This window comes from Lacerta agilis, chromosome 9, assembly GCF_009819535.1.
Source record: "Lacerta agilis isolate rLacAgi1 chromosome 9, rLacAgi1.pri, whole genome shotgun sequence".
Classification (NCBI taxonomy): domain Eukaryota; kingdom Metazoa; phylum Chordata; class Lepidosauria; order Squamata; family Lacertidae; genus Lacerta; species Lacerta agilis.
In genome coordinates this window covers 18,427,014-18,634,470 of record NC_046320.1, presented here as the reverse complement: position 1 = coordinate 18,634,470, position 207,457 = coordinate 18,427,014, and the positions used below count along the sequence as shown (strand labels likewise).

At 42.0% G+C, this 207,457-nt stretch overlaps 3 protein-coding genes across 15 annotated transcripts; 1 reads left to right on the top strand and 2 right to left on the bottom strand.

Moving 5' to 3' along the window:
• Positions 1 to 5,584: 5,584 nt before the first annotated feature.
• ASAH1 (N-acylsphingosine amidohydrolase 1) lies at positions 5,585 to 30,286 on the bottom strand. Its single transcript, XM_033160219.1, has 14 exons — positions 30,165 to 30,286; positions 23,667 to 23,713; positions 22,603 to 22,693; positions 21,762 to 21,848; positions 19,176 to 19,254; positions 18,572 to 18,646; positions 18,415 to 18,460; positions 14,984 to 15,128; positions 12,170 to 12,224; positions 11,745 to 11,826; positions 9,888 to 10,019; positions 9,318 to 9,441; positions 7,874 to 7,930; positions 5,585 to 6,955 (listed from the first exon to the last, which is right to left on the bottom strand). Exons 1-14 carry the CDS (start codon positions 30,231 to 30,233, stop codon positions 6,866 to 6,868), a joined length of 1,179 nt encoding a protein of 392 aa, XP_033016110.1. The 5' UTR covers positions 30,234 to 30,286; the 3' UTR covers positions 5,585 to 6,865.
• A 9,125-nt stretch (positions 30,287 to 39,411) lies between these two features.
• NSUN7 (NOP2/Sun RNA methyltransferase family member 7) lies at positions 39,412 to 63,462 on the top strand. Its single transcript, XM_033159680.1, has 12 exons — positions 39,412 to 39,493; positions 42,392 to 42,762; positions 47,069 to 47,127; positions 48,696 to 48,826; positions 51,453 to 51,605; positions 52,922 to 53,105; positions 55,184 to 55,394; positions 55,549 to 55,689; positions 56,391 to 56,492; positions 57,719 to 57,836; positions 60,309 to 60,432; positions 62,011 to 63,462. Exons 2-12 carry the CDS (start codon positions 42,450 to 42,452, stop codon positions 62,650 to 62,652), a joined length of 2,178 nt encoding a protein of 725 aa, XP_033015571.1. The 5' UTR covers positions 39,412 to 39,493; positions 42,392 to 42,449; the 3' UTR covers positions 62,653 to 63,462.
• Positions 63,463 to 68,276: 4,814 nt separating this feature from the next.
• Positions 68,277 to 169,810, bottom strand: APBB2 (amyloid beta precursor protein binding family B member 2). Of its 13 annotated transcripts, none has more exons than XM_033159617.1 (16): positions 169,683 to 169,805; positions 163,850 to 163,918; positions 157,837 to 158,661; positions 138,677 to 138,882; positions 134,324 to 134,386; positions 133,826 to 133,911; positions 132,768 to 132,828; positions 117,638 to 117,784; positions 116,722 to 116,849; positions 91,652 to 91,657; positions 76,055 to 76,169; positions 74,754 to 74,841; positions 74,168 to 74,251; positions 71,935 to 72,050; positions 70,039 to 70,218; positions 68,277 to 68,946 (listed from the first exon to the last, which is right to left on the bottom strand). In XM_033159617.1, exons 2-16 carry the CDS (start codon positions 163,866 to 163,868, stop codon positions 68,779 to 68,781), a joined length of 2,292 nt encoding a protein of 763 aa, XP_033015508.1. In that variant the 5' UTR covers positions 163,869 to 163,918; positions 169,683 to 169,805; the 3' UTR covers positions 68,277 to 68,778. The 13 variants fall into 13 exon arrangements, with proteins under 13 accessions (XP_033015508.1, XP_033015509.1, XP_033015506.1 ...); XM_033159618.1 differs by having other exon boundaries at positions 169,679 to 169,789; XM_033159615.1 differs by lacking the exon at positions 163,850 to 163,918 and having other exon boundaries at positions 74,168 to 74,248; positions 169,683 to 169,810.
• Between the last annotated feature and the right edge of the window lie 37,647 nt (positions 169,811 to 207,457).

The following is a 207,457-nucleotide window of genomic DNA, read 5'->3' as shown; positions in this document are numbered from 1 at the left end:
ATATCGCAAGGGCTTGCTCAACCAGTGCAGAATATGACTTAACAATTGACTCGATCATGTGCAATGATCGTCGCCTTGCCTTTCGCCACTTTCGATTCCTTTCTAAAGGGGGGAGGGAGGGAATGTGGACTTTTAAAGGAGGTGTTGAATAATGCACTACTCTGTTCTCCATCTGGGAACCAGAAGTCTGTCTGGCTGACAAATAAAGGTGGTACCGTTGATTTCGCCACTTCTGAAGCATATTCCCTCAGGCACTTTATGCAAGGCTGTCTTTCATAATTCCTTCAAATTCCGGAGACATACAACTTATTCCACATGATAAAAGGAAAAGAAAACCTGCTAATTATTACATCTTCCATGTTTGTTTTTTTTAAAGTAAGAAAAAGCAAGACAAAATCAAAACCAGTACAGTACCTGTTCATTATAAGATATACACAGAAAAGTATGGTAAATTGTAGTATAAGAATAGGTGGGTGTCCCCCCCCCAAAAATGTTGAAAATTCTGGGTCGTCTTATACATGGGTAGTGCATTGTGGGGACGTGGGGAGCCAGAGATTATGATTGGTGGCTGTTTGTTTATCCTGGACTCTAGATTTTGTTGTGGCACTGAGGCATGATGTACAGTGAAACAGGAATATCCTCTGTGGTGTGAATTATGATCACTTCTAACTGGCAAACCCCAGACATTTTACACGGCGGTACAGACTATAAACTTTTATTTACCATTTCTTAATTTCCCTTTAAAATCGGTAAAGTTTTTATCTCAATATTAAACTCTTTTTGTATAATTTTTTGGGGGGATAATAGCGTTATATGCTTCCATGTTCTCCATTTTTTTGGGGGGGGAGGGACTGGATTTGCTTTTCTTTGCAATCTTGTAAAGTATATATGCTAAGGCTGTCAAAACTGTGTACTGTTTTATAATGAATTGTTGGGTCTCTGGACCGTAATAAAGATTTTATTATATGCTAAGGATAATCTTGTTGACTTGCTTGTTATCACCTCCAGCAAAATGTAGCTTCTTTCTTGCGAGTGAAGAGCTGAACTTTCTTTCTCACAGTTGTGGATCGGAGCAATTCAAAGTCTTTCACAATGCTGCTACCGAGAAGGCCCTCTGCCTGGTTCCCTGTAACTTCACTTCTCAAAGTGAGGGAACCGCCAGAAGGCCTTCGGTGCTGGACCTCAGTGTCCAAGCTGAATGATGGGTGTGGAGATGCTCCTTCAGGTATACAGGACAGAGGCCATTTAGGGCTTTAAAGGTCGGCACCAACATTTTGAATTGTGCTCAGAAATGTACTGGGAGCAAATGTAGGTCTTTAACAACTGCTGTGGTCTAAACCACTGAGCCTCTTGGGCTTGCTGATCAGAAGGTTGGCGGTTCGAATCCCCACGACAGGGTGAGCTCCCGTTCCTCTGTCCCAGCTCCTGTCAGCCTAGCAGTTTGAAAGCACGCCAGTGCAAGTAGATACACAGGCGAAGAAAGGTGGGTGTGGTGGGGGCGGCCGCCCCAGGTGTCATTCGAGGGGGGTGACACTATTGCGGGTGGCGGCCCCCTGGGACGCTCCCTGCTGCTGGCGCACTGGGCGGCTAGCCCTGCCCCCGCGGGCCGCTCCGGGTCCTGGAGCAGCTAGCTCTGCCTCTGAATAAATAGGTACTGCTGCAGTGGGAAGGTAAATGGTGCTTCCGTGCGCTCTGGTTCCCATCACGGTGACCCATTAGGCCAGAAGCGGTTTAGCCATGCTGGCCATGACCTGGAAAGCTGTGGATAAATGCCAGCTTCCTTGGCTTGAAAGAGAGATGAGTGCCGCAACCCCATAGAGAGCCAGTGTGGTGTAGTGGTTAAGAGCGGTAGACTCGTAATCTGGGGAACCGGGTTCGCGTCTCCGCTCCTCCACATGCAGCTGCTGGGTGACCTTGGGCTAGTCACACTTCTCTGAAGTCTCTCAGCCCCACTCACCTCACAGAGTGTTTGTTGTGGGGGAGGAAGGGAAAGGAGAATGTTAGCCACTTTGAGACTCCTTCGGGTAGTGATAAAGCGGGATATCAAATCCAAACTCCTCTTCTTCTTCTTCTTCTTCTTCTTCTTCTTCATAGTCACCTTTGACTGGACTTAACCATCTAGGGGTCTTTTACCTTTTTTTATACGATGTTAAACCTTTGAGGAAGATGCTGCAGATAATTTAGTCACTGCCGTGCAGCTGTGCAATAAACGATGGAAATTTCAAGTGCGGAATAACCACACCATTGGCTCATCAGGGCAAAGTACCGTAAACCGCCCACGCTTCTTGCAGCTTTACATCACCGGTATTTATTAGCCATTTCTCCATCACGCCCTCTCTATACCGGGAAAAACTTCCCTGGTATTTTCTGTGCATTACACACCCCACCCCAGAAGGCAAGCACCAACCAATTGTTCCCTTCTTGTCAGTTTTCCCTCGGGAATCTTGATTTGTGTGCAGCCTGCTTCCTCCTCCACACTAGGGCAAAGACGGAGAATTAGTTCTATCAGTCTGGAGAGCTTCGTTGGCGAGAGCCAATAGGTGCTGGTAACGGCCAGGTTGCAGGTTCGAATTCCGTATGCGACAGCTGCATATTCCTGCATTGCAGGGCGTTGGAGAAATTCTACTTTGAAATTCTATGGTTCTACAAACTCCAACTCCCATCAGTCCTAGCAAACCCGGCAACAGCCAGTATGGGTGTTGGAGTTGGGCATGCATATGCTTAAGAAAAACCCATCTGCCTATCCACTCAGAATGTAACTTACCGTATTTGCTTCCCATAACCTACCTATAGGTCTTCAAAGAACTACTGCCAATTTATAAGAGCACAATGCTTTGGATGAGCAGGAATACACAGCTTTTTGTGGGTGGGGGATAGACACCGCAATCTTGCATTCACGCCCATTTAACTGTCATGACTGCCCCGAGAATTATGGCTGCTATAGATGAGCGCACCAAGGTTTCCTTGGTTAAAGGGGAAAGTGTTTGGCTATGGCTCAATAGCTGCGTGGAAGAGATTTGCCCTGCAGGAGTGGATATCGGCCACATCTGTTGAAATCAACGGGCTCAAGCATGATTAATGCCCTGCTGTAAAGTGGCCAAGACGTAAGAAGTTCTAGAAAAAATTCAGTCTCGCCAAAGCATAACCTAATGAGCTGTACAATTTATTGCACAGATCAAATTGCTAATTAATTGACACACAATACACCAGATTGTTTCTAAACCCTATTGTTATCTAGTGGTGACCAGAGCAGCAAGCCTGTGTATGCATGTTTACTTTAGCATAAACCCCTATTAAGCAATGTGGGACTCCACCCCAAACACACCCCCATAGCAGCATTTACGTCGGATTACAATCCAATCTGTTATTGATCCACTGTAACATTTCGTTCTTGAAATTGGTGTTATGAATTGCCTTGTTTAGACTTGCAGGATTTAACAAGCCACTTTAGTAAAAGGATGGTATTTTGCAAAAAACTAGGTCACAGAATGAGTCTTAGTTTTGCACCCCATTGTTAATAGAGGTGCAGCTGGCAGACATTCTAGTTTCAGCAAGTGGAACTAGTTGAGCTGGCTCTGGCAACGTGAAACCTGAAAACCGGAGAAACCTGGTTGAAGGCAGGCCGCCAGTCTTCATGGAGTGTCGGTGGTGGTGGGAAATACAAGATTGCTAAATAAATTGAATAAATAGCACCCGCAAAGTTTATATAATGCTTGATAGTAGTAAAACCTCTAAGCCGTTTACACAAAACATTAACAATATTAAAAAGTTAACCATTAAAAACTTAAGTTATTAAAAATATTAAAATTTGTCAACATTGACATATCTGAACAGGCTTGCCTAAACAAAAATGTTTTAAGCAGGCACCCAAGGCAGTATGGTAATGGCAGCTGCCTGATGTCAATCAGCAGGGAATTCCAAAGTTGCTGCCACACTAAACAATAAATTTCTTACACCTGCGGAGCAGTTACTGGGGGGCATCCTGTAATGGTGCCTGTTCTGCAGATCCAAGTGGCCTAGTGGGCACATATGGGCTTTATATACCAATATATAACCTTGAACGTAGCCTGGTAACAAACAAACGAGGACAGATGGGAGCAGCGGTTTGATATGCTAACAGGGTCTTGCTCCTGTCAGAAACCCTGCTACAGCATTCTGAACTAACTGCAGTTTCCAGGTGAGGTGCAAGAGAAGCCCCACTTACGAGTGCACTGCAGTATAAATAATAAAATTATCATCATCATCATCATCATCATCATCCAAGTGTTAACTCAGGTTTCCTTGGTGTGAAAACAGCTGACACATTTTGCACCAATTCTTTGCTTTTGCTCAGAAGTGAAAGGAAAGTGGCAGGAAGTCTGCGATCCTGCGGAGGTCGTGGCCTTGCAGTGCAATGGGGAGAGGATCATTATTGACACAATTGTTCCTGAGTAAAGCTGACGGGGGATCTCACTCCAGTACTTATTGAAGGCTTAAGTCACACAGTGAAGCAACAGCGAAGGTAGCGAAGAATTACTCCGCTGTCTCCTCAAACAGGGAGTGAGCAATGTAAAACCAAAGGAAGAACATCCGTCTTTACTTCTGCTAGTCAAGCATCTCCCATTTTCTTCCAGGAGGGAAGTCTCTGGAATCCCAGCCTAGCTTTTTACGTGATGAGCGTAACACACAATCCATCTTGCTACAGCAGTTAAGTCATAGCCATGGCCTTTTGTTTTAAGAAACAGGCATCAGTGTGGAACATTGGGGCAGAAAAAGAGGAAAGACGGAAGTCCTATACCTTGGCCACCTTTGTAGCTGAAATCTTGATTTTGTGACGATTAAAGGATTTGGTTGATTCAGTTGGGAAACATTCAGTTTCTATATTCCCATATTTACTGTGAAGTCATCTTTCCAGCTTCCCTGCATATCAAAATCTTGCACCGGCACCAATGTTTTAATGCTTAAAAGCGCTATCTATCTATGTATCTATGCAGTCTGGAAGATCTCAGCTGGACTTATTTGTGCTTGCCAACTATATTTATAGAAGTATCTTTATTTTTATATAGTTGGCAAGCATAAATAAGTCCAGCTGAGATCTGCTACTATTGTGGTTTGAGATCTTCCAGGCTGCATAGATACTTTTAACAATATTTTCATTTAGAAGTCACATACTGTGTAAAAACCAGCAAGGCATTCCTTATAAACCTGGGTCTTTTTTTGGTTGGGAACTCCAACTATGTGGGGGATGGACAGCTGATCGGAGGGGGGGGGGAGATCTACATTAATGCATTAATATACCAACGTAATATTCACTCAGAGCATGTTAACCAGGCATTCAGAACCACCCTTTCTAAACTACCACTCCTCCCTAAGGGGAATTTGCGCTTAGGTGTAACACAGCCCTTGAGATGCTTATCAAATCACCAGAAGGTCCTTTGAATCAACAGACAAAATGCATGGCCATATCATGGGGTGTAGGATTAGCTGCCTCTGCAGAACGCCGCCAAGCCCCAAGAAAAAAAAGGGAGCGGCTTTGCAGAAGCTGCAATGCAGTCAAGCTCAATCCTTGCTTCGCTTTCCCAAAGAAGTCAGACAAAGCAACGTGGACCATTTCTCCCACAATTTCTTTAATTGTAAAGTGATCCAGAATATATTAAAAGTACATTCTTTGTACTGTCTAGCAGTTCGGAAACATTCGTAGCAGCATTAGGTTAGTAGGAAAATGGAAGAATTTTTATTCCAGTGCCTAAACCTTTTAGAAAGTGTATACAAAGGAAACCACCTCTAATCTACTGAACTGGGGGAAGCAGGAAGCAGCACAGGGCAAAAAAAGAGGTAGGCAGGGAGGGATGGACCCATTTTGCCACAGCCAGGAATACTCAAAACCAGTGCCATTTTTCCAGAAAAAGGGGTGCCAGAACTCACCACGAACACCTCCCTCATTCTCCCAGAATGGCAATGGCGCCCACCTGAGAGGTACTAGAACAGAGTTCTGGCAAAAAAAAAAAAGTGCCCTACCCCAAACCACTGCTCATGCCCCAGGTTAACCAATTATGCTCATTAAAAAGCAGCAATTTAAAACCTGCCTGCTTGCACTGAAAGCAGCGCAATTTGTATTAGCCCAGCTAAGAAGTCTCCTGTTGCTAATGCTACCACCTGTCTCTTTAAAAACACAGAAGAGGCCATCTGCTTGTTAACTTAAGGAAAGAGTGTTGTAAGGTTAGCACTGCTCTCCCTCCCAGCTCTTTAAAAAAAAAAAAGGGGGGGGGGAGAAATCCCCACAGGAAGGAGCCAAGATAGCCCTTGAAGGCTGGAGGAGATTGCCATGCTGTCGGAAATGACCCCTGCTCCCAGTTTGGAAGAGATGGAACTGGGGAGCCAAGAGCCCCACAGCATTTCTTCAGAACTGGGAAAATGCACTGTGGCAGCTGGGAGTCAGATCGCAAGGCCAAACACTGGGCTTTCTTTTAAAAGACTTGACAGCAACCCTCCACCTGAAGGGAGTTTGTACAACGCCATTTCTAAGCCTACAACTCAATGCACCACAGATCTCCGGGACCAAGCCTGAGAGACTAAACTTCGGAGGAAATCATGCCCAGGGACTGCACTGCAAGACATTTCCTAAACATTGACTGGCTGAAGCAGCGTGTAAGGAATTAGGAATCCAAAAAGCCCACTGTTTTAAGTTTCAATTCATAGGAAGTGCACCTTAACAGTATGTTAAATTGCAAGGGGTATGGTTCACACTGGCAAACCATTGCATAACTGCCAGGCTTAGAAAGTCATCATCTCATAAGACACGCTGCAAGTGAAGGAGAGTCTTGAATGAAGTACAGCCTGTCTTTTCCTGCCTGGAGAGCATCCATTTCATAAGCCACCTGAGTCCTCACCAGGGGCTACAGGGGTCCGGACACTCCCTCAGGTAAGTCTCCATATGGCCTTCAGAAACTTGGAGCAGCGTTGTAGACACAGTCAGCTAAAGGGGGGAGAAAGCAAAGTTTTCACGACTTTAATGAGTCTGAACCAAAGACAGGAGAATAAGTCAATACAGTCACACCTTGGTTTTCGAACAGCTTAGTTCTTGAACGTTTTGGCTCCTGAACGCCGCAAACCCGGAAGTGACTGTTCCGGTTTGTGAACTATTTTTGGAAGCTGAATGTGCAACACGGCTTCTGATTGGCTGCAGGAGCAGCCAATCAGAAGCTGTGGTTTGGTTTCCGAACGTTTTGAAAATCGAATGGATTACATTCAAGGTATGACTGTACCATGAAGCAGATTGTTTTTCTAAAGAAAGTGTTTTATATCGACAAGGGTGAAAAACTTTGTCTTAGTTGGACCAAATATAAAAGTCTCGCATGCAATGCAACAATGCTTTGATTTACAGATGCCGGGGGGAGGGGGGATGGGACTCCACAACAAGCGGAATCAGTGCTGCCAATATCTGGAAATCTAAGAGAATTAACAGACCAACTACCCCCAAAATTGCCAGCATGCCCTTTTAAAATGTGGGTTTTTGGGGTGGGGTGGGGTTATTGTTTTTATTTTATGTCTTTTGTGGTTTTATATTTTGATTTTATCCTGTGAACTGCCCTGAGACCTCTAGGTATAAGGCAATATATAAATTCAATAAATAATCATAAATAAATAATATTAAATGCACTATCTTGTGTGTGTTTCCACGCATGTGTACGGCTTAGATTGTCTTGTGGCTTGGTTTTCATCCTCAACTCTGGGATCTAAGGAGTACAAAGAATATTCTTTAAACCCCTCGAAATAATCTGGTGTGGGAACCACCTGTCTTAAGAGCAGCAATAGAGAGTCTTCTCCCCTTTCGCCTACCAAGACCTGAATAAGGCAACAACATGTTAGACAAGGAAGAGTGAGGACGAGTTACCTTATTGAGAATGGGCTTCGTGGAGAGAATGTTGTACAGAGCTGGCAATGAGATGTTCTGGGAGGGGAAAAAATAGAGAGAGCAAAGATTAAATCACCTGCAGACTCGAGCCAAAACAAAGCGTCAACCTAAGCAGTTTCTTTACCAAATGTCAACATCCGACCTCTGCTAAGCAGCAGTGAAGCCAAAGGTCGACTCCCTCTATAGAGCAGCGGTGGGCAACCATTTTTCTGAAGCGTTACATTCCCCTGGAGGCCATCTGCTGCTGGAGGTGGGGTCAGGTACCAGCAGAGGGTGCAGACAAGACAAAAAAAAATCTGGATTACAGTGGAACCTCGGTTGTCGAACGCTTCAGAAGCAGAACAATTTGGAACCCGAACGCCAACAACCTGGAAGTGAATGCTTCCGTTTTCGAACGATTTTCAGAAGTCAAACAGCTTCTGCGGCACGTTTTTCCATTTTCACCATTCACTTTGCCGACAGCCCTTTAATTCTCGGTTTCCGAATGATTTTCGGAAGTCGAACGGACTTCCAGAATGAATTATGTTCAAAAACTGAGGTTCTACTCCAGTTAGTATTTCCAGCTCAGATTCAAAGCTCCACTGAGTTATCCTTGAAAAGGGAAGGGATTTATTATTATTGTTGTGGTTATTGTTATTATTTAGTACAACATACATGGAGTTGTCAAGTTGATGCTTGGGTGGCACCAGGGTTCCCACCACTGCTTCCTAGGTGTCTGTGAAAGGTCTCAGTAAACATCTCATTGAGAATCTACAGTGCATGAGAGAGTGTTTGCTCCTGCTCAGCCTCTCCTATGTGGAACAAGTTCCCTTAAAGGTGCCCACAAAAGGAAGTCAGGAGTGGACACACTGTTCTGAATGGTGGAGAGATGCAAAGCTTCTCTTTGCGAGCGCTGTGGGGGCCTGATGTGGGGCATGCCTGCACCAAGTTGTGGTCCTATCCATTTAATTTTGAAACAATGGTGCTAGACTGACGTATGGAGCCCAGCTGCACGCATGGAGTGTCAATTTAATTAAAATATATTAATAACCATATTATTATTTATACCCATCCCATCTGGCTGCGTTTCCCCAGCAACTCTGGGTGGCTTCCAGCAAAATATAAAAAATAGTAAGATGTCAAACATTAAGCATGGTCGGGTTTCATCACCTGTAATAGGCCTTTGGGTTACAACATTGTTTTAATTTATTTTGCATGTCCAAAGTCCGTTTTGGGGGCCGGTTTAACCTAACCCCTGTGGCAGTTCATTTCCTTGGGTAACCCCCCCCCCCAAAAAAAAAGCTCAACAACTTTGGGATAAAATCATAATAAAAAAGAGGTCAACAACTTCAATCCTAAAAAAGGGTCAACTTTGGTTGGCCCTTCACTTCCTCAAATCTGGCCCTCTTTGAAAAAAAGTTTGGACACCACTGTTTAGACCTACCTCTTGCCTTGTTTGGTTCAAACAGTTCCTTGCAGGGCTTCTCCGGTCATCCAGAACAAGTGGAGGCTTCCAGCGGTCATAATTGGTTTCCACTACATACCAGACGCCATTTTTTGTGTCCAAGCTTGAAAGAAGCAGCAAATATCAATGCCTATTTTCTGTCAACGATGCAACTTAAATGATTTTTACTTCTAAATAATTTCTGTTGGAAGACTAAGAATACCTAAACGGAAGTCCCAGATGAGCCACTGACCTGATCCACCAGGCTCTCATGTTCTTGAACGTTACCCCCAGAGTTCAAGTTGCTTAAAGCAGAGTACCCCAAAACTGGTCTCATGTCACCAATGCGAATGGTAAAGTCAGAAGCCATGGTGGATTTTTATTGAAAACGAGGAGGATACCGATTCAAAACTATAAAAAGCATGGGGGAATGTACACAAGGAAGAGACACTGCAGAGAGACCTAATCCTCAGTAATGCATTAACAAGAGCCGGTTGGTTTAGCAGCTGTAGCAAAATCTCTTACAGGCAACAGTTCTGCTTAAATCGTTTTACTATCAGGCATACTTACTCCCAGATATCCAAGGCTGCAACACGGGAACGTGTAATGACACATCCCTCTCCGGATTTGTTTCCCCCTAGTATGAAGTAAGCTGGAGCCAGCAGCTTTGAATGAGCCAATCTGTCCTTTGCATCTTCGTAACTATATGCAATAACAGAAACAGCAATGAGACAGGCGCGTTAACCAGGTATTGCATGGAAATTGTGAAGCTGGTAGGCCAGAGCCTTTCAAAATACTCTCATGTAAAGCAGCCACTGCCTTGTGTGGAAGTGTATTGTGGGGGATTTGTGTAAGAGAGCAAAGGGAAGAAGGCCTTGTTTAAGGGTGGGAGAATCAAGAGGCAGAAAAAAAGGAGAGGAGACTCATATGTGATGGACCTATCAACAAGCAACAGGCTTCTGGGTAATGATGCATAATGAAAAAAGATGTTTAAAAACTCTCTTCCCAAAAAAAGCCTGAAGCATTCTTATTAGGAATAACAGGATTAGAAGTCCCCCTCCAAAAGATGGTTCAAATTATTTATGTATGTGACCACAGCAGCCAAAGTTCTGCATGCGCAGAAATGGAAAGAAGGCAAGGTTCCAACAAAAGAGGAATGGATTTTGATGTTAATGCAGTATGACGTGGAGATGGCGAGATTGACGGTGAAAATATGAGAGTGAAAGGAAGAAAAGCATACGGAAGAAGAATGGAAATTCCCTTTGGGCTATTTTTACAAAAGCATTCTAGCCAAATGAAATCACGAGCAGGCCTTGAAGTATACGCAATGGGAGGACAGTAAGAATGCTGTAAATAAAATAAAAAATGAACAGCAGAATAAGTATTGTCTATAAAGCAGCAGGTAATTGTGGGGGGACGGGACATCATGAACGTAAGGACGGGTAGTCGAAATGTTAAGTGTTTTTATGTTAAGTTTATAAAACCAATAAAAATTTAAATACAGGAAAAAAGAAATGAGACTCATCCCATTGCTCCTGTAAGCCTTGAGGGCAGGCAAGAAGCAGCCAAGCACTTCCTCTATCGAGGAACACAATGCATTTGAAGGATGAAGCATTGCCTCTGGTTCTCTGCTGACAAGTTACTCGGGGGGGGGGGGAGAACATGAGTTCAAAAACAGTAGTGTCTTCCTAAATCAGGGGTAGGCAACCTAAGGCCCGTGGGCCAAATCTGGCCCCATTGCCTTCTCAATCCGGCCTGCGGATGGTTCGGAAATCAGCGTGTTTTTGCATGAGTAAAATGTGTCCTTTTATTTAAAATGCATCTCTGGGTTATTTGTGGGGCATAGGAATTCGTTCATTCTCCCCCCCCCCCCAAAAATATAGTCTGGCCCACCACATGGTCTGAGAGATGGTGGACTGGCCCACAGCTGAAAAAGATTGCTGACTCCTGTCCTAAATCAGTTCCTCTGGTACTGCTCTGCTGCAACAGCTTGTACCGAAGGGCAAAAGCTATCCGTGCAGGCAATCAGAACATTGTTCCAGGTGCTTCTGAATTTCCCATTGTTCTTGCCTCTCTCCAGGAGGAGTGATACCTCCCACTCCATACCCAACCTCAAGGCTCCTCCCATGTCAGAGTCGGGAGCCACTTGAGTAGAGAAGAGGAGGAGGAATGGTAGAACGTGAATCACGCAACTCTGCTGCACGGCACCCTGTTGATCCACCAATGGTACCAGGCGAGTCTGGACGTTAAACAAATTTCCCTTAGTATCGCACAATGTAATAGTTCCATGGAACCAAGATGGCGGTAGTCAAGACGAGAAAGAACAGACTTAAACCAAGAGACATTATAAAATGAGATTGGGATTATTCCTAATTTCCCTGTCTTGGCCATATATGCAGATAAACCGCTTCACAATTTGACTGTTACCTTGTACTGTTTTCCAACACAGATCTGGTGAGAAAGCTCATCCACCAACCGTTTCTCTGGCCAAGGAGCCACTCAAAGACTCCTGCAAGAAACACAAATTCAAAGAGCTTTATGACCTTAGCATTGCTTAAGCATCTCATCTTTCAGTCTAATTCAACCGAGCTGAAAGTCATCCCCATCCATTTCCATGCGGCTTGCTTCTTGGTCAATGGTTAGGCGTGCCTTGCTATTGCTTCATGCCACACAGCTTCTCATATAGTTTCTTACAACATGCATCACACTGCTTTCTCTACTTTCCCCCCTGCATCTTGTGTATCTGGGACCTCCAATGATTTGGGTGGGGTATAACCCTACTAAATTTCCCCCATTTTATTAAAGCTAAAAAAAACCCAAAGACACAGGAACAGAGCATTAAGCATACTCACCAATGTAACCTCCATCAAGACTGAACCGCTCATTCATGGTTAGAGTAAAAATGCCCTAAAACACAAAAAGTCAGTTAACAGTGTTTATTAATACCCAGCAGTTAGAAAACAGAGACAAAGTTAAGCTAATTCTGCAGTGCTTTAAGAAGGCCAATCTGAGCGACAGAACACTGCTATCCATTGTATTATATCAGGCATGTCCAACAGGTAGATCGTGATCTACTGGTAGATCACTGGACATCTGTGGTAGATCACTGGTAGATCATTGGCTCCCCCCAAAGAAGCTGAACAACTGTGGCTCCCCTAAAAAAAACCTCAACATTTTACCTCCTCCCTGAAAAAACTCCACAACTTTGACCCAACCCCCCCCCATGGGCCTTCCTCCTTCCTAAAAAAAGCTCAGCAACTTTGACCTGTACCCCCCAAAAGGGGGTAGATCACTGCCAGTTTTTAACTCTGTGAGTAGATCGCAGTCTCTTGGGAGTTGGCCACCCCTGTATTATATAGTCTCTGGGCCCCAATGATTTACACATGCTCTTCCTCTTTGTACATGCATACCTAGTAATGTGAGGTGAGAATATTCTCCACAAACTGTAAATTCTAATGTAAGAACCAGTTTTGCAACCCACATTAAAAAAATCTAGTAAATAATAAGTCAAGCTGTGATGTTGCCAGTGTAAGAAATGAATAATGATTTTTTTTTGATCCAGTTACATTACTGGGCATTGTGTCATTCACCACTGACAGTTCTGAAATGTGAGCTACAGAAAACATTTTTTTAAGATTTAAAAATACTATTCATTTAATTTGATGAACACTTGAATTTGTATGTATTTCAACTATATTTAATAGCCTTTTTTCTATTTTGGTGTGACCTTATTCTTAGCAATTCTATACCCTTAGCTATACAGTGTGATTTTTTTTTACAGAAAGTACAGTAGTTTTAATGGTTTATACACTTAAAGTACCTAGGTCTATGCAATTATGTGTAACAGCATGTGAGGTGGCCTTGATTTAAACAGTTGACGTGTCTATATTTTTACTGAATGCCAGTAACTGGTTTTTTGCAGTGCCATTCAATGGTACAAGGTGCCATTTACCAGAGATGGACATACTGAAATATATTATCACATAATGATAATATATTTAATGTTAATGGCTTCTTTTTATATGTATGCACATAGTTTTGTTTATCAAGCTGTGTTTTAGTCACCAAAACAGTTATTAAGTGTTAGAGCTTTAGAAGCACAAGATAGCCTATTGCTGAATTTACTCGTATCAAACCTTAACATGCCAATTGTATTTTTTGACTTGTCCTATAATATGTACATGTTCTAATGGAAGAATAAAATGTGATTTAACTACTGAGTTTCCTCATACCAAACCTAAACATGACAATTACTGGTGCCATCACCTTAGAATGGTTTAACTTTAACAATAAAACATGTTTTACTTTTTAATTTGATACTTGCAAGTGACAAGTAGGCTTGTTCTTATATATTTTCACCGTGTAAATTTCACTGTATATTTTCATTTTACATTAAAATTCTCTAACATTCTCATTAATCGAGAATATTCCCCAAAAGATTATTCTCGAGAATTTAACATCACTATGCATACCCATGCCTGTGGCTCAGAGAGAATTTTGACAAGACGGAGAGGAGCAGAGACGCTTGGACTTTATGGCCCATTCATGGGGTAGCAAAGCTGTTGCGGCCCTAGCTCCTTTGGAGCTAGCCTGAGAGTTGGTACACAAGTAGACTAGCATACCCCGATTAATAGAAAATAGGAGATGTGTACATTTCACCCTCAAAATGGGCAGACCCACAAGTGGTTCAGGGGTTCTCAGTTCAGTGAGGAAGCACCTGCATCCACAAACCACACCTGTTGCCAGAACCATCAGAATGCGGGACATTTTTACAGCTAACTCTCAAAGCTCAGGGTATGAAGTTTAGATTGAGGCCAGCATTTGAGCTCAGGGCAAGCCAAGGTGGGCATGTGGACTGTGGGAGCTTTTAAGTGACGTGGCAGCAAGGAACATATCTGTGCTTGCAGCACACAAGCATCATATGCTCACACATTGTGCACACAGTGAACGCCACTCTCCCAAGGCTTCATCAATTGTAAAATAAACCATTACGCATCTAAGGTGTTTCGAGACTGCTGTTTTCTCAACAAGGCACTAATATGCCTGGCTTTGTTTTCAGCAAAGTTTGCAACATCAGATGCAATGGATGTGGAGAGTATCAGAGCCTGAAAAGTTAAGTGCTCTGCTGTGACGCACTGGTCACTGTGTGGGCAGTTCACATACGGGCTTTTGGTCTTTGTCTGTGTGTGCTGTTCTGTTGTTTTGGTTTCGTTTTCACCGACCGGAGCAGTCATGGAACTGAGCATTCCGGGAGATTTATTGTTTTTGTAAATAAACTCAGCTCGTTAAGAAGACAACGCTTCTGTGAATTATTACTGGGCTGCCTTGGCAGTTACACACAAGTTTCCGCTGTGGCTTTGAACTCTGCTAATAGCCAGGAGTTGCCAGGCACAGAAAGCAAAGCAACGCAACGCAAGCCTGCCGGACCCTGGTAAAAGCTACTGATTGTGGAACACTCCATTTCACAATCTAGCAATGGAAAATTAGGGGGGGGGGGTTTGCCACCAGCAGTAGAAGCCTCTGAAGTCACCTGCTTGCTCCTAAGGGAAGGGGATGATGAAGCAGGCAAGGTTGTGTCTCAGGCCTGTTCATACTCCTAATGGCAAGCTATGGTTTACAGTTACACCAGAATGCACCTAGTGTTGTCCAAATAAAGGAATACTCACTGGCCTGATTCCAGAAACCATTCCCACGTAGCCTGCAAAATTTGCAGACCTGAACACTGTTTTATTGTTTCTTTGAAAATCCAGCGACACCATGAGCGGCTTCAGCTTCTGCGTCGTCCTCCAAGAACTAGCATTCACGTCCCACCTGCAGGAAAAGCAACACTACTTAAACATAAGCAAGAACTCTTATTTAATGCAAACTGCAACTAATCTAGAGCAATGTAAAATGGGCTCTCTCAGATTTTTGAGTCTTTCAAGATGGATGCATGAACGGCTAACCTTTGGGCGGCTTTCCTTGGAAAAAGCGAGCACGTAAAAAAACGGTTTCATCTCTCCCCCCTCCACAACAGGAACAAGCACTAGATTCGGACAAATCCTGAGGCAAAGCAGAATGCCTCTGGGAGGCACAAGTTGAAGCAGAGACCCACCCCCCATCCCATGAAGTGCTTCATAGCACCTCAGCGATCCAGATGTCAAAACACTGCTGCAAACACCCAAAAGTGAGAGTAGCGCCTCCCAAGTTTACCGTAATGCTAGGGTGTGGTGACGGGGGAAGACAGTGCTTATAACTGGGAAGGAATGACTTGCACCAGCATTCTCCAATCCAAGGGCTTCAGGGGAAGGAGCAGCTTTGCCAAAATGAAACTTCTGTCTCCCAACTTAAGGAAGGTATCAGCATAGGGAGCGAAGAGGACATGGAGGAAGATTTGTGCTGGGTCCTACCCCAAAGATGCCTAGCACAAAAGCCCCTCGGCCAGGGTTCCCCAAACTTGGGTCTCCAGCTGTTTTTGGACTACAATTCCCATCATCCCTGACCACTGGTCCTGTTAGCTAGGGATGATGGGAGTTGTACTCCCAAAACAGCTGGACACCCAAGTTTGGGAAACCCTGGTCTAGAGGCTTTTGGTTTGTGATGTGATAGGCTTTACCTACTTGCGCCAGAAAGAAGGGGAGGACCATTCTAGCTTTTTTTGTTTTGTTTCCCAGTAATAGATTGGGTTTGGAAGGCAATCAAGTGGACTAGGAGCATTATCTTGTCTTTTTCAAGATAACGACCTGAACACTGAAAGCTCGCATGGACGAAGCAAAGGCATGGTTGTTTTGGGTTGCTCAATATTTTACATTGTCTTAACACTCTTCTGTTAAGGAAGCTGTATAGTAGTAGTAGTTCTTTATTACGGTCGACGACCAGCACACACACACACACACACACACACACACACATTAAAAAAGACAATACAGAATCAATAATAAATGCAATTTAAAATTGATCTGAGATTGATCTAAAAGGGGTTGGCTGTCTTAAAATTAAAGTACATTAAATTAATAATTATTGCTTTAAAAGAATAAATTTAAAATTACTTAAAAGAATCAGCAATTCAGATTATTATAATACTTAAATTGAAAGAAAGATCAGGAGCCACCTATTTGTGCGGACCGAAGCTTAATAGCGACAACACAGAACTTTGCCACCGCAGCTGTAACCTTAGGGTTGGCATCTGAGAGGAGCCAATGAGTATAGTGTAGTTCGGGACATCCAGGAGACTCACAGAGTAGCGGAGAGATAAGTTCATTCCGTAAAGCCCAATAAAAGCGGCAACGGAGAAGCACGTGGTCTGTAGTCTCTACTTCTCCGGAGTCGCATGGACAGAGTCTGTCGCCCAAAGGAACCCCCCTATACGGCAGAAGGCAGAACATGATTTCGGGCCAGTGTGAACGCCCTTCTGTGGGATGCGACCTCAAGCTGAGTAAAATACCTAGCTGGGAGTTGTAAGTATCTCCACTCCTCTGGGGTTAAAAAAAGGGACTTAAGTCATTTTGCCTCTTGATAGCCATTAACCTCTGCTTGATTAATGCCCTTGCTGTGTTGTAACTATGTGAACAAAGGTAAGCTGGATGTAGACCTCTACTCGTCATTTTGTTTTCTATGGCTTTGCTCCAAGAGGAGTGATGTTTTTCTTTTAATATCAATGGGGCAAGGCCCTGAGGATTAAGATGAACTTTCAGCCAAAGGTTACAGGCCTGCATCCAGAGTCTCGCCTCGACGCAGACCATGCCTGTTTCAAGATGAAGAGCAACATTTGGCACACATGGAGGCACCTGGAGGGCTGCTCTGATAAATTTTGACTGGACCCTTTCAAGAACGGTCAGATTTGGTGGGGGGGGGGCACAAAGTTGAGCCCCATAAAGCAATTGAGCTAGCGCTTTAGCCTCAAAGAGTTTTAGAGCCGCAGGTACATAGTGTGCACTGTTGGATTCTAAAAAACCTAGGATTGCAGAGCTGGAAGCTGTATATAATTTTGTTGTCTGAGCTCCTCCAGTGATGGAAATGAGATTTATTGTTGGCAGAATAAATGTTTTCACTAAGGGGGGGGGGAGTGGACTAGGAGCCATGAACCAAATCAAGCAGCCTCTGAACAGACAAATTAAACTGCTGCACGAAGTGCTGGGTCTAGATCTGAACCAAATCTTGTGGTCAATGCACGCTGCTACCCTGTATGTTCAGAAAATGGAATCCTGTTGGGGCATCAGGCAGAACAGGGTTGAAGGTGGTATAAGGAGCTGTAGGGGGCAAAAATCACCCCACTCTTCTATTAACTGGAGGAGTCTGCTGAATCAAAAGCCCTTCTGTGAGAGCAAGACCCCAATTAGATTCTACCCACAGTCTTCATGGAACACTGCTAAGTCATGGGCCTTTTTTTTAACAATTTATTCAAAAGTTACAATACAGTTATCATCTGTGATGATGGTGGCATTAAAATATCCTGTTCTTCAATAAAAGAGAAAAAGGGAGCCCAGATTGTATCAAAGGTATCTTTTTGGGAGATGCCTTTGGTATAGTGAGGCGTTCTGATAGGGCAATACTTCAGATACTATTAACCCAAGCCTCTGTTGGAATACTAGAGGTTTCCTTCCATCATTGGGCAATAACTATTCTAGCTGCTGTGAACAGGAAGGAAATTAATTCTTTGGATTGAAGGGTGGAGTTTGATCATAAGGCAAGTGCCGAATTAGGAGGGATAGATGGTTTAGTGATTTTTAGTGAGACTTTTTCTCAAAAAAAGGTGTGGTCATGTGTGTGTGTGTATCACTATGCTTCTTTCTTAATAAAAATCTATTTTGATAAATAAAAAAACAAAAGTCACTGTGCTGAAAATGACAACCGCAGGGCTTCTCCCTTTTATAGAAAGTGGTGAATTGGTATGACAGCACACATATTTTCCCCTCTAAAGACGCTCCAAAGAAATTGAGAAAGGCAGGCCTTCCAATCACCATAGTTAAAGATGCTGCAGATTAACTAAATACTCTGCTCATTGCTTAGTCTCAAAGCAATAAAAAGGTAAGGTAAAAAACATTTCACCACCTCCCACCCAATTTAGAAAGTTTGTGGATCCACCAGAGCAGGTTTGACCTCACTAGTACATACATACCCAAGAAACAATCCAAAATCAAGATTTCTGGCATGGTACAGCTTTCCTGGTTGGAAAGAAAAAGGGGGTGGGGCGGTGGAAATGGAATTAAGATCAAAGAAAAAATACCTTAAGCATTATCTTTAAAATGTAAGTCGTTGGCTAAGCAGTCATTTACCTGTGGTGTCTTCTGCTACTATTGAAGTGCACACTGTGAAGACTTCATAGAAGATATTGAACAGAACAATGTCACCTAAGTTGGAAGGTGGGAAGGGAAGAGGGAGAAAGAGAGACCTTTCATCAAAGTGACCATTAAAAACCACGGATAAAACCAAGTGTATACACATAAAAGGAAAAAAATGGAGACAGGAAATATCTTCAGAATATCACTTTGAAATTGACTTGCCCTCCTGAATTATGCAATACACAATGTGCATAATCTATCGTTTGATCATTTTTAATCCAGGAATAAGATTACAAAATCCTATTCTTTGTTCAGATATGCAAATATTGTGCTCCCGGCATGCTAAAGGTGAGAAGATTACTGTACAGACTTTCACTCAGTAGAAAACCCAGTCAGTCTTCCTGGTCAGGTCTTACATTTAATATACACCTGCTCTTCATCTCTGCTACAAGCATTTTAAGTGCTCCTGTTCCACAAGCGTGTTAGAACCTCAGCATGTAATGCTACAGTGGCTGAAATGTTCAATTGCAGCAAATTATGCCTACATAAAATAGTGTGCTTTCAGAGTCAGACACAGTAATAACAAAATGGAAATTACCTAAAGGAGCATCAATTGCAGAAGCAATGCCTTTGATCTCTTCATTGAAAGGATAGGGAAGGGTGGAACCTAACCAAGCCTAAGAGGAAAAGCCACAAGTCATTAAAACCTGAAAACATAGTAAATAACTTTCTATTTTTAATTTCTCTTTTTCCATATATTTCCTTCTCAGTCTCAATTATTTCACTTGGTGTAAAGAGAGCACCTTTACAGAGGATTAGTGTCATTCCACAAACTACAAAGGGACAAACTCAGTTTTGCAGTCTGATCAACAGGCAGCACAGCCAATTGTGACTCCCCGGTGGGTACATATGAACAACACACGTTGGCTACAGTTGCACTCTACAATTTTTAGGTGTACACTTAACTAAAAAAGCAATGTGCTAAGTTGTCTGTAGTTGCCTCAGTAGACATTTCAGACTTTGTGGACTGTTGAGACCTTTAGAAAAAAGAACTTGCTTATCAAGAATTTAGCTGCAGGATTACCTCCATTAACAAAGTCCAAGGCACTATGGTTTGGCTGGCATTTTGGAGCTCCAATATCCTTCTCCTCTTGCATTTTTACATTAATCTGAACACAATGGTTCATACAGATAATTGTCAAAAGCAAAGAGAAAGATCTTGTAGAAGATGGAGGTTCAGAACAGGACTTCTGTAAATTTACTTCTTCATTCCTGCACAGACTGTAGCCACAATCCGCAGACCAGTTAGGAAGCTTATTTCAAGGTCCCTGAGCTCATTCTCTACCATTTTTGCAACCCTTATTGTGTTACATCCGATTTTTTTCAGCTTTCGCTTCCTTCCTGCAGTAGCTATTTCCAGAGCAATGTGCAACAAACTCCAATTCAAACTCTGGTTTAAATGTAAACTGAATAAATAGGTTCCCTTTTATTTCTGAGTAACGTCTGTTGAAATAAGTGGACACTGGAGAAGTTCAAGAAGAAGACACACTCTGAAACACTAGTAGACAATTAGTAGACAATTCTACTGTGTTTCACTTGGCGTATACCCCCTGAAATTAATGAACATGACTAAGTTAGGCCCATGAATTTAAATGGTCTAATCTTCCATCTACACCAGGCATCCCCAAACTCGGCCCTCCAGATGTTTTGGGACTACAACTCCCATCATCCCTGACCACTGGTCCTGTTAGCTACGGATGATGTGAGTTGTAGTCCCAAAACCTCTGGAGGGCTGAGTTTGGGGGTGCCTGATCTACACAATACATTTAAACCAGTATCATATCGCTTTAAACAGTCATGGATTCCCCCACAGAATCCTGGGGAGAGTAGTTTGTTAAGGGACCCCTCTTCCCCCCGACAGAGCTACAGTTCCCAGAATTCCACGGGAAAGGTGACTGACTGTTAAACCACTCTGGGTTTTCTAACAAATCTCAGCACTCTTAACATACCAGAGTTGCCTAGATTACCATATTTTTCGCTCCATAAGACGCACCTGAACATAAGATGCGCCTAGTTTTTAGAGGAGGAAAGGGGGAAAGCCCTGTTTTTCTTTTGAGGATCAGCTGAAAGTGGTGCAGCTTCTTTTTCAAAGAGGAAAACCCCCGTTTTATGGGGTTCAACTCACAGTTCTGCAGCTTCTAGTCCTACAGCCATTTCTACAGTTTCCAGACAGATAATCTAATCAGCCAGTCACATGTTGCGGGGGAAACAAACAGCCTCCCTCTGCATTCAACAATGGAGGCCTGGGCAAGGGGGTGGGGCTGGAAAGGGAGCCTTATCTCTCTCCCGATCACTTGCTGAACAGCTGTTCAGCGGCTTCCTTTCATCACCCCCTTCTCTCTTTGTAAAAAAAGAAGAGCACGATCTGCTTTTGGCCCCTAGGCAATTCGGCTCCAGGGACCAGCATTCGCTCCGTAAGACACACAGACATTTCCCCTTACTTTTTAGGAGGAAAAAAGTGTGTCTTATGGAGCGAAAAATACTGTATTTGGGGGAAGCCACAAATGTTCAACGTGGCATGATATTGCTTCAAATGAATAACCCATGCGTGTAACACCCTGACAAGATGGCACGGATCTGAAAAAACATTCCAGTGCCCCTGAAAGCCTCTTTGCATCTGGGCCAATGATAGTGATAGCTCCCTTAAGTTACTTGGGAGCATATCATTTTCTAGCTCATCACAGGATTTGCCTGTGTGCATCCCTCTGAATCCCTTCTAGTTGATTTTCCCCACGCAGCTTAGTGGTAAAGCACATGTTTTGCATGGGGAAGATGCAAGATTCAATCTGAGGTGTTCCCTAGCAGGGCTGGGGTAGACCCCTGCCCGACAAAAGTTGACAGTCTGAATCTGCCTGGAGCGATGATAAATCTCTGCACAGTAATGTACAAACTCAAAATCATGACTGGCTTTGTGAGTGCAGCGGCACACCAAAGAGATCATCATTAAGGGGCCTGCAATGATGCCAAGGACTCTTCGCAGAATTCACATTAAGCAGCAGATCCTGTTGATAACTAGTGCATTTATTTTCCCATCTTTGGCTCATTAGCAGTTGCGGTTCACACAGGTTCAGCAAGCTGGATTCAACTTCCCCCTAAATTTTAAAGAAAACGGAAAGGTACTCACCAATTTAGATTCCAGTGATGCTATGAATTTTCCACTATGAAGGAATGTGGTTAAAATATCTTTCATAAGCTTAAGGACATCCTTCACCTGGAAAAGTTTAAGAAAAAGCTCAGGTGAACACACTTTTGCGGTAATGCAAGAGCCACTTAAAACATATAACCCTTTCACATGTGCCGAAGCACATCTGAAACAAGCGGTCTTTAATGGTGATGAGTTGGCACTTTCAACTATGTTCACTGATGCAAGGTGAAACGTCTTTTGTAAAAGCAGAGAGTTCTTTCTTCAGGCAGATTTCATGCAATGACCGTTCCAAGTCTCAGCTGCTATCAATGGGTGCTCCAAGGGAGGAGGGAACACCCTAATTCTACAAATTGCTCTATCTGCTATTGCTTTCCCATCCCAATGAGGTCTCTGCTGTTTTGCATCCTGACGACGTCTCCTTCAGAGCTTTGCAACGGCAAAACCCCACCCTTACAAACTGGAATGTGGCCAGGCAGGAGAGCAGAAGTGGAGAGTTGTGTCTATTACGACTCCACAAGACTGAAACCTATGACCATACCCCCAGAAGAACAAAAACAGGAAGTGAATTCACAGCCCAAGAGCTCATACAACCTATGCACATTTACTTGAATGCCAGCTTGTATCTGTTCCTCGGTTAAAGCCATTTTACTAGGCATTCTGACTGAGGATTTTTGGCCTTGAAATAAAAAGCAATGCAGAATTCAAGGCTGTTTCATTAAGCAGTACATATACGTTAGTGGAAATTAATGCCTGCATCTCATTAAAAATGCACCCAGAAGAAAGGCTCTGATCCTGACCTCCTCCCCACCATGTTCCCTACCTCTGCAGCTTTGTCACGTGTCAGCTGGACCCATCTCTCACTTGGTGGCAAGTCAAGATTTATGATGTAGGTGGGAACCTTTCCTTTGTACCTGAAAAAGGAGCAATTTTCATGAAATGCAGAAAGGTGTCGCTACACTTAAACCACTATTTTGTGGCTATTTTCAGGCGTCTTTGAAAGTCTTTCTGGTTAATATTTTCTAAGTAATTTATATTTACATCGCCTAGCTTTCATCCATCAATATTTAACACAAACACATTTAACACAAGCACCTGTATACCTGAAGGAGCGTCTCCACCCCCATCATTCAGCCCGGACACTGAGATCCAGCGCCGAGGGCCTTCTGGCGGTTCCCTCACTGCGAGAAGCAAAGCTACAGGGAACCAGGCAGAGGGCCTTCTCGGTAGTGGCGCCCGCCCTGTGCAACGCCCTCCCATCACAGGTCAAGGAAATAAACAACTACCTGACATTCAGAAAATACCTGAAGGCAGCCCTTTTTAGGGAAGTTTTTAATGTGTGATATTTTTGTATTTGATTTCTGTTGGAAGCCGCCCAGAGTGGCTCGGGAAATCCAGCCAGATGGGCGGGGTACAAATAACAACAACAACAACAACAACAACAACAACAACAACAACTTATATTTACGCCTAGTAGCGATCTTCTTTTACGATCGCTGAAGACAATTAAGGAATCTTCTTTAAGCTAACCTACCCAATTCTTTTTCATGTGCCCTCATTCTGCAAAAATCACCACTCTCAAACTAGGTACAATATTCTCTAGCTCAGTGGTTCTCAACCTTGGGTCCCCAGATGTTTTTGGCCTACAACTCCCATCAACCCTAGCTAGCAAGACTAGTGGTCAGGGATGATGGGGACCCAAGGTTAAGAAAGGCTGCTCTAGCTGAATGTTTGGTCAGTGATGTAGTAAAGTAATAGCAGCAGCACAATCCTGACTCAATGCGCTAAGTTCAAAGTTTATGTTATGTTAATTAAATTTCTAAGTAAACGGGATCACAAGTAAGCAGCAACTATCAGCTACTGAGCTGTCCTTAATAGGTTACTTACGTTGGTCCTGAGGGAGGATATGCTAGTGTTTTGCATTCTTCACCAAACTGCAAAAGAACAAGACAAGAACTTTTTGAGAACAAATGTTTTTATAATTGTTTCCCGCAAAAATATTCAGAATTCTTGTTGCCTTCCCAGCTTTTGCAGACAAAAAAACCCACGTAGGACTAAAGTTGCAGTCATATGCAGACTTACCAAAGACTAAAGTCCCATGAAACCTCATTGAGCCCTGCCTAGGATTGAACTGTGATACTTTTTTTACAGTATACCTGAACTCTCAGTTTGCAGGTGTCAAGGTTAGGGTTCAAAAATGCAAACAACTATCTGGGAACTTTTTTTTCTATGCATGTTTAAAATGGGCTGGTTTGGGCATAACTCTGAATCATGCAGGGAGCCTCTGGCCTGAGCATTCCAGTCTCCTTTTTGACACATGTCAGAAGGAGGACACAAGTGGGAAACAGCTAGTCCTTACCTTCCTAGAAGCCCCCTTCTCTGGCACCAAAAAACCTGCCCTATGTGGTGGTTAAGTGAAGATGAAAAAGCGTTCCATTCATAGTAGTGGGATCTTTTCCCAAGCCAAATCGCTACGCAGTGGGAGGCTTTTATTGTGGTGATAGAAGCAGCAGCACGCAGGTAGACAGTGTTAGAAACTCAAATATATAAGCTAGGTGCTTATATATTCCAGCTGTCATCAGCTTGGCCAGGGACGATGGAAGTTGTACTCCAGCAACATCAGTGAGAGCCACCACGCCCCCCACCCTGACCTAGACTCAAATCTGGTTAGCTCCATTGTATTTGAAATAAAGAGTTTTCAAGCTTCTTATTGAAACACAGTGAGAAGGTACTTAAGGCTTTAGAGGTCAAAACCAGCACTTTGAATTGGGCACGGAAACTAAGTGGCAGCCAGGCTAGGATCAGTGTAATATACTCAAACCATCTTGCCCCAGTGAGTAACTTGGTTGCCGAATTCTGCACTAGCCGAACTTTCTGAACTGTCTTCAGAGGCAGCCGCACTTTCCGGTATAAAGCGTTTCAGTAATCCAACCAAGAGGTTACCAGAGCATAGACAACAGATGTTAGGCTATCTCTGTCCAGATAGGGATGTAACTGGGGCACCAGCCAAAGTAGATAGAAGGCACTCCGGGCCACTGAGGCCAACTGAGCTTTGAGCAACAGCAAAGGATCCAGGAGGCCCCCAAGCTACGAACCTGTTCCTTCAGAGGAAGTGTAACCCCATCAAGAGTAGGCGATCTCCCAGACCCCCACCCATCTGGTCTAGGGAACCATCCCACTAACAATGCCTTATCTGGATTGAGTTTCAGGTTGTTGGCTCTCATCCAGTCCATTACCAAGGCAAGACACTGGTCCAGCACATCCACTGCCTCACTTGCAGATGTAAAGGAGAAGTAGAGCTATGTGTCTTTGGCATAATGCTGACAACGTACTCCAAGATTCTGGATAACCCCACCCAGTGGTTTCAGGTCTATGTTAAACAGCATGGGGGGGGGGGAAGAGAGATTAAATCCTGGGGAACACTACACTGAAGGCTCCATGGGGCTGAAGAACATACTCCAAGCAACAAGCTCTGGGAATGACCATCCATTTCCCAGCATGTCCCCCGGTCTCCTGCTGGCCCCAGAGCTTCAATTCCAGTTGTGGATATTTTGGGGTTCAGTATTTTCACTCTGGATTGAAGAGAGACAGCGCACAGAGGGCGTTCAGAGGGTGCTCCCTGCTTTACGCAGTTTCACTTGTACACGTGGGGAGGGCAGAATGTAACCCTCCCCTAAGTGTGGGGACGCCTGTGCTTAAAACAGAGGCAACCCTCCTGATCAGATCAGTCAATACTGCAGTAATCATAACGATTATCATGCACAGACCGGGGCTGCAACTCTGTGCCCCCTCTCAATATCCATGCCAAACACACGGCCCAATGGCTTCATGCTACCGCAGGGGAGGGGCCAGATGCTCACCCAATTTTATGCACAATTCTCCTTCACAAGATACCTGTGTAAAGGCGGATTGCGTAACTTCAAGAACTGGTACACTTCTACTTGCTTGTTTTCCTCTTTTATCAGACAGAGCATCTGCAATCAGGGAATATCTTACCTTTTTGGCTTTATACAACACTTTGGGTGATAATCCAACTAACTCAGACTGTCAGCTCAAGTATTTACATACCGGTAGGTGCATACAATGGTTGTAAGAGAAAGGCAACTCTCTCTCTCTCTTTTTTTTTTTTGCTATTTTTAGTGAATTACTTAAGTGTAATTCAAAATTCTCCTCCTCTGCCTTTTCCCCTGATTCCCCCTCCCCCCAAATCTATTTAACTGTTTTGGAATCTTTGTGTCTTCTGTGTGGTTTGGACTCATTTTTGGTTTTTCAGAAGACGGAACTTGCAATTGGCAATGGATATAAAATGAAGAGAATTGTTTCGCCAGCGATATAGTAATATTTGCACTATGTCAAGAACTCTGCTGAAAAAATAAGGGATATTACACCTTAAATGTGGTTACACAAGGATGTAATTAAATGTATCCCACCAGAGGCACTATTTCACAACACAGTAGGGTTTATGACAGATAAACATATGCAGAAAAGTTCAAAGACCTGTTCTGGGGATCACAGATCCACAATTTTTTATTTTTACTTTGACATGCACTCAATCTCTAGCCTATTTAACATAAGAAATAGTCACTTGGCAGGTAGAACCAGCAGGGCTGTTGTGAATCACATGAAACTGATGCAAGCAGAAGTTTGCTCTCCAAACATGGAAAAACTAGTCGGTTTCACAATACATATTAGAAATAACTTGACTACACACTAAATGTGGGATTCAGCCCCTTTGCAAATGCCCCTCTATTGGGTACAAACAAACATTTATTTATCTCAAGATCAGTCGCAACCGATCTTGTAATTAAAGAGAGGAAGAATTCAGATGTGTTAAATAAAAAAACAGACTTACAATGCAAGAAAAGTGCAAGAAATTTTTGAAGCAGAAGGGCGGCTCCTCTGACTCAACTCTTGTGATAATAAACTGCCATGTGATACTTGTTTGGTTCCGTTTGTAAGGAATATACGGTACATTCCAAGAAAAGATTACACATCCACGAACTGCCGCACTCAGCAATTCGTTTCTCTAAACGAAACAAGAAGGTAATTGCTCTGCCAATTCACAAGATGCAGCATAAGCAGGTCTGAGCTCCTCACAAGTTGGACCTGAGAGATCAGCCTATTCAAAGAACATGTGGTTTAAACAAAGGGGGAAAGTGCTCCTGTATTTGGATATACGGTAAGCAGAATGGGGAAATACAGAAATATACAACAGTATACAAGGAATTCAAGGAAATACAGTAGCTTTGCTGCTACAGATCACCATAGGTAACACTAGTCAAACAGCTCTTGAATATTTTGTGAGAGGGAATGGCTAAAATTAGGTGCTTAGAGACCCATTTAGTCATCTAGTCACCTGGCTATCTTGACCTCCAGAAGCAATGGCAATGTTAAGAAGGCACTATGTAGAAAACAAGATGGGAGAGATTAACAGTTGTAGGTTTACCAGAGGCATCTGGTTGGCTATTGTGCAAAGAGAACTCTGAACTAGATGGGTCACTGGCTTGATCCAGAAGGCTCTGATGTAAACATCAAGGCTTTAAACTCATCAAGTGAAAAAAGATTATCATTAAATCATTAGTGGATCAGTTCATTTAACTTTGGCAACTGGGATACATGAAAGACAAAGCAAAGGTATTTTCACACATGACGGCAATATGTCACTTTGGAACTTAGCTGGTGCAAAGGATTAAGTGGAAGGGGGGCATTTAAAACCACACATACATTTCTGGCTAATATAGTACAGATGTTTTGTTCAAGAGTCTGCACCGTCAAAGCAGGCACCTTATTTTATAACAGCCTATGAAAAGATCTCACCAAAATGGTCTCCAGCTACCTGAACATGTAGACATTTAAGCCTTCTGCCTCTACTATGTATGGCCTGAGCAATGTACACGACTAAGCTCCAATTCACGACTAAGGACTTTGGATAGAATCACAGAGTTGGAAGGGATTGCAGAGGTCATCAAGTTCAATCCCCTGCAATGCAGGAATTTTTTTGCCCAACATGGTGCTCAAACCCATGACCTTGTGGAGGGGTCTCATGCTCTACGAACGAGAATTATCTCATCTATGGTCACCTGCAAAGCGGACAGCTGACTGCTTCATCATATGGATGGCTCCCTGTTTCCTATACTGCTGCAACATTTTGGGAAATAGGCAGATGATTTGTATTTTTAAAAATGCAAGTATGCAGTGAATAATAGCAGTAACGATAATAATCGTCAATCTCTGTGCTACTGCTTAATTTCTAAGACAAGTGCTCCAAAGTCATGAACAGAAATCCACCTCCCTCCCCAATCTTACCTAGTTGTGGTAATGACCCAGAGAGAATAAAGGACTTTCGACGTGTTCCAAACCACTCCCTTTATCACTGCTTCATGCGTTCTGTACATGAGCCCAGATACTAATAAGAACCTAAAATATTGCCTCAAATTGTAAAGCACTCCTACAACTGCTATGCCAGTGGTTCTCAAAGGGTGCGGCGCAGCACACTGGTGTGCAGGAGAGGATGCCAAGTGTGGCAGGACCCGCTCAAAAAAACATTCAAACATTTCAGTACAGCATAGCATCATTTTTTTTTAAAAAAAATAGCAGAATATGGGAGAGATATCTTGTTAAAATGAGAGCACCGGTATCAAGTGATACCGAGCACAATCCTAGCTGTGTTTTCCAATATGTTATCAAATTAGAAAAATGGGTGCGGTGCAAGGAAATTTTTATTCTGAAACTATGGCCCAGGGAAAACAGTGAGAGCCACGGCGTTAAGCTCAAGTGGGGGGGGAAACACACACACAAATGTTGTTTGTTCAGCACGACCTTCCAACTGTTGATCCAACCACACCCCCACCCACAGTTCAGCTGATTCTGACTCAGGATAGGAGCCTCCAAAGATGTAGGCAACCGACACAAACCCTCCCCACTGGGAAAATCATTACTAGCCCTGCATCTGCCTGAAAGATGCACAAAGCAAGAAGACTTCAGCATCCCCAGCAAAAAGTGAAGAGAAACAACAATAGGGCTGCCTATTTCCCTTCCTCTGAAATATACAGACCAATAGGATTAATCATGCCTAAGAAGTCCTTTGGCCATTATTATTCCTGCTCTGCTCATGGTCAGCATGGTAAAGAGCAGATTGCTTTGGGTCCTCCCTCCCTCCTCCTAGGACCGAGCCTGTAAGTCGGTCAATAAAAATGAACATCTCTGAGCATATGGATGCGGCATTTGCCTTGCTTTATTATCGTCTTTTAGCTAACTTTCTATACTGCCATTCGACCTGAAGATCACAGGGTGGCAGCGACTACAGCTGCTTGGGTGTTATTAGCCCAGAGACTGAAAGAAGGCAGAGTCCCTACCAGAGAATAGTGGTAGATTAAGTTGATGGGAACACGCCGAACTGTCAAAAATTACCGGGAGAATCAGAAACAGGAAGAGCAAGATTTTAATAAGGAGTGGGGGAAATATGTAATTTGCCTTAAATACCATTGCAAACAATTAAAATCATTACAGTAGCAGGATTGCATTTACACTTGTAGTTTAATGGTGAAATTTGGGGACGCCCTCCTACCAGATGTCAAAGAAAAAAACAACTATCGGACTTTTAGAAGACATCTGAAGGCAGCCCTGTTTAGGGAAATTTTTAATGACTGATGTTTTAATGTATTGTTAATCTGTTGTTGGAAGCCGCGCCCAGTTGCTGGGGAAACTCAGCCAGATGGGTGGGATATAAAATAATAATTAAATAATAATAATAATAATAATATTGTTATTATTGAGATTTAAAAGATTTGGATTAATAAACAAGATGCAGGAGGAAAAAGGTTAATACTGTACAAGCACCCACAAAGGGGAAGAGGGAAGGAGATTCTGTGGAATTCTCTTTTTATGTTGACTGTTAATTGTTTGCAAATTTTTTAAATCTGAAAAGCTAAACCCCCCCCCCAAAACACCAGAAGATCGCAGGGTGGTTCGCAATAGAAACTGAGAAACTGCTTCCTGAACTTCCTCTTCAGCCTGGAGGGTTCAGTGGGCGAGAGTGCAGTGCTGACAACGCCCAGGTCGCAGGTTCGATCCCCGTGCGGGGCAGCAGCTGCATATTCATCCCTGCATGGCAGGGGGCTGGACTAGATGACCCTGAGGTCCCTTCCGACTCCAACCACCCTGGGATCCTTTGAAAAGGAGAGGGAGCGTCTGCCTGCTCCCCAGCAGACCCTTCCGCGGATGCGCCGAGAGGAATACCGAAGGCGCACTCTGCATCCGCTCAGGAACGCTTTTGGCCGGCGGGGGTAGTGTGGGTGTTGTTGTTCTTTGTGCTCTCTCTCTTAAACTCCGCCGCTTTCCCCGGGGGGGAGAAAGGAGAGGAGGCGAGCGCGAAGAGAAACTCACCGGGTCCTTGGCCACCGCGGCCCCCAAAACGACGGCGGCGACGACAACGAAGACCCCCGGCGCCCGCATCTCCCTGCTCTCGACTTGGCACGCAGAGCTTATCCTCGCCGTGTGGGTGCTTCGCTCTGAGGCGCAGAGGAGTATGAAGAAGGGGCGGGGGCTCGGAAATCACATGACCTCTTCCGAACAGGCAGGCCCTCCTCCCTTACGTAACGCGGGCGCGCAAGACGTCCGCCCGCGCGCAAAAAAAAGCGGGAAGCGCCGTTATTTGCCTGAGGGCCGAGCGGTCTCGTCCGATTCCCTGACTGACGAACTGAGGCGGGGAGGGAAGAAGGCGACGTTTCGCGCGGCTTCTTCCCTCACAGCTGAGCGGCCTCAAGTTACATATACAATAAGCGGACTCGGCCACACGGCTGTGAAGGAAACGCTTCACAGGGTAACCTGCCCATGCTAGGTGGCGCCGGTGAGCTAGGGCAAATTTCACGTATCTTTCAAAAGTTTTTTTTCAAAGCATTTCCACGGCATGTTTTTTTTTAAGGTTCGCCGCCGGGTTTTCCAAACTTGGGTCTCCGCTTTGTTGTTTTCCGGTGACTATTGATTCCCAGCATCCCCGAGCGCTGACCCGACTGGCTGGGCGCGGTGGGAGTTGTAGCGCACCCTCCGATGAAAGGAGACGTCACGTTTGATATTTATAGCCACTCTGCGCAGCTGCCAACACATATATAAATGTAATAAAACATTTGAGCATTAAAAAAAAATCTTCCCTATACAGCGTTGCCTTCAGACGGCTCGGGGGTTGGATAACTCCACACCCTCCAATGAAAATGGGGGCATCCTACCACACCCTCTGACATTTCTCCGATGAAAATAGGGACATCCCATTTCATATTGATAATTTTGCTCTTTATACTCAGCCCATCTGATTGCGTTGCCCCATCCACTCTGGGCAGCTTCCAACATATCTGAACACATCATAAAAAAGCGCACTTTCCCATAGAAAGTAATGCCAAACGGATTAATCCGTTGCAGACTTTTAAAAACAACCCCCAAAACAGCAATTTAACATGCATTTTACTATCTAACGAGACCATTGATCCATAAAATGAAAGCAATAATGTACTGTACTATTAAATAAATAAGACAGTATTGTAGATGATTAAAATTAATTGTTTTTCCTTACATGCACTGATGATAGTCATTGTTTGGATGGGGGGCTTTTATCCATTTCTGCAGTCACAGAATCAGTCAATCAGTAGCTGAACTGGGTTCCACACAGTCACAAAAACAAATTAACTGAAAAAGCCTCAAAAACAAAACCACAAAATAAATAGCAAAAACAAAAGGGCCAAACTTAATCTGTTCTGGAAGTCCATTCGGCTTCTAAAATGTTCAAAAACCAAGATGCAGCTTCTGATTGGTGCAGGCACCCCGGAAACAATAGCCGACAGCCGCATTGGATGTTCGGCTTCCGAAAAACGTTCGAAAACCAGAACACTTCCGGGTTTTCAGCGTTTGGGAACCAAGGCGTTTGAGTACCAAGGTAACTACTGTATCTAAAAAAGAAATAAAAGCACGCATGAACACCTTATACAGAAAAGTTGCAGGACACAGACAGAGCAGATCCCTACACTGCAGCAGGTTGGACTAGATGACTCTCAGGGTTTCTTCTGACTCTAATAATATCCTATAACAGCATTTCGCAAACTTGGGTCTTCAGCTGTTTTTGGACTACAGCAGACCCTCCAAGTCCAGGGACGTCCCCGATTTAGAGAAGCCGTCCTGGTTTCTCATTTGATCCCGGAATGTCCCACTCTTCCTTTGGACGTCCCTATTTTCAATGGAGAAATGTTGGAGGGTATGGAGTTATTCGACCCCTGAGCTGTCCAAAGACAGTTCTGTATAGGAAAGGTTTTTTTTAATTTTTTTTTTTAATGTTTTATTATGTTTTTATATATGTTGGAAGCTGCCCAGAGTTGCTGGGGCAACGCAGTCAAATATGTGGGGTAGAAATAGTAAAATTATCATTGTGGAATGGGACGTCCCTATTTCCTTCGGAGAAAAGTTGGAGGCTATGCAGTTCCCATCATCCCGGACCACTGGTTCTGCTAGTGAGGGATGATGGGAATTGTGGTCCAAAAACAGCTGGAGACTCAAGTTTGGGAAACTTACCGGTAATTTTTGAGTTTGTTGAATTGACTTCATTGTTTTTAGAACTTAACGTTTTTCTGTTTCCTTATCTTTTAAATATGTACCAGGCAGAGGGCCTTTTTAGCAGTGGCACCCTAACTGTAGATGTCAAGAAGATGAAGAATTACACAAGTTTTGGAAGACATCTGAAGGCAGCTCTGTATGAGGTAGTTTTTAATGCTTGATGTTTTTATTATGTTTATAGATATGCTGTAAGTCACCCAGAGTGGTGGGGAAAACCCAGGCAAATGGGTGGGGTATAAATAAAATTACTACTACTACTACTACTACTTTGATGGCTTTATGCCTTTAAGAGATTTATACATTTGTTTAATAAATAAATGTGTTTCCCCCCTTTTTGGGTAGTTTAACATCATGGCACAATGAAAATATCGGACTCTACCTGTCTGATATTAACCCGGAGGTAACTGCAAGGGTGGCCGAGTTTCTGTTAATAGTATCTTTTAGAGTGGTGAATGGCACAGATTAGCAGGAAGACACTCCAATTAAAATTTCTGTTGCTATATATCTTATATGGTTGTTTCTTTGCATATATATTTTTAAAAAATTGTATATGGATGTTTTAAGATTATCTGTATCTGCAATGCCTAATAACGGTTTGTAGAAATAAACAAAAAAACCAATGTTTTGCACTGTTATTGTTTTAATTGTTTTCTTAAATTGTGCCAGTGTTGAAAAGGCCCTGGCCTTGGTTGAGGCTAATCTGACTTCCTTAGGTCCCAGGACCTCTAGAGTGTTGCTATTTATGGACCTTAAGGTCCTCCGCGGGGCATACCAAGAGAGGTGGTCCCGTAGATACGAGGGTCCTAGGCCGCAAAGGGCTTTAAAGGTCAAAACTAGCACCTTAAACCTGACCCTGTACTCCACTGGGAGCCAATGCAGCTGGAAAAGCACTGGGTGAATGTGGTCCCGCAGCGAACACCCCGTAAGGAGCCTTGTCGCAGCATTCTGCACCGGCTGGAATTTCTGGAACAACTTCAAGGGCAGCCCCGTGTAGAGCGAGTTACAGTAATCTAGCCTGGAGGTGACCGTCGCATGGATCACTGTGCCAGATCAGGGCTGGAAAGGTAAGGGACCAGACCAACTGTTTGATACAGCAGAGATGGAGATGTAAAAGATTTGGACTATCATAAAAGATACAGAAGGAAATGATAAATAACAGGACCCACAAAGGGGAGGATGGAAGTCCAGGAGATTCCTTGAAATCTTGTTTTTATGATTTATGTTTGATACAACTCTGTAACATTTTAATTTGAAAAACAAAATAAATAAATTTATAAAATAGAAGGACCCAAGGATCTGACTTGCTATAATACAGTTGATGTTTCTTCGTGTTCTCGGTTGCAACTGGAAGCAGTAAGAACAGGAGCTTTAATATCAAATTTTGCATATATGAGCAGCGTTCATCCGGACGTTAAACGACATTAACCTCTTGACATTGGTGGGAACTCTTGGAGCACATCAAGAAACCAGAATATGATGCCAAAGCTGAAATCCAATATGCTACTTGGAGATTAGAATTGCTCCTTGCCCAGCCCCTCTACTCGTGAGTTATGAAATCTAAGACATGTCAAATAATATTGTTAGCCTGAAAGACACCTTTCAGAGAATGAAGATGGGATACCAACAGGAGACATCTGAAGTCTTTGGATTGCAACTTATTGATGCTTTTCCCAGCATAGCATTTGCACTTTGGAGCTTATTTCTCAGCAAATATGCACAGGGTGGACTAGAGGGTGCTGACTGTAAAAGCAGTATTTAAGTGATAGGCGCTATATAATTTACAAGTATTTTATTGTGAATTTTCTTCTACTGTATATGATCACACCCATACCAGAGGTATAAATCACATTTGACGCATGTCTCCCGCAAAGAGCTAACAGGCTAATAATTTGTTAACGGTGCTGGGAATAATTGTAGCTCCGTGAGCGGTAAACTATAGTTCCCAGAATTATTTGGGACTGTCATGTGGTTTAAATGGATGGTGTGGATATGACTATTAAAGGGATGGGAAATCTGCATAAAGATAGTGGTGTTTATTTCAGGGAGTTTGGGATTGCCTGTTGCGAACTTTTGCCACGTAAAACACCAGTAAAATTTCAAGTTCTTCCATTAGCATTTTCTCTTTCACCCAGTCTTGGAAATCTAGGACAGTGGACTTTCCACCCGACCACCTGATCTACTTGAAATTCGGGGGGGGGGGGTTCTCAAGAGACCAATTAATAAATTTATTAATAAAATCATTTTCATATGCTACTTCCTGAACAGATTAGAGGATCAAAATATATCCTTTCATGGCCATTTTTACTTTGCATCATATATGTTTTTTTGCATTCTATTAAGATTTCTTTCATGTAGGATAAAAACAACACGAGAATCAAACATCAAACTTGTATTCATGTTTATTTTGGGACACAATACAATCATTTGAACTTATGTCTGAACATTATTTCTTAAAAAAATACAGAAGTCTCCAAAATGGGAGATAAAAATTCTAAACTGAGAAGCAATTCAAGGATCAGGCAAGTTTAATTCCAGATCTTCACTTACAGTTAACAGCTTGAATAGCAGACTTGTATAAATGAGTTTCTACTGGACAGAGAAAGACTCCTAGATTTAATTGGCAAGAGTTTGTGTTACTAATTAACTGCTGGACAAATATTGTGTAGCTTGTATTACAGTCAAGCAAAGAAAATGTATCAAATTACACTGCTTACAAGAGCCATCAGTTCAGCTGCTAAAAATACAATGGCAGGGAGGTCAAAAACAAAAGCATTGTGATCTTTAAACAAGCATTATTGGCTTTTCATCATAAGAAATTTGATTTTAGCTTATAATAAATTACTTACTGGGTCTGTTTTCAGTGTGGCACAAGGCACTCAGCATTACTAAGTCAAGTAAAGGCTTTTGTTAAGACACAATGGGCCACTGAGATTTGACAAAAAGTAGGTTGCACAAATTGGACACCGAAGGGATTGTGTTTTGTCACTGTGTCAGTCCCTGCCAATTTACATCAAGCAAAACTGCCACCGTGTGTCCGGCTAATGATCCATCTGGCTCAGTTGGATGGCTTTGATAGTGGCCAATGTTGTGAAATGAAATCTATTTGCAAGGAGATTTCAGACCCGATAGTTGCCAAGATGGATGGCCAGGTTGTGTTGATCTGTGCGGCCATAAGAGGCAGGCTAAACTCAACAGGATGACTATAGGCACTGCAGGAGATGGTGCATGATAAAATGCATGGTATCTGAAAAATATTTAGATTTGCACTGGAGGACTGGCACATCTGCCTTTAAAGAGAGAGATTCTAGCAGATCTATGGAGGTTGGGTGGAAGGGACTTCAAAACCATGACACACCTCTGATTGAATGCAATAAGGAGCTAGCATATTGCCATCAACGGGTCCCCCTGGAAAAGGTAAATCTGGATTAAATGGAGAAAAAACACAGGATCGCATTTTGATGGCAACAATTTTGCGTGGGCACTGGAAATGGTATATGCGTCAAAGGCTTGTCACCCCAACCCTGTCACACCTTTTCCCTGATCAAGTCCTCCTATCAATCTTCTGTGTATAAGGACTTAATCACAAGAAATAGAGGACATTCCTTAAGGCTACCCCTGCATCCCAACTCTTTATCCTCCATCCAGGTGATCAAGAAACATGATCCAAGGTCAAGGACACATTCCAGACAAAGAAAAGGATGGGTGAGGGATGTGGTCTGGGAATGGGGTATGACTTGGGAAAAGTCATGAGGGCCAAAGAAAGTGCCATGGAGGGCCACACTTGGTCCCTGGGACTAAGGTTCCCAATCCCTGGTATAGACTTTTCAATGTTCTTTCATTGTGAAATCCTATACTGAGTTCAATGGGTACAGGTGGTACAGGTGACTTTTAGGACACAGGTGATGCTGTGGTCTAAACCACCGAGCCTCTTGGGCTTGCTGATCGGAAGGTTGGGGGTTTGAAACCCCGCAATGGGGTGAGCTCCCGTTGGTCTGTCCCAGCTCCTGCCAACCTAGCAGTTTGAAACCACACCAGTGCAAGTAGATAAATAACTACCGTTGTGGCGGGAAGGTAAACAGCGTTTCCGTGCGTTCTGGTTTCTGTCATGGTGTCCCATTGGACCAGAAGCGGTTTAGTCATGCTGGTCACATGACCCAGAAAAGCTTTATGCGGACAAATGCCAGCTCCCTAGGCCTGAAGTGAGATGAGCGCCACAACCCCAGTCACCTTTGACTGGACTTAAGCATCCAGGGGTCCTTTACCTTCCCGCCCCCTTTACATGTGACAAAAGAAATTAAATGTTCATATCTGTTGGTTGTGATAACTGCTCCAGAAGCTCTTCTGGCTTTCAAAATGGAATTCTATACGTTCACAAATGTCATCAAAAACTCAAAATCATCAGATGGGCAAACAATTTACCTTTCCTTTTTCCTTTTAAAGTACCACCTTGCTGGTGATATTTCCATTCACATAAATTCTGCCCAGCATTCAGACATCTTTGTGTGGTTAGCACTTGCAAAGGGAGTTTTTACTGCGCAGTTGCTTAAATGCGGTGATGAAAAAATGTAATTTGGCATTGTTATAATGAGGCTATTATTGGACTGTAATTGAAAACTAATAAAAATTATCAAAAAAGAAAACGACTGTGAAACCTACGTCGCTGACACACTTCTTGCGTTGCACGTGTAAAAATTAAATTATGAAGCTTATCGTTCTCTGCTCCAAAGTGTTAAAAGAGATCTCTTCAGAGTCGTCACCTTTCTCGCCTCCAACCCAAACATGACCAGTGGCTGTGGTCATAAAGAGCACCAAAAATCGTGCAGAAAAGGGCTGGACTGGAAATGTAAGGAAAAAGGCACCTTCTATATTGTGGTGGACATGTAAGGTAGTAAAAAGAATTTTGGGAAATGAGTTAAAAAATGTTTAAAATACCTTTTTCTAAAAAAAAGAAAAAGAAACCCAAAGCTTTTTTTGTAGGAATTTTAGGTGCTGAAATCTCAAGGGGGCAGAATAGACTATTTATGTATGTGACCACGGCTGCACAGATATTGCCGCCCAGACATGGAAAGAAGATAAAAGTCCCGACTAGAGAATGGCAGATCAAGTTGATAGATTATGCAGAAATGCCAAAAATGACTGGAAGAATCAGAAATCAGGAAGGCCAAAATTTTAGTAAGAAATGGGGCAGATTTGTAATTTATATTAAAAACCATTGTAAGCAGTTAAAATTGTTAGTAGGTTAAATAAACAAATAAAGTACGGTGATAATAGTAATAAATTGTTAGTAGGATTGGAAGCACACTTGTAGTTTAATAGTGAATTTTGGATATAATATAGATGTAAAAGATTTGGATTGGTATAATAAAAGATGCAGGAGGAAATGACTAACAATAGGACCCACAAAGGGGAGGAGGAAAGTCCAGGAGATTCATTGGAATCTTGTTTTTTATTCAATTCATTCATTTATTGAATTTATATACCGCCCTATACCCGGAGGTATCCGGGCGGTTCACAAAAAAGATCACAAGATATAAAAATAAAAAACAATAATCCAATAACGTCCCCCCTCCATTTTTTATGTTGTATGTTGGATATGTGATTGAAAAAGTGTGATTTGCAAAGCCAAATGAATAATTTAAAAATAAATTAAAATAAAATAAAATAAGACGGGTTAAAGGAAGCAGCACCATACAGCTACGCCGAAAGCCTCCGCCTCCGCCCGCCCTCCGAGAGAGAACCCAGAGAGAAAGAGAGAGAGGTAACATCGCCGGGCGGTACCAAAGCGTTGGTCCAAGCAGGGAGGGGCGAGGACAATGCGACGCCAAACGCGCGTGAGCACACGGAGGGACGCAAAGAGAGAGGTGGGGGGGAAGGGCGAAGGGAGTTTCAACGCACGGGGAAATGATGAGAGCTCCCCGTAAAGGAACCCACGCCCGACTGCGACCCCCCCGCGCGCGCCTACTCGTGCACACCCGCCCTCGGCCGAGCGAATGGCCGAGTCCGGATTTGAACGCAACGGCTTTGGCTCGGGGCGGCGGCGGGTGCGGCACGTGGGCGGGGCGAGGCGACGCCCTTGCCCCTCCCCTCGATTGGGAGGCGGCGTCGGGCGCGAGAGGAGCAGCGTCGGGGCGTCGCTGGTCAGGCAGGATCAACACCCCCCCCACCCCAGTCGGCTAGGGGTGGGGATGCGCGAGGCCGCCCGGGAGAGTCGCGCGGCGGCGGGCGGCGGGTGAGGAGGACCGAGGGAAGATGCGGGAGTGAGGGAGCGAGCGAGCCGGCTTTCCCGCCCAGGAGCATCTCTGAAGGGCAGTGCGTCGAGGGCTGCGCTTGTCCGTCGCGGGGTGGGGAGGGGGGACGGGAGGGACTCCGGGTCAAAATCGCCTCACCGCTGAGGCGAACTATCACGCTTTTCTCTTCAGACCCCCTTCACAGCTTTTAAACGCGGGAGTTGGTAGGGCGGTAGGAATTCAACAGGTGAAGCACCGGGGTGTGTTGTGTGTGTTTGTGTTTGTCACGTGTCCGGATTTTCCTGGACTTCAGGGTGGTATCGACGCGTCCCTCAATCGAAAGTCCTTTTTTTGTAAAAAGAAAAAAGAAGAAGGTTGACAGCTTGGGGGCTGGTTTTGTCCTGGACCCTCCACAAGTCCAACAAAACCGGATTTTTCGATGGACTTGTCAAGGGTCCAGGACAAAACCAACCCCAAAGCTGTCAACTTTTTTTTTTTTTTTAAGACGAACCCCAAAGTTGTCAATCTTTTTTTCTTTTTACAAAAAAAAGACTTGATTGAGGGGTGCATCAGTACCACCCTGAAGTCCGGGAAAATCCGGACACGTAGCATTCCTGATGCTGCACTTTATATATATATATATATATATATATATATATATGAAAGCTTGGCAGCTTTGGTGTTGATTTTAATCTTTTGAAAGATGGCAACCCTAAAACGCAGTAGCTGTAGGATGGCAGAAATTTGACAGGTGCAGTATTCTCCCTCATCGCTCAGGGAAAGCTTCCTTAATCCTGCCTTTCTCTTTCAGATGATCAGAAGAGTACAGAGGTCTCACCAGGGAAAACACCACCACGAAAATAAAGCACTCCATTCATTTCTTAACAGCGGGTATGTGCATTTCCTTGTTGTTCTTCTGTCTCGCGGTTTCCAAGCAATGGAAGGGTTTTGGGATCGGTGTAATGCTTTCTGTGTGCAGAGAAACAAGCGATGGGATGAAATTCACATGGAAGAAACATGAAAGCTATTCTGCTAGGATGCGTAATCCATGTGGATTTTGGGGGTGAAATAATCTGAAAGAGTGGTGGGCAGGATCTAAGTTTCTAATTGCCAGTTTTTGTGCGTGTTTATGTTATACCTTGGGTGTTCTTTCTCGGGTGTCTTGTAAAGGCAGCTCCCCTGACATTACCACCTTTTTCATTGCGGTTGACTGCATGTAATTTCTGTGGACCTGCAAAGTATTTTTAAAAATAGGAAACATATTGTTTAGTACTGTACTGGGTAATAGTCCCACTAAGCAACTAAATAGGTTTTGGAATATTAGAAATTCTTTGAAGGGCCACTTCACAAATTTTATATCTCTGTATGGATATCACTTCAGTTTATGCTTGCTGTGTTTGACCAGGTTTATTCATGTCCATATTGTGCATCCTGTTACCAATCGGAAGCTTCCTGTATCACAAAATTGGAATCTGTGTGGTAGTCAAAAGATGTGTGCAATTTTGTTGATCAAATGTGATCTTCATGTAGGATCTGTGAGAAGCAGTTCTTCTTAGCGATGCTTCCTGGAAGGTTTTGATTCTGCTGAAAGCTGATAAGATGTTCTACAATTACCTTATTCTTGAACAGATTTGTTTACTGCTTCTTTACTTGATGCCGTGGCTGCTGTTTATATTAAATGGTCATTACGCTTTCCTTGTTGATGTGGAAATGGTTCTTGTAATGTTGTGCTTGTCACCAACAACATAAACTTATACGAATTGGGGGATAGCATATGCAAAGTGCGAAAGCTGAATTTACTTAAAATAGAAAATGGCCTTGGGTCGCATCTCAATCACCTCCCCCAAATAATAAATCTTAGTCCTTTATGTGAGCAGAGCTACGGTTGCTCAAATACCGTCTTGTGTGGACATATCTCCTGTCTTAGTAGCCTCTTGGTTACAATCCTGTGATAGCAACCTACTAGCACAGTACTTAAACAGAGGGATTTTTAAAGCATATCCATTTCTCCTCCCCCTGCCAAAGACATGTCCGCTGCTACTCTAGAGAGTGTTCACCAGTATTTCTAGTATAAAGCAATAATACTCTTCTGTGTTAGTGCTGTCAGAGTACTAGTCCTGACAGGTATATGTAGGTTTCTAAATGTCCTGGAATGTGACTAATCAATAAACCATACATGCCCACAGGAAGAAAGCACACAGATGTGTTGTTGTGGTGCACACTTTATGTGTGAATTATAATCTCATACCACTGGGTGGTTCTAACATCTGCTTTAAAAAAAGCCCTGCTTAGACATACTCTTTGCTGGCCACAAGGCTTTTAGGGATGGCTATTGTTATGTTATAACTCTGTCCTGCCTTTCTAACTCAATCTGTGCACAATATAATGGCAACAGATCATAAAATACAAACCTGTGTTGCATTGTCTCCAGTCATGCCACCATTACTGCCTTCAGCTCTGCAAAATGACTTTATTGTACATGATTAGGTAACTAGGTAACTAGGATTAGGTCATGTTACAAGCTGCAGCATTTCAGTGGCTTGGTATTTTTTGTTCTGGATCCAGCATAGGTACCGGTAGTTGCTGGTCCTGCGGTTCCTAGGATCAGGTTGTTGAAGAGGTTCTTCTTGGTCTCCATTATACTAATGGTTTCCAGTCAAAGCGTTTTGATTGTGGATACATATATCTGCCACCACGCTCAGTTAGTTGATCAGAGCTGAATGGTAGCAAGATGCTTTCGTTTTACACTTGCTGACTTGACATATGTGGCTGCCAGGGGTGGCTAGTGTGGTGCCCTCCCATCACCATAAATCCGGCTGGGACTGATGGGAGTTGGAGTCCAACAGCATCTGGTGATGGGGGCCCAATTGGCAGTACCACAGTGTTTATCAAGTGGTTTGTACTTGCCTTTCTAAACTTTATGAAAACTTTCCTTGTACTTGAAGACCTGTGGAGCAGAGCAAGCTGTGTTCTCCCATTCTCCTCATTTCGTTCTTGTGTGCAGCTTAAATTCAACCAAATCCAGCCCTAGTCTGGGGGGTGGGGGGATTCTGTGATTAACTTCTGGTTTGTGTCCCATCTCCCTGCAGGTGCATTATATCCTTGGTTGTTTCAGTTTGAGGATCTAGGTCTAGGACTAGGTATTGGAGGATGGTACAGGATCAGAATAGGGATTTTCCTAGAAAATATATGTAGAACTAGGCGATATCTGGATTTCAACATCGAAATATATCACCAGCTAAATATCATGATATCTTTATATATCACAATATGTATCTGGGGTGGGGGTGGGGCCTTGCTGGGCCTCCCCGCAGGGCCAGAGGGTCCTGCCATACCTTCCTGCAGTGGCGGAGGCTGCACCGCACTTCTCAGTAATGGCACCCACCCTGTGGAACTCCCTCCCATCAGATGTCAAGGAAATAAACAAATGACACCTGAAGGCAGCCCTGTTTAGGGCAGTTTTTAATGTTTGATGTCATATCGCTTGATGATGATGATGATGATGATGTTGGGAGTCGCCCACAGTAGCTGAGGAAACCCAGCCAAATGGGCAGGGTATGTATGTATGTATAAACAAACAAACAAACAAACAAACATAATAATAATAATAATAATAATAATAATAATAATAATAATAATAATACTTGTTCCTGCTAGTGATGTCTACTGTGTTAGCTGCCTAGACAAAATGATTTGATGATTATATTTTCGAAGAATACAAAACAAATTTCAACGAAAATGCTTGCCAACTGATTTGTTGCAATTAATATACAACCCATATTTCCACAGGGATCTTCGGAGTCTGACTTGCCACCCTTCTATATACTGATACATCAATACTGAAACAATGCCGGTTCTGCGAAGTAGCTTGGGGCCTTCAAATGTTAATATTGCAAGTGACACTTCGAGTCTCCACGAGATGAATTTTTCAAATGGAGTAGTACTTTCTGAAAAAAGCTCAACAAGCCTGTTTGAGAAAAATGGCTATCAGGACTCCATTTACCTAAACGCCGCCAACATCTTTCAGGGCATTCATAATGAAAAGCCTCAAGATAAAATATTGGTAAAATATGGACATGGGCCACTACCTTCTCTTCCCGATTTCAAAGATGAACAGTTCCAGCGTTTGTCCTATGAACTGGCTTTTAGTGCTCTAAAATGTAAGTAGAAAGCCTGTCCTCATTTTTCTATTTCCCACCCCAGCCATTAAACTAAAATGTGTACCGTGTTTCTCATAATATAAGACGTGCCTATAATATAAGCCATGGCAGGATTTTGAAGCAATCCAAAAATATAAGACATACCCCGAAAATAAGCCGCCTGGAGCCACGTGCCAGCGGGACGCAGCACGAGCCGCCTCCTCCTCCTGCTGGCTTCCGGAGGCTCGGGGCGCTCAGTGCAGCGCTGCTGGGCGCCGACCCGGCAAGCCGCCTCCTCCCCCTCCTGCCGCCGCGTCTCGGGGCGCTCCGTGCGGCGCTGCTGGGCGCCGACCCGGCAAGCCGCCTCCTCCCCCTCCTGCCGCCGCGGCTCGGGGCGCTCCGTGCGGCGCTGCTGGGCGCCGACCCGGCAAGCCGCCTCCTCCCCCTCCTGCCGCCGCGGCTCGGGGCGCTCCGTGCGGCGCTGCTGGGCGCCGACCCGGCAAGCCGCCTCCTCCCCCTCGTGCCGCCGCGTCTCGGGGCGCTCCGTGCGGCGCTGCTGGGCGCCGACCCGGCAAGCCGCCTCCTCCCCCTCCTGCCGCCGCGTCTCGGGGCGCTCCGTGCGGCGCTGCTGGGCGCCGACCCGGCAAGCCGCCTCCTCGCCCTCCTGCCGCCGCGTCTCGGGGCGCTCCGTGCGGCGCTGCTGGGCGCCGACCCGGCAAGCCGCCTCCTCGCCCTCCTGACGCCGCGTCTCGGGGCGCTCCGTGCGGCGCTGCTGGGCGCCGACCCGGCAAGCCGCCTCCTCGCCCTCCTGCCGCCGCGTCTCGGGGCGCTCCGTGCGGCGCTGCTGGGCGCCGACCCGGCAAGCCGCCTCCTCGCCCTCCTGCCGCCGCGGCTCGGGGCGCTCCGTGCGGCGCTGCTGGGCGCCGACCCGGCAAGCCGCCTCCTCGCCCTCCTGCCGCCGCGTCTCGGGGCGCTCCGTGCGGCGCTGCTGGGCGCCGACCCGGCAAGCCGCTTCCTCCTCCTCCTGCTGGCGCGTCTCGGGGCGCTCCGTGCGGCGCTGCTGGGCGCCAACCCGGCAAGCCGCCTCCTCGCCCTCCTGCCGCCGCGTCTCGGGGCGCTCCGTGCGGCGCTGCTGGGCGCCGACCCGGCAAGCCGCTTCCTCCTCCTCCTGTCGCGGCTCAGGGTGCTCCGCATGGCGCTGCTGGGCACTTTGCCAGTACTTCAGCAGCAGCACCAACAGCCAGTTCCGGGCGCCAAGCCGCAGCAGGAAGAGGAGGAGGCTTGCCAGGTCGGCGCCCACCGCCCCGAGCCTCCGGGAGTCAGCAGGAGGAGGAGGTGGCCTGCCGGGTCGGCGCCAAGCAGGGCCGTGTGCCCGCCCCAAGACAGCTGGACCAAGCAGCAGCAACACCGGCCGCGGCAAGAGGAGGCAGGTGCCCAGAACTATACAGTACTTAATTAAAAAAAAATAAGACACCCCCGAAAATAAGCCATAAGCTTATTTTCTTAAGTAAAATAAATATAAGACGGTGTCTTATTTTATGAGAAACACGGTACATAATTCACCTTTGTGTTTAGAACTATGCAATTTGTAGCTAATCTAGTTAACATAGAGAGTAGAGTCTCATTTCTGTGTCTCTTTCAAACACACAATGGTGTTTCATTTTTTTTTTTTTTGAAAATCTTGAATCTTTAGGGCTTGAATGAGTTTATTTTAATCAAGAATATGTGCCAGTGATCAGTTTGCAACAACTATGACTGCATGTTTGGCAGATTTCTCTCTGCCTTTCTGCCCAAGGCTTAAAAAGAAAAAAAGCAGGTCATAGATGTTTCCAAGGTATGAAGGACAGCCTGCTCCGGAGAGACCACTGCTTTCTAGGGGAGAATCAACTACTTCACGTTGCATGTGTCTTGTGTCTCTATTCCTTTCTTTCCTTAGAGGGCTAATGGCTTTAAGTAGAAAAAAGGGGGGGATAGGGTGTGTGCATGTTTGGCTCTGGCTTTCTGGAGCAGTACATTTAGCCTGAGCAATGCTCAGCTGACAAAACATACAGCTTAGGTGATACGCCACTTAGGTTTTTACTTGGATGTAACCACTGGGTGATCTAGGGTGAGGGGGTGGTTATTTGTAAGCCTGGCATAATGTATGTCCCTTTCCTCCATACATCTGTATCTTTCTCCATCTCATCTATATGTTACATTCCACATTCCTTTGGATCACCTTCAGCACATGTATGTATCCTTTTTTATTTTGTCTGCTGAGAAGTGGCTGGCCTTCACTTTTGACAGAATGTTCGAGTGACTGCTCTAGTGCTGTTTCCCACAAATTAATTATAGTCCAGCCCTATAGTCTAGGGTTGGTTTTACGTCAAACCCAACCCGTCCTATTCTGAAACATTCCTTGATCTTTGAAAAAGAGCTCCCTACTCTGCCCATCTGCCAAATTTTAATTTTGTAGCAGGGACATCATACAACGTATGGGGAAACAATGTATACATGATTTTAAAAAGACTTTTTAAAACAGTGTTTTTCAACCTTTTTTGGGCAAAGGCACACTTGTTTCATGAAAAAAATCACGAGGCACACCACCATTAGAAAATGTTAAAAAAATTAACTCTGTGCCTATATTGACTATATATAAAGTAATTTTTCAATTTTTCCCACGGCACACCAGGCAACATCCCGCGGCACACTAGTGTGCCACGGAACAGTGGTTGAAAAACACTGTTTTAAAAAATACCATGGTTATGCTTCTTAAGAAAACTGGTGTATGCTTTGCATAACTTAATTTATTATGAACCAGCCCTAGAAGATCCATTGATCGGAGAACTTTCTGTTTTTTTGCATGCATTTATGAAACGAGCACACACAGACACACACCAAGTCTTTGACAAAAGTGACATTTAGCTAATAAACAGGCATATGTAGGCAGTCACCAAAATATATTTCTTTTCCTCAAAAGTCAGTTCTTTTTATCTTTAAGAGGGGCAAGCTGTGGTGGAAAGTGCACAGTATTCAGACACTGATATGCCAATAGGTAATTAAGGAGGGTGAGGGAAGTTACCATGCCAACTTGCTGAACTGAGATAAGCATGTCTGAATTGGTATGCAGAAGTGGAGGGAAAGCTATTGGGGTCCATGGCAACAACCTAAAATATGGTGACATCAGCTTTTATCGCTCATGCAGGGAGGAGAAACTATTTCTGCCCCGCATTGATAATCCAAATTCCTAGTTGAAATTGAAACACAGGAAAATCCTAGGCAAAGTGTAATCACAAATGCTTCCATGAATCTAAAAATTAAACTTAGTCAGTGCTGTGCTTCTGTGTTCTTGAAACTGTAACAATCAACAAGACAGCAATAGTCCATTAAAAGTACCATGGATGGGAACAAGGCCAGGTATCCAGTTGTTAAACACCAGGGGGTGAAAGCTGCCTTGTGTGTTTCCCTCTACCTTTCCATGGACACAAGTCTCCTTTTGAACAAGATGTTATGTACCATGCTATTAATAAGAAATGCATTCCAACTACATTTGTGTGCACTCCTGCTCTTGTGTTTTGCAGTTCTTGACATTTAAGAACCTGTGTACACAATTAGAGAGGTTTCTCTCTCTCTCCCTTACACGTCCACTTCAGTCAGTATATTGTATTTCATTATGGGGATAAAAGTTTGTGTGTATCTTGTGTGTGTGTGTTTTTTAAAGGCAGGTACTATAAATTACACTGAAGCATGGGCTATGAAGTTGGCTCATTTTGAAACTGACCATAGCTGATGTAAATGAAGATTCCTATGGGAATCATGGCTAACTAAAGCCAAAAGCCTTCCTTTGCAGGAGGAGGAAAGGGGTAGGGGAGAAATCTAGTTCTAGATTTATGGCTTATGCACTTTGCACTAAACCATGGTGTTACTCAGTACAGCAGCATGGCCAGAGACAGCAACTGAGAGGGGGCTGCTCCCTGAGCCCAAGGGGAAAAACTGCAGCTAGAGAAGTGACCACCTCTTGCTAGTGTAACTAAATCAACCTATGAGTAAAGTTGGAAAATGGCTTGCCATTCTTTCTGTGGAACCATAGGCAGTTTCCATAGTTTAGGTGGGACGAGCTTTGAGTGGCACATTGTTTAGCGAGATGTGCAAATATTGCCACTTATGGTCTTGTACATCTTGTGACATTAAATGCATGATTTATACTCATGGAATACTAAATTTTATTCACACTTATTTCCAGAATTCACCTTAGAAATGTTTAAATGTTACTGATTGCTACAAATTTTTTAAAAAGCAAATGCTGTAATAATTTGAAGCTCGCTTCTACCATGTTCTTCATCTGTAGATCAAGATGTTCTTGAAACTATATTGCTAGACAGTGGCATTTATCCAATGCAGTCAATAGTGAGTAAATATTTTGTTTTGTGTTTGTTGTGCCTTGTTTGCTTAAATTACCATGGTTCAAATTACTTACTAAAGCACTCACTTAGCACATTACTAGATGAGTAACTAATTTAAAAATGAAATAATCAATGTTATTTGTGTGCAGAGGAGTATAAAGCTTTAAGGACTGGATTGTGTTCAAAGAAAAATGGGCTTGCATGTCTTATTCTTGAGTTTCAGAATCCTCTCTCTCTCTCTCTCTGTATACACACACACACACACACACACACACAAACAAACAAACACACAACATACCTGTGACACATATGTATTCATAAACATATGGCAGAAGCCTGCCAATTTGATCTGTTGGGCTATTTTTGGGAACAAACCCAAATTCTTGAGCTTATGGGGGGAAACCAAACGTTTGGAGCTGTTTCCGCTGCTTTTCCCCTTGTGTTGCCCTACATCCAGGTTTTCCCTGACATTTTGACAATTCAGAAAATTCCCCCTTGACGCCATTTTTTATACTTGAAAACCAGGACATGTTAGGAACTTTCCTGACATATGGCAAGCCTAGAGCTATACAACATGAAAAAAGAAACAACACACTTTCAATGTAGCTCTTGGAAGTGTGTTGGTAGTGGTGGGCAGGAAAAAGCCAATAAAAATGAGGAAAGCGCACAGCAGTTTATTTTGAGTAAACACACTCAGGTTTGTTTTTCTATTAGAAAGCTAGCATTGCAGTTGATTGTATTCAAGAGATCTGAAGATCATAGTTGCTCCACATGTCCCCTGGGGCTGTAAACTGCATTTTAAAAAGCTTTCTTAAATGCTGTGATTACTGGACTGTTGGCTTCACTGTGTGTGTGTGTGTGTGTGTGTGTGTGTACTGTACTATAAATATACAGTATTTAAAAAATCATTGCCTACTGGGAACTAGTGGTTCTAAAACTGAAGAGAGCCTTCTGGTTTATTTTAACAATTAGAAGTATTTCAAAAGGTTCAAAAAGCTAGTTTTCATTTTTTTATCAGTCCCCCATTTTTATTAGTCCCCATTTTTTAAAGTCAGCACCTGAACAGTTGTGTTTTTGGCACTATAATATGTAAAAAGGTAAAGGACCCCTGGACGGTTGAGTCCAGTCAAAGGCGACTATGGGGTGCGGCGCTCATTTCGCTTCAGGCCAAGGGAGCTGGCGTTTGTCCACAGACAGCTTTTCTGGGTCATGTGATAAGCATGACTAAACTGCTTCTGGTGCAACAGGACACCATGACGGAAGCCAGAGTGCACGGAAACGCTGTTTACCTTCCCGCTGCAGTGGTACCTATATCAACTTGTACTGCTGTGCTTTCAAACTGCTAGGTTGGCAGGAGCTGGTACAAAGCAACAGGAGCTCACCCCGCAAACTGAACTTCCGATTGTCAAGCCCAAGAAGCTCAGTGTTTTAGACCACAGCGCCACCCATGTCACTATAATAAGTAGGAACCTCTTCTCTCTGTTTGGAGTGTTGTGCTGCAGATTTAGCATTTGGGTATTCTCTCCCCCCCCCTTTCCTATCTTGCCACATGGTGATTCTCTCTTTTTGCAGTCAGATCAATTGACCAGTCTAGTTGTCGTGATGCTGTATGATCTCCAAGATCGGAAATTTGAAGCTCGCGATAACATTGATGATGAAGAACAAATAGCAGAAGTCCAGGAAGTAGAGCGTTATCTTTGCAGGTATATGTACAAGAAAGTAGGCGGATTCTCATTTGATAGCAAGTATTGAACAATTTTTGGATGTAAAATCTTATGTCGGGCTTCACAATCAGTTAGACTGATTGATTTCAGATTAATTAGAATAATATAATGCTGCCCCCAGTAGTGGCTGGTGCAGAGGTGGGGTGCTGCTGATTCCCTGACTTCCAAATGCATTGTGTCGCTGGCGCTTACCAGAGGGATAGGGGGCAAGGTGTGGGAAATTCAGCACTGTTTGGTGGAGCCAATCCACTAATCTGGACCTTATGTTCCTGTGCAACACCAAATTCCCTGTGCCACCTCTCCCTTCAGCGTTTGGAAGAGAGGAGAGGAGAGGGACCCCGTCTCCAACTGGTGCTGCTCCCTCTGATATTAACTCTGTTCTGAACTGTGTTTCTTTCAATTTCATATTATCTTGTGAAAGTAAGTCAACACCCCGCTCACTTCTATATAGAAGAGAAAAATGCTTCCACAAGAATATGGAGGATAGACTTCCTTGGTGTTGCTACCAATTGTTTCCTGCCTTTCCCCGCTGTCCTTTTCAGGAGATTCAGAAGACTGCTGGGAGCAGGGACGTGAAAAGCTGCAAAGAGAGAGAGGCTCAGTTATAGCTCTGGGGCTTTTTAATTCAGAAAAAAATGAGTAAGGGGGAGGATATGGTAGAGCTGCATAAAATTATGTCTTTTGTGAACAAAGTGGACAGGTTTATCTCTCATAATACTAGAGCTAGGGGGTCATCCATAAAAGCTGAATGGTGGGAAGTTTGGGAAAGAAAAAACGAACTTCATTCAGGACATATCTAAACCATGGAATCCAACTATGACAGCTATTGGGGACAGCTTTTAAAGGGAATTGGACAAATTCATGGAGGATAATGGCTTCTAGTCACGATGGGTGAAAACCACTTTGGGGACATTACAAGTGGGCAGGTGCCATTGCATTTATGTCCTCCTTGTGGTCTTCTAGGAGGTAGCTAACTGGGCACTTTGGAGACAATATGCTTGACAGTATAGTTCTTTTGATGTGATCCAGCAGGGCTGCTCTAATGTTTAACTTGTCTCTGGTTTGTTTGCATCTATGATTCTTACCAGGCTTACTAAAACCTAGTTTCATTTGGAACCAGCAATCTCGGGTCAAAAATCACAGCTTGACATTGGGTTGTGAATCTTGGCCTGAATTAACTGGCTTGTCGCAGCATGCAGGTTTAGTATCCTGGTTTCTTTTGTTGCAGCTAGCCTAGATACAGAGCTGCAGGGGAAGAATGACTCAACATGGCTTGTATGCCCAGATTCTCACTGGCACTTTCCCTTTCTTTTCATTCTGCCTGGCGACAGGCTCCTTTCCCTTCCCACCTGCTTCTGACAAGCTGTTCTTCCCCAGCCTAGATGAGGCTTTGGGGTGGGACGTGGATGGGCTATTAAAGGGACCATGGGCAGTTTTTACCATACTGAACTATGGTTTAAAAGAACTCATACTAAGTGGTTTAAATTATTGAGTGTGTTATTATCAAGTAGCATGTATCACCCTCTTTCAACCCACTGGACATTTAGAAAAACAGCATTTTTAGCTTGGCAAACTATATCAACAGATGCAATTGTACAGCTGGATCTAAAAGCTACCAACGCTCATTTCTTCAGCAAACCCATCCACCCCCTTTCTTGTTCAATGGACCAAAGTAATTACTGACACTTCTTCTTCTGCTTGCTTACCATATGAACTTTTGTTCAAGAGGATTGGGAGCAAAGGGTTAACAAAGAGGGCTAGCAAATCTTCCTGGCGAGTGTCTAGGAATGGGGGAAGGCTTTAAGGCTTTGCACAGAGATGTGTCTAATGATCTCTAGAGGGAAGAGCATCTGCTGCTGGCCAGTTGTAAGAGAGCTGGGGACTTGATTGACAACTTACCCATTGTTGAGCAAAGCAAAAGGCTTTGGAGTATTTGCAGAGGAGATGTCATGGGGTGTGGGTGGGGACAACTGATACAGGATGAAACTAATCATGCTCTGAACATCTGATCCAGATCCTGGCTTGCTGAACTATGGAATAGAGGGAAGAGTGGTGAGAAAATTGGCTCTCCAGATGTTGGTCTTTGAGCCAAGTGGCATAGTCCGTGTTGTTGGAAATACAGTGGTACCTCCAGTTACAAATGCCTCAGGTTACAAACTCCACTAACCTGGAAGAGTCACCTCGAGTTGAGAACTTTGCCTCAGGATAAGAACAGAAATCGTGTGCCGGCGGCAGCAAGAGGCCCCATTAGCAAAAGCACGCCTCTAGTTAAGAACAGTTTCAGGTTACGAATGGACCTCCGGAACGAATTAAGTTCGTAACTAGAGGTACCACTGTAATAGACAAACAAGATCTGGAGGGCTACGTTCCCCACCTCTGGCTTAGTAAACGTGCAGCAGATTAGTCCATTATAACACAACTTGAATCTGTTCTGATGATTTCTCTAGCTGTAAATGCCTTGGCGACAGGGGAGTTGGCCATAATTTTCTCTTATGTATTTCAATACCAGTATTGATTGTTGCAAGGAAACAGGATTTTCCAAGAATAAATAATTACGAATTAAGCTTGTCACAAGATTTATCCATATCCTCCTTTTAATCTATAGCTTTAAAACAAAACTGGCTGCTGCGTTAGCAAGATGTCGAATCAAACACGATGCTCTTTCTCTAGAACACATTCTGCCAGAAACGATAAGGAAACAAGAACAAAGGGCTTCCATGCTACCCTTGTATGTGTGGGTCAATTCACTTAAAATAAGGTGAGGTTGAAAGCTTGCTAGTGTAGCATGTATGTTTTTAATATTTGCTTCTTCCATAATTATATCACATGCTCATAGATAATATAAGCATATTCTCCATGAGAAAATGTGTTGGTGGCAAGTAAATTAAATGGTTTTCTTGAAAGCTCCATAACATTGTCCTAGTACTCTAAACTTAGTGGTGAATGTGGGTGGAATGTTCTTTTGTTGGTAGTCTGTACTTGCCTATTTTAACTACCAAAACACACTGTTCTGTATGCCATTGCACCCTTTATGTTGAATCTACTGGTTCCCTTGCTTACAGCAGCAGCAACATGAACAACCGCAACTTACAAATGTTGTTTCTGCCAATTCTTGCCAGCTTCAGCCTTCACCTACAGACTTTAGAACCATATTTCTACATCTGGATGCCCAACAGTGCAACTGCTTCCTTGCATTCCTCTGTGACACATTAAAATCAGTCTTATTGAGACACGAGCAGCAAACAGAAAGGGGATATCCAAGCTTTGCCAAACGAGAGTACGCATTTTTGTTAGATACCAAAAACAATGAATGCTCTCCCAAGGCCCTTTCAGACTGTCTCTTCTTAGGTGGCATTAAATCACATACTGGCAAATTCAGGATGCACAACTAAAGTTGATTTGGCACCCTTGCACAACAAACCCACTTCCCCCCAGAATTTGAGTTTTTACTACAAGGAACACAGAATATTTAATAGAAAGCCAGTGTTGTTCTACTTCTCTGCAAACTTGTGTGTAAAGTGATGAGGATGCCTACTTGATAAAAAGGTCATTTGGAAGTGACCCCCCAAGTCTCGCTGTCTAATTCAGCTTCTCGATATTTACCTGCTACTATACATTCAGCATCACTATTTCGGGAGCGATCCCAAGTTGAATATGTAACCTTGGAGGGATTAGAGCTGAACTAGGCCATGTGGATCTTTATACTCAGCTTAGCAGTGGCATGTTGCCTTGGGGAAGAGCAGATCTTCCCAGTAAGGGATCTGAGAAAGTTGTTCGGGAAAGGGAACAGAAGTGTAGCTTCAGACTTTGTTTAAACTGGTACAGGTAGAACCACGGAGAATTATTTCTGTGGGATGCATATTCAGCATTTTAAGAACTTTGCATTTGCAAGTCCCAGGGGAGGAAGCTTATATGTACAAGAAATGTGTAACGATTTGTAGCAGGGTAGTGAGCAACAACAAAATAAATTAATGCAGACTTTTCTGTAGTGATTCAGATGCAAGTACAAAAGACAAAGTGATTTCTTACTTTTATATTAAGCACTTATATTAAACAGTTGTGTTTCTGCAACAGCCTTGAAGATGTTCATAGCACTTTACACCAGGAGGGATTCACTAGAGTGGAATCGGTCTCCAGTTTTGGTGGCTATTCATATTGCCTAGATAAGCACTGTGAAGACGTACTCATTTTCCCTTCCACTGTTAAAGAAAATCTGCTTACTCTGCAACTGTTTGCTGATTACAAGCTCATATTGCAGGTATGTTAACATGAAACTGAAATAAATGTCCTAACTTCATGCTTCATAGTCTTTCTGTGTTGCATGTTTCTATTTCTTTTCAATGTCTTGTTAAGCCCCTTTCTCTTGATACGGATTCTAGGGATATCATGCAACTGACACTGGATGTCCTTAAGGCAAGTTAAGCACATTTACTTAATTGTAAGTAAGTCCCTTAATTCTGAAAGGCCCTCGGGTTATGAACTAAACGTGATAACCTTGAATGCTCGAGTAGAAGGACTAGCTATGACATCCTTGAAATTTGAGCTTCATTGGGGGCAGCTTTACTCTGGACTTGCTAGTTTTCTTTGTTCAATGTCAAGTGTAGGGACTGAGGTGACTAAGAGACATGAGTTACAATTTGGGAAGCTGTGGTTCAAGTCTGTCTTTGGCCATTAACACAGTAGGTGGTCTCCTCCTCAGTCATATTAAATAACCAGCCTGCCTTTGTTTTTTTGTTAAATATTTTTTTAAATTTCTCAGTTACTAAAGTCCAATAACAGCCACGTTTTATCAATGTCAAATTACAATTCATATCCAAATATATTGTAAAACCAATTATACAGTTTTTGTGACTTCCCATTTGCTGGGTTTCGGGGTGCAAAGTTCTTATTTCTTCCTGCTTCTGAAAACTTGATTAATCCAAGTACATTCAGTCCTGATCTTAGTCTCTTATCAACAGCTACAGAGTTCTTGACTTCCATTCGTATTAACACATTTAATAAATTTTATTTCTGCAGAAGGAGTTCTATATTCTGTAAATTCCCTGTGTGAGAAGTTCCCCCCCATTTGTTTCTTCATTTTTCCTGTTCTGATCATGTTGTAAGCCACATCTCTACTTACGCTTTTTCGCTCTTCTTCTTCCTCTGTTCCCATGTAATTTTGACTGCATCACTCACCATCTTTGTTTGCTTGTGTATAGATAAGGAGTAATCTGACGCCCCCGCCATAGCTCCTGGGATTTCCAGTTTCTCCTTCTCCTCCAACCCTTAAATCACTAACGATCTGGTGTCCCACCAGAACTACAGCCGATCTTCAAAGCCCATAGTCCATATTGCAGTGGAAGTTCAGTGCTTTAAATCATTTTGATGTTCTCACACAGCTCTATTTTCATATTAATTCATTATTATAATCCCACTCTCTTTTTCTCCTCTTGCTTTTTATCAGTTTGTTGGCATTCAGGGGGAGGTTTGCCGAATCATTTATGTAGCAAACATGGTGTATATAAAGAAAGGGTAAAGGCTCCCCCCCCCATATACTGTATTTTAATACGAAGGAAATCTTTCCAATTTGAAACGTTGCGACTCAGTAAGTAGCTGGTTCACTTGGCAATTTATAATCTTGTCCCATCCATCCTGCACACACCTGTAAATTAGAGCCAATTTCATCCTAATAAACAGAAGAGCCTCTGCATCTTAATGGCTGTGTCTGGGGGTTACCGATAGGCGAAGTGCTTTGGCACCCAGCGTCTTCCTTCCTCCTGGATTCCATACCGGAGCAAGAGCCCAGGTATCAAGACAATCTGTGGGTGAAGTTCACTCCCCCTGGGCCCTGGGGGGAGCTTGCAAGGACAATTACCCTCAAAATAATCCTTGTTTTTTTCTGCAAATGACCTCCACCAATGTGAGAGCTTTACCCATTAAGGCAGGGAGCACCGGAAGTCACCAGCCTGCCTCTGTATTGGCACCATATGCCTTGCAATCATTAGTGTGGTTATCATATGCAAGCAACTACATGGATGATCACGTGGAACACATGTGTGGAATTTAGCAAATGCTATGTTTGAAGCCCCTTCTGTCGGGAAATTTTCCCAAACTGCATGCCACACTTTCCATACTACGGGGCTGTATATAATCACATGGCTGGGCCCATATGTGAAGCAGTTGGTTTAGATTGCAAGCAGAAACTTAGTAACAACTGCACATTCAAAATGGCAAAATCAATTTTCCTGAAATACTTATTTACTTGGGTGCTGGTCCTACAGAAATAAACAAGCTTTGCCGCTTAAATAATTTGTCAATCACCCTTTTGTTAATTGGGCATCTCTGCTTAATTCTTAGGATCAATCCAGGAGTCTTGCCGTCCATTCGGTGAAGGCCTTGCTGAATATGGATGATGACATCTTAATAGCACACATGGGTTCATGGCTCACTGTGGCTCATATGTCAGTACTGACAAATCAGACGACTTCCAAAGTGTTTGTATGTGGAGTGAAGTCTTTGGCAAAGGAAGCTGAACTGAAGGACTTGTTTGCACAGATGGAGTGTAAAAGTAAGCATGTGTTAGCATTATTCATACCACTTAGAAGCCATTTGACACGGAAGGCTTTGTACACTAATAAATGATTAAGTAATAAATTCAAAATTGACCCATTTGTTTTAGAACACTCTAACTTGCAGACTTGTTCTTCTCCCCTCCCCTTCAGATATTGTGCTACTACATGAAGATTTTGCAAACATTGAACCAACTGATAAGCTGCAGAAAGTTAAAGTTATTTTACTACTCCCTCGGTGTTCAGGCCTGGGGGTTAGCAATCCAATAGAATTTATTCTAAAAGAACATGAAGGTAACTTTTTGAAATACTTCTTTTAGATTGCCATTAAAATGAAATGTTTGATTTGCATTCCTGCTTGGCTTGGCATTATTGGCGTTGATGGTTTTATGCTCATTATAGAGAACCATCATTGGTGGAATCCTAAACAATTGGTGGAATACTAAACAACCATTATCTCTACCTGCAACTCAAGCACAATGTTTTGTGATGCACTGCTGCACTACTTGACACACTCTGTTTTTTGTTGGTTCATCTGGTTTTAAATCAGCCAGCAAGAGTGATATAGAATTAGGGGTTGGCAGTTTGGTCAGCTGGTCTCAGTCCTTCTCTTACTTCCCATTGTTGCCAATTTCTCCCCCTTTTGCTTGCATAATCCTAGACCAGAAGAAAAACCTTGTAATACATCTGGGTGGAAGTTGCTGAGATGTAATAATTGGTGCAGAAAAATGTGATCAGTTTCAAAGTGGCTTGAAACTGGCTTGTTGAAACCAATCATAGTTATGTTAACCATCATTCTGGTTCCAGATGATGCAGCAAACTGATTTAATAGAGCTGAAGTAAACACTTCCAAAGTCTTTGTTTTGGTCATGTGGAAAGGAGGAGAGGGGAGAGTTCTATTTTGAGGGCAGTGCACATTGCTGTGGTTTAGTGTTTCATGAGGACCTGGCCAGTTACTGGTTTTTGTTTGAACTTACTCATTGTATTCTCTTCAGATGCAGAATTACTTAGAGATCTCTCTCAGGGCTCTGTAGCAGAAGATAAACTCAATTCCCTTGCTCAACAGCAGCTGAAAGAATTGTCACATGCAATGCAGTGTAAGTTTGGCATTAACTGGTAAGAATTAGAGTAAAATATTGTGTATAGACAACCCCTGAGTATTCGGAGAAATAAAAGTACTGAGAGGACAACTATTGGAAGAGAAAATTGTTCCTGTAGCAAAAAATGTCACAAATAGTGATGGGCATCTGAAAACATAGTCTTGCAACGGGAACAGTCACCTTGTTGTTTTAGGGAATCTCAATGGCCTTCTTTAGGGGCATTTGTTATCCTTTGGGATATTTTCCCCCATGCATTTGCGATGGAGGGACAAGCTGATGATGGACTCTTCCAGGAAAGGAGGAGTGTGCAGTGTGCTAAACAGGCCTAGCCTAGCAGTCTTTATTGGTTCTTTTAGCTGTTGTTGTTCTTTATGTTCCTTTTGGAACTAGAATCCCTGATTTTTCCAGTCCACTCTAGGAAAGCCTTATGAGCTAATCATCACTTGCCCCTGCCTTCTGGAAGGGATAATAAATGCCCTCCCTTGAAAATCATTTAATAGAAGAAAATTCCTTTCTCTGCTGAATAATATTTCTAAAATTGTGAGAAAGTCAGTGTTCATTTTTATTTTAAAGTAAGGTTTTAAGATTTGGTTCCCAAGGCAGCTAACTTGCAGATTATTTGGACTAAATTGTCTTTATGGGAAACAGGATCAAAGCAGATAAAAAGATAGAACTCATCAATAAAACAATTGCAAATTAAAACTTATTAAAAATGGAGTGGCAAAAGCATTGAATCAAAGTGTGGCCCATAAGTCTGTCTGAATGAAAAGGTACTTGCATGTCAGTGAAAATCCATCAGAGGGTGCTAGACAGACATCATTAGGAAGTGAGATAAATATTACTTGCTGATGCCTGTAAATCAAGTTGCTATTAAAGGCACAGCTATAAACTTATAATCCTAGCGGGAAATGGATGGTAGGGCATGTCCGAGGCACAATATGATTGTAGGGAATGTGAAAAGGTTTTAGATTATATAGAAGAAAGGGGATCAGCATGTGGGGCCCTAGTTGGGGTGGGCTTTTAATGGAACATATGATTTACTTGTGACAAAATGTGAATTCCTGGTTGCTTTAGTTATAAGATGGTAATGTTCAACACATCTATACAAATTGGATCAACTTTAAATGTTTTTAACATCAATTAGTGACGTGTTTAATATTCAAAGTGTGTTTAAACTAGAAATTATTAACAGTTGGATTTTCTCATTACTTGAATTCTTACAGTTAGCAAAGTGCAAGCTATTGTCTACTGCACCTGTTCAGTTTACCCAGAAGAAAATGAAGTGGTGGTGAACAAAGCCCTGGCATCTGGAGCAGAAGGACCCAAGGCCCAGCCTTACAAGTAAAGAGCAGGCTTTTATTGGTTGTGAATTACATTCTTCTGCTGATGCAGGGCTTACAGTGCCATATAGTCCCTATCCCAATCATTCTGTTTCAGAACTGTAGAGAGTACTCAGAGCTTGAGCATAGAATCCTGTCCAGCTGCTATACCTATTGTAGCTAATTCAATGAAATGAGTAGCTGGTGAATTTTAAAAAAACCCAAACCTTCTACTCATGACATTGATGTGTCTTTGTCAGGATGACCACCTGCATATGTCAGTTTTTGCATGTCTGTTTTAGTATGTAGATGTTACTAGAAAAAACAGGATGAGAGCCCATCCAGCCATGCAGAGTGCATGGCCCCCGTTGATACCATTGTGTAGCCCAGTCCATGCATTGTTACTTGGGTTTGAGAAGGGGAGGAGTATGGCGGAAACTTTTGTGTAGTTTGAGATGCTCAGAAATTTGAGTTTATTTCAAGCTATAGTTTATTGTGATGTGCAAACCAAGCCCTTGATTGTACAGTTGTGGCATACAGAGAAAAGGATTTTATCACTTTTATATTGGTCCCCAAAATTGCTATTGCACCATCTGGTCATTAACGCTTCTCTTGCACCAGAAACAACAGATTTGCCGTTCTTCAGGAAAATCACAAGTACTTTTTTTGAGGGCAGTTTACACATTGTGACAACTTAAAAAAATGGGCAAAATGACTGATGCCCAGAGTGTTAATGGATTTCTGCCTAGGCTGCTGATTTACCTAATGTGATTTGGTGACTCTTCTGGGGCTGCAAAGGGGTTAAGTTTAACCTCTGGTTTGCTAGTAAAACTGAATTACTGTGTCATGAAATGATGCATTTCTAAGTGTGTCACCGATCTGAAAAATTTGGAAAGCTCTGCCCTAAACCTAAGTACGTGAAGTGAAAAACTCTTCTGGACATCAATCATAATAGAAATATGCAAAATAAGCAAGTATTAGAAGTCACCCCAGAACTGGCCCTACTAAATCTTCCAAGATAATAATGCCTATTCACAACATAAAGAGCTCATAACCCACCTACTCTCAGCAGCCAGAAGCACTGGAGAGACCTGTCAGGAGTAAGCATGAACCAATAGTATCAAATAGTATAGGAAACAGCCTTATTAGAAAAACTAACCAACAAACTGAAACTGACATGGGGACAAATAGAAGACACCTTCACCCCAATATGTTTCCCCTTTATTACATACACAGCCCGACAAGACAACAAGAACCCACTGACAGCATACAAATCAATCTGGCTAACCTGATCCAAACACAACACACACACACACCCTGCTCAGATACAAAAAAATCTCACTACCGCCAAGCAAAGTCAACCAACCACACCCTAGGCCACCCCCAACCCCTCTCACCATGAAGGAAATACAAGCAAATAGGAAGAGAACCCACACAAGTGACACTGACACAAAACCCCAATCATACACTAAGTACAACGGTACCTCGATTTTTGAACATCTCCGTTGACGAACATTTGTTTTCAAACACTGTAAACCTGGAAGTAAATGCTTCGGTTTTCGAACATGCCTTAGAAGTCGAATATGCCACGCGACTTCCGCTGAGTGCAAGATCCTGAGGCCTAACTGTCAGCTATTGAGTTTTCAGGTTTTGAACATTTCAGAACTCAAACGGTCTTCTGGAATGGATTACGTTCGAAAACCGAGGTACCACTGTAGAAGAATAGAAGCATTGTAACCCACCCCACTCCCCTTCTCCCCCCTTTTCTTGCTGACCTAACACTGTATGCAACACTAATGTCTCACAACAAATGAAACCGATCTGTAGAAAATGCAACTTGAAAAAATGAGACAATGCACGTATTTTTGTAAGGAACCGGGGATGGGATGAAGCAGGGATTTTGTTTTTTGTTTTAAATAGCTAGCTAAGGAAAGGTATAATAAGAAAAAGGGGGGGAGAGTAATGAAGTAAAGCCAAAGCCAAAATAGCCGGGCAATACAACCGTCTTTTTCTGGAGCTCCTTCTGCAGCGTCACAGCAGACCGAGATCCGTTGCACACCGCAAAAGTGAAACCAAAGTTTCACAAACTTAGGTTATAAAGGCAAGAACTGTCAATCAAACAACTAGCAACATGCTAAACTCCCCAGCAACTTGCCTTAACCAATCCTAGCTGTGGCCAGCCCAAAACCCCCTCCCATCAACTTGGAGCTGCTCCTTTAACCCTTCTGCAACCCGTGCTCTCTTCAATGGGAGAACACGCTTTGTAAACTAAGAAATCTTTAATAAAAATATTTTTTTTAAAAAAAACCCAGCACAATTGGGAACGGTTGCTGGCCATTTAAATGAAAACAATGTGTTTAATATACTTAGGAAAAACCTTTCATGACAGCTCTTAGCTTTTGTTTTTTTAAGAAAACTACAGGGAGGCTAAAATTGCATTTTACTTAAGGGCACATGGTGGTGATTAAATACTTTGTGTTAATATCCACTGTAGGCTTTGTCCACCTGTTCTTCCATTGTGTTGCAAATCAGAAATAAGCTTGTCTGCAGCAAACTTTTTCCGACTGGAGCCATCAGATATTTCTAATAGCTGCTTTATAGCTGTTCTATCCCGAGAGGTAAGTAATAGTAAAAAATAATAATAATAGTAATATAGACACCAATAAAATTAAGTGTTTTGATATTTTGATTTTTCTTTGCTAGTGAATTCTTGGATATAGATGAAAGGTAATGTAGATTTAACAGTTAACATGCGTAACAGCCAACCATTGTGCAAGTAATCTGTCCATGAAGAAAGCATTGTGCACATTTCCCAGTCGATAGACATAATCTCCCTCGGTTGCATTTTGTAAATTTCTTGGCCATTATGTTGAGTCTCCAAGAAATATGTTCTCATTTCCTTTACCCAGTTCAGTAGTATGAACCCCCCACCTGCCCCAACATACCGTCCCACTGATCTGCTGAAAATGGCAGGGTCCCAGATAAAGATCAACCTTTTTCCTGTAGTGCAGCCTTCTTTTCACTCTTTCTTTCCCCTTTCTACCACCCCACAGAGTGTAGGGGCAGCTGCAGAATGTCAGTGGCTGCCCCGAGGCTGCCTTCCGTAAGTAGGCCTCATGCTCTGCCAGCAGAACTTCCTCTGCAGCCTCCAGGACCATTGGGAGTGCCTGCTTATTCACGTTATTTAGTGTAAAAACTATCTCGTAGCGTCCTGACAACTAAAAGTATTCTTAAACTGAACGCAGGTAGTGGTGAGTCGTCCAAGATCACCAAACAATTCCATGGTGGAGGTGAGATCGAAAGATCTCCATCTGTTTCAAAGCTATCTTACTTTAATTGTATTGTTTACCATCTGATAATATGATGCTTAAGGGGAGCGGGTGGCGTTGTGGTGTAAGCCACCAAGCCTCTCAGGCTTGCCGATCAGAAGGTTGGCGGTTCGAATCTGCGCAACGGGGTGAGCTCCTGTTGCTCTGTCCCAGCTCCTGCCAACCTAGCAGTTCAAAATCACACCGGTACGAGTAAATAGGTACCGCTGCAGCGGGAAGGTAAACAGTGTTTCCGTGCGCTCTGGTTTCCATCACGGTGTTCTGTTGTGCCAGAAGCAGTTTAGCCATGCTGGCCACACGACCTGGAAAGCTGTGGACAAACGCCGGCTCCCTTGGCCTCAAAGATAAATGAGCGCCGCAACCCCAGTCGCCTTTGACTGGACTTAACCGTCCAGGGGTCCTTCACCTTTTACCTAATATGATACTAGGGAGGTTATTTTTCTTTACTGTTACTACAGTACTGTATAGTTGAGCTGGAAAACAAGCAGGGTAGAATCGCCCAGGTAGGGAGCCCCTGCTCTGGTTCTCCAGGGGATGTTGTCCTCCAACTCCTGTTAACTCCAACCAGCATAGTCAGTAGTTGGGGATGTTGAGAACTATAGTACCAGCAACAACTGGAGAGTCAAAGGTTAGCTACTCCTGTTCTATATGATAATAAGGACGAGGTCTGCGGAATAGTGGTAACAGTAGGCACTTAGAACAGCAGCTACTTCCTCTGAAATGCACAGCAAATGCTAATGTGAATTGCTTTCACAGAACTAAGGGTGTCATTTTCCTATATTTCTGTGTACAATGGGTAACATCGGCTGCTCTTCTTCGGAGCTGTGATTTGGTTTTGCTGATAATGTGTCCCTTTTAACTTTACAGAGGGATCCATCAGAGACGGTGTCTGTAAAAGATGTTTTAGCTCGTGCTGCGGCAAAAGGGTTATTGGAAGGGATTGACTTAGCAAAGCCAGCTAAGAGAGAAGAAAAAAAGAAAAAGAAACCGAAAGTAACCCAGCCAAAGACACCTACTAAAGAGGCAGTGATAAAGTCCAAAATTCAGGAGTTCCTGGATCGAGAAATGAAACCGGGCATGATTGAGTCAGATACTTCTGTATCTAATTTAGCTTCCAGTGCCTCTCAAAAATCTGTGAACCAGACAAATAGTTCCGTTCCCCTGAAGAAAACAGTCCAACCCCTCTCAAACTTGTCTCTCCCGATGATGTCCAAGAATTCTCTTACTGCAACTTCCATGCAAAAGATGTTTGAAAAGCATCGAAACATCAGGAAACCAAAGCTTGACGATAGTGTGATGGTCTTGAAACCTGTCGAAATCGTCCTGCCTCCGGTAATGGTGCCATACTTCAACCCACAAGGAAACCGATCCCATATTTCGACTAACCATTATTATTATAATTGGGGTGGAACTCATGGCACGCTTAGCCCTTCTACATCCAAAAAGCTGATCAAGACAAAAGAGCCCTCGCTTTCTTCTACAGTCAAGCATTCTCGTCCGTGGCTTTGAAGATTGCCTTTTGTAACTCATTTTTTACCATAATTCTTTCAAAATCTGAAACTTGCATTCCTCTAATGGTAAAAAACAAAAACCCTTGGGCATTCAGTATTCATCTGCATAGGGACCAAACTGCTCTGGGCAGCAGTTAAGATGCTCACATGCCTTTTCCACAGCTATTAATATGGTAGCAGAGGGGCTGTTCTGCAGAAAGGCTTTTATTTCAATGAACTCTGAATGTCAAAATGCTTAAATTAATATACAGTATCAGATTATGCAGACAGGGGTAAACCAGAGGTTTCATGGGCAATAGATGATCAGCTTAGAATATAGCAGACAGATTCTGTCTGAGTAAAAACTTACAGGTACCGAATTTTAGGGCTAGCCGTCACAATTGTAAACAAGAACAGGGCTTCTAAAAAGTAGAAGTGGATTTCAGTTCTTATTTTCTAGATATTTCAGTGTAAAGCCTTAGGAATTTTGAATACCTTACCTTGTTTCTTTTTCTAAACTTGGTTCCAGCCTGCAGAGTGATCTTTCAAGACTTCAGCCTCTTTAATAACCTGCTCAAATCTTCTCTTCCAAAAGGACAGATTTTTTAAAAAAGCAAATTGTGACCATTTTGGCTTTAAGAATAGGACATCACAACCTCAAAGAAAAAGGACAAGAACATTTTCGGGCTTTTTGTGAGGGAGCATAATTATTGGATGGTTTCATGTTGCTGCGGCTAGACACTGAACTCTACTAGGACGTCAGGATAAATATTTGGCTCATTAGGCAGCAAAGTTAAATGGAAACAAACATATTAAACAATTGCTGATTGCCTTTCATAACTCTAGTCTGTTATTTTCTGTCCCCCCCCTCACCCAGGCCACTTATTACCTTTTGTAACTAAGGATTTTATAGGCTCAGTTGTAACACTAGTCCTAGATCATTACAGGAAAGACAAACGTTCTGTGCTTCCTTTATAGGTTGACTATATTCTTTCTGTAAAGTTTGAAGGGCATTCATATATCATGTATTAAATATACCCATGAGGCATAGTTAACTGAGATGCCTAGGTATCTTTTCAGATGTTGGAAGAAACCTTCTGTTCCATATGAAACAGTCTTCATTATATATAACGTATCAGGAGCAATTAAGCATTTGGTGGTGGGTAAATTGAAGAGGATGCATAACATGTGGCAAACCAGAAGTGTTTTGCTTGGGAGTTGAGAGTACTATTGCATTAGGTGGTAATAATAATAATAATAATAATAATAATAATAATAATAATAATAATAATAATATTTAATTTATTATTTATACTCCGTCCATCTGGCTGGGTTTCCCCATCCTTTAGCTTTTTGCTTAAATATTCAAAAATTAATCTTTTTCCTTTAGTAAACCTACTCTCATTAAAATCTGCCCTATTTTATATTTTAATCTGGAGATTAAAATAAAACTCCGAGAAGGAATAATAAACATTTCTTTTTACCAAGCTAAGACGAGTGTTTTTAGAATGGTGGCTTTTCTAGTGAAAGCACTAAGCTCCCAGCGACATAAACACAAGAGGCCAGCAGTTAATGCAGCTAAATTTATTCTTGCAACAGATTACATTTAAATGTGTAAAAAGTGGACAATGGTGGAAAAAAAACTTTTCTGTTTTAAAATCAACTACTTCACATAATGCCAAGAGCTCTTACTGATAAACTGTGTGTATTTTCTCCTTTCTCTTTTGCAGATAGTGAAATAAATCAAACCTACTTCTGCTATTCACACTTCTCTCCCTCAAAATAACTATGCCTGCCAAAGAGAGGAGCTAATGATGGTAATGATAGAGCTCTAGAGAGGCTCAGCTTTTGTGAGCTAATGTGATAAAAATAGCAGTTTCTCTCCATATGTGATCTGTTTAATTGACTGCAGAGTTCTTTAACAAATAAACAAGTTCTTAAAGCTTTGTAGATGGTGCCATCTTTGTATTCAGCTTTCTGTAGGTTTCCTTTACTTGGCTATTAAAGGCTTTGCACACAAAGTTTATCATTAAGACCTCTTTGTTACAGAAGTAGGATTGATGGCGTTTCATGCAGATTTCTTTCCATTTTTAGGCATTTCTTCATCTCTATGAAAACACGTTTTTAAAGAAATAGTACTTGTTTTGTATAAACGAAGCAACAAGCAGCATCAAAGAACTGCTGTGGGTTGGGGCAGAAAAAAAGGCATTAATTAAGCTATCACAAATGACTGGTTAACAATCTCCCTTCCTTCAACGGAGTACGCAAATGAGGTGGTCCGTGAGAGCAGCATCTAACTTGCTTTTTGTGTTTTTTAAAAATAATAGAAGTTAGCTTTACATGTTATTTTTGCCATTTTACTTCTACATATTCAGTTAATTAAAAAGGTGACTACAAATAATTACAAAAATCCTCTGTCTTTAGGCAACCTATAGTACACTGAGATTACTTAGCACTGGATTATCATGTGAGATCATATCCAGTAATAAAGATATGTCAACATAATCGAATGATATTTCAGTAAAAATAGAATAAATAAAATAAAAATATTTAAGCTGTATTTAACAAGTTAATCAAAAAAAGACATGAAACGTCCAAGGCATAGTGAACATGGCTGCCTTGTGCAATTATAAAGAATGCATAGATAACAGAAGTGTCACTACAACATTGAGTAAGTCATTGGCATTTGTTCGCGTTCAACCCATACATGTATTTTGGCCATCATTGAGAAATGTTTTTTTGTTGTTTTTTTGTCTGGTAAGAACTGCCTTGCTGCTTTCTGTTTCCAGCAGTGGCCAGCCTGATGCCCTTGGGAGCTCAGAAGTGTGGCCTTCCCTATTGTTTAGTCCTCAACATCTGGTATTCAGAGACACTACCTCTACAATGGAGATTATTCCATAAAGAAGGTTCAGATAAAATAATCTTATAACAAGTTTGATTTTAAAGGAGTGGGATGCAACTCTCAGCTGGTGGGACTTAAAATGCTGAAAAGAATAATAATAATAAAAAGATTTTAAAGCTTTTGAAGCTTTGTAACTAATCCAAAAGCTACTTGAAAAAGAAAGAAATGCTTGGTCTACTCACTGTTTTCAGCAAGTGTCTGAAAAGGTCACACTCCAGAAAAACTTTATGCCACTTAAGACACAAATAAGTTTCCTGCTTGGGTTTAAGTACTTAATGATAATGGAGCATAGCCATATAACAGAAACTATCGGTGTGCAACTTTATGATTGTTTTAAAAAAAATTATTTGAGGAGGAGAGCTGCTAGTAGTCAGCATGTACTTTCTAAAAATGGAGCAAGTGAGCCAGATTATTTTTTCCAGGAGGGAACTGAGGATGGTAATATCTTAGCAAAGGCGGACCCAAGCATTTGCCTACTTTAGAAGTACAATGGATGTGACTTTTAGAGTAATAAAGCCATGAGGCTACACTCCTTAGGGTTACTTGTCTTGGAAGGTAACGGACCTTACTACCTCTGTAAAGTTAACTAGAAAATAATAAGGGTTGTCAGACTTTTTTTAAAAAAATCTCTTTATGCATAGGCTCACTTCTGGTCTTGTTAACCTGCAAACCATACATCATAAAAATGGGGGGGGGGGAGTTGCCAAGTTTTTCATTTTGTAGCTCTTGAAACATTGTGGGCTAATTCACACATGCCTGAATTGATGATTCAGCAATTGATGACCTGCAGTTGGATGTGTGACCTAGCTCCACTGAGAAGCCGTGTATTTGAGGTGATATGGAAGGGGTTGTGGTCCGGTGTCTCAGTCACACACGCAAGCCGCTGCTTGAGGTGGTACTGATCAAGTGATAAACATGCGCATGAAAGAAAGCCCAAAGCAAGTGAGCACAATGCTTGGTTTGGCAGCAGCTGTTCCTCAGCGGAGGAGGGAAAAGGAAGAGAAACCTTTTAGGATATGCAAGCCAAATGGAAGCAGCTGTGGATGCTGAGATGTGGTTTTTTGTTTGTTTTTTGAGCAGTGGACATCATCCCCCCAACTCTCTGCTGTTCCTAGTTGCTCCTCTTCCTATCATTCTCCAGCCTATTTCTGTCTGCCGCAGAAGCACAAGAAACTTGCACACACACATTTTTGTGTGTGTATTGAAACGACACGTGCAGCACCAACAGAATCATGTCTTTTTTGCAGCGTGCACTCATAGTGTCAAGCTACAATTAGGTACAAATTCTGTCAAAACACACTTGCATGATTGTGCACATTGCTTTTCTTGCAATATTTGTGCAAGAAATAAACTGGAAGGAGCATTTTTTTATCTTGACACCTTTCAGGGCTGACATTACTGATTGACAGTAGTGTAGTATTCTGCCTAATTCCTTATACTACAGATTGTTGGACTACAACAGACTGATTCACACATGGCTCCACATTGCACTTTTGAACAAATAGGAGGTTTTGTGGCTTACTCCTATATGCATTGATATAATCTCTTTAGTAGTTTTTTGTGGTCTGGAGGAGAGTGCACAAACCCAAGCTTGCCTTCCTTTACCCTCTTCAATTGTACATTCGACATTCTGGGGCCTGACCTCTGACATGGCCCCAAGGCATGGATGGGTTCTAAGGCTTTTCCTTTGGCAGCTGTGCAAGTGAAAATGTGCTACACATTACACATGAAAAATATTTAAAACTATCCAAAACACATAGCATAAGGTGCAGTTAGAAGGAACTAGTGTGTGGAGTTGGTTGTGGGATTTGCAACAAGTTTCACTTGGCATTGCAAAGGTCAAACATGGTGGTCGGTGGGTGTTACAAAATCTATTGGGAGGTCACATGATTTCTTAATTTAAAATCAACGTAAAATATAGGTGTGCTCAGCACCCAACCTCTATGGGAAGAAATGAAATAGAGGACATAGTTCTAGTGATAGAACTAGGAAAAACCCATGCACATTCACAGTTACCTAATGCAAACCCTGTCATAGGAAAAGTAACAAAGGATACCTTAATCTTCCTTCCCCTTCTGAGTTAAAGAGGTTTTACTCATGCTGTATTGCTGAAATTCCATTTCTGATGCACTGATCCTTGTAGACGACTGGTCAAGGATTAAGGTACATTTTGGCTTTACTATTTTTAACCTCATGCACCTATCAGGTCCTTACCTTTGCTTCCTGCCTGTATCAGGGTAGAAAAATATAAAAGCATAGACCAGCATCTATAGAAAATGCTAAGAAGCGCTTGAGCCTTAGTGTCACCAGTGCTGCGATTTATGTTTCGAAACAAAAAACCCAGCATATCCTCAGACTGCTCTCTGAACTCCTAAATGACAAGCTCGATTTCAAAACTGAAGGGCATTTCAAAGGTGATGATCTGCTACAGGGGCAATGCTTCTTTACAAGAAAAAAGCATGCAAACCAAATGTAGTTAATACCATGCGACAACAGAGCCCATCTATTTTCTTGTGCATACATATGCCTGGGAAAGGGTCATTCCCAGCACCAGCATGTCACTGAAACCGATACACATGTGATTGTCACAATTATAATATCGTTTGCATGCTCCTTCCAATCAAACTGCAATCTGCATAGGAAACTGTCGTGTTGAAGCAAAACCAACTGGCCGCCAGAAGATGAAAAATGGTTACTAGGGTGCACAAGATGGAAGATTGGTTAATGAATGCAGTTACTTAAAAAAAAGTAGCTCAATATTCATATTACAATAATACAATGGTAACTAATACTTGGTATGTACTTCAGTGTTAAAAATGAGGACAAAGTGCTGCAGGGTACAAGGACTGCTTGTGACAAATCCCAACCAGGATGGGGATGAATATCAATTTGGGCATGATTCTCTCCGAGGAGCAATGTGCCACATTCCTTTCTGGTGTATGTGTGAATTTACCGGTAAGTAACGTTCATAATATTTACACAGTTGGAAAACAGACCTTCCACTTCATGGTGTGAAACCTCACAGCAAAAAAATTACTCATGCTTCTTTTCATATCACATGATGGTGGCAAGAACGAGAGAACATGCTTTTGTCTAATATTATTTGATAAGGGTAAATTCTCTGAAGACAAAGCATCACCAATTTAAACTGGAAGGCCAAAAATCAGTTCATCTTCTTTAATGTGGCTACTGTATCTTCTGCTAGATGTTTTCTAAGAAACCATTTCTTTTCCTGCAGGGTTGCTATGGCGTGTCTGTAATGGGACGTTTCTGTTTCAAAGTGTCAATGAGGGACAACATCCCCCGTTTTACATTAGTCGTGACTCTTCTGGTCATCGAGTCTGCAGGAGGAGGAGGAGGCCGGACTTTTTGTGAAGGAGGTCTGGCTACCAAGCACTTCTGGTATCGTAGCTGAAAGAAAGCAAAGATGTTCTGCAATCATTAGTAAGGCTAGGTACCTTGAGCTTTCCTCACTATGTTCTGCAACATCATTTAGGATTTGCTTCCGAGTAGGCAACACACACACATATCATGACCCATCAAGCTTAAATGCGACCCATCAAGCTATGCATGGTGAATTTAAAAGCAACAACCGAGTATGGTGGTTCATCAACCTAATTTTGCTACCTGCATGGGATTGCTAGTGGCTTGGTTCGTCACAGGTTTTGCAAATCTGCCCTTAAGACATGGCACTCATAGATCCTTAGAGCAGGTCTTTCCTCATTTTGGCAGTTTCTTACATTCTCTGCACAATTATTACATGTTAGTGGGGACAACACATCATTAAGATATTGGATACATGACCATCCTTTCTAATACAAGGAGTAACAACTCAACATGTTGGCAGATTGGTCTTAAGTCTTCTACCTCTAAATCTAAAATAATATACCGTAATTTGATGGTAGTGGCTGGGATTGAACGTTGTCGTGTTCTGATTGCCAGAGCTTGCTCAGGTTAGTGCTAGTATTTTCTCCATTAGCCCAAGAGAACAGATGACAATTTTGAAGGATGGTACCCACTAAACCCTCTGGAAGCAGATGCTGAATAATACCACGGAAGCAGGGAACTCTGGTTATTCTCATCAATCTTATAATTTGTTCTTCCCATTGTCTCCTTTCTATAAAGACACATTGTTCTCTTGCAAAAGGCTGGCGCTTGTTGCCTTGACTCTGATGCTTTATGCTACTTATCTGGTTTTCAGTCTGTGCACGTAACAGTTCACAATATTGACTGCTAATAGCATTAAAGCAGAGGAGGGGGAGAGAGAGCTGACACTAATATGTAGAATCATGGTGTTAAATGTTAAGATGTGAGTGCAGAACTGGGGAGAGAATTATAATTTATCAGGGCACTCTGAAAAATGAACAGAATTATTGTTTTTGTGTCATTTTGCATTCGTGCTAAATACTACAAAGTAATATTTGAGGGGGATTTCATGTACTGGTTTCTTTTCATTTTCTACTGTTTCTACAAATTGTACTACAGTTTTCTGTGGTCACTTACCATACAAGCCGCCTGGACAGCTTCTGATACGTTGCCTGCATTGGGCTCACACCAGAAAACATGGCACTCAAAATGCTGGTTCCCCGTATCCATAATGAAGGCAAACGTATGGATATCTTTGCCCACTCCCATAAAAGACAAGAACCGTACACGACATTCTACCACAATTTCCTCTTCATTCTAGTTAGGAAGGAAGAATTCATGTTACTACAAATAAAAGTTTCAGAGGTAGCACTGAAGAAACAATAATTAGTCTGAGCGCTGGAAGCTCTGATTCTTGGAAGGTCACCAGTTATGGACCAAGGAACATACCTGGTGTAACCTTCCAAAATGCTCCAAGAGGTGGACTAACTGTCACAGCATCCCGAGCTTGGAGACTGATTTGCAAATAGGCATACAGGGTAATGCAGTTTCACACACAATGAAAACACTCTTTCATATTTTTTTAAAGGTTGCCAAGCATCTTAGTAAACAACAACTCTCTTTTATTTAAAAAATCACCTTAAATCAGCATGCAGATATGCAAGAAATTAATATGAGGGGCATTAACCAAAAACTAGAGGTTACTCATTGTCCTAAGCTACCTGGGGTTCATTCTATGCCCATCAACTTCTCAAAGTGGGGTAGAAAAATACCCGAGCATCTTGCCCATACTATGAATTCCATTTTTTTATAGCTATACCATTTCAAGAGGAGATTTCTGCTGTCCATGTACATTTCTGTGCATATATCACCTTGAGATGGCTGTTTAGAAGGTGATTAAAAATGACAACAACGAAAACGACAACAGTTACCCTATTGCAAAGCACTGCAGGGAACCATTGGATTCAATGAGTACAGTGGTGCCCCGCTAGACGAATGCCTCGCTAGACGAAAAACTCGCTAGACGAAAGGCATTCGCTAGCGGAAGGCTGTCTTGCAAGACGAATTTTTGAATGGGCTTGCCTCGCAAGACGAAAAAAAATCCGATTCCCCCCCCCCGTCAAACTGCTCTTCCCCCGTTGGTGCTTCGCAAGACGAAATTTTCGCTATACGACAGCACTCACAGAATGAATTAATTTCGTCTTGCGAGGCACCACTGTAAATTTTAACTCCATAAAGTTAATTTTGTGAGGCTGGCATTATTTTGACACAAATTAACCATCTCATAGTGCAAACCTGACACACCAATTTCTTGTTAGTAATGTTCCTTTGAAAAACAAAACCCTATTAGGCTATTGGGGTATGTTGGACCCACTGTATTATTATTATTTTTACCACGAGTCCAGTATTTCAGCTAGCCATGTTTTGTTTGTTTCCGATTTGCTTGTTCTTCGGTTATGAGGCCAGTATTGCACATATAACACCTCATCTGTTTTCTTCTCCATGGATTTCTGATAGTCCAATAAGGAATTTAGGTTAATATTGTGGGGTATAATGCACTTTGGAATTGAATATTAATAAAATCCATTTTTCTATGTTAGATGGCAGTTATTCTTGAAAACAGACAGGGCCTGCATTTGAGGAATTCACTGACTGATATTATCCAAAAAGCTGGTGCGTGAGAGTTAAGCTCACTGAACTGTTAAATCATGACTGAGATCTGTACATTTCCCATAACATCTTAGGCAAGTGGGTTTTCTTCTCTGTTTATTAAGCTGGTAGTTTTGTTATTTTTACAGGAGAAAATAGGAACATATGGCAGAAATGAATATCTTAAAAATGCCATGCATACCACGAACGGTTGCCAAATCTGCTCTTGCAGTGCATATGGCAGCTTCTATTTATCTCAAATAAAATTGAATAAAAGGAAAGTTTGAGGAAAACAAAGCACTGGCTAAATAACAAGGCCCACATTCTAGTATCAACTACATATGAAGCATTTCTTGTTTTTAGAGAGGCCAGGTTGTGCCTTACTCCTTCGCTGATGACTGTCACTGTAGCATCAGCAACATTCATGGTGACAGGCACCCAGTCGTCTCGGCTGGAGGAGTCAATGAGACTTTCTATAGCGGCATTCAGGGTGTCCATACCTGCAGTTGCAGAGCAATAGAGACAAGATCACTAAAAGAGAGTCAGCGTTTTATGGCGGGAAGAATATCAGGCAAGAATATCAAGCTCACGGGGTGTGTGTGTGTGTGTTTTAAAGTAAGATTTTATTAAAGCTTTTTCATGATACAATAAGATAAAAGAAACAAATCCAGTGCTGTTTTCCTGGGGAAACGCGTGGGTACGCATACCCCTAAACATTTTGTGAATCTAAGTTTGGCCTCATTGAAGGGCAGTATTTCAATATGAGTAGGAAAATGAGAGTACCCCCCCCCCGCAAACATTTTTAAAGGAAAAAAAAAGCATTGAACGAATCTAAATAAAAACAAAAACAGGGAAAGAAAAAGAAAACACCAAAGGAAAACCCAGAAAATAAAGGAAAATGTTACGTTTGATAGAGAAAAACTATTGCTGACATTTAATAATAATAATAATAATAATAATAATAATAATAATAATAATAGTAATAATAATTGGAGAACCCCTTTTGGACTTTTTGCATTAAAAGGAAAATGAATTAATCTATGTGGGTCAGAAGATTGGGAAAATATTGCCTTGTAAAAAGTGGAACAGTTGGGTGTCACTCTAGAGTGAATATTTTGAATAATTTCTTCTATGTAACTGACAGATGTAAAATTGGACATCCTTTTTATTTTTCTTCTCTTCTCACTGTGGTTTTGGGGCACACACTCCCAGCCTGACTCACATTGGGGGTGTATCCGTGAGAATAAAACAAGATGAAACCCATATATGCTACCCTGAGGAAGGGTAGACTAAGCATGCTAATAAGAGTAATGAAAAATAGGGGTGTCCAAGAGAAGCTGCCAAGAAAGATGTAGAAATCAGCGCTGAAGCAGCTGTTTCATTCCCTCATTTATACGCTGATATACACTAGTGGCCAAAATTGTGGAAACCTTTTGGAAAAAGTGTGTTTCCGAGGTTTGATGGCTCATAGCACCTGATTGGCTCTCTAAACACTCATGCTCATTGGCTACATTCAAATGAAGGAAAGCTACTGCATATCAACTTAAGCAAGTTGTGCTTCCTTTTTCTGGTTATTTGGCTGTAACTTTTGATAGAATACAAATAATTGAACAAACTTTGCATCTGTGGGGACGGGAAGGGCGAAGCGGTGGCCCCACAGGTATATGTGCACACATGCAGGGCTGCCACCAACCCAGAGCTCCCTTGAACCCCACTTTTCCTTCCCTAGCCATATCCCTGTTCCAACAAGGATGCCATGCCTGTTGGGAGTACTCTAGTACCTTTGTCAGTGCTAGATTTGAGGTGGTTCCCCTGCACAAGGCGCTGGGTTGGAAAAGATCTCTCACTGAGAAGATAAATTGGGGGGAGGGGCAAATTTTGGCCTCGCTTGGGGCAGCAACACAACCAAAGTCTGCCCCTGCCTCCACCCCTCTCTCATGAGCCACCACTGGGAATCACCATGGCCCATTCTTCTTCACTTTGTCAGTATTTAGGATGGAACAGACTTGCAAAACACGGAAGTGGCTAGGCTCCGAAGAGCCATTTCAGGTGTGTCCAAGGCGTTTCGGCATGACTAACAGGTTTGGACTTTTCTTTCTCTCTTGGGAAAGCGGGCATCTGCATGCCATACCCCAAGCCACGTTTCACAGTCAAAAGGGCTTTGCCATTCAGTACTGGGTGAGGTCAACTCTTTTGAGAAATATCAATTCGAAGCTCTGTACAAACATCTAAGTGGCATATGAATTAATAAGCAGTAAGTTCAGACCCACATCTCAACATTCTGACCATGTTATTTCACATTTGACAGGCAAATCCAAATAATTTAATTTTATCTTTCATGCCATGCACATCCCTGCAGTAACTCCTAGTCTAGTAGAAGCTGGATCAAATCCCAACCGACACATCATAAATTTGGAATAGAACTGTCACTGTCTGGCCCCACAGTTAATATCACTAACAGATCTGAATAACCATAACACCCAAAGTATGCACACTGAAAGTTTGGAGAAATTGAAACGCGTACCCGTCACCTATTTTTATCCTCTGTCAATGAAGAAGCGCGCTGAGATGCTAAAGAGCAAACGTTAAGGGAGTTATGGACAAAGATTCAACCTACCCACTGGCTTAGCTACAGGTAACATGCCCAAGTACTGTACATGGAACTTCTGGACCAGCTCAGTCTTTGGTGTTGGGAAATCTACTGCATGGGAACAAAAATATCGATTTCAACTTATCAAAATTCACATCAGGCAAAATATCCTTATTTCAAGGGCAGAATAAAATAATTCACCAGGTAGTTTATCTCTTAGGGATATCATTATTGATTCTAATAAATCTGTACTCCTTCTACCCACTATCGCACATTAAAAATGAGCCCGAGTAATTTCTGGGGAATTTTTTAAAAAAGTACATCATCATCTTTTACTCTTGTAAAGTAAAAACAGACAAATCTGTTTAGCAGATCTTGCCTACTGCAAATATAGCCAGAGAAACAACCCAAGAGTCTTGTGGCATCTTAAAGACCAAGGAAGTTATTTTGAGCTACGTTCATGCTTTAACAGACTTAACATTACCCCTCTGGAAACACGCTGTGAAAATTCTTTTTATTTATTTTTTTAAAAAGCGGCTATTTATTAGTATTTAATTAGTAAGTCACCTGTTTGAGACTACATAGTGAAGACAAAATCCCAGTCACACAGTACCTTGCAAGGGAACATCTAGGGTGATGTTTGTCCGCTCTTGTAACGAACTGCAAGCCACAGCTTTGGCATTTTTCCGTTCAGCCATAATCTGGAGAAGACCGTGATCATATTATTATTTATTAAATTTGTAGGCCACCCTTCATCCATAGATCTCGTTGTACAATCCTAATCCTGAAAGCCCTTAAAAATGAGTGTTTCTCTTTTTCACCATAACTCAGATGGGTTAAGGAACTGCGGCTACAATCTTATGCACACCTACTTGGGAGTAAGCCTCATAGAACTCATTGGGGTTTCTTTCCCAAAAGGACTGGTCTGCCTGCATTTAAATTTAAAGAGGCATGTTTGACAACCTACAGCTGCAGTGCAAATATTGATGGAGGTGGTGGAAAACTTTACAGGGATGGGAGGTTTTTGCTACCTTTACGAAATGCACCACATCAAAAACCTTAATATATAAAACTTACTGTATATTGCGGCGTATAAGATGACTGGGCGTATAAGACAACCCTCAACTTTTCCAGTTAAAATATAGAGTTTGAGATATACTCAACCACAGATTTTCCACCCGGTGTATAAGACGACCCCCGACTTTTGAGAAGAGCTTCCTGGATTAAAAAGTAGCCTTATACGCCAGAATATACTATATTTGCAATTTGGTACTCTGTAACAACCCCCGTGACTTTTGGGGGCAGAACAATTGAGTACGGAGATCTTGTCCGCAGCATAAGCAGTGATAAGGACAAAGGCTATAGGCACTGAGCTAGCGGTGTCCATAAAATGCTACACACGTTATGGGGGCATGGCAGGGCCATTTCTTATAGTAGCCTCCCACAGTGGCGGAGCTTCATGCTCCGACACTGGGGGGGGGGGAGAAGAACAGGCGGGGGCAGGGATGCCGCGCGTCCTGGGGGCATGGCGCCCAGTGCAAGCGGGGGGACAGCTGTGATGGCACCCTACTGGGATCACGCTGCCGGGGGCGGTACGCTCCCCCTGCACTCCTCTTCCTCCGCCAGTGGCCTCCCATAGGATATTGTCAACAGGTCAGCCCTAGAATGTGTTGAGCCCTCTTTCCTCTGCTGCTAAACATTATCTTTAGAAGCAGTTTCTCCTGAACAGAAATGTATGCCAGGCAACTGTTTGTGTGGAAGCTTTGGTTTGGACCTATATTCTTAAATGGCATGGAAATAGATTTCACTGAAATCAGGGAGACTTCATGTAACACGCTTGGGAGTGTCATATGAGGGTATGTTCGCACAGGAAAAGGGTGAGGATAGAATGAAAACAACAACAAGAAAGCTTGCCTTAGAACAGATTTCGTGCAGGCTTGTGGCAATGGCTTTTGCTGGCGTGTCACATCGAAACACGTGGCACTTCAAAATCCTCGTCTCTCGGTCTCTTGCTACATAGGCAAAGTCTCTGTACAAACAAAATGAATTACCTTATTCAAAGCAGTATCGCCCACGGAAATACCTGCTTCAAAAAGAACACAAAGGAACAAAGATCGTGATGGCTATGCTCTTGCCTTCACTTCTAAATGAAAACCACAGGAGAGGATAATGGTCTCGTGCTTGCATTCTGCTTGCAGGTTCCCCACAGGCGCCTGGTGGCCACTGTCAAAACAGGACCACTGTCCTGATCCAGCAAGCTATTCTTATGTTCTTAAAGATGACAACTGAATGGTCAGAACTTACTCGTTCCACGTACTTAGTAGCTATCGCCATAAAAACAATTAAATGGGCCTGCGTCCTAGTGAGGGATTCCAAAGCACAATTCCCTTTGTTGCAGTAGCAGAGCACATGCTCTCCGGGCAAAGGGTTTCAGGTTCAACCTTTGGTATCCCCAGGGAGCTCTGGCAAGGACACGTGCCTGAAAAGTCTTGGGAGCTCTTGCCAATCAGTCAACAATACTTAACTCGAGGGCCTCACTTGCTGTAAGGCAGATTCCTATGATGATACAACAACAACAACAACAACAACAACAACAACAACAACAACAACAACAAAGGTTTGGAATGTACTGATAACCTTGTTATAATAACAACCTCAGATGCTCTTAATACAGATGAAAATTAACCACAACAAATGCTCTTAAAATGGAGACTGCGTTTTTTGTCACTTGATCTTGAACATATCGAAGACCAGGCCTTTAACCTTTGCTGAGAATCTGCTTAGGGAGACACTGTTTGCTCCCCCCTGCTCTGAAATGATCGCCCTGCCTCAATTCTCTTCCTTAGAAGTCCCCATGGAGGCCTGAGATGCTAAAGGCTATAAGAAGTGCAGCTTTCTGTAAATGCCATGATTCCACAAAGGGGGCAAAGCTGTCACCACAGGCAAAGAAATGGCACCGGCAGGTATCACTGGGGATGGGAGGGAGGAGGGCGGAAGGTAACAGCAACCACCTGCTGCAAAATTATCCGTCACCATTAGCAATCAAATGTGGATCCTTCCTTCCGGCAAGGTCCAAATGATAGGGGGACTTCAATATTTAATCCTATCAGATAGGGAGCTCAGGAAAATCCATAGGCGCAGTTTGCAAGGGTGCTCCGCTGGGGCAGAGGTTCTGTTTAAAGGCTGCCAGAGAGAATGAGACAGGTTCGAAACCTGCTGTGCCTGAAACACTTTCCTCCCTTGTGAACGGTTCTGTAGCAACAATTCACCCCTTCTCTGTACTGCCACCAAGGTACGGTGACCTTGAACATTCATGACAATGCTAATCTCTTGCACAAAGGCCGGGGAGGAGGAGAGGTTACGGTCTTCGCAGATCCAGAAGTGTTCAATATTGAATACATCACCGGAGCCCTTCATCTTGGCTTTCTTATCTATCTCTCTTACTGTGGAATCCTTTCTGGGTCATTTGCTCTGTTAACCTCAATTCTGCATTAGCTCATTTCAAACAGATTAATACGAGGAGAGATTTATGGGCAAACTGTTTACCTGATTTACTAAGGAACTTACAGGCTTCCCAGCTCCATGCTGGGAAACTTAAAAGATGAGGCAGACATCTGCATTGTGACAATTCTTTGTAAGGCAAGGAAATCAGAAACCTTTTTGCATTTGGCTCTCGCTGGGGTGGCATACGTGCATATATTCCATTTTATCCTCGCAACTACCCCGAGGTGAGATTAGGCTGAGAGGAAGTGATTGGCTCCTAGTCACAAAAAGAACTTTCAGGCTTTTGAATACCAGTCTCCCCAGTCCAGTGCTATGAGAGCTAGTGTGGTGTACTGGTGAAACCTGGGTTCAAAGCCCCACTCGACTGGAAAATTCACTGAGCAATCTTGGGCCAGTGGCTGTCTCTTAGCCTAACCTTCCTCACAGGGTTGTTGTGAAGGTAGAATTGGGAGGGGGTGAAGTATGGCTCCTTGAGCTGCTCAGAGGAAACTGACAAATAAATAAAGGTTCAACACACTAGTACTTCAGAAGGGAGTGAGGGGAAGGGGCAATGAAAATGTCAGATTATGGATTATGGAAGTCCTAGAGGCAAAAAGGTCCAGCAAGGTCACAGTTGAATCTAGGAATACTTTAACATGGACCCAGTATTCACTCCCTCTTTGCTGGATTCCTATACTTGATAGTCCCCATTCTCAGCAAAAAGCTGTGACAAAAAGAAGTACAACTGGCTTTCTTCGATGCAGAGGATAAACAACATGGGACGACCTTCATACCCAGTTTGTAAGCTTATCAGAGGTAGTATGTTGAGACCAGGTAAACCCTGGCTTAATGCACCAAAGTTATGACAGTGGTACCTTGGTTTTAAGAACAACTTAGTTTATGAACAACTTGTATTAAGAATGCTGCAAACCCAGAAGTAGGTATTTTGGTTTGTGAACTTTGCCTTGGAATAAGAACATGTTTCGCTTCCTGTTGAGTGTGTTCCATTTGTAAATTGAGTCCCCCTCTGCTATGGGAAAGCACACCTGGGTTTAAGAACGCTGTTAAGTACTGAGCTAGGATAAGAGTCAGAGTCAGCGTTGGTTCCAAATGTCCTTTATTATTAACAACAGAACTAGAACTCAAGAACAACCCATGCTGTGTGTGAGCCTGCCCGAGCCAGACTGACTCGCTCCCGCCTAAAACTGTGTTCAGAGAAAAGAGTCCTAAGATAGCTTGTTTCTAATAGGAGTGTCCGCCCTGCTAGCTCTTCTGTAATTGGCTAGGTCGCACAAGGAGGCGGACCCTGTAAGGTGGTTGAACAGCTCCTATTGGTTCCCATACATAACAAACGCCTTGGTTTAAGAATGGACTTCCGGAACACATTAAGTTTGTAAACCAAGGTACCACTGTATTTGGGTTGGGGTTGTTTTTTTTTGGGGGGGGGTTCACTGTGTAGAGGCTGAGGAGAGAAATGAAATGGCTGAATTGAGCTCGGCAAGACCTGCTTAAGGGCACAGAGCAGAAGGATGCGGTTCTGCGCTGAGAGAAGGCCACAGAGGAAATATTAGGTGCTGAGACTTCCGGTTAGGTGCCGGTCAATGGCGGACGGGAGCCTGGCAGCTCCGTCCTCCTTAAGGCTATAGGGATTACCGTGCCTGCGCCGCGGGTCCCTTAAAGCCACGGGAAGAGCGTCCCGTGGACCGCCTGCCTCGTGGGTCCCAGACGCGCCGTCTTTGCTCCTGATCGACCCTCGTAAGGGGGTAAATCAGGCGAGCGAAGCGCCGGTGCGGGGCTGAAGAGGTGACTGCCTTTGGAGGAACAAAGCAGCGATCCCGCCAGACTTGAGCACCCGACACTTCCTACGAAGAAGTTTTAAAAGGAACTCTGTAAGTAGTACTTTGGAACTGATTTAAAACTTTTAAAGAATAATAACTTACAGAGGAAAGATTAAAGGAAGCCTGCTCCCTTTGAACTGTTTACCGGAGCTGGGTAGCGCTAAAAGATCAAAGCCGCGACTAACGGAAAAGTTTTGCGAACTCTGCTAAACTTTTTAAAAGTGGTTTAAAAGTTGTTCTAAGGATGTTTAAAGACCTAAAAATGAGAAATATGGCAAAAGAAGACACCGCTCTCCCTCAGGATTAGGATTCCGGGTCGGTAGCGGGCTGCAGTAATTTGTTGCCATTTTTTCTTGTTACTGTGTCAGTGACTGTTTACCAGTGGAGACTTTTTAGCTATTTTGTGGCCAGTTACAACGTAAAATAAAGTCTTGGTGGTAACACTGCAAGGGAAACATAATTTCTGACTTGGATTACAAAAGGACTAACTTCTTTTTGACTGAAGACTAAGGAGTTTTAAAAATTGTGAACTCTGTGCCTAAAAGTTAAACTGCTGGATTTGTGTGGAACTCCTGGCTCAGCAGTCTCTTTGTTCTCAGGAGAGAATTGCTGGCCACCTGGTGTTTATTTTTAAGACTGTTGGCTTTCTGCTGTGAATGTCTGAGACGGTTACCACAGCAACCACAGCAACTGGAGTGACCTTGAGATTACAATTGCAGAGCTCACAGGATATGCATGAGAGCACTAGATCAAAAACATCTAGCTCTGCACAAAGAAAAGGCTCTATTTCCCTAACTTTACAAGAGCAAATGGAGAAATTAACTGCTACTGTAGCAGAAATAGCAGAAGGACTTAAATGTGTGACTGAGGGGTTGAAGCAAACACAGGCCTCAGTTAATACAATTACTACATCGGTTAATGCCTCAGTTAACTCTGCAATAGAGAAACTCCAAGTAGACCTAAAAGCAGATATAAAAAATTCTACAGATACCTTGGAGAGATCAATTGGCCAAATTGAAGAAAATGTAAGAAAGAACAGAGATGAAATAAATAAATTGGCACAGGAGGTAACAACGTTAAAAAAGGACTCTGAGGAATTTAAAGTGGTCAAGGAAAAAATTAAGAAAGTGGAACAGAAATTGGACAATATTGACTTGGAGAATTTAGAGGGAATTGGCACACGACAAAGAACTGTAGAAGAATCTCTTGCTTTTCTTCAACTCCACCAGAGAGAGGGGAACCTTCGTCTCAGGGGTCTTCCAGAATTGGAAGGAGAAGACCTAAAAGCCTTTATTGTACAGCAATTTTCGTCATATTGGGAATTGGAAGAAGTAAACGTCGCAGCACGCATAGTGAAAGCCTTCAGATTTGGGCCTAGAGGGTCCAGAGGGAAGAAAAGCAGCAAAACAGTCAGTGACTGTCTGCTGGTACTGCACGATAGAAACGACAGAGATTTCTTTCTGGACCTACACTATAGAAACAACCTGGTGGTACAGTGGAGCAAAGTCATTTTTTATAAGGACATCCCCAGATTTTTTTTGGACAAAAGAATTCCATACAACGATTTGGTTGCAGAACTAAGGAGGAACAACATCTCCTTCAGTTGGGAGTTTCCAGAAGGTCTTGCATTTACATTCGAAGGAAAAAAGACAAGAATTAAATCCCTGGCTGATAAGCAAAAATTTCTGGATAAACACTTGGAAGAACTCAAGGCAGGGCTGCCTGATCCATCCTTACATAGACGTCCAGGAGTATTCCCACCTCCGGGGATACCAGGACCAAGCGACAAAGATCCAGAAGAAGATAAGATAGAACAAGCGACTGGAGGAGAGGATTAAAACAAAGGAATATGGCGCTGAAGTTATTGACATGGAACGTACGGGGATTGAACCAGAGACCAAAGAGACGCAGAGTATTTCATGGATTGGAAAAGAAGGATTTGGACATTATATGTTTGCAGGAGACCCACATAGTTCGGCGACACAGAAGACTATTACAAAACAAAAAGTTAGGCCAAGAGTTCATTTCATCTGATAAGGTCAAAAAGAGAGGTGTGGTAATATATGTAAAGGAGAAATATAATCCAAGACAGTTATTCAAAGACGAAGAAGGGAGATATATCGCAATAGAGATTAAAACACAAGGCGAAAAATTTTTGATTCTGGGACTTTATGCACCAAATGATGGAAAGTCAATTTTCTACAAAAAAATACACGACTTGCTGTTGGACTATTTGGATTACAAACTGATTTGCCTGGGAGATTTTAATGGGGCTGTTTCCACTTTAATGGACAGATCCCAAAGAACAAAATTAACAAATGATGGGAAACTCCCCAAGACCTTTTTTGAAATGGTGGACAATTTAAATTTGGAGGATGCCTGGAGATTGAAAAACCCCACCGAGACAGAGGCAACATACTACAGTGAATCCCAGCAGTCATGGTCGAGGATAGATTATATCTGGATTTCGAATGAATTGACATCTAAAATATATAAAGCAGAAATCGGCCCAAAGACATATTCGGACCATAATCCTGTACAGGTAACACTTAAAATGGTTTCCAAGGGATCTTTTAGATGGAGAATGGATGACGCGTTGATGAGAGATACCAAGCTGGTAGAAAGAGCCATGAAAAAGATGAAGGAGTATTTTCAAATCAATTGGAACTCGGAAGTAGAAAAAAGAATCGCATGGGATGCAAGTAAAGCGGTAATGAGAGGATTCCTCATAAGTGAAAAAGCGAAAAAGAAAAAACTACAAAATGCAGAAATGGAAAGGCTGTTGAAACTAATTAAAGTTAAAGAAAAGGAGTTAAGAGGTCATCCCAAATCTTCAAGAATTCAAAAGGAAATTAAATATTTGCAATCCCAGTATGCTAAAATCATGAATCAAGATTTAGAATGGAAATTGAAAATGATGAAACAAAGATCATTTGAATCAGCGAATACCGTATATACTCGAGTATAAGTCGACCCAAATATAAGCCGAGGCACCTAATTCCCCTACAAAAATGTGGGAAAGCTTATTGACTCAAGTATAAGCCGGTTCACCTTTGCCACTGTGGTAGAGGAGGAACGAGCAGCCCAAAGCAGCCCTTTGGGCTGCTCCTTCCTCTTCCTCCTTTGCTGCTGTGGAGTTCACCCCGTCGCAGGGTTTCGAACCGCCATTCTTCTGATCAGCAAGCCCTAGGGCTCTGTGGTTTAACTCACAGCGCAATGTTCCCTTGTGTTATACAGAGAAGGCTGGGATCCTGTCCTGTTTAAGCAGGAGCCAGGGAAAGTGAGCACCTGTGGGGTTTTAATACTTCCTTAACTGATAGGCTTTCTGCCTTCTGGGGTCTAAAGTTTGCATTTATGTGAGCAGTTCAGGAATGGAACAAGCTGCCTGGGGAGAGTAAAGAACCACCGTTCTTGTACACTTCTTAAGGAATGGTTGACTTGAGTATAAGCCGAGGGAAGCTTTTAAAGCACAAAAGGTGTGCTGAAAAACTAGGCTTATACTCAAGTATATATGGTAAATGTGGAAAACTACTAGCCTGGCAACTGAAGAAAAGACAAAAGGCTAACGTCATCGGCAATTTGGCAGTAAATGGGAAAATAGTGGAAAATCCGGAGGAAATCAGGAACTGCTTTCAAAAATTTTACAAGCAACTGTACAAGGAGGAGAAGATAAAAGAAGAAGAGATAGACCGGTTCCTGCAACAACATGGTCTGCAGAAAGTCCCAGAGGACAGACTAACAACTCTCAACCACCCGATATCGACCCAAGAAATTGAGGAGGCAATTAAAAACATGCAATTAGGAAAGGCCCCAGGACCAGACGGACTAACTGCAAAGTTTTATAAGACTCTTAAAGACTGGCTTTCACAGCCATTGAAGGAAGTATGCAATAAAATACTAGAAGGAGATAGGGCACCAGAAACGTGGAAAGAAGCCTTTATCACGCTGATCCCAAAACCAGACACAGATAGAATGCAAATGAAAAACTATCGTCCAATTTCCTTATTGAATGTGGATTATAAAATTTTTGCAAATGTTATGGCTACAAGATTGAAAAGAGTGCTGAAGGATTATATACATAAAGAACAGGCGGGTTTCCTTCCAGGAAGACAAATAAGCAATAATACGAGAATTATTGTGGACATTTTAGAAAAACTGGAAAGAAACATAAATACTGAGGCAGCACTATTGTTTATTGATGCGGAGAAAGCTTTTGACAAAATATCTTGGAAGTTTATGAAAAAGAATTTGGAAAAGATGGGAGTTGGAGAAAGATTTTTAAATGGCATTAAAGCCATTTATACTGAACAAAGAGCTAAAATAATAATAAATGGCGTGATATCGGAAGAAATTGAAGTCCAAAAAGGAACAAGACAAGGGTGCCCTATCTCCCCTTTATTATTTATAACGGTCCTGGAGGTCCTTCTAAACATGCTACGAAAAGAGAAACAGGTAAAAGGAATCAGAGTGGGAGAGAAGGAATACAAATTACGCGCCTTTGCAGATGACCTGATGCTATCCCTACAAGAACCAGAAAGCAGTGTCCCCAAAGCCTTAGAACTAATTGAACAATTTGGACGTGTAGCTGGCTTCAAACTAAACAAACAGAAAACCAAAGTTTTAAGTAAAAATATGAGTGCAGAACAGATACAAAGAATACAGGAGGGCACTGGCCTCACTTTTGTTAAATCGGTAAAATATCTAGGTATCAATCTCACAGCAAAAAATGTGAACCTGTACAAAGACAATTATGAAAAACTGTGGATAGAGATAAAAAAAGACTTGGAGATATGGACAAGATTGAAACTGTCGTTAATGGGAAGAATAGCTGCCATTAAAATGAATGTTCTACCAAGGATGCTGTTTTTATTCCAAGCCATACCAATTTTGGATAAGATGGACTGCTTTAAGATCTGGCAAAGGGATCTATCGAAGTTTATATGGCAGGGCAAAAAGCCGAGAATCAAGTTTAAGGTGTTAACAGACTCCAAAGAGAGAGGTGGTTTTGCCCTGCCGGATTTAAAACTTTATTTTGAAGCAGCTGCCTTTTGCTGGCTAAAAGATTGGTTTAAATTAGAGAATGTAGATGTGTTGGACTTGGAGGGACATGATAACATGTTTGGTTGGCATGCATACCTTTGGTATGACAAAGTTAAAATTCACAGAACTTTTAAGAGTCATATAATTAGGAAATCTTTGTATCAGGTTTGGACTAGGTATAAAGACTTATTGGAGAGAAAGACACCTAGATGGATATCGCCAGTGGAGGCTAAGGCCTACAAGAGACCAAATATGTCTGCTAGATGGTTGCGATATATGGACATATTGCAACAAGAAGGGGACTCATTTAAGCTGAAAAGCTATGATCAAGTCAAAAGTCAAGTCCCTGACTGGCTGCAATATCATCAAGTACACGAAACTTTTAAACTAGATAAAAAAGTTGGTTTTCAGGTGGAGAAATCAAAACTGGAAACAGAACTGATTGAATCGAACTCAAAAAACCTTTCCAAGATGTACAATTTGTTGCTAGAGTGGCATACTAAAGATGAGTTGGTTAAATCAACAATGATAGATTGGGCAAAAGATGTTGGTCATAATATTATGATGGATGACTGGGAGAGATTGTGGAGGAAAGATATTAATTTCACTGCTTGTAATAGTTTAAGAGAAAATGTAATGAAAATGATATATAGATGGTATCTGACACCAGTTAAGCTAGCTAGAATGAATTCTAAAATGTCGGACGTGTGTTGGAAATGTAAATCGTCAAAAGGTACTTTTTATCACATGTGGTGGTCGTGTTCAGGGGTAAAGGCCTTCTGGGACAAGATTTATAATGAGCTTAAGAAGGTAATGAAAATTACCTTTTGCAAGAAACCAGAGGCTTTTCTCTTGAGCATGACCAATGAGGAGATACCCAGTCAGGACAGAGTGTTTTTTATGTATGCCACAACAGCCGCTAGAATTTTATTGGCAAGAACTTGGAAGGGCGAAGAGATACCGACTATTGAAGAATGGCAGATGAAATTGATGGAGTACATGGAGCTTGCAGACCTCACCGCCAGAGTCCGAGACCAGAGGGAGGAGAAGGTGTCACAAGATTGGAAGAAATTCAAAGACTATTTAGTTAATCATGTTAAAATGAATGTCTGAATGTTTGTGCAGAAATATATAAAAGAATCGGCTTTTGAAGTCTAAGTAGAGTTATAAATGTTAAAGAAGATAATATTTGATTGGATAGACCTATTTGTATAAGAAGATGATAAGATGTAGAATATAAGTTAAGGAATATTTTTGTCTAGATAATTTTAAGAAATATTAGAATGTTGAGTTTAAGTTAATGATAAAAGAAATGAAGCTACCTTAAAAGTATATAGGTTTTTGAAGACAGAGGAGGGACCAGGGGAAGTCCCCCTAAGAAGTTAAAACAAGTTTAGAAACAGAGATAAGGATTTAGTAAGGTTTGTATAAGTTTGTTTTGTTATATGGTTTTACTGTATTTTTTTGGTTATTGCTTGTCTATTATGTTTTTATGGTGTTTATATATGTAGGTTTAATGTTGTTTTGTTTGTTTCATGGAAAAATAATAAAATCTTATTAAAAAAAAAAAAAAAGAAATATTAGGTGCTGCAAGTGTGACAAAAGCAGATTTTTACCAGCCATGCTGCTTATAACTTACATTCCTGTACAACTACTTTTGTTTGCTTCAAATTGTAAACTCAGACCAGCCCCAAGGCTACATGGTAGAGCCCTCGCTTCGCTTTTCTTACGATCCCTTTTTGCTGGTTATGCTCTTCCTAAGTCAGGCCCATTGATTCTCCCTCTTGCTGGGAGGTAGTTGCCCTTTGGGTTTGTGTGTCGAATTTGGTGAGCCTTCCGCCTTTTTCATTTCTTTAAATCGCAACTAGGAGCGCCCGGAACGAGAGAGGATGCAGTTATTGCACCCTCAGCAGCTAGATAGGCAACTGAGCACCACATGAAGGAGCTTTGGAGTCTGGACAAAAGGGGCACGGCCGTGACTGAGGGAACCAATTTTGCTCTTTAGAAGAAACCATTGTCGATGGGTTTCGGCTGGTTCAGGAACAAGTTAATGGGTGGAGTCAATGTGGCTGCTCTCTCAACATGGTTCAATTCAAAATATGCCCCCTATTTAAAACGGTTGCCAAACAAGGCCCCCCAAGCATAGTTTTCCAACACCTGCCACGTACTGTTTTATGCAGAAACAGCCGCTCACCCAAATATTAATTCTTTATGCATACAATCTGCTGGTAGTAACGGCAATTATCAGTTAAAACTAGATTGAACTGTTATTCTGAAGCAAATCCGGAAAACAAGGAGATTTCTTGGCAGGGCTGGAGGGGAGAGAATCAATTACATGTTATGGCATGCAAGGCTGTGGCTTTGTTGATTAGTCCAAACACAAAATAATCCTTTTAATTTAAGGTACTCTGGTCATCTTATTATAGAACAAGGTGGCCCGGGGAGAAAAATAACCTTTTCAACTGAAAGAAAAATGATGAAATAGAACAAATAGGGGGGGGGGGGAGATACTCCGTTCTTTTACTTTAATTCTTTTAAACGGTTATTCTTTGGGATTAATTGGATGGCTGTGCTTATTTAACACCCAGTTAAGCATCATTTAACCGTGCAATGATGGTTATGTAGCGACATAAAACAGAATTTATGTGACCACTGCCTGGTATGAACGAGGCTAGTCATTACACTAATGCCTGAAATAATTTCTATTATTAGAAAAATGAAGGAGCTGCAGCCACAAATTCATGCTTAGGGTTGTAGCAAGAAGTCCCACTTTTATAAGACTTTAAAACATTGCACATAGGAAGCTTCCCAAGGGTGCAGCCATTCCCTCCTCCTGCATTCTCAATTGATCCACTGTCTTGCAAACAATGACTGTTTTCACATGTGGCGTTTAAATTGCCTTTGGAGATTCAGTCTCACTCTTCTTTCTCATTATTGTTTGTTGTCGATTGTTGTTTAGCATTAACATGTCACAAATCCATTTGCTTGCAGAATTCATTTATAAACAACGACAATAAGCTAACCGTGCTAAGAATTCTTCCCGTCAAATATTTTTCTGTCTACCGGTACACTCCTAAGAAAAATGACGTGTAGATTTAAAGGTTATTCTTGGAGTGGCCGATGAGCTTCAGAGTGGATTCAGACAAGGTAAAAGCTTGGAACCAAAAGCGTGGAACCCAAAGACTACAAATCCAGAAATACCGTATATACGCGAGTATAAGCCGACGCAAATATAAGCCGAGGCACCTAATTTGACCACAAAAAACTGGGAAAACTTATTGACTTGCGCATAAGCCGAGGGTGGGAAATGCAGCAACTACTGGTAAATTTCAAAAATAAAAATAAATAAAATTACATTAATTGAGACATCAGTAGATTAAATGTTTTTGAATATTTATTTCAAAGAAAAACAGGGGCAAGGAGTTCCATAGGCTTGACTCTGCACCACAGGAATAAGCGTTTTCTTTTATTTGCCCCCTCCCCTCTTCCAACAGTTAGGCTTTCCTTTTTATTTCTTTGTTGTATTTTATGTCCAATATTTCCATCCCCCTACAACCTCTATCAATAAATGGGACTGATTCCTGAGTGTGAGGGGGTTTATTTTCAGGCCCTTTTCTTCCCTCCCCAAAGAACCCTCCCTTCCCAAACAGCCAAGCTGTGAATGGATCCAAAGGAAGATAAGAGTTGCAGAGCTCCTGTCACCTTGCCTCCTCCTGGGCTTTGCAGAGAGGAGGGGGGCAAGAGCCTCTGTTCCTTGACTTGGGGGTCCTCCCTGCACCCTCCCCTTCATCCCAGGGAACCCCTCTTCTCCCCAATGGACCCTTTGCAAGATGAGCAGAGACTCACTGGATTCAGGAGGCGCCAGGGATGCAGCACATGCAGAAGAGAGATACAAAGGCCCCCTCCTCCTTTTGTAGGTGGGCTTGGTATTTCCTGACCTCTCTAGGAATCCCACTCAATCCTTTTTAACCCTTGGCAAGCCAGTGCCCCCAGCTTCTCTGATCCTGTCCTGTGCCTTTTGCAGGAAAGAGCTTCTCTCCACTTCTCTCCCCCCCCCAACTGACAGAGGGGGAAGCATTGTGCAGTGCTTCTCCGATCCTCCATTCTGTGCCTTTCTGCTGGTGAGTGGAGGCAGAGGCGTCTTTACCCTTCCAGCTTGTGTCTGGAGGCGCTAGGACCTCGCAGACAGCTGCAAACGCACGGGATGGGATCCTGCGGGATCGGAGAAGACGCGTCTCAGATCTCCATCCTGCGCATTTCCTGGTGGGGGGGGGAAGCGGAGAGAAACTCTTTCTCTCTGCTTTTCCTACCCAACCACCTCGCAGACAGCTGCAAACGCACAGGACGGGATCGGAGAAGATGCCCCCGTCCTGCACATTTCCCGGTGGGGTGGGGGGAGGGAGAGGGAAGCGGAGAGAAGCTCTTTCTCTCTGCTTTTCCTTCCCCACCGCCCGCCTCACTTGCGCATAAGCCGAGGGCGACTTTTTCAGCCCAAAAAATGGGCTGAAAAAGTCGGCTTATGCGCAAGTATATACGGTAAGTGTTCTGGTTTGCGAAGTTTTTGCGAAAGCCAAACATGCTCCAATTTGAGTGCCACACTTCCGATCTGAGTGCTACGCTGAGGTCTGTCTGTTTTTGCTATTTATTTTGCATTTTTGTGGCTCTTTTTTTGTTTGTTTTTGTGACTGTGCGGAACCCGATTCAGCTACTGATTGATTTGATTGTGTGACTGCAGTACATTGTTTTATTGCTTTCATTTTATGGATCAATGGTCTCGTTAAATAGTAAAATTCATGTTCAATTGCTGTTTTAGGGGTTGCTTTTAAAAGTCTGGAATGGATTAATCCATTTTGCATTACTTTCTATGGGAAAGCGTGCCTTGGTTTTGGAACGCTTTGGTTTTGGAATGGACTTCCAGAATGGATTAAGTTTGAGAACCAAAGTACCACTGTATTAGACACTTAAAAAACAAACAAACCCACAGTTGGCCCTAGTACCTGACCTGTGAGACTGGCAACCAACCCTGTTGTTATTCAGCATGGGGCTCATTTTCTCCAGCATGCTCTTACTTTTCATCAACAACAGGGTTGGTGGTTTTGGTTCAGAGATGCTGGCCACACTAAGAACTTATATTGTGCAAGTAAATGCTGCATAGAGAAACCCTGAATTGTCATGCAACTGTGTTTTGAGAGGTGCAAAGGTGCAACGCCCCTTGTACGTTGGGTCATTAATTCGTGGACATACACGAGTTTCCATGTCGGCCACACGGACGCTTCCTTCCTGCTCATGAGAAACTTGCTTGATCTGAGGAAAATTAGATGCCCTCAAGAGCGCAACACACAAAGCCGACATATTCCAACAAGCGGCAATTTCTGCAAAGTGTTTCACTCATTTCGCCGCTTATCCTTTTACATCATTTCTGTATGCTATTTTTCTAGCCTCATCAGCACACCCATCGAGTTGTAATTCGTGGCTAAATGAAAGCTTATTAACTATTTTGTGCAGTAGGTTAGACTGATTCTGCAAAAGTTGACACTCATGCCCTGGACAGTCAATGTTCTGGTGCAGAGCAAAACAAATCACACAGAGAACAATGTCTTCCTATCAAACTTTAGCCTTCAGCTTAAATTATCTATTGTCTTGTGGAATTCTGTCAGATCTCGGCTTGCTGATCTGTCTTTCAGAATTTCAGCGCTGCAATTCTTTTCCACCTTAAGCAAAACAGTGGGTTTTCAATTCTTCCATAAAGTCCATGAAATATAAATACTCAGGAAAACCACTATCTTATCCCCTGGCAGTGCTCCCTCCAGGGCATTGTAAGAAGATTGTACTGTTGTGGCTCACAGAGCTTTAGCCTTGAAGAGAAGAACTCCCTGATGGTATCAAAGCCAGTGACTTTTAAAAGTACTGAGCTCTATTAAGAATACAGCCTCAGAATTCTCTTGTATAATCCTTCTGACTTCAGTCCTGTAACACATACAATGGGTCCTGGAAATTTAGAATAAGTGAAAGGTGGACTGCAGAGACGAAAGGGATCAGAGAGGCCATTTAGGCCTAGCCAGGCCACCCACCCCTTCACAGACTGAATAAACTAGCAAAAATGTATTCACCTAAATTCAATAAGCATGGTATAAAAGCACCACTATTTCTAAGCAGTGCTAACAGCAGGTTTGCCAAAGACCATCCAGGCACAAGAGGGAGGTATCAGCAGGAAATGGAAAACCAGGTAGGAGGAGGAAGGGAACGGAGTATCTTGAACACACAGGCTCCATGCTGCAACATTTTGTTGCAGTTCTCACCTATCCAAACTCTATATCCTTACCTAATGCCAAATCTGTGGCCTTTAAGAATAATGGAAATAGACAATCAACAGGGTTTATGATACATACACTGTGGCAAATTTAACATTTCTTTTGCTCTCATTGAGCATGACAAGGCTACTTCTCTGCCTCTTGATTACAAATTTAATCTTTGTGTCGGGGGGGGGGAGAGGAAGTATGTGGAAATGACTTAAATGTTCACAAATTGCAAAGTCTTGCTCGTTTCCAGCAGTCTGCAAGGTTATAAAGGAAATGATAAAAGTCTGATTCCCAAAGAAATGCTGAATCACGCTTCTGAGGCATAGCAGGCAAGTTTTAGGAGGGCAATCCTTGTTTTAAGACCCAACCCAGAACCCTATTTCTTTTTTTTAAAGGAGCATGAGATATCTGAAGGAGCCTAAACATTCCTTCTAAAGACAGATCAGGAACTCAGGCTCACTGGAAGAATACCTGTTTATCAGGAGCGAGGCAGGCACCTATTTTCTTCCCAGGTCTACAGCCTAGGAGTATAATTTAATGGTTTTTTAAAAATATATTTCTGTTGTTGAGCTAGATTCAGGATTGGGACTGAATATCTAGGATCATGCAAACAAAACCAGATTGAATGGAAAATCTTTCCCCCCGTCTTGGAGATGGGTGTTTTAATATTTTTCTTTTGGATAACATTTGAGTTGGCTCCTAAAATGTGTCTATATAAAGGGGTTGGAGAACTGCCATTTGATAAGGCAAAAGGGGAACTTACTTGATCACGGTTCTAATGGCAAGAAACACATTTGCTAATGCTGGTGGTGAAAGACAGGAAGAAAACAGAATAGAGAAAAACAATTTACCTCTCTCTGAATCCCGGAAAAGCATGGAAAAAACAGAGCAGAAAGAGAGAGTTAGAGAACATGCTCACAGACAGCCCCAGCCACTCAATGCTCCTTGCCTGGTTTTCCTTACGAAGATGCACTGAATCTATTCTGCTTCAATCCAGCCATTATTCTAGGATAAATTCTTTTTTTATGGCTGAGTCTGTAAGTATTTTTGGAAACATACAATTGAGGCCAACAGGTATCAGTTGAATTTAGAAGGCCAGCAGCACAGAAATATCAGCTGCGGAGGATAGGCTTAAAATATCACACACAAATAAGGGAAGCAGTTGGCAGAAGTGTCTACGGAAAGTAAGTCACAACTATCCTTGCGCTTGCAGAAGAAGGTTGCATTTAAAGAGACAACATCAAGGAAATAATGGTGTTAACGCTACTGCACAAAGGCTGCTTCAGCATTTTGAACGTCCTACGCTTTTTCAAAATTCTCACCCATTTTTTTGTTATTTGCATTGGTTTATTTTTTGCTTTGGCTTTGGATGATGAAATAGAATGGCTGGGCTTTAAAAAAGATGTAAAATAAAAGATGTAACATTTATTGACATTTGGGATTATTTAAAAAGAAAAAAAAACCCTGCTATTAGCTGTTATAGCCAGTGAAGATGAAACATAAATTTAAGTTAAATGTAGTGAAGTGCAGTAGCTACCGTATTTTCTGGCATATAAGACTACTTTTTACTCCAGGAAAATCTTCTCAAAAGTCGGGCGTCGTCTTATACGCCGGGTGGAGAATCTGCAGTCAAGTACTGTATATCTCAAACTCTATATTTTAACTGGAAAAGTTGGGGGTCGTCTTATACGCCCAGTCGTCTTATATGCCGGAAAATACGGTAATAGTTTCAGCTGGTTCAAATCCCGCTTCTGCCACAAGCTCAGTAATAGGCTAAACAAACCAGGAAGCAGATAGCCTAATGTTGTTGTTCAGTTGTGTCCGACCCTAATGGTACGGGCTCAACCCAGGATTGCAGTTTGTTTTGTTCTAACATGCCAGGGAAGGATTAATGCAGGAAAGTCCACTAGCACACATCTCATACAAGTTTATTGGCTTAATGTTACATGTGGATATGGAAATTCAGGCTCACACAGCATTAAAAAAAACAAAACCTAGTTTTTAACATGGCAAGCATAATGGAATTTAAATTAAAACTGGTTGAGATATTACTGAATGCATGGAGTTCACTATTTGCAGAACTATTGCTTCAGGCTCTTGGTAGCATTTCACACGCGGGTAACTTAATTTCACTGTTTGATAGTTAGGAAGGCAGAGAGGCAGATGTCTGAAAGATAATGCCACACCAACTGTTTCCAGGTACTCTCTGTGTGTGTGTGTGTGTGTGTGTGTGTGTGTGTGTTATATTTATGTTATTTTTCTTTCTTATTATCCTGTGTATGAGCACCACAACCCCACAGTCACCTTGGACTGGACTTAATCGTCCAGGAGTCCTTTTTTTTACCTTATGTGTTGATAATATGATAAACCAGTAAAGCAATTGAATTTTTTTAAAAAAAAGAATTTACATGTTCTTGATTATTAAAGAAAAGTCAGCCTGCAAGAATTTTTTTAGCAGTCTATTAATACATTTATTTGATGAGACCTCTAGGGCAGTTATTCAGTGAAAATTAAGTTACCAGTGTGTGAAATAAATTTGGGGGGGGGAGTTGACTTAACATATCCTACTTAATGAGCATGGCTTGATATTGAAAGGTGGCATACAAATAATAAAATGTTGCCGCTGCTGCGAAAGTCACTTCGGCTATTTTATACATCCTTCACTTGCAATGCTTAAACAATCCGGGAGGATGCTGCAATATCCTTTTCATGCTAAATCCCTACGGATGCTCGAAACCACAGATGGATCTTCCCTGTAGTGGCTAATTAACCTTTAGAACAGTCCTTCTGCTGGCACTTCCAACATTACATGTGCATCACCATGGGCTCTTCTGAGGAAGGGCAAATCATAAACAAACAAACAAACAAATAAATAATTCTTGATTTGCATTAGCTATAAGCCGCAGCTTATTTCCAGAACATGTCAAATGTACAAAACACAGAGTAGAAAGGACACAAGCAAGTTAATGTTATGTAGCACAAAAGCATATGGACAAGAAAAGAAAATCAAAGAGCACAACGACAAACTTGTGTCTCTATAATACTGTATGAAACTCCTCCTATAATCACAATGGTTATTTCTTCCTCTGAACCTTTGGTCACTTCACTCCAATTCTATCAGTACCCAAGCCAAGAACAGTAAGACACGTAAAGAATTTGAAGTATCTGTCATAAATAGCATGCAACGACACGCTTCCTTTTGTCAACTGGCAATATTCCATGACATAATTTAGATCCAGACATAAATTAGATCCATAATTTAGATCTAGTTCAGCCTTCTCCATCAGCCCCAGTCTGTAGTCCAAAACATACGGAGGGAAGGAAGTTGAGAAAGACTGGCCTACACCATTTCTCCAAATGAGAATATTCTATTACTGCTGATACGTAACAGAAAGGGAACAAACTCTGCTCCACTGCTTATAGTGACTGGCTGCCCAACTGCATATGTTTTAACAGTAGTTTGCACTGGAGCCCTCGTGCAAACATGAACCTATTGCTTTCTGCTGTCTTTCCAATAGTAAAGATCTCAAATTCATAACTTCCCTATTTCCTCCGCCATCAGGAGTTGCTGCTTAAAAAAAAAAGGTGCCACATAAGATCACTGAATAACTGCCCTAGAGGTCTAATCAAATAAATTTATTAATAGACTGCTGAAAAAATTCCTGCAGGCTGACTTTTCTTTAATAATCAAGAACATGTAAATTCTTTTTTTAAAAATTCAATTGCTTTACTGTTTTATCATATTATCAACGCATAAGGTAAAAAAGGACTCCCGGACAATTAAGTCCAGTCAAAGGCGACTATGGGGTTGTGAAGCTCATACCCAGGATAATAAGAAAAATAACATAAATATAAGACACACACGCACAAATATTAATGGTAACATAACTTATTCCTCCAATTGATTTGACTCTTATAAATCTTAACTTTTACTCCCCTTCCACTCTTTCTCTGGTTTCCTATCTGCTATCTTTTCAACAGTGTTTTCTTTCTCTACTAAGTTGTTTTCATTACCTTACATCTTCCCACATTGTAACCTCTACTGCTGAGTATTGTCAGTCTGTTACGATTATTTTCTTGCCACAATATTTCCCCACGTAATCTATATATAATGTAAATACTTGTGACACAGGTAGGGCAATGCATTCTGAACAAGGACACCCATCCTGAAAAAATAGGGCAACAGGCTATTTTATAAATGGAAGGCAAGGGCTTGTCCATACAAAAGATTAATGTGGATTTGATGCTACACGTGACCCTAGCATCTTCATCTACATGCCAGCCTATACCTTTTTGGAACCGAATCCAGATTCTTCAAATCCTCCGATAAGGGAGGAAAACCGCCGTAAAAATGCACACTGCCCAACAGTCAATGTAGTGAAGCACATTATGGTGTCGCATTTCTGTGGGCAGCTCTTTACATGTTTGACAGCATTTCCTTGTGTGCTCCCTATGGCCACACCTCCTGTTTCCATTTGCTCCTTGCCTGAAATCAAACCTATACCGTTCTAATGTCACCAGCTCCAATGACGCAGCTTGCCTGTTTCTACCAGTTGCTGCTGAAGGCACGTTCATGGTTCATATAAGTATTTAGAGAAAGGCAATGGGGAAAGAAAATGAAAAAAATGCTTGCTCTCCAAATCCCTCCCAATATTTCTCCTGATCCAAGAGGATTTCGGTATTCTCATCTATCTATCTATCTATCTATCTATCTATCTATCTATCTCGCATTCAAGCAATAAAAAATAGAGATGCTCAGAAAATAACAATAGTAATAGTAGTAGTAGTAATAATAATAATCTTTTATTTGTATCCCGCCCTCCTCAGCCGAGACCGGGCTCAAATATAAACATTGATATAAAATCAAACAATAATTAAATCACCTCTTAAAAACAAATCAGGACAGAATTAAAATCTGGATTAGATGGCTTTCCGCAGGATTTGGGTTGGGAACAGTAAAACAGTAAAGGCCCAACTGAGTACACTGATCTTATATGGGCCTGTGAGAATGCTGGGAGGCCTCTTTCGTACTAGTTCTTATACAAAAAGGGAAGGGGAGTCAGGCTGAGCCCTGACCAAAGACCTGGCAGAACAACTCTTGTTTTACATGCCCTGCAGAAAGATGTCAAATCCCGCAGAACTTCCCCAATGATGCCTCATTCTCTAACAGTGCAACCTTAAATATGTTTACTCAGAGGCAAATCCCACTGCGTGTGCAGGGTTGCAGCCACTGATTGAAATCAAAAGCAAATCCTACTGAACTCATTAAGACTTACTTATGAGTAAATATGCTCTGGATCAGGGTTGAAAAGCTGTTTTGTAACTGCTGGGGATGTTACAGTTTGGAAATTAATCTTATTTCTCTATGTGGTGTCGTGGAATTCTTGCAACTTAATAATTAATTCTGCACAAGATAGAAACCCATTCAGCTGGCATACTTTCACAGCTGGATGATCCAGGCTTGGCTGAATGTCTGTTTTTCAAGAAATTCCCCTCAGGGCTAAAGTTGAATCGTATATTTTATAGAAGGCAAAAAGTGGGGCTTTCAACTCTGCCTTAATCGTAAATGAACCATGGCTTTTTCAAGACTGTGGAAAAAATCCTGAGTGCACTGTGGGAAATGCATTGAAGCTGTTTTTAGCCCCAAAATGAATAAGCCCCTGTAGGGCCAGCAACTGTTCCTTGCATCAAAATATCAAGCTACTAGATCTGAAATGGAAACAGCTGGTGTTGCTGTGGGTGTCTACAGAATCCATGGCTATTTAAAGGACCCTGGTAGGGATAATACTATGGCTTTCATATTTTTATCAGTAATGATTATCTAAAGGAATGTTGGGGAATCTCTGGCCAGATTTTGCTAGGTTACAACCACCATGAGCCCTCACTACTCCCCATGTTGACTGGAGCCGACAGAAATTTCCACAAGTGGAGTTCCCCCTTTCCGCTTAATGGGACCAGAGTTGTGTGGCTGGTCTGAAGAATCCTTAAATCAATGTTTCATAAATAAGTGGCACCTGGAGCTATCGTGCGTGAGACAATCTACACAATTCATCAACAAAAGTGGCAAGTGGTGCCCTCTGTCTCGTTCCGCTTTTCCTGGAATGAGTCAAGGCCGCAGGCCACATAAATCACCGGAGAGAGACTGTTCCAAATCAAAATACACTGGTACCTCGGTTTAAGAATAGCCCTGTTTACGAACTATTCGGTTTACGAACTCTGCAAAACCGGAAGTAGTGTCCCAGTTTGCAAACTTTACCTTGGTCTAAGAATGGAATCCAAATGGTGGAAGGGCACTGGCGGTAGGAGGCCTCATTAGGGAAAACGCGCCTCGGTTTAAGAACGGTTTCGGTTTAAGAACGGACTTCCAGAGGAGATTAAGTTTGTAAACCGAGGTACTACTGTAATGTACAATAAGGAACTGAGTGAATCATTTCCTAATGCTGCCATGGTTTCCTGCTTTCTGCAAGTATGCCAACCCCAACAACAATCCCTTATTAAATTACGGTCAACAACGCTTCCATCAAGGCAGTCCTCACTATCTGTTCTCTCTACAGAATGGGATCTTTTGAGAACAATGTCTTCTGTAATTTCATATCTGAATTTGCAGCCAAGAAGATCAGAAAAGAGGCATTGGCTACAAGAGCCTGGATATACTTTGTTATGTGTGAACACGTTTCGTAACTTTGTATGTGATATTTCATGATGAATTATGAAGAGCTACAGGATACAGGAATGCTAAACACGGCAACCAAAACCATTTGAGGCAAACCTTAACTACTGGCATTTTGTTTGTTTAAAAGAAAAAGCTCTGGCAATTGGAGAAGTTAAACAGAAAAAGGATTTATTTTAAGAACAAAATTGATAAAAGAAAAGATGTGTCAAGAGATGTCTCTCAAAAATTTGTGGATGTTACAAGCTACTAAACAAGGTGGTAAACAAACAGTTTCTTTTCACTTCAGTTTCTTAAGCTTATTGTATAGGTGCTACAGCTTAGGTCTTAATCTTCTTTGGCAATCACTCGCAGCCGAGTAAGATTGTCTTCCATGAACACAATCTTAACAGTGAGTCAGTAAGTGACTGTGGAGGCCAATTCTGGATCCACACGTCCTTCCACAGTGCGGACATAGATTTCCAGGTGGGAGTTGATCACGGTGAGGGTTTGCCGAGCGTGCCTTCCTCTTAGCAAGTTTCTCCCTTTTGTCCTGAGTTCAAGGGTCTTCAAAGCCCATGACACCTTTGGTAAAGGCTGTTCTCCATTTGGAGCGGTCACAGGCCAATGTTTCCCAATTGTCGGTGTTTAAACTACTTTTTAAAAAAGATTTGACTTGAGACAGTTTTTAAACCTCTTTTGTTGCCCGTCAGCATTACGCTTTCCATTTTTTAAGTTGGGAATAGAGTAGTTGCTTTGGAAGACGGGTGGCGCTGTGGGTTAAACCACAGAGCCTAGGGCTTGCTGATCAGAAGGTCGGCGGTTCGAATCCCCGCAACAGGGTGAGCTCCCATTGCTCGGTCCCAGCTCCTGCCCACCTAGCAGTTCGAAAGCATGTCAAAGTGCAAGTAGATACCGGTAAATAGGTACTGCGGGAAGGTAAATGGCGTTTCCGTGCGCTGCTCTGGTTCACCAGAAGCGGCTTAGTCATGCTGGCCACATGACCCGGAAGCTGTACGCCGGCTCCCTCAGCCAGTAACGCAAGATGAGTGCCGCAACCCCAGAGTCAGACACGACTGGATCTAATGGTCAGGGGTCCCTTTACCTTTACTTTTGGAAGATGATAACCGGGCATCCGTAAAACATGTAACAGTCCAACAAAGTTGATGTTGAAGAATCATTGCTTTGACACTGGTGATCTTTGCTTCTGCCAGTACACTGGCATTAGTTCACCTGTCTTCCTAAGTGATGTGTAAAAATTTTCAGAGACACCGTTGATGAAATCTTTTGAGGAGTTGGAGATGGCATTTAGAAGTGGTCCATATTTCACAAGCGTACAGTAAGGTGGGTAGTACAATAGCTTTGTAAACAAGCATTTTGGTTTCCCTGCAAATGTCCCGGTCCTCAAACACTCTGCACCTCAGTCGGGAGAAAGCTGCACTCGCAGAGCTCAGGCAATGCTGGATTTCGGCATCAATGTCGGCCCTTGTAGAAAGATAACTGCCCAGGTAGGAGAAGTAACCAACGTTTTCCAACGTTACACCATTGAGTTGAATTTGTGGCGCTGCAGAGGGGTTGTTTTGTGCTTGTTGGTGCAGCACTTTGGTTTTTGGATTTTGAGCGATAGGCCAAGCTTTTCATAAGCTTCTGCGAAGATATTTAGGTCTTAATACTTGGGTTCTTAAACAAGGTGGTACTTTCTGTCAGTTTCCCTGCCTTCTATAAATCATACTCCTGAACCTTCTCTAGTATTATAACAGACCAGGGGTTCACCACACCCCTTCCTAACTGGCTTGGGATCCTTTTCTTTCCAGAAGTTCTATCCCTTTCTTATTGAGACCCAAGCAGAGTTTTCCCTACTAACTCTACTTCTCCTGTCCCTAATTCAGCTTCCCAGTTTTTCTCTTGCCTGTATATTCCAAAAAAGACACTAATTACTGCATTTCAGACTAAGGTCAGAGACTTCCTTATCTGGCTATATTTTCCTCAGACTGGATTTTACACACACACACACACAGAGAGAGAGAGAGAGAGAGAGAGAGAGAGAGAGAGAGAGAGAGAGAGAACAGGAGCTATATCTTATCCAGCTGAACACCCAACTCTGCTTTTCTTTTTTCCTTCCCAAAGTGCTGCCTCCACTCCACTCTGGCTAGCTGCACCCGCAGCCAAGGAGAGAGAGGCTCCAGTCCAGCACTGCATCGCCAAACTCTGGTCTAGCTATATTCTACTTTTGTGTAGAGTGTGTGTGTGTGTGTGTGTGTGTGTGTGTGTGTGTGTTCTATTTTGGAGACTAAGTCTTAACACCCTGCTTTTGATGTCAAGTATAAATGGTTGTTGAAAGGATATTACACATTGCCCCCCCCCCCAGCTGAGGTGCAGTCAGAAGCAAGAGGGGGCTCCAATGAACAGTCTGGCCCTCTCCATCTTTAAAAAGGGCCTTGGACAATAAACTACATTTGATGGAAATTAGGGGCCTTTTGAAGAATGACAACTCTTTTGAAGATTTATCAGATCAGGTCTGCAGGCAGTGGGTTATGTCTTGGCCACAGTGAAGATGGTCAAGGAGGCCACAGACCCTTTGGCTCTGATATATTGAAATTATTTATACAATTTTTTATATGCTACTTATTCAGTGCTGAATAGGGCTCCTAGAAAGCAGCTTACAATCAAATGTTAAAAATGCTAAGCAGTTTATCTATCTATCTGATTTATATCACAAGCTTCCCCAAAAGGATCTCAATAGTATATGGGAGAGGCAGTAATATTACACACACGCACACACACACACACACACACACAACTTTTTTCAATTATTTGGCTCATTTACATATAAAACAAGCCACAAGGGGTCTGGAACAAGCCTTTAAAACTAAAATGGGACAATTTATTCAGCCCATGATATAGGTATAGTAAATCTGGTTCACTGCCTCTATCAATAACTTAAAATTAGCACCATGGCCCAGGATATTCAGCATTTTATCCAACATAAATTGTAGCTTTCATTTTATTACCACACCCGGACTGGAATAAAATTCAATTCAATGGAATTAAAAACAATCTGTACCAGTCCCATAATGGGTTTTAAGATCTAACTGAAATATCCACTGTGCCCAAACATTAATTTATGTTACAAGTTTTAAACGTCCGTTTGGCAATTTTCATTAAATCTTGCCTGGTTGCAATATTAAAATGGTTCTAGAGTTGGGGTTATTGTTGACCATAAATTGCATGTACAGTTTTTCACACCAATGTGCACGTTCCACAAATACAGCACGGGGATTAAGTTAGGGAAAGGAAAGTACATTCCCTTTCCAGAGTAAATAATTTATTATTATTTCGCCTCCCAAGAAATGCTTCAGGAATGAATAATAAAAAAGCCCATCTTCTTCCAGTTGTTAAAATTATGTTAATGTTGAAGTAACAACTATAAATACGTAATTAAAGCCATTGCTCTAAGATATGCCGTTTGCTGTGGGTTTTATTGCAGTAGAACAAAAACTCAGCAGCACTTAATATTCTTTTATGCCCAGAAAACAAATATCTAAGCAGAGACAATAGGCAATCCAAATAGCTTTCCCCCAACAAATGTCACACTCCAAGTTGAAGAATGAACATGCTGAGTGATTAGAAAGAAAAGCAAAAGATTGATGGGTTTTTCCTATCTTCCATTCCCTTTCCAACAGCTTAATAAAGATTCCTAGTAGCTATACATCAGCTAATAAGTCAATAAACTCCCTTGTTACACATTCTTCAGCAGATACAGAAAGGATTAAGAAAGCAGAAATTTCTCACTGATCAAAATGAATAAAAAAAAATTCAATCATGAACTTTCTCGTGTCGAAGGAAAGCTGCTCTGTTTACATATGCATAAACATAAGTATCTAAATACTAAAGCTGATAATCCTCATTATTAAATGTACATTAGAAATATAAATTGAAGGAACAATAAAGTTATTCCACCTCTTGAAAGAGCAAGTTGTCTTACATGCTTATCAAGTAAGAGATGATTATGAATGAAAAATAATCAGTAAATCTCTAATGGTAAAGATAGGTTTCATCCCAACAATTATATCTGCCGTGATCACAAGTAGCTGCCCATTTGCACTATCACCAGAAAGTCATTGTGAACTTGGCAATTTATTGCATTTTCTCCCCCCATGACATCCACAGTTGCGATCGAGAACAAATTATGTCCGAGCTTACAAAACTGCCAATTTAGGCAAGTCGATATAAGAGAGCTTAGTAATTGCAGCCAACGAACGGCAGGTATTTGGGCGACTTGAACAGTGAACAATAAGAGCAGCTGAACATCAGGCGAGTCTCATCGCCAGCTACAGTCAGTTTACAGCCAGCTCCTGAAAGCAGAAACGGCGAATGGACTGTACTTACAGGGCAAGTCCCATCTGGCCATTACAGCTGCGATTCTGATATTAAGTGTCGTTCTTGGAAAACAAGAGGCTCAACCTGCCCTTATTGCTGCTTGCCTGCCCTCAATCTTTAACCTAAAGAATCTCTGCCCTGAATTTACACAGAGAAGACAAGCGCTACTGAAGACAAAAGGCTACTTGCTCCTGCTTATACTGTATGCATCTCCTAGTAATCAGATGGGGTGGGGAGCGGTCCTCTTTTTAAGTTCCTTACCTTATTCCTTCTTGCAGCAGAGAGGGCTTTTTAATGCCTTGCACGTCAGGCAGTCCCCAACACTCCCCGCTTCCCCATTTGCACAGGCATTGGCAGGGCAAAGTGCTCTCTCAGCTCAGCCGTATGCATGCTCCTGCTTCGGCGACATGCGTTGAATACCCGTGGGGGGGCAGCAGCTCATTCATTTTGCATCAAGTTGGACCAGACCCTCTCAGCTGCAACCCTCCTCCACGAGATGCCCTCCCTCGTTCCTTCTTTCCTGTCCTCGCTCAGCCAGCCCAGCTGTGTGATTGGATGCAGCTGTGAAGGGGGGGGTGCTGCTCTCCTCTCAGCCTTGCTTCCCCACCCACCCCGTTTTTGAGTACTTTTTTTTAATATTCTGTGCAATGAGAATCCCTGAGCCCCTCCCGTCACCTCCCTAACAGATCTATGCTACTACAGATGATCCTCCTTTCGGCAGCCAAATGGACTGCCAAGCCTCCGATACCGATGTCAAAAGTGCGCAGAAGAAATTGTACTGGAAGTCGTACACCTGCTGCACAATAAACGGGAAATAGTGCAGAAAAACAACAACAGGCCCTCTGTTCTTACTGCTGGAGCCAATGCCGGACGTTTTGCTAATGTTTCTGTTGTTAAGGGCTTGCCTCAAAAGGTAGGGGAGAAAGGTTCAGTCGGCAGAGCGTGAGGCTCTCAATCTCAGGGCCATGAGTTCGAGCCCCACATTGGTCAAGATTCCTGCACTGCAGATGGTTGGACTAGATGAGCCTTTTGGTCCCTTCCTACTCTATGATTCTATGAAATAAAGATGACTCAAACTGTTCGCACCTCACTTTTCAGAAGAGAATATACTTAAAGTGGGTTACAAAAAGGTATACCTAAGATTGCATAAAGTACACACCTGCAGTTTGTTTGATTTCTAAAGTATTAGTTCTCTCCTTTCAGCGCTATACTACAACATGATTTCGAAGACACAAATGGTTCACTACTGTTCAGGGCCAAAGCCTAGTAACCCCCCTATGATGAATTGCCTGGCTTAAGATAATATGTGTGCTCTGAGAAACAATCTTTCTGGAGGAGAGATTCTTATTGAATTGTTTCTCTTCATTTCTGTCACCGTTAAAACAGATCTACTGTTTAACAAACAAGAGCCTGCCTTTCTGCTGCTGAAAAAAACAAACCTTTATTAATGTACAGTTATGTGGATTTCTGACCTGAATGCGCTATAAATAAACATTATTTGCAATCCCAGACACTGCAATCCAACAAACAAAAGAGCCCCACTGCAAGAATGGCTGTTATTATAAGAATTTAGTATTCAGTATGAGATGCCCATCTCATGCCAAATAGGGCTTTTGTTTCCAACTGTAAACTTTCACTTCCATTGCCTATCCTACTGCCACAGTCCTTTACTAGAGTTGGCTTTAGAGATGCTCCTAAAGTCCTTCACAAATCTTGAATCCCCTCCAAGTCTTACAAGGCTGCTAAGCAGGCTTGTTAATATTCCTCGTGTTTCTTCCCTTAAGCCAGAAAGCAACAGTGACATGTGTTAAACATACTAATTTTAACTCTCAAACTAGCTGGGCAGGGACACCACTGACTCAAGAGGAATCCCATTTCTTTCTCAGGATACAGTGGTACCCTGGAAGTTGAACGGAATCCATTCCGGAACTTCCAAAACGTTTGGAAACCAAGGCTTCCTGCAGCCAATTGGAAGCCACGTCGGACTTTCGGCTTCCAAAAAACATTCACAAACCGGAACACTCACTTCCAGGTTTGTGGCGTTCGAGGAGCCAAAATGTTTGACTCGCAAGGCGTTTGGGATCCAAGGTACGACTGTATTAGACTGGGTAGTATTACATGCAAACATCAGCGGCCAGCTATGGCCTATTGATCTGATTGGGACATGTGCCTGGGCCTAAGCACCTATTCTTGGGATGGAAAAGCAAATGTGGGCCACAGACATAATGTAATTGTGACATACTGTAAGTGCACCAAGCGGTTACCTGCATCTATGGAAGACCACCTTCTTCAACTAAAAGGTGATATGGCCTTCTTTGTACACAGCCTTTTGTGTGGAACAGCCATGTTGCATTAGGAACATATAAGAGGAGCATGCTCCCACTCCATGGAAACATGAACCCCAACTTAAGTAAGAATCAATCCCTGTCCATGGCTATTAGCTAGCAATAAAATTCAAATGCCAGCGTGATCCATGGCCCCGGAGCCACAGGTGTTGCAGGGCGATGAATGGATGCACAGTTATCTTGGTAACTTGTAATAAAAAGAATGGCTTGAAAACCAAGCAAAAAGACCCCATGAGGGTATGTATGTATGTATGTATGTATGTATTTCAAAAAAAGAAAAACACCAACTGAAGTTTCTTTTTTATTGCATTCCCCAACAAAAGCAATCTTCAGCAAAAATTGGGAAATATGTCTTGTACCTATAAAACATCAAAACCTATTATGTACAGTGGTACCTGGGGTTAAGAACTTAATTCGTTCTGGAGGTCCATTCTTAACCTGAAACTGTTCTTCCCACTGCCACCGCCGCGTGATTTCTGTTCTCATCCTGAAGCAAAGTTCTTAACCCGAGGTATTACTTCAGGGTTAGCGGAGTCTGTAACTCAAGGTACCACTGTATTATAATCCTACTCATGTAAACCACACGCCGGGCCTTTCCCCAAGGGTCCTCTGACTCCTCTGGAGGGGCTTTTCAGGAGGCATGGAGGCTGTAGTGAGAGAAGGAAGCAAGGAACTCACTGCGTAACTGGCTTCTTCTTGCACAGTCCCTGGATCCAAGCTGCTTGGGGCAGAGAAATAGGCAAGTATTGTTCTTTTATTAATTAGCCAAGGGCCTATGAGTATGGTGGGCTGTGAATACTGAACCTCCAACATTTCTAACCTCCCACTCCTCTGCCTCTATTCAGTCTCCTCGTCCTGCCTATCATCCAATAGATCTCATCAAGTCTGAAATCTACAAAACGGAGACAAAGGAAAAAGGGAATCGTGTCTTTGCATCTGACTGTGTGATCACACGAAACTTTCAACAGTGATACCTGACTTTTTCTGTTCAGTAGTTCAAAACACTGCGCTCCTTACATGGTGTGTTTAGGTTTAGAGATGAATTAAGGTAGAAAAGGCCACTGTTTCCCTTTTGATAAGCTTCCACATGTTTCTCCAGTATCACAGTGGGTCTTTGTTACTCTTGCAAGTGAGCTGACTACCCAAGTGTCAGTTCTGGCTGCCACTGGCTCACCGGTAGTTGTCACAGCCTGCACTGTCAAGAAAGGAAGACATAGGCCATGCAGTTGGCTCACTGGGGGAAACTGTAAAATCTCCATGGTCAGAAGCAGAGGCCAAGAACCAAAAAAAGCGGCTGATCACTGATGGGAAAGGAGACATGGCCGGATGGAAGCTTTTAATTTTTAATCTTTGTTGGAAGCCGCCCAGTGTGGCTGTGGAAACCTAGCCAGGTGGGCAGGGTACAAATAAATTATTATTATTATTATTTTCTGATCCCAGTGCTTTTCTTGAATGGAAATACTATGTTTTGACTCAAAGCTTGAGTGAAGGGATTTGTTTTGCATCAATAAAATAACTTGAGGATTGAACACAGCAGGTGAACCCCCTACTGAAATTATCCTTCAGACCATGTTTACTGTACCATTTAAATAGTCAGATGAGTGTATGTGTTTTAAGCGACTCTGATGCATAAAGATGGATGGTATTTCATTAGGCAATCTTGTATGAGATATATAATGCAGGCCATTTTTTCAGGTTCACTAAAACGCAACATTATTCATGCAGAAATCATTTGTGACTCATAGAATTATTATTTTTTAAACCATCTTACTAATGCATCAACTTAAGACATTTGAATTTTTATGTTTAGAAATTAAAAACTGAAACGAGTCTTTAAGCACACGCACGCAGACAACTCCTGTCATCAAATGCAATTCAAGAAAGAGATTTGTTGCCAGAGGGCACATCGCGTTCAATAGCATGAAGCATCAAAAGTCCCTCCCCTTGTGGAAGCTCAGTTATGGAAATGGGCCAGCACATAATCCTCACGATTATGAGCCTGGAGTTAGAAAATGTACCTATCTTCCAAAAACGTAGCACTAGAAAACAATTTTCTAACAATAATCCAGATCTACTGTACGCATTCATCATATAAATGCTGTAAACATCTAAAGCATAACAGACATTCAAAGGAATTCAAGGGCATCCATTATTTAAATATATCAATACATAAAAAGAAGACTGAAGTATCATGCTCTTGTTATATGTATGTGTTTCATATGTGTGGCCAAACTGGGTGGCTTCCAGCACATATAGATGCATTATAAAACATCAAACATTAAAAACTTCCCTTAACAGGACTGCGATCAGGTGTCTTCTAAAAGTCAGATAGTTGTTTATTTCCTTGACATCTGATGGGAGGGCCCTCTGCCTGGTTCCCTATAACCTCACTTCACGCAGTGAGGGAACCACCAGAAGGCCCTCGGAGCTGGACCTCAGTGTCTGGGCTGAATGATGGGGGTGGAGAAGCTCCTTCAGGTATACTGAGCTGATGCCGTTTAGGGCTTTAAAGGTCAGCACCAACCCTCTGAATTGTGCTCGGAAATGTAGTGGGAGCCAGTGTAAATCCCTTTATACTGGTGTTATATGGTCCCGGCAGCCACTCCCAGTCACCAGTCTAGCTGCCGCATTCTGGATTAGCTGCAGTTTCCAAGTCACCTTCAAAGGTAGCCCCACGTAGAGCATCTTGCAGTAGTCCAAGCAGGGAATTAGCAGCGCACTCTGGTGAGACAGTGCACGGGCAGGTAGAGTCACAGCCGGTGAACCAAATTGAGCTGCTAGACAGCCGCCCTACCCTGGATACAGAATTGACCTGCACCTCCATAGACAGCTGCGCGTCCAAAATGACACTTAGGCTGTGCACCTGGTCCTTCAGGGGCACAGTTACCCCATTCAGGACCAGGGGACCCCCCCACACCTGGATGTATTTTGATACTGTGTTTCTAGCAACACCATTATGTATTAACTCATACTTTTCATTAGTGTTTGAAATCCAGGGTGTACATTATTTTCTCACCCCACTGTCTTTTATTGTTTACCGTTGTTTTCAAATTATTGTATAGTGTGTTTTTAATATTTTGTTGCAATCTACCCAGGGAATGTTTACTTTTGAGCGGTTGCATGAATCTAACAAGTGACTATGAAGATGTATGGCAAGACACAGAAAAACTAACCAAGCCTAGGGAATCATTAAAAATTGGGATAATCATAATTTTGGAGAGAGAAAGGAACCCCCCCCCCCGAGATTAACACACTCACCTAGTCATCTGTGGTGTGTAAGAATTATCCATAGGTGAATAAGCAAGAAAGCACTCATAAAAGTGGAGATGTATATTTTTTACTTTATCTCAGCTTTCTTAAGTGCCATAAATCCTATATATCCTATACCCTTTTAAAACGTGGCTCTTTTCCGGTGTTGTTTTTGTTGTTTTTATTCTGATTATATATGTTGTGATTTTTTTCTGGGAACCACCCTGAGACCTCTGGGTATAGGGCAGTATATAAACTCAATAAAATTAATAATAATAATAATAATAATAATAATAAATGGCTACATAGGTACAGACATGGACATGACACTTCGTGAAAGCTTTTCCTAGGCTTCTTATTGCTGCAGCTCAAATACCAGATTATAAGAACAACAGAAAGCATGTTTCAGGTATAGTAGGTTCAAATAATGGAGATTCTGCAGCTGGGAAAAGAGAGTGAAGTCCAGAGCTAGCCATGCTATGTGGTCTTTTTAAGCAATATATCCCACCGTTATGCAAGGGACAGATAAAGGCAGGAATTGGCACTGCACAGTAAAATTTCTTGACGTAACGGCCCTAGCAGTGGGGAAACAACTCTTGGACCTGCTTCAGGCTGCAAATGTCTTAGGCCTGTCCTGGTGACGATGTGAATCATGGCAGCAGAAGACCAGCTTCCCTTCAAATTACATGATTATTGGAAATGCAGGCCGGTGTTGGACAGACTCCAAACGGAATGCCATATGCGGCTTATTTGATATCCGTAGGCATATTAATGTGAACGACAACCAAGTGAGCCATAAACAAATTACAAAGTGCTAAGTTTTTATTATTCTCTATAAAAACCCAGGTTATAGTTCATGAATGTTTTGACTTGCTTGATTACTATTCGATAATAAGTTTAATATTCAGAATGCATTAGGATTCAAACCAAATTAGGTTACAGGTGGTATTTGCACTAAACCGCAGGGCATTCTGGCAAACAGTTTAAATAATTATCTAGGGGCCTCTAAGCTAGCCAATTAGTGTAGCCCATTGAATTGAAATAAATTTCTAACTTAATTTATGTAGTTTGGTTGAATGGCAGTGTTAAAGTAGCAGTATATTCTAAGCTTTGGACAGAAATTATTGATTATTATTTTGTTATTAAACTTACGCTAATCTGCTTTTAGTGCACTGGGTGCAGGAAGTCACTTAGGTACAGCAAATTATGCTGGTCGATACTAGTTTAACAGCAGGGCCAAAATCTTGCCTATGTCAGTCGGGCAACCAGACAATCGCTGCTCCTTGCCACCTCTGAAATGGATGCATGCAACTCACGTGGTCACATCATCCAAAACTCATTTTGCCACTGTATGGCAGCCAGATGGTACCGTACACTATAGCAGGAGGAATGTGGCCCAGCCGTCGTTGGCTGTTGCTTACTAACATATGGGAACCCTGCAGATTAAGTTTTCCATATAAAGAAATGGGGAAGGCTGCCAACAAAACCAACACCCCCTAAATCCAACCCATCATTATGCTATGTTCTGAATTATTTATATCAATGTTGCAGAATGCTTTACTATCAGTGGGCATTCAATATGGAGACCCAGTTCAAAAGTTAATGGGAAACTATGGCTTAATAATCTATGCAAAAATGGGCAGGCACAAGGCTTGCCTTCAGTCTAACCAATCACGGTGTAATAAACCAAATCGGTACGTGCAAATTTGTCTCTTCTTCTGCAGGTGAGGTGGAGGGCTCAATCCACATACTAGCCACAGAAAATCCTATGAGCACTGTTGTTGGCTAAACATGGATGCTATAAAATGGGACAGCTGTCCCCCAAAGAGCCCAGAACATCCACTTTCTACTGACATCATGGGCTCTAAGGGCATTTTGCACTTCTGGGGGAGATTATAGTGGCATTTTAACATTTGGGACTTAAATTACTAGCCACCTTATATTGAGGAAAGAAAAATGTTGCATGATTCTGAATTTTCTCATTGTTTTTGCTTGTTTGATTTCCCCCGTTTTTCCCTTGCTGTATTTTCTTGCCTGGCTTTCTCCTTCAACAGAAGCCTAGTGCTAGGCTTTGGTTTCTTACAGTTATTCACTGTCATTCCCTATTATTTTAATTCCGCTGAGTTATTTTTCTTAGCTGCTTTTCTGTCGCTTCTTTCCTCTGCTGGGTTTTCTAGCGTTCTAGAAAACCCACTTTCATGGTATGTCTTTTATGCTGTACCCTCCTTTTCCTTCCTGGGACCATCTTTTTATTCTCTAGGTCTCCCCAGCTGTGTACAATGAAGGGCACACAGCAAGAACAAACAAAATCACTTCAAATTAGGAGTGCAAAAAATAAAACTATAAAATTGGAACCAGGGAGAACTGTATTTCAGCTCTATGCACCATGTGGCAAGAACTATGGAATGAATGAATGCAAGATAGATAGATAGATAGATAGATAGACAGACAGACAGACAGACAGATAAAATGCAATATAGCTACATGGCACTTAAATATATTTAATGGCTTGAGTACTGTTTTGCTAAGCCATAATTGTTCCAATAATACTTAACATTGCTATAAAGCTTTTTAAGTGATTAGAAACGCTTCATATGCCTGAGCTTCTTGAAATACATGCAACCACATTGTAAGGCAAGTATTTTTATTCCCATACTGCGATTAATTGCAATCAGGGAGGTGTAAAAAAAAAAGTCCTCTCTATTTAGCACTCCAGTCCATCCCTAGTTTCCTCTTATGCGATCAAGTTCTGTGTTAATTTCCAGGTAAGATTTATTCCCAGTATTCAAACGCCTCTGTCTCAGACAGACCTATGGAGTTGGCGCCTACAGGTACACAAAAGAGAATACATAGGACGTGCACAATGAACCTCTGGGAATACAACTTTTTAGAAACTGTCCAGGAGTCAGCTTGACAGGAAGGATTATGGGGAAAGGGAAGCAGCAGCCAGAGAACTTATACATTAAAGGAAAAGCCAAGCCCCATGAGGCAAGCAGGAAGGCAAAGTGAGGGCTGCACTGTCACTTTTTTAACAGAAAGCCCCAGTGGGATAAAGCAAACCATCAAGGCCTATAGTGGACTATGACCTAGTTTTCAAGTGCATGAGAAGCAAAAGATAGAGTGGGGGGGGGGAGAGAAGGTGGTTGGATTAATGTGCACATGACATCTATTTTGGGGGATGCAAATTTTCCACTTGTGCTCTCAGCACAGAGGAGAAAGATGAAGAAACAGTGTGTGAGTATGGTAGATCTTAGCTCTGCCACATCCCCTTGCTAATACCCACCCGCCAATTTTATATTCCAAAATATTTTGCTGCACGTGTGGAAGCTGGGTGAGAAAAAGCGGCCACGATAGATAAGTGAACGAGTGCTACGCAATCAACAAAAATAGAAACCAAAGTTGGAAAGAGAATAAACGTTTTGTCGCTTTCAAGTAGAGTCTGCTCACTCCTTCATGACTGGGATGGATGACGGGTCATTTCAGCTGAAGGAAAATGCACAACCAAGTATAGTAGCCTTTTCTTAACCAGTGGCAGTTGCAGATAGAACAGATCTGACAAAATGTAACTCATAACCCTGATTGTCTCTTAGGGCACAATTCTGTCAAAGGTCTTCTTTAAGGTCTGCTGCAAATGTAGTAGTGCTCCCTTCCCACAAAATGCGGTGTGCAAATTAGGATGATTCACTCTCTCAAAGCCTCTCCTCACCTTTCTTTTAATCTTCTGCTTCAAAATCCCTCCTCCCTCCCCTGCTTGATTTCAGGGGCGCCAGTTATAGGGAGTGGAAGGTGTTTCAGCCCCATCACTGCAAGATGCTGGGGTGGAAGCGCCTCAGCTGAAGCAGTCTCACCTGGGGCCTGCGTCGCAGGCTGGGGCCAATGCAGCTCTTTTCAACATTGCGGTGTATGGCCAAACTGTGAGGTCTGGCTAGTGATATCCTGCAATATTGAAAACCTAATATCGCCCAGCCCTAATCAGGATTAAAACCAAGCCATGGAAGGTAAGATTCAGAGAGACCATGTGAAACATCGGCAATGCTAAAACGTGGTAAAAGTCAACACTAAGGAAGAGGGCATTTTAAACATGATGCATGATTACACGTAAGCACATATTAACTTATGTATATTAACTCAAATTTAAATTTACAGTAGAGCTGGTATTGCACGTGCAAGATATATAAATTGTTTTTACCCACTATGGCTTTGAGATAGACTATGAGTTTTCTTAACGTTAGGCAGTTCCAGCAATATATTGTCTTCATGGAGTGATTAACAATAGCAAAGGCACACCTCTTACAACTGTCTAAAATAATCACAGTTTAAGTCAGCAAAACAGTTGAGTAAATCAGTGTTTCCCGACCTTTTTCCGACCTTGTTTCCTTCCTGTTGACTTCCCTGTTCTACCAGTAGAAAGGTAGCTATTTAAATGTTTTGTTTGTAAACAGATGTTTTATTTATAATTTTTAAAATTTATACAAAATACAATTACATAAAATGATAGGAAAATAATGAAATATTGTTGAAGCAGAAAAACAGAGAACCACAGAACTGGAAAGGACCTCAAGGGTCATCTTTCTAGTGGAACCCCCTGCAGTCCTATTCCATAATAATAATTTTACTCTTTATACCCCGCACATCTGACTGGGTTGCCCCAGCCACTCAGGGTGGCTTCCAACATATATGAAAACATAATAAAACATTAAACATTAAAAAACCCTTCCTTATACAGTACTGCCTTCAGATGGCTCAGGGGTCAGATAACTCCATACCCTCCAACATTTCTCGGGTGAAAACAGGGACGTCCTAAGGAAAAGTGGGACATTCCAGGATCAAATCAGAAACTGGGACGACTTCTGTAAGTCTGGGACTGTCCCTGGAAAATAGGGACACTAGGAGGGTCTGAAAAAGGCGCACAGGCAGTTCTGTATATATAGGAGAATTTTAAATAGCAAGTGGTCCTCACTGACCTGTTGCAAAAAGATCTTGTCATCCGGAGGAGCCTTTGCTGCCTAGATAAAACACTCTAGCCTGCCCCCCACCTTTACCTGGGAGTAAGGCCCACTGAACTCAGTGCAGGTTTCTTCTGAGTAGACACTTAGTTATTTACTAGATGCAAATCAGCAGCAACGGACAATCCTGGTCTGCTAGGTGCTGGGGTGGATTATGCCCTGCGCCTTGCAGAGCCTCAGCGATTGCCCTCTCCGGCTGGAAACAAACCAGGACAGCTCCAAGAAAATGCACATGGCCAAAAGAAGTGCCTACCCACCTCCTGGTGGTCTGCTCCCTTACCTGCTTGTGATTGGCCAAACAGATAGCCAGCCAATCAGGATTTTTAAAAAATAAAAATGATTTCCCCCCTTTTCTTCTCACTTCCCTCAGGGGTCCCCATGCCTTGTGCTGCCCCCCCCCCGGCCTTATGTAATTTTTACCTGTGTCCTCCTTGGAATATCCTGGGGGGGGGCAGTTGGGAAACACTGGAGTAAATCACGAAGCCTTTTCTTAACAAGCTACTGTGGTAAAAAGAAGTTAATGCTGGAGTCCAAGATAACAGCTTAGTGTGTGCCGAGAGAATTATTAATCTCCCAGAAGGCTTTTCTGCCTCGTGCTCTAGCAGACATGCCCTTAGATTAAACTCCCATCAGTAGATCTCTGTTTTTCATCAATCTTTCATTAGCACAAGGCTTAGAAAATCATCTGGTCAGGTACCATTAAAAGGCTTTTCATCTTCCAAAGAGAAATCCAACCAAATAAATTACTACAAGGAAGGAGTCTGATAAAAAAAAAAATCAAAAAAATAATAATCCAAGGACCTCAAGATAGCAATGACTTTCAAATAACTTGATATTCAAGAGCTAGGAGCTGCTGCATTAGTCATCATAATTATTGTCCACCTGACAATGAACAGGAGAGAACCCTTTCGCTAGCAAGGACCATGTGAGATGTTCAAAAATGACTCTTTGCTGTTCAAGGCAGTAGGCAGGAGAAAGACTAAGTGCATTCCCCCCCCCCCAGCACTTCGCTGATGCAATTTGTCTCTCTTGTTCTGCCACGTTGCAGCTGCTCATGGCAGAAGCTCCTGTTCCCATACCCGGGGGGCCTTGCTATCTATCTGTCATGCTTCTGTCCCTGATCACCAAATATCTAACTTGCCAGAAAGAGTCATGTGCGCAGCTATATTCGCATAAGTGGGAGTCCACAAAATATAATGGAAAGGCTTATTCTAATTGGTTAATTCTAAATTTAGCCTTCCTAGTCTCCCTCTGCCTCTTCCTATATACAGCATATCCACGCATGTTAAACCACTCTCTCAAACACAACTCTTCTCCTTGTACTAATACCCCGAGGCAACAAGCAGGCACCAGAAGTTCCCACCCCTTACCTTCCTCTATTTGCTGGACACCTGTCTTTAAGTTTCAGGCCAGAGACTTTAAGGAATCAGTCATGGCTCCAGGCTATGCTTGCGGGCCTATTCAAGCAACTCTCCTTAGTAAACTCTGGTGAATCTGGAGGCTCATCTTCAGGCAAAAAGCAGGAGACATTTCAAATGAAAGCCAAAATAATTCAACAAGACTTAACAGCAACAAAAAGTAGGGGTCATTTGCACTACTCTAAATATTTTACAGGGAGAGCATCTGTAAAAGGTAAAGAACCAATGGACAGTTAAGTCCAGTCAAAGGCGACCATGGGGTTGCAGTGCTCATCTTGCTTTCAGGCTGAGGGGACCACCGTTTGTCCACAGACAGCTTCTGGCACACGGGAACACTGTGATGGAAACCAGAGTGCACGGAAACACCATTTACTTTCCATACCTATTTATCTACTTGCACAGGTGTGCTTTAGAACTGCTAGGTTGGCAGGAGCTGGGACAGAGCAATGGGAGCTCACCCCATGGTGGGGATTCGAACCTCCGACCTTCTGATCGGCAAGCCCAAGAGGCTCAGTGGTTTAGACCACAGTGCCACCCACGTCCCTCAGTCTAATATAAGACCTGTAGCTCAGTGGTAGTGCATAGGCTTAGCATGCAGAGGGTCCCAAGTTCAATCCCTGGCACCAGCAAGTAGCAATGGGAATGTCCTCCATTTGAAACCCTGGAGACCCATTGCTAGTCTGTGTAGACAACATTGAGCTAGATAGACCCCTGACAGTAGAAGACAGCTTCCTATATAATGTCAGCCCCAAACACTTTGAGAAGAAATGGTCATCTGTCATGGGTGCTCTAGCTGAGATTCTTGCATTGCAGGGGGTTGCTCTAGATGACCCTTGGGTCCCTTCCCACTCCAAGATTGTATGATTCTATGAAATACAGTTGTGCCTGTAAACACCACCACATAAAATGCAGTATGGAATAGTGTTATGAAATGATCATCAATTATGCCATGTATTGTAATAACAACCAATTTGTATTGTTTGCAAAGGTTTTAGCAAGTCTGCTTATTCTGCATGACTATGCCGCTAGGAAACATTCCCTTTTAAATTCATGCTTACTTTCCCATGTTAAAAAAATCCAGGAAGTAATTTGGCATGTTCGGTAGTCATTGGCCAAACAGACACAGTGGTACCTTGGTTCTTGAACTTAATCCGTTCCAGAAGACCGTTCAACTCCCAAAACCGTTCGAAAACCCAAGGCGTGGCTTCCGAATGGCTGCAGGAGCTTCCTGCACTCAAGCGGAAGCCGCATCAGACATTCGGCTTTGGAAAAACGTTCGCAAACTGGAACACTTAGTTCCGGGTTTGCGGTGTCCGGGAGCCAAGGCGTTCGAGAACCAAGGTACCACTGTATACTTATTTCTTCTGAAACTCACCTCTCTACCCCAAGCTGCTTTCCCACCAACTAATGTTCTAAGCCCATGTCTACCTCAAACGCAAACTGGAACAAACACAAATCCATACGGGGTACGAACAGCTGCTGGAAAGGGGCAGGGAGAGAAGAGTTTCAAAACGAAAGTGAATGACAGGAAAGGGTTAAGCACCCTCTAATACAAATTATGACCACTCTGGGTATTTTGCAGGCGAATGGAAGTAAAAAGGCAGCTGTGACAAATGGAGTTTCCAAAGTCCGAATGGTCAGATGACTGACGGAGTTTCAGAAGCACTGTACACCTGGTTTCTATAAGCGCTGACACTCAGCTGATGAGTGGTCCCAAGCACTGAGCTTCCTAAGTGGAAGACTGCTGATGGTCAGGGCTTCAAAGCACTGCATCACCAGACACCATTGTCATGTTTGGGGATTGACAGGTGGGCCATATCAAAATTTGGCCCATGGGGAGTTGGGGAAGTAAGGATCCAGTTCCCATCCTTGACATAGGAGATGGAGAAACGGGGACTCCATTGCACACAACTGTTGTATTAACACATGGCTTTTAAATAATTTTAAAATATATTTCTAGTGCTGTTGATGGAAGACACAAATTTTGAGAACTTCCCTTTATCGAGCTCCACAGTGACCATCTCTCTTTCTGGGATGTAAATCTCTGATTGTGGTGTTGTTTTTAAAAAAGACCTACATGCTACAAAAATGATTTTACAAGATGAATTGTCACTGTCAGGGAAAAAAAACAACCTTTTGTGGTATCTAACTGTTGGGAGATGCAATAGGGATAATGCTTCTCCAAAACATCATTTTTTCATTGTCCTTTATTGAAAGATTTTTGGCAGAAGGTAACTGAAAGTATCAACAGAACTCTACGGAACAACCTCACATTTGCAGAGCAAAATATCCTCTTGAATTATATACCCAACACATGGAACCTTACAAAAGGACAATACGAGTGGACTCTCCATGCTCTTACCACAGCAAAAAGACTGATACTGATGAATTGGAAAAATAAAAATGCGGCTCCTTTCTACGATCGGACTGAAGCCTTATGCGAATTCACAACATATGAACAACTTGCATATAAACGCAGACTTGCAATGGACAAATTCAATAATATTTGGAATCCATTCTTACAAATACTGTAATAGGTTAAGATCTGGTGAAGTACAATAACAACCTTGTAAAGTATACAGTTTTGGGTTTTCCACCCTTCCCTCTTTACTTTCCCTTCTACACGGGTCCTGTTTCTCTTTTTCTTTCTCTCTCTTTTATTTACATCTCACCATGTTTAGTGCATGTATAATTATGTACTTTTTGAACTTTCAATAAAGATGTTAAAAAAGAAAAAAAAACCTTTTTGTGAGCTATATGATAGAAGCGATAAAAGACAACATTTATTACTAGGATGCTGTGTTTCATCTAGAATGCAAGCAATTCTACAGAAGCAGATTTTAACATCATATAATAAATGTATTCCAAACTCACCGGCCATTGTCACGGCCTACACCCCAGACTCGGATGCTTACGATGGGCTGTGAATGAAGAATACTGCGATCCATGGGGTCAACCAAATTTAGCATGTCATTCTCCAGGATAAGATACATGTCCTTTCCCTAATCAAGAGAAGAGCAAAAACAGCTATAATCTCTTACTCACTCAAACAAGCGTTTGCCCCTATGCAATGCTAATTCAGATGGCTGTGCCCCACCACGCAAGATGCTACTAGGAAAGACATTTGCGGGATGCTTAAACCTTCCTCCACCCACTTAAGTCTCTTCCACCCTTCCATATAATATGAAAACGGAGGGCTAAAGAAAGCACCATCTCATGCAATGCATACTTAATTTATACATTATTATCATGGCTGCTAATGCGGCTGGCTTTAAAAGAGTTAAGCAAAATCGGGGGTGGGGGGGTGGGGAGGATCGGCTGTTGCTGTGATAGCTATAGGGCCTCCAAGTTCATAAGCAGTTTATCTCTGGATAACATGCTTGAAATGAGCAACAAGGGTGAACTTACACCCTCAGACTACAAGGGATGCTTGTAATTCTTGCGTTTTTATAAAGGGGAAGCACCCATATTACCTTTTTAACTCAAAAGGCCAGATACTGAGCCCCCCTGTAACCATACTGGCCTCTGATTACCGGGGGACACGACCAAAGAGGCCCTTCCAAGCACTTAACTTGTCCTGCACTTTGGGCAAGGAAAGAGCTGCCATTGCTGACTCAGATACACATTCTTTTTCTTTGCCAGAGCAAACAAAGCCATTGCTCCAAACTAGCTGTTTTACTTCCTTGTTCTTACTTGACAGTGGCTGCTTTTGCCAAAATATGAAAGAAGAGGAAAAAGCGGGTGCCACTAGAGAACTGGGAAGTACGATAAGACAAGAGAGATTTCTTACCTCTCCCCATATGCCAACTGTGTCCCGTATATCGTTTTTACAATAAGAGAGCTGTCGGATGCAATTGTTCACAGCAACGCTGCTTTTCCCAGGAGCCAAATCTTCCTCTGCCATTTCTACCCATCCCAAAGAACGAACTGCAAAGCACTGTAAAGGAATAATGAAAAGGAGTGTTAACGTTTTAGGTCTTAATGGCCTCCACATAATTTTTTATTTTATGTAAACCCACATTTATGTTGAGGACAGCAGGTCAAGCCTTTATACTGTTGCCATCTTTTGCTCAACAAGGCAATTCTAGAGTAAAGGTAAAGGTAAAGGGACCCCTGACTGTTAGGTCCAGTCACGGACAACTCTGGGGTTGCGCCGCTCATCTCGCTTTATTGGCCAAGGGAGCTGGCGTACAGCTTCCGGGTCATGTGGCCAGCATGACTAAGCCGCTTCTGGCGAACCAGAGCAGCGCACATAAATGCCGTTTACCTTTCTGCCAGAGCGGTACCTATTTATCTGCACAGAATTGTAGAATTGGAAGGTACCCTGAGGGTCATCTTTTCCAGTTCCTCTTGCAATTTAGGAATTTCAACACACGGCCCCCATCAATTTGAAGCCATTCTGGACTCTGCTTAGCTTTGCAAACGTGCTAGCAGTTTTATTGCTGAACCACTAGAACAAAAAAAATGTAACTTTTGAGCAGTTTGGCCTCAAAATGACAACTAAGCATTCCGTTTTGGTGGCTGCAACCATTGTTTCAGGAGCCATTTGGTGCCAAGCTTATATATCAGAGTTTGGGAAACCAGCGTCAGGACAGCAAAAAGCCCTACCCACCTTAGATGGCAATGACAATCTGGGATTGGGAGCAGTGTTCGGAACTCTCATTGTTCTAGGCATATTTTGCGACAGGGAATTTCATTAGAGCGAGCAGTTTCTGAGTTCTGGGCGCAGTACTGCATTGAAGATTTCAGATTAAAACTGCAGAGTAGAAGGAAAGGAGGACCTTTTTCTGCCTCCCCATTTCCAGCTACTCTCTGGAGAATGGAGAAGAGACCTCTTAAGAATATTAAGAGGATGGGCAGGGGAAGGACTAGATCATGTGAAAAATGAACATAATATTTTAGCTGTAGTTCATTCATTTTCAGCTTTGTATTCTAGTTATAAAAAAGCACGCCCAGACATTCTGGTTGCACCCATCACCTAGGTTTAAGGTGCCATTTAGCTCCTAGCTTTCATATCTCGGTTCCTAACACTGATTGGGAGAGATCTCACATCTGTGTTTTAAAGAAACATATGAGCAGTACAATCAGGGAGAGAGACCCAAAGGTGGGGAAACCATCTTTTCCACTGCGTTGCCAAGCTCACCCTGGCAGAGTAGAAGAGGTGTTTTTCTATCCTTTTGCCCTTTCTGGGATGTTTCCCTTTTGTGGTTTCCAATGCATACACCAGCTCCAGCCTGGTAAATGCCTCTCCCTGTTTCAGGTGCATGTTTGAAAGGTTAAGAATCCTTTGAATCCATGCTTCTTCTCCCCTGCCTTTACCAAAGAACTCTGACAGGGTGATCTAAAATAATCCTATGGCCCTGAGACACCCACCCAGGGACTCCAGGATTGCAAACCTTGCTTTCCATATGAAAACTTAACATTTTATAATGCACTTTACAAGGACGGCAGGACAAAGAAATACAAATTGCAAATGAAATTGCGTTTGAGAGAACCAGACTTATATGAGACACCTGTCACAATCTTTTGCAACTCATGACAGTTGATTATAAATGATAAAAAAGGAAGGAAGCCGAACTAATGCAGTTGCTGCAGCTTGGGAAAACTGAAGACATATGGCTCCTTTGGTAAGTGAGAGAAAAATGCTGGAGTATATTATTAGTAACTATGGTTTACCGTATATACGTGAGTATAAGCCGACTTTTCCAGCCCATTTTTTGGGCTGAAAAAGCCGCCCTCGGCTTATACTCAGGTGAAGCGGGCGGCTGCAAAGGGACAAGCGGCAAGAAAGGGATCCTTTCTTGCTGCTTCTCTCCCCTGCCCTGCCGATCCCCCATCTGTGCCTGCTCTCTGATCCCTCCTCCTGTGCCTGCTCTGCGCGAGGATCGCCTCCTCCTCCTCCTCCTCCCGTCCCTTCTCCCCGAAGGGGAACAGAGGTAGCGACGGGGGCAGCGGGAGCAGGACAAGTATCGAGCAGGCGCGCGAGCCGGCTCAGCCCCAGAGAGCCTGTTGCTTTTGCCCCCATCCCATCCCAGCTCAGTCCGCCATAGAAACTGCCCACCCTGAAACTACCCACCCCTGAAACCTTCCCAGAATCTGCTCCCTTAATTCCTCCCTGAATATGCCCCCTCCCCCTGAGCCCTCCCTGTAAAGAGACCCTTTCTTTCCAAGCCTTCCCTCTTAACCCCTGCCCATCCCAGCTCTGCCCACTGTAGAAACTGCGCTGAGACTCTGTGATCCTGTGCCTGCTCTACCCCTGCCCATCCCAGCTCTGCCCACTGTAGAAACTGCGCTGAGACTCTATGATCCTGTGCCTGCTCTACCCCTGCCCATCCCAGCTCTGCCCACTGTAGAAACTGCGCTGAGACTCTATGATCCTGTGCCTGCTCTGCGCAACGCATCGGGGAGGGAAAAGTGGGGAGAAAGTGCTCCTCGATGCTTTTCCTCTCCTATGCCTTGCACAGAGCAGTCACTGCTCTGTGCGAGGATCGCCTCCTCCTCCTCCTCCCGTCCCTTCTCCCCGAAGGGGAACAGAGGTAGCGATGGGGGCAGCGGGAGCAGGAGGAGGACAAGTATCGAGCAGGCGCGCGAGCCGGCTCAGCCCCAGAGAGCCTGTTGCTTTTGCCCCCATCCCATCCCAGCTCAGTCCGCCATAGAAACTGCCCACCCTGAAACTATCAACCCCATAAACCTTCCCAGAATCTGCTCCCTTAATTCCTCCCTGAATATGCCCCCTCCCCCTGAGCCCTCCCTGTAAAGAGACCCTTTCTTTCCAAGCCTTCCCTCTTAACCCCTTCCCCCATCCCAGCTCTGCCCACCCTAGAAACTACCCACCCTGAAACTTTCCCAGAATATGCCCCCTTGCCCTTGATGCCCTCCCTAAATATGCCCCAACCACCCCTGAAACCTTCCCAGAATCAACCCCCTTCCCCCTTAATCCATTCCAGAATCTCCCCCCTTAATTCCTCCCTGAATATGCCCCCTCCCCCTGAGCCCTCCCTGTAAAGAGACCCTTTCTTTCCAAGCCTTCCCTCTTAACCCCTGCCCATCCCAGCTCTGCCCACCCTAGAAACTGCCCCCATCCCAGCTCTGCCCACCCTAGAAACTGCCCCCATCCCAGCTCTGCCCACCCTAGAAACTGCCCACCCTGAAACTTTCCCAGAATATGCCCCCTTGCCTCTCATGCCCTCCCTAAATATGCCCCACCCACCCTGAAACCTTCCCAGAATCTGCCCCCTTCCCCCTTAATCCATTCCAGAATCCCCCCTTAATTCCTCCCTGAATATGCCCCCTCCCCCTGAGCCCTCCCTGTAAAGAGACCCTTTCTTTCCAAGCCTTCCCTCTTAACCCCTGCCCATCCCAGCTCTGCCCACCCTAGAAACTGCCCACCCTGAAGCTTTCCCAGAATATGCCCCCTTGCCTCTCATGCCCTCCCTAAATATGCCCCACCCACCCTGAAACCTTCCCAGAATCTGCCCCCTTCCCCCTTAATCCATTCCAGAATATTCCCCTTGCCCCCTGAAATGTACCCACAATATGCCCCCTTACCCCCTGAGCCCTCCCTGTAAGAGACCCTTTCTTTCCAAGCCTTTTATTGGTATTTATTTTTATTTTTGAAATTTACCAGTAGCTGCTGCATTTCCCACCCTCGGCTTATACTTAAGTCAATAAGTTTTCCCAGTTTTTTGTGGTCAAATTAGGTGCCTCGGCTTATATTTGCGTCGGCTTATACTCGCGTATATACGGTAATATAAAGAGTCTTATGGCAGGTAGGCAACTAAACAAAATTATTACATCATAAGCTTTTGTGGACTAATAAATAAATCACTTGGTCTTTAAGGACTCTTAATAGTTTGTTGCAGCAAAAACAGAAAACTCATATATGGTTTATGACAAAACTGGTTATTTCTTCAAACTATAAAATTCAATGAAATTATACATGTATAGGTGGAGCATAGACTGAGAGAATAAAGGGAAATATGGATAATATAAAGAAGCATTTTGAAGAAATTAAAACCCTTTCAATCCACTCCTATTTTCTTGCCCCTACTTGCCTAGGGGCAAAGTAGCCCATGTAGGAGAAGGAAAATTCTGATCCTAAACCTCTGCTGCCTTGTGGGACATCTTTGGGAGAGGAAGAGGTTAAGGAGTAAACCCTACAAAACCCGAAGTGGCATCCCTAAGGTCTTGTACACCTCCTTCCAGCAATTCCTGCAGCTAAACTGGTGTCAGAACATATTGCTCTGCTTTCCTTTGGACCACATCAGCTAGGTCAAGGGTCTTGTCATCTGGGCAGCCCAGAACTTCCATGCCCACTGCCTAGGCTTGCACCCCGGGGAGTTCACTTTGGTGGTGCTAACGCAGCAAAAACAACAACGACAACGACAACAACAACAACAGACTGGTTACAAGTTACCGGTCTCTGCAGCCACAGCAGGCACTGCGATTCTCCAGCGGTTTAACTTAACTCCTAGTGGCGCACTCCATTGTCTCTCGAGACAGATGGTTATAACTCCTTCCTTACCTTCAGCTCTCAAATAAATTTTAAAAACCCACCAGGGTGGGGAGATAGTAGCTGCTTCCATTAGGCAGCATTCAACTGGATTGAAGTTGTCTTTTGGAAGCTTTAAATCAGTGGTTCCCAACCTTTTTTTTGCCATGCCCCACCTAAGCATCTCTAAAATTCTGGTGCCCCCACCCCATGACATATAATTCTTATTATTCAAAAAGTGAACTCCTATTCACGTGGAGGAAGCCTAAAAGGCCATTCACTGTTAACAACTCATTCTCGAATTTCCCCCCTTAAAAATCAAATTGCCCCCTGTGGGATGTGTGCCCCACGTAGGGAACTACGGCTTTAAACGATAGTATACACGTTATTGCTTACAATATATTTTGTTTGTCTGGCTCTTTGATGTGAGGAGATGAGGGCAAAGGTGCCCATATCGGTGTAAATTGCAATGCTCAGATACTCTCACTGCAATAGAAAGCTGGCTCAGTGGTGGAGTAATAAAAATAAATATTTGGAGGACAATGAGCAGATTATCTGACATGCAGAAGCCATTAGGAATAATGCAGAAAGCTTGTTCCTTTAGGCGCCTCCTGCAATCCCATCTGCTAATGGTGCGCTGGAATGAGAAGCATAGGACAGAATATGGAAATAATTTTCCATGTGCTAAAGTTGCCTGACAGCACCGCCTATGATTTCCTTGCAAGCATATGGGTCAATCAGGTAATGGTGGGAAGCTGAGAATCAGCACAGAGAATGTCATTGGTTGTCATGACAAATATCTGCAGCATTCTGAAGGGTAGTCGGTTTTGTTATTTACTTTTTCGCAACCATTATTTTCACAAATCGTTGGTATTAATTTTGGTTATTGTACTTTGGAGGAAAGACTGGCAATGAAGTTACCTTGTGTTTATTCGTGTAGGGAAGGGTCTGTCATCCCGCCCCCAGCTCCTGACAGTGAGGTGTCGGTTGTAGGAATCTTAGTGGTGTTTCACTGCTGCGATATGTTAGTAACAAGGCATGACTGCGGATTTGCCCAGCATGCCTACACTGTCACTTCCGGTGGCAGCTGCTTCCACACAGCCCGGTGAAGATGTGAATCACGCCCTTAGAGGTCAATTTTATTTAAATGTGTAGATTTTCCAACATATCGACCGGTTCTAGTATACCAGCAAGATCCACAAAAATATTGTATTTTTAAAATGTAAACACTCTGTGCATTGTCAATATTACCAGAAGCATCCCTAACTATCCATTCAGAAGCCAGTGTGCCGTAACAGTTAAGAATGTTGGACTAGGACCTGGGAGATGGGGGTTCAAATCCCCGTTCGGTCACGGAGCTCACTGACCTTGTGCGAGTCACTCTCTCTCAGCCTAACGTACTTCACAGGGTTGTTGTGAGGCTAAATGGGGAGCAGAACCATGTATACCACCTTGAGAGAAAAGGTGGTATATGAATGTTAATAAATAAATATAAATAACATTCATAAACAGAGTTCTAAAATACTGGAAACCCCCCCCCCACCAATTTTTTTTCCTTGGGCAGCATAGGATTGAGCGGTTTGGTTCTCAGACTTCTACGGAATAATAAATATCTATCCATTTTGCATGACTGTCGTGAATCATGTAAAATACAGAGAATATTCTTAATTATTCACTACTGCTGCCCCCATGTGACTAACAAGCTGTACTGTTGCCAGTATCTAGCATGCACTATGAATTCAGCAATCCTGCAGGGACCCTGAGTGATTTTAGCTGGAATTTTGGCTACAGATGCCTGCTCACATTGCATAGCTTTGCGATAGGTACGTACATTTCTGCCATTGGGTGGTGGGCTGGAACGCAAGGAAAGGAACCCTCTAAACATTTCCAGACCCAGAATACTTGAAGACAGATGGCTAGCAAGCCTAGGGAATTCCCAGTACTGCTGAACTGAAGGTTAGTGTTTTAGCTTTACATCTTTAAAGTGTTCCATTTTAAATTTAAAATAGAGCCCTGCAGCTGATAATCTGGCCGATTTTTTCAAATCACTGTGTGTGGTTCTTCACTTTTTTAACTGGCCACCTGCAACCTTCCTTCCCTAGGCATTTGGGGTGGGGTGGGGTGGGCTTTGCTTCTTTAGAAGTCAAGCAGTTCAGCCAATGGCAGGGAGGGAGACCCTTGGGATCAAGCAGTTTAGCCAATGGCAATCAAAAACACATCTACCTGTGGCATCAGGGTAGCTCACATGATCACTCCCAGAACTTCTTCTTCCATTACCATTACTGCAATGCAATACAGATATAAGCCCTTGATTTCTTGGTAACGTTTATTTATCTACCTGGTAAAGTATCCTGCATGCAGTTCTACTGAACAGAAATATTGGTTTTCATTTGCCCAGATAGCTTTGAGCTTGAGGGGGGAAAGTAATAAGACTTTTCAGTATTGGCTGAGATAATGGGGACTGGTTGCAGGAGATGCGTAGCTGCAACGGGAAACTGCAGCTCTTTGTCTCCCTCCTCAATCACCCCCAGGAAGAGGAAACAGGGCCAAACCTGACAAGAATTCTACTCATACTGATGCAGAGCAGAACTCCAATGTATGGTTAGCGGAGTAAAAAAGACTTCGCACGTTGCAGGATTCTCCCAAAAAAGATCAGATGCAACTGTATTTCATCCAGCAGAGTTTACTACTGCTACTGAAGGCAAATGAGCATAATGGTCACAAATCCAATACATACATACATACATGCATTTTAAAAAAAAAATCTATACCGCTTTATATTTCTAAGAAAAATCTCAAAGCGGTTTACAACATTCAGGATTTGCACTGTCCATAAGAAATCCAGTTGCAGCAGTCCTAACCTAAATTTACCATAACTTACAATAAGATTAAAACTTTAACACTAAGCATACTTTGTACAGAAGACTACACCAGAAGAAAGACAGAAAGTTGGAACTCCTGCTCCTTCTGGCCTTATTATTATAGTCAGCAATACCTTGACAGAAAGAGATAACTGAACCAGTCCAAAGCAGCTGTTCAGCTTCTCCGAAGGAATAACCCAAACAATCAGGGACCTCCTGCCTGTTTTCTAGGCAGAATAGAAACTTGCTTGTCGGCTAAAAACCTCCAGCTTGCACTAGCTTGTATCACACAGAGAAACTTCGAGAAAGCTCCTGAATCAATTACCTGTAGAATGTGAAAGATCTCTGCGCATCATATTGATACATTCTTCACCAAAAAAATGCCAACTAATAAAACCAATTTATTGAAACAATTGGCTCCAGTGGTGGGTACAGCAAGGAGTTGGAAGGGACACCCTGGGTCATCTAAGTTCAGCTCCCTGCAATGCAGGAATGCTAAGCAAAGCATCCATGACTGATGGCCAGGACAGGCAACAAACCACCTCTCGGGGGGCGTCTATTCCACTGTCGAACAGCTCTTACGATCAGAAGTAAGAGTATTTAGTCGGAAGAAAAAGATAGAGAGATGCTATTTACTGTGAAATGTCTGTCGTGATGTGCATTTCTTCCCAAAGCTGTGAGCCACAAAGTCACAAATTCAAATCTCGCCTCTGAACCTGCCGTGAATTTATAAGGGGACCTTAGGCAAGCAACACATTCTCAGCCTTAGCAGCCAACCATCAATATAGGTTATTGAAGCTGTCCTCCATAATATGGGGGCAGCATCGATAATGTATAGGCGTTGGAAGGACTACAATTTTGTAAAATGTTTTGAACACTTTGAAGAATTACATAAATGGGAAGTATTTGTTACTACTGTTACATAAACAATGTGCTACCTGCACATATATTTTTTTCATCCCTTACCATGCAACCACTGCTCTGGAAAACCCTTGGTAGGTCCTGATCTCCCATTTGGAACTAAATACTATATATTTTAGAAAAACGCCCTTTATTTCACATGGAAAAGGGTGGTTCCTTGTATCTACACTCTACGCAAGCCATTGCATTATTTAAGAAGTCCTTTTATTATAGAATGCTGAACAGATGTATCTGAGGAGCTGCATTTAGGTCAGAAAATTAACTACTCAGGCATCACAATCTAGAGGACTCCTCAATCTGGGAGCAGAAGATTAAGCAATTTCCCTGCCGCAAGAAAATGTATATACCAGCTAGACTGAACAATATTTAGAACAGGTTCCCTTGGCACTGATACGGAGATTAAAAACTAGAAAATGTCAAACAGATGGCACATGCAAAAGGGGAGTGGGAAGGGAAGAGGTGATCCTTTACTTCTGTGGAGAACCAAAAAGATATTCATTTACTTGATTGGACCAGATTTAAATGTAGCTCTTATCTTCGAGATGTCCTTGGACTCTTTTATCTCATTAAAATTCTAAATCACTTAATCTAAAGGTCCAAACATATTTTATTTTATTTTTTACCATTTTACCATTTCCACTGAAGACTATCACAAATTAACATTATTATTATTATTATTATTATTATTATTATTATTACATCCACCATACAGAATCAAAGCAGATGTTTAGAAAACATCTGCACAATAAAAGGGAAGGCAGAATCAAAGAAGCTATGGCACAGAGGGCCAAATCTCTAGTGGTATTGCAGGTATTATTAAAACAGAAACAAAAAACCTGCTTTCATGAATAGCGTGCATCTACTTGCAGTTAAATATGTAATATTCCCTCTGCATTTTAACTGCGATGCTCTAAGGACTTTGAAACATCCCCTATTCCTTCCTGATCTGCATGAAGGTGCTTTGTAGGTTGAATGATATCTGAAGTGGCATTTTATTGTTGCTGGCTTTAAAAAAAAAGCCAGTGTAGGCCCTGAGCCACATATTTACACACAGAGAAAACTGGGCTGTCCAAAGGTGCATAACAGCAGACATACCCTGTTTCTCCTAAAATAAGACATAGCCATAAAATAAGCCATAGCAGGATTTCTATGCATTTGCGAAATATAAGCCGTTCCCCAAAAATAAGCCATACCCCGAAAATAAGCCATAGTGACGTGGTACCTCCCATTAAAACAGCTTGGGGAGGCGTGGCTATGCAGCGTACCGATGCGACACAGTTAAAATAAGACATCCCCTGAAAATAAGCCATACTGTGTTTTTTTGAGCAAAAAAATATATAAGACGGTGTCTTATTTTAGGAGAAACACGGTATTTATTAAGCTGGGTTAATTGAACCACATAGATCTCTTAAATAACATTTCAAAAGGCTATGCATTTGCTGCATGTTTTAAATTTAAAAGCATGTCTCATATTTACCAACATTTTTATTTTAAAAAGAGATTTTTAAAATAAAAACCACTAGCTACACACCTTCACAGAATCAGCCACAGGGTATCAGATTTCCCAAATCATGTTTTAAGACAGAGGGCTAATTTAAATACAGTCGTACCTTGGGTTACGTACTTAATTGGTTCCGGGTCGCTGTATGTAACCCAAAACGTACATAACCCGAAAAACACGCTTCGCGCATGCGCGAAGCACGCAGAACGCTTCTGCGCATGTGCATACCACTTCTGCACATGCGCGGATCGCACACACGGCAGGTTACACTTCCGAGTTACAGGAGTTCGTAACCCGAAAAGTACGCAACCTGAAGCGTACGTAACCCAAGGTACGACTGTACAGCATTACAACTCACACTGCAGCCCAAACTCTTCAACACTCAAACCTGTTATTGATGTTGCTAGCAAACTGGTCTAGCAACATTTCATACAGACAGAAAACCGTCAACAACAAAGTCACAAAATGTACCAGCATCAGGGGCGTTCTTAGCCCCTTGGCTGCCAGGGGCGGGAAGCCAAGAGACACCCCTGGGGGGCGTGCGTGCGTCCTGAAGAAGCCTCCGCCCGGCGGCAGCACCCCTTCTTGCCACGGCTGCTTGTGCCTGTGTGAGCAGCCGCTGCAAGAAGGGGTGCTGGGCGGCGGATTCGGGAGTCTTTGCGGGCTGCAAAGACTCCCAAATCTGCCGCCCGGGCTCCCTTGGTGGAGCGCAAGTCGGGGCAGGGAGAGGGATGGGCCACCTCGCTGGCCCACCCCTTGCCTCCATGCCGAGCTGCGCCGCTGGAAGGGGGGGCTATTTTCGGCGCTGCTGGGGCAGAGCCGCAGGGGCGGCCAGCGAGGGGGGGTGATACCCCTCCTCGCTGGCCGCCCCTGCGGCTCCCCCCCGGCAGTGCCAAAAATAACCTACATTTTTTTAAAAAAAAAAAATTTAAAGCCCAACAGGGGCGCTGCCCGGGGCCCCCCGCCCCCTCCGCCCCCCCTGCGATGCCCCTGACCAGCATAACCCTTACCTCCACCTTCATAATGTTTGTATAATAGTCAATACTTGTCTCCCCCCCAAAAAAAATTACAACTCCAAAAGATGTGTATTAAAGCCCATGTTAATTCCGTTATACTTATAACAATGCATGTTTCAGCCAAAATGTTTACTAATTCTGTCTTTTACTTTCAGTTCCTTTGCTAATGATCCCTAGCATGGAATTCGCCTTTTTCACAGCTGCCACACACTGACTGCTAGATATTTTATGGTACCACGAACGGTAAATATGTACTTTTTTTAGTGAGTAACAATCTCCTCCTAGTTGCCAGGCAAAGATTAACAAAAGGTGGATTTTTACCTACTGGATAACAAATAATTTACATAAATACATGTAGGCAGGGGGGCACAACCACTGTAAAACACTCTATAATTAGTATCTGACCCAGCATAAATTGGATAAAATATACGGAGATAATATTCATACATGTTAGCAATCTAATAGAGTTTTTCCACACGTTATGTTCCAACCAAATACCGGTAATAAAGTCTAATTGGATTCAGATTTTTAAAAACCAACAACTAATGACCAGGGGTCAGCAACCTTTTTCAGCCATGGGCCGGTCCACCGTCCCTCAGACCATGTGGTGTGCTGGACTATTTTTTTTGGGGGGGGAGAACAAGTTCCTATGCCCCACAAATAACCCAGAGATGCATTTTAAATAAAAGGACACATTCTACTCATGTAAAAATACGCTGATTCCCGGACTGTCTGTGGGCCGGATTGAGAAGGCGACTCTGGCCGATGGGCCTTAGGTTGCCTACCCCTGACTAATGACAGTGCACAGAGTGTCATTGTATCCTTTTGTTGCTATCACTGGACTTACAAGATGAAGCGGTTAGAGTTTTTCTGACAGCAGCCCAAATGAAAACTGCAAAACAACAACAACAACCCAAAACCGGTGCAAGATTGAAGTCTCTAAAATGAAACAACAGATCACTAAAGTAAGGCACATTGCAAAGATCCAATCCAATTTGGTAATAAATAGGCCGAGTAAGATGAAAGAATATCAATACCTAAAGAGGAATCTGCATCTGAAAAAGTGAGTTCTGGGCTAGGAAAGCTTGTTGGCACCATTTATCCTTAAGGTGTCGCAGTACTGATAGACTTCTTCAACAAATGCTCAAATTCACTAATAAGATTGCATGTTCAATTGTAAAACAGCACTATGAACCCACTCCGTATGTTTTCTCTGTCTTTTCCCTTCAAAACGTTGTCCAGAAAGCCTAACTCTGGTGTTAACAATCTCCCTAAAAATTAAGACACCACACTACTGAAGCTTTGGGTGGCATCCAAAGCATATATTTACTTTGCTTTGCATGTCGCTACGCTACAGCAATGGGCAAGTCCAAGCAGAGAGGTTGGCGAAATATTTGATGTTATACACTGGTGACTTTTATGGATTTGGCGAGATCCACATTTGTGGTCTTGGAGTCGGCGATGTTTAGTTTGCCTTGGGAGCTAATAGAGCCAACATGGCTATATATTCCGTTAGGACAGAAAACGTACAACAAAATAATGCACATATTGTTCAAAATGCCACTACCAATGTGGAGTCAGTCCAAAGCACAGATCTGAGATGCATTAACTCTGGCAGCACATGTAGAAGCCTGTCATGCTCAAACTGCTCCCAAAATTGAATCTGACAGAGATGCTGTCAGGATTTTGTCTTTCCAATTTCCCCCACCCCACCTCCCAGGTATAAGTGTACAGGATTGCATCATATTTAAAATCCAAATCCTGCAGCAATGTGGATAACATTTAATTAGCTATATCCTGCTCTAAGTTTCTTCTTCTTCTGCATCAATATTTATGTAAGGTTGCACACACAGTGTTATTTTCAAAAGTAAAATAGTCTTTGTATTCTGTGAAGATGTCTTGCAGGTGTCCACAAGGTGGCAGCAACACCCATTTGCCAAAAAAAACACTTTCTCTAAAATTCCTACATTAACTAGAACTTCCTCACCTCTCCCACCCCTCCTCTGCCCATGCTGCTAGATCAGTTGAAGTCTGCCCTGTGGTTAGAATGGCAGAAGCCAACAATAAAAGCACAGGCTGTTCCCCTGAGTAAGCTGGCCCACCTCTTCTCTATAGGTCCAAACTAGAAACCTTTCCACTGGGTTAACCTCAGAGCCTTTGGCTTTTAGAAAATCTCCTGCGGCAGGCATGGCCAGCTGCTGTGGAGAGTATCCCATTGCGCCCTCAAAGTTGGGCAGGCCAAGGCTCACATCTGGGCTCCCTTGTCTCGAGCCCTCCTCCAGTTCACCTCCAGGCAAAAATCAATTAAAACTCAATTTAGATCTGCGGAGGTCCGGAGATGGTTGGCTGACCTGTGGCCATCTTAACCTCAGAGTCAGTTTTATCAGAAGTACAAAAGACAATGGAGTGTGCCTCCAGGGGTGAAGTCAAACAGCTGAGGAATCACAGTACCTGCTGCAGCTGCAGAGACTGGTAACTCATAACCTCTGCCTCCTGTGTTGGTTTTGCTATGTTAGTAGCACCCAAGTGATCTCTATGGGGCACAAGCCTGGGCAGTGTGTAGGGAGGTCCTGGGTTGCCCTGAGAAGAAGCCCCCTCTTGGCCTTGCTGATGTACGTCAAAGGAAAGCAGAGCAATATGTATGGCACCAACTTGGCTGCAACAGTTGCCGGAAAGAGATGTACAAGGCCTTAGGGACTCCACTCCGGATTTGTGCAGGGTCCTTAAGCCTTTTCTTCTCCTCAAGATGTCGTGCAAGTACTACCCTAAGTACTATACAAATTATGCTGGCAGGACCTAAAGGACCAAAGGCAGTAAACGCATAGTGCATACTGGGGCTTTTCTGCCCCGCTCCCAATGCATCCCCACCCAAGCTGCTCTCTCTCACACACCACAACTGAGAATTGACAAACTGCAAGGAAATAAGTCCAATTCCCTGTATGGAGCATCTCCAACCTTTAGGTGCAGTTTGGCTTCAGGTGGGGCTGCAGTAGGAATGGGGTGCAGAAAAGCCCCAGTGCACATGTGGGGAGAGCGAGAACCACCCTTAGCAGAAGCAGGTGGGATTCCTTAGATATGTCCTAATGTGCATAGGGCTCTTTGCAATTAATTGCAGTACTGTATTTGGTTTGTGAAATTTTAGATGTCACGCTGATGTTATGCTTTCAATATTTTTCTCAATTAAGCAGAATATTTTTATTATTTATTAGATTTGTATACCGCCCTCCATCAGCAGATCCCAGGGCAGTAACAAAACAAAACAAAACAAAACAAAACAAAACAAAACAAAACAAAACAAAAAACAAAGATTAAAAAAAATACACAAAGCAAACCAATAACCCAACCCCATTTGCCAAACTAGTTCATAATTCCATTTGCAATGCTTTTAGTTTGCAAAATGCTGTCTATGGAAAAGGTCAAGGGACACCTGACCATTAGGTCCAGTCGTGTCCGACTCTGGGGTTGTGGCGCTCATCTCGTTTTATTGGCCGAGGGAGCCGGCGTACATCTTCCGGGTCATGTGGCCAGCATGACTAAGCCACTTCTGGGGAAACAGAGCAGCGCACGGAAACGCCGTTTACCTTCCACCGGAGTGGTACCTATTTATCTACCGTGTTTCTCCTAAAATAAGACACCGTCTTATATTTTTTTCACCCAACAAAACACAGTATGGCTTATTTTCAGGGGATGTCTTATTTTAACCGCGTCACATTGGTACGCTGCATAGCCACGCCTCTCCAGGCTGTTTTAATGGGAGGTACCACGTCACTATGGCTTATTTTCGGGGTATGGCTTATTTTTGGGGAACGGCTTATATTTCGCAAATGCATAGAAATCCTGCTATGGCTTATTTTATGGCCATGTCTTATTTTAGGAGAAACAGGGTACTTGCACTTTGACGTGCTTTCAAACTGCTAGGTGAGCAGGAGCTGGGACCGAGCAACAGGAGCTCACCCTGTTGTGGGGATTTGAACCGCCGACCTTCTGATCGGCAAGCCCTAGGCTCTGTGGTTTAGACCGTAGGGCCACCCACATCTATGGGTACCAGGTCTTAAAACTGAAATACGACTGCTGCATTTATTGTCCATCTAGATCAGTGACTTTTTTGAAAGGTTATTTTGCTTACAGACCTTGGCTTCTGGATCACTGTTGATGCTACAGGAATCATCTTCATCGCATTGTGGGGCATTTCTGTTGTGGGGAGGAAATGATATTGTTAGGGTAGGGGTCAAATAGAATGGACAACTCAAAGACAATATTTCAGCATGATGAGTGGTGGACACCTGTCAAACGTTGGCTGAATTCACATGAGCAGAGAATAGTAGGCTCCAGGATTTTGAGGAGGGCCTGGAGGTGCCCTTCAGATCCTAATGGACTACAACTCCCATCATCCTTAGCTGTTGTCTGTGCTGATCAGAGTTGGGAATCCCACAACATTTGGAGGGTCACAAGTGTCCCACCCTTGTCGTATGTCATTGCATATAAGGAAGAAGGCACTATTTCAGTTCCTCCATATCCAGGCTTTATAGGGCTTTAGCACCAGCCCAGAAATACATTAAAAGTCAATGTGGTTCCTTCCAGACTTTTCCAAAGCTAAAAGACTATTTGTGTTATAGAAATGTCAATAAGCGGCATATAAATGTCTTAAATAAACGTGGGCATGTTTAAGGGACACCTTTCATGGTTGCCATAGGAGGAACTGATGGGCACTCTGGCACCATGTTGGCAACCCTGGAGCTAAAGCATTTGGGTACCAGACTTAAGAATATAATTAGTAATAATAATGTATTATTTATACCCCACCCATCTGGCTGGGTTTCCCCAGCCACTCTGGGCGGCTCCCAACAGAGTATTAAATACATGATAAAGCTTCAAACATTAAAAACTTCCCTAAACAGGGCTGCCTTCAGATGTCTTCTAAAAGTCAGGTAGTTGTTTATTTCCTTGACATCTGATAGGAGGGCGTTCCACAGGGCGGGCGCTACTACCAAGAAGGCCCTCTGCCTGGCCAGCTCTGTTTTCCAGTTATTTCAATAGGATTACAAAAAAGAGAGAACAGTAATCTACAGCTGCAATCCAAAACACGTTTACTTAAAGGAAAATACCTTAGAAACCAATGAGACCTATGTGAGAGCAAATGCATCTAGGACTGAGGAGTAAAGATGATTAACAGATAAGCTGTTCAAACCTGAGCTTCAAAGAGGCATAGCGCAATGTTGCTCCTTCAAACTCTTTCAAACTGGGGTCTGGATTTACCGTGGCTGCATGGAGATCCTGCAAGAGGGGGAAACAGCTTGTTATACAGGAAGCGAGGCATTTTTTCTATGGATTTACTTTTATTTTCAAATAATATTCTTCCCACAAAGCAGCAGCACTGTGTTTTTAGCGAATATGTATAAAGGCATGCACATATTTTGAATACTACAGTTTGTTAGGTGCAGGCATGATTCTGTTATGGGTGAGGATCTGCCCTGCTGACTTGAACTGCACTGTGCGTGGAAAATACCAGAATGAGGTAGCAAGTTAAGGATCTAGACCAAAATTCCTCTTCTCTCTGGCTGATTTGATGTCATGAGTGATATTTTTGGGAGGATAAATACAATAAATACAGCCATGGCCATGCAAAATGATTTTTTTAAAGGTTAAAAAAGCATTAAAGTGTTCTAAAATCTGACAATATACTTGCCTTCCAAATGTCACTATTAATCTTTCCCCCATTCAGTACAGCAAAATCACTCCATGGCTGTTTCTAGATATATAATTATTCACACAGGAAGAAACACATTGATAAAAAAATAAAAGAAAGAAAGGAGGGTGGGAGAGAGGGAGGGAAGAAAGAAAGAAAAGGGAGGGGGACACAAAAACACTGTTGTTAGCATTGATATTTGCAGGTTGGGTTAGGGAACAGGTCACCTCAAGTTTCAACTCATTCAATTTGCTGTAGAATCTGGGCTGGCTCAACGTTTGATGCTGAATAAGCAAATTAAAAATTAAAATTAAAATTTTCCACCCCAAATTTGCACTTATGCCTCCTTATAATATACATTAAGTAAGAGCTGGTTGGGATGTTATTTTATCGTTTTTAGATTTATATGCCCTAACCTCCTTTACAAACTGTGACTATCCCTTCAGTAACCAGCAGAGATCAATTCTCCAATTCCCTGGAACACATAAATTTTCCTCTTCTGATTGGAGCTGCTAAACTGCTCCTGTGCACCTGTAGACTGGGTCCCTCTCAAAGGCATTTACTTAACTGAAGCAGGTGCCCCTGAATTATTTGCCTCTTATTCTTTGTCTCTTATTGTTGAGCCGGCTCTGAGTACAGAGGTATTTGGAAGCAGTAGAAGTGAGGACCACTTCTAACATTACTTACCAAGACAAGTAACTGGGACAAGGGAAAGTTCATACAAATTAGAGACAGACACAACACACAATGTGCTTGCATTATCATTAGGATATTTGAATGAAAGGAAGCAAATTGTGGAGCTTGACCAGATTGTCTTGGCCTACTCTGAAATATGAAAAGAAAAGAAAAGAAAAGAAAAGAAAAGAAAAGAAAAGAAAAGAAAAGAAAAGAAAAGAAAAGAAAAGAAAAGAAAACTATTTCCATCTCCCGGTGTTTGATCAGTTAGTATTTTCAAACTGCTAGAACAGACAATATAAAATGTTAGTGGGAACATAAAAAGGAGAGGGAGGGGAAAGGAACAATAGAATAAGAAATACACACAGGCTTCTTGTTGCAATGAAAATTACGACTTTGTAAAAAAAATACAGAGGCTAGGGGCTTGCTGATCAGAAGGTCGGTGGTTCGAATCCCCGCGATGGGGTGAGCTCCCGTTGCTTGGTCCCTGCTCCTGCCCACCTAGCAGTTTGAAAGCCCGTCAAAGTGCAAGTAGATAAATAGGTACCGCTCCAGCAGGAAGGTAAATGGCGTTTCTCTGCGCTGCTCTGGTTTGCCAGAAGCGGCTTTGTCATGTTGGCCACATGACCTTCAAGCTGTACGCCAGCTCCCTCGGCCAATAAAGCGAGATGAGCGCCGCAACCCCAGTCGGACACGACTGAACCTAACGGTCAGGGGTCCCTTTACCTTTACAGTATTAAGAGTCTTGCTGGCTCAGATCATAGGCCTATTTAATGCTGGGAAGAGGGACTGATTGAGAAACCACTCTAAGAATTGTAGTTCTGTGATAGTAATAGGGGTCTCCCAACAACTCTCAGCACTCTTAATGAACTACGATTCCCATGGTTCTTTGGGGGAAGCCATGACTGTTTAATAAGTGCAGATGGGAACACAACAGCACAGAATGCTATACTGTATTCAGTTTTCTTGTTTACAATCTTCTCACAATCTGTTACCTCCGAGGATGTGGACAGGCTGCTTGGATTAGTGAAACCGACCACCTGTCTCCTTTATCCTTGCCCATCCCGGCTCGTAAAAGTGATGGGCTCTGCGGGGTGGTGAATGTTTCCCTCTGTGAGGGAGCCTTCCCAGACCCGCTGAACCCCTTCCTGCCCGGAGACTGTCTCGCCAGAGTGATGCATGCTGTAGTTATCTCCAGTTTGGACTACTGCAATGTGTTCTACGTGGGGCTACCTTTGAAGGTGACCCGGAAACTACAACTAATCCAGAATGTGGCAGCTAGACTGGTGAAGGAGCAGCCGCTGAGACCACGTAACACTGGTCCTGAAAGACCTACATTGGCTTCCAGTACGTTTCCGAGCACAATTCAAAGTGTTGGTGCTGACCTTTAAAGCCCTAAACAGCCTCGGCCCAGTATAGCTGAAGGAGCGTCTCCACCTCCATCGTTCAGCCCAGACACAAGGTTCAGCGCCAAGGGCCTTCTGCTGGTTCCCTCACTGTGAGAAGTAAGGTTATAGGGAACCAGGCAGAGGGCCTTCTTGGTAGTGGCGCCTGCCCTGTGGAACGCCCTCCCATCAGATGTCAAGGAAATAAACAACTACCTGACTTTCAGAAGACATCTGAAGGCAGCCCCGTTTAGGGAAGTTTTTAATGTTTGATGTTTTATTGTGTTTGATGTTTTATCATGTTTTTAGAGTGGCTGGGGAAACCCAGCCAAATGGGCAGGGTATAAATAATAACATTATTATTGCATTGAAAATATATGAAAACTAAATTGCTTTCCACTCAAGCCAGATTGCTGCTTTTTAAAGCAAGATTTCATATGAAAAGGCACAGAAGGAAAATAATAAGAGACAGACTATATCTAATAATAAGCAAAATGAAAAATTGCTCAGTTATAAAACATTCCCGAGCATGTTTCTGAGATATTTAAGAGGTTCAAACATCTTCATCTCAGACTAAGTATATCAATACCAGATGCTTCTAACAGGGGCTGAATAGTAAATATGAAGAAAATATTTTTTAATGAAGAGTAAATTGGAACTCATCTGAAATTCTTTATTCTAAATACTCCTGAGGTGGCCCAAGACATCCTGGTGCCAAAGGCAGAAAAGCCAAATGATGTTCCACTATGGTGGTAAAAATATAATAATGAACTTAGTATGTGACAATCTGTTGCCCTTTCAAAACTACTCCACAATCTGTCACTTGAGGCAGTCTACCTCACCCCTCCTGCCTTTTATACTTAACAGTATCCACACACAAACTGTCCAACAATTTTTCCATGGTGGATTGGGAAACACCAACTCAATTTTGATTCAAAGCATTCTCTGATGAGTCTAGGCAACCATCAAGCTACACATATTAATGTGTGGAGGGGCAGGATATAAATCTAAATAATAAATACATAAATATAAAGGAGGAATATAATGTGTTGTGGATGGTACCTACTGTGTGTGTTTGGATTTATTGGTTTTCATTTCCCCTAGCTGAGGGACAATCATTTTTTTTACTCTAGAGGATGTAAGCAGAACCAGCTGAAACACAAAAGATTCCCCCCTATGTTTTACTTGCCAGCTTCAAACAATTGCTACTGCCAGGACATCTTACTCAAAAGTGGTCTGTGGTGTCATATTGCCCAATTAGGTGTTTTACTGCCTGCTTTTTGGGTCATTTCCTTCTACTGGTAAGAAGTTTTGCACTAACATTTAAAACAAATTTGAAAAGAACGGCAGTTTCAGCTCTTTAACATGGCATATGAAAAAAAATCAAAAGTTCAGATTAATGAGGTTAATGTACTGAGAGCCCCCACTCACGTGTTAAACGAAAGTGGCAGTAACTTTAAAATTGTATTTGAGACAAAAGCAACAATTCTGGGGTCTACACACTAGAGTTCTAGATCGGCAATTGAATTTTTCCTAGCAGATATTCATTGCACAACTCTTACAACTGAGCTGAAAAAGACAGACCACTTTTTAATGCTCTGCGGGGAAGCACACTTGGGGATTGGGGGTGGGGAGTTTGTAGCTTCTCTCAAATACTATAAGGGTTGATGCCTACAACATTTCATTTGTTGTGTGGTTGTCACTACAAACTGCTTTGCCATGGCAGCTTCTCCTGTGGGCAATGGCAACGAATGGCTGCTCTGATCCTCTTGGGAACAGAGATCACTTCCAGCACTTCCCAACCCATCAGGTCCACTTATAGTGGTATGACAAGTCCTTAAACTCAACGCAGCCGTATGCTACCTACGTAGTATGAAGCATGGCTCTGGAGGAACAGCTTTGTGAGATTACTAGGGCTTCTTCTTGCTTCTGGTGTTTCTCTTCAAGGGCTTCTCTGCAGGCCTAACAGGTTCTACTTTTCTTTTTGATGTACCGCTGAACTCAAGACAAGTGTGTATGTGGACCAGCTGATCCACCATTTAGTTTGGCTCTAATCCATGTGGATTGCAACACTCCTCCATTTGTTGTTGCATGTAGCAGTAATCTGGAGAAGTGGCAATACCATGCAGGATTAAAGCAACTAACTGGCACGACTGCCGCAACCACTAGTTTGCATGAAGCAAGAGGAAAGATATGCTAATATTCTTGGTTTTTGTTGTGTCAAGTCTTTTTTTTTAAAGTTAAAATGGTTCCCCACCGGTCCACGGACTCAAAGCGGACAAACAAATGTTACCTCCGTTTCTGGAGTGGGAGACGGTGTGATCGAACTAAGGGAGCCTTTTCTTGAGCCTTGAAGTTCTGTTGGTATGGATATGGGACGTTCCCACTGGGTTGTTCCTGTCGGTATGTGCCAATAATAGACGCCCGCTATGTCACTGATCTTTTTCCAGCCTGGAGGCAAGTCAGGATCTGTCTGAAATGAGTGATCGCTCCATATATCTGCAGGAAACAAAAACCCCAAAACACTGTTAACATGTAAAACAAGTTCAAAACCACCCAAAATCAAGTGTTGCAGAAACACTATAGTTCTGTCATCGGTGAAGCAAGTTTAAAGAGAAAGATATCTGTAAGACACAATTTTGCTTCTGAAGACAACAAGACAGCAATCACTGGCACGTGGCCCCCAAACAATTATCCCTGAGCATATGTGGCCCAGGACAAAAACATGGCTGCCCATGCTTGGTGTAGACAATGCTGAGCTAGACAGACCAATGATCTGACTTGGCATAAGGCAGCTTCCTGTATTCCAGGGGTATTCAGGTATAATGGACCTACAAACAGACAAAGGAGTCAGCAAAGAAGCCAGAATCTCTTGTAATGACTAACACACCTAACCATTTGATTTGATTGTTTTACTGAAGATTATTTTCTAATACTCAGAACATGTCGGGTCATGCAGTAACTTAAATAATAACCTATTATTGGCATTAAGGCTGCCAGAATCACTCTACCTTTTGTGTGCTGATTGCGATTCTGCCACATGACTTGCAAGGCTCATTATGTTGTACATAGCTTTCAGATGTGCTTCATAATCCTAAACCAACAATGAAGATCTGCCGAGAACTAAAGGTTTTAATTATTCTATACACACACTGTCTGTTTTAAAAGGTGAAATGTGAAAATTGTTTCTGGAAACAAGCCAGTTTCCAAACACCCTTGATTGTTTGCCACAAAGCATTTCTCCCCTTAATACAGTATAGTACTGCAGATGCAGTACCTTTTGCAGGAAAAGGTTGATGGTTGTAGTAGCTGGAATTCAAATCATGGTAAGTACACAAAGGCAAAAATGTACAATGTTGCTCACAATGAGCGACTTCTTCCAAACCAACCAACCAACAAAAGATGAAAGGAAAATTACATGTAATTATTCATGACTACAGCATAGTATGCCGTAAAAGTTTGAGAACAAATATGAATGTCTTTGAAGTTTAGAAGCCTCCAGCAGTGTTTTGACTTGGAAATAAAAAAAAGCAAAACAGATTTCAATAAGATCTTCAATAAGGACAATATAACTAAACAAGCAAAAGAATACACACTGCAAGATTATTACAGAAAGCGCTGCAATCAAGACAAGATAATATTTTAAGTGAGGAGCCTCACCAAATTAAAAAGAAATTTATTAAATATAATTTTAAGGCTTGTGTCCCATTCTCTGAATACTTTTCTTTTAAATATAACAAGGCTATTTTGTACTATAAACATTATATGTCTGCTAATTATAGTGTGTAGCACTTCATTCTGCTCTAGTTGCTTCTGAGACTAATTACAAATATACTGGGTGATATCCAGCATTAATCATACTCAATGGACAAGTCAATTAATTTCAATGGATCTACTCTGAGGAGGACTTAATTGGATATCAACTGTAATTATTATTATACACAGAGAAAAAATGTTTATAGGAATCACACTGAGAAACAATATCTTTCTATTAATCCAGGCAGCTATAGATTGCTGTATATCAAAAGACAATATAATCTGCAAGCCTTCTGAGAGAATAAAGGCCCTTTCTGAATTAGGATAAACATTTCATGGACCCATTATTTCCATGAGTCACAGAAATCCTCAATTGGTAAACTGAACGAAGGGCTTCTGAGCACTGAAGTGTTGTATTATCCAGGGTTTCCTTGAAAATGTTGTTCTTTAATGAGAAAGAATTTTGCCTCACTTGCTAGAAAGACTATGTAAAGCACCACAGAATTTATATACTGTCAGTTTTGCTCCAAATAGCAGCTTGCAAGTGAACAAAGATGCTTATGGGAAGCCCAGGGAAGTAATAAACAATAAGAATTCACTATATCTTGTTGGCTACGAACATCAGATTCACACAAGTCAGAATGAGCCTGATGATTCTACCTTCAGGCTAATTCTTCTCTTTCCTCTGAAAACCAAGTCTGGTTTACTTAGGTCTTGAGGACAGAGCCAGCATCAGACTGGTTTCATTGCCTAGTTGCCTGGAGGTGATTATTATTTACCATAGGCGCATAGCTGTCAACTTTTCCCTTTTCTTGCGAGGAATCCTATTCGGAATAAGGGAATTTCTCTTTAAAAAGGGGGAAAGTTGACAGCTATGCATAGGCTACCAGGTGAGTGGCTTTCTACAAGTGTAGTCTATGAAGTCTCCATCTTAATTAATATTGAGATGTGGGGACCAACGACCGAATTATTAGCACTGAGAGTTTGTTCTTATTTTTTTCATAACAAAACACTTGGAAATAGCAAAACAGTATTACAGTTATTAACAAAATGTGTTTGTTTAGGCTGCAATCCCATGGCCCCTGGGAGGACAGCTGAGGAGCCAGATCTCTATTCCAAAGGTGCAGCAGATACACCCTGGGATGCCTTTTTGTCATACAGTCGTACCTTGGAAGTCAAAAAGCTTAGTTCCTAAACGTTTTGCCTCCCAAAAGTCGCAAACCCCGAAGTGACTGTTCCAGTTTGCAAACTATTTTTGGAAGCCAAACATCCGACTGGGCTTCCAATTGGCTGCAGGAGCTTCCTGCAGCCAATCAGAAGCCGTGCTTTGGTTTTCAAAGTCGAATGGACTTCTGGAACGGATTCCGTTCAACTTCCAAGGTACGACTGTACTTACAGCACTCACCCTTCCATCAGCTGTGCCCCAATGGTGCAAGTGAAGGAGCATGCCAGAGGAAGATCAATGAAGATCTTGGACATGCAGGATCCAAATTCCCCTCCTTCTCCCAACTCACCCACCCCCAGATCAGCAAGAAAACTATGTCAGTCCTGGAGCTGCTATAACACATTTCCCTCTCACAGGAACCAACAGGAGGGGTGAAATGTGAAGGAATCCACACCAACCCTGAAACTTTCTGGTTAGAAGCACTCTCCCAACATCCTGGCCTGGCTGGCACAAAACTGCAGTGTTTTGCATATGGCAATTCCTCCACCTTCAATCTTCCCTCCCCATTCACCCTTTGGGACTGCTGTTGGGAATGCTGAAAAGGTGATCCCAAGCATTAAACAACTACTTGTCTTATGACCCTTTCCCATGAGTTCTAGCCAGACATGCATGTTGATGTCTGAAATTTTGAATGATCAACTCGAAAAGGAAGTTTGCTATAGAAAGACAAACTCTGCTTACCTTACCTGGGGACCTACATCCTCCCAGATCAGAGTGGTCCAACTTTTCATACCAAGTGGGCCACAAGAGTACCTGCGGGCCACAGACTGCATTACTGAACAAAGGGGTGAGCGAGGCCAAAATCTGATGCCTCCCACCCTCACTCTGCTTTCCCAAAGCCAGTTAAGTGAGGAGTCAGGCTTTGGGAAGGGGGCACAAGGCTCTGGCAGGGTCCTAGAGGCCTCCCACCTCCTTCCCAAAGCTGGGAAAGCACTAAATAGGCTTTGGGAAGGAGGAGGGAGGACTCTAGGACCCTGCCAGAGCCCTCATGTCTCCTTCCTAAAGCCCAGTGCCTCACTTATGTGGGGTTGTGTGTATGTGGTCAAATGTTGCCAAGGGCTGCCAAAAATGCCTTGAGGGCCACATGCAGTCCTTGGACGATGAATTGGGAGCCCAGATATTGCTGGACTCCAGCTTCCATCATCCTTGACCATTGATGGTTCTTCCCAAGGCTGCCTGGAGATTGAATCCAACATAATCTGGAGGGCCATCGGCTCTCCAAACTAGCCTTAAATCATCAGTATGAAAGATGACAGAATGTGGTACAAGCGCCATGTATGCCCTATGGTTCTAAATACTGTTTCTGTTGCAATATTATTCTTGTTTCAACATAACAGTATTTAGAACCATAGGGCACACACTTAGTTAGAGGGTTAGGGATGAGTTTGAAAAAAAATGTAAGGTGCAATAAAATCTGACTATAATAATATATTGCTGTTTTATAACTCTCTCCTCCAGCTGTCACAGTCTACCACAGAGCTGATTTATTGCTACAATAAACTCCATTCCATATGATATGCTCCAATTCAGATGCTGAATTTGGCAAGGTGATGAAAGCAAATTTGGGAATTCAATTTGTGTTTCAAGTTGTGATGGTTTTACTGCACTGTACTAAAATATTACTACGACTTCCTAAAACAAGATGGAAATCAACTGCTACTACAACTTGACAGTGCCGTAAACAATACATCGGATCTGGTGGTCATTAGTGTTTGGAATAATAGTACATTTTAACAGTTTTTCTTTTACTGCTTTTGCTCCAAAGGAAAAAGATAGCAAATCAAAAAGTACCGTAACATGAATCATTGCTTGGCCTCAATTCAATTAGACAGAGATAAAAATTGCAGTAGGCAGCAGTATCTCCGTATGGCATGACTGACCTGAAGGTGCAGTAAAATGGAGCCAATTTTCTCTTCCATTATTTTGCAACTTCATGAAGATATCTTTTCTAGTATGGCAGGCATCCCAAGGCTGTTTTACAAGGTCAACAGTCACAAAACAGAAATAGTCTCATAGATGCAACAACAACAAAAGGTTTGGGTATCCCTGTTTTTTCTTAGCGAATTGACATCACTGTTCCTTATATAACATTTATCAGTATTGTACTGTATATTCTTCCATGGTTCAAGGCAGCAGAGAATCATGTTGCTTTTTTATAGATATATAAAATGTACCATTCAGATTGCAGGTATTACATGCTTGAATATGATGATACAATATGATACAATACAATACAGTATAATATGAAGTATCAAAAACTAGGGTTTTTTTATCCCATCCCATAAAATATGAACTGATTATATATTCTGTCAGTAAAAGAGGCTATATTTATGCAATCCGAATTTCCTCAAAAATGAGGATTGTTTCTAGAACTCAAGACAGAATATGCAAGCAGAAACAAATATTTCACTTATATAACAATTTAAAAACACATCTTAATCCAGTGTAGAAGTTGCCTGTTTTGTTAATAGCTTCTTGAGATTTCCCCTCCAGGTTCTTATAAAGTGGGAAAAGGCACAGTATGAACAAGTCTAAAATGGTTTTACAGTAGGAATACAAGAAAGGAAAGGATAATGTAATATTGAGTGCAACGGAATATAACTTTGCATACTATAGTGTCTAAAATTAGAAGGCATACAATTAAACCCTGGTTTAAGGAGATTTCTCCTCACCAAGATTCCCTACAAATTACTTTTATAAAAAGCATGGAACTTTCAATAGCTGATTCCTACAAAAGAGAGGCAAAACTCAGTCAATTGTTCTAGAGTGAGAACCTCTATTTTCTACATCAGTGTTTCCCAACTGGGGGACATACCCTCCCCCCCCGAATATTCTAAGATGGCCACAGGTGATACAGAACAGAGATACAGAATAGTGTTTCCAACCTTTTCCCAACTGTAGTCCCCTTTTGACCTTGTTTCCTTCCTATGCCCCCCATTATGTGTATTTAACACATAATAAAGTTCTGAACATAAGTAAAACTCAGTAGCTCTAGGGAGACATAACAGGCCAAAAGAGATACACGCAGACATGAAGGAAGCATGCAGATTTAAAATATAAACAGAAGAATCTTGATGTGTTGTTTCAAATAGGATTCAAATGAAGATGCTATGTAATAGCTGTAGATTGCAACTCCACTTTTGCAAATGTCCATACTTTGCATGCAAGTGATTATCACAGTTCAATGCCAAACAATATTATTTTAAAAATTCTTCCTCTACTCTGCATGCGCTGCAGCAGAACACCCTATCCTCATAGTTCACAATGACAGCCAGCAGATAGGTCCTTCGAAAACTCATGGCAAGAAACCTGAGTGCCACCCTAAAATTAAAATGTGGTGAAAAGCAACATTCGACAGGACAAATAACTGCATCGCAAGCCGGACAAGCATGTCTAATTTTGGCAGCATTACTCAACAAGAAACTGAGATATAAACAGCCAAAAGCTGGCCATTTGGAACAGTCCTCCTTCACAGCGTGCAACTGGTTGTCAAGACAACAGGATCCTCTTCCTTGCAAAAAAACCTTCAAGAAGTCCAATGATGGTTCGAAAAAGGAAAAAAAAAATCTAGTTCCAACAGTTAGAGCCAGCTCAATGAAACCTGCAGAAGTTTAGTCATCAAACTGAACTGAAGACACCTTAATTAACTTTTTCCACTTTGTAGAACTCACAGTTGTCTTTCTTTGCTGTAGTAGCATTTAAAACTATAGCAATATTTGTTTTTTCAACTATACTTGATAGAGATTAATTATTGTGTGATTTTTGCTGTGTCTTGACTTGAGTTTTATTAATGTCCTGAACTTTATTATGTGTTAAATTCTATACTTTGTATGTTTCTATGGATTACATTAATAAAAAAGGGGGAAATCAGAAATGACTTCACAGATGATTCAGGAACCTGCAACATGAGCATTTCCTTTATCCGACAATTATTTTCAAACTTGTATTTTGTATGCTGTCCACCAGGTGGCATCGAGCGCTACACTTTTTTAAAAGGGTACTGCGGTTCATGTCAAACTCTTTCAAAAACCTTCCTTTGCATCTGCAACAAGTTTTGCTCCACAAATAACACTACAGTGGTACCTCTGGTTACATACTTAATTCGTTCTGGAGGTCCGTTCTTAACCTGAAACTGTTCTTAACCTGAAGCACCTCTTTAGCTAATGGGAACTCCCGCTGCGCCGCCAGAGCACGATTTCTGTTCTTATCCTGAAGCAAAGTTCTTAACCTGAAGCATTATTTCTGGGTTAGCAGAGTATGTAACCTAAAGCGTATGTAACCTGAACCATATGTAACCCGAGGTACCACTGTATTTATATACAGCTGTACCTTGGAAGTCAAACAGAATCCGTTCCGGAAGTCCGTTCGACTTCCTAAACGTTCGAAAACCAACGTTTGACTTCCTAAATGTTCGAAAACCAAAGCGCAGCTTCTGATTGGCTGCAGGAAGGTCCTGCAGCCAATTGGAAGCCGCAGAAGCCTCATTGGACGTTTGGCTTCCAAAAGTAGTTCACAAACCAAAACAGTCACTTCCAGGTTTGCAGCGTTCGGGAGCCAAAACGTTTGTGAACTAAGCTGTTCCAAACCAGATCTCAAAGTAGCTGTCTTAATACAAAGGAATTTCAGAAACAGACTGGAAAGAGAAGTTGCTGAATTGCAACTCATTACCAAACTTACAACCATGGAGAGACCTGGTCTGAACAAAGACATTGGTTTCTTATCTCATTATACAGGACAAAGCTATCTTTAGCCATCTCACCCCTTGCGTTTTCCTTTAAGACTAATTGCAGTTGTTAACAGTCGTCAACAGGTTTTCCACACCCATCAGCCAATCACCCTTTCCCTCCACCCTTCTGAGTAATACCCCTCCTCACTCTCTCACTATATATAAGGGTCTGGTGACTTCTGTTTCAATGTATCTGAAGAAGTGTGCATGCACATGAAAGCTCACACCAAGAACAAACTTAGTTGGTCTCTAAGGTGCTACTGAAAGGATTCTTTTATTTTTTATTTTGCAAGGTACTAATGTACAGGGAAAGTGACTTCTAGAATGATCAATGATTCATCAACAGTGCTCCTTCGTTGGACAATATTGTATTTATGTGCTCAAAAAGTCTTACTATTTTACACATAGAAATGTATTAGTCAAGCCTGTATGACTCTGAGTCAGTATAGATCAGGGGAAGGGAACCTCTTCCAGTCTGAGGGCCACATGAAAGTGATGGACAGGGCCACCCACACACCCACACCCCTCTAACCCAGGCATGCAACAGACATTTTCACAGTTCAAGGACACATTCAGAAGCAAAAGTACTTGAAGTTGCGTTGAGCAGGGGAGGTCAGGGGTGTCCTGGGGTAAGTCCCAAATGCCAGATAGAGAGGTTCCCCTGGTATAAGAAATACTGGACTGCAGCTGTGACAACCTCCTGTGTTCCTACAAGTGATGAATACTGGTTGGATCAAACCTACGTTTTCTTTACAAAAATAAAGAGTGTTAGGAACTCGTTTGCGAGAGTGATTCTGACCACTCTTTTGCACAGGGCTCCGCAAGCTCAGACTAAAATCTCTGGGATTTATCAGAGGAAAAAGCATACTACTGTTTACTACTCAGAGGTAGGAAGGAATTGGCCTTGGGAAGAGAGAGTGTACAAAAGGCTCTGCTTTAGAGTTTGGGTGTATCTCCCCCGGCTGCCTTGCTAGGTGAATGGTCATCCCAACACAGGTAGGTAAAGGTAAAGGACCTCTGGAAGGTTTAAGTCCAGTCAAAGGCGACTATGGGGTTGCGGCGCTCATCTCCGCTTTCAGGCATTTCTGGGACATGTGGCCAGCATGGCTAAACCACTTCTGGCGCACAGAACACTGTGGTGAGGGCTAGAGGGCACAGAAATGCTGTTTACCTTCCCGCCGCTGCGGTACCTACTTATCTACTGTGCTCGAGCTGGTATGCTTTCAAACTGCTAGGCTGGCACAGAATGTCCACACAGCGATATTTGAGCATCTGGCCATGTGGGGTTTTTATCATGCTTGCACAAAAACAGGACTTTAAAGTATTTAAACTAAAAGGGTAGCTTTATTAGTAAATATCAAGAAATAAAAGCTTTGATGCAACTGATAAATGAATCCACAAAATTAATTGTAGGTGGTATTCAACTAAGTTTTACTCAGAGTAGATCCAATGAAATTAAAGAGCACGACTAACTTAGGTTCATTACTTTCAAGAGGTTAAGCTTTGTTGAATACCACCCATTGTGGTATTTAGACCAAACTCTTCAGTCTGGCTTTCCCATTTGTGGAAGTTTTAATCAGCTGCACTTATGATTTTAGAAAATTACTAGGCTAAAAAGAGAAGACTCCCTGGAAAAGACCCTGATATTGGGAAAGATGGAGGGCACAAGGAGAAGGGGACAACAGAGGATGAGATGGTTGGACAGTGTTCTTAAGCGACTGGCATGAGTTTGGCCAAACTGCGGGAGGCAGTGGAGGATGGGGTGCCTGGCGTGCTCTGGTCCATGGGGTCACGAAGAGTCGGACACGACTGAACAACAACAAGGCTAAAAATCAGCATCCACATACTGTATTAACATCTGGATCAGAACCTTAATGGGAAGCAATTCCCTAGGCTGCATTAATTATGACCCACACCTTAATGGGGAAAAGCCCCTCTTTTCCAAAATGATGGTCCCATACATAGGCTTTTTCTTTGGAACCCCTAGGCTGCAATCCTAACCCCACTTACTTGGGAGTATGTTCCACTGGATTCAACCAGACTTCATTTGGAGTAGACATGGTTAGGCTTGTGCCATTAGTCAATCAAGCCTAGAGCTTGTAGCTTGTTGTCCCTTGCAGATTTGGGATCAGCCAGTTGGGGAAACTGGTCTTGAAGCATGTCTTTATAGGTGTTGGATTCATTAATCCATGTCTTTATAGGTGTTGGATTCATTAATAAAAGGCAAATTGGGGAGGAAAGGAATAACTACTTACTAAGACAAGTTGTTTCTTACAACTACCACTTAACTGGGCACTGTGCTGGATGACGGAGCCCTGTGGCAGTTCACTTGCTTTTTCCTGGAAGCTAACTAATTCAGCATGCTATCAAAGCATTTTTGAGGCTAGTTTTAATTTATAGAAACAAACGCATCAAAATTTAATCTAAAAGGGAGGCTCTGAATTTGCTGTTCAAGGTAGGATGCAATAAATTATTTGAAAACTGTTCTAAAAAACAACTTTAGCCACCATGGTGCTTGCAGGCTAGATATCTACCACGCACTCTAACCTAGGTATGCGCTTCAGGAAATAGTAGGGATCATCAGCTCACAGCCAGCCAAGCAAATATTATGCAGCCATCAAATGGCAATTCCCCATGCTCCAAATGAAGCCTGGCTTTGTAACCAAATAAGTAATAGGGAAGGAAGGAAAGGTAATGGGGAAACAGTATATCATCATAAAACCAAATATGAAGAAGCAACAGTTTTATAAAGTGAAAGTGCGCAACAGAGCAATTGCTGCATTGTTGACAAACCCCTAGATTTTTGCAAACAGGTTTTTTTTTTTAATTAACCGATCCATTCCGCTAATTAAAGCCTGCTGTTGCTGGGCAAACAAAAGTGGTGCCAAGATGTAATCTGGCTGATGGATGAAAAATAAAACCGGACTGCTTGGACAGTCCATTTACAGTAATGTGCAGAGACATTAGAAAAGTCGCCCTCCTGTCGCTTCTATCCTATGATTCACTCAAATTTCAACATCAAGTTTAGTTACCACTAATAAAGCATTTGAATATTCCCATTTTAAAAAGAATTTATTATTTTTGGTTGGTGTTTTGCTGCCTCGGCAGTGTCTGCTCTACATTACAAAGTGCTGACAAACTGAAGATTTAGAAATTCCAAACCTGCACTCCCTACGTCTTAGTGACAAAACCGCCTGTTCTGAACCACTGAATATCCAAGTGCTTTATTAACTAACATGCATGCATAATCAGCCAACCCATTTGCCAAAACTGCAGGTCCTGATCCAATAATGCCTCTCTGTCCCATCTTGCCATAAACAAGGTACAATATTAAGATAAGTAAGCCTGCCACTATATATCACAATTTCACAACAAATATTGTATTCAGAGAACAAGCAGTAGAGTGCCTCTGTGATACTTTCATTTCAGTACTTTATAATGTCATCAGTGGTGTGCAATACTTACAAAATTATCTACTCAATGTAAAATTGTCACAGTTACACATTGATCAAATGAACCCATTCGGTCCATGATCCGCATGTTGACATTCCTGCATTTTAGGGGGCAGGACTAGATGACCCTCGTGGTCCCTTCCAACTCTACAATTCTATTATTCTAACCAATAATTCCATCATCTCAGATTGGGGCTTAATTGGGATTGTGAGCCCTCTTTATGCACAAAAGGGAAGGGAATCTAACCGTTAGATCACTCTCTTCCAACTTGGTTCCCTCCTAAATGTTTCCATTGTGCCTGACCATTGGCCAGGCTGGGGCTAAAGATAGTTGCAATCCAAAACATCTGTAAGGTACCAGGTTTGGGAAAGCTGCAGTAGTAGATGATTATCCGTTCCTATTCATTGGCTGGCTGTATAAACCTTAAAACTACTGAGGCTAATATTGTAATGTAAAAACATATTTGGCTATTGTCATTAAAAATCTATGTATTCTAGCAGCAAAATTTTGGTTCTTTTAAAAAAGAAGCCTCCCATTTCTCTCCACCACCCCCACAAAAAAAGTTGATTGCTTTGGAATTTAATTAAGCAAGACAATGCTCTTCATCAATTGTCTGTGGAATGACAATACATGAGACAGCCTGAAGCTTTAAGTTGCAGGCACCAGATTTCTATGCTAATGCACTATGAATGCAATTATACCTACTGGTCAACCCTGAATAAGAGATATTCTCAAATTGATAGTAAATAATGTTGTATTGCACCTTCCACATTTTAACAGTATATTGTTGACTTTTTTCTGAATATCACACAACCATGTGAGCCAAGTGAAGTCACTAAGCTTTGCAAAATATCTTTTAAAAAATATTTATATTCTAGCTGAATAAAAATATGTAACTGATTTATAAATCAGTTTCTGTTCACTGAATTAACAATGACTTCTAACTTTGATTTATTTAACTGTCCTGGTGATTAACCCACAGTGTGAAACAATAGTGACCCCTCTAAAAATAAGCTGAAAATGATCCCCCGTTAACTGCCAAATTTATCTGCCAGAAACCAATCAGACACTGCCAAACAAATGAGTATTAGTTCAAAACCAACCTTCCATTATAGAAAAAAAGTTGCTTTACCCTCAAGTTGAAGAACATGATTAGAGAAGACCAAGACTGTGTTTCAAGAGAAGTAGATACAGGGAAGAGATTAGGAGCATGTAAAGGAAAACTAGGGCAACGAGGAGTCCAAGGGAATCTGGAATCCAGAACCAGTGTGAAAATGTTCAGGCTCGGCAGATCACAGCTTTCAAACTTAATCACTGGATTCGCCAGAGCTAACACAGAGGTGCTAACAGCAGAACACAAAGTTCATACTGTGATGATTACTCCAGCCCTGGTGGATAAGCTCTCTCTGCAATTGGTACAGGCAACATGCAAACAGGACTTAAAAAGTACCCCCACGTTCCCCAATGACAACAGCTGCTAAACATCTATATACAGAAATAGGCAGCTTGCATAGACAAGCTGGAAAAAAGTAACATATATGATATCTCGCTACTCACATTTGCTCGCTCCTCCTCCTCCTCTGCAGTTCAGCCTTAGCTGATCTGCCACCAGCATCCTTTAAGTTTGTTCTGCACATGTTCTAACAGCTTCATGTTCGCTCGTGCTCGCCCTATTTGCAAAGCCTCCAGATCTGTCTGCCAGCTGAATGGGGCTCGGCTGGGGGACCTACCACTACGTAGGCGACATTTATTTAATTAGTCTAACAAGGAATGAAGTTTGGGGTGGGTGAAAGGAAGGCCACCTGACAGCCTGTAGATTTCAGAGTGGAAATGCCACATGTTGCCCATATAAATGACTACCTTCCCCAAGACGGCAGAAAAACCAAGACAGCTGTAAAGGAATTATAGCGGTGGGTGCATACAATGCATTTGCTACTGAACTGATTCCAGATTGCCAGACGCTCAAGTATTTCTTGACTGATTTTGTTCAAAGTGACAAGCTTTCGAGACCCCACAGCCTACAGGCATCAATCACATCGCGATTTAATCAGCTCATCTGCGCACAGATGCCAGAACCCTCCTTCCACCTCCAAAAATTCATTAAAATGTCTTGTTCCTGGCTGCTTTTACAAACATGAAAGCCACAAAAAAGGGAAGAGTTCAGTAAAATTTATTGCAAAGATCCACTCCTTGAAGGCAAAAAAGAAATTCTTGTTGAAGCTCCTAACCTTCAACTCCCCAAAGGTGCATTGCAGCAATGGTAGAAATTGATTTAGTGAGAGGCTTCTATTAGGGAGAGTGCTGCTCTCATCAGGAAGTCCCTCCCCCCTGCTGTAATCAATAATTTAAGCAAAGCCAAGAATCATGTCAGCCAAAATGACCAGGGAAATGGCTTTAAAAAAAAAAAAGATATCCCTGTGGAATAGTAGTAAAATCCAATTAAAAACTGAATGGGAAATTTCTTTTTTTAAAAATAACTCTGGGTATCTTTGCTTGCATACTGAAATGAGGCATCTTTTTTCTGTTCCCCCCAATTAATGGAATGATAAAAATGTTGTTACACAGAATATCTTAAATCTATAGGCTGAGCATTTTGCCCACTATTCCCATCGCTGCCCCAATTTTTCTCAAAACAACACTACATTTCAAGGCTGCAATCCTGTTAAAGGTTTCAGAAAAGTCAGTCTCGCTGAAGTCACTGAAATACATATGTTCAGTAACACTGATTGACGCTCTAGTCTATACTGCCTCCAGGACGTTCATGTCCAACTGATTTTAGTACAGAATTCTAAGCCTTTTAAAACTTCTTAGATGGAGTCATGGGATGGATTCCATAACGTGGAAGCTTTTACAAGGCTTCAAAAGCCCTGACCCAGCCCATATCACTGTCTTTTAATACTCAGGCCCCCTTGCTATGGGCTGACACCCCTCTGACACATCAACCTCTCTATGATATTAAAACAGCTAAGACAACGGCTGCAAGAGGGGCATTACACTCCTGACTGTAAAGTCCTAAGACTTTACCCTGGCCTTTGACACTTAAGATGCATGTATTTAGGGAGCCACCTTATTCCTGTGATTGTAATTTTGGATTTTAATCAAAACAAAATAGAGAATTCTTTTCAGTAGCACCTTAGAGACCAATGCACACGAAAGCTCATACCAAGAACAAACACAGTTGGTCTCCAAGGTGCTACTGAAAATAATTTTCTATTTTGTTTCGACTATGGCAGACCAACACGGCTACCCACCTGTAACTGGATTTTAATGTTCTGTTTTGAAAGGTTGTTCACCTTGGGGTGAGCAGTTAATAATAAAGTGATTTATTAATATTAATATTATTAATAATAATCCATCAGACTAAATTAGCCAATAGCTTCAAGCAAGACAAAACTTTAGGATAACCAGTCTCAAATAACCAAAATGCTTAAGTCTAATTAACACATGAAGGAGTTAATACCATAGAGTAAACTGTCCTGCCAGGCTTAGGTAAGTCTACTTCCCCTCACAGACATGGGTGGCGCTGTGGTCTAAACCACTGCACCTCTTGGGCTTGCTGATCGGAAGGTCAGCGGTTTTAATCTTCATGACAAGGTGAGCTTCCGTTGCGCTCTCCCAGCTTCAAAAGCACACCAGGGTCATTCCATATCAAGTCATCCAACTTTTTTACCTCATGTCATCCAATTTTCTTAATATTTTGTACACTTGCTGAATGATCAAAACTAAGTTATTTTTTTAATTATTTACGGTATCTCATTCCGTTTATGAGTTATGAGGGTTTGAATATATTTTTTAATGACAATTTTAGCTGTGCCGTACTACACAAAGACCTTAATAGCTCAGGCCAGAACTGAGATACGTCAAAACTAAAAACACCAATCTCTTCAGAACTTCAAGGGCTTTAATATGATATGTCACATGATGGACTTACTTTAACATTTAAGTTACTAAATTGAAAAAAAATTAAGTGATAAAAATTAATATGATAAAAAGTTTTCAAAAATGTATTGATTATTTAATATTTTATAAGAGCTACCTGCTAAATTTCATATTGGGATCTCAATGGGATCACATTAAAAAAATATAGTTTGTACATACATGTCTGCCTTACTGGGTTCTATTTAGGATAAATGGGTTTTCTTGGAGTAAAATGTAACGGAATTAAAAAGACTTAACTATAATATCAGTTACTTCAGACTTTTCTTTAGAAAGTTATTCAATTAAAAGATTTCTGAAAAGCTAGTCAGCTAGTTGCTCCAGCTCAAACCGCATGGCTCCCACCAGTCGCTCGAGTTCCTATACCAATCATTTAGGAACTTTCACCACTAAGCTCAGTTCTACTGCCTGTGAAACCTTTTCTGAAGCATATGAATCTGGCCTTTGAACAGTTTGTAAGTAAGCCATTTTTAACTTACCAAAGGTGTGGTCTTCTCCTATGATGGGGAAGAGGGAAATTTTGGAAAGCAACATTCTAAGGGGACATTTTTGGAACTCACTTAGAAGGACCTATTTTAAAGGTCAAACACAGGGGTCAGCAAACTTTTTCAGCAGGGGGCCGGTCCACTGTCCCTCAGACCTTGTGGTGGGCCAGACTATATTTTGAAGAAAATAATAATAATGAACGAATTCCTATGCCCCACAAATAACTCAGAGATGCATTTTAAATAAAAGGACACATTCTACTCATGTAAAAACATGCTGATTCCCGGAGTGTCCGCAGGCTGGATTTAGAAGACGATTGGGACGGATCCAGCCCCTGGGCCTTAATTTGCCTACCCATGGTCTAACAGCTTATATTTCCATGCTTTACTTTGCTGCATATTTTGTGACTTTAAATCTCTGCTGGGATTCTCTCACCAAAGAGTACTTGTCCCCAGTTTGGATTTTGGCATCCAGGAATTCTCCTTTAAATATATATTGCACCGACAAAAACAAGCAGGTCAAGGAAGAGACTAGTAAAATGAAAAGGGTGAGGAAGGGAGCTCAGGATATTCTAGGGAACATTAAAAGGTACTCAGGTAATGCTTTGACATATGCCACCTCATATAAACTATTCTGCAGTGTCACCTGACTTTTAAGATGTGACAGTTGCATCATTTCTTTGTTCTCTTTCCTTTGCTTTGTACCTCCCACCTGGGGCCTTTTAATCTATTGACCTCATATTTATTAGTTATACTAAAGCTTGGGGCCAACTCCTGTTTATGACCACATTTGCCATTATTTGTTTTTTGCTGTTCATTAATCTTTTCGCCCAGGCTTTTGGCGGCCGGGGGGGGGGTGAGTAAATTATCTACTGGCTACTGCTGAAGAGCTGCTGTAATCTTATCCGCACAATACATTTAAACCACTCTTGTACCACTCTAACTGTCATGCAGAATCCTGGGAACTGTAGCTTGTTAAGGATGCTCAGCTAACATTCCCAGCCCCCTTAACAAACTACAGTTCCTAGAAACCTCTGAGATTGTCGAAGTGGCATAATAGTGCTTTATAAACATACGGTGTGTGCATGTGACCATTCTATTGGTATTTGCTGTATGCTAGGGGATAGCAGTTATTTACATTTTATTGTATAAAATGTGTGCTAAGATGTAACCAGTTCTGCAATCAAAGGAACAACTAAATTAAACAAATAAACACAATAAACACAACCACTAGACAATATAGATGTCTGCATCACAGCACTTGTTCCAAGGATGCTTTGTTCTAGGGGCAAACTTGTCAAGCGATCAATTTATCATCTGATAATGACTCTGTCAACAGTTTAGTTTCCTACAATGCCTTCTGCAAGGACACAGGTGCAAGGAGAACAGAACACACAGGTGCCTCATGCTTCTTGTCCCCACATTTCATTATTTCATCTGAACTATATATTTTGTGATATATTTCAGTTGGAGTTCATGGGGGGTGGGGTGGAAATCTATTTGGGATAAGGCAGAGGCTTGCAAAAACAAGGCAATCGCAATCAGAGCTCTATCTCACTAGGAATGACACTTGTAATTCCAGTTTCCCTCACATGTGCGTCGATTTTGAGGCTACTTACCTGATGGACTGTCATAGCTTTATCCTTTATGTGCCTAACACTGCTATTCAGGAAAGGAAATAAGGCTATGGGTTTGCCCCAGCATCGGGCATCCTCTTTGCATACAGTCATTGGAATTAGATCACTTGTGCATTAATGCAACATTATGCAGAAGCACAGTTTTAAACACACTGAAGCACTCTAAATTTGCTAGATAGTCTAGCAGCTGCTGGATTCCATTCCACTGGGAGGAATGGCAGCCCCTTCCCTTCTTTTTACAGATTTAAGTATCCACTTAGGAGCATATATCAAGTAGACAATTTTGGCAGGAATTCTATGCTGCTTTAAAAAAAATGCTGAAGCATAGATTTATCAGGCCAAATTCACTCATATTTCAATGTCTTGTTTCATAGCTTTGGGGAAACCTGAAAACCATGTTTTTAAAAGTGTGGTCTGAATTATGATTGCCTTTTCTTTCTTCTCTTTTTCCTTAGCAACAGATACTTGGGCTGGGGCAAGAGCCCAGCACCTCTGGGACATACCGGTAGAGGCGCAGCAGAGGATTTAAGAGAAGGGATGCAAAAGATTTGGAAGAGTGAGTGGAGAGGGAAGAAAGGGAGAAGCAGGGCATGAGTAGCAACAGTGGGTGATTTGGGCAAGACCTGATAAATAACCGGGTTAATAGCAGGCAGCAACACTAAGATATGGGGGTATGGAGAGGAGACAAAAAGGTGGAATAAGGAGAAAACAGCCCAAGAAGGGAAGGCTTTCGCTGGATCGCCCTCTGGGCTTGGAGTCAATCCTGCAGCTGCTTATACTTCACCTAAGCAGAACAAACGCCAAGGGCCGAATCAATGAGATGGGCATCGTTTGATACATAACTATGCAGGAGCATTATCATACACCAAGCTGTTGAGACCCTGTTCCCCCAAATGCAGCTGTTGTCATTTGAATCACACCAACATAACTCAATTGGGGGAAATGGGAGCATGTTGGCATACCCAAAATTGCCACCATCATGTTGGGAAGGCTTTTCAGCCAATAGCTTGCTGTGTGGACGTGCCATCACATGGGTTACAAACAAACCATAAAACTGAAAGTATCACTTGTCCCTGCGATACCTATTTGTGTGGTTCCATCACTACAAAAACATTCACGAGTTTGACAAGCTTGGGGAGGGGGAACTGGGCCGTTTTCTATTGTCTATAATTCACTATCTGCACATGTTATAGACAGGAAAGCTAACAGCGTAACTTTAAAATGTATAAATAGACTAGCAGATTCTAAACAACCCCCACACCCCGATCAACTGCAGAAGCCCTTTATGCCATATCCCAGGCACATCCAACAGGTAGATCGTGATCTACTGGTACATTACTAGACATCTGTGGTAGATCACTGGCTCCCCTTAAAGAAGCTCAACAACTTTGACTCCCCTAAAAAAGCTCAACAACTTTGACCTGAACCCCTAAAAAATGGGCTTTCCTCCCTAAAAAAAGCTCTACAACCTGAACCCAAAAAAATGGGGTAGATCACTGCCTGTTTTTAACTCTGTGAGTAGATCGCAGTCTCTTGGGAGTTGGCCACCCCTGCCATATCCCATTCTGTCCCAGAGGATCCCACAATCCTCAAGAGATAGAAGTCTGCACAGTAGGACTTTACAAATATCAGATACCCCATCTTGCAGAAGTGTTTCCATTAGCAGAAAGCCAGAATTGGATGCAATCCTATGTATTACTGCAGCACCGCTTTGCCTATTGAAGATTATTGATTGTAAATTCTGTAACAGTTCAAAGCTCCACCCCAAAAATACTTATCAGGAAACAAAGTCCCACAGAACTCAAAGGCACATTTTGAAAATAAATGTGATTAGGACTGAGCTGCCACGATTTAAATTTAAATGCAAAGCAGAAAGTACCAGGAAAAAAAGCTCTGAGATTTAAAACAACAATTTTGTGTAGCAACTGGACAGAATCAGTAACGCTGTCATTTGATCATTATTAACAGGCTAGCTGAACTTTCTTTGGTTTTATCACAGCCATTTATATGACCAAAAGAATTAAACTTTTCTTAAGGTGAGTTATTGCATCGCTAAAGGGTAGACAGTCCCACTATAAAGATAAAACTTAAGCTCGGCAAAATTTGCAATCTCAGCTGCATTCCTTGAAGCCAACTGATATAGTGGCCTAAACTTCACTCTTTGCAAGGATTTACTCAAGCACATACCATTTTGCCTTCCCGCACACCCCCAACATACAAAAGAAGCATCTGTACCTGTTTCATCTGGGGAACTCGGAGATGCACTGTCCTGAGACAGCGTTGTCCAACTAGAGTCTTCGTCGCTCGGAGCCAGGTTCTGAATCCTATGTAGCGCACAGTCTGTTTTGGCACCAGTTTTAGGATGATCCTTTTTTGTTTCCGGGCTTGACGATATGGTCGCTACCTGTCCGTCTTCCGGACTCGCTGGCTTGTTTTGTTTCCGAAGCAAGGCGTCCCCGTTAACAATCACTGTGGATGCCTGGCTATTGCACTGTGAGGACAGTTTCTCCTCCCCTGCCACTTGGCTGTTCCCCAAATTCTGCTCAACGTCCCTTGCCGATGTCTCGAGATCTGCATAGTAATTTAGGAAGCTCTTGGTTCTCCGGCGTTGTGTGGGTAGTATTTCGCTGCCTGAGGAATCCTCCTGGTTTGGCTCTTTCCCCTCCAACTTCTCAGAAGTTACGTTGATGCCTGCGGTAGTCGTAGGAGCGGTCAGGTTCTTGTTAGGATCCTGCTGCCCCTGCTCCGCTGCTTTCCTAAGCTGGTTTTCCCCATTCTTCACCAGCTTTATGTTGGAAGAATTGTTGCCCAGCAGGGGCTGTGCAGCAGGATCAGAAAGGCCCATGGCTGTCTGGATGTTAGTCAGTGCATATTTTTTCCTGCATTTTGGAGGGGTGCTGTTCTTGACTTCTGTGTGCTTGATTTCGGCATTCAGCAGCTCGTTGTGAGAGGAGCGCAGGTGGAGCGTGTTGGGCGGAGTGGCAGGACCGTTCCGATTCACAATGTCCGTCGCGCTGTTGCTTGCCATAAACCCTGCCAAGGTTTCCACACCGGAGTCAACTAGGGAAGTAGCAGAAACAAACACTCATGAGGTATCCTTAAGCAGAATAATAACCTGGTGTTAAGTGTGCTTGGAAACAGGATTGAAAAGCCTGCATCCATATCCACCCATGAAATAAGCAGCAACGTCTTGAATTTAATGGCAGGTTGCAGATAACTGGAGGAGGGATAAGGGTTTTCGTGCCCTCATTCAATACAGCTCTCCTTCATGGTCGCTAGGCGCAACCAGGTATGCCAATCTCCCCAAAGGTTCATACAACTGAGCAGGGAAATTGAAAGGTTTATGCCAGGGGTGGGAAACTTGTGGTTCCAGATGTTGTTTGGACAATAGCTCTCTTCATCCTTGACCATTGGCCATGCTGGCTGGGATTGATGGGAGTTGGATTCCTGGCCCACCACATCTGGAGGCCCAGAAGTTTCCCTCCCCTGGTTCATGCATTCTACATAGGGGAAGAACATGGCAAAATCTCACCATAGCCTTTTTGATTACTGCTTTTTCATCCAGTTTTGCAGCGTAACAATACTAAAATAAGAGTGCATTGGTGCCGACTGATAAGGCACTGCCCTGGGTAAGGTGTATTTAAGAACAATATATGGCCTTTTATATTGGGGAGAGTGGGTATTTATTTTGTCTGTTACTATGGTATGTATTTTTGTGTTTTTATATTGTAAACCACCCTGTGATCCTCTGATGAAGGGCAGAACAGAAAGAGGGTTCTGGGTGGGCCCTCAGAACTTTTCCTTTATCATTATTTATTAAAGGAAAGGCTTTGCTCAATCAGATTGAGTGCCCATTGAGAACCCTCCTTCCAAGAGTGGATGACCAGAGAAACCTATAAGCAGGGCATGAAAAGAAGTGTCTTCTCTCATTGTTTATCCCCAGACATTCAGAAGTATAACTTCCAGGACTGTGGAAGGCTGCATATAACATTCATGGTTCAAGAGCTGTTAATAGACCCATCCTCCACAAATTTCCCTTTAAAGGCACATAAACCACCACCACAGAGTGGTAATGCTTTGGCCAGCAGATTGCATGCAGAGGGGGACTGCTTTTCCTCACTCCAGTCCCTATCATTTTTTAAAATTAACAGTTGTCCCCCCACCCCAATTCATCACAAATAAGGAAAAAAGAGGTGGGAACTCTATAAAAATAGGAGTAACGTTTGTAAAGTGGGGTGGGGGAGATACTAAGAAGGAAAGGAGAAGAAAGTGGGTTGTGGTGTTTCAGGAACATGAAATGGAAGAAGTGATGTACGCTAAATTGACAACTTCTGAGCATCAGTCATCAGAAAAAAAATAACCGAATGTCTTCATATTCATCCTCTTAACACTCTCCAGGTGCTATTTTGACTTTTCAGTTAAGGTAAAAAAATCAAGACTGCCACTGACACGTTTAATAGGATAGGAGCTTCAGCGGGATTTTGGTATCACCAAAGAACAAAACGGGGCATAATTGTTTTTCACATGGCACTGCAGATACACCATTGGTTTCACTTGAGTTTCCTACAGCAAACACGAAGGGCTAAATCCTGTGTGAGACTTCAGGCTTTAGGAAACGTGAATGGCAAACGTGAATCTCTATCACATAACGGCCATGTGCCATGAATTCAGAACCAATACTAGCTCTCTCCAGTAGGTGTTTACGACATATCCCCAAGTATTGTGAGACGCGTGCTCTTCTTTCATACTTTGCTTGTCATGGCAAAACAGTAATAAACCCCGGGTGCCATGCAAACATATGAAGCAGTTTTGGTTCTTGGGCTTCTGTTTGCTGAATAAGGAAAGAGATACCTATGTGATTATAGAAATGTTTAATTAAAACAGGGGCAGGGATGGGCAAACACATCCAGCTGAATAAATAGTCTGGTGCTGGTCAGTCTGCAGATCATAGCTAGCACTCTCCTGTTTGTCAAAACAGATTTGCATGAACCAGATGGCTCATTCATTTTAGGGTTATGCAATGTTGAAAACAAGCGGCGGGAGGGGGGGTGTAGCAAGAAAAATGCTAGATTGTCTGATCTGGTTGACAAAGTTTCTGGTTTCATGGACCTCCCCTTTGAAAAACCTTTGAGAATCACTTCAGCTGTCTACCCCTTTGTTTTCTCTTTCATTACAGCTTTGATACTGGGAACACAAATTCAGCATTAAGACACCCTCCAGTTGTCAAAGCCAATAATGGGGATGCTGTCTATATTCTCCTCCTCTCTACTTTGATTTCTCTGTTCCTCACTCTTTATCAGTTAACACACACACACACACACCTTATTTAGCAAATAAATTGTGACAGAATATTATGTCCTGCTGCACCGAGGAAATCACTGTATAATATACCAGGCTTCTATTCTTTAACACATCCTTTGGATTTATTATGTTAAAAGGCACTGATGCGTGAATGTTGTCAAAACTAACAAACTAAAATTTCAGGCATTTAGGAACATAGGAACCTGCCTTTTACTGAGTCTGACCACTGATCTGTATAGCTAGTATTGTTCACACTGACTGACAGGAGTATTTCCCAGGTGTATCAGAGATGCCAGGGCTTGAATCCAGGACAATCTGCATGCAAAGTATGTGGTCTACCACAGAGCTATGTCCCTTCCCAAGTTCCACTGTGTAGCCGCAATTGGACTTCACTTGATCTAATGTACCAATTCAGCCCTATAAGGCTTCTTACACCTTTTTCTACTTTGACTTCTTCCTTCTGGCATTACTGTTTACCTGAAAATGTACGTGGTGCCTGAAATGGATTTGTGCCAGTGGAATTAGTACCTCAAATGATAATTTAAGAACTGCCCTGTCTGTACATGTTTGCCACGTTGTTGGTTTTAGCCTTTCTGCATACATCCTACCACACTGTCCTTATTTTCATCTGTAGAATACTGGAAAGCATGTTGGAAGGCTACAGTACACGGTGGGGCCAATGAGGCAGGACTTTGGGGGAGAAGTCCAGGACCCCCAAACAAACGACAGCTGCCTACAACATTTTAAAAAATGTGAAGTGATACATATCGCCATCTAAAGACACACACACACTCTGAAAGACCATGAAGTCCAGAGTCTAATATCACCCAACTTCACCAATGTTAGGGCTGTTAATTTTCTTACCGCCTTGCACAGCTTAATAAAAAGATGGAAGCTTATATTTCTGTGTAACAGTGCCGCTAGGGGTTCAAGATAATCGAGATTTATGGCCCGGAAAGACACTGTATCAGTCAAGGGCTTTCACCTCAGCACCGTACTGTAGTCCACTTTCCAATTTTCTAATCCATTATTAACAAAAGAAAGCAATGACAAAACCCCATGTGCCCCTGAAAGACAAAGGTAGAGAAGGAAAAGAAAAATGGAAAAGTTTGGTGAGTTAAGGAGAAATCACCTGAGGCTGAACTCCGTTAAATCGACCCTATCTGTGCTGTGTAGCCCAAATCATATTCTAAAATTGATGGTTAGAGACACTGCTTTTTTTCCACAGCAGAATTTCTCATCTTCCTTGCTCACTTCTGATTCAGCTGCAACGAGAGCTGAGTGGACCACATGGAAACACAAAGAATCAAACCAGGGAGATGGCTCTCTTACCAAAGCTTAAAACCTAGCAAGCCTGAGGTGTACATCGTGCCTGACTCCTGCACATTCTTATTGATCCAAATTATGCTCCCAGGGCAGTGATCTTGCGAACCTCCTGATAGCATCCTCAAAATAAATGCCACATAAATTTGTGCTTCAAGGAGAATAATTCTGAGTGCCCTGACAGGAACTTTAGAGAGAGGTAGACAGGCCATTACTTACTCTCTCAGTACTGCTAATGAAAAACTAAAAAAAATGAACAAATCAATCTTATTAAGTTAATAAGGACAATATAGGTACAACTAGACTATAATTAGCCATGCCTAGGAAGCATTCTCTTTGGATGAAGGCAGACTTATTGTACAATTGTAGTGTGGCAAAGGACCCTGAGGGCCATCTAGTCCAACCCCCTGCAATGCAGGAATCTCAACTATATCATACATGACCATCCAACCTCTGCTTAAAAACCTCCAAGGAAGTAGAGTCCACCACTTCTTGTGGCAGTCTGTTCCATTGTCGAACAACTCTTATTCCATTGTCGAACAGCTCTTACTGTCAGAATGTTCTTCCTAATGTTTACTTACTTAGAATCTCTTTTCTGACTAAGTGCCAAGACCAGATGATGGAGCAAATGTCCCATCTTTCGAAAAAAATCAAGAGAGTGGGGAATAAGCAGGAACTTGATCTAATGTACTGCTTCAGCCCTATAAAGCTTGTAGAATTGGAAGAGACCACAAGGGTCATCTAGGCCAACCCCCTGCAATGCAGGAATCTTTTGCCCAATGTGGGGCTCAAGCCCATGACCCTGAGATTAAGAGCGTTGTGCTCTACCGACTGAAATATCACTTCATCCTCCATTGTGCTGAATATTTATATCTCACTGTGGAACATTCAAGACACTCCTATACATGACAACTCTACAGTATTATCTCAGCATGGAAGATTGTAGGCTGGAGGAGAGGGAGAGGGAGAGGGAGAAGAAGAAAAAGGGCACCCAATGAGTTCATGTCAGAGGTGAGATTTGGACCAGGGTCCTAGCCACTAACACCACAACAATGCTTTATGCAGCACCACTTCACTGGAGTATTACTGAATTTCCAAGCTTTGAGAGAAACATGATGCAACAAAGATGCAGAAGGGGATAGGGACACAGTTCTTCTGGTGCCTGCTGATCCTTCATTCTCACTCCAGCCCACCAGCTGCCGCCCTATAAATGCCCATTCTGGCCTTGTACTCAAGTTATCTTGATATATATGGGCTTGGAAACACGCTTTTGTCGAGTTAAATGCATAGTTCCATCTACAGTTAACTGTTAACATCAGCCGCACGGTTAACTGTAGTTGGGCCAAGCTGAGTGCTGAGAAGGGGAAGTCTCTGCCTGATCCCGCAACCTGCTCCCAATTCTTTTAAACAATGGATAAGAAATTGGCAAGTATTGGCTTGTACTGGCTTTGAAAAACTGGTTGCGTTGTTTTAAAGAAGAGAAAACACCAGAAGAAAGAGCAACAGAAAGGGAAAGAGAAAGAATGAATGTATTTTTAAAATCGTAAATGCAAGACCGTGAGCCCAGAAGGAGAGAAAGAAATTCTATGCGTACAGTATTAAAATATCTGAAAGGGCATCTGACCTGGAGGTACTTCTGACATGGATCACTGGGCTTCAGCAATGGATCAGGAAATAGATTATTATTTGAAATCTGAAAAGAGGGATCATTTTAAGAAATTAAAAACAAAGAAAGCCACAAAACAAAGCCAATGCAGCACAGCACTGGACAAATTATTCAGTAAAAGTAATTAATGCAAATACAGAAGCAGGGGGCAGAATCTATATCACTAGTAACGTTTAAAAGGAAAAAAATTCTCCATGTACATTTCAGAAAGGTGGAATTTCCCAGAGTTAACTCCCAGTTGTATTTCATATTTTTAAACAAAATTTACTGTAACAACAGTGTCAAAATATTGAGTTGCGCTAGTGGAGAATAAGTCATGATTTTCGGCTGCTAGATGCCTTCTCTGAAGCAGAAGCGTTCTCAGTCTTGCTCTTTTATGTTGCAAAGCATCTCTCTCTAATGCCAATTCTTAAAATGAATTATATTTGCCAAGCAAACGAAAACGTAAAGCATTCTTGGTGGCCCTTTAAGCTCAGTTCTTCACAAACAAATTGAAGGGAGAGAAATCTTAACACAAGCAAAGTGGATTTCCTGATGTGCAGAATTTGCTGAAGTTGGACTAAATTAGAGAAAGCACAAAGCCTGCTCATAGCAGACATCTAAGAAGAAGAGAATTTATTAGGTCTTCTATTTGAAACTCTCTCAAGCTTCAAGTTCTCGGTACATCAGAATATTTTTCACCAATCCCCTCCTGGAAAGCAACATACCCTGCAGCCAGCTATAAAAAGATGAGAGGGCATTATCACACCGAACAGAAGAAAGGTTACAGCTTGTGAAGTATAACCAATATATATTACTGCTGGTTGATGCCAACAACCTTACTTACTACACGAGCTAAAATTCAAAAACTTCAGCTCTTTCCCTTCCACTGGAAAGCCTATGAAGCCGAGGTTTTGTTTTATTTTGAACATTTAGGTTTTCTGCACAGGTAGCAGATTTAAAAGACACCGAGAGGTTCTTACAATCAGGTGGCAGAAGCAGATATTCTTTTATTTGACTTTTTTACATGGTAACCTGCAACTGTGACATGAACAAAGTACCACTGCAAGGCTCCAGTCCTCATAACGCCCTCTGACTACTGCCATTCAGGTTTCTTACACCCCCTTCCGCAGGTTCCAGTGTTTGGCTCATCTTCCACTGCCGTTTCTACTTCCACTGTGGTGGCACCCGACCACGGAGTGGTAAGCAAAGTCCGAAGGGAGACTGACTTTGACCCAGAATTGCCCACCAGCGGCAAACAGGTAGCAGACTCTGAGTAGCTGGTTTCGAACATAGAGCAACTTTCCTTTACTGCTGCCATACTACTAGAGAGAGCCAGTGTGGTGTAGTGGTTAAGAGCGGTAGATTCGTAATCTGGTGAACCGGGTTCGCTTCCCCGCTCCTCCACATGCAGCTGCTGGGTGACCTTGGGCTAGTCACACTTCTCTGAAGTCTCTCAGCCTCACTCACCTCACAGAGCATTTGTTGTGGGGGAGGAAGGGAAAGGAGATTGTTAGCTGCTTTGAGACTCCTTAGGGTAGTGATAAAGCGGGATATCAAATCCCAACTCTTCTCTTCTCTTCTTCTAGACCTGAAGCAGAATTGGCATTACTGTAACAGTGTAAATGTAATGGAGAAGAAGCCTTGCTACAGCAAAAAGAAAAACTTTGCTAAGTTTCCCTACCTGCACCTGCTTCTACTCCCCCCCCCATTCAAATCACAGTAATAATTAAATTGCCTGCATCCAAGGATTTAGATTTCATCTACACAAGAATACAAAATTAAAACTCTGAACATACAGAAGAGATGAATTCTGAAATAAGAGCTGATTGACAATGGAACAGACTTCCTCAGAAGGTGGTAGATTCTCCTTCCTTGGAGGTTTTTAAGCAGAAATTGAATGCCCACCGGTCCTGTATGCTTTAGTTGAGATTCCTGCATTGCAACAGGCTCAACTAAATGACCCTCACAGCCCCTTCCAACTCTACAGTTCTATGAATCTATGATTCCATGATCCTAAGAACACTATGCAGTAAAAGAAAGAAAAGGTAGATGGCATTATCTTAGTAGCCTAGGGCATAAACAAAAAAATACCAAGACTTAACACAAGAGAGGCTTTTTCAGGGAGGGGGGAAGTCGCAATGAACTTTTCATGTACTGCCTCTTGAGAAGATTATTTGACATAGTTTGGAATATAGCAAGCCTTAAGGCTCAAGGATTACCACTGGCAGTTAAGTAGCCACAGGGATAGCCACTTGGCACCTGCCATTTCAAGGAGATGAAACTTTAAAGGGGTCTTAGAACCTTTTACGGAAAACTGACCTTGACGCGAGACCAAGGTCAGCTGCGGTGGTATTACCTGAACTGCCTTTCAGCAAGACAGGCACAAGAAATAAGAAAGCAATGAGTTTAGCAATGACTAAAGGGGTAACTAAACACAAAATATGTCTCAGCTAGAACAGGGGCACGGCTTATGGAGAACAGGGGTTATGTGGGTGTATCTTAGATGTGTTCTTTCAACATGCCTGATTTTGCAACTCACTATGTGCTGATATTTCATCTGTCCATATAGCAAGGACAAGAACTCATGGACAACACAGAAAAGCAGCACAGCATCATGTAGGGGAAGAAGCAATGTTACCTCTGTCAGGAGCTTACACGTCTCATTATGTGGGAGATGCATGAGCTTTGGCTCCAGACATTTAATAGGAAGTACAAAAAGAAGTGGCCAGAAATTCTTGAGCCTCTCTTTTGCTTCTGTAAGATCTAAAGCTGTCCTCTGTTAGAGCCAGACTTTAAGACCTAATCCTAGAGTCCCACAGACTGAGGTGGGGCAAAAAATGCCAGAGACAACAGCACATGATGGCAAAGAGAGGTGGTAGTTCAGCAAGAAGCAGATGCTCTAGCACCGCCAGCTTGCATAGGCATACTGGGGCAGACATGAGCCACCACAACACCCATTCTCTTTTTGTTGCTTTTTAACAGGTGGAAGGTTGGATGGACACATGGATGAAGCATTAGCCATCTCCATTTGCCAAGAGGGCTGTCTGGATGAATATGGAGGTGGTGATAATGATGATTCAGCAGGGTAGCATGGGGAGTGGAGGGATAAAAAAGAGCAGCCAGGGTAACACAAGAGGGACCAGCACCTCCTCAAACCTAGCAGGACTCCTTTGTGTGTATGCCTGCATGGTGTGTGTGTGTGTATGTGTGTGTGTGTACACTGCCAGCTCCAGGATTTTAGAGAATCTCAGCAAGGCAAATTCAGTTGCCCCCTCTTCATGGGAGAGGCAGGGTGTGCAACCTTAAGAATTCTCCTGCTGCCTTTGAGCTTCTCGTGCTTAATGAGAAATGATCATCTCAGTGATGTTAGGGGTATAGTGGACATTTTGCTGGGCTCGGGGCCTCCGGAACCGCCTGCCTCTCCCAAGCTGCAGAGCCAAACCTGCTTAGGCAAGGGTATGGACAGATTGACGTATGCCACAGCATGCAAGAGAAAACATGGCGTGAAAATTTAGCGCACCTGATTCCAACCGTGCCCTCTTATCAAAGTTACCTGAGAAATTCAAATGGTGATATTGGCAACTAGTACACGGCAAGCGCTTTGCTCTCCCATTGGCAGAGATTATAAAACCTACCCGCTTTGCACTTTTAAACTTGGAAAATTTGGCCCCAAAAATTCACTAAGGCTATAGCAACAGCGGGTGGGCAGTGCAATCACAAAAGCAGAAAGTCAGCCAAGAGATGCTACCAGGTTTTGCTTTGCTTTCAAATGTACAGGTAAGTTAAGAGCCTTTGCCGATGACCTAGTGTTGACACTACAAGACCCTGAACACAGTGCTGTAAAAGCACTGGAGATTATACAAGAATTTGGGCTAGTAGCAGGCTTCAAATTGAATAAAGCAAAAACCAAAGTTTTAGCAAAAAAAAAAAATCTGTCATTGGAAGAAAAAGATAGATTACAAATAGCTACAGGGCTAAGCTTTGCAAAAAAAGTGAAATACCTGGGTGTCAATATGACGGCAAAAAATTTGAATCTATATAAAGACAACTATGATAAAATATGGAATGAGATAAAAAGAGATTTAGAAATCTGGACAAATTTGAAGTTATCTATGTTAGGTCGAATTTCAGTGATAAAGATGAATGTATTGCCAAAAATGTTATTTTTATTTCAAACTTTACCAATTATTGACAAGATGGAGCGTTTCAAAAGGTGGCAAAAGGATTTGTCAAAATTTATCTGGCAGGGGAAGAAACCAAAAATTAAATATAAAATATTAACGGATTCAAAGGAAAGAGGTGGATTCTCGCTGCCAGATTTAAGGATTTATTATGAAGCAGTTGCCTTTTGTTGGTTGAAAGATTGGTTTTTGTTAGAAAATACAGATGTATTAGATTTGGAAGGACATGACAATGTTTTTGGTTGGCATGCATATCTTTGGTATGATAAGATTAAGGCACATAAAGGTTTCAAATCTTTTCAAATTAGAAACGTTTTGTTTAAGGTATGGATGAAATATAAAGATTTACTTGAAAGGAAAACACCCAGATGGTTATAACCTCTAGAAGCAAAAGCCCATAAAAGAGCAAATATGGATAGACAATGGCCAAAATATAGTGACATTTTGATACAAGAAGAAGAAATTTAAAATTAAAATCATATGAGCGATTGAAAGGAAATGTAACGGATTGGTTACAATATTATCAGATTAATGAGCTATTTAAGTTAGATAAAAAAACTGGTTTTCAGTCTGAAAAATCTAAGTTGGAGACGGAACTGTTAGAGCCAAGGACAAAAAAATTATCCAGAATGTATAATTTATTGCTTGAGTGGCATACAAAAGATGAAATGGTTAAATCAACAATGATAGATTGGGCAAAGGATGTGGGGCACAATATTATGTTGGAAGATTGGGAAAGATTGGGAAATAAAATTTTCAGCGTGTAATATACTTAGAGAGAATATCATGAAGATGATGTACAGATGGTATTTGACACCAGTTAAATTGGCAAAAATATATCATGGACAAAGTAATAAATGCTGGAAATGCAAACAGGTAGAAGGAACTTTTTTCCATATGTGGTGGACGTGCCCAAAGGTAAAAGACTTCTGGGGAAAGATTTATAATGAAATGAAAAAGGTGTTGAAAAACACATTTAAAAAGAAACCAGAAGCCTTTTTGCTAGGCATCCTAGGCCAGGAAATCCCAAAATGTGATAGAACTGTGTTTATGTATGCCACAACAGCAGCTAGAATTTTGATAGCTAAAAACTGGAAGACAGAGGAATTACCAACGATTGAAGAATGGCAGATGAAAATGATGGACTATATGGAACTTGCTGAGATGACCAGGAAGCTCCGTGACCAGAGGGACGACGCGGTGGGAGAAGAATGGAAGAAATTTAAATTGTATTTAAAAAATTATAGTAAGATTGAAATGTAGATGTAACCTGGAAGATAAGTCAGACTGCAGATAAGTGTTAAGGAATTTAGAGATAAGGAATCAAGATAATAGTTAGGGGGGAAAATAATAGGATTTGTAAAATAAGGTTTATTCAATGTAAAAGAAATTACTAAAGATGTGAGACAATGAACGCAGGAAGGGTGGACAAGTCAAGTTACAATGTTAAGGAAAGTAGCAGTTTATATGAATAAGTTTTTGTTTTTTATTGTAGTTTGTTTGTAATTGTTGTATTGTGGTGTATTTGTATGTTGTTTGTATTTTGTTGATGTTTTGAAAAAGTTAATAAATATATTTAAAAAAACAAAAAACAAATGTACAGGTAGGGAGAAATTTCACATACATACATGAATTGCTCTGACGATAGTGAGTCCCTGGGTATCGCCTGCCCATAGTGCCACTCAGCACATTATCCAGTGTTGTCAGCTATTTCCAAAGCGCTCAGCAGAATTGCTTTACTGGAGGAAGAGAAGGAAAGAGAAGAAGAAACAGAAGGCAAAGGATTTAGTACAAGGCATGTATTGTTCTCATTAAAATGCTAATGACCCTCTCCACCGGGGTTTTTTTTTATATAATGTGTTTATAAATTATTCATTGTTGCACCAGCAGCAGAGACGAACTGTTGGGCTACCCATGCAGAGCAAGTTTACTGTTTGCGCTCATCCTCCGCCAATCGGCATAAATAATTTCAAGGCAAACACAGTACCTGATACACTAGCTCTTCTGGGATTTCACAGCCTCAACGCACAGGCTGTGTTTCTTTGGGCACTGACTTTGGTTGTAAGCAAAGCTCAGCACTGGGTAAATAACCTCCATTTTCAGGTGCAGTGAACAACCAGTGTAAAATCACTGTAGATGTTAGAAAATCCATTTGCTTCCCCTGTAGGAATCCGATAGCTGTGGACGGCTCAAGAAAGAGAGCCAAGCCCCACAAAGCCAAGAGAAGCCCTAACAAGGAAGCAAGAAAAGGAAACAAACAAAACCCCACTAACTCAATGCTTCCCCAAGTTTTTACTGGTTAAAAGCGGAGAAACGCTGTATTCTTTCACCAGGGGTGGGGTGAGAGTACATTTTAATGCTGTGAATGAGTACCACCTGTATTCTATGAAGTTTGCTGAGTGACCTGGGGGCAGTCCCTACTTGTCAGCCTAGCCGGATGACACAAGGATGTTGTACGGATAAAAGGGCCCCTCTGAGCTTCTTGAAGCTTCTTTGATGGAGTACAGTTTTAAGGAGGTGGGACTGGGAAATCAATCTACAGTATTAATATGAACCCATTGCCCAAGTCAAGATCTCCACTCAGTAGCTGAAAGTGACTCAAATTTGGCATAAAGTGTCACGAAATGATAAGGATTACTATATTTTAAATATATAGATGATATATATGGGCAAAGTTAAATCACATGGCAATGAAGTTATCGCCATAACCTGAATAAAGGAAACTCCTAGTCATCCTATACCACAGACCCTCTTAGCACATTCTAGCCTTGCCTTCTCCTTGGCATGCTAGGGAGAGAGAAAAAATAGGGGCAAGGCACACTTTTGACCCACAAGCTGAAACGTGTGAAAGTTTTGCTGAGCCTTACTTATTTTTATACAGGGTAGCAAGTCATTCAAGCTGGATCACTACTCCCCAGCTGCCAATAACCCCTTTGGGGGCAAGGTGCTTCAGAAAGAAGTGGCGGAACAGCTTCAAGCATTCTTGGATGGAACCATCTAGAGCCATTCCAATGTGCAAATATATATGTATAAATATATACATATACATATACATATACATATATATATATAGAGAGAGAGAAAGAGAGAGAGAGAATGTGTCCCATATAGAGCTATGGATGAAATAGAATATACTAGCACTCTGTATAGGAGTGAGATTATAAAAGAAAACCACAGTGCACTTTAAAAATAGCCAACTACTGCAGTATTCTAAACAAAAATGTTGAGAAGGAGCTACATGCCAGCCATGATTTTGCAGGCGCACAGAAAAGCCACAGAATGTGGTAATGGTTGCAGAATCCAATTTGATTGCACAAAGGTATATTTGAAAATGTGTGGTCCTTGCCTCTCCCCGAGAAGCTGAATCATTTGAGCAAAACAGTAAAAACCACTGCATAAAATAGTAAATAACAAATGTGTTCTTAATCAGCACAATGTATAGAATTCTGGGTTTTTGCAGAATTCTGGGTTTTTGTTTTTTAAGTGCAGAGAGGACACAGCTCTGAATAATTTCATACCAGATGTAAGCACAGATGGCGTTACCAGCAGCCAACTTTACACACACACACACTCTTCTGCATTGTTTACTACCTAACCTGATGAAGAGGTTTGGAGAATTTGAAAGCTTGCACACTAATTTGTGGTGTTTCGGTTGGCAAATAGAGATGTTGCTCCAATATGGCATTTTGTTTCTTTTTTCACATTTATTATTTTTATTTAACAAAACTTATATGCCGCTTGATTGCATTAAAGCCTCTGGGGTTGACAAGAAATAATAAAAACATGAATGAAAAAGTTAAAAACAATTATAAATATTTAAATATAATTAAAATGAACAGCAAGGGGAATCAAGCACATCAATATTTGCATGTCTACATAGGCTTGCTGAAAGAAAAATGTTTCAAGTAAGCACCCAAAGGGTACAGTGAAAGCACCTGCCTTATGGGCCAACACAGCTACCTCTACATTTTGTTTGACATGGAAAACACCAAATTTAGCTGTGCAATAGTGAGATCCTAACATGGAGGGAGAGGATCTTATACTATCTGAAGATGGGAATTCATTCTCTGAGAGAATATTCCCTACATCTGTGAGGCAAAGCAAATTGACTTCAATTTTAGCCCCCTCCTAGAATGACATACTGGTTTAAGATTACCTGAAACCTGCATAGCACCTGAAACAGCCTAAGTTGAATGTCTGCTATCACCTGCTCCCAAGCCTTAGCTTAAGACTCTTAGATTCTGCACACCCTGATAGATGAATTCAAGAGACCATCTCGGATGTCACTCCTGAAGACCTGCTCACTTACCTTGCAAGTCTAATTATATGAAACATCTGGAGGCACCCCTGTATAGGGAAGCTTTTTATGGTTTAATGTTCTACTATGTTTTTATATATGCTGGAAGCTGCTCAGAGTGGCTGGGGCAACCCAGTCAGATGGGAAGGGTACAAATAATAAAATGTTGTTGTTGTTGTTTTCCCACCTGGCCTGGGAAGGTGGGGCCCTGACTGACCCCAGCTACAAAAGTGAGTCTGCTGGAGAGACTCTTAGGTTTAAGGATTTTTCGTTGCTGCTATTGATATTATTTTTTTTTTGCATTTTTAGTTTTAGATCTTATCATGATTGATGTGGAAATCATTCAATTTGGTTGTGTACTTTTTGATGCATTTTATTTATTGCTTATGCCTACTTTTGTTATGTTTCTAATTAATCAAATATTTTACTGTTGTAAGCTGCCTTGGGCATGGTTCTTAACCATAGAAAGGAGGCATACAAATAAAATAAAGTTTATATATTACAGTTTTACCATCATCCAACTCCACCTGACTTTGCTGTTTATCATCTAGGCTGCTGACGAGTTCTGAAGAATTCATATGCCTTCACAAAATTTTGGTTGGTCTAATAAAGGTATTGTCATAAGATAGATGATGATGATGATGACAACGACAGCATATCATTTTATTTAGGCTCAAAAATGTTTTGGTTGTGTATATTTTTAATTCAGGTTTAACATTCTGTTCTGCCCCCAACAAGGGTCAGTTTTTTAGTGATAGCATATCTGTGTATTAGTATTATTTGGCATTATCCCATTATACTAAATGTGGGCAATATCTGTGCATGCTTCAGCGTTTACTTTAAAAAAAAATCTAGCCCTCATGGTTGAAACTATGATGAAGAAGATGCTGAACTATTTTTTATTTTATTTTATGTTATCTTTTAAAAATCAAATTAATCATTCATTTCAACTCCTGGCTTGTAATCCATCTGACAAGAATTTTTCTAAAGGCTGATTTCACCATTTCAACCTATTCAAAAAGGAAAGGGGAATCAGAATAAGTGTAAGTGGGCCTCTCGCTTAAAATACAACAACAAGCATACATTAAGTAGGCTAGGAGTAGTCCACTTTCTCGTGATGTGGCAAGGGGTGCTGAAGTTGCCCATGCTTACATTATGCATGTTTTGTTTTGAAAAGCACAAATGCAAAGGGGTCAGCTGTTGAAGCTGATTTAAGGGGCATTGCTCAGAAGTAAACCATCAGTCTTTGGAACAGAGTACAAACATATGCATTACAAACTAGGCCTTCTACTACAGTTATTCATAAAATAAACAGAATTCAAAAGCATACAGGCCCAGCATCTCCAAAGAATTCTGTACAGCAAAATTTCTATGCCCTGCCAACCAGTTGACTGATAGCTCTATGCTTGGCACATCTCCTCTGACGGATAAAAAACCATCAGGGATCTAATGCCAGAATGACCATCCGTCTCTTCTTCCTACAGTGTCATACAGATATATTTCTGAGGGATTGCATATCCCTCCTGCATAAACATTCATTGTGGTGTTACGCAAACGCTCTAAGAGAGGCTCGAGAGCATTTTTAAGCATCTCACAGAAAAATGTAATCTCCACCTCACTTCCACCATTGCTGAGCTTGCATTAAGTTCTCAAATGCGGCTTCTTTATGTATTATACAGAATCACCAGGTGGGAGGGGGCTCCCTCAGTGTCAATTTACATTTGTTTAGCAAGCATATTCTTTCATCCTGGACTACAGCAGGGAAATGCTTAAAGTGCTGGAAACACACCTGGGTTAACAGTCAGCCTTGAGGCTGCCAGGACAAGGTAGGCCCAAGGTAGTTTGAATCTTTCCCCAAGGAAAACGTCAGATATGTAAGGGAAAGGCATAAAAAGGATGACATGCAACAGCCGAGGAGGAGAAAAAGCTTTGGGAAAGAGGCAACAGCCAGCAAAAGAGAAGCAGGAAAGGAATTTTAACAATTAAGTATGAATTTGTAGGCTGAGCTTGTGTTAAGAGTAATGGAATTCAGGTGCTTTCAGATAATACAGAGACAGGAATAAGGCACACAGGAAAGAACTAGTAGGTCTGTTCCCACTGGGCATAGTCTATGAGGTCACCCTGAGCGTCACATATCACATGACTCCCAGTTGTGCTCCCACTACCAAATTGCCTCATTTGCTTAATTTCTATTGTGTACTGTGACCAGTTGCTTCCTCCAGATCTCAAGAAACCTCAGGACAGTGCCAAGAATTATTACCAAGCTACATGCTATGGAGAAATAATGGTGTGTTACCCTCTCTAAGTGGAGCACAGGTGGCACTGTGGTCTAAACCACAGAGCCTAGGGCTTGCCGATCAGAAGGTCGGTGGTTCAAATCCCCGCGATGGGGTGAGCTCCTGTTGTTCGGTCCCAGCTCCTGCCAACCTAGCAGTTCGAAAGCACGTCAAAGTGCAAGTAGATAAACAGGTAATGCTCCGGCGGGAAGGTAAACGGTGTTTCTGTGCGCTGCTCTGGTTCACCAGAAACAGCTTAGTCATGCTGGCCACATGACCCGGAAGCAGTCTGCGGACAAATGCCGGCTCCCCTTGGCCTATAGAGAGAGGTGGGCGCTGCAACCCCAGAGTCGTCCACGATTGGACTTAACGGTCAGGGGTCCCTTTACCTTTTACCCTCTCTAAAAATAAAACCACTCATTTTTCACAAGATCAGGAATGCCAGCCTAAAACATAAGCATGTGTTCCGGAGCAAAGAAAGCAAGTTCAAGGGGGCTCTCTGAAATAACAAAGCAAAAACTAAATGTATATGCCCAATAATCAAGTGAGAGCTCTTTTTAAAAAAATGAAGGAACACAAAACAAATAACGAAATGAACTTTGTGCATTTTAATTTTGCTTTTGAGGTTTAGAAAAATGTCTGCTCCCTGAGGTGCTGTCCCACATCATTATCTCTGAAAGGGGGAAGCCAAGTAAACAACTACATTGCAACCCATGACTTGTTTTCAAGTTGCCTTCTGAGCTTTCCTTCCCCCCTAGGTGATGTGGACAACTTTCCACAACACCTGATACAATTGCAAATAATTCCATTTGTAAAAGACAACATACCAGGAGCTGAATTGTCACAGCACTGCCCAGCAACCATGGTTGCTGTTGCCATCAGGAAAACTGCATGAAAGGGAGGGTTTTTTGCTCAGGGAGATACACCCCAAGAGACTCTCACCTTCTGCTCTACATATAACAACTGTATTGCCAGGCTACATGAGTTTCCCTTTGGGGCTTATATATTTCCTTCTCACAGCCTACTGAAATCAAGCCAACAAAATGGAATACTAATTCAACAACTTGTCCCTTCTACTACCACTGTAACACAAAGATAATAGAGCAATATTCTTATTGAGTTCAAGCATTCAAACTCAGAATCATCTCACAATATAGGGTTTTGAGTGTGTGTATGCATGCATGCATGCATGCATTTGTGGTGTGGGCAGAGGGGACACATTTAGTCAATCATGCCTCTGCCTGGAAAGAAATTAAGAAATGATCTGCTACAAGTATCCAGCACTGAACTAGCTAATGAACTACATATACAATTAACAAACTCCCTCAGACCAGTTTTCTTTAAAAAAATCTATAAGACTAGGGCATTGCCAAAGTTGTTATATGGAGCACCATTGTGGGCCACAACTAATTTAGACTCACTGAAGAGAGCGCAAAACAATTTTTTTGCGCAGACTCCGGTCAGTCCCTACCTCTATAAAAATAGTACTACTCGGTGCAGAACTGGGTGTAATAATGCACATTAAAGCCAAAGCCCTTAGACTAGTTCTGCTTTTTTGGTTAAAAACTATTTTAAGCATGTATCAGAATCCCTCATGACAATTTTGGAAGAAATGACCCCAAACTCATGGAAACATGAAATGCAATCTGCTGAAGTTGGGACTCTCTGCCTCCTTTCTTGTGACACAGGGTTTTGAGAGAGCTAAAGAATTAATACTACAATCCTACAAAGACACTGGGATTCAATTGCAAACTGCTGAGATCAAGATCTGCCCATTGAACAAATTGTATGCTTTTATTATTCCATTGTATCCATCCCTGCCAAGATATTGGGTAGATTTGCCAAATGTTAAAATGAGGGTAGCCTTTACTCAGGCAAGACTAAATGTCCTTCTGTTAGCAGATTGGATAGGCCGACGTAAAGGAGTTCCTAAGAAGGATAGAGTTTGCACATGTAATTCTCTGTCTATAGAAGACATAACTCATGTACTCCTTGAATGCCCTTTTTTATAACGATCTTAGAAACAATTACATTCACCCATTGTTAAGATCACAGAAAGGAAGAACGTCTCTTGCAAGGACCTGTTTTTTTGCTGCCGTGATATATCCTTTAGAATATCCAAATTTGTGGCAAAGGATTTACAAATCTGTGTAATAAAACTTAAAAGGGAGAATGGGAAATTATTTATCCTGTAAAGATATGCAAACCACTATTTGTAGTTGTATTCTTGTTACTATTATTTTCATGTGTGTAATGGCTGCTTGCTAGACACAATAAATTGAACTGAACTGCCTGGAAAGTCAAAATATGAATGTGCTTTGTGCCCACACATGCAGCCACTTTACTACTTTATTTATTTGTGTAAGCAAACCACAAAGTCAATATTGTCCAGAATGAGCAACTATGTGTATAAAAAAAAACCTTGGCAGTCTCATTTTGTTGAGCTACTGGTACGCTTCTCCATCCCTGTTGTGGGATGTAAACACAGAGCAGCCAAACACAACACTCCTAGAGAGGACATGAAGGTAACTCAGTCCTCCAGGCTTAACTTCCTGTTTACCTGGACTGAGTTACAGGAACCAGAAGTAGGTGTGGTCTTACCTGGGAACAACATTCCAAAGATCACTCTCCATTTTGCCTCATCCTTTGAAGAAGCAGCATGCTATCTCTCAGCCTGCAGCTGAGAGAAGCAGGGGTGAAGGCTGTTCCCTTATGGAAGCAGCTTCACTGCATGTAAATACATTTATCTAAGTTTGTCTGCCTCCTTGTAGCCTGTACTGTGACTCTTGGATGTACGTGAGTAAACACTTTTATATCTAATAATCAGTGCTGTTTTGTATCCTTGCTTTTAAGAGGGAACAAGGGGAATATACCAGGAATATAGCTGGCTTAAGCAAGCCTATGCAAACGTTTTTTTGCTGTGTTTTAAAAGGGAATGTAAACTCTGCTAAGTTTGGAGCTTGCTCACACAAGCTGGGATTGAGATATATAAATAATATATACTCATCCACACTCCTAAACATTCCCACACCTGTCATAGGGAATGAACAATGAATACAGTAGCTTTATTAAGCCGTGCAAAGTGCACTATAGTGACACCTAGTGGCAGAACAGAGGTCTACAAATTCCAAAAGTGGGAGAAAGGGCACCCTTATATCCAGTCCTCCCCAAATTAGTTTAAAATCTACACAATACTGTAGTAATAATACTTAGCTTTTAAATAGTGTTTTAAGGTGTTCGTAGTACTTCATCAAAATTATTTATTTTTAATATTTGTATACTAGTTCTCAACACAGCTGTCAAAGCGGCTGGGGGGATTCTCCAACATACAATTTTAAAGTGTTGTGATCATTAAAACAGTCAATAAAAATAAATTAGACAAGAAAATAAAATAAACCTCAAATGAATAGCATCTATTTCTGGCTAAAATAACATCTATATACATTGAGTTTCTGCTTCATAATTCATCATTTTACCTACTAACTAGGCTACACCAGACTTCATCATCATACCAGCCTTTTTCATCACAATTCAGATTAATTTACATTCTCAAGTTTCCTGCAAACTTAGTTTTTCTTTCATCATGCTTTAAAAATGAGAAGTACATAATGATCGTACTTTCTATAAACCCCAATTTCACTTGGATTCACTTTGGGATTGCATAAGATCAACTATATATGTGTAAACTAAGATGGACATATTGATGTTTAAATATATTGTTTAGCTGACAACTGTCCCCCCTTCTTCTTGTGTTTTTTTTGGGGGGGGGTTGTGTTTTCTTATTTCTTTAATTAATTTGCTTTTAAAATATAACTCAATGAATACTGCACATGCCCTAGAACTCAGTGCAAGTTACAGTGATTCCATGTATCAATTGAGAGTATTTCTTGGAACCCTGTCCACTGAAACTCCAGATCCCAAATTAAGATTGATAGCAGTGGTCTACCCTTCTTTTCAACTTTCTGCCATTAATTATAATCTCACTGAGAAGCCTCTAGTAATCTTCCAAGGAATCCCAAGATTTCTTTTCATTCCTACCTGAAACATGGCTAAAAACAGGACTTATATTTTACCCAGTGGTTTATCAGAAATTCAGGCTTACAAGAACAGTGGGGTAATTTTATACAAGGGGGGGGGGGAGATCTTTGGGAAAGAAAACAGCCTTTTAAAATGGTGGCCATGCAAAATAGTACTCAATGTTTTCTTCCAGTTTAATTATTAGTCTTACACATTTGTACAACTTTTATAAAGCTTGAGAATAAAGCAAAGCTTTAGTCATAGCCATTCAAACACTTCTCAAATAGGAAACCAGAGAGCTTTTATGTTCTTCTGATTACCTTGGACAACAACTACAATGGCAAAATAAATTATACACCATTTGCCACTAAAATATTTACAATTAGCCTCTGAGTAAGTGTGCCAAGAAATGCCAGTGATTATATATCAGATTAGAAATCAGATAAACTCTAGTACTTTGTGTGGTGAAAAAGTGCATGGTAAGCGAAAAGCAATACAGAGCTTGAGGGCTCCCTTTCCCCTGCTGAAGTACTGCATACTCAATTTGACAAAATATATAGTAAAAATGTACCAGTACAAAAAATAAATAACGGAGGGCAAAAAAGCACTCATTAGGAAAATCGGCAGAACACTGTTATCAATACTGCAGGAAAAATAAAATGCCTTCATATTTGTGTCAGTATGAACAAACGCATCAGAAAACCTATGCATGCCATATCTCTACAGACTCTCAAAGAAGAATCCTACAACACAGACATTTTATCGTTATCAGTTGCCAACAATTTTAGGAACTGTCTGGAATGCCACTAAGGGCCTGTTCGGACAATGACCCCCCTCAAGCCCCACGGTCTCCTCTAGGGAGAGATGAGGAGTACACACCTTCCCACTCCGTCTTCGCAGTGGAGAGCCTTCAATCATCAAATGATTCCCTCACCCGCAGTCTTACGTCTCACAGCCCACCTACAGCTTGACCACTAGCCCACAGTGGCAGACAAAGCCATGTTCCCCAAAAACGTGCACCAAAAATCCTGAAAGTGACAAAATCGTTATTTTATGAATGCTGCTACTTCCGAGTTCAGGCAGGAAACAGGCCCAAGCAAAAAATTTTGCTGAAGCGAATATATATGGTTATGCCACGTTATCCTTGTTCAAGTACCGGTATCTCATGTATCCTTCACAAACATGCTCTGAAGTAGGTTACACTGAAAAATAGTAATTATTTCCCAAGTGACATAGGATTTAAGCCAGGGCTCCTCAGTCCACACCCACCACTCTTCCCAACACCCACTAACCATCTCTCTCTCGGGCTTTTAGCATCATCAAGGACTGGAGATTCTGGTTGGGGCCCTTCAAACGAGAAGCATGTGGTACTTGGGCAGAATATCTGAATTGCTCTAATTCCTCCCCCCTGGCCGTTTAAATATTTTAGGTCAGGAATCAGTCTGTAGAATACAGTGAAGAGGTTCCTGCTTTCTCCTGAAATCTTGATGTAATTATCCCACATCTTGCATCAGTTTCCTAATGCAAATCAGAATGCTGCTGCTACTGCAGCAGTTCAGACAGAAGACTCCTTTAGAAGCAGGTGCTGCAGCAGCTGGAAAGCAGCCATGGCCTCTCTGCAGCAGGCAAACTTGCTAAGGCTGGGATAAACATGGCGAGGGGTTGCCTGGCAGTTGACTGATGGAGCACCATTTCTCCCCATTGACTTCCCTGTGATGTCTACTAATCAAAAATGCATGACACGCTGTCAACCAAACTTCCTGCCCCTGCTCATTGGCCGCCGTTTGTGGGAGCAGAGAAACTTAGAATGTGGTCAGGTCGTATCTAGCATTACTAGGCATCATTCTGGGCTGGGAGGAGAAAAGTGGGGGGGGGGAGGAAGAGGAGAAGTAGTCGTGAGACTGCTGGTTTTGACAGTAGCGACATAAATGGGATCAAGGTCTGTGAAGGAGAAGCCCTGGGCAAGGCTTTACAGAAGACATCCTGGCTTCTTTTTTGATCCTGGAATGTCCTGCTTTTCCTTAGGACATCCCTATTTTCATCGGAGAAATGTTGGAGGGAATGGGCTACTGATTATCTTCCCTCTGGTTGCCAAAGTAGAAAGTTCTAGTTGGTTCCACAAGGGGGAGAGAAGAGGAAATGCAATCTCTGAAGAGCAAGGGACAGTGTTTCTACTTCCCTCCTCCATCCCACCCCCATAGCACTGGTTTAAAAGGAGAGGAACCTCTCCTTGCAGCCCAACACTGCAATATGAAGAAAAGCAAAGGCCCTTCTCCTCTATCTGGCACTGCACCATTGCTAGAAAGGTCCTAGAATGCAGGAAACAGGGAAGACCTTCTACAGGAAATGGTCGACTGGAAATGGCTTTGCTGGCCAGATAAGGGTTTGCCATTCCTAGTTTAATGTGACATCTGAATTGACAAACCATGGTGTGAAGAGGATTGGCAAACTGCTGTTTCTTCTTACTAGTTTGGTGCAATGTCAGAATTGGCATTCCACCGCTATGGCTATTTCTCTTTCATCTGGAGGCCACTGGGGAGATGGTTGGCAACCCCTGGTTTAGTGGAACAGGCTACAGAGTCCTGCTGGAACAAATCAAAGTGGTTATACTGAAATACTTACTCTCTCCAGCCTTTGGGTGAAGGCTTCAACGGAAGGCCACTTTTCTTAGCCCTTGATGCAAGCACCGGGGAACTAATTTTCTGATATGTTATCTTGAAGGAATTAATCTGAAAATGCTGGAGAGAGAGAGAGAGAGAGAGAGAGAGAGAGAATGAAAGCTGAAAGTTTGTAGTTATCAATTACAAAAGCCACAATATCTCTTTTGTTTCAGCAAGAGGTCGCTTATATTTCATACTTCAAACTTAGCGCTGTAATATTGAGTGTTGGCTGCCAGTTGCAAGCATGTCTGAATGGTGAATTATCTAAACCCATTTCAATCTCGCTTCAGACCTGGGTGTCATTTTGGTCGCTGTAATTGATTGCCCATATTGTGAGAAAGATGGGGTGGGGGTGCTATCCTATTGATTATCCCCCACTTTTCAGAGGTGCCCATTTCCATAAATCATGTTATCCTTCTACATTGGCTCTGTGAGCTGGGGATCTGTGTTACAGTGGCTTCACTTTTATGATGATGATGATGATTTATACGCCATCCTTCATCAAAAGATCTCAGGGCAGATCACAAGATAATAATACAAGATAAAAGCACAAATAGTTATGTAATGAAGATATATAATGGTGAATCCTCAACTCAAGTGTTACTGAGTCTGCTGCTTCAGGTTTCTGAATGTTGATGCAGGTTTTAGTTGCTATTTTAACTATAGTTTTATTATAACTGCATTTTGTGATTAATGTGTTCTGCCTTGAGCTGCTGTGGAAGGAAGGGTGGGTCTGAAAAGCCTAATAAATAATAATATTTAGCCTTTTTTCAGCATGTCACTTACTTTAATTAGTAATTTAATTAGTAATTAATTAGTAATTAGTAATTTAATTAGTAATTAGAATTTATTTGCACATAAAAGTTTTGAACCCTTCAATAATAATAATAATAATAATAATAATAATAATATGTTGCAGGTTTTTTTTATTAATTTTGTTCAATAAAGCTTAAAAATAAATACAGTGGTACCCCATGTTATGTATGCGATCCGTTCCAGGTTGCGCCACGTAACCCGGGCGTATGCAACACAAACGAACCAAAAAGAAAAAACCCGGAAGTTTGCAGGGTTTTGTGCTTCTGCACATGCACGAAGTGCACATAATGCTTCTGTGCACCCACGCACATCCGCACGTCGCACGTGCTCCGTGGAGGACTTCCGGATCGCGGAGGTGCGTAACTCGAACGTACGCAACACGAGGCATGACTGTATTGAAATCAAACAAGCTACAAAAACAACCTCAAAACCCACCTACCAACCTCAACCTAAAACCAAAAAAGAAGGTACAATAATTAAAGGTTGCTAACCAAAGCATCTGGATGTATAATAAAAAGGAGATGGAAGGGAAGAGGAGAGGAGAGATATTCAACAGGTAACTTCTATATGAGTGCCTTATGCAACGTATTCATAAATGGCATCCCTATGGCTTTAGCACTTTTTTCTCCTTATGTTCCTAAGTCACTTTTACTATCAGCTCCATCTAAACACAGTATTTGATAAGAAACTACAGGACAGGTGTTGATTGTGCCTAACATCATGTGTAGGCTACACTGCTTCCCAAACCATCAGTGAGAGCGCACTGGATACAGAAATATGTACGTACACAACAAGTGGGTGTGTTTGCTATCAGAACTGCGTTGAAACCATTATGGGAGTTGGAAGGGGTGGGGAGGGCTCAGCTGGCCGTCCAAAAGCAGGCCAGATTTCTAATAATTATACCAATCTAAGGCAGCCTACAAGCTGCTGCTGACACTGCACACCCCTACCCCTTTCTGTGCCAAAAATGAGCTCTGAGGCCTACAGGTTAGGCTCTGGTCTTAAGCCATTTGCCCCCATTTGCTTCTTAGCACTTACATCTGGGCACTCCGTTTTAGAGGTGCCTGCCAGCAGGATTTGAGATACCCGTCAATCTATTATTTCAAATTAATTAATTAATTATCTGAATCGTCCTAGCTGCTTAAAAAGAGAGAGGGGGGTATTTAAATTTGCGTTACCAAATTAAAGCAAAACCAAATCTGCCGACCGCTTCTGCTGTTCTCTTCCCGGCAAGACTAGTCTTGCAGAAGTACATATCACGGCGCTTGCTCGTGGTCCCCCCAGCAATTCCCAAGACTGACAATTTTGTACGGAATGACAACTATGCGCAGCATTTTGCTCACAGGTACCACAGAACTCAGGGTCACCGACAGCCATAACATTTTCCTGGAAGCAACAAAACTATAAACTTCTAACCTTTGTCAAGGTCTGACGCCTTAATGGGTTTATGACTGGAAAGATGAGAGATAATCATTCTTTGCAAATACCTGTGTGATATTCTTATAGCTTTGGTCTCTTGTGGAACCTGTATAAAAGTTCTGGGCCCTTATCTTGTATGAAGTAAACTGAAGTTGTGTGTGTGTGTGTACACTTAGCTAGGGAATGGGGGAATCAATTCTTGTATATTTTGTTGTGTTTGTACTCTGATGCCAGGAATAGGTCCTTCAAGCTATATTTAATATGCTGCCATTAGTTGCAGATGCCCAGTGACTTTGGGACGAAAGGAGAGGGCTCAATTGAAGCATCCAACACTTGGAATGTTTGGACTGCCTGACTGCAAAGTTTGCAAATAAGAATTATTGGTTCCATTTGTTCAAACTGATTACATCTGCAATTACATCCTTATGGGCAATTGCATTGGTCTGTTTAAACTGAGGCTTTGGCTAAAGAAATTTTGCTCACTTTAAATCTTGCAAGTTTTAGTTGCACTAAACCCACACAGAGCTTACATGAGCACAATATAATACAATCATTATTAGTCCAATAATATATTGGAATATTCAGGATCACTACTCATGATTAATGGTTTAAAAGGCATATGCCGAACAAGTAAAACAATGACATATATTTGAAATGTGGACAAATACAGAATATAACTAGAAGATCCGGAGTCCAGGTTACTAAAAGGCTCAGAGGATCTTGAGATGATTAATAAACTGTGTTTGACTCCATGTATTTACCTTTCATATTTAATAACCAAGTGTTTTTGCAAAATTATGTATTATTTCTTTGTCCTATGATTTGGCTTGCTTTTTGTGGTAGAAGAATCTACCTGTTTTTATCATTTGACATTGGTGAAGGGTTTATAAACGTTTGAAAGTAAAAACCCAGTAGTTTATATTTTACTTGTTTAAACTCTTTCATGTGCCAAAATCCTATTTTATAGTGAGTGAGTGAGAGTGTGTGTGCACGCACACAGAAAATAATACACATGACTAAACAGGAAAAGAAAGTATTTCTATATTGCTTAGCATTTAAAAAAAAATCTAAGCAGTTCAAAAATATGTTAGTTGTCCCATTTTGAGCATAATCTGGTTAAAAATAATAATACCACAATGCATCTCCTTCTTATGCATCTAATTCAAAATCTACTGGAACCACTCAGTATTCTTTCTTGGTTTTCATATTGCATTGCAACAAAGCCAGAATTATTAAAAATCAGGAGGATAAAATCTGAGCACACGTTATCAGTTTATATGTGTCTCTTTTTCTAAGAATAGTCAAGAAAGACTGACAGATGCTTGATTATTATGACCATAGTGAAAAGTGAAAGGATGGGGAAAAGATGAAAGTCCAGCATGCTTAATGGATAGACAAACAAAAGACCAAAACAATAGTTTGAAAGTAGCCGGCATATGCTCCTTTCCATGATAAGCTGTGAATGGGTATCTGAAAGGAAATGTCCAAATGGCAGATGTTTCTGATAAACAAAAGGCAAAACACACCAGCGTTACCAACAACTGAAACGGGCAGGAGCAGGGGCCAAATAAATGCATTATGTAAGCCCCAGAAAGTGAAACAGAGCTGTTCCTTTGCACATTTTCCCTTAAAATGTAAGCATTGTAGATGAAGAAGCTAAAACCAAGTCTCACAATCTACTGTATCAGCTGAGAATATGAGCTCTGCCCAGTTCAAATCTCAGTTGCGGATGCTTCCAGATGGTCGCTATTTTCAGGATTCAATCACATAATGGCAAATTCAGGTTGCACAATTACAGCTGATTGAGGTGTCATCCACAACAAACTGGCTTCCTCAGAGGTAACATCATTTAACCTCCCTTCAAAAAGATCAGAATGCATGCTTAATAAACAGTCACTGTCGTATAACCTCCCTACAAACAAATCAGGTATAAGCCTGAACAAACTGGGTGTCTAGAAGTGACCTGAGTCTCACCTGAACCTCAGCCTGCATTCCGCCTCATGCAATGCAAGCATAATGAAGCTAACTTACTTTACAGGGTTGCTGTAAAGTGCTCTGAACACTTGAAAGCACAAATAAATACTAATCTTTGACATCCATCAAAATACACACTTGAAGTGAAGAAGTAAAAGGACTTGTCTAAAATGAAGACACCGTCACAGGAATGCTCCTGCTACATGGCTGTGGCTCAGGCCACTCCACATTGAGGAAGTATTGGAAATCTGAATGGGCCCCATAAGTGTGACTGTATTTTTCCATCTGCAATCACTGTATTTTCCTTGTATGTGAATCAGGTTTGGATTTTTTTAATCATAAAATGCTTTGAATATCCCACCCACCCACCCAAAAAGTGCTTCCCCTGAGATACCACCATATTAATTGCTCAATATGCTATCCAAGCAAATGCCGCAATTTGGTTGAATACTAGCACCGTTTTAAAACGGGAAGTGATTCTATGGAATCACAAGGAAAGCTGTCATGTTCAGATTTTGACTAAATAGACCAAAGAAATCAATGTGCTGGACTACAATTCTGAGCATCCTTGACTATCGACCATGCTAGCTGTGGCCAATGGGAATTGTTGCCCAACAGCAACTGGAGAGTACCAAGCTGAATACCCTTGGGGTAGACATTTATCTACTTGTTGCTGGGGTGGGGTAGAGGAAGGCACAGAGGAAAGACATGAGAGAAATGCACAAAAGCACAAAAGAGGAGAAGCACAAACAATCATCATTAAGTTTTAAGAGATTGCCTTCTCATCCGTCTCTTCAACCAATGATAATTTGAAAATAGGTAGCTAGACTCAGAAAATAATTTCTTCCAGAATTCCTGATTGGCCTTGTGGTTTTGGGTTTTGCTCCTTCTTCACTATTGGAGATGCTGTCATAATGGAAGGCTTCATAAGCAGTGTTCAAAATTCCCAGGCACCAGGCATGTTTTGCGACTGCGAATGGTCCACTTGCAACCACATGGAATTTCCTGTCTCCCATCTGGCAACTGACACCCCCAATATCTGGCTGGTGCGCAGCATTTATAAATATTAATTATTCAAATGACTTATGGTTGGTCACTATTGCTGAAGCTGAGACCCATTTATGTTAGTGTTGTCCAATTAGCAATTGCTATTGATAGTAAAAATGTGTCACTGATGTGAAATGTGTATTAGTTCACATGTTACAAAAAAAGAGATTCGTGTAATTGGTAAAGTGCAATTAAACTGTGAAATATAATACAGTGGTACCTCTAGTTGCGGATTTAATCAGTTTTGGGGTGCCATTCACACCCCAAAAAGTCCGCAACTAGAGCGCCTCTTCCGTGCATGTGCGCGGTGCGATCGAGCGCCTCTGCACATGCGCAAAGCGCGCAGATTGCTTTATAAGCTGAAAGTCCGCAACCAGAGGTACAACTGTAATGCTGATGATATACACAATTCGTTTTTTGCTTTGTAATCTTGAAAAAAAGATCGTGATTAGACATTCCGTTTTTACATAACCTGGGTTTAAGGTGCTATCTGGCAACTAGTTTATATATCTGAGTTTCTAACACTGTTCATAAGAGGTGTCGAGGGTTTAATACAACCAGAACCTGACCTGTTATTGAGTAGGATTAAGGATAAATCCAGTAGGCATAAGATATGTGAATGATATAAGATAGAGACCTAACAGTTTGAAATCGCCATCACTTGTCCCCTGCTACTTGGATATTTAAATAAAGTTGTGACTATTCCCACCACAGGGACGCTATCAGTATTTGGGATAAAGGGAACAAATGGGGCTTTCTAAAATAAACCAGGCCAATCCAACTAAAGTTTTGCACCTGTCACAGTCACCAGACTCTTCACAGCGCAGATTTAGTTCAATTCACACATTATAAAGTAAGTCAGCCTCCAGGGATCCCCATACTTGGCTTATCAGTGGCATGACCTGTGAGAGTATTCATAGCTTAGCAAAAGCCAGCCATTTGAAAACTGCTTAGCAAGGGAAAACCTAAAGTAATCAATAGCTATTTAGAAGGGAGTTGTGATTAACTAAAGAGCTCACAATGAAGTATCCTTTAAATGAAGTTCATAGCCTTTCCGTACCAAGCCTATTTCTGCACTGCAGTAAGAAACCCAAAGTGGCAAGCTTTGTCACAAGTTGATTTTGCAGATCACTGCACTGCAATGATGGAGAATATGGTACAGATGAAGATAAATGTTCTGCCCGCTCAGTAGCACACCTCCTCGGAAGTTAAGATTCACAACATTGCTCAGGATGAAATGTGGGCTTCCAAAGGTGCCAATAAGTGAAAACCTGTTACGGGGTGAAATCCGGCTTGTTTAAATACTTACGAGTATTACTGCCAGAATATTCTTGGAACATAACGATGCACCTACTCACAATCTTACTGCTCTTCATTCTACCTGCATAATTAAGGCTGCAATCCTGAATATACTTAAGAGGGGAACACCATTCAACAGAGTAGTTCTAAGTAAGAGTGTGCACTAAGAATCAGTTAACAGGCATTCAAAACCAGACATTCATAGAATCATAGAGTTGGAAGGGACACTGAGGATCATCTAGCCCAGGCACCCCCAAACTCGGCCCTCCAGATGTTTTGGGACTACAACTCCCATGATCCCTAGCTAACAGGACTGGTGGTCATGGATGATAGGAATTGTAGTCCCAAAACAACTGGAGGGCCGAGTTTGGGGATGCCTGATCTAGCCCAACCTCCTATGCAGCTGTCCCATACAGGGATCCAACATGTAACCTTGGCATTTTCAGCACCACACTCTAACCAGCTAAGCTATCCAAGCTGACAACCTAACAGTCTTCACAATTGTTAGTTCACAGAAACCAAAAAAAAATCCTCAGTTTAGTGATGTCACAACAAGAAGAAACCATGTTACGACTAATTAAAAGGAGTTCCATAAAGGGTTGATTTCTTTGGGTTTGGAATGCATGCCCCCTCTCTGCCACAATCCTACATTTATGCACATATTCTAGGGTCTTTCTTAGGATCTAAAGCCTCATGGTTATTTAATTTGACATATCCTTTTATAGAAAATATAAGAAGGAGGGAGGAAAATTATCTCTCCCCACTGGACAGTTATTAAATATTCCTCTTTGTGGAAAAAGAAGCTTCTACTGAGAGTCAATTATGGACAGATTAGAGAGATGTCCAAAAAGATAAGAGATAACTGGGAAAGTGCCGAATTAACCATTACAGAAATTGAACACAGCAGTATTACACAAATGTATTCGCAAACAGTTTTGATCTGCTGTGTGTTATAATAAGCTCCCCTCCCGCTTTGTAAATTAACAATATGGCATTATTGGGTACAAAAACTTCCTAATCTAAGGTTTGGCGATGGCCTGTAATTCACACCAGTTTCTTCACTGTTTTAAAGTCTTAATACAATTACTTATGTAACTGAAAGACCAGTAGACCTTCATCCAACACTCAGATGCGTAACTTCACCGTTACGGCCCTGCCCTGCCCTTTTCCAGGTCCAAAATCCAGGTCCAGATCGCATTGGCGATTGCGCATCAATTGGATGCGCCTAGAATGACTTTTTAGACACTTGTGAACGAGACTAGAGCAAGTATACATTCAGCTCTGGAGCTTATTGTAGTAAAAATATAATTTCAGATGAGAAAATACTAGATAGCAAAAGGGCATGTTCAAAAACGCTCTTATTTGTTATTTTCTCATTATTATTATTTTAGTTGCTTCTTTCCTGCAAGCTCATACATGATTTTTTAGTACTTACCGGTAAGCTGAAAGCTGACTCATGTATTACAAACCAGGACACAAGTAGGTGACATAAGCATGAAAAATTGTTTTATCATTTCCCCCTGCAATGAAATACTTTGAATAAAGCTGAGCACCATCTGAATCACCAAGTGTCTGTCAGTATGCTTGTCAGTGCATATGTCCTTCCATAAGAAAGAAACCTTTATTTCGTGAGTCAGACTGCCTGATGGGGCTTTAGACTGTGAAAATATGTTGGTAAGTACACCAACATACGCCCCCTTTAATGCCGTGCCCAGTAGAAGCACAACCACCAGAGTTTACTGCTCCTAGATTGAGCTCAGGGGGAAACTTTCACCAATTTGCAGAAGATGCCTAACTTGGAAAGCACAGATTGGCTGGCTCATGCGTCAATCACAAAGCCACACACAAGCACACACTCTCACAGAACTGTTTTTCAAGAGTAAAAAAGAAATGGTTTAACACGGTGCAATAAAATTTCACTTTAAAAATAAACTGCTGAACTAATGATAATCATGATTGGGGGGGGGGGGGCAAGGAGGACTAAGCATACCCACCCAAAGCATGGTGGGGTATGAGGAGGGTTGAAGAGAAAGTTGCCGTGTGATAAAAATAACATATCAATTGAATAAATAAGGTGCAGTGAATCAGGAGGTTTGCCCTCTTTGCAGAGCAAAGGCTGTATGATCTTTGATAAGCAAAGCCAGGGGAAAATTAAATCTGCTCCTGTTCACAGCCTGACCTACCTTTATGATAACCCCAAACAGGGGTTGTTCTTGTTGCACGTGACAGCCCTGCAGATGCTTTCAACTTACAACTCCCATCGGTAGTCCAAAATATTCAGAAGGCGTTATTCAAATCACTTTGAATAGGATTGCAAGAATTATCAGGAAAGGAAATGTCAGGAGAACAGAAAGAAGTTCTATCTGAATGCAGTCTGCAACAAGCCTGTTGCTTGATGATACTATGCTGTCTACAAAACATTTTTAATAGTCTGTCTCCCAAACGGCATTTGAAGGACCACCATAGGTTTTCAGGTTTTTAGTAGCTTTTTAGAAATCAAGATGCATTGTAGTCATTTGTTGAGGGGTGGAAAAAACCTAAATCTGAGCTCCCCAACTGCCTTAGATATCAAATACTGTGCTCCTAAGCATATTATGTCAGAGAAAGAGCCACTGAAATAAATAAGATTTATGTCCACATAATTTGTTTTGGTTCGGTGTGTCAGCAGCACAATGGCTCTCACAGCATTTTGAAGGCATCAACATACCATTTCTAAAGCAATTCATGCAGCTACAATCTATTACTTTTAAGTTCTCCTGGAAATTGTTAGCTACTGGAACCCCTTTTTAGCCTTCAGATGTGACTATAAATGTTATTATAGTCAAGCTTTAAACTGGGAGAAAAGGTAAGGAAGACATTAGTTGGTAAAATAGCGCAGAAGCATCTCCTCGTCAAGGTTTTGAACTCCAAGTTTTCACAATCTTATGTAGCGCTAGAAGATTTATTTAGAATTTCCAATTTAATTTCACTCTCGCCATAACAACAACACTTTATTCACATTATGTTACCACAATTATCCTTACTGATCTACTTTCACAGGGCAACTGCATTATTACAGTATTTCCATGTTGCAAATGAAAGCTGAGTGTGTTTCACACGTTATACAGAGGCAAACTGAAGTCCCACCCACTGCAGTATATCTCCAACAAACAGATGCAGGCGACCACAGCTCCCTAACAAGCAGCAACTGTACAATACAAATTTGCAAAGGTGTGTTTGCTGCATTACATTTGCATATAGAAATCTAAGGCTATGTCTAAACAATGCAATGTGTAAAATAAGAAAACTATGCCTTGCCTAAGGCAACCTGACAAGTTAATTCAGTTCTAGGGTGATCTAGTGGAATTAAAATAAAGCCAAAATAATATCTATGCAAGCCCTGGAAATGTCAGTCATCCTCCGTATCAACAGAGGGTAAAAATGTACTCAAGTTTTTCTAAGGTCTAATATTAATAGGGGAATAATATTCACATAGCGTCCACACCTACATCAAGCTGTATGTTCAATTATTCTTAAAAGTAAACACTTTTGTAGTTAAGAATGGACCAATTCAGAGGGAGTGGCATTTACATAACTGTATAATCATAGCACAGTTTTCAAATACCCACTCATGTAGCAGTTTCTATTGGTTTTAACACTTATGCTTCTCTTAAGTCAACACCAGCAGTACAGGTTCTTCAGTTAAACTGATTGCAAATATCTTACTATTTGCTTTGAACGACAGGTCCTTTCAGCAAGACTTTCTTCTCAGCATAAAAACAGTGGTTGGGGGTACTAACTTTGAGATACCATAATAGATCAGAGATAAATTCAACATAACCAGGGATCCTCAGATGCACTTTTTGAATTTATGCCCCATCCTTCCTCAGAGGAGCTCAGGGTGGCGTGGCATATATAGATCTCCCCTTCCTCAGTTTATCCTAACTACCACCTTGTCAGGTAGGCCGAGAGACAGTGACTGGACACATCATTGGCCAGACTATGAGCATGAGGACAATGCCAGATAGCCTTGTTCTAACCCCAAAATATGCTTAAAAACGCACTGTTAACAAAATGGTTCCAACTTTGCCCAACAGAGAAGAGGGGAAACAGCCTTGAATGGGTATGTGTGAGAGACCTTTTGTGCACCATGGAACTATTTTAAGGGAAAATATGAACGAAGGGAATTTACAATATTAGACCTGGACTGCACTGTTAACAAAAGTATGAACCAAATATCCTTCTGTTCATGGAAGGACTTTTGGATCCAGCCCAATAAAGCATATAGAAGGCACAAATATCAACGTCTCAGTACAAAATTAGTCTACAATTAAATATAGTGCCTTTTATGAATATTCATCTAGCAAATGAAGGCTTCAGTTAATCTCTAGCCAACATGTGATTCATGAGTGCCTTGTAAACTGTTAGAAACACCACAGAGCCTAGGGCTTGCCAATCAGAAGTTCGGCGGTTTGAATCCCCGTGACTGGGTGAGCTCCCGTTGCTCGGTCCCAGCTCCTGCCAACCTAGCGGTTCGAAAGCACGTCAAAGTGCAAGTAGATAAATAGGTACTGCTCCAGCGGGAAGGTAAACGGCGTTTCCATGTGCTGCTCTGGTTAGCCAGAAGCGGCTTAGTCATGCTGGCCACATGACCCGGAAGCTGTCTGTGGACAAATGTCGGCTCCCTCGGCCAGTAAAGCGAGATGAGCGCCGCAACCCCAGAGTTGTCTGCAACTGGACCTAATGGTCAGGGGTCCCTTTAACTTTATTACTTTAACCAAGCTACAACTGGTAGTATTTCAGTCCTATCGTAGCTTAATAAAATCTATTTTTAAATAAAAAATCCCATACAATAATGTTGATACGGTTTCCTAGGGTAGAAAACTCCCAAAAACGGTAATGCAAAGAGAGACTTTGTCATTAACAAAACATAGGGAAGGGCTTATGCAAAACACATCCAAGAACATAACTCAAATGAATCCTTCTCTGCTCCATCAACTTTTCCTCATTATAAGTATCTGGAGGATAATGCTGAAGCCAGGGTCTGCGGTGTTATTATTAGCAATTTTAGCAAAAAGGCTGTAGCAATACATGGCGCTGGCATTGTCAGTGTGAGAAAGCTGGAACCCAGGTGCACTTATTAACTGGCAGCTGTAGGAAGTTGGTCAAAGGATAAAACAGAAGAACCTAATGACAAAAACTGATGTTGCCTCTGTACCATACATTTAAAGCACCCTTACATTAGTTTAACAGCTATAGTGCCTCACAACCCCAAACAAAAAGAATCTAGGGAACTACGTATGGTTTATGGGCAGCATTAGAAATTTGTCAGGCGCCAGGTGCATTTTGTACACTACTGGCCACTTGTGCCTGATGTCTCTGCCATCTGGAGGTGGGTGCCTGTGGGTCCTTGGATCCTGAATGTTTTCACACACTAGCAACAAATCCTGCAGAATTCTATCCTTTATTTTATCTGCACAATCAGAACGAATTTCAGGAACCAACAAGTCGTATTGAAAAATATGACTTTTGAGTCGCCTGACTCCAAAATGGCCACTAGGCATTCCGTTTTGGCGACTGTAACCCTGGTTTAAGGAGCCATTTGGCACCTAGTTTATATATCAGGGTTTCTAACACTCTTTATGGGTGCTGCAGCAATGCGAGGAAACAATTCCATGCTTCTTTGAGGGAAGCCATGACTGCAAAAGAGGTATACGAGTGCTTTAAATGTGCGGTGTGGATGTGACCTTAACCTTTCAGGATATAAAAAGGTTCAGGCTGCAGTCCCATACACATTTAGCTAGGAGTAAGTTCACTGAACTCATTAGGACTTCTGATATTGAGGAATTTAACAGTGCAATCCTGCCCATGTCTACCGAGAAGTAAGTACCACCAAGTTTAATGAAAAACTACCCTTGGGTTCAGTGTGCATAGGATTGCAGTCTTAATAATATGTGTAGAGCTGTCTAATTCACTTGCTGCGTTCCACTTTAAGAATGAAAAAGGCACACTTGCAGAATCTAGGTTTGTGGGGTTTTCCAGCGTTTTATACATTCAAGTAAGAGCAGAGCCCTCAAACCATTTGTTTGTATTTGGTTGATGTTTTGAAAAAGTTAATAAATATTTGAAAAAGAAAAAAAAGAAGGCACCATTATAAATGAGAGGGAGACCATAAAATACACTGAAAGGTGGGGTGGACACAGCTGTATAGAAAAACAAGCTTGTAGTTCTGATTCCTGAGAGGTGCTGAACTCTTTTTCAAGGGATATAGTCTTTGCAAGTAAGGCACTTTAAGATCTCCTCACCCTTTCTTCACTCATGGCTAAAATACTTCAGCTGACAGACTCAAACCCTCTTTGAAAATGGTGACAAAACGAAGCAGATTGTTCTCATCTTGCAGCAAGCCATCCATCATCCTTCTCAGGCAGGCAAGTGAGGAGCAGCTGTCTCAGTGAGTAACTGGTCGTGACTTTTCTATTTTGTTTAATTTGTTATTTCTCTGGTTAATCAAAAACATCTGGTTTCAATTTTTCCCCACGTTCTGAAACCTGCTATTACTTTGCTGTATTTGTTTAAGAACGCAAAAATTACACCCTTATTTCATCAAGGATTTCACCCCCAAGACTATGTAAGGGGCAAATTCATAGCAGTCCTGCCCCACCCCATTCCTCTCCTCTTTTATGTGCAAGTATAATACTAGCATTGTTGTTTATGAGGATGGAAACCATAGCCTTATATTAAAAAGTCATCTTGAGCTGCTAAGAAACCAAGCAATCTGTAGTCAGTTTAACTACATAGGGGTAACTCCAATCCATTTGGTGACAAGTAAACTTGTGATGTCTTTAACAACCAAAGTCAACAAAGAACTGAATGTTCTAGAAAGGCCTAAATGTTCTTCTAACTTACTGGTTTATTCTGCAGCTTACCCTTTTTCTTGCAGTTAAGAATATAGCAACATAGCAGCTGCTTTCTTCCAAAACAGCCACCTTAGTCCAATGGGATAGCAACTGCATTTCTCTACATACATACATACATATACAGTACAATCATTTATTTATGTATTAATTACATCCAAATTAACCATACTGTGCACAAGCTAAAGGCTGGTGTACACAGTCCAATCGCTCCCACTTTGCTCCTTTCTGGGCACAAGAGAGCAAACATTGTGCCTGTAGTCAGATGGCGGCTTGTTTCACTCTGGCAAACTACAACCACTAGCCAGCCTGAAACCAAGGTTTGTTGTTGGCTTAATGGTTGCAGTTTGTTAGGGAGAAACAAACGATGATTCTAGGTTCAGACACAATGCTAAGCTATTGTGTTTCTCATGCCAGGGAGAAGCAAAGTGGAAGCAATCAGGCTGAAGGCCCTAGGATGCAGCACATGCAAAGTACTGTATGGTTTATTCCACTTTGGCTTCCCATTACATGGGAACATGGCCAAGAGGTCCACAAAAGTTACAAGCGATATTAAGAGCAGGGTGGAAACTGCCTCCCTGACCAGACAAATTGCCCATCATCAGTAGCTGAGTCTTATTTGGATTAAGCTACAGCTTCTTAACCCTCCTCCACTCCATTACGAACTCCATCCAATCTCCAAATGACACCCACTGGTAATTTTATGTAGACATTAAACAACATGGGGGGAAAGAATATCATCTTATTTTGTTGTATATCTCAACTGTATAGGGTTTGGGTGATTTGTGCAAATCCTCCTCCCTTTGTTCTTTTTGGCATGGAATACAAATCCAGTCCAAAATCTGTATGTTTATCAAAATTACATAAAATGAAAACACCTACATAATCTCATTCATGTTACTCAGAACACACCCGCACCCATGAATGGATTGTTCATAGCCTAGACTTTATTACAAGTTCCCTCTCCAGGCTAATTTATCACCATGGAGTAGATTGCTTTAGCAAGGGGGTTTAAATTTTAAGATGGAAAGTCCTCCAGACAACACAGAGCAAAGATTAAAGTCATTTCCAGACAAAAGAACAATCTGCTCTAAAACTATATTAGTGCTAGTGCCAATACATCCCCAGTGGCATTATATTGCCATTCAATTATTCACTTTTTTTGCTACTTCTGCGACATATTAATTTGACAGTCTTATTATATTTGTTTCCATATTATGACAGGTAAACGTTCTTCGAGACAACAATTGATCTTTTATGCGATGTATTCTGTGACTAGGATCAATGAACTTTAATAATATCAGCTGTTGCTGGTAAGTCAATATTATAGGTGGGGAAAGGAGAGTTGAGTCTTGCTATGGGGTAAAAAGGGTTTTTTAAAATCTGGAGGATATACAATTTTGGTACTGGGAAGCTGGTGTATACCCTCTCCAAAAAAAGGTAAACAAAAGTCAGGAAATGGCAAAGCATTCTTGAGAGGCATATTTTTGGCTGGCTGCTCATTTTCCCAGAACTCAGTCCATAATATGTAGAAACTTGTTTCTGTCCATATTTTTAGAAGTGTTATGTGTTTCCCATAAGAAATTAATCCAAACAACAGTACAGTTTGCCTTAATGATGAATCGGGGGGCATTATATGAGCTTCTGCACTATCCATATAAAGAATTCTGGGAATTGTAGTTTGTTAACTGTGTTGAGAGTTGTTAGGAGATTCCTATTTCCCCCACACAACTAAAATTCGCAGAGTGTTTTAGCAGTCAATTCCATTTTAAAGAGAATTCTGAAAATTATGGTTCTGAAAAGATAAACATGTAGATGTTGGCATACAACACTGAGCACTAGAATAGCTCCAAACAAGGCACAACCTTGTTGGACAAGAGAGACATCCAAGGCTAAAAAGCCAGGCAATATAATCTCGAAAACACAGACAATCTGAACCAGTTGATCAGGAATTCCAGCAGAATACAAGGGAAACGGAGACATCATACTTAGCTCACCCTGCCACACTTCCAAAGACATGAAACTACAAATAGTTAACCTGTAATGGGCTGAGATGATATATATCAAAAAGCCCATTATGTTACTGCTGAAGTCGTACTTTGTTAAAGCCATCACCTGTCCCTGTAGTTCTCAGTGATTTAATTCATCTTTCTGGATAATCAACTTATCCAAAAATTGCACCACTTACGCTTTAACTACTGATTTAAGATATTCACTTTACGCTTGAAAACAGAAGCTTTCCAAATTAGAAGAGCCATCATTTCACATGACAGTAAGGCCTCCTTGCTGTCAGCAGGAAAATTATCCTTTTACCAGAACCCAGATGCCAAGCACAGTATCACATGCTTGCCATATAACGCTTGATTGTAATGTTATGTCAAAGGGCAGGAAGGGGAAAGGAAAACAGTCCTATTATGTCTCAGTGCCACTCAGCTCTCTCTGCTTCCCCTAATCAGTGTTGCGGTAGAGAGAGCGAGAGGAAGAGAAATGGACAGAATCATAAGAGCGTGGCAGAATTGACAGCTTGAGGCGCTAAATGCAGGGAGAGAAAAGAAAGCGTAAGCATCATGGGTAACTGGCAAAAAGTAGGAGTCACAATTCTATAAATCAGCAGAAGACCATCACTGCACCATACACCATTTTGCTGGAGCTATAAAAACTATATTTCAAAAATAAATTTCTAAATTGCTTGACCTGGAAATGTTATTTGTTTTCTGTCTAAGAGCCAAGCTATGCAGTCAGCAGACTCATGTGACCTACCCATTTCCAGACTGTACCAATTCAGACAGCTGGTGGCCATGAAAGTGTGAGTGTAAATGCTCCCTTACATTAAAAAAGCTCTATGTAGTTCCGGCGGCTGACGCCATTATGGGTGGTCGTGGGTTGCTTCGGCTGCGAAGCACCCAGTTCATCCCGGGGGTCAGGAGCCCTGCAGCCGCATAGCGGGGCTCCGGTTGGGGTGCGGGAAGAGCGTCCCGTGCCCTGGGCTCCCCGGCTGTGCCCGTTGTGGCTCCGAACCCTTCCCCCGCGCCCCCTGTAAAGGGGGAGTGGGGGTGAAGGGACTACGGAGCCGGGCTATAGGGGACATGCCCCAACCGGGATGGAAATGCGGCGGCAAAGCCTGTGATGAGCGTCTAAGTTCTACCTGTCATCAAGGAGCTGATAAGAACCCAGAGGCTGTGAGTAATTGATTGACTCTTTGTATTCCTGGAATGCTCTGGGGGAAAGAAGAAAGGCAGCCCGCCTCCCTCCCTTCGAGTGGTGAAAGAGATTAACCCTTTAAGTGACTGCTGCTACAACAATTACAGAAAGTACTTGGAATTTGAAAACTGAGTCTGTTGAGATCTCCCTTCGGGGGTTAATTGGGGAAAAAATATCTCCGTTTGAAGTTTTGGTCTTTATACTCCGGCTTCGGAGAAATGGCGGCGACTTGGTTTGTCGTGGGAAAAATTGAGACAAAGGAAGGAAGAGACAGGAACTGAAATCTGATACTCACCCTCTCTCTCAAAATGCTGGACTTTGTGATCGCACTGGCATCGAGCTCTGATTTAAGGGATGAGGAAATGCTCACTATTTTGCAGATGGAATTGCTTAATCGGAAACTACAGGTCTTGAGTGGAATTATTCATAAAAAGGATGTACCGTATATACCCGAGTATAAGCCGACCCGAATATAAGCCGAGGCACCTAATTTTCCTACAGAAACCTGGGAAAGCTTATTGACTCAAGTATAAGCCGATTCACCTTTGCCGCTGTGGAGGAGGAGGAGGAACGAGCAGCCCGTTCCTCTTCCTCCTTTGCCAAGTTTGCATTTATGCGAGCAGTTCAAGAATGGAACAAGCTGCCTGGGGAGAGTAAAGAACCGCTGTTCTTGTACACTCCTTAAGGAATGGTTGACTGGGGAGAGCAGGTGGCGGCACGAGCGAAGAGAAAGGGCTTCTTTCTCGCCGCCCCCACTGCCCGCCTCACTCGAGTATAAGCCGAGGGGCAGCTTTTTCAGCACAAAAAATGTGCTGAAAAACTAGGCTTATACTCAAGTATATATGGTACTTTCCACAGAGGAGGCTTTTCAAAAGTTCTACACAATGGAATCAAGCCTTGGCAAAGAGCTGGGAGGGGCGCTTGGAGGATGGTCGGAAATGGCTGGGCGAATGGAAAAGGAACCTGAAACAGGAAAATTTACAATATCCAGACCCCGAGGTGGCAGCTCGGGGGCAAGAGACATGGAATTAAGATTTCTACAAGAAGAAGGAGCAAAAGAATCGCCCAGAATGGAGATGTGGAACGCCCTGAGGCTCGATGCTGGGTTTGATGTGGACGCTGCCTGGATCTGTGGACACTCAGAGGAAGACAATGAGGGACTTGGCTGTGGAGAAAGACAGAAAAGGACAATGGACAGAGGGGGAGTGGGTTGAAGCCTCAAATGTATAATCTGAATGGTCTGCCATGGTATCCGAAATCGGAGTGTGAAGTCTGTTAATCACAAGTTTATTTTAAATAAGTAAGGAGATATTGAATTTTAAGTTATAAGCAGCATGATAAAGGATAGAAGAAATAAGTTTAGCTATAAGAATACTTGGTTAAGATTTAGGTTATAATGCAAAGATTAAGACAATGGTGTTTTTTCTTTTTAAGTAAAGTTAAATTTTTTATAGAGAAAAGTTGTTAAGAAAATGGTATATTGATTTAAAATCGAAGGTGTATAGGCGGGGGAAGTCAAACGTCAAGATTCAGAACTAGAAATTTTTTTTTTGTAAAGTATATAGATAAGAAGAAGAATCCTGACATTATGTGTATATGTATTTGTTTTGGTATTTGTAGGTGTGGGGTTGGGTTTGTGTTATATTATCAAAATGTCAATAAATTCTGTTAAAAAAAAAAAGCTCTATGTAAATACACAAATAGCACATTAGAGAGAAGGTTCTAGACTAACCTCTCTGTCTGTAGCATGCTAGTTATCTGTGTGCAGGGACATCTGATATTGGGGAATATTAAAAATTATTATTATTATTATTATTATTATTATTATTATTTATACCCCACCCATCTGGCTGGGTTTCCCCAGCCACTCTGGGCGGCTTTCAACAAAAGATTAAAAATACATTAAGATACTTAACACCACACCTGCAATATGACGAGATATTATCCATATGTATCATGTAAGGCTACTACCAAATGAGTAAGGTTTGCATTGTGATGAAAGTATTTTGAAGGTAGCTGCATCAATTCTGCAACTGCTTTGGAAGGAAATGACTGGCTGGCACATCATACAAGCCCTTGTTTATTTTGCTTCTACTTCCAGCTATTATTTCTGTGGTGAGGGTGAGTGTTACAGAAGAAATATCTTTGTGCTTACTTGCTTTACTTAACATTCTCTCTGACATTTTGAATGAGTAATTTATGTAACAAAGCAAGCATTTAAAAAAACAACAACCTTTCTTTGGAAAATGAATGCAGCGTTCTGAGAATGTTTTGCTTTAAATGCTGTTCTTCTATGAATGCCGGCATCCTTATCAGTCCAGAGATCACAGTGGAAGTGATTAAAAAATATCTCCAGGAAGGGTGTTTTCAGTTAGTTTGGAAGTGAAAAATGTTGAATGACTGATAAATTAACAACAACCTACAGACTGACTGGTTCCATAAACAAAAAGGACTCTCCAGAAGTACTATAGTTCTGATTCTCACACACACAGAGAGAGAGAAAGAGAGAGAGAGAGCTGAGAATATATGAAACTAAATGCTAAGTACTTACCTGAATTTTTAGTCATTTAATTTTCTTTTAAACAAGGAGTGGCTTTATTTTCAAAAAGACTGAATATGTCAAGGAGTCATTACATCAAGAAATCTCACAGCAAATTAAAATGAATGTGTGTTGTTTTTTAAAGAAGGAGAAACGGAATTCCAAAAACAGATGAAGGGTTTTAACATATGTAGCAGAAAACATACTTTGAACAAATGTACAATATTACAGGTTTGATTCAAGAAGCGAAGGTGTGACAGAGCTTTGCTCAAGATGCCCAGGCATTTAGCTCCCAACCTTCTGCCGGACATGGTTCATAGATGGATCTATGATGTGACTCAGAGATGGATTCCTGCATTACTTTGATACAGAAGGAAGGAAGGAAAGAAGGAAGCTCTTGAGGGCTGGGTTTTCTTGCAATTTAAAAAAAAGACAGGACATGCTCCTTTCCTTACACAGCTTTAGTGTTCTTGGTTGGAAAACCCAACAATTTAAATGTATCTGCACCATTCACAATTGATGGCAGCCAGTTTGGATCCGGCCATTTTAACTTGGGAGGAAGTGCTTAAACCTTTCCCCACCCCTACATTTTCCTCAGCATTATGAGCCCAGCCAACGCACCAATACATTTTTTCAATCAAATGCTGGAATAATGTTGCAAAGAATAGACAGCAAGCAAGCAGGTAAAGCAGGCATAGGCAAACTCGGCCCTCCAGATGTTTTTGGCCTACAACTCCCATGATCCCTAGCTAGCAGGACCAGTCAGGGATGATGGGAATTGTAGTCCCAAAATATCTGGAGGGCCGAGTTTGCCTATGCCTGAGGTAAAGGATTAAGCAACCTCTTAGCCTGCTTATACCTTCTTCCTGGCAAACATCCCTCTGCACCGCTCCTTTGCTGGCTCCAAACAATGGGTTAAGAATCTCCTCTATTTGTGGATGCATGTGAAGTTCTAGCAGCAGGCACTTCCTGCACTCAAATTTAGATACTGGCTCCAAACAATGGGTTAAGAATCTCCTCTATTTGTGGATGCATGTGAAGTTCTAGCAGCAGGCACTTCCTGCACCCAAATTTAGAAAGTAGAGAGCGAATGGGGTATTATAAAAACAGCTCCTTATAAGGAAATAATAGTACAATCCATTAAATACTTCTTCTAAATAAGATCCATTACAATATACGAGACTTGCGAGAGTGAGTTTCCACATACTCAGCAGTTTCCACATATTCTTGAGAGGTTTATACCACAAGCAGAAATCGACAAAATATGAGAGAAGGAATGATTTCCTCAACAGTAGAAGAAAGCTGATCCCATTCAGGGTGTCTCTGAAATGCCTGGTAGGGTGGCCATGTGTCTGACTTTACAGTCTTCTACTTGACTTGCCCCAAGTCTGCTTTAAAGTTAAGAACCATATGAAGGGAGATCAGGGGCCTTGATGTTGCCCATCAACAGCTACCACCTGGGCAGCAGACTGATCAGCCATGGAGGTCCCTGCATGAAGTCTTTCCCATTACGGTGTGCTGTACTGTATTTTTATTTAATGCATCACACGTATCTGTAAAATTGCATTTACACAAATGAATGGACACATGCAAAGCATATGCAAAACTTGGTCCTCTTTTTTTTTTGGAAGATGCATTATCTCTTTTTTTGGTGACTTGTAAGTGGGTACAGTAGTGCTTCGACTTGAACAAAGCATTCCAAAAGGAGTGCTTCAGCGACTGAATTTATTCTTGCTCTGACTCCCTCGGTCTTCCAGGCAACTGAAGCAAGAGTGAGAAAATTTAGCTCAGACCAGCCTTATCAATGGGTTCTTTGGGCACTTCTAGATGAGCTGTTTTATGGAGCATTCATCCTGATTTGTTTGCAGGAGATCAGATGAAGTTGGATATTTAATGAGCATTCATTCTGTTTTGTTTGTGGGGAGGTTAGATGCTGCTGTGTCAATGCAAGTGTTATCCTAGACTTTCCAATGCATTTTCCTGTCACTTTCCTTGTTGCAAAAAGCCTGACGTTTTGGAGAAATAGCTTTGTTCTGCAAGAACAACTATAATCATGCCAGTATGTGATTGAATCACACCCCAAAACAGCAACTCTCTTGAAGCACTCTTAGCCAAATCCCAAATCCCTGCAATAGCAGGGTGAAGCCTAGAGTCCACACACTGTCTTCTGCTGAGGATATTTCCTAGTGGCAGGAGTGGAAAATGTGTTAGCATTGCCAATTGTGGTCTGGGGAACAGGCAAGTAAGTGGTTGTAAGAAAATTGGTGAAGGTCAGAAAAAATAGTAAGTCTCAACTGTGGGTGCTCTACAGAATTCCCTGTTTGATGGCTTCAGCATCCACACAGATGGACATTGACATCTTCAACATTTATTTTGCATTTACTTATATTTGCCTTGACAACTCAAAACAAAAGGTATTATTTCCAAATAGCTTAATAGACAGCAATTTACCTTCTCATCAACTTACTGAAAACTACCTGGCATTTAATTTGTTAGTCTTTATATCTACTATCCACTGAGTTATATGGACACACTCAGCCAGAAATAAGAATTCAAACCTGAAACATCGGGTAATCCCCAACATTAGACATACTCAAAGTAGACCCATTGAAATAAGTGGACTTAAGGATTCTGAGGATGACTAACACTAGTTATTGCCCATCATTTTCCTTTGATGGTCTAAACTTTACAAAATTTCCCTTTTAGTATATTCTAGTATTATTATTTCACATAAATTTACAGTGAGCTTCTAAGGACTGGTTTTGTGCCTAACACTTTGAAAAACAGGGACCAGGAGAGAAACACAACCCAAGTGTGGAATGGAATATTATTGTAACATGCCCAAGAAAATTCCACCTTAGGAAATGAAAGATCAATTACTTCTAGTAGACACATTTCCTGTGTGCAGTTAATGAGAAAATGCAATCATCGTGGGGTCAATCTTATTGAAATGAAACTGTATTACAAGCTCATTACTCTCCAGCCCTGATGAGACTGCAGGTGTTAGCAACTAGTGCAGCTCCGCCTGCTGTTTGTAAGAACTAGGTCAAAGTCTCTAAAGCACAAGACCAAAGTCTATCCTCTTGTTCATAAAGAAAAGCTGGAAAGTGGAGCAGGCTGTGTAGGTGGTCACCCCCATGACCAGTTGCTTATGAGGGTGCTGTAAGGCATTTCTAGAAACAATAATGGAAAGTTCTTTTTATCAGGACACCTGTCCAGTTAAGAGTCTGATAGAGCATCAGATTAATTCATCTTTAAGGCTACTGGGATTTAGAACTCAGGAAATCAAAAGATTTAATTACAGTACATATGCCAACCTTGCAAATAAACCCACAAAAGTTACTAGCCTGCCCACCACACCACACCCTAAAACAGCTAGTTGTTTGTTTTCTATGTTGGCTTATAGAGGAGATGAAACCTGATCACTCTTCAGGACAAGGGCTGGTCAAGAATCACTCCACTTCTAGGCCATTTTAATCTTAGTGTGGCAATTTTTCAGCCCTTAGTTCCATTGATTAAATAAATAAATCAAAACTCGTAAGAATGAGATATTCCCATCTATTTGGCCTGTAATTGGCCTAGCCAATAGCTACATGGAGAGTTTACATTTTGCGCTTGCCTGGACTGTAGCACCAAAATACACCTTCAGACTCCAGGGAACTGCCTTGGAAACAGAACAAGCCCAAATACCTTGACTAACAACAACAAAAACTTGGCTAACCACACCTCAAGTTTCTAGGGAGAGGAAGCTCATGGAAAGTAAAATTCTATGCCTTCTAATACTGAGCAAGACCTTACTCTTTGAACAGACTTAGTAAAATCAATGGGCTACATTGTTGATTCAACAATATGCCCTCTGTACAAGGCAGTGCTATATTGTTCCAGCAACGGCTGATGGAAAGAATCATGCCTCAGAGAGCCAGAAAGGAACAGATTGACATCTCTGGAAGCCAAGAAACAAAGACAAATAAGGATGAATGGCCAGGATACTGGGCAGCCAAACGGCTTCTGCACAGGACAAGTAAAGTGAACCAGCAATACAAAAGCCCCAGAAAGATTAGTTTTGCTGTGATGGGGTGGCTTTTTTATCTGGGATAATGATCCCTTATCTTAATTTTATCTTATTTATTTACAGGAAGGAATGGCATACAAGAAGCTCAATCAACTGAAGAAGAGACCACTTCTGGCCCACTGAAGGCTCAACTTCACCTTGAAACTGATGATGAAAAAAAACCCAGAGGTCCAATATACTCAGCCATTCAACATCTGCAGCATGATTTTGTCTGCACTTCACCTGACTTGAAAAAGATCTGCATCAGCTTGAGCCCAATAAGGTGAACAGTGCACTCAATGCATGCGCTCTAACCTCAGTGAATTTCAACATGAATCAGTCTAGACCAGATGTTGTTCTTCCACAACCTCCTGTACTGCAACTCCCATAATCCCTGACTGTTGACCATGCTGACTGGAGTTGGAGACCAGCACATCTGGAGGGCATTCCTTGATTCCTCCATCCCTGATGATAGTCATCCTCCATAGGAAGTACCTGATCAAGTGCCTGGGTCTCCCAGTTTTAGAAGGGATCAGGAGTTCTTTTCACTAATTCCACAGAGAGAGAAGATTAACATTACCTTGCAAATTGGAAATATTCGATACCTCAACCATCTGACTGATGTGATGGGAAAGAGCCTGCTTATTCACGGAGGCTGACTTCCAATTGCTCATGACACCAGTGGCTTTTATTTCTTTGACATTTAGAAACATTCTTGTATATCCCCGCTTATGAGAAATTGCTGTTACCTGCCCTGCAAGAGCAGCGCCTACTTTATGAATTTATAATACATACACATGATTGATTGGAGGATTGGCTTCTTGCCTAAGCAAATTAATCAGATTCCAAATAGAAAGATGAATGGCATTGTCTTCAGGCAGAAGCCATCCACCCATATGGTCAATCCAAGCCAGAGTCAAGTCAGCTATCCATGAAAATGGCAATTGCAGTCTATCCTGCTCGCTGCAAGCAGGAAAGAACAGTAGTGCCAGGGATCAAGTCCAAGTACAGTGCACAACCAATCTGCATTCTTTTCTTGTTTTCCTTCCCCATCATCAATTCCCGCCCCCCGCCACAAACTGAAGGAATAGGTTGCCTGAAGGCAGAAACGCAGACAGAGCAAATGAGGTTTATAGAAGTGCCAAAGTTTAATGAATCTGCCAGTTTGGAAGCAGCACAACAATGTTATGTAGAAGGGAGAGCCAGGGAAAAGCCTCTCTCTTAAGACATCTTTCTGGCTGTGAAAACACAGCACATTCTTGGCCAACTGAAGCAGATTCCTCTATCCTTTATTTTCATTTTCTTTTTTAAAAGCTGCATGTTGGATCCTCGATCTATTTGTTTCTCCATTGCAAAGATCAAACACGCAGAAGGTTCCTGGTAAGCTCATCTCAAAGCTGAAGGAAGTCCTTAAAGCAACCAAATACATATATAAACGAAGTTAACAGCCAGAGAGGACCTATATGGTTGTCCATACCCAAACAAGGCTACAGAGAGAGTCTGTAGCAGTAAAGATGATTTGCAGTGGGCAGGAAAGAGACAAGGCCCATTCAGCGCCAGCTTTGGACAGATAGAGATAGTCTTGTGGGTCATTCTGGCTTGACATGATTTTGCTTATATGTGCAATAGTCAGGAACGTAACCCTCCATATAAGGTAAGGTGAGATCTACCTGCATGTATATTCTTCCTTCCCTCAAAGTGGCATACATTGTCTTCTGCCCCATTTTATTCTCCATCTATTTTATGAGCTAAGTTTAGGTCCAAAGGGACAGTTACTGGCTCAAGGCCCATCAAGGGAACTTCATGGCCAAGTGAGGACAGACCGAGTGGCACCAGGGGGGCACAGCTGGGAAACTGCTGTTTCAACCAAATCTAACTCCTTGCCACGGCTCTTCTGCCACCTCCAGTTCTTCCATACTGTTTGCAGAGACTTTACCTGCTCATTCACCAATAGCAGACTTCTACAGGGCAGAGGGGAGAGAGGGAGAGAGAGAGAGAGATGAGCTGGGGTCACCCATCATGTGACTAGGAAGCCCATGCAAACCTGCAGCCACCCCTGAGTGGGAATTTGAACCTCATCTATTCAGTGTATTACAACATCCCAACAGTTACACACCAGTCTGGGTGCTTTATTATTCTGCAGAAACTAGGTAATACAGAACCCTTCTCACATGCAAGGACAGAACATGTATCTCCCACCTCTGAGCACAACTCTAAATTGTGGCAGGAGAAGAGCAAGTCCCTTTCCCTTCCCCTCTTGCTGCTTCTCTGAAATGTCCTTGGTTCGAAGTTGGCCTCTGCTTCATAGCTGTATAAGTATTTGAGCTGAAGTTTCCAAATTAATTTTTTGTCTAATGTATGGAAGATGTTCTAAACTAGACACCCTCTTATAACAAGAGGTTAGGATATAAAAAAGGAGGCTATTAAATATTTTCTGCCTACATGAATAATAGCTTCCATGAAAGAGGCAGAATGGAATATTTGCAGTGCTATTTCATACTATTAGAGGATTTACATCTAATAGTATGAAATTCTTGTCCATGTGGAAGAGGCCGCTTATTTTCCTGAAGGACCACTTTGGCAAGCAACCAAGCAACTTTTGGCTCTTAAAAGCCCTGCCAAGAAGTAGCTCTTTTTCACACCACAGCTGGGCACTAGGTGCAGAAAGGCACATTTGATCTCCAGATTTTGACCCCTAAGATGCATAAACATAAGAGGGGAAAGAAAATATTGTATTCAATGGTATCACTCAAGCAATGGCAAGGCTTCCGTTAGCAGAACGTGGAAGGAAGACGTTTCCAACAATTTCTCCTTTCCCTGCAGCCCACCCAACCTACTAAATCTGTTCTGGAGAATCCGACAACCCTTTGGAGCAAATTTAAATCTCTAAATTCACTCCAGAGAGTTGTGGGAT

Excerpts from the sequence above, each read along its gene's own strand:
- ASAH1 (XM_033160219.1), bottom strand. The coding sequence starts at position 30,233 with ATGCGGGCGCCGGGGGTCTTCGTTGTCGTCGCCGCCGTCGTTTTGGGG. Across the intron at positions 18,461-18,571 it reads AGTAGCAGAAGACACCACAG|GAAAGCTGTACCATGCCAGA; the intron begins GTAAATGACTGC and ends CTTTCCAACCAG. Across the intron at positions 9,442-9,887 it reads GCAGCCTTGGATATCTGGGA|CTTGGACACAAAAAATGGCG; the intron begins GTAAGTATGCCT and ends GCTTCTTTCAAG.
- NSUN7 (XM_033159680.1), top strand. The coding sequence starts at position 42,450 with ATGCCGGTTCTGCGAAGTAGCTTGGGGCCTTCAAATGTTAATATTGCA. Across the intron at positions 53,106-55,183 it reads ATTACAAGCTCATATTGCAG|GATCAATCCAGGAGTCTTGC; the intron begins GTATGTTAACAT and ends CTTAATTCTTAG. Across the intron at positions 60,433-62,010 it reads TAGCTGTTCTATCCCGAGAG|AGGGATCCATCAGAGACGGT; the intron begins GTAAGTAATAGT and ends TTAACTTTACAG.
- APBB2 (XM_033159614.1), bottom strand. The coding sequence starts at position 169,728 with ATGGGCAGGCGATACCCAGGGACTCACTATCGTCAGAGCAATTCAT. Across the intron at positions 74,842-76,054 it reads TGCACGAAATCTGTTCTAAG|ATTATGGCTGAACGGAAAAA; the intron begins GCAAGCTTTCTT and ends GGTCTTCTCCAG. Across the intron at positions 72,051-74,167 it reads ACCTGTAGCTAAGCCAGTGG|GTATGGACACCCTGAATGCC; the intron begins GTAGGTTGAATC and ends CTGCAACTGCAG.